We start from the raw sequence: 259,637 nt of genomic DNA, 5'->3' as shown, positions 1-259,637 counted from the left end.
GAAAGACAAGGAGAAAGAGATAGATCTGATTAGTACTGACATGGAAGGTAAGATTAGGTGTTGTCTTTGTGGAAAAGCATTTCAAACGATGCACTCTTTGTTCGGACATATGAGGAGACATCCTGACCGGAGTTGGAAAGGGATACGACCTCCTCCACCACAAGACAAGTTCAAGCACAGCTATTTGGATGATGATGATGATGATGAGGAGGAGGATGGTGAGATGAGTAGATCCATGATGATGAGTCGTCATGTGACCGCTGATGTTCAAGAAGCTGCTTACATTCTTATGATGATCGCTTACACTTCAAGCAAGTACTGGGATGGGATGAAGAAAGCTATGGAATCTCCTAAAGCCGAGGTAAGAAGTTCAAGTTGCTACAAAGAAAAAGATAAGGTATTAGGTGATGATGGGATGGATGATAAGAAGGGTTTGATTGTAGATATGAAGATAAAGATGGAAATTGAAGTGGAGGTGAATGATTCTCCAGATGAAACTAAGAGCTCCTTAGGATTTGATCTCAACGAGCCTCCTTACCATGAAGATCATTCTTATTCCGGTTGAAACTAGTTTGGATTTCAATCCATGGAGAAGTTTTAAGTATTCAAGCTTCAACATATCGCTCTATGAGTTTTTACATCTATATATGCATGTTTTATCACTAGCTAGGCTTTTGTACATAATGAAATCCTTGTTTGGTTCACATTATATCAGATCATTGCTCTTTTTTTTAATTTCTAGTCCTTTTCAGCTGTGACAGTTTCTGTTGAATATTTCTTTGATGTTTGTCTGGCTAGATTCAAGTATTTTATTGCATAATTTAGAGTCTGTCATTTTGAGATCAATGACTGCACAAAGTTGATGAAGAATCTGTCTGATGGAGTCAAGAGTTGTCATACTTGTTTCAGTAAATATATTTACAAATGAAATTCTCAACTCTCGCTATTAATTTTTAAATATGTATTTGTTCTTGATAATAAACAGTCTTTGGAAACCCAAATAGTGAACTATGAAGACTAGTCTTACCTACAACATGATATTCTCAATGTGACCTGAAAACAATACGTCCCACTAGCACACTTACCAGTTCCATGGATACCTCTTAAACTCAATATAACTGAACTCTCCTAGAGGTGGTCTCTAGTCCAGTAGTCCCTAAATAAATCTCCCCACCACTCGCAAGGAACATACCTATTCATATTCCTCTCTCTCTCTTGAATCCGTTCAAGTAATCATACTCCTAATTATCCTTGGTGGTTTATAAGACTCCAACAATAAACGTTAACGATTTCGTCTTTATGCGGTTGAATAAACTCTATCTTCGAGATTGTTAATGAGGCTGCAAAGTTCAGATAAATGTGGAGTTAATCATACCTTGTATAGGATCTTCTGGTTTTGAGACTCCCAATTGTCAACTTTTTAACTGGTTAATTAGGTTTGTATGGAACTTGTACAGCTTACGATAAGGACATCGTATAGAGTTCGTGCCTTCGTGGTCATGGTGGACATTACCACTCTCAGTCCCCTGAAGAATTGTTCTGTCATGCCCATGTTATCAAAGTGCATCTTCTTACCAAAAGCTTCTAATTATCTTGTTTCTGTCTTATTCTTGGGTTTATGTAACAATTGCTTGTTTTAGGTAGGTTGTTATACTTCCAAGTCCACGAGAACTGTCTCTTTCGAACCAAAGGTAAGATACTACTCCGCCTTTCGCTTACACAAACGTGCTTCTTGTAAGTTATTTTCAACTTCAAGAACCTGGTAAGAGTCTTTGGGCCTTTGTTCTTCTTCAGTGACTGTAGCGTCAATCAGTAGAGGATGACTATATATAAATGTATCTGAGTCAGAAGTATATGGATTCCATTTCCAATGTCTCTTCTTAGGAGACGCCGAATTGTACACTTCTTAGACTAACAAAAGAGAATAAATGTTGGATGGTGTGTGATCATATCTTTAGAGAATAAATGTATTTGCTTGCTTTGGTTGCAGACTAGCCATGAAGCTCCTGTTACAGGAGGCTTTGGGGCCGAGATCTCTGCAACTATAGTTGAGTGTTGCTTCTTGAGAGTAAAAAACAAGTCTGCAACCGTAGTTAGTGGTTCAGATCATTCTGCGTTTAATCTATGTACGTAAACTCTCAATCTTTGTTCACAATCTTGGCTGTTCTATGCTAAACTAGATTAGTATCTTTTCGCCAATATCTTTCATTGCAAACTAATGAACCTGAGCATTGCACAATGTACATGACCTCTTATCTTGGAAGGAGTGATTAAATCAAGTGATTGTGTAATTGTTTCAGACATGTACTGTGTATTTTACAATCATCATTTTCTGTATTTACCCTATGATCTTGGAACTCTCCATCGTCGTTAAGATTGACTTCTCTATGCTAAACAAGACTTTCGAAGCTGGTGCTAAACACTGAGTTAAGGTTGTACATTTAACATGTGGAAAGTGAAGAGGATACATGTAAGACACATCTTGGAAAAAGAACCGAAGAATTGTCTTTGGAATTTCCATTGTGTATTTACAAATGTTCTATTATGAACCAAAACACAAGGTGAGTGTCTAGCTACTGTGAATGCCTTTGTTCAAGGGCCAAATTCTCAGCAAGCTTTAGCAACTCAAGGGGCTAAGAACGCACAACTAGTTTCGCAGGGAACAAATCCTCCTCCAAGTCTGTGATCCTATATAATTTAAACACACCAATTACGTTCATGCAATTATAAATCGAAAAATCAATCAAAGCTAAGAAAGATGAGGAAAGTTTAAGTGTGAGTAACATACTATTGCTGTATCTTCCTGAACTCCGAGAGGACGGGGTATATATTCTCAAAGGCTCTGTATGTCTCGTCTCTCATCTGATAGCGAGTGAACTCAGGATTTTTATCAGATGGCAGAAGAGCTAGAGACTAGAAAGACATAGCAAGTATTTCTCATGCGACTATCACAAAACCTTAAGAGAAAGTGAGATATTACCTTGGCTCCTGTGATCACGATCTTCCCAGAGACAAAGATTAAAAGAACGATTTTTGGCACTTTCATCCTGTAAATAAGCCCTGGGAAGAGCTCGGGCTCATACTGGAAACCCCAATATGTGAGACATGAAATGGCCATCAGCACCACGTTTTTATCTCTAAAATTTGACGCTCAACTTCTAACTGTATGCTATTTGAAGTTCAACATAAGAAAAATAATGGTTTCACGAGTTCAGATCACTTACACTTGAGAAAGCAGCGTGAGAGTATGCAAGACCTTCAAGTCTTATAGGAAATTTGACATCACAAGAACCTACTATATTCTGAATCTTGAAATCCTGCAGGATGTAGTCATGAAAATATTTAGCACAAACAAAGCTAAGAAAAAATAATGTCAGTGGGAAAAGAGTTGGAAGAAATTGTACCTTGAATTTTGCAGGAAATCCCAATTTCTGCACAATCCTAGCATACTACACAACAAAACATACGACTATTAGCACAACACATCCAGATTATAGCTAAAGGAAAGAAGAAGAGATCCAGATTCCGTTAAATAGCTATAACCAAGTTAAACAAAAGAGGTTAGAGAAACAAAAAAAAAAGGTTACCTTTCTTGCAGCCATCTTTGAAAAGTACTCGCTCTTGGCTCCAGTACAGACCTAATTGTAGATTATACCCCAAATTAAGAAGAGAATTCAAACCAAAATTAAAATATCAGAAGCATGTAAAAGTATCGCCAACCAAGAGATATACCATTTTCCCTGAAGCGAATATTAATGCTGTAGTCTTCGGTTCTCTGATTCTCATTATCACCGCAGCAAAACGCTGAAAACATAAAACACAAGATACTTTTTTAAATTAGCCAAAATTTAGCTATGGCCAATAAGTTTTTCAAAAGCCAAAAACCAGATAATATCTGAGATTCTAATAAACCATACACAGTACACAGACCACCACTCCTTTATATCCTCAGGTAAACAACGAAGTCAAGGACGGAATCCAAGGTGACAAACGTATTCCAAACAAATTTGTTGACCGTTAACCAAAACAAAATGTAACAAAAAGAATACAATACCTTGGGATTATATTCAGCATTCCGAGCCTGCAGAGCTATAGCTTTAAGATCTAGCTTGCAGTCTAAGTTCACCGTAGAAACAATGTTTCTGAAACAAAACATCAAAAAGGCGTACTATTATTATCCACAACCACAAGAGTCAAAACACCAAACCTTAAAGAGAGTAAAAACGAAGGAACTCACTGAAGAGTAGGAACAATCCCTGAAGGATGCAGGCTGAGGTCCACTGGATTACTCCCTTCCAATCCTTGTTCAGCCATTCCCTCTAAATAATTACACAAAACCAAAATCAATACAAGAGAATATGCTATAAAAGTCTTATCAGATAAACTACACCAAAAGGGTTTCAATTATTTTGAGAGCCAATTTTAAAATTTTCAATCTTCCAAAACAACGATGACACTCATAAGATCCAATCGTATTCAAAAAGGTTACACTCAGAACAAAAAAAAAAACCCATGATGAAAAAGGATTAAAGGTCAGACCTTTCGATAAGGAGCGAGCGAATCCGAGCTTCGAAAACGAAAACTAGGGTTTCGTAGCTTTGAAACGATGAAGGAATTAAGGCGAAAGGGAGACTGAAGAATTGGGGAAAAGGTTGAAGCTTTTATACAAAAGAATCGGGTGGGAGAGGGAAACAATGTTTTATAAATCTGTGCTTTTATATATATGTAAGAAGAAGAAGAGGAGAGAGCCTTCTGATTTTGTTCTCTCGTTTCTTTGGTTTTTTAGATCTGTTTATGAGAGAGAGAGGCTCACCGACTTGGATTTTGGGGATGCCTTTATCCCCCATCTTATACATGCCTATGCTACCCTTGCCCATCTTTGTAAATTTCGAGGATATTTTTGGAATTTCCAGGAAAAAGTCTACGATGACGGTTCTTTGATGGGATTTATATGAACGTCCACTCTTCTTCCGCCACGTCACCATACAACGCTCCTGTGTTTGGTTACAGTATTTTGAGCTTTCTTCTTATTCTTACAAAGAGTAGTGAACTTCAAAAAATCAAATACTAAACTCCACTAAATCATAGTGCTTACAACAAAGAATGATTATGAGATCTTTGTGGTATCAACGCCGTTGTTTCTTCTCCATAAGCAATGATAAAGATTTATAAAACTGAGAAACAAACGTTGGTGATGATATCTCCTCCTTGTCCTTGTTGCTCTCCTCCTCCTCCTCCTCATCATCATCATCATCATCATCATCATTGTCTCTCCAAAACTTGAGGATAAGGAGATTCTCCTCTTCTGTTGATCTCTGTACCACAATTCTCGACGCGTAACCTTTCTTTCTCATCATCAGACAGATCTCTACAGGATAATTCGAAGTTAATGTCACCAAGTAGAGCCAACCTTTCTCCGAGAGCAAAACATCAACCACTGGCAAGATTTTATCGATAACCGTCCGGCCATTCTCACCTCCAGCCCAAGCAGAGGCTATACCTTCCATTCCAACTTCGTATTCTGGTGTTGGCACATAAGGCGGGTTCACAACAATCACGTCCACTGATCCAGCAAGTCTTTTATCTAGACCAGTGGCTATATCCGCGCAGATAACATCAGCATCAACTCCATGTGCTTCTAGTGTTTCTTTTGTCACTCTTGCAGCTATGGGGTTTGTGTCAGTGGCGAGATAGTGAACACCATGAACTTCGTTTTTGAGGAGAAGTATAAGCGAAGTTATGACGTATCCGCTTCCGCAACCAATCTCCATACAAACCTTAGGGTTGTGCTCTATCAGGTTGGTTCGATCAGCGAGTAATGCATCGACTAACGCAAATGAATCATCACATGGTTCGTAGACCTCACGATGAGAACTCACTAGACGGATTGAAGCAATTCTTGATGACATTCTCGCAACTAAATCACTGACTTAACCACAAGTAAACAAAAACCACATAATACTTAGAAAAAGATGTTAACAAAAACGAAACCCATTAAAAGGGTAAATGAGTTTGATGATCCAAAAAACAAAACCTTTTAGTAAAAGCTATCTCCAATGTTGTCTAAGTTAGGTTACAGAACTCCGGATCTATTGTTATCTTCCTAATGAATTTTTCAAACTCGTTGATTCTGTGATTATTAGTCAATTCACTTAAAACATGGGATTTTACTAAGGGTTCTTCTTATACATATATATATAGACTCTGCAAAGTTCTGGTAAGACCTGAAGATCTGAATACATCAAAGAGTAAGACGAGAGTTACCAACTAAAAGATGAGGTCCGAAATGCCGGAACACTGGAACCGCGGTATGAATCAGGATTGGTTTTTTTATATTCAGACAAGCTCAGATTTCACAAAGGAGGAGGAGACGACGGCGGTGGGAGGAGAAAGAGTGTGAAATTGAGAAAACATGCCCTTTCAAGTTTCAATAATTATACTTTAGCCCAAAATAAATTAATTGAATTCCAATACATTTTCTGAATCATTAAGCCTGCCGTATATAATTGGGCCCGAAAGCCCATTAATTATTCACATTATTTTTTAAGCTTTGACTTTGTTTGGGTAATTTTTAACACCTTTAACAGGAGGTGAACGGCTGGCTGCCTGGCTCCTACGGTGATCTTCTTTATCGTGCGGATGTGAATCTTTACACCTTCGGCTTCTTCATCGACTTTTAACGCTTCAAAAACTGAGTTTAAACCTTATTTTAGTTACACATAACAATATTTAGACTTATACATGAATCAAACTATATAAAAAGACTTACTAATTTTCCGGTTTTTGGAAATTGGTATGGTGGTCGAGTTGGAAGATGCGATGTATAAACTAAGAAGCGAAGCTATTAGAATGATCTCGAAGCTATTAGAATGATTAGAAGCGAAGCGAAGCTATTAGGAGGACTCGGTTTCAGATGCATTGCGCAATGGAATAGAACACTTTGCTTAAAACTCATTTGGAGGTTGTACACCGCTACAGACTCTCTCTGGACTGACTGGATAAGAAACAATAAGATAAAAGATGGTATTTTCTGGCAAATTGATGAGAAAAAGCAAACGTCGTGGACCTGGAAAACACTTCTTCACCTTCGACCCCTAGCAAAGAGATTTCTTCGTGCCGAGGTAGGGAATGGCTAAAGGTTATCTTTCTGGTTCGACTGGTGGACTCCGTTTGGTCCATTGATTGATTTCCTAGGGCCTACGGGTCCCTCCCAGACAGGTGTCTCACTAGTGAGCACGGTATCACAAGTGTGTACTACTCCCGGGTGGCAACTCAGACCTGCACGCTCTCCTCAAGTAGAACTGCTGCTCATTCATCTCACTACACAGCAGGTTCCCTCTTTATGCAATGAGTCGGATCAGTTCTTCTGGAAAGTCGAAGAAGAGGAACTGGTTCACTTCAACACTAAGAAGACCTGGGAAGTTATCAGACCGCGTCAACCACCACCCAGGTGGACAAATCAGGTATGGTTCAAAGGCGCAATTCCGAGGCATGCTTTCATGTTATGGATCACACACCTAGACCGACTTCCAACAAGATCGAGATTGGCCAGCTGGGGAATGCATGTCGAAGACAACTGTTGTATCTGCAATCTTCATCCTGAAACTCGAGATCATCTCTTTCTGCACTGTCAACTAAGTGAGGATCTCTGGCTTCTAATTACTAAGCGACTTGGGTACAAGCCATTTGTTTTTCACACGTGGAATGCTTTCTCAAGTTGGTTGGACATACCAGACGGAACTTGCACTCAGACACTTCGAAGACTTGTGGCTCAGGCAACTATATACACCATCTGGACTGAGCGGAATGCTCGACTGCACAACAACACGGCAACTCCCCCTCACATCCTCTTCAAGCTTCTGGACAGACAGATTCGAGATGCCATTCTTGCCAAAAGTCATCGCAAAAATTATAAACGGCTCCTGCAAGACTGGCTAAAAAATGCTTACTGAGATCAGAGGAAGTCAACGTTTCTTTGAGTTACTCTTCGGACTTAATACCCTTTGTCTTTTATTTTTTTTTTGTGGCAAAGGCTATTCCTAGTACTAAAGCTATTGTAATCACTACAATTGAATTTCTTTAAATGAAAATTCACAGTTTTACAAAAAAAAATGATCTTGAAACTCATTTTTTCTTTCCCTTTTCTCTTGTGTCTATTAATGCCAATGGTAATATGGTTAAGCTAGGTCGAATACAAATTAAGTTGTTTCTGATCTTATATCTAGTATAAATATATAAACAGAACTTGTTAGACTATATATTAGCCTGCAGAGATTATACTAGGATCGTTCGCACCACTGTTGGTGATACGTCTAAGTCAATGCATGTAATGTGGGGACATTGACTTTTTTTTTTCCTATACGTGCATGAGTTGAAAATTTCAATACTAATGAAAATGGTGAAAAGGTGTAGTCAGACACCGAGACACGACATTATATTAACATTTTGTTTCTTTTTTTTTTTTTCACTGGAAGTCGGAACCCTAACCTTGATCAACATATGTTTGAAATTGGTCCTCGTAATCAGCTTCTGAATATTTGATCATGACTGAATTGACCAATGCTGAATTGGTCCATGCAACGCGTTTCTTCTCTTTTTTAAAAAAAAATTGGATCATTCATCAATCATGACTGATTAAATCATGAAATTCATAGCACATGGAAAGAAAAACAAAAAGCTCATACACATTTGAAGACTACATTATAAATCAATAAGTGTCGCATGTACGAACGTACGTATAAAAGAATGGTCAAGTTTTTGTCTGAGTTGGTTCTTATTAATCTGAACTATGAAGGAACGCGTTCCTTTATTTTAGTTTTCAAGACTATAATGTATGAATCGTACTATGTGACCGTGATATACTAGTAAAAGTGATGTCATATTGTCGTAGCGAATAAAGTAAATCTCCAATCAACTCCCAATGGAAATATACGCGTGATATTTGACGGAGAAGGAGGCTACGGCGGAGGAGAAACAAAAAAGTGGAAGTTGGAAACTGGAATGTTGAAAACATGCCTTTCTTTTTTGACAAGTTTCTTTTTTTTTTTTTTTTTGACAAGCGAAAAACACACACACACACATGCCTTTTCTAAGTTTCAATGATTTACACTTTAGGCTGTAGCCCCAAAATATTGCATAATTGAATATTTCCATGCACTAAGGCTCCGTATATGCGTGTAATGGGCCGAAAGCCCCTTAATTAATGATCGAGACATAGCAAATACAACTAGCTAGTCTCGTTCGAGCTTACGAAAATGTTCACAAGTAATTTTAATCATTGCAACAAATCCAGCCTTTTGCAGGAGGTGAACGGCTGACCTTTACGGCGATCTTCTTTCCTTTGTGAACGTGAATCTTTCTACCTTCTTCTTCATTTGCTTGTTACACATCAAAACTATTTTATAAACCTCATTATATAAATAGCTATAGTTGGATTTTCAAACGAATCAAATATTGTTAAAAAAGGGTACTTACTCATTTTCCGCTTTTTGGAAATTGTTATGATGATCGAATTGGAAGATGCGATGCATAAAAGTAGAAACGAAGCTATTAGAATGAATTTGGGACTCATTCTTTCTATTTGCCCCTTTATTTCGTGTGTATATGTAAGAATTAGAATACAACGCTAGCTAGTTTTCTTCCGGAGCATATATAAATAAATAGTATCTTATAAACTAGTTTATAATTAAGACTGTTAGGCAGAGATTATTTCATCATGGGTCGTTCTCACCACAGTTGGTGATATGTATAAGTCAATGCATGTAATGAACACTATTGACTTTTTTAGCCTCCTTTTTTAATTTTTCCTTTTGCATGAGTTGAAAAGTCCGATGTTGATCATCAATTTTGGTACGAAAGTAACAAAAAATCTCATTGTCACTCAATTACAGATCAGTTTTAGTTAACTATTAAATCATTTAACTATATATATCGAAGTTCCATTTCATTTATTCATAGAGTATTACACATAATCAAAGAATTTATTCATAGAGTATTACACATAATCAAAGAACTACTTACCAAATATGCAGAAATCATAAGTTAAGATGTATAGAACAGATCAACATGTTATATAACTCAGAAATGATTTGGTGGATCGTTTCCTTGAGGAGCAGTTTTAGAAAAACTGCCTCTAAAGCCAATCTTCATTCCTTTGCTGATTTGTATATCTCCGATCCTCCCTTTCCCTGTTTTATAATTTGATGCATAAACGATGAAACTAATTAATCAAATAGTTATTTATTTTCTTCATCAAGAACATGTATATATAGATCGTAAATTGTATCACTTCTTCTATATATACACACAACACAAAACAACTGAGTGTTACTAGTTTAGTTTATTAGCAGTATATCGATCGATATCAAATATCAATTCAACAAGATATATACGCCTTTTTCGCAGACTACGAACTTACATGACATACCAATTAATCTGAATAACTCTATCATATATATATTTCTAGATGATCAAAAATAACTAGCAACTGAGAAAAAAAAAATATATATATATATATAAGCGGGCGGTGGAAACTTAATTACTTGTCGTGAGAGATGGATAAGCTACTTTAGCCAAAGTTGGGTTTAATGTAATAGACGAGAGGAGAATCCAACCAGTAAGCAAAACCAACTTCCAATTCATTTTTTTTTTGTTGATAAAATTTAAGGACTTTGCAAACACCTAAATGGTGGTCATATATATATAGAGAGATTTTTTTTTTGTGGGGTCGTCAAGTTGTTTATTACAAACTAAATTAGAACAAATAATGCTTCCCGGAAGTAACGTTAATTATAAAATAAAATTAGTAAGCATTTTTTACTTTGTTTAATCGATGAAGTTGTTTCAACATGTTTAATTTAATAAGGTCAAACTAGATGATGATCCGCGCTAAGTGCGCGGGGAAATAACCAATTTTATTATTTTTGTTGGTTATTATGGTTATAACTATTACTATAATTATTTGATATCTTATATAATATAGTATTATTGTATGGTGTTTTGAATCCTATAATAGTAATTGTTTTTTAATATAAAGATTAGTAAATATGATTGACGCTGTATAAATTAGATTTAGCATGTAATGTAATTACTTATAAGGGTTATTTTGTATTAATTTCACCAACCATCACCTAATTTTTCACGAAGTGCAAAATAGATTTAATAAAAGTTGTCAATAAGTATAATTTTTGAGTATGTTTAGCCCATTTTCAAGGGCCTAGTCCAAGATCCATCCCTTCATGTTTTTGTCGATGAAGATTTTTTTTTTGTTTGTTTCTTTTCCAGCAAAACAAACATAATAATTTTTTCTTCTTCTTCTCTCTGCAATTCGACGAAATCTCAGCTTCATATTTATAATCATCGATTTCTTTTTCGAAAAGTCCAACCTTAAATGTGCCAAAGAATCAACCCATCGCTGTTGGGTCATGAGAGATTGCAAGATGGATTCTAAATCGAGGTGTGTTTAGGATCATTAATTAGATCAAGTTAGTTTATTATTTGGACATAATTAGTCGACAATATTCTTACTGATGTAATGTTTGAAAGAATTAGTTTAAAGATGTTCAATACGAATTGAGCTTTCAATCTGTAATTTTCGTTTTTTATTTTCAATTGGAAATCTTTCAAATCGTTAAATTTGATAGAAATTGTATTAACTTGTATCAACTGATGTCTGATTCTAATAAATTGCTAGAGATTGAGTATATTGTAGTTTATTATTGTATAATTGCAATGTGTACATTAAATTAGCTCACAAATGCATATTTGTTTTTGGGGTTTTCTAGTTTCTTGTAATGATGACATATGCGGTTTGGGTTTTGGTGTGTTGGTACTTCACAGCTCTACAAAAGGAGCTTTAAACATATGATTTTATCTTCTATGATATGGTGGCTAGTAAGCAGACCTTGAAAAATATAAGAAATCATATTGCAGCCAATAAGATCAAGACTTCAAGAGTTCTTGTTCAAGGGGCTTCAATATTGTCGGGTCAATATTTTTAAGAAGATAACTTCTTATCTATATTTTTTGTTTCTGGTTTTCTTGCTTGTGTTTTTTTTTAGCATTATAATTAGGTTCTTGTTCTTAAACAAAGTTAAAATTAAAAAGAAAAAAATATTAAATTCCCAAAAATCAACTTAAAGAGAAGTAAACATAAACCCAGAAATCTCTTAAAATACAAACCTTGAATTATTTTTGAAAGCTTGAAAGTTTGAAAGTCCTAGGTTGTAGAGTTTGATTACATAGAAAATGGTTTATTGAAAAGAAAAAAAGGAACTACTGAAAGCCAAACATAACTAAAGCCTTATTCTACTACTTGATTTAGGTCATTTAGATTCAGTATCCTACATATTCTGAATCTTTGCTATCTCCATTGTCCTCCTCATAAGGGAGATCCTCATTTTGTTTTCCACTTTCTGCTTTCACAATCTTCACTCCCTTCTTCTCCTCAACTTTTTCCAATTTGATTGTCGTCACACTCATCAGCGTGTCGTCTTTTTTTTCCCAACGTGATTGACTTCCTGAAAATCTTCTTGTTGGTTGAGTATACTTCATTGCTTTCTCTAAAGCTCTTTGATGATGGAGTAGCAAAAGAAGCAGATGCTTCACTGCTATTGGTAAGCATGTAATCCTGAATTTGAACATTAAACAAATTAAATTTACTTTGAACTTTATCCAAAAAAAATATAAAATTTCTCATATATATGTCTATAAATAATATCAAAGAAATAACTACCTGATTTGAGATAGGTTGCCTTGTCCTTTTGAATCATCAAGTTTAGATAACTTCACCACATATGTGCTTGGAGCTGCATTATTGGCAGCACATACGACATATTAGTATATCTATGATTAATCTTCTAACACCACAGCTAGCAAAATGGTACTTACATCAGCATCATAAATCCCATCAAGTAGGTCATTTGTAAATTAATCTTATAATACTACGGCCACCATGATGTTTTGAAAGTCGGGCAATGTGAGGTACATATCATCAGAGATGGAGAGACACATGGGGTTACATGAGTGTTGTTCACAAAGCCCATCTTAAACGAATGGTTAGTAACCCTGGACTAGCCTCTCACCTGAGTAGTCCAAAATTTTTAATGACCCTCCACTCACCTTTTGTTATCTGCCTCTCAATCTTGTTCACAAGTCCTTTCTTGATGGAAACATGAATCTTGGCGCCCTGGTTATGATAGTAAAACAAAAACAAACATAGTCGTTAAAAAATTGTGTGTTTGATGGTGATTAAATGAGAGAATAAACTATTATAATTTGTGTATTTATAAAAAAAACTTACTTTGTGGTCAGCTAACACCATCTCCATTGTTTCTCCATATTGGGTAGTGTACTTGGAAGCATATGTGGAGGACCTTAACTTGAACTCGCCACATGCTTTTGTAAGGTTTGACATCAGCAAGGTAATTTCATAGCCATAAGACCATTCACTTTGAGAAACTCTTTTGCTTAAAATAATAGGATAGCTGGTTGCATGTTTGTGGTGATGGTTTGTAGAATATTGCTAATAGTCTGTTTATATAGAGAATGAAGTAGTGTTTAGGTTACTTTTAACTTAAAGGGATAAGTGTTTAAGCTTATCATCAAGAAAAGATCATTCGAGATAAAAGATCTTATATGGAATACTTTCTAATTTTATGCTCAATATATGCTCCCATATTTGACAGCAGGTTCTTAAACGGTTTTACGATTTGGTAGATATGGTAGTTGTGTATTCAAGATATTCTCGGTTCAGGTTCATAGATTAGTGGAGAGCCGAATTGTAGTTTTGATATTGAAATCTTATTTTGTGATTTTGATGAGATACTGCAGGATATTGTTAGGGTTGCGAATCAGTTTTTAGCGGAATGATGGTGACACCAAGAATTTTTTTGCCAAAAACGTACCGTAATGGTAATGCAAACAGATCTCATAATGCAATCTCATGTTTAATCATACACTCATGTAATTCCTATGCTATATATCACTTATGGTGTTCATTAGCATTACAAATTGGTTTGAATTTAATTATCACTTAAAAGATGCAAATAGTCAACAACATATAAAATACTTTTGTCGTGTGAAATTATGTTAGTTCTTATCCGAAATTCTTATGCTATATATCACTTGCGATGTTCAATAGCATTATGATCATGTCAACAAAATATAAAATGCTTTTGTCGTATGGACTGATGTTATCTTAATATTAACTGTTTCTAATTTGTAACTAAATACGATTTAATATAATAGGTCATTTTTAATTGCTATTAATTAGGGTAACGATTTTCTGGTTAGAACTATTTAATAATAAGATTCTGTTATTATAGTTGTTATTAATATACAGTGACATTTTTGTGTTATATCTTACCCAAAGTAGGGTTATTTGTTTAAAGGGTTGTTTAAATAAGTATATAGAGATTAGAGACGGGGTGTCATGTTCGAAAGCATAATTATCTATCACATACGCTTATTTGTCAGTTTTGAAATATGCTTCAGTTCCTTTAAATTGCTGTATCTTTTTCTCCATATTTGTTGTATGTTAGATATAGCCTTGCAACTTGCAAGTGTCATGAACCAATTGGATGAGCGAGCAAATTAAATGGTATGGCATGATACCTTTTGGGACGTTTATAGTGACCATGCATGGGACGTCTGATCCTACCTGGAGACGATGAATTAGTGTGTGCCTTTTTTCACAAGCGTACATTTACCTTTTAGTTCTGGGATTAGAGAGAGATCAAAGGCGGAAGTTCAAACTTTCTAAGGGGTTTAGCTCAACCAAACAAAAAACTAAGTATAGAGATATGCAGCAAAGCGATTACATAAATTTATATTTGTACAATTGTACTTGTATCAGCGTTGTATATCACCACCACTTGGCACTCTTGCATATATATGAATATGTACGTTGTTAAAAGAAACGACAACATTTTTGTCTCTTGTCAGATAAACAAACGGTGGTTTTTGATAGAGGAAAGCATTTGAAAGTAAAAAAAAAAATACGATGGACTTTTATTTTTAATTTCTTTATAAGGTAGAGAGTACAGTACTTTATAACATCAGAACATTTTATTCGTATCTCATTTAAGTAAAGAACCTATTAAAATAATTTTGATGATTCCCTGTTTTTTTTGTCTGATTACATTATAAAATTACATGTCAGTCCATCCAAAGTCTAAACACTACGAACCATAAAACGGCAGCTCCTCTCATGGATACTCCCTTCTCCCGCCATTGCCTTGCTAACAACAGTGGGGTGCCGGTCTTGACTTACTAGGCCGTGCATCTATAATCACTGCAAGATAAATTGATGTTAGACTGTTAGTCATATAAAGGAAAGTGTATGGAGCAAACGGATGATAAAAATCGGGACTATACTTACAAAGTTTTCGGATTTGGTATGGCTCACTTGAAGCTGCATAAGATGAGATCACCAAATAGAGAGCCAAAAACAAAGCAATTAACCACAAATTTCTCTTCATTTTCTTCTAGATCTTTGTCCTCTGTGTTGTACGTACACTTGAAGTTGTAGGTGTATTTATACCAAATTCAGTTTTAAACCGTGAGGTATAGAATGAGGCAGCGTGTGCAAACCACTTGCTCTCTCTGGCCTATAGCAGATCAAGTCTTCGACGTAGACAAACAGACAAGGGAAACCTTTTTGTTGATCATTTCTGTTGATTTCTTTTATAAATATGTTATAATTCCTACTTACAAAAATTAAAATTAATATAAACTAAAATGATATATTAGTGGCATAATTCAATTTATCAATCATTTAATTTTCAGTTAATTTTGAATTTGAAGTCCATGCATGAAACATAATCATGTACAAAAACTCACTTCAATTCATGTAAATAAAATTAAATGGCAATAGTAGAATATGTTGCCGGGTCAAAAGTAAAATTTAATTCAAAACAGACCGGGACGAACTAACATCTCAAAAAGACGTGTTAGACATCTAACAACGAAAATTAAGATGAGAATTTTCTTGGTTTCTTACATTGGATTTTTCTAATGCTAGAACAAAGAATAGTATTTATGTATAATTGGTCTTTCTGACCAACACGGTGTTTTTTCTACGAGAAGTTCCTTTGACGTTCGTCTCCTTTTGCTTCCTAGCAACATTGGTCCGCCGGTCGTGATACACCACTAGGCCCTGTGTCTATAACTCTCCCTATATATATAAATACTAAATATCAATTACAAGTCATATATGAAGAACAAAATTTAACATTTGTACCAGACAAGGGCGGAGCCAGTAAGGTAGGAGTGGGGTCAGCTGACCCCATTAAAAAAAAATGAAAAGATCATAACTATACTTAACAAAAAAATACTAAGAAAAGTCCAGATGCGGCGAAGGTTTTTTGTTGCTGTCGGAAAAAGTAGAAGTCAATTTGGTATATTTTTATTTATAAATAACAAAATGATCCCCATAAATTTTGTATTTTGACTTCGTTAAATTTAAAACTTTCATCTTAACCCCAACAAATTTTACATTTTGACCGTATTAAAATAAAATTTATACTTTGATCTTTCAAAAAACTTGCATTTTTACCCTAAAAAAATAAAATTTTATTTTGACTTTATAAATTTCACATTTTTATCTTACTAGAAAAAAAATTTTTCTTCTGACCCCTCTCAACTTTTGGTCCGGCTCCACCACTGATACCAGATATTGATATTAAATTTTATTATGAACTCTGTTTTAGAACTCTCAAAGAATCGATGCACCAGTTGTAAAAATGTATTTTTGTTTTGAATATAATTTAACATTTTATTTAAAAAAAAAATTAGAAGAAAATCAAATCTACAAATGATAAATATTATTCGGGCATGAATTACTCACCAAGTTTGCGGAATTTGTAGGCCTGAGCTGAAATGGCATAAGATGAAATCACTAACGAAAGAACCAAAAGTAAAGCAACCAACCACATCTTCCCCTTCATTTAATCTCTGTGTGTGTTGATGATATTCTTCTTTTTGTACGTTATAAATGGTTTACATGTATATTTGTGTCTTTATATGAATCAAACACACATGCGACTAAGTTTGACCGTAAATTATTAACTAACTAGATGGATCTTTCGAATGATATCATCCATCGCTTACTTTATATGGTTGATAATACAAAGTCTTTTCATAAATAGTTTCTTATGTGTGATTTATAGATTATCTTGTAACATAGGTTATGGAAAATGTGATAAAGATAGTTATGAATAAAACTTATAATCTGATATAATGAATTTCAAATAGCGCGTGAAAGGACTTTGAAATAAAAATAAAAATAAAATGCGTAACTAGGTCTTAATCCTAATTATGCTTCGACGGATATGATTAACGTACGTATGTACTCTTCAACTATTTTTGTTCAAATAATTTGATTTTGAATTAAAATTCCATAAAGTTAATATGCTAGCTAGGAAAGTCTTGTTATTGACCCAAATAAAAAATGGTATATTGCTGATCCAAAATTGGAATTCGGTATGGATCGAAAGAACTGTTATTTGAAAAAAATGTAAAGAATTATACATAGGAAATTGAGATAAACCCTATAAAAACTAAACAAGATACACCACGGTTTCGTTTTTTTTTGTATAACGGAACAAAGAGTAATTTTTCTTTATCTAACCGGTGTGTTTAACAGTCATGGCCCTGAACCGGCAATTATCTACGAGATGTCCCTTCGTTTGTCGCCATGTGCTATCTAGCAACATTGGCTAGCCGGTGGTGTTCTACTAGGCCCTGTGTATATCTGCTCGCCTATATATATAAATCAGTATCAATTATGTCATATAAAGAAGGACAATATAGAACAAATCATATATAAGATATATTATCCGGCGTGTACTATTACTCACCGAGTTTGCGGAATTTGTATGGCAAAGCTATAACCGTATAAGATGAAATCACAAAAGAGAAAACCAAAAAGAAAGCAGCCAACCATATCATCCCTTTCATTTAATCTATTTATGTGATGTTCGTTTTATTGTACATGTGATAGGTTTACGTATATGTGCTTATTTATATGAATCAATCATATGACTAAGTTTAACCATAATTCATTAACTAACTAGATGGAGCTTTCGAATGAATTTCATTCAGCCTTTAATTTATATCGTTGATAATACAAAGTCGTTCCCATATATATATGGTTTCTTATGTGATTCATAGATTTTTTTTTCATGAGTTTCGAATAACGCGTGAAAGGAATTTGAAATATGTGATACGATCGAAACAAGACTGAGAAATAAACATTAAATATAGAGATATAACTAGAGAAGACTAGGTCACCTTAAAAACCACAGAAACTAGACTCGGTCTTAATTGATAAGGATCGGACTAGAAACAGTATGTAAGGAAAATACATGTATAAAGCTCATTTCTTTCAACACTTTTTAGAGATAATTAAGCACTGATTTTATGTGCCATGTGGGTTACTTTTCCTGTTTTTGCTGTTTTGTACGACTGAACAAAGCGTATAGGCCTTTTTGCCTTATATTGTATTAATTTGATTTTTTTCTCTCTTTAGAATTAGGATAAATGAACAATAAAAGAAACAAGCAGATGGTTGACTAATTAAAACAAGAACACAAATATATCTTCAAATCACGGATATATATATATATATATATATATCTTGTATATGGTTCACTTTTAAAAGCTAACCATCATTGCCTATAGGGGACATATTTCTACAAGCTAGGTTTTCCTTTGCCCGTGGTCTGCGGATTGGCACTCGCTTGTCCGGCAGATGGCGACATACTACACGGTGTTTTGATATCTTCTTCTGTGTATGTAATAAAAAAGTGAAGTAGATAATTAACTTGATACTAGCAATCATGTAAAATGAAAAATACCTATTTTCAGTATTACGAGGAACCTTATAACACTTGTAACATGTAAGCTAAGCTATGAAATACGACATATAAAATAATACCCGAAAAAATACGACATATCAATTTCATAGTGTGCTGTAATAAGAAAAAAAAAGTTGGCTTATAATTTCATTATGTTTACAAATGAAATATTATATATCTTATTATATAACTAGGTTTAACATATATAACCTTTTTAGATATGTGGAATAAATCGGATGATGAATATCAATATTACTCACTGAATTTTCGGAATTTGTATGGCTGAAGGGAAATTGCATTGGAAGATAACACCAACGAGAGGAGCAAAAGAGAAGCAATTAACCAGAACTTTCCCTTCATAATTTCTTCTATTTTTGCGTTGCTTCCTTAAATTTTGGAGTAGGTTATAAAGATTGGTGTACAATACATGTGTGTGTTTAGCAATAAGACGTGTGAGCAAGTTTCATTATATTTAGGTTTAGTGGTTTGTGTGATATTATCGTTGTTGCGTCACTTAACGGATTCAAATTCCAGTGATGCATTTTGTAAACAACAGAAAGGAAAGAAAAAAGAACTTAAAAGTTTTCTAATTAACTTTTCAATGCTAATCATTGTAGATTTAAAATTCTTCTCATTCTATCAAATTGATTGGTTTACGTACTATTCAGAACTGAACGAATATATATTAACTGAAATGATATTAATTTATTTCATATGATTTTGAAGTTTGAACCGTCCGTCTCCAAAAAATATGGAATATACAAGATGCGTATTTACACGTCCAATAGTGTGTATAAATTAAAAGACAAGGTTAATATATTATTCTTACGTAAATAATTTAAGATTAGGTGACAGCTTGGTTCATTGACAAAAAATCTTGTACGAAGGAACTCCAAAAGGAAAAAAAAACCAACATTTAGGGATTGAAAAATGATAAAAACACATAGGAACCGGCCATGGGTTTTCTTAAGTATCTTGTACTTTGCATAAACTAAGTAAAGAACATATATTTGAGATTATACGATGTAGCGACAAATCGTATAGCCATCGCGTTATAGTGAATTTGGACCTGCGGCTTGTGACGAGTCACTACCACCCCATTTGCGATCACGTGGTGACTTACTGTTGGTACGGGATTTAGCACCCCCAACATACCGATCTAAACCAGAAAGATACTTCGGTTACTAAACCGGGAATCCGGTTTAGAACCCAATTGAATGTTTACTTGAGGCCTGTTCGGAAGAAGGAAGCCCAGCCCCGAAGATGGAGAGCCGACTTTCCAATTCGTCCGGTGGCCGACTCGAAGAGAAGAAACAACTTTCCTTATTTTAGTTCAAGTTATAAGGAAAACTAATATATTATGTAATCTAGAGGAAAGTATAAATATAGAAGAGACTCCCTCATTGTAAGATATCGAGCATTGAATACAATAACTTAAGCTTTTCATTGTTGTTAGCAAAACCCTAATTTGAGTTCTAAGAGATCTAAAACTTTTTTCTGATTTTAAGCTCAGATCGAGTTTCTTGAAAGATTGCTCCCTTGAATTTGTTTTCCCATCAAACAAATTCATTGTGGAAATCTAGTTTCTACACTTACTATGAGGTGTTCCGATCTTCATTATCTTTCGAATGTGGATCGTTTCTGCTATTGTTTCTTCTTCTATAAAATTTCCATCAGGTATCAAAACAGTGAATTGATTATATATACTATCATAGTATCATGCATAAATGTAAAAGAAGTAGCTAAATGTTATCCAACTTCTAACCAATTTTGATATCTTTTACTTTACATATTAGCTTCTCATTTAGCATATATAAGAAAGAGGGCGATACAAATATCAATAATACTTACTGGATTTGTATGATTGAGCTAAAACGACGTATGACGAAATCACCAAAGAGAATCAAAAGCGAAGCAATCAAACATGACTTGACCTTCATTTTTCCTGTGATACCTTACATTGTTTGAGTATAGATTAGGTATATATCAATCAAACTTAAGGTTTATCATAACTTATTATTAATCAAGTTTTCGAGTAGCGGGTCGGAAGACATCTATACAAACATAATATACTTTATAACTGATATATCATATAAGTCAACATATAGCTAGCTATGCATCCGGGATGATTAGACTATATATGCACGCTCTTTTTGTTCGCAGAAATATATATTTAACTACAATATTTTTAAATTTCTCTTTCAAAACTTTTGTAAGTTTACTAAGTTTTCCTATTTAGTTAAACGATATATATTAAAATTCTTGACGAAAAAGATATTTATTCTATTTGATCAGCATCTTAGCATAAAAATATGTACAAGTCAAACAAAAAAGAAAAAAAAACTTTTTTTCCTCTGATTGGGACCGTCCTTTACATTAGGGGTCTCATCATCAATAACAACAAATCATGCAATATTTTAATCTCATATCTTAAAAAAGCAAAACAATGTACGAGTATGTCTTGGCTGGTCCGTCTAACCACATCAGCCGGCTTCCGGCGCACCTCTACTGGATGATGAGCCTTGGCCTCCACGCTTTGACACACTCCCTGGTGTTTGGATCTTCTATGTATTTTTAATGGAATCATTTCTCCTCTTTCGTCTTCTACAAAAAAAAAAGTGTAGGAAACTACAACTGTTGATCCTTCCAGTGAGTTTATACATGGTGGTTAAACTCCTTCCAGTGAGTTTTGTAGACTATATAATTTTAATAAGTTGTTTACAAATAGATTATAGATTAAGTTTTATATTATTTGTATAGTCTGGATTTATTGTTGCCAAAAATTTTAAAGAAAATATTCTAAAGAATCATTTGATATCATCTAACTTACAATATTAATTTCCTTTATTAAATTATTCATCAAACAAAATCCTTTGATATCTAACTTAACATATTAATTTGTTAATTATTATTATACTTCACCTCTCATTTTTATATATGAGTCTATTTTGTGAAACAAATAAATTATCATATTATTTATTATAATTAAAAGATAGTTTTATTTTCGGATATACTATAAGTTGAATTTTTAAAAACAAATATAAATGATTCAATCTACAAAATATTCAATTTTTATTAATATTATTCTTTAAAAATAATATCTATTGAATTAAAAAATTTTACTGAGTAACGGGTCAAAATTTGAATATTTAATTCAATTTCATATTTTTTTTGTTAAATTTTATAATTTTATATAATATAAGAAACTTTAAATAATTTATTTTGAAATATTTTGAAATATTTTTAAAATATTGAAACTTGATATTAAAGTTAGAAACTATAAACACTCTAAATTGGTTTTTTATAGCAATGCCAATAATATGAAAAAATTAAAAAAAAAACAAGTATATTAAAACAAAAAGTATAACAATATATTAAATTACTCATAATATAATAACTCGCTTTTTAAAAACCAAATTCACAAAATTATATCTTATAATGATATTCAAGTCATAAAGTAGAATATATATTGTTGAAATAACTTCATGTACATAAACTAATACAATATATTGAAATTTTATTTTTAAATAGAAAATATACAAAATTTTGTATAAAATAAAATTTAACCAGTGTTATAGCACATGTACTTATCTAGAATCATTAACAATATAAAACTTACAAAATAAGTATATTTTTCAAGTTGTCATATTTGGCATATGATTTTATTGCATAATATTTTATCCAAAAGCTTTTAAAAACAATCACATAAATATATTTTATAAAAAAATTACAATGTAAATAAAATGAATTTCAATCCGTGTTGGGATCTTAATCTTGTGCAAACGGGATGACCAAGAAAATGATTAAATTAGATCATCTCGACTAAAGACAACAAAGAGAGAACCAAAAGTGAAGCGATCAACCCCAACTTGCCTTTCATTTTTGTTTTGTTTTTTGTCGGTTGATATACGTTTTATATACACAGCTTTATACATGTGTAATAATTTATATATATCAAATCAAACATACTGTATATGACTACGACTCTACGAGGTTTGTCAAACATACTGTATATGACTACGACTCTACGAGGTTTTTCAGTTATTTGCCATTTCTATAGGTAAAAATTATAATACAACGCTAGCTAGTATTAGTATCTTAGAAACTAGTTGTAGAGATTAGAGAAGACTGTTAGGCAGAGATTAGTTCATCAGGGGTCGTTCTCACAACAGTTGGTGATATGTACTCCTGTCCCACAAAAATTTTGGTATATTTTTTTGTCGCACAAAAAATTGATGTTTTGTAAATTTTAAAAAGTAATTATTTAAAATATTTAAAATTTTGAATTGTTATTGGTTTATATTTTTTCTCTACCAAAAAATAATTATAAATTAATTTACAAATAAAAACGAAAGAGTATAAGTCAATGCATGAAAGTTGTTGACTTTTTAAGCCTCGTTTTTTTTTCCATTGTAACTTGCACACGAGTTGAAAAGTCCACTGTTAATCATCAATTTTGGCACGAAAGAAAAAAACAGAAAAGAAAAAAACAAAAAACAAAAAAGAACTCATTGTCACTCTGTTACTGATCAATTTTCGTTAATATAGTTAAGTATTAAATAATTTAATCATATATTGAAGTTCCATTTCATTTATTCAAAGAGTATTATAATACGTACATAATCAAACAACTACTTAGAAATCACAAGTTAAGATATATATAGAACAGAACGATAAAATCCAATAACTAATTAGAAATTATGACTCGGTGGATCGTTTCCATGATGAGCAGATCTAGAAAAACTGCCTCTAAAGCCAATCTTCATTCCTTTGCTGATGTGTATACCTCCGATCCTCCCTTTCCCTGTTTTATAATTTAATGCATAAACTTTGATCAAACTAATTAATCAAATAGTTATTTTCTTTGCCTTCATCAAGAACATGTATATATATATTGTAAATTTTATCATTTCTATATGCACACAACAACTAAGTGTTACTAGTTTAGTTTATCAATCGAAATTAAATACCAATTTATTAAGATATATACGCCTTTTTCGCAGACTACAAACTTATGTGACATATATACGAAATTAATCTGAAACTCTCTATCACATATATATATATATATATATATATATATATTTCTAGATGATTTTTTTTAAATGAAAATAAGCGGTGGAAACTTACTTGTCGTGAGAGATGATGGATAAGTTACTTTAGCCAATGTTGGGTTTAGTGCAATAGACGAGAGGAGAATCCAACCAGTAAGCAAAACCAACTTCCAATTCATTTTTTTTTTTGATAAAATTTATGGACTTTGCAAACACCTAAATGGTGGTCATATATATAGAGAGAGACTTTTTGTTTTTATGGGGTCATCAAGTTGTTGATTACAAACTAAATTAGAACAAATAATGCTTCCCGGAAGTAACGTTAATTATAAAAAAAAATTAGTAAGCATTTTTTACTTTGTTTAATCGATGAAGTTGTTTGACCATGTTTAATTTAATAAGGTCAAATTAGAGACGGGGGTGTCATGTTCGATATATAAAAAGCATAATTATCTATCACATACGCTTATTTCTCAGTTTTTTTTTTTTTTTTTTTTTTTTATTTTTTTTTATTTCTCAGTTTTTAAATATGGTTCAGTTCCTTGAATTGCTGTATCTTTTCCTCCATATATGTTGTATGTTAGATATAGCCTTGCAACCTGCAAGTGTCATGAACCAATTGGATGAGCGGGCAAATTATATGGTGTGGCATGATACCTTTTGGGAGGTTTATAGTGACCATGGTCCATGGGTCTGATCCTACCTGGAGACGATGAATTAGTGTGTGCCTTTTTTCATAATCGTACATTAACCTTAATTTTAGTAATGGGATTAGAGAGATCAAAGGGGAAAGTTCGAACTTTCGCAGGGATTTAATTAGCTCAACCAAACAAAAAATAAGTATAGAGATATGCAGCAAAGCGATTACACAAATTTTTACTAGTATCAGCATTGTATATCACCACTCGCGAATAAATATGTACGTTGTTGAAAGAAACGACAACATTTTTGTCTCTTGTCAAATAAACAAACGGTGTTACTACTGAAAATAGTATCGGCGGTTTTTGATAGAGGAAAATATTTTAATGTAAATAAAAAAGTACTATGATGGACTTAAATTTTTATTTTCTTTCTAATTAACGTAGAGTTTATAACATTAGAACATTGTATTCTTAGCTCATTTAAAGTAAGAACCTATTTTAATTTTGTTGATTCCCTCAATTATTTCTAACTACAGTATAAAATTGTAAAATTATGTACCAGTCCAATTAAAGTCTATATACACTACGAACGGCAGCTCTCATGAGAGCATCATGCTCCCTTCTCCCGCCGCCTTTGCCTAGCTAACAACACTGGCCTGCCGGTCTAGACGAACTAGGCCGTGAATCTATTATACCCACTGGGAAATAAATAATTGATGTTAGTCATAAAAAAGGAAAATGCATGGAGCAAACGGGATGATAAATCGGGTCTGTACTTACAAAGTTTGCGGATTTGGTATGTTTGAGTTGAAGCTGCATAAGATGAAATCACCAAATAGAGAGCTAAAAACAAAGCAATTAACCACAGATTTCCCTTCATTTGTAGCTTTGTCCTTTGTGTTTTAAGATTTGAAGTTGTATAGGTGTGTATTTATACCAAATTCAGTTTTAAAACGTGAGGTATAGAATGAGGCAGCGTATGGAACCAATTTACCCTGACCTGAAGAAAAGTCTTTGACGTACACAAACAAACAAAGGAAATATTTTTGTTGATCATTTCTGTTGATTTTAGTTTATTTTATAATAGAACTAAAATGATATATTAGAGGCATAAACCAATTTATTAATTGTCAGTTAATTTTGAATTCGAAGTCCATGAAACATAACAATGTACCAAAAATCACTTCATCCATCTAAATAAAGTAGAATATGTTGCCGAGTCAAAAGTAAAATTGAATTCAAAAACAGACCGGAACAAACTTAACAACTCAAAAGACGTGTCAGAAATCTAACAACGAAAATTAATTAAGATGAGAATTTTCTATGTTTCTTACATTGGATTTTTCTAATGCTAGAACAAAGAATAGTATTTATGTATAATTGGTCTTTCTGACCGGCACGGTGGTTTTTCCTACGAGAAGTCCCTTTGTTCGTCTCCTTTTGCTTCCTAGCAACATTGTTTCGCTGGTCGTGATACACTAGGTTCTGTGTCTATATCTCTGGCTATATATAAATAAAATACTAAATATTAATTACGATTCATATACGAAGAAGAAAATATAGAACAAGATCAAATATACAAATGATAAATATTATTCGGGTATGAATTACTCACCGAGTTTGCGGAATTTGTATGCCTGAGCTGAAATCGCATAAGATGAAATCACCAAAGAAAGAACCAAAAGTAAAGCAACCAACCACATCTTCCCCTTCATTTAATCTTATTGATGTGTGTTGATAGTCTTCTTTTTGTTCGTTATATTGGTTTACGTATGTATTTATACGAATCAAACACATGCGACTAAGATTAACGGCAAATCATTAACTAATTAGATGGATCTTTCGAATGATTTCATCCATCGTTTTCTTTATATTGTCGATAGTACAAAGTCTTTACATATAAATATTTTCTTATGATTCGTTGAATATCTTGTAACATAGGTTATGGAATATGTTGATAAAAGTAGTTATGAATAATACTTATAATATGAGTTTCAAATAGCGCGTGTAAGGACTTTGAAACAAAATATAAAAATACAAGATGTAACTAGAAAAGAAAAAAAGAGAGAAGACTAGGTCTTAATCCTAATTATTATTCTACGGAGATGATTTACGTACGTACGTACTCTTCTACGATTTTTGTTCAAATAATTGAGGTGTGTGTATAAAAGACAAGGTCAATCTTACGTAAATTATTAAAAATTAGGTGACAGCTTGGTTTGTTGACAAAATTTTGTATGGAGAACTCCCCAAGAAACACAAACAAACAAACATTTAGGGATTCAGAAAAATAATCAAAAACACATTGGAACTGGCCATTGGTTTTCTTTTTAAGTATCTTGTACTTTGCATAAACTAAATAAAGTTTACAACTCGTATAGCCATCGCCTTAGTGTGAACTTGGACCTATCCGGGTAGTGGCGAGTCACTCCCACCCCACTGGCGATCAGGTGGTGATTTACTACGAGGAGCTCCGATCTTCATTATCTTTCGAATGTGAATCGTTTCTGCTATTGTTTCTTCTTCTACACAGTTTTCATCATGTGTCAAAACTCAAAACAGTGACTTGATCATATATATTACCATGCATAGATGTAAAAAAATAGCTAAATGTTACCCATGCTTCTAACAAATTTTAATATCTTTTAACTCTTTTTTTACATACAATTATATTAGCAAATATGGGAACGACTAAAGAGGGTGATACGAATATAAATAATACTTACCGGATTCGTATGATTGAACTAAAACGACGTATGACGAAATCGCCAAAGAGAGAATCAAAAGCGAAGCAATCAAACAGAACTTGACCTTCATAATTATTGTTCTGGTGATACCTTATACTGTTTGAGTATATATATATCGTTCAAAACTTAATAGTCAAGTTTTCACATAGCGCGTCAGAAGACTTCTATAGTTCTATTTCAATATAAAGATATTTTATACATACTAACTGAGATAATCTTATAAGTCAACATATACTGTATATAGCTATGCTTCCGGGCAGAGTAGACTAATATGCACGCTCTTTTGGTTCAAATGAATACTTTAACTATATTTCTCTTTTCAAACGTTCGTAAATTTACTAAGTTTTCATATCAATTAGTTTCTTGACGATAAAGATATTTATTCTATTTGATCAGCATCTTAACACAACAATATGTACAAAGTCAAACAAAAAAACATTTTTTCCTCTGATTGGGACTGTCCTTTTACATTGGGGTCTCATCAATGACAAAAAATCATGCAATATTTTAATCTCATATCTTAAGAACACAAAACAATGTACGATTATGCCTTGGCCGGTCCGTCTAACCATATCAGCCGGGGTCAGGGGCACCTCTACTGGATGATGAGCCTTGGCCTCCACGCCCTAACACACTCCCTGGTGTTCCGATATTTTTTTCTTGTGAATGTTAATCATTTCTCTTCTTTCTTCTTCTACGAAAAAAAAAAAAACTACAACTGTTAGGTCCTTTCAGTGAGTTATGGTTGTTAAAGTCGTATCCAGATTCCTTAATTTAATTGCGCTTTAGCATATATTAAGATAGATGACCAAAAAAAATGATAACACTCACTGGTTTTTGGAAATTTATATGGTCGAGCTGAGATTGTCTCGACTGAAGACAACAAAGAGAGAACCAAAAGTGAAGCAATCAACCACAACTTGACCTTCATTTTTTTGTTTTTTTTTTCTTTGGTTGGTATACGTTATATATATACAATGATTCATACATCTATCTTAACATTTTTGAAGTACATTTTTGTGTCATCTTTTTTTTTTCTTTGTATCCAAACAAGTCTCAATTAAATTCTCTACAATCATTACAACCAAACACAATCATTTCCTTATTTGATAATATTAAATTCAAATTTCCTAAAATCTATCTACCTAATTTAAAGCAATATGTTAGATTAAAATATAATTCTCCTTTCACTTTTATTTAATCTTATCTTTAATTATTTGAATTACTATTTGATACATAAAGTTAGAAAAAATATTAGATTTTTTTACCATATAATGTGATTTGAATTTTTATAAACGAATATATATTTTAAAAATCTATCTTAACATTTTTGAAGTATATTTTTGTGCAATAATCTTTTTTGAAATGATTTTCCAAAAAACCATGGTCTTAAACACTATTAGTCACCATAAATTTGATTTTAATAATATTTCATTGTATTTTTGACCATGGTTTAAGACCATGCACAAAACCATGGTCTTAAAACAAATTTGATTTTAATCATAGTTCATTGTATTTTTGAAAGTACACATATTTATTGTTCTTTCAAAGTCAATCCATATAATTTTATTAACAAGTACGGTTAATTATTGTAAAAACACCAAAATAAAATATATATAAGTGCATTGATATTACAAAAAAAAAATTTACTATGGGTAAATTTTGCAAATACAACATATTATATATAATATTCTAGTATTTATATTAACTAACTAAAAAAACCTGATTATATTAGTATACTAACCTATTTAAATGATTTATGAAAACGAATAGACCGTGGTGTACCACGGGATAAATCCTAGTGTGTATTAATTTATATGAAATCAAACATACTGTAATATGATTACAAGGTTTTTTCAGTTAGAAAAACCTTGGAAAATGGTTTGGTTTTTTAATATTAGATTGGAAAGATATCGTTATATACGCAGCTAGCTCCAGCCATCAAAGAGCTTCAGAAACTGGTCTTGGATCCAAAGTAAGTCAGAAAGAATCTAAGCCAAAACTGATCTAAAGAGTGAAGTGGTTCCTACGTTATGGCTGCAAAAGATTTGGAATAAAGCTTTTTGAGGACCCCAACTTAACCAAAGCAGTCTTTCACAACTTGGACAAGGCAATCAAGCAGCGGCAGCAAATCAGGCATGATTTGTTAATTGTATAGCAGTACAGAAATCATTGTAGTGACTTTATTTTAGACTTCATAAATATTCATAACTATCATTACTATTAGTCCATATGAAAAGATTCTTTATAAAACTCCCAAGCAAACCAATAATAGAAACATTACTTCTGACCCTATTTTAGAAATCGCTAGGCGCTAGTCGGGCAGTTGGGGTGGGCCTAGCGCCTAGCGAGAAAATCGGAGATTAGATAGAGATTAATCGGGGACTAGTTTTAGGATTATTTTATTAAATTAATAGTAAATTAAAAATATATAGTACTAAATATATGTATAATTCTGTTTATGTGAAAAGAAAAATATCAAATAAAATATAAAGCTATAGTATTATCTTTAAAACTACGGTAAACACATAAAAACGTAATTTTAAGAAAAAAATTTATGATTTTAATTAAAAGTTTGTACATTAGTTATTGTAAAACATCATAAACTCTTAATTTAAATGTTTAAATAACAAAAATATATATATATATATATATATATTTGATTTATATTTGGCTCCAAAAATAACTGGTATATACAAAATTAAGCGGGAATTAATCAAATTAGACGGTATAATCGGATAATCGATGCTAGGTGGGGATTAGTCATTAATCGAGGCGGAGAGGGTGGGCCTAGCGATTTTACGGGGCGGTGATAGGCGGGGATTTTTAAAACAGGGCTTCTGACTAACAATGAAAATAATAATAAAAATAGCAAAGATTATGGAATAAAACCTTGTAAAAACATCTCTTCTATACACATTTATTCTTCAGCAAGGCCAATCTTCCCACACCCCAACGGTCAAAAACTTTCAGACTTGAGTCCCTGAAGCTCCTTAGCCACGCCTGAATGGAAACTTCAAAACAATCGGTGGAAGTTTAGGGTATTCAGTAAGGACTGGCCTTGACTCCTGTATTCGATCAAGAGCCTTACTCTCAGCTCTTCCTTCATTGAGAAGATAGCTAGGCTTTGAATCCTCTATCTGATCCAAGGGCTTACTTACTGGTGCTTTCTTTACATAACTGCTTCTATCTTCCCTTCTGTGCTCCGAATCTGCACTCCCATTTCTGTTACACGCTTTAGCTGAGCGCTTCTTCTTCGTTGAACTTACACGTTTTCTCGGTTCTGGTTTACTTGTGCTTTTCATTTTCTTGGTTGTCAGAAATCCGGATTCAAGAGCTTCCAGAGCCCGGGTGGTCAATGGTCGTTTCCTTGTGCTCTGTCTTCTCGGACCATCTGTAATGATCTGTTGGTCGTGTTGTCGTTCAGATGAACCCAGCTCTTGAGTAGTTCCCAGATCATTGGAAGAACATCTATTAGTATTTGAGCCTGAAAAAGAAGGGAGCTCAACTGCTTGCTTTTGTTCCATATCATTGGAAGCGCGTTTTTGTTCTGACTCTGACACTGAACAGAGCCTCTTTGGTTCTTGTTCTGGAAAAATGTGTTTTTGGGGTGTTCTTATCTTCTCTGGAGAACAGTGCTTGTCTACACCGGAGACAGAAGAATTTAACCCACTTGGTTCAATCTCTGACGTTTCGTGAATCTCAACAAGCGGAGAACACGGCCCAGTTTCAGTCTTCATTGGTTCATCAGACTTTAAGTTCATATGCTCAACCGACAACTTGGTTTCATATGTCTCTTTGTCCTGATTCATCTCTTCACAAGTGCTATTTTGGTGTTGGACTGCACATATATCTTGCTTCTCTGATTCAAGACAAACAGTGTTTTTTGTGTCATCATCACCCGGTAAATGTTTGGACACTGGACTTTCTCTTGAAATGCAAGCACTGAGCCGTCTGCGTTTTAAATATGGTGCAGAGTTTACTGAATGATAGTTAGTTTCTGCTCGAGGGGTATACTTGTGCTTTGACCTCTTTGATGGATCCTTAACCTTCCCCAAAGGCTTCTCCTCCTTTATAGCAGAATCAGCCCCTACATAACCCCTCTTTGTGTCATCACTTGGTAAATGTCTCCATCTCCTAAACCCAGATACCTTTCCACAGTGGTCTACACTCGTATCAATAATCGTGAATCGCATTTGCTCATTTACTTGGTTCTTGGCTTCTAGAGGCCTCACTTGAGACTTTTCCACATTCTGATTCTCCAGGGAAAGTTTAGGCGCAGAGGAATCTTTATCTCCCAGTCGAGTCTTTGGCTCAGAAACTAGAGACACTGAATGAGGATTTCGTAATTCACACAACTTCCCTCCTCCAGCAGCCAAACTAGTGTCCACAACAGTGAATTTCATTCCCAGAGTTCCACGGTTAGAGCATGGAGACCTGAGGTAACGGTATCTTTGACTACCAGATGGGGAAGACTCTTCATCTGATTGGTCAAAAGAGTTCTCTGCAACAACGAAGTCATTGGCGGTCGCTTCTCTGATCTCTCCTCCTGTCTCAAACTCAAGAAGCTCAGGCTCTCTAACAACCTTTGTTAGAATATCACTGACGGAATCAAAGTAATGATCGCCTTTGACATGCTTCTGTCTTGAAAACTTTTCCACGCCAGGGACAATGAAAACAATGTAATCCTTAGATCTTAAATAGCCTTGTTCCTCAGGCTGCTCTGAACGCCATCCTCTGGCTAGCAAACGCGGCCACACAGCGTCCCAGAATATATCATTGCAACGGGCTTTGCTCAGACGTGAACAGCCGCCAGTTAACTGTTTTATAATGCCAGCAGTTGTGAGTGAATTGTAATCCCCTAAGCCCGGGACCGAAGAAGGTTTTGAAGAAACCGTAAACCATGGTTTGGTCTTCATTGGTGTTGACGTAGGAATTGAGAGATCTTCTTTTTCTTTACCAATCGCCACGGCGTCTACCAGAAGCCTGAGACCCACAAGATTCTTCACTGTGTTTACGTATTTCTCCAGAGTGATATTACCTTCAGCAAATGACTTTGAGACCTGCGAATAGTAAGATCATTGAACAAAATATATATAGTGGTAACGAATTCAGCATCAGGATGTGAAAGAGACTCACATTCACAAGCATCTGCTTCTGAGATTCATCAGGAATAGAAGGCATCAAACGGGTTAACAACTGTTGTTGCCTCCAACCTGAATAGAGCTTTCTTCCATATACACATTTCCGGTTCCGCTTCTTGCGGGATTCAGACCAACTGTGGTACTTAGCAGAGTTGTAGAACATCCCATAGTAAAACAACACAATCTCTCCTATTGCTTTGTTCTCCATGAAACTCTTCACCTGAGTAAAGTTCTTACCAAATGTATACAGACCAAGAACAAAGCTAGCCACCTCAACATCTTCCCAAGAACTGGACGGTATCGCAGGAACAGCCTCAAGATTCAGTCTTTGCTTCTTGGATTCAGAATTCTTGTCACTCTTGCCTCTGTTCTTGGCAGAGCAACGGCTTTTTTTGGCTCTTAAAGATTTCAAAGATTGGTTCATGTCAACGTTATCATCTCCATTTCCTTGTCCTCTTCTACGTTTGTCAATCCACATTACTTGGACAGGTAGTCCGACGAGAAAGGAATAAGAAGAATCATCCAAAGCAACAGGAGTGGAAAGAAACACAGCACGCTCAGATGCAGACACCATAGGAGGAATCTCGACCTGAAACTCATCTCCAACACGAGGCTCAACTTGTGGATCTCCACACGAAAATCCATCATCATAGGAATCTTCCATAACAGCTGTTTCTTCCATAATAGTATTCTCCACTTCCATGCTCAACGTAGTGAAACCTGAAAGGAGAGCAAAAGAGCTGCATTTTCAATATTGACTCTCAAAACTGTTGAAACAGATGTAAAAATCAAGAACATCTCAATCATCATAGTTTCCTGGCAAGTCAGATACGTACAAAATCAGACACCAAGAAACACACAAAGATTAAAGATGGAACTTAGAAATTCATTACCCTAAGTATGAGCCCATGGCAAGGAGCCCAGAATACATACATTGTCGAGAGCAACACGACGGGGTAAAGTATAAAGCTCAGATATATTTCAGATCACAGTATCAAACAGTAAGATTCAACAAACTTGAGAATCGTGAAAGAAATTGAAAGATACCAACAAATACATTCGATTCAATTCATCTCTTGATCATTGAGACAAACAACAGACACATAAATTAGAGCAAAAACCCACAAAAGCACCGGAGCGGAGGAAAAGATAAAAGTGTTTTCAGAGCCAAATTAAGTTGAAACACAGACCCAGATTCGCTAATCAGACCTGATCAAAAAGCAAAGCCCATAAAAGCATCGATCCCAAATACAAACAAAGTTGTAGCGTAGACGGCATGTAATTTCTCAATGATCTCGTAACGGATTAACCCACGAGACGAACATATCAACAATGATATGAAACAAGAAGCAGCAAAGGTTGAATCCTTTACGACAAAAAACATGGAACACACAACAACACAACAACAAAAAGATGGGTACTTTGATGTTAATAAAAGGAGGAGGATTCAGCAATCTCCCGATTGTAAAGTTTCTCGATTTATAGGGATAAAAGCAGTTAGCGTTGCTGACACAAGAAGACCCACAAAGAGGAAAGCAAACACGAAAACGTGAATTGCCAAACACGGCATAAGAAATGAAACCAAGGAGAGGAGATATAGATTTGATAACCTGATGTTGTTAACTTTAGTTTATGATGAGATGTCTCAACTTTTTGTGCAATGTTGGAGATTGTGGTGGCACTGTGAGAATCTGGAGTTGCCAAACAAGAACAAAGAGGAGGAAGAATTGTTCGTGTTTTGTTGTGAGAGAGAGAGAGAGAGAGAAGAGAGTACTGGTCGCTCTTTCAACACGAAGTCTCGTCTTTGAGAGAAGAATGAGGCACAATAAGGTGAGAGAAGTATACGAGAGGAGAGTTTTAAGTCGAATATAAAAGATTTTTTTTCTTTCTTTTAAGATGCACTTTGGAGATTATTTTTCTATTGGCTATTCTTTATAGGGTTTAAAGTGTTCTATATTGTTTTCAGTTTAAAGTGTTCAAAGTTAAGAGACTCAAAGAAAGTTGTGGACGTGTTTTGTGTTCCTTGTTAATCTTATCTATCCTGAGTGAAAATTCATATCGTATTATTAAACATTTCAACCTAATATACAATGTTTACAAAAATTAGGTTAAAAAGATTTAAAATATCTTAACTATATTGTAACAACTATATCTATATGTGGTTCAAACTTTAAGATAATTTCGCTTAATGGAAGTATTCATTTTTTTCTTTTGTCTAATAGATGAAAATTTGCTAAATATACCGATAAAATGGGAGTGAATTTTTTTAAAATTCATATGATAATGTCCATATATATAAAAATAGCATGCATATTACCAAATAAATGATTTCAACACTTTAAATGATAATGTGATACCAAGATGATTTTCAAACTCTCATATGATAGAAGTAGAGAAAGCCATAATATAGGGGAAAAAAAACACCCACATTTTGTTTACCATGAAAAAAAACACCCACATTGTCTTAATCCAATCTTTTTTTATTGCCATTTTCTCACAACTTTATATCAAACAACACAAATTATATATCACTCAATTTAGTTTGGTCTACTTGACGTGAAATCTTGATGTTTGTACATTTACAAAACTGGTCTTTTTAATTGCCATAGCCTCGCCCTCGCGGGGGCTTTTTACAAGATCCACCATTCGGATGTGACTTGTTGTTACATCCATGTCCTGGTGGCGACTCACTATGAGGTGTTCCGATCTTCATCGACGCTCTTAAATCTTCTTCTAGAAAATATAAGGACGAACATACAATTTTAGCATAAATCCAAAACTGGCACATGTGTTATCCAACTTCTTACTATATAAAACAAGAATATAAGAAAATGAAAATCAAGGAATCAATTTTTGTTGCCCCTCGTTAAACAAAAAGATGATATGAAAAATACCTTCTTCTTCTTTTTTCAACTGACCAATTCAAGAAAAGAAGTGAGAAAAAACATATAACACACTTCCGTAAAGTTGTGTTATTGAGAAAACAGTTCAAAACTGTGGAATCACTCTACCAATTCAGAAATTACAGAACCACTGCATCATATTCTCAAACCAATTATTGGTCATTCTGCAAATTACTACGTGTTGATTCCTTTTTATTGTTGGTATGCTACAACTAAATAAGATTTTATGTAACATACGTATAGATGATATATAGACCATTAATAGTTATAAGTGGGTGTGTATACTACCTGTATCCATAAAAACACCAAAAATTACTCACTAAGTTTGCGAAACTTGTCTGGTTGAGCTGAGACTGTCTTCGATGAAATTACTAAAGAGAGAACCAAAAGCAAACTGATCAACCACAACTTCCCTTTCATTGCTTCTAGTTTTGTGTTGAAATGGTACGGACTAATTATGCAGTAAATATGTGTGTTTATATCAAATCAAACATACGACTATGGTTCATTATATAATGCTAACAGAGCTTTCGAAATTGTACGTACTCTTTTTTAACTTGGTAGACATTTTCCTTCTAATTTATTCATTTTTTAAAAGGAATTCTAAGGTTTCCAAATTACCGCGTTAAGAGATTTGAAACAATCGTAATAGAGACAAGATCAAAGTCTTCTTCTCAAAAGAAGATTGGGATTGACTCTGCATAAGTTTTAACTATTTTTAATACTGGTTAATCTAGTTGTAGTTCTTAATAATTTTTGTAATGAACTAACCAAGAACAAATTCGAAACAATTAATCAGCAAGAAAATGTTGTAATTAATTCCAGAGAATCCATTTTCTACCAAATCCGAGAAAACTATGTGCAACAAAAAAAAAAAAAACATAAAATACTAAATGACTGATCTCAAATGATCCTCTGTTCAAGTAACCTTGACTCAAATTGTGAGCCTTTAGTAAGCTGATGAATTGTTCGAACTCACGAGTCTGGTGATGATGATCCACTGCCCACCACCACAGAATCAAATACTGATATCTTCTTCTTCTTCATTGTTTCTCAAAGCTTCTCCATCGGTCTTTGGCTCACCATCATCATCACCAGTAGGAAGCAGATATCTGCACACAGGGCACGAGCTATGAAGTTCAAGCCATGGCAACAAGCAGTCGCTATGAAACTTATGCTTACACGGCATCTCTTTAGCCTCCATACCAATCTCAAAATCATCCAAACACACAGTACACTGCAACAAACCATCTTCGATTTTCACAACCCCCAGCGACTCAACCGCTTCTTTAGTAGCTGGAGGTGTCCCGTACCTGTTGTTCAGATCATTCTCAGCCAAACGCTGAAGCAAAGCCTCGAACCCAGGTCCAATGAAATAGTCACCCAAAGATCCAGAAGCCACAGAAGAAGTTATGGTGTCGATGGAGTCTTCATGAACACTGATCGTTTGGTTAAAGGAGTTGATCAAGAGAACAAGCTCGCTGTTATCAGGATTAGTCTCGGATTCAACCAATAAGCCAGCTCGAATCCCTTGAAGCAGATTAGAAATGGCAGCTGAGTGCCTACTCCTTATCCTCCTAATAGCTTCAAGTTGCCTATTTATATCAACTTCTTCTCCATCATCATCGTCATCGTCATCATTATTGTCATCTTCATCTTCAACAACAGATTCAGAGTCTTCCTGATGTTGTTGGTCATGATGACTGTTCATCACCCCCATCAAGATGGGAGCCCATAGAGAATCCGCAGTATGATGATGATCATCAACGGTAACGGAATCTTGAAGAGCATTGTTATCATCCATTTCTTCTTCAACAAATCCACTTTGACAGAAATTGCATGTGATGATCTCGCCTTCAATCACTGGATTCACCGATCGAGAACACATGTGACACCAATACGTCGTCGTCTCTGTTGCATCTTCCATAATAGCACCACCACAAACTCTCTCTGCTTATATGGTGGCCAAATAAAAAAAAAAAAAAAAAAAAAACAGTGAGAGATTTTTAAACCAAATGAAAATGCAGAAACGATATCGAACCCTAGAAGAATCAACAAGAGACTAGTTGATCAATCAAAACCACAGCCAAAAACAAAAATTATAATCAACAGATTAAAAAAAAAAAACTCAAATCGTTTTAACTCATTATAGTAGTCAATCTCGCTCGTCGGATGATATTATTGTTAGATTAAGGATTCCAAACGAGGTAGTTCGAACAACAAACACACAGAAAAATAAAAAAAAACAGCGGAATCGGAACAACATTTACCTCTTCGAAACTAAGAAAAGTACCAAAATCCAAAAGAGACGAAGACTAGGAAACAATCGAGAGCGACACCCAGACCCAAAAAAAAAATCAGCAGAGTGGGATCATCGTCATCGTCGAGCGGAGATTTTTGTGGGTAATGAAAACGGCTGCAGATCCACGCAGACTTTTTTTTTTTTTTTTTTTTTTTTTGGGTTTGGGTCTTTGATTTGACCCTTTTTTTCAAAACTATTAATCTAATCTCTCTCTCTTAATCAGCAAAAGTCAGACGTGGATAAGTTTTCGAATTTTCTTAGGTCAAACAATTAATTTGCACGATATCATTTTTATTTTATTTTTATTTTTACGGGGCCAGATTAATTTAATTAGTAATTTTTACTACGCAACTTCGCAGTTCCACATTTTGGGCTGCTCGTCCTTCAACGTCAGGCCCCATGCCACGCCCTCTATATACATCAGAGATGACTCAGACTCATCATCATGTAAAAAAAAACAGCTGGTAGTTCTTTCTTAAGGATTTTACAATAATATTTCACCATTGGCAAATCATGTTGCTACTTAAAAATCTGAAATTGTCTCAATCCTTTTGCTTCACTCTGCATAAACTTCAAAATTACTATGAATAACAACAAATGTTTGGATTAAAAAGAAAAGAAGATCTTTATACTAATCTTCCAATTCACCTCAAAAGAATGTATTTTTCATTTACAGAAAAGAATGCTGATACAATGTACATTCCTAGTCCATATATGTCACAGCAAATCTATACAGTTCTCTGAGTCAAATCAGTGATGATTTAAGGTAAATGGTTCTTAATTGTGTCACCCCACTATGTAAAATCCCGATCTGCATTCTTCAAATATATATAGTGTATCAAAGAATGCCTTTAGATTGTTGAGTGAAGTTCCTCTAGCCAAAAGCTATCTTCCTGCGAATTGGAAATTACCAGGCAAATCTGAGAAGCTAAGAAGAGCAATGCTGCAAAGTAGGATTGTCAACACTTGCAATTTTCCACTAGTTAGAGGCCTTTAAGGCTTCTTTCCAAAAGAAAAAAAAAGGCTTAGTACAATACCGGCCACAGTCAATAGATGTAATATCATCAACGGAGACTTGAATCAAGTGCCTCCAAGGACCTGGAGAAAGGAGACTTATTTCGAGAGGCTTCTGCAGCAGATGATGGTGATCCTTTGTAAATGTCCCCAGCTGCATGATATTTAACCACCTACAAAAGGATACAAAAGGATGAAAACCTACTTGCTATGGCTGTGTAAGTTTTACAGGAGTGCTGAGACAAGAGAAGCAGCATACTATTATGTACTATTAAAGCTATAAGGCTCTTGTTTCTCTGTGACTAGAGTGACGAAGAGCTGAAAAGCATAGTTATTTTCTAGATGGTTCATCCAATTCTCACTATATTGCATCAACTGCAGTTTCAAAAGAAGAGCCAGAAAAAAACTATTTATGAAGGGTATTCACATCCACTAACGAGAGGATCTTGGCAGAGTAACCCATTGCAAACGCATTTCAGAAAACATAGACAAATAACTGAAGAAGAGTAAAACCTCATCTACAATGAGTACATAAACTACTTAAGAGAATAATAATAGGTAGAAAATAGAAAGACCTGTGTTATATCGGGCGTAGTGATATTGCTTTGGCAGCCATCAAGCAGAGGAGTGTAGAAGGCTGGTTCGTCAGCAGAATCTCCCAAGAAATCATCAGAACGTGAACGTGGCTTAGGTATAGCAGGAGGCTCTAAGAAGCTATTTCGTGATTCTGGATCACGTGAACGTTGCCTAGCGAAAAGAGGAGGTTCTAAGAAGCTATTTCGTAAGTCTGAATCTGATTGACGAGGAAATGAAGTGTCTATAACAGAAGATCCCAGCCTATAAATCTGAAACCATAACAGAGAAGACGATATCCTCACAACAAACCCAGCAATTTCCATAGCCATAGTGAGTTTCACAGAGAAGATATAAAAGGCTTGATACATCTCAGAAGAAAGGTTCCTACAATGAAAATCAAATCTTTTGTCAATACATAAGTGGCTCTCTACAGAATCTGAACAGGAACATAACAAAGATTTAATGATCATATCATTTCAAAAAAATCCAGGACAGTTAAATACAATATGTGTTGCAAATTAAACAAAGCCACAGAAACTAAAGATATATGATCATCATGATCACAAGAGGATAGTGACATTACCAAATCTCCTTGGAGAAGAGAATGAACCATGAGACATCGAGAAGAACGCCGCAGAAAAGAAGAACCGCATAGGTTCTGCCAAGCTTCTGGCTATTACTCTCGATTGCCACTAACCCAAATAACGCAATCGCCAAATTTATGAGCAAGACTCCATTGTACAATGCCCCTAGTGAACCGATCAACGCGCACCCAATCTGAAACCAATCGTTACAAATCATTCATCAATATGAGTTTTCTTTCACTTCTAACCACAAATAAACAAAAAAAAAAAAATCGACAAAGGAATCGAAGAACCCTAGCCCCCAAAATGGATATGAATCATTCAGAAGAGAGACAAAAGAAGAAGAAAAAATACGCGAAATCAAAAAAAGCAATTACGGAATTACCTGAGCGTAAATAAGAATCACAACGAAAGATTGGAGCCTAACATAGTCGCGAAGCCAATTATGTATTCGATTTCGTAACGAAACACAGATCATCGTTGTAGCTATCGTTACTTGTTGTTACTCCGATGAATCTTCATTTTATACAAAAAAAAATGGCTCGAAGATTCTGATGTTGAATCGCAATTCCCCGTCGAACGAATCACAGATGACGCAAGAGAGAAGCAAACGACGCGTTGAGAATTCCCGAGGAAGAGAGTAAAAGCTTTGGCGGGATCGCGTTTCCGTTTCTTGTTCAGTGACGGATCACGGACGCTAAACGGATTGAAGAAATTGGGCCGTATTGGATATTTGTAAAAGCCTAATTTAGCCCAAGACGTCATCCCGGTTATTATCTTAACTTAACCAAAACCGGTTCTCTCGGTTGGTTATTGATTTTTTGTTTCAAAACGACGTTGTTTAACACGCCTGACATGTCGTCGACCTCTACTCATCTCATATGTGTCGCCCAGATTTGAGGATCGGAGAGATATTATGAATCTGTCGTTCCATTGTATTTGAGACTTTGATTAATAAAAATAAGAAAAAATCTATTGATCCGTCAATTTCTGGAAACGATCTCAGATTCTTCAGGTTTGTTTGTGATTATTTACTTTTGGATTTGTTGATCGTTTCGTGCGGCGTGATGAATTGTCCGATTGATTTCTTTTGTTTCTACGGTAGGATTTTTTGATCTGACGACGAAGATGATGAAGATACAAATTGGTGTGGTGGCGTTGTTTGTGGCTCTCTCTGTGTCCTCTCTCTTTGAATTTGGATTGGCTTCTCCGAACACCGTTCCTGCTTTCCTCTGGTCTCCTCATCTCCAGTTATGCATCTCTTTCTCTATCCTTGTCAAATTTGGTACATAGAGCTGTGATATCTGATGTTTGTTTCGTAACTGTAGCTTTAGATTACTTGTTTAATTGGTGAATTCGATTCTCAAAATCAGGTCTGCGAATGGTGAGTTGGATGAGGCTGTAAACTATCAGGTCATATCTGCAAAAGATCTTGTAGCTTCTGTGTTCACTCAAGGAGGCTGGTCAAATTTTCTGGTATGGCTTCTTCTAATGATCCTGTAAATTTCAGTTCTCACTGGATGTCATTTGGTTTTCTTATTCTCATTTTACTATTCCTTTGTCTAGTGCCCGGAGAAGAAACTTGAGCAACCTGTTGATGTTGCACTTGTGTTCATTGGCAGAGAGGTAAGGAAAAAAAAAATATGTGATAAGATCAAGATCTATTATGTCAATTCTAGTGTGAGTGATGATGTAAGAGCTCATTGTAACATTAGCATAAATGATCATCTGGATCTTTGGTTTCTTGTTGTGATATTGTGAAGAAACTTATGTGTTTTAGAAACGAAGCGTATCTGCTCTGTATCTTCTGTCTATGCTATAAATTCTAATATTTACATTCTCTTCTGCCTTCAGTTACTCTCCTCTGATGTTTCTTCAAGAAGGAACTCTGACCCTACCCTTGTTAATTCATTGAACGTAAGTGAAAGTTTTAATTTCTTCATCACGGAATTTTGTTATTGCTTCAATGGAACAGATCTCTGACCTAGTTGTTTGTTTGAAGCAAACACGGAATTTCTCCATTGTTTGCTTCAATGGAACAATACTCTAACATCCAAGTCTTTTTTTTTCAACAGAATCTATTTACAGCTTCCAACTTCTCGCTGGCATTCCCATATATTGCTGCGCCAGAGGAAAAAAGAATGGAGACTTTGTTGCTTTCAGGGCTTAAAGAAGCTTGCCCCAACAATGTAGGAGTCAGCAATATCGTGTTCTCAGATTCATGCTTTGTTGAGGATGGGTCTATTCAGAAACTATCAGGCCTGCAGTCTTTCAAAGTAATACTTGTTTGTATTTTCCCTAATCCCACGCCTACTCAATGATATCACACCTTTCCTTCACTCTCTTGTTACTCATAAATAATTGGCAGGATCATTTGCTTGCTAGAAGAGAAACAAGGAAAGAAGGAGAAACTGACTTAGTTGTGCTTTGTTCCGAGGGTTCTGAAGAATCAAAAAGTCAAGCTGGCCAATCTCATTCAGAGCGTAAGTGGAAAGAACATCGTTGTAAAAGAATACTAACTGATAGATTATATGAAAAGAAAGAACTGAAGCAATTCATTGATCTATGCTGCAGGTGAAAGCATCTCCGAACTTGTTAATTCTGTAGAACAATTCGGCAGTAAATATACAGCTCTTTATGTTTCTGATCCTTATTGGTACACATCTTACAAAACTCTCCAAAGGTTTCTAGCTGAAACTGCTAAAGGAAACAGCACTCCTGAAGTTACTACTGGTTGTGATGAACTCTGCAAATTTAAGTCATCCCTTTTGGAGGGCATACTAGTGGTAAGAAGTTACTCTTTTTAGTCTCGGTTATGTTTCTGAATTTGGTGTTCAACATTCTTAACCAAGATTATGAATTCATAAAATTGACAAGTGTAATAAAGGATCTGGGTCATATCTAGGTCGAAAGCTAATTTCACTCAGTCTTGTGTTGATGATATCTTCAAAGCCTCTGATTATATGTCTCGTCCTTTTCTTTCTCTTTTTGCAGGGAATCGTTTTTCTTCTCATCTTGATCAGTGGACTTTGCTGTATGGCGGGTATCGATACACCGACTAGATTCGAGACTCCTCAAGATTCTTAAGCTGTTGACCCTTAAGAGCCATCCCCACCTTTTGCTTTGCTTTTGACGAGTCTTTTCTTGTGCATAGTGCGCATTGTGAAAAGGTACTTCGATGTCGATTCGTTACATTACTTTAAAAACAGAATCTGCATATGCGATAAAAAAAAAAATCCCCTTGTAAACATTTATTCATCTTGTTTGTGAGTCTTTGTTAAACGTTATAAATTAATAATGAAGAACCGAGTGGAAAAACCAGAGAGACACTGGACGGACTACATTCTTTTTCAGGAAATTTGTTGTTTCTTTACATAACAATTATACTCGACAGTGATCTCGTGGTATCGTATGCATATCAATTTGGGGATTTGGACATAGATTTCGTCGGAGAACTCAGGACACCGATGTCAGTAGAGTTTAAGAGTCACAGAGTGGTAGGACATGTGTTCCATCATTGTATAGTTTTTTTGGGTTAAAGAGAAAGTAAACAAGACAATATGATTCATGAGAAATTGCATAGATATACAGTAGATTGTAGTTTCACATCATGCAATAATTGCAATTTGAGCCTTTCCGGATGATGGACACATATTAGAAGATACACACACTTTCTAATCAGGTTAATAATATACGTATATGTTCTTTGTCATATAGTCATATACAAACTATCCCTACTAATAACCACTTAAAAGTTCATCATAAATTCCTTTGTTTTTTGCCCAAAAAAAAAAAAAAATATATTCCTTTGTTTTACTATTTGGTTAATTTGTTCTATGATTCAATGCTTCGCATATTCATCTTATCTTGGGGGGTCCTTATGGTCCCTGCATGGACCTATTGAAAAAGTCTTAAGATCAATCTTTCAGATTCTTTGGTTGACCTCTCTCTCTCCACAAAGAGAGTAGCATAAATCAAAGAATCATTACGATCGAAAATGACGGTTCTATTTCTGTTCATCTTTTTGTCACTAGCCCTACACTTGTATTTTACATGATACTATTTTTATAATCTTTCTGCTCAAACTATATACTATATATCACAAAGACTTTAATCTACGTACAGTATTTGTGTAATCACGAAAAAAGTTCCGTAAACATCATTCATAAACAATGTTGATCTTATGAACATGACATATAGCTTAGTTCTACTTCGATATTAGCACCGTTTTTGTGTGTTTAGTGCCACATCATTGAAGTTTCAAACTTCAATTTCTAAATGCACAAACACAATAATAACATGAAAACCCCCAATTTTGGTTTTCCAATAAAATTTTTTCCATTAAAATCATTTTCAGCATGAAAAATAAATATATACATATATAGAGGGAAGCACATGAGGCATAGGGGTTTGAGCCAAAAGAGCAGTGAAAATCCCATCGATCTGCCACTCCACCAACTGACATCACATTGTACCCATTTACTTCTTCTTTTCCCCAAGTATCCATATTTCTTGTATAGGCATCCATTTTATTTTTTTTACGTGTATAACAACAAAACGCTGATGAAAAAAAAAAAAAGGTAGCAGTATTGAGAACAATGTGATATCACAAATTTGCTTCATCTTTTATTTGTTTAAAATTTTCATAAATCAAATAGTAAGAAATATGGCGTTTTCTTTCTCAATAATGTGTTGTTTACTTTACATATGAGTATATATATGACATATTGATATCGTATTAATAATAATTTGAAAAATAATGAAAATATAAAAATGTACGGCCACGCAAGTGACCTACTCGAGCAGGGCCTTTTTGATATTTTCGATAACTTTGAGATTCCACGTTCTCATTTTTTGTGTGTGTATACAATTTTTTTTTGTCAAATATATGCAGAACTTAAGGTCTATACTTTACCGATTACTTGTTTTATAAATAAACTAATAATCTATAAATGTTTATAAAATAGTGCCCTTTCGAGTACCTGTCGGGATAACTAGGGGTACACGTAAATCTTAAGATTCCTCGCTTCTTTTAAAAATGTTTACTAGAATCGCTTTCTATCTTCTCTCTCTTTCCCTACACATTTTTTCTTTCTCGAGATTTATTTCTTAGTAAGTACTAAATTAGAAACTTATGATCCTATGAACTTACCATAACCAGGTCGATATTGTGCAAGTGGGTCTTCTTCCTCAAACCACGTCCCTCTTTTTTCATATATTATTATTGCATATCACTTGTTTTTGTACAAAGAGAATCTATTTACCTAGGTTAATCAAAACCTTAATTAATTTCTGAGCTTATTAGAAAAACTCTAAACATTCAAATACATTAATATTGTATTCTTGATGATCAGTAATTTGTATTAGCTAGAGAGCATCTAAGTTTAGAGATATTTTTTCAAAGGGTTTTATAAATGACAAAGAGGGGTAAGGGATATGCTAATTTAGTTATTTTCGTCAACGAAAGAAGATTAAAAACAATAAGATGACGATTCGTTATACACACTAGCAATCTAAATATCTAAGTTTTTTATCAAAGTAAAAAGAAAATTAAATATCTGATGGTACATCATGTGTATGTCATATACACAGTGTATTTGTGTCTATGGGCCCATATCTCTTAATGGCATCTGTGAAAGCTGTAAATTCTTTTGCAGCTTAAGAAAACTAATATTATGAGGATGGAGAAGCATGGAGGAACCTTATCTCTTTAAAAATAAAAATTTTGGTCAAATATCTCTTTAGTTAAATTCTTTTGTTTTCGATCCTACTTTAATTATATATATATTATTACAACTAGTTTTATTTTCCTTTGTGGGATTTTGCATATCTACCTTCTTGGGGGCATAAATGAATATAGTGCATCTCAAATCTTTCTCAGTTTCTCTCTTTTCAATTTAATTATTTTATTCCCCCTCATCTCTCTTATCTTTCTGCACCGTCTTCTATATAAACCCAGGGCGAGTGAGACCTCTAGTATTCATAAGCAGCCAAACTAATATGTATAGATCTTCCTCTTGCATCTCTTTTGTTACTTTCGAGTAGAAAAATATCAAAAATATATGGTTTTCACATATACATTTTTTGGTATGTGTGGTTTTCATATATACAAGTGGGTTAAAGTGAAACGCGTATGTGACGGAAGTAGTGTGCAGCCAAGGATGACTTGCCGATTTAAGTGATCTTTCTTTATACTCTATTAAGACATTTTTAGTATCAAAATTCTTTGGTTCTTGAAGAAGTCAGGAAGAAATTTTTTTTTTGTAAAACTGTGAATTTCATTAAATGAAACTTTTGCAGTGTTTTACAGCATCGATCTATAAACTTGAGACCATCCCTTGCCCAAAAAAATAAAAACAGGAAGGGTCTATCTATTGTGACAATGAGTAGAACAACTAATCATAATTAAGCCAGATTTGCAGGAGATTTTTGAAGTTCCTGCGAAACTGTTTTGCCAAGATCGCATCCCGGATTTGTCGGTCTAGTGCTTTGAATAGGACTAGAGCGTCAGTGGAAATAGTATTGTGGTATCGACTGTTTCGTTCCATCCAGATTGCATAAAGTGTGGCCTGAGCAACGAGTCTACGCAGAGTGCGAGGAGTCGTATTGTCTTTGGTGTCTAGCCATGTCGAGAAAGCTACCCAAGTGTGGAAGGTAATCGGACCATAACCAAGTCGCACATTTATCATCCTCCAGAGTTGTTCACTTACCTCACAGTGGAGAAACAGATGATCCCTGGATTCCAAGTAGGAGGCACATAGACAGCAGCTAGGATCAATTTCCATTCCCCAATTGGCGAGCCTTGCTCTTGTGGGGAGTCTATCTAGGTGCATCAACCAAAATATGAAAGCCTGCCTCGGAACATGACCTTTGTACCAAACCTGATCAGTCCACTGTTGGGAAGCCGAGTGTTGACGTAGTATTTCCCAGGTCCGCTTAGTGGAGAAATTGATAAGCTCAGTCTCCTCTACCTTCCACACATAAGAGTCAGACTCCAATGAGAGAGGGAGGTGAATGGAGGTCAGGTGTATATGTAAAGCTTCAGCAAGAGGAGAGCGAGCTGGTCTGAGGTTCCATCCTGCATGATTACAGGCGTCCGAGACATTAGCTGTTAGGGAGATCCCCGTCTGAGTAGGCCCTGATGCTCCCATAAAGTCAATCAGTGGTCCAAGGGGAGTCCACCAATCAAACCAGAAACTCAAGGAATTACCGTTACCCAAGACACCTCGAAGAAACTGGCGCGCCAGAGGACGCAGGTTGAGGATAAATTTCCAAGTCCAAGAGGTTTGCTTTTTAGCGTCAATATGCCAGAAGATATCTTCTTTGATCTTTGTGTTTCTCAGCCATAAAGCCCAAAGAGAGTCTGTTGCTGAGAAGAGCCTCCAAAGAAGCTTAAGACAAAGAGTTCTATTCCAGTCAGTGAGTAATCTAAACCCGAGCCCACCCTCCTGCTTGGGACGACATATACTTTGCCAAGCGACTTTGACTGAACCCTTTTTATTAACATCACCGAACCAAAGAAAGTTTGAACATAGACTTTCAATTTTTTTAAGGCAGCCTTTGGGAAGGATGAACGCTGACATCCAGAAGTTGATCGTACCATAGATCACAGAAGATATCAATTGTGCTCGACCAGCGTAAGAGAGAGCTCGGGAAGGCCAGGAGGTGAACCGGTTTGATAACTTTTCAAGAAGCGGATGGTATTCAGAGATCCTAAGTTTACGATGCATGAGGGGCAGACCGAGATATCTGATGGGAAGAGAACCAATCTTGAAGCCTAGAGATGCAATCTCCGAAGCTTCAACTTGGTTCACACCCGCAATAAAGAGCTCAGTTTTAGTAATATTCATGGAGAGGCCTGAGATGGAAGCAAAATCTTCCAGAACTGCAGCAATGTTACTCAACGAGCTCTTCATACCATCAAAAAATACCATGATATCATCAGCAAAGGCCAAGTGGGTGACCTGCGGATCACTGGCATTTGGATGAACTCCTATGCGATTGTTACCATAGTTTGTTGAGAGCATCTGAGAAAAGACTTCCATGGCAATCACAAACAAGTATGGCGACAGGGAGTCTCCTTGTCTCAAGCCCTTGGCTCCCCTGAAATATCCACACAACTCCCCGTTTATGCAGATTGAGAAGCTCGTGGTGGAGATACACTCATTAATCAGCGAGATGAAATGTTTTGGGAAGTTCATTGCTTCGAGAGTATTGATTATGAAGCTCCAATGAACTGAATCGAAAGCCTTTTTGAGATCCACCTTTAGCATCCCTCTGTTGGATATGTTTTTCTGGTTGTAACCCTGTACGAGTTCTGTTGCTAAGAGGACATTTTCTACAAGCAGCCTACCTTGAATGAAAGCCGATTGATTGTTTGAAATCAGGTCAGGGAGAGCTTTTTTCAGTCTGTTTGCGAGGATCTTTGAAACAACCTTGTACACGGTATTGAGACAGACTATAGGCCGGAAATCAGAAGGTCTTTGAGCATTTGGAGACTTTGGGATTAGGGAGATGATAGTAGAGTTCCATTGCTTCAGGAGCTTGCCTGTGTGGAAGAATTCCAAGACTGCCGCAGTGAGAGAATGACCTACTGTGTCCCAGTGAGCTGTGAAGAACTCTACACAGTAACCATCTGGGCCAGGAGCTTTATTCTTAGGAAGAGAGAAAACAACATTCTTAATCTCAGTTGCGGTGACAGGCGAGGAGAGAGCTTGGATTGTGAGGGTTGAACAACGCTGAGGGATTATGGCAGCTAAATCCTGAACAGTGACCGTTGAATGGGCCTGCTGCTCACCAAGGACCTTTTGAAAGTATTCAATTACCAGGGTTTGAATCCCTTGACTAGTATCCACAATCTGATCATTTTCATCAAGGAGGAAAATTATTTCATTCTGGGCTTGTCTTGTGAGAACTGACCTGTGGAAAAATCTTGAGTTCTTATCCCCTTCCTCCAGCCAACATATTCGAGATTTTTGCTTCAAGTAAGCTTCCTCCGCTAACGCTAGGGTACACCATTTGTGGTGCGCATCTTTTTCCTGCTGTATTAAGTTCGGGGAGGGAGAAGAGAGGAGTTTCTGTTGGCAGTTTAGCAGATCAGAATAAGCTTCCTTGACTCGCTTCTCAATCTCTGAATAGTGCTCCTTACTGAACGCTTTGATAACTGGCTTTAACTCCTTAAGCTTCTTAGAGATTTTAAACATTTCTGTCCCTTCAAAATCTAGACCTTCCCAGTAGAGTTTGATCAAAGAGGAAAAATCCGGGTGTTGATTTAGGAGTGTGAGGAATTTAAACGGCTTTTTCCTCTTAGGCTTGTGACAATCAAGGAAGAGGCAGCTGGGGCTGTGGTCTGAGAAACCCGGTTCCCCAAAGACGGCCAAAGAGGATGGAAAAACTGAAAGCCATTCATCGTTTACAACAATCCTATCAAGCTTTTTAGCCACGAAGCCCACATCTTGCTTGTTAGACCACGTGAAAGTATTACCACAGTAGGGGAGATCACAAAGGGCAGAATTTGTGAAACATCTAGTGAGGTCTTGCATACCACTGGGGAAGGATTGAGGAGCCGCGTTTGAGTGTTCTTGAGGCAGTAAGACTTGATTAAAGTCTCCTAGGACAGTCCAAGGCTTGTTATCAACAGTTGTGGAAGAAGCCAAGTCTTCTAGTTCCTGCCACACCTCTTTCCTAGCGGCACTACTGACTGAAGAAGCGTAGATAATAGAAACCACAATATCCAGGGACACGAAAGGCAGCTTAACCAGACAAGTGATCAACTGCAACGACTTACTGAGAATGGTTACTTGAACCGAAGGATGCCAAATAACCCAAATCTTACCAAGATCCGAATATTCATAATTACCGACAAAAGACCAGCCAGGGAAAACGCTTGAAACTATATGCTGCGAGTTCGAAGGGCTGACATGGGTTTCTATAAGCCCACCAAAAAGAGGTTGATTATTACGCAACCATTTCCTAAAAGTACGCCGCTTTACAGAGTCATTGAAACCTCTAATGTTCCAACAAAAAATATCCATATAGGAGGAACAGTTAGAGGTTTGGAGGGCCTCCAGCCCTAGCTTTACACTGTTTCTGTCGCATCATACGCTTTGAGACAACCTTCAGAAACCTATCTGACTCTGCATCAGGGTTGTCATCGTCGTCCGAGAGACTGTCTTGACTAGAGACCGAGTTATCACCATCGGGATCTAGCTCTTTAAAGGACTGATGGGAGAATAGGTTTGATCTAAGATCGATGCAAAGGTCCCCTTCGGAGCGGGTTGAAGATTGGGGCTTATTTGAAAACTGTTCCTTAGGAGGGATGGGAGGCAGATTTGAAGCCAGCGGTACCGCCTTTTCAGGGAGAGAAACGGAGGAGCTCACTGGTAATTTAGATATCACTGGAGGGATTCCTTTATGGTTCTCAGCAACCGGAAGAGGGTTTGTATGACCAATACCAACAATGGGGAGTTGAGATTCTATTGGCCGCTTCCCTTGTTGTTTGTCTTGTTTGTCTTTTTTTGCTCTTGGACAAGTGAGGGTGGGATGTTTTGCAGAACCACAAAGAGTGCAAGTGACAGGGGCCTTTGAACATCTTGAGATAGTGTGTCCCACCTTTTTACAATGAGCACAAAGAGATGGGAGCCAGGGACTAGATACCTGAATTCTCTTGATCTGACCTGATTCAAATCTTGCATTGACCGCTTCTGGAAGTGGTTTCCTTGGATCAATGACTGTGTAAACCTTTGCAACTTCAATGTTTGTCAAGTTTTCCGTTTGGGGATGAAGACAGATTGGATGGCCCACTAGACCCGCGATGTATTCCAGACCTTCTCTGTTAAAGAATTCCAAAGGGACTCCCACAAAATCAAGCCAAACTGGTACCATAGAGAGCTCGGGCTTAGTAGGTTTTACTTCCGGAGACCATTTTGCGACAAACATTGTTTGTCCATCAATTTGCCAAAGACATTGGCTAAGAATCCGTCGTCTCACGTTTGGACAAGGGACCCGAAAAAGGAAGGAGTTTCCTTCCATTTTTGAAGCAGTGATATCCCTACGCTGGCGACTCCAGATGCCGTTTACAATCGCTTGGACAGCCCCTCGTGGTGGTGACTCCTCGTAGAACTGACCCAGAATAAAACTATCCCAAGCTTTCCTGTTTTTTTCAATAACAGAGTTTGGGATTGTGACACAGGATTCACCAGAATCGAGTGTAAATGGTGTACCTTTCTTTTCCAACTTCTTCGTACTTCCGTTGACCAGGTCTTTCCAAGGGAATTCAGACTTAGATGAGGTGTTGGCCGGGGCATCCGAGGTGGTACCCGGAAGAAGCTTGTCTGTGGCCGTACCATTAGAGGTAGCAACGACAACGTTTTGAGTTTGAGCAGCCACAACAGGTGTGTCAATTGTAGCTGAATTTGGGGAATTAGGGTTTGCGATTTCAGCTACAGTATCCTCTTTGGGAGAGGGGTTGCAGGAATCGGAAACTTCTTTATTAGCCGAGACTACCGGAGACTCAGGTAATGACTTAGGGGAGCGGATCTGGGAGGATTCAGCACCGGCTGTATTTTTGGGGACAGGCGATGAAGAAATCTCTTTGGGGGAATCGGTGGACGAAAGGGATCCAGTGGGGATCTCCTTAGATGATTTAGGTTTAGGCTTCTTTTTGGCCATGGTGGCCGGTGGGAGCCAACGCCGAAATCGGCGAAGGTGGGGAAAGAAGGAAGTGGGTCGCGTTTTTTTGGGAGGGAAAAGTCAACACTTCAGAGAAAAGTCAACCAAAGATCTGGTCATGTAGTCAGGAAGAAATTATAATTGATATATAGTGTTCCTTATTATATACAATTATAACCAAAAAGAAAAAAAGTAACATGATCGGCAAGTTGTCCTTGGCTACACGTTACTTTGTGTCGCGCTTAGGTGTTATGTGGTAAAGATTACAAGAACTCAAGCAAAGGAAAAATGCAGAAACGAGGTAAGTAAGGTCCATAAATCCTGTTTCTTTCCTGAAAACTATATATGTTTAAAACCGAATGATTCTTCTAAGTATTGAATAAAAGGTTTGTAGCTAGAACTAGTTAAAATGCTCACAAAGATATTTTTTGGTCTATATTTCTGTTTCGTTATAGTTTTATTTAGTATAAAATATGAGGATCTTATCTTATATATCGTAAAGTCCATAATTTCTGGAAGAACAAGATTTTTTTTTTTTTTTTTGGAAGAACAAGATCTTGATGAATGATGATTTTTTCACTAGTGCTTAATGATTTTTTCCCCCGGTGAAAGGGTTGGATCACGCTTTGTATACATATATGTCTTATCTGCTCAACACGTGCTTATCAAAAAGACATATGTATTGTTCAGCCAATTTAATTTTTGTTTTTCCTCTAGAATTAGAAACTATTTATAAAATTGTTGCCAAGAATAACATGAGTAAAAACGTTCTGCTCAACGAGTGAACGAGGTAATTTATTGGCGGCCACATTACCGAAAGCCTTATATCCTGTAGCTTCGAACTCTCTCGGGTGGAAAGAGACGGTCGCATCGCAGGTGGAAGGCAACTAGGCTAAGGCGCTTCTCGTTAGTTAATATATAATAAGTTTTTACACCAAAAGTAGATATTATAATTAGGGTTACTTGAATGTATACTTTTCTTGGAAAGTTTATTTGTAAAAACTATAATATGGTAGTCCAAAATTGTAAATAAGTAATAAATTTTCACGTATGATATAAATAGAGATTGTGATATTGTATATCTTTTTTTTAAAAAAATATATGCAAGAAATAAGCTACTACTTTACAATTTTTTTCTTTTGCTATGGATTACTTTAACATATTTTACCGACAACAAGTTTTTAAAAAATAAAAAAAAATATTGAATTATGAATTAATATATAGATTAAAACATCGAAGAGAGAAAAAAAAAAAAAAAAAGCGTAGCTTCTTCGAGTCGCATCGTCACAACACACGCGCGCGTGAACCTTGTTTTTCACCGTCTTATCTCCTTCTTAAACTTGTTTGACTTCAACAAGCATCAGCTTGTTTTGCTCTCAGCTGCTGAGCTGACGATGAGAGACTGTCTCACGCTTGCTTGCGGTGGAATTTAATTAACCTTTCAGGTGAGTTTAGGGTTTATGTCGATCTAGGTTTCTTTTTGTTTCTCTGAACTTTTGGTCTTTAATTAGTTTATCCGATTCATGTAATTTGCTAGGTTTCGCAAATCTGATTGTGATAAGTAGAAGTCGTACTTCGATTCCTCCTCTTTCGAAAAATATCAAGCTGTGAAATTAATCTGGTGTGCATGAACCCAAAAATGGAATATTTTATTCGCTAGTGTGGTCTTTTGAGATTTACTCATCGATATGATCGAGGAGACTTTGAAGGATTTTATTCACAGACTATCCACAAGGATTTAGTATTCTTTTTACTTAATCACTTGAGATTAATTTCAGATGACTCTTCTCCTCTGTGAATTGATGAACAATAGTCTCTTGTGTATAAAAGAAGTTAATTTAGGTTATATGTGAAACAACAATTTGATCTGTAGTTAAATTATATATAGTAGGTTTAATGAGATTAGGAAAGGGTTAATTAGTCACGTAATACACTCACTTTGGAAAAGTAGAATTTTACATATAAATGAAATAAAAAAACTTTGTCGAAGTGAGGCTTAAATAGTGTAAGGTGCAGGTAATGGCAAGCCCTTGACGATGCCGCAAAGGTTGGTGTTGAGAGGGATGTTGTACTCGTCTCTTAGTGATTTTTCAGGTGAGAGAACACTGACGTACAATTGCTCGCCCAAGTATCTTCTCTCCCAGTTCTCTGATCTGATGTTCCACATACCGGCGTTGTCGAATGTCAAGAGAATAGCTGACCAGGATTTGGGGTACACTTGCACGGTGTGTCTGCTAACTGCGTCGAGCAAGTTGTAGTTACTTCTCTTCTCTGGTGTCCATCTTCCTGGCTCGGAACTGCAAAACACATGTTATATAGCTAAGTGTTAGGGATCTCATAAGAATTAAAGACCTATTGCGAATTGGTTTTGAATGGGGGCTTACGCGACAGCGAAGAAGGAGTGACCGTCCAAATGGAAAGATTGCATGCTTTTCTCGTGGTTCTCGAAGATGATTTCGACAAAGGTACGGAAAGTGATGTTAAGGACATTGGGCTCGACGGTTAGTGCTGTGATCTTGGCTGCTGGTTCGTCCTTGATGACGTTGTACTTGAAAACCTTCTCGGCCATTCCGAAGTACTCAGCAAGCTTCAATGGAGTCTCGGTGTCAACGTGTGATACACCGTTGAACCCAAACCTGACCTTTCCGTTCACCACATTCTTGCTGTTGGCGAGCTTGATGGTACGGGTGATGTTGATCTTTCCGTAATGGTAAGATCCTTGTGGGTTAGGTCTGGCAGCACTAGCGGTCAAGTTCCATCTGAAGGATCTGAACTGGTTGAGAGACCAAGCCCAGCCGACGGGAGCCTTGGGGAGCTCAGCTGAAGCCTCAACGTTGCTTCCTTCGTAGCTCAACACACCAACAGTGCTCACTTCCTTCTTGAGGAATCTAGTGGATGCAACCATGTAGTAGTTCTTGGCCACTTGGTCAGCGGTCACTAGAACGGCAAAACACTGTCCGACGTGGACGTCAAGAGAGTCGTAGTCGTTCTGGAGGACGTGAGAGCCTTCCATCTCAACAAGCTTCATCTTGTGTCCTTGGACCCTGAAGTTAAGAGTGGATTTGAATCCAACATTGCAGATCCTGAACTTGTAAGTCTTTCCTGGCTTCATGGTGAAGAGAGCCTCGTTCTTCTCGCCAACTTTACCGGATTTCCCATTGATGAGAACACCGTCGGGGGATCCAAGAGTACGACCACTGTCAAGGAAGTTCTTGAGAGCGGTGTGGCTCTTGGTAAACCAGTCGTTGATGAGGATGGTGTGGTCGTCTTCGGGGTCAGCGTAAGGGACCGGGATGAGGAGACGGCTGTTGACACGGAGGCCACCGAAACCACCGGTGAAACGGTGGAGAGATGTGGATGGGTAGTAGAAGTAACTACCGATCTGGTCCTTAGGCTGGAAATGGTAAGTGAAGTTGGTGCCGGCTGGGATTGGGCATGAGGTCCCAGTCACACCATCTTGCCAGGAGTTCTTCCTGTGCTGAAGTCCACTCCTGCCACGTCACCAAAAACCATTGTCAGGACCAAGCATCTTAATATATAATAAACCTAGTCCTAATGCAAAAATAAATCTACAAACTTTAAGATCTTGAACATAAATTTAAATGTTAATTGTAATGACACGTTGTGAAGAAGGAACGAGAAAGATTGGTAACGAACCAGGTCAAGAGGAAAGGCTCGTCGAGGTTGTTGAAGACGTTAATGACAACATTGTTGTTGGAGGTTGAGTTTAGGTTAGGACCAGGGAACTGTCCGTTGATGAGAATCACCTGTTGAGGAATTCCGAGGGGAGCGGCGGTTCCGTAGGTCACGTTCCACGTGTAGTAGAAGTAAGGGTCTCCGGCGCTAACAATCGCCACCGTGGAGGCGAGGCACACCAACACCGTCAAAAGCCTACCACCCTGCATTTTCTCTTTTCTGCTTCTTTTTATTTTTTTATTAATAAATTAACCCTTTCCTATATAAAAAATATTTTAATTATTTTTTTTTTCTCAAAAGCAAGAAGAAACTATGTTCTCTTGCTCTTGACGAGTTTTTTGGTGATGTCGTGATTAAGTATTTATGCAGGTGAAGCTACATTGATTTGCACGAAATCGATGCCTTCATTCACGCTGGATCTCTAATTCTCTTTGCACGAAATTTCTATTTTTGAATCCCTCTCGCTCTCTTTGGTCCTCAGGATTTCGATTTTTTTGAACGAGCACACAACTCGGATCGTATTCTAAGATTGGAAATGTCTCTAACGATACCAAATTTAACTTTGCCAAGTGTCATTAAAAGATTTTGTTGTTTTAACATACCTCAGCCATGGTTGATTATTCCACACGGACAAAAATTATTACGGTCTAGTAAGAAACTATACATAGTTTGTACGTATATATCGGACTTTGTAATTGTAACATTGAGAACTTGCATGTTATTCAAAGATGACTTTTTTTTGAATATCGTTTTCGGTGATCTACTCCAATCTTCTTTCGTTACTTAAAAAAAAGTATAAAACCACGATAATGATCTACATTTGCGTTATAGTATATTCATATGTTTTTACGATTTACATGTGTGTATACGGTATATTATTAACAAAACAAAAATGTAATTTATTGATTTATGTATTCACATTATTACATTACATAGATTGTGAGTTGAGATGTTGGGATAGGAATTAAAAGGCCCAATGACTGGTAACTGAAATCCTCGCGCTGTCTTACGTGAAATATTTGTCGTCTTTCTCCTAATTCTTGTATTGTCACATTTCTTAATTGTATTTGACTATTTGGTAAATTAATAATCATTTTTAGTGTCTCAAATTTGAACTTAAAATGTTTTTTCATTACTTGCTATAGAACACTTGTCCTTCTCCAACTCGCTAATTGATGATTCCTGCTTTATTCTCAACTCCAGTTCAGTAAATTTGGTATTGCCAATATACATACGTGATTAATGATTTATATGCGTATGATATTTAATGCATTTTCTATATAAATTTAAAGATTAAACAGCTGTTTCCGTACGTACCGACACTGGATATATTTTGAGAATTATGGAGGAATACTTGTACGTTTTGGCATCAGTGATTAAACGCTGATAGAGTATTAGGTATTTGGAGACCATATGCCTCTTTCGAAAATCTGCATAGTGCAAGATATGTATAGGAAAGTAAATTCTAAGATTTCTTGGTGTTAACATTGTCCGTTTAATTCCTTGAATTTGCCATTAAATTAAATGATTGACTAGCTCGTAGGATTGAGGAAAAGGGCGAGATACTAGTTTCTTTTCTCTTTATTTATTATTATTATTTTTTGTTAAGAATTTAGATATTTCATTAAAAATAGAAATAGTTTAGGAATACAACCAAAGACTATAAACCTATGCAATTGGGTCCCATGCATGGCAAGAAAAATAAAAACATAGAAAAATAATTTGGAAAACCACAAATTTTAGTCTATTAACTAAGCAACAAAGCGAACGGGGTCAAATGAAGAGATAGTACTTCTAACACCGATCGAAGCTTTTCATTGTATCTAGAAGCTAGAGCGAACGACGACTCTGATGACTCCGGTGAGGTGGGCTAGTTTTTATTACGACTCTATCTTTATCCCCTTTCCTAACCTTAATTATGGTGTTTATAAAAATACTATGTCCCATAACCTGATCCCCATTGTCATATCTAAGTTCGCCTTTGGAGTTTGAATTCAAATCGTATAAAGATGAAAGGAAAAAAAATACAGATAACAAAAATGATATTATAAAGAGACGTAGTCATCCAAAAAAAAAACAAAACCAATAATTATAGTAAACTAATGTGTTTTTCAATGTATTTTCTATTATTGTCGAAAATGTTTTTTAGGTTCTATAACGTTATGGTATGACTTTGTTAAATTTCTATCTTGTAAAATATCTTTAAATCCAAAATAGCAAAATTTTCCAAGACATGGAAACCAAAAAACATTAAAAAAAAAAAGAGATTTCAAAAAGAAAACACCAAAAATAGGGAGAGGTTAAAAACTTCAAAAGTCTTAACTCACCAAATATGGACGAAAGGAGTAGCGAGATGATAGGAGACCCCAAAGAAGATGAGAAAAACATTTGTCTAAGAAAACCCTATAAAAACGCCTTCAAACATTTCCACAACTCGAAATTCAAACCCCAAAGCATAATTATATAACAATAAACAATTAGTAGTACCCCACCAAAACACATAAAAATCTAAAATTGTTATCCGAACCAGAAATTGTTTATTGTTATGCGAGGGGTTAAACTCTTGGCCGCGTGCCTCTACCTGGCCGCAGCCGCAACATTGGTGGTCCGAGCAGAAGACCCTTACTTCCATCACGTGTGGAACGTGACCTACGGAACCGTGTCTCCTCTCGGCGTTCCACAACAAGTCATACTCATCAACGGCCAATTCCCTGGTCCCAACATCAACTCAACCTCCAACAACAACATCATCATTAATGTCTTCAATAACCTCGACGAACCTTTCCTCCTCACATGGTAATAACATTAGTTTCAATTTATATGCATGTTTTTCAATAGAAAATTATTTACCCAAGAGTCTGCTCATTCTCAGATGTTTTATAATTTATATTTTCCTTTTTTTTGCGTTTTAGGAATGGGATCCAACACAGGAAGAACTGTTGGCAAGATGGGACTCCAGGGACCATGTGTCCAATCATGCCCGGTACCAACTACACTTACCATTTCCAGCCTAAGGATCAGATCGGAAGCTATTTCTACTACCCGAGCACCGCATTGCACCGTTCCGCTGGTGGATTCGGTGGACTCCGTGTGAACAGCCGTCTTCTCATCCCGGTTCCTTACGCTGACCCAGAAGATGACTACACCGTCTTGATCGGTGACTGGTACACTAAGAGCCACACTCAGTTGAAGAAATTCCTTGATGGTGGTCGTACTCTTGGCCGTCCAGATGGTATTCTCATCAATGGAAAGTCCGGGAAAGGCGATGGATCCGATGCGCCCCTCTTTACCTTGAAACCTGGAAAGACCTATAGGGTTAGGATCTGTAACGTGGGTTTGAAGACATCTCTCAACTTTAGGATTCAGAACCACAAGTTGAAGCTCGTTGAGATGGAAGGATCCCACGTTCTCCAGAACGATTATGACTCTCTCGACGTTCATGTCGGTCAGTGTTACGGAACCATCCTTACCGCTGACCAAGAAGCTAAAGATTACTACATGGTTGCATCCTCTAGGTTCTTGAAGTCGGTTATTACCACAACTGGTCTTCTCCGCTACGAGGGAGGAAAAGGCCCCGCCTCTTCGCAGCTACCCGCTGGTCCAGTCGGCTGGGCTTGGTCCTTGAACCAGTTCCGATCTTTCAGGTGGAACTTGACCGCCAGTGCAGCCAGGCCTAACCCTCAGGGATCTTACCACTACGGAAAGATCAACATCACACGTACCATCAAGCTTGTGAACACTCAAGGCAAGGTCGATGGAAAGCTCAGGTACGCGTTGAACGGAGTCTCGCACACTGACCCCGAAACCCCATTGAAGCTCGCCGAGTACTTTGGAATTGCCGACAAGGTTTTCAAGTACGACACCATCACCGATAACCCAACCCCAGAACAAATCAAGACCATCAAGATCGAGCCAAATGTTCTTAACATCACTCACCGCACCTTCATTGAGGTGGTGTTTGAGAACCACGAGAAGAGTGTTCAGTCTTGGCACTTGGACGGTTACTCCTTCTTTGCCGTCGCGTAAGTGAAATAAACAAACAATCAATTTTTATGTCTATACATTTCTTTCACAACAAGTAACCAAATACTTTCTTTTACATCAAGTAACCCTTCATCTTAACCTAATTTTCAAATTTACTTTGTTTCAAAGTGTCGAGCCAGGGACTTGGACCCCAGAGAAGAGAAAGAACTACAACCTCCTGGACGCAGTGAGCAGACACACAGTCCAAGTCTACCCAAAATGTTGGGCAGCAATCTTGCTCACATTCGACAACTGTGGAATGTGGAACATTCGATCTGAAAACACCGAGAGACGTTACTTAGGACAGCAGCTTTACGCGAGTGTCTTGTCGCCAGAGAAATCACTGAGAGATGAATACAACATGCCTGAGACAAGCCTCCAATGTGGTCTAGTCAAGGGCACACCTAAGCCTAACCCTTACGCTGGAGCTTAAGTTAAATTTTACCGAGAAAAGCAATACGTTTTAATGCAACAAAAGACTTTGGATTCTTCTGTTGATACAATCGGTTGAGAGACGTTTGGCCAACGGATTAATTTTTCTGGTTTTTTGGGTCTTTTCTTCTTAATTATTTTTATTTAATGAAATTGATTTTTTAAAGTATATGGTTTATTCGTATATACATGACATTGGAATGTATGTATGCCTATCCCTCAAGTAATTTTTTTTTCTTCTTTTATAAAGACGCATTAATTTTCTCTTTTTGTTTTGGTTTTGTTCTTCACTTTTTTGTAACGCGTATATGTAATCTATCCATATTCTTCAACGAAATAAGCAGAGAGATCTTATTTGTCTGACAATATGACATAAAGTTTTTGTTCCTTAATCGCCAAACTTGAGACCTAAACAAGATTCTAATAAGAACTCCTAAGTAACGTCTCTCGGTGTTTTCAGATCGAGAGATCAACTCTAAGATTCTCTATATAACAGCTTCAAATCTATCTATAGAGTTCAATATCAAATAAAAGAAGCAATGTACGTAGAAAAACTTTCAGTATGTATTGTGAATCATCATCACATATAACATGGCTCAGAAAATAATAACAAAATGGAACGAAGATACAAAAACTATACCAAGGAAGTAATTCTCTATAGCCTAGAACGGTCGAACCGTGTGTGGTAAGTAAAACCCTTCAGTGTCGATGTCTATCATTCCATTTTTCCACATCTAAAGATTTGGATTGGCTGTACTGTTATTATATACACTGATTCACTAACAACAAAAATCGGAAGAAAATAATAATATCAAATGTTCTTGATCTTCCTGAATTCTACAATCTCTCATCTTCTTAAGGCTCTTTATCTCGTGATTCTTCGACCAACGGCGTTTCCTTGAGCGAAAACTCATCCAGACTATCGTTCTCTGTATCCACCTGAACGAGCTCTTTGAACATTGCCATGACTTGAATCATAGTTGGTCTTTTAAAAGGCCGATCATCCAAACACTGAGACGCAATCTTCAAGTAATGAAGTAACTCAACATCGCCAGATTTGTCTGTTACTAGCTCGGGGTCAAGAATCTCAGCTCCTCTCTTCTCCCTGTAGAGTTGTTTAGCCCATCCCACAAGGTTGTTGTCTTCACCAAACTCCTCTGGATCGATCGGTTTCTTGCCTGAGAGGAGCTCGAGAAGTATAACTCCATAGCTGTACACATCTCCTTTTGCGGTGCACCGGAAACTCTGGTAATACTCTGGTGGAACATACCCCGGAGTACCTGCGAGTGTACTCACGCTTAAGTGAGTATCCAGAGCGCTCACCAACCTTGCCATACCAAAATCTGAGACACGGGCTACGAAGTCTTGGTCTAGAAGAACGTTGCTTGACTTCATATCCCTATGTATAATATGAGGAATGCAGCTATGATGCAGGAAAGCTAGCCCACGCGCAGCTCCTATTGCAATTTTCTTCCTCGCAGACCAATCAAGAAAGATTCCTCCCTTCTTGGTCTTTTCGTGTAAAACGGTCTCTAAGCTTCCGTATTTCATGTAGTCGTAGACAAGAAGTCTCTCTTCGCCGATCTTACAGTATCCAAGTAGCGGTACCAAGTTTCGATGTTTGATTTTTCCAATGGTTTCCATCTCCGCCATGAACTCTCTGTCGCCTTGTCCCGTGACTTGAATCAGCTTCTTGATCGCAACAACAGATCCATCAGCGAATTGAGCCTTGTAGACATCTCCAAACCCGCCTGAACCGATCATACTATCAGCACTAAACCCATTCGTGGCTTCTAAAAGGTGTGCGAAAGTAAGTTTTCGCAATGGCTTCTCAAAGGTTGCTACATTGATGCTCAACGGTTCAGGAACGCTAGAAAGCTTCCAACTGCTGCTACCAGAGGTTGGAAGGCTCTCAATGTATTTCTCTCTCTGCTTTTCCTTCTTTTGAACCTTCCTTACTCTGTAAAGCGCCATAATAAGCATCACAATACACATGAAAGAAAACACAATCCCTGTGATCACCCAAGTCGCAATACCCCGTTTCTTAGGGTGAGTATGGGATCCCGTGGGACGAACACCAGAGCTGCAAGGTAGCAGAGGAACCCCGCAGAGGCCAGAGTTGTTGGCGTATTTTGTGACTGGGAACGTTGTAAGTTGGCCTCCGAATGGGATTGGTCCGGTTAGATTGTTGTTAGAGACATCTAAGTCACTAAGAAAAGAGAGCCCTCCAAGTGATCCAGGAAGGAATCCTTGGAGTTCATTGTGAGATAGATCAAGCACCCCGATTGCTTTCAATCCCCCGAAGCTATCAGGTATGGTTCCGGTCAACAGGTTATGTCCCAGATTCAAGACCTGAAGGTACCCCATATAACCATAACCCAAAGGAATAGAGCCTGAAACCGCATTGTAAGATAGGTCCAAGTAAATCATACTCCCGTTCGCCGTGAACGTGTACATGGTCATGCCTGAGTATATCCTAGTCCTGGGACATGAATGAACCATCGGAAAATGCTCTAACCGTTCTGCACGAATGCCTTCAAACTCAACCAAACCGCCTGCACCTCTACAATCAGTCCCACCTTCGTTTCTCACAAACGAAAACTGTTTACCAGAGACGCTACCAGGCATTACCCGTCCAGCCTGACTTGCAAGTTCAGCTGGGAGATTCCCAGTTAGATTGTTGCTGTTAAGATCAAGCCAGATAAGGCTTTTGCATTTTCCAAGCTCATGTGGAACGTTACCAGTCAAAGAATTGTTCCCGAGTTGCAGTATCGCTAGTTTCTCGAGATTACCGATAGCTACCGGGATCTCCCCCGTAAGCAAGTTACTAGAAAGGGAGATCCAAAGCATGTTGGTGCATTTGGAGATTGATTCTGGTATAGAACCGGTTAAGAGATTGTTGTTTAGGATTAACGTTTCCAAGTTTCCTCCATCAACACAAATGTCGTTAGGGATTCCACCAGTGAGATTGTTCGCCCACATAACCAAGTCTGAGAGCTTCGGCAATGTCCATATCTCTTTTGGAATCGGACCAGTGAGAGCGTTGAAGCTAAGATCTATCGTCTTCAAGCTTTTGCATGTACCAAGCTCCACAGGAACAGTTCCTGAGAGGTAATTGTTGGCAATAAGTAACTTCTCCAGAACCGAAGAGCTTTGAAGAGAGCAGAAGCCAGATGGTATTACTTTGCCAGTGAACTCGTTTGAGCTCAGATCAAGAACTCGGAGGTTACTACAGTTGGTAAGCGAAATCGGAACAGAGCCTGAGATGTTGTTGAAGGGCAAGTAAAGATGAGAGATTCTTGGGAGTTTACTCACCACGGTGGTTACAAAATCGCCGGCGAGCTTGTTGTTTCCCAAATTCAGGTTTTGTAACGAGCCACAAGAGGTGAATGTTTGTGGAAGCTGACCAGTGAGACTGTTTCCGGAGAGATCGAGAACCTCTAGAGTTGGGCAAAGCAGAGAAAGCTCCGGTGGAATCTCACCGGTGTAAAGGTTGTGTGCGAGGGAGAGCTGCTTCAGGTTCTGGAAACTTCCCCAATATCGATCTCCGGGGATTTTTCCGGCGAGGCTGTTCCGAGATAGGTTTAGCGTTTCAAGGAGCTTACAATTCGACAAACTAATCGGGAATTTGTGGCCGGAGATGTTGTTCTGTGATATACTGAACACGGTGAGGTTCCCACAGGGTCCGAAACTGAGACGAGAGAAGTCGCCGGAGAAATTGTTTGCGGCTAAATCGAGGTGTTTCAGAGACGCCGGGAGACTCGATATGAAATTCACCGGAATCTCATCGGAAAAGAGATTGTTGGAGAAATCAACAGTGGTGAGTTTCGTCGACGACGGAGAAGTCTTCAATTTCCCGGCGAGTTTGTTATGCGAGACGTTAACAGAGACCAGATCCAAACATGTGGAGAAAACGTAATCAACGATCGAAGAAGAGTCCGTAATCAAGTTTGAAGATAAATCCAAAACCTCGAGAGAACATCCTGAAGAAGAAGAAACAGAGGAGTCACCAGAGGAGAACTCGTTTCCTTGCAAATAAAGATTCCGGAGATTGGACAACGCCGTGAGATTATTGAGATTTAGGGTTCCGGTAAGACCACTGTTTCGTAGATCGAGACCAGTGACTAAACCATCGGTAGAGCAAGAGACGCCTCGCCAAGAACATGGGTCATGATGATGACCCGACCCGTAATTCCAATTACCCAGAAAGTTATTAGGATCCGACTTAACGGAGATTTGTTTAAACGCCGTTAGCAGAGCAGCTTCTTCGCTAACGTCGGCTCTGAGTAGCCGTCTACCACGAGCGTCCACTATTAGAAACAATAATACGAGCCAGCAGAGGACCAAGAACTGCCATTGTTGCTTCATATTATTATTCTAGCACACCAAGTGTTCGATCAAATTACTTCGATGAGAAAACCCTATCCTCCATTAACCCACCTGAATCCTTCTTTCACCGCAACACTGAAATCCAAAGTGAAAAAACTAAGATTAGGTTTTTTTCCGTAAAGCAGTTGGCAAAATCAAAGACTTTTTTTTAAAGGAAGGAGAAGAAGAAGATGAACATACATGTATATGTGCTTAGAGATTTGTGAAGAAACAACAAAAAAAAAAGCAGAATCAAAGGCTGACAGATACGGACAAAAAGAGAAAGGAGGAAGTACAGAGAGACAGAGCAGAGAGAGAGTTTTAGTTCTCCAAGTGGAGAAGACAACGGAGATGGTCTTTCGACACTGTTGTCTCCCAAAGTACGATGTTGCAGAGATGGTCGGATCCGAAACACACACACACAAAAAATATGTTGAATTCAACCATAAAAAGAAAAAAAAAAAAAAAAAGGGGGCAGTGGTTTTGAGATTCCACAGCTTTTAGATACACATAAAGGAAGCGTGTTTAGTACGACCACTACATAAAAACGAATTTTCCCGGAAGTAAAAAAGAAAGAAAGAAGAGAGTGCTTTTTTTTTTTTTTAATTTGCTTGACAATATATATGAAAAACTGAGAAATTCTCGTGACAGGTTTAGATAGAATTGAAGAAGAAGTGAATGAATCTTCTTTGTCTTATTTTTCCTCTTTGCTAGAAAAAAATGTAAAAGCGAAAGAGAAGAAAAAATTGGCAAAGAGGAGAAGAAGAAAAAAGCTAAAGAAGACAAAACAAAGAGACTAATCTTACGTGAAAAGAGGATATGCATCATCATTATTATTACAGAATAAAGACTAATCTTTTCTCCACTAATTATTTAATCTCACATTCCCACCTAATAGTAGTAGTATTCGTGCAATTAAAATATTATAGTTGCAATCGATCAAAACTCCACGTCAATTGGTTTTTCGTTTGATCAGTTTTTTTACAGGTTAATTAGGGAGAGAAAGAATCTTTATAAATCTAACGAAAGTTCTGTTTTCTGTGGTGGACTTTTAGATTTGTGTGCTTTTTTCAAGTGGTCTCATGTTAATAGTGTCAATGAAATCTAACGCTGTATTTGTGCAACATGTAAAATTAGAATTTGTTCCATGGATGTTATGTATAGTTCGGTTTTCGCATTTTTTTTTAATTATTCAGATCTCTTTGGAACTAAACCTCTTTTTTTTTTAAAATGAAGGCACCACATATATCAATTGCAATGATGACGTATATGATTCAAAATCAGGTATACCAGAAAGCATCAACACATGCGTGAGCTTCGAATTTTACAAGTTACCGCAACTAATAGTTTCGCTAATTAATACTTCTTCTATTTCACAAAGATTGATGTTTAGGGATATTTTTTTTGTCCAACAAAAATTGATATTTTATAAATTTCAAGAAGTAATCATTAAAAATATTTAAAATTTTAAATTATTATTAGTTAAAAATTAAATAATATCTCTTTAGTCAAAGAAAAAAACATATTTAAATTCATTAATCATTATTTTTTTAAAATATGTAAAAGATTCTAAACATCTATCTTTTTAGGGACATAAATTCCTTATGATTTATTTGGGTCTATTGAAGCAAAATCATATCCTCATGTTACATTAATAGCTGCATTACTCACTCGGCACGAACGTCTCTCGCTTCCATAAACAATAATTACCTTATAGACATAATTCCCCACCACCATTCTCGTATTGTTCTACGCGTGTATGTAACTTTATAACCCTACACGCACGAAGCACTAGTTTCGTGATATAAAAAACAAACATGGTTCTTGTCTATAACACTATAAGAAAACATGTTCTTTGCGACGGAAATCTGCGACGGATAAATGCCTTTATAAATTTGCGATAAATTTGCGGGTTATTTGCTACGAAAACGAGGATGTTCGATTCATTTGCGAGAAAACAGCTGTCCCTCACAAATCTATCGCATACTTGCGACGAATTAGCGAGTAATATAATTTGTAACAAATTTGCGAGAAAGAAGCAAGGGATTTGTGAGGTCTTTATGGGTTTAGGGTTCAGGGTTTAGGGTTTAGGGTTTGAGCTTAGGGTTTGAGTTTAGGTTTAATTCTGAAGTGAAGTTCCCAGTAAAAACATCAAGAGACAAAAAAATATTTGAGATGAATCAACATGTTTAAAGAAAACACATATATAAGATATATATATATATACATATATATATATGTAAATCAAGATGTGGTTTACTTTCATTATGAACATATGACCAAGTGTTAAAGTGTTTTGATCAACGTTTGCAATGTAGAGTCCATAGTCCAGTAATCACCAACTATATGAACAATGAAATTTCCAAAACATTTCCAAAACATGAAATTAATAGAGATTGTATCATTAAGAAAATAAAGTTGATGCAAAAAAATATATACACTTGCGAGGGATGTGCGGTGGATGTGCGAGGATTCCCCTAGCTAATCCCTCGCAAATTGCAAGGGATTTGCGATTAACTCTAGCTAATCCCTTGCTAAATCCTCACGGTTCCCTCACAATTTGATCTTTTACATGCAAATTAAAGAAGAGCATTACTAACCAATATTGCATCAAGAGACAAGAAACTTTGGAGATTAATTTCCAAAGCATATGAAAATATGAACTTAGCAAACTAATAACATGAACTTAGCATATATACTAATAATATGAACCTACTATAATTTCATCTACACATAGCAAACTATTTGTATATACATCTAATAGTTTCCATTATATAGTATCTTCACATATAACGAAAATTTAAATTTCAAATATAGTGTAAATGGATCATTTTTATTTCTTTAGCTTTTGATTGTCTAACATTTTAATGAGGATAATGTTGGTATATAAAATGTATTTGATTATAAGAGTGTGAGGGATTTGCGACGGATTTCTTATTGGGCCTTGCAGATCCATCGCAAATTTATTGGTCTTGCAGATCCGTCGCAAATTGCGAGGGATGTGCGATTACTTCACGCTAATCCCTCGCAAAATTGGAGAATTTTAATTGGTCAGTTTGTCGGTTGTTGCGACTAGTTTGCGAGGGTTCGTAGTTAATCTCTCGCAATGTCTGCGAGGTATTTACGAGGCTACAAATATTTATATATACAAACGAGCAGGTTTGAGCAAAGCTCAAACTCATTCTCAGAAACCCTAGCCGCTCTTCTTCATTCTCTCAAACTCTCTATTCTTCATCGTCTTCTCCGGAAAACCCTAACCCTAGTCTCCTTTGTCTTCTCTGTCTTCTCCGGCAAACCCTAAGCCTCCATCAAATCCCTAATCGGCTCTTCTTCCTCTTCTCCGACAAACCCTAATCGGATCCGTAAAACCCTAATCGGATCCGTTAAATCCTAATTGGCTCTTCTCCTTCAAGGTATTAACTCTAATCTCTCTTCGTCTTTGTTTCTATCTTCCTCGTCAAACACTAATCTCTTTCTTCTTCGTCTTCTCCGTCAAAACCGAACCCTAAACCCGCTTTGTCTTCTCCGTCTTCGCCGCTCTTCTCCATCAAGGTATTAGCCCTAATCTATCTTTGTTTTTCTATTGCAGATGTTTCTATTTCAATTGTTTATAATCTCTCTTAGATCTGATTTATTTTGATTTTGATTTTCTTATAGATGTTCAATGGCAACGATTACACAAGGTTCCTGTCTGATCAAGGTGTACCCACTCCCACAGGTTCTAACCATACACGGACTCCCGCCGGTTCTAATACTCGCCGTTCAAACTCGCAACCACTACATCAGACGCAATCTTATCATACTCCTTCTCCTTCACCCTCTAATGGGAATCTTGGATCTGGGGAGCATCAAGAGGTGTCTCCACCCGCTCATTCGTCTTCTACAGGAGCTTCTACACGTCTCAACAATCTTACCCTCAAAGAGTTACTCGATATTCCTGGGCGTGGAGGTTTACCGAAGCTAGACCCGCGTCGACCTCGAGGAACTCGCTGGTAAGAAAGTTGCATGATCCTTGTGTAATCGTTGAATAGGAATCATAGTTGCATGTTGAATAGGAATCATAGTTGTAATTGAATCCGAATCATAGTTGTAATTATTGCATGAATCCGAATCCAAATAGTAACAGTTGTAATTGTTGAATCCGAATCATAGTTGCCTGAACCTTGTGTAATCCGAATCATACAAGTATCATTTAAGCTTGTCTTCATAGTTGCATCTTGAATCCAAATCATTCAAGTATCATTCACTCCTTTCATGTTGTAATTTGTTTGAAGGTTTGACCAAGATTACTCTGTTGCCGCTACTGTACGAAGCATCTTTGAAAGAGATTTCAAAGAGCCTCATGCCAATTGGACACAGACGCCGACTAAAGTGGTAGAGCGTTGGTATGAATCTTTTGCGGTAAGTCTAATCTGTCTTGCAATCACACAATATGTTTTGTTTGTCATTTTTAAATATATACTAATTTACTCTCTTTTTTTGGAAGCAACTATACAATTGGGACCGGTCCATCAATGATAGAGTTAGGAAAGAGTTTGAAGACAAGCTTAAGGATAGGATGTGTGATCAAGTGTCTAGGTGGAAGTTAAAGTGGAAACTCAAAGGTGATGAGGCAAAGCCACGGTGGATTGATCCTCAGGTATGGAGTGGTCTTGTTAAATATTGGCTTGATCCCAAATCAGAAGTCAAGAGTACCAACAGCCGGAATGCTCGATATCATGATCCTGATGGCACCGACATATATAAGCACTGCTCAGGCCATACCTCTTTTAAAGCCCGTGCTCGAAAACATGTAAGTGTTTAATCATCTCTCTTTTTCTCCTTTTCATCTCTCTTTTTCATATTGACTAATCATCTCTCTGTTTCTCTTTTTCAGTCTGAGCTAACTGGTGAGTTAACTCCTGATTTTGTACGCATCCTAGAAGAGACTCATCGAAAGCCTGATGGATCTTTTACGGATGGAAAGTCGGAGTCTCTGTTCAATGAGGTGTCATCGAAGATCCAAGAGTTGGAATCTGAGCTTTGTACAGGGGAGAATGGAGAGAGCACTGCTTCTGGTGGGGTGCCAATTCATATCAAAAACAAAATTTACATATCGGTAAGTTGTCTGTTTTATATACTTTGAATGTCTTTGTTTTTGTTTGAGTTTTGTGTTTGCCTTTCTTTGAAGTTCATTGATGTTTTGTTGTTTTGTTGGTAGGTTGCTCCAAAGAAGAAAAACAGGATCTATGGGGTTGGTTCTTTGCAGTTTGATGCATCCTCTAGCAGTAGTGCTCCACTACCGTCGTCTTCTCCGGCTAATGATCCGGTAGACAATTTAAGTTTAATTTCAGTTGGAATTTTTTTTTATTTTTTTATTAAGAATTTTTATTTTATTCACAGTTGTGAACTGAAATTAAAATTTCATTTAATTTCAATTTAATCTCAATTCTATTCCCAATTCAAATTTAATTTAATTACAATTCAATTCTATTACCAATTTCAATTAAAATTTAATTTCAATCAAATTTGCGATGAATTCAGTTTCTCGCAAATTGCTTCAGAGTTGCGAGTCAATATGTTTCTCGCAAATTGCTTCAGAGTTGCGAGTGAATTGGTTTCTCGCAAATTGCTAGTGATTTGCGAAGAAATATATACTCGCAAATTGCAAGGCATTTGCGAGAGACAAAAGTTCCTTGTAAAATTTGCGAGAGATTTACGATATTTGCAATTTGCGAGGGATCGTAGTATCTCGCAAATCCCTTGCGACTGTTAATTTACGAAGGATTTGCGCAAATCTCGTGTTTTCTTGTAATGTAACTTCTTGTATCAGAATTATACGCCCCACCCCCACTGGTACTGTTTGTGCTTTATGGCCTCACCCCTAAAGTATAACACAACTGTCAAACTTTATAATTGGTTGGACAAATGAATAATCGGATCCATAGTTTCATCAATGTCCAACTTTTACCAAATTTTGGTTAATATCTACTCTCTGTACGTTTTATATAAAATACATGCTTGAAACGTAATTAGTGTCCTGACCAAAATAAATAAAACAACTGTAACTGTATTCAACGATTGACATGATATTATCACCTCAAATTAATGTTGACCAATTATGCATGCAAGAGACGTGACAGCAACTTAATTTTGGTAGGTACGAGATTAAGTTAGAATTATGTATTATCAATGAGCCGGACCTGTTAAAACTTTAAATTATCCTTGTTTAACTTTTGAAACCTCAACATACATAATCGAAGTTTTATAAAACTACCAACTATTCGTACTTAGAAATTATTTATTACTTTAAAAGATTAATTAATTACGTGCCTTTAGTTATTGAAAACTTGGATGTCGTTGATTTGTTTATATGCAATGGTGTATCGTGCTTGCGCTGCTCGTGCATATAATGAATAAATTTGCACTGCTCGAGTAGTTGCGCAGAACAAATCAAAAGAACTTTAATTTAGAAAAATCAATTCAAACTTATCTGTTTCGTTCCTATCTAACTCTCACCTAAAACACAATTATAGGTTAGTTAGTCTAAGCTGAAACTATTAATTAAGTAAATAAGAGAACCCTAGCTGGATAGACAAATATTATAGTTTAAAGTTTTAAAAACCCGTGCCATATATTACGGAGTAAATTTTAACAGGCTTCATTAATTAATTATTTCATATATATTAAATTCTGAAAAAATATACTAATAAACAAAACATCAGGTTGAAAAATCCGTGACATTAGCATATACTGTACTGTTACAAATAAATTTTAGGGAAAGTGACCAAAATGATCTCGAATACCTCCTTTCACGCATTTGCATATTCTATAATTTTTTTTAATGTTCGTTGGTGTGTAGGATGTCTTTTGTAAATTTGGTAGATGTTAAAAGGGTCCAAAACCTTTATAATAATACTAAATAGCGAGGGTCCGGAGAGGATGGATTATTTAACAACTCTGATAAGTTTATAAAGTACTACATTGAGGGGGGTTTGTGAAAAATAATACGAAGAGTGCGGTCGGGGGGCGGGGCCGTAGGCTCGCTTCTTTTTGTCAGTTTCTTCGGCCGCACGAGCGCACATCCTCTGACCCCCAAAGATCCTCTCGTGTCCATTTTGTATGATTTCATTTTTTTATATATATACATTTAGAGTTTTATTATGGGTTTTGTGCAAAAAAAACCCTCCAAATAATTTTCTTTTGCAAAACAACTCTCTACATCCAATAAATGCAAGTCAATACCATAATCTTTAAAGTCACCCGCAACATAACTCTCCTTTGTATCGATGACGTGGCAGCCGTTTATTTCGTTAAAAAACATCACGGTTGTAAAAACGATACCATTTTGCTTCGGTTTAAAACAACACGAAATTTAAAAATCATGTTGTTTTATAGACAAAAACGACATTCCCCTTCACCTTTTAATAAAACTTAATTTGGGGGAAAAAATCAAAATTAGGGTTCATCCTTTAATTTGGGGGAAAAAGGAGAGATGGTTTCGTGAGATGTATGAGGGTTCATCGTTGTAGAAGTTAATCATGATTTAATGGTGAAAGATAGTTTGAGGATACAACATAACAAAAAGACTTACGTGAATGGATTTTACACATTGGACACACCAACATATTCAGAGAATAACCATTCTGGGATCTGTGCAAGGACGCTATCAAAGCACCGAACCCGTCTCGTGGAGAACACGAACCAGATCATAATCCGGGTTTCTTGTAGACCAACTATCCTTTGATTGGAGGATATGGGTTTCTCAGGCAACGACATTGAAGTGGGATTCAGATTGGGTTTGGGTCTAGGAGTCGGAATTGGAGCTTAAGAAGAGCTAAACCGGTTAGGAGGAAGAGTTAAACCTGGTCGAGGTGCAAAGGAAGAAGAAGATCCGAGAACTCTACCTTGGCCTTTGAATTTCCTAGAGGAAGATTTTTTCATGAATCCCTTTAGCCTATCTTTCACCATTAAATCATGATTAACTTCTACAACGATGAACCCTCATACATCTCACGAAACCATCTCTCCTTTTTCCCCCAAATTAAAGGATGAACCCTAATTTTGATTTTTTCCCCCAAATTAAGTTTTATTAAAAGGTGAAGGGGAATGTCGTTTTTGTCTATAAAACAACATGATTTTTAAATTTCGTGTTGTTTTAAACCGAAGCAGAACGATGTCGTTTTCACAGCCGTGATGTTTTTTAACGAAATAAACGGCTGCCACGTCATCGATACAAAGGAAGGTTATATTACGGTTGATTTTAAAGATTATGGTATTGACCTGCATTTATTTGATGTAAAGGGTTGTGTTGCAAAAAAAAATTACTTGGAGGGTTTTTTTTGCACAAAATCCTCCAAGTAATTTTTTAGTCACATGCATGCATCGAATAAATGCACAAAACCCTTTTATTTTAGACCAATATACATAAAAACACTTTGGTCCAAATTGTATAAAGATTTTTTATTTTTTTTCACATATACTTTGTGTAGACATATATATATAATTTTTTTTTTTTTTTGAACAAAAACATATATATATATATATATATATATATATATAAATGGGGTCGAAGTCTCGAAGAAAAGACGAAAAGTCGATACGATTTGAAAATCTTACCCGTCACTTTCATGCATTTCATATTGAAGATGATATATTTGTTTCCCTGAAATAGCGGAATCATCGCATTCAAATCTGCCTCATTTTTTTGTACAACTGTCCCCTTTTCACGAAAACTTATTCAATTTCTCTCCCTTTTTTTCTTTTCTTTTCTTTTCTTTTTGGTCACATGCATGATTCACATCTTGTTGTTATTGGACTAAAGTAATACTCCTACATTTCTAGTAGTCTCGTTTAACTTTTTTAACAGCATAGAAATATACAGAGACACTCACGAGGACCTATGTGTAAATGTCGTCACAAATTAAGTAATAAACGATCGATAGTTGTACAAACTTCATCCAATCGATACTAGAAATTAAAATATCAAACTCGTTACTAGCAAACACTAGAAAAAAGAAAGAAAAAAAAGCCCCAAAAAATCTGTTTTTGATAGTTGATTGATTTTAAAACTAATAGTAGTTGCTTCAAATACAAGGCTTCTCTCTTCGCTGTCCAACATACACAAAAGCCAAAATCGACGTATGATACTGATACCTGCTTACTCACAGATAGGTCCCATTCAAATGGCGTTCTTCTTCTCTAGTGTAAAACTAGGCGCGTGGAATTCACACAAATGATTCAACAATCAACGCTGATCACATGAACCCTGAGTTCTTTTAACCAACATTGGCAAGAGATCCAACTAAAACAAAGTAAATAAGAAAATATTCGACCACACGGACACAAATTATGACTAAAGATAATATTAATTATGTTTGACTAAAACATATGTGATAAATTAGAATAAGAGAACATCGAGTTCGTGTTGTCGATCTGTAAAAGACACAACACACAATTTTACCAACATATATTTACACATACTAAAACTGTATTTAGATTAAAAAGTAAGGTATTGACGTATCTCTAGTTTATGATATGTTACGCGATTAGTTAATCATGGTCTCTATTGTCTGACCTGTTCTTTTAACTTACTTGTTCACTATCTGTCATTGAAAATTTGTAATAGTGAAAAAATTAAGTCGAGGAATTAACTTCTGAATAGTACGGTTGAATCAACTTCTTAGTAAAGTCGATATCTAGGAAGATTTTAGGTTGAAATTTCGTTGCTGGCTATAAATCTAACGTTGAATATTTTACAGGAAAACGGAGAATAAATAATAAATTAAACAAACGCATGCATCACGCAAAAGATATAAATAATTTGAATATCATTTTGAGTCACTATTCGTATTTATTAGTACTAATAAATCAACCAAAGGAAAGTAACATTCTTCGTCGAGGAAGTCACACGTTGAGTTGTTGACGACGTAGTAAGGCACTCTTCCTCACGGATCACGGATATTGTATAGTACTAGGGATTCTGAACTACTATTTTTTTTCTTTTCAACTTGAAATCAATTTTATTATAGTGTCAATTAGGGATCGATTGAAAAATAATTGACTAATTTTGGTATATCATTCGAGTTTTTGTTTTCGTTTTGTTGATAATGCGTATATATAATTCATGTTTGTCTAATACACACATAAACATGTATATAAATATGTGAGGAGGTATACGTTTTTATCTGAATGCTAAAGAAATGATATATGTCTACAGACTTTTTTCAGTTTTAGTCTATTTTATTTTTGTATTTACACAAATATGTTCGAGTTGTATTTGAATTTGTGATGGCTTTGTCTATGGAAGTTCAAACTTGTAATGACTTGATTTTTTGACTACGGCCCTGTTCTTTTACCAGGCGCACGATTATTTCCAGCGACTGGTTTTAAAAAGTTGCACTTTTGTAATTAATTTTTTTTTTTAAATATGAATATCTTTAAGGATATATTATAAATTTCATATATTCCACCATTAAAATTGTTCTTTCAGTTACAGATCAAGATAAGAAGGTATCGATCTGAAATTTTTTGTAATCACAAATTTGCTTCTAAAATCTCAGCGACAGTCGCTGGTTTAAAATAAAAGTTGGGTGGTGTCGCAGTTTTTTCCGGCGACTAATTTGGTGATGTTGCGACTTATCTGCGATCTTCTGCGACTCATCCAAACCTGTTATTTTTAAGTTCTGTTGTCGTTTAATTTTGTTACTAATCTTCATGAGAAGTCGTTTAATCTTGTCGCTGCCGCTGTCGCAGCGTGTGGGAAAAGAACAGGGCCTATATTCATATTTTCTTTTTATCTGAATGCTAACGGAATAATATGCCTATAAAATTTTCAGTTTTAGTCTATTTTATTTTTATATTTACACATATATGTTCGAGTTGTCAAGGATATATTTGAATTTGTGATGACTTTGTCCATGGAGGTTCAAACTTGTAACGATTTCTGACTATATTTAATTATATGGGAATTCTTACTTTTATAAGGAAATTTATTTAGTTCTAGTTAATGGTATTGAAACTGGCTTATAGTTTGGTTTTAGTTATCATTATATTATATATATAACATATATAAACCCAACACTAGCTATGCCATCTTTTTAACCGGGAAATGACACTTAACCATGACCTTTCCCTTAATCTTCATCATGTTCACTTTTATGCCTTTTTAGAATTATATTCATCGATGTTTTTGGTGGTGGTACAACATAATGACCTCGTCCTCGATCATCAGGTCCACTTTTATAGCTTCTTCTATATATTGTATCCATCCGTACTTTTGGTGGTGACGGTACATCATGATCTCTTCCTCGATCACTAGGTCCACTTTTATAGCTTCCATAGATTGTATCCATCAATAGTTTTGGTGGTGGTGGTACATCGTGACCTCTTCCTCGATCACTAAGTCCACGTTCATAGCTTCCATAGATTGTATCCATCAGTACCTCTGGTGGTGAAGTCAGATCTCTAACATGGGCATAAGATTCAAGACACATAAAACAAATGAGAAATATGACAAATGTTGCCTGTGCCAATCGAAGCATTTCGATGGAGGCAACGAGAGTAGGGAAATAAATATTTTTGTAATAACTATACATGATTTTTATCAAAATTCTAAAATGTTGATAAAAAAAAAAAAAAAACATAATTTTTGGATAGGTTAAATGGCCTGAAGGAGCGACTCGATTTTTGATGGGCCCAATACACTGGGCTCATATACTTGGGTTCCTCCGACATGTTGTTTTGTGCTCCAGATCGGACGGCCAGCTGTGCGCACTGGGAGGTTTATGTCATGTGGGACCCATGTGTGTACTGTTGTCCGTAAATAATTTCTGTTCGCTTCTATCAATCATTTCGTTGATGCCAATTCGCAAGCAGCTTCCCTTCCGGTATATCCTCTCCGATGTCGGTGGGTTTCTCCGTCGCATGATCATCCGTTAGATTCTTTGTTTCTCTTGCTTCTTCTGTAACTCGGGGAAGCTCTCGACGTTGGATGAGTTTTTAGGTACGCTTTTCAATTCGATTCGATTCCTCTCCTCTAAGTTAGATTTTGATCAGATGAGATTGTTGAATTTGGGTCTTCTCATCGTAGTTCCTATATGAAGTTTATATTTTGGATTTTTGAGCTAAATCTAGTTACTTTAGAGATCTTAACGGAGTGGTTATGGATTTAGGCATGAATGACTCAGTCCCTGAATCTGTGGAGGAAGACAATGGTAACTCAGTACCACTTGCTGATCATAATGCAAATGTAAGTGTTGGATTACCACCTCAAAGATCGAACAGCGTTGATAGTTCTATCAGGGTTGAGTCTCCGGGTGGATCAGCGACGAGGAGGAAAGGTTTCGGATTGAAGAAATGGAGAAGGATCAAAAGAGATGGTCCTGTGAAGGACGTTGACGCTGCTCCTCCTCTTGATGATGGTAGTAAGTTGCTGAAGCGTAATTTGACTGGTTTTGTGAATCCTCCTTCTAAACATGTGGACTTGTCTTCAGTTGAAGCAAGGCAGAGTAGTGAAGGCTCTGTTGGTTCTGTTAATATGGTGTATCATCATCATCCAGGTGTAGTCAACGGCTTTACTCCTCCGGATCCAGGTTGTATCTTTACTGTTGGCCAAGCTTCTGAGAAAAGCGAAGAGCATAGCGGTAATGCAATAGGAGGGAAGGTTGTTTCAGGTAGCCATGGGAAAATATGGAGTGGTGGTACCGTGAAGAAGGCTAGTGAAGAGCGGGTGAGTATTGAGAAGGAGAAGCCTTGTTCCAGCATGGATTCTGACTTGAGAAGTAGTGATTTTGTGTTTTCGAGTGGTGCGGTTTCTGTTGCTAACTACGGAGAGAAAGATGATGAGAGATTGATGATGAATCATATTGGCGGATTTAGCCAAGAAGGTGAAGTTAGGGAGGAAGTTCAAACGTATAGCCGAAGCGAGAATGGGTATATTAAAGAAGACGATGGAGATGAGAGTAAGAAAAACAACAATCATTGGGCAGACAAGGATCCATTCGCAGATTCTATCAAAAGTTTTGCAGCTCTGCAGGAAGCTCTTTGGAAAGGTACTATGCACACACAAATCTTGATTTCAATAATCATGTCTGAAAGATATTCACATCTTTATGTTGTTCTTAATGTTATATGATGATTTCTAAACTAACACTATGCAATTGAACCGTGTGCAGAGGTTCAAACTTTTCAGGAGCTGGGTAAGGAACCTATACCATTACAGTCGAACATAGATGAATTGAGCTCATCAGACCAGCCAAGAAATGAAAATTGTAGAGAAGATAACTCAACATCCTCAGGGCCGAAGGCATTGATCTTGAAGGAGAAGGTAAAACATCTGGAACACAAACTCGAGGAAGCAAGAAGTGCTCTCGAGGAAAAAGAAGCCAGGATTCAAGAACTCGAAAACTCGAAGGTGGAATCTGAACTCGAAGATATTTTCCAGAGAAAGATCGAAGCCGAAATCGAGCATTTGATGCTCACAGGATCTCTGAGTTCACTACAATTACATCAAGAACCTAAGAAGTTACATTCTTTAACAGAAGATCATCCTGAATCAAACCGTGAAGTCATCTTAGGGAAAACATGTAAGCTCGGTATCTATATTTTGACACAATTGATCTTGCTTGTCTCCATGCTTTGGTTTCTTGTCCTTCAATTCTCTCCTGCTTCACAGTCAATACCAACTTGAAAAGATTTGTTCTTGTTGTTGTGGAATTATCAAACATTTTTGTTACAGATTTTTCATTTATTGTAATAATCATAAAATGTCTCTTTACTCTTTTCCCAAAGATAATGTTTTGACAATCAGACCGGATACTGAATTGGATCACCGGTTCAATCGGTTTCAACCAGCTAAATAACTCAATTCCAGTTTAAAATCCGACCGGTCCGGTCTTGTTTTTTAAAAAATTAGGCCCATTTACCCGGGGAAGATGCTTTTGCTTATGGGCTCGGCTCTCACAGTTAAACGGCCTAATCAAAAGAGTAATTACTAAATTAGCCGAAAAAGGAAGTAAATAAATTGGTCTGACTTAAAAAAAATAGTATAAAATTATTTCCATATGTGGTGGTGATTTATTAGGGCGAAATCTCTTTAAGATAAAAAAAAAAAATCAGCGATTCAACTCAATTCCAGTTTTAAAAATAGACAATCCGGTTTGACCGGACCGGTCTTGTTATCAAAAAATTAGGCCCATTAACCCGGGGAAGATGGTTTTGTTTATGGGCTCGGCTCTCAGTCTCACAGTTAAATGAACCTAGTCAAAAGAGTAAGTACTAAATTAGCCGAAAAAAGGAAGTAAATAAATTTGGTGCACAAAAAAAAAAATAGAAAAAAGGAAGTAAATAAATTTGTCTGACTAAAAAAAAAAAATAATAATAATTTCCCTATATGATGATTTTAGGAAGAAATCTCTTGAGATTAAAAAAATACTCAAATTTGTGTGGTGAATTTGGTTTAAAACCTTATCATGTTTCTCAACATAAATATATGTAAGTGAGGATTAATAATAATCATCTACTTAATAAAAATCTTAAATACGGTCTCGCCTCAATTGCTCTCTCTTACCTCTCTTTACCAAGACGGCCAAAAAGAAAAAAATGTCGTCGACTGATATTTCACCCTACTCTCAAACTAACGTGGAGTCCGTTAATGGTTATCCTTCAGATACCAAGAGATGCGACGATTCCTCTGCTCCTGCCAAATACGATGATCTTGTCCGTAACTCTGCTCTCTTCTGGGAAAAGCTCCGAGCTTTGCTCGGTTTAACCAGCAAGACTTTGAAGTGAGTTCTCGTTTTGTGTGTGTTTTTGGGTTTTGTGAGACTGTCGCGTTCAGTTCAAGATTGTTTTAAGTTTGTTTTCGTTTCTGGGTATTCTATTATTTGTCTCGTCGTGTCGATTGAATTGAATGGTGTTTCTTTGTTGTTCTGTGGTTGTATGATTTATTAGAAGATATATGCAATTATGGTTTGTATTTTACTCTTTAAGATTCATTAGGGTTATAGATTTAAGGGCTGAGTTGTTGATATTTTGCTTGGTAAGATTAAAGCAAAAAGTATTAGATTTTGTGTTTAGTGCAATGATGGTAAATGTCAATTAGGGTTTTACAAAATCTGGATTGGTGAAGTTTGTGTTTCGTTAATGCAGTGAGTGTGTTGTGTCATGTGTATCGCCTGTTGAATTAGGTTTATATTAAACTGGATTTGGTATTTACTAATCACGATATTGTAATTATGATCTATGAACGAGTTTAGGCTTTGTGTGTTAATTTATCTTTGTTTTCTGTGTGTCTAAAGGGTTCCTACTGTGGGAGGAAACACTCTTGATCTGCATCGGCTTTTCATCGAGGTGACATCTCGAGGTGGCATTGAAAGGGTAGGAGGAGCTCATGTTGTCATTAATCATATACGGTTTGGAGATTATTTTTGTTTTTGTTGAGAATTCAAATGTGTTTTTTTTTTTGTTTTTTTTTGGGTTACTCTAGGTGGTTAAGGATAGGAAATGGAAAGAAGTGATTGGTGCATTCAGTTTTCCAACGACGATAACAAGTGCATCGTTTGTCTTGAGGAAGTATTATCTCAAGTTTCTCTATCAGCTGGAACATGTGTATTACTTTGAAAAATCAGTCTCTTCAATCCAATCAACAGGTCTACTTCAACACTAAAAAAAAGTTCTTATCGTTGTCTTGCCTTTTCTTTCATTTATATGTGACTTGCTGAGATAACCCTAAATTCTTACTCTTTTCCAGATGAAGCAATGAAGAACCTTGCCAGTGACTCTCCAAACCCTGAGGAAGGTATAAGAAACGTTTCTCTAACTCTGTGGCTTTTGTTTTTTTCCCTCCATATCCCTGTCCAATGCATCAGCTTGTTGAATGTTGTGTTTAGTATTCTGTCCATTGAATAGAGTTCACGACAGCTTCTTTGTAAACAAGGCATAGTCTGCTATGCTGTTAATTCCATATTCGGGTTCATTAGTTTTCTCACGGGTTAATTCATCCTGAGTTAATAACGTGTCACAAATATGGCGTAACAGCCAAGCTCTCTCAGGTTCATTCCTTTTTAGTTTAATCAGCTTCTAACCAAATTAAATACACTGTCTCTCCTTTGATTCCATTCCTTATCTGTGTAAGATTACCGCATAGATTCGCCACATGTGTCTAGTTAAATTTTGACGTATGTTATGGGATGTGCAGGTATTGATGAACCACAAGTTGGGTTTGAGGTTCATGGATGCATTGACGGGAAGTTTGATAACGGCTATCTGGTGACGATGAAAATTGGTACCCAAGAGATGAAAGGTGTGCTTTACCACATGCCTCACACGCCAAGGCAGCCCCAACAAACCATGGAAACACCTTCAGCCACTGTACCATCATCACAACGCCGGCACAGGAAGAAAGCAAAGTTGGCTGTAGTCGACTCTCAGAAGCCCAAGTGCCACAGGAGTGGCTACAACTTCTTCTTTGCTGAGCAGTACGCTAGGCTGAAACCTGAGTACCAAGGACAAGAACGAACCATCACCAAGAAAATAGGACACATGTGGAGCAATCTCACTGAATCTGAGAAACAGGTATCCGATCGGATCATCATTAAATCAAATACATATTTTATTATTATTATTAAAACCAGTGTTTTGATCGCAAGTCTGATCGCCGTTACAGGTTTATCAAGACAAAGGAGTGAAGGATGTGGAGAGATACAGAAGCGAGATGTTGGAATACAAGTCTTCACATGACTCAGGAGCTGCTGCTGCTTCTACAGTGGCTCAGTAGTGTCTCTCCCTTTTGTTGTCAACTGTGTTTGTTGTAACATTATCTTTTTTTCTTCAGAGAACTTGTTTAATTTTACCTTGAATGTTATGTTTTTGATCATCTGCAGAATTTGCCATGTTTATGGTTATAGGGTTTAGTGAAGAGGTTACTAACTGCAGACTTGTGTCTTTCTGTCGTTGTTTTAGTAAGTGCCATTTTGTAGTGTTGCCGGCATAGCCATATATATGCAGGGAGACCAAGTTCTATGTTTTGCCTTTTGACATAAAACTCAACTCTATTTATATTGTCATGTTTATGTATGGACAGTTTAAGAAAGACAAAACATTTATTTCATACCGGTAGGCCTGGGCATAAAAACGGTACCCGAATACCCTGGAACTCGATCCGAAAAACCGAGTTTAGATTGGGTACGGGTTTGCTTATAAAACCCTATTGGGTTCTATTTTCTAGTACCTGTGGGTTCGGGTTAGGGTCGGGTAATACCCGGTACCCGTTTGGGTACCCATTAAACCCGAACATATAAACATATTTATAATATTTATCATTAATATAATGTAATTACCCCAAAATTATGATTATAATTTTGAATATTTTATTTAGTTTTATATTTAAATATCAAAAATAATCAAAATATCTAAAATATTTTGGTATGTAAGTCAAAATTTAACTAAATTTATTTAAATTTAATTATATTTTTTCGGGTACCCGGTAGTTCGGGTACTAATCGGGTTCTATAATTTGCAACCTAAACCGACCTGAACCCGATAGTACCCAAACCGAACCGAACCCATATATCTAAAAATACCCAATGGATTCTATTTTTCTAAACCCGTTTACCCAAACCCGAATGGGTAATACCGAACCCGAATGGGTAACCCGAATGCCCAGCCCTACCCGTCCCGATACTACAATACACAAACAGTTACCAATTACAATCAGCCAAAGAAGTTGGGAACGTAACCATTGCCAGAAGTAGCTAAGATGTAGTAAGCGACGATGTGTCCGATTGATCCCCAAGCGAGAACATCCACAATGTTGAATCCAACTGGATCGTTCGATTTCAGCAGACTCACGTATTCTTTAGCTCAATCACCTCCGGCTTCATAGTGAGTTTTCCCGTTCTGCTCAGGGCAACCCCTATTTCGCCAAGTTTTGCTTTAGAAGTTTGAAGAAGACGAATCGGCCTAGGAAGAGTGAGAGTCCTGTGCTGAGGCTGATCACGACGGAGAGGGATTGAGTGATATTCGTAGACAGCAGAAATGTATGAAACAAAGTTAAAATGTAACCGAATTCTAAAGAACAGGGATTATTATTATTATTATTATAGTTTAATTAAGCATCTCCATATTCTAAACTCAGAACAGGATTCAAACACTCGAGTTCCTACAACAACCACAAATACAAGGAACAAAAACAAAAGACTCACAAGCCACCAAACAGAACAGCAATGATCCTTGTATCCCAAACCGACTTTGAACATGATGAATCCAGCTGCAGAACCACCATCAAGTCCTAATCCAGACTGTACCACCACTGAACCATCCTTTTTTGTACACATCTTTGAAACCGAGCTTGAATAAGGAAGCAACACACCAGCCGGAAAAATGTAACAAAAGACACTAACTACTAGCATTTGCACAACACATCATTTACACCTTCAAGAGATCCATTATGTCGTCTTCACTGGTTGCTGTATGAGCTCTCTTTTATTCCTTGGAGAGGGTTGTGTATACTTCTCTTTGTGCTTATAGAAACGAATCAAGGTAGGAATAGTTCCTGCGCCGACCAAACTCAAGGAGGCTACCATAAGTGCGGTCCCATACCCCAATAAAGAGCGCCTCTGTGTCAGGGCTAAAAGATATTCCAGAGATCTCCCCAAAGAAGTCGATTTCCTGCTCTGTTTCATACCCGTTTGAGACATCATAGACATGTACGAAATCAGCAGGTTCAGCCATGGCCATGTATTTTCCATCAGATGTGTAGCGGATTGACCGGATTGCTCCCAGGTTACCCTTCAAGACAGCAACGGATTGAGATAGATTACGGATGTCCCAGACACGGCAAGTCTTGTCCTGGTTTCCCGTTGAGAAAGTGACTCCGTCTGGATGCCATGCCGAGGCAAAGGAAAAGTCCACATGCCCTGATAGTGTTTCCAACGTCTGCAGAGGAAATTCCCAAGATTCGACATTATAGAGCATATGCGTGGTGACAAGCCATTTTTATATCCAGGACCATAAATATGTACCTTTCCTGTGTTCGGGTCTACTATAAGGCCCTCTGGGTTGTCTCCAACAATAGCCAGTAATTTACCATTAGGACTCAAAGATGCGTGCTGTACCAACAAATTGAAATCAAAAGAATACCATTTTTGTTAAATGATTCGAAGCACATATATATTTATGGAATTTGGTAATGGGTTATAAAAGCCTAACTGTAACTCATGCTATTTGCCGCAAGTCTTAGAGATCAAGAGTTATACTAAATCGAAAGCAAAACCAAGAATACCATTTTTGTTACATGATTCGAAACACATATATATTTATCACTTGAATTTGGCAAATTGTATATAAATGGGGTAATAAAATCCTAACTGTAACTGGATAATAAATGGGGTTATAAAAGCCTAACTGTAACTCATGCTATTTGCCGCAAGTCTAAGAGATGAAGAGTTATGCTAAATCCAAACCAAAACCAAGAAAGAAGCAAGGACTTTACATTCACAGGCCAAGGAAAACGAAAATGCTTAACAAGCTGGTATCTCTCCATGTCAAAGTCTCTAACACCGCAGTCATTATTTGAGGCAGTAAAATGAAGTGCACCACTGCCATCAGAGAACATAACTAAGTTAGATAGAAGCAGTGGCTCTAACAGCTTGCTGTGGATCCTTTCAGCAAAAGACAAGCACAAACCTGGGTTTGTTGTAGATCTCAATAGCGTTGGTTATAGCATTATCATCGTAAGTCGTACGAGAGCAAAAGCTGACACCAGGTCTATCAAGATGCTGAACAAATATGGCAACAGATGAGGCTTATTAATGAGAATGCACGTTGCTAATGTGATAAATCCGTAATAAATAAATCTATACTTACCTTGCAAATAAGTTCTCCTTGAAACCCACCAGCAACTAGAAAGTCATCTTTCACTGCAAGTGTACTTACTTGAGTCTGCGTAAATCCTTCCAGCAAACTTCCAGGATGTTTCTAAATGCAGCAAAAAACAGTTCATGACCCCATATAGTTACATTTTAGTATAACTTTCTACATTCTGGCAAAAACTAACCTCAGATGGTGCAACATGACCACGGACATTGAGAACTTCATTCTTTCCGGACGTCAGAGAAGAATAATGTGTAACCAGAAAATTCGACATAAGATAAACGTCGTGCTTAGAAGTTGCCCATACCAGATTCCTCAACTATGACACAGTAAAAATTCATGATCAGGTAGAGAGTTTAGTAGTAGACAAATGTTATGTCCTCAACCATGCCAAAGACAATATCTAAATCAAAATCACAAAGAAAAATATTATCAACTAGTCCAAATTAGCAAACTCTCAAACAAATAAAAAAAACCTGGAAATGAAGTATAGTAGATTTAATAGATCTTGAATTCCTCCAGAAGTCATAAAAGAGTCCCCCTTTCTGTGTGACCTTGCAAACCTAAATCCATACAATCAAATAATAAGTAAATGCGCCCACCTGAACACTAACAACAATGGAGGATCAGAGAATATAAACGCTTAACCTTTTCAGAGGATTCCCCAGAGTTAGGGACATTTTCATAATTCTTATACTGCTCTAATCTAGTTTGTCTGTATTTCTCTCTAGAAATACTAAGCCTGTCCCAAGGAATCCCCTGGATATCTTTCCCTTTCCGAGCTTGCTCCGCCGAGGTATCAGCAACTTTAGTATTCTGAAACCAAATAACACCAAAATTACAACATATATATACTGTAGGTAACTAACTGAACAAGAAATTATTAATAAAGTAGCATAGAAAGCCAAAGCCATGATGATCAGGCATATATATATACTTACAGACTCAACTTCATCAACATCAGAATCTGAGGCACCAAGATCATCGCCACGAAACTCCTCATCCATATCATCTTCAACATCTTCCATCTCATCATCTACGTCTTCCATGTACTCAGCATCATCTCCTTGATAATTGGACATTTTTTATTGTTTTGGTAACTAAATTATAGGCACCTGCATAAACAAACACAACCATATAAGTAAATCCACCATACAGTATTAAGAAACACTAAATTCCTTACTAAATCCACCATATTACTCAAATAATACACATTAACAAAAAAAAAAAAAAAAAAAACAAACAGAGCATAACATTAAAACATGCAACTCTCACTAGGCTAATTCAATTCAAATGATTAGACATACATAATTGAGGGACAAAAAAAGGGGTTAACCTATATATAAACCAAAGCGGAAGAAACTGGAAAAAAAAAAGGGAGAAAACTCAATTAATTCAGAAACCCTAACAATCACAACATCAAAATTAGGCAGTGAAGAAAAGGAGTACAAAAATATAGATCCAAAAGGGGGAACAAACCCTAGGATTTTAGTAGGAATCAGAACGAAAATGAAATCTCTGTTTTCGATCCAGATACGAGAAATTTCAGCAAATAATCCTGAGATATAGTGATAATTTTGGAAGTCATGTGAAAATATATATATCTGAAGAGGTAGAGCGACGGGATCGGCCGCCAGAGAACAGAAGAAAAAAAAAAAAAAAAAAAAAAGTGAAAACGGGAAGAGAGAGAGATAGGAACAGCAACAAATTTTATCTTTTCCCCTTTCACAGAAGAAGAAGAACCAATTAAACAAACTTACATGAGTGGGAAAGAGACGGTCCGTTTTTTTCTTTTTCTTTTCCCTTTACCAGATTTGATTAATTTCTTTTTTATTGTATATAATATCTACATGATTGTTTGGGATTAATTAAATCTAGCTACAAAATTCTATATTACTGTATATGCCATTTATTTTAGACATATTCACCCCTGAGATACAAGAAAAGTTTTTGTTTAGAGTATATGAGGACAGGTTTGTCTTTCTTCTCTTCTATATGAGATTTTTTTGTTTAACATTATCTTGGGAACACAGACACTTACTGTACTTGATTATATCAAAAAAATATCACGACGTCGTGTTTTATGGTCCCATCCAAAAAATCCGATATTTTTACTCTCATAACACTTCAAATTCGAGGCACACATTCTATCTCTATAATGATATGAATACAGCTTAACGTTTTTATTCAGATGCAACTTCGAGAAAAAGTATGCATTTTACATAATCTTTTATATGAGAGAACTACCGATCTTTAAGCGAACGGCCAACCCTTTCACTATTGTATACCATCATCTGTTTGGAATGTTTCCTCTCTGTATGTATGAGACAAATGGTATATGAAATCTTGAAGATATTAATGAAATGCTTCTATATATATTTTTGAATATTACTCGGTTTTGCATATTAAGAAACTAGGTTAATTAGTTTTAGCATTCACCTCTCTATATAAACATCAAATCATATATATACCTTCAGTCTATATGATAAACATGTTTATCATTAGGAGAGGTTATCTAAAAATTTTTCAGTCTTTATTTCTCATCACTCTTATCATATGGCCGGGCATGCTTATATTCGAGTATTGAGACTCTTGACCACCTAACAAAAAAGATTTTAATTTCTGCACACAAATTGACATTAGCATTTAAGAAGACTCTGCACCATCAAACGCTGCTTCATTACCCTAACCTTGTGTTTAGAGATTCAACAAATGCACAAGACAATATGGTTCATGAATTTGAGACTCCTGAGATATACTTCAACAAAAGAACAATGCTTTATTTATCATGCATCTTCGTTTTCTGGGGATTTAAAAAAAAAAAAAAAAAAAACTCAACACACGTATAGTTATTTATGGAGAGAGTCCATCATCGGTGGTTTCCCTTTCTTCACGGAAGTTGCAGTAGGTTTTGCTCTTTCACATAACCGGGTAACTTTCTCTAGCTCATAAAGGCATGAATGAATCACTACATGCTCTATGGCATTGTAAGCTATGTACCAGTTTGTAAGTGGCTAATGGCTATTCACATTTTGTGTTGGATTTGAAGGAAAATTCGCTCTAAAAATCTATATGTGCTTTCTTTCCTGATATCACTCATGACTCATGTGCTTTTATTTGCTAGATGTGAAAGCATATCAGGAAGAAAAAAAAAAAAATCATGTGATATATTCCGCAAGTAATAGTTATTAATATACCATAGAAATTAGTCAAATTACTAATGGAAAAAGCCAAAAATCTTCGTAATTGATGAATGCATATTTCTATTTGGTTTGTTGTTTGGGCCTTTAATAGTTATTGGTATAGTTATAAATAGGCCTTTAATTAAGTCTTTATTCCAGGCACACAAAAGAACGGCCTGTTGCACTCAAAAAGGAAAAAAGAATCGCCGTTGCCGGGGATCGAACCCGGGTCACCCGCGTGACAGGCGGGAATACTTACCACTATACTACAACGACTTAGTTGCTATTCAAAACTAAAAGTATTAAATCTAGAAGATCTTCAAAATATAAGGGACAAAAGAAAGTTAAAATCGCCGTTGCCGGGAATCGAACCGGGTCACCCGCGTGACAGGCGGGAATACTTACCACTATACTATAACGACCTTTTTGTTTGCTTACTTCCCTTAAACTAATGTACAATTCAATACCAATACAAATTAAACTTCAACTGGGAGTATTTTTTTTTTTTTTTTTTTGTTCAACTGATTTCTATTGATTTTGAGGAAAAGATACTACTGTTACAAGGATTTCATGGGTCTACCACCTAGCTTTCCAAAAAAATACCTGCTAGCCCCCCATAATTAACCTAAACCTACCTTAGCCAAACTCACCATCAAATAGATCTGGCCTATCCAAAAAATGGTTAACACAAAACCCATTTAGACAGTACATTAAAAACCATCAAAACACTAAAAAGAGGATCAGAGTCTCTCATCCTCAAACACTCTCTTTAGCTAAGTCAGATACCCAGATGCCACATAGGATTGTAGGCGACAATCACTTGTTATACTATGAGCAATGAGAGAAGCTCCTCTATTAGCTTTTGGGTTTTCTACTACCAGTGACCACTGATAAAAAAACCTTAGACACTTTAACAATTCCCCTGTTTCATACGCAAAGGAAGGCCACGCAATCGGTCTCAGAACACATTTAACAAGCTGGACATCTTCCATCGCTATAATCACCTTCACACATCTATGACTCGCCAAACTTTCAACAGCCCATCGTGTAGCTAGAAAGCTTGCTTGATCTCTGTTTGGCACATTCGAGAAAGCCCTACGGCTATGCAAAATAACCGTACCTTCATTATTCCTCAATACCCAGGACCCTCCTGAAAGTTGGTTTCTTTTTGACCAAGAGATCCCCACATTGCATTTAACCCAATTGGTTGGTGGACACTCCCACCTCACATCATTGGTTACAACCTGCGGTAACAGGTTTCGTCTTTCGGCCTCCCCTTCTGCTCCAGTCGATTCTTCCTCCCTCCTATCTTCTCCATTGGAATCCATTTTCTGAGCCACATTCCATTCCTCCACATCATCGCGGATTTTTTGCACTGATTGGATAGGTGAAAAACATTTTCCTTCAAAAAAGAAAATATTCCTGTTTTTCCATATACTTCAACTGGGAGTATCTTAGTAATAATTTATCATTTAATAACTTTTTAGTCAGTTATTTAGAACGTGGAATCTTATCAGTTATCACAGCCCTGACCTAACGAAAAAAAGAAAATAAAAATCTGCAATGTGAATGTCGTCAACAAACATGCAATGTATAAAATTTCGAAGACCAATAGCTGCATATAATTCCACCTGTTGACAACAAAATATCCATCTATGCGTATGTGTCACCATAGCACGGTCAGAATTTAATTCACAATTTATTGGCCGGAGAGAATTACTTGTGTGGGCACCGAACAATAATGCGTTCCAACTTAGACCATCTCCAATGGTTTTTCCTATTTTCTTCTCTATAATAGAGGTGAGTTTTACTCCAATGGTCCTCTATTCTCACCTCTAAAATAGAGATTGCTATTTTTTCTTCTATTTATAGAGGAACTTTTGTAAAAAAAAAATAAGATTCCTCTATAAATAGAGGAAAAAAAATAGTAATATCTATTTTAAAGGTGAAAATAGAGGATCATTCAAGTAAAACTTTAGGCCTAAACTCACCTCTATTATACAAGTAAAAATAGAGGACCATTGATGTTGTTAATGAACAAAATGTTGTACATACGTAACTAGTAGGGCACAAGTCAAAAAAATCAAAACCTATGCGAGTAAATAAAATTATAGCTAAAACTTACGGGCCCAATTTGAAATAATATTAGTCGGTTTGAGTAAATTGGTAGGTAATACATACCTGCAGCACCTGTTGCCGGTAGCTAGTCAACGGTAAAGTCAATACGATAATTAATTAATTAATTTGTTTCACCGTATTTTCATTTTCTATTATATTGTGTGTGTGTTGTGTTAATTGTCCTTTTCCTTGGATATGATTTTTCTTGCTTGGAAAGAAAACAAGAAAAGAAAAAAACTGAGAAAAGCAAACGCAGCTATAAAATTCAGAGTCCGAGAGAGAAGAGAAGTACATCAAATCAAATCTGCAGAGAAAAATTGAAGACGGGAGAGACTGAGAAGAAGAGATGCATCTGTACAATGAATGGTTACCGCCGCCTGTAGCGGAGGAGACGAAGAAGGAGAAAGAGTCCTTCGCTCGTGTCGTGCGTAGCGTCAAGGAGTTGCACCGACCTGATGATCCTGAGTCTGTTTACGCCACTCTTAAATGGATCTCCGTTATTGAACTGTGAGTCCTCGATTTCGCGGTTTGATTGCAAAAAACCCTCGTTCAATTTTCTTTTTTAATTTCGTTCGAATTGCTTGCTTCTTGTTGCGATTTGAAGATGTAGATGATGAATTTAAGAGACGATTAGCTCAGTTTACAATCGAGCCAGTATATCGAAATTTATTCGCAGGGGTTTTAGGTGTTCGCAATACACGCGTAAGACTGAGTTAAATGAACAGTGTATTATGTGTAAATCTGCTTGATGTTTACTAAATTCATGCGCTCTAGTCGTCTGAAATCATTTGACTGACTGATTCCAGTTAATTTCTGCTTATCTCTATGTGACTATGTGGCTGGGATTGATTGTGTAGTAACTTGCATCATGATGTTTTTCACTTTGTAAGTTAGGCATACTTGGTTCTTATGATGCTGTACTTGGCTATTGTCTGATGGCGTTTTCTTAATACATTTTGCAGCTTTGTTAGAGCGAAAAGTGAATTGTCCGTGGAAGATGTTACTGACCTCGTGGAAATTGGCTTACAAATTTTTCATTCATCTGAGAATAAGTTGTATGCACAGGTTCGAAAACTAATACCAGAATAAACTCAACAGTTACCTACCCGTTTCCTCATATACCCTTTTGCTTTTTCCACTATATTATGCTTACCGTTTGAGTGATTGTTTCTGGTACAATAGGTTAGATGGGGTAATGTTTTAGTCAGACTGATCAACAAGTATCGTAAGAAGCTGTCTTTGAAAGTTCCGTGGAGGCCCTTGTATGATACCTTGATTCATGCACATTTCAGCAGGTTTGTCCTCTTTGATTTTCTGGCAGGCATAGTTTATGGGTCCTTTTTTCCTAGATACTCATGAAGGGAATTAATTTTCTATCTCCGTTTTTGATGTCTTGGTTTTGTTTCATCTTTAATGTTTTCAAATTTGTATCATCTGTAGGAGCCCGGGTCCTGAAGGTTGGAGATTGAGACAACGACACTTTACGGCTGTTACTTCTCTCATTCGTTCCTGTAGGAGATTTTTTCCACAAGGGGCTGCATCGGAGATATGGTCCGAATTCATGTAAGTTGTTGGCACGGGATCTTTAAATTCATCATGGTAGTGCTATTACTTCTACAAATGCGTTAGTGTATCTAGTATTGTCAAAGAGCATTATTACGACACTATCATGATCCTGTCTGTTCTATCTTGCATTCCTATATGTGAAAGTTGGAACCACTCTGTTATATTGCTGCATTGGACAAAGAGTTGGGAGAAGGGGGGAAAAGTACTGTAGGAATCATCGTGTTCATTATATGTGGATCTATTATGAGGTTACAAAACTTTTCACTATGGCCGTCTTATATCTCACCAGTTCACTCCTGTATACCACGTCCCTATGATGGCGCGTCAGTCTCTGTGAATCAAGCGTAAAGCATCATATCAAAAACTTACTATTAGGATACCTCGTGCCTTCACTAGTAGGGGCAAATGATTAATTCAAGCTTTTCAGTAGAATCATTACAGAAAATACGATATTTGAGTTAGACAATTTAAGACTATGGCTGTAATTAGAGTCTATTAAATGCTATAGTGTGCTCACCTTTTTCTTCTACCCACATTCAGGTCTCTTTTGGAGAACCCCTGGCATAATTCCTCGTTTGAGGGCTCTGGCTTCGTGGGATTGTTTCTTCCTACGAACCCCGAAAATCAGGATTTCTTCTCTGAGTAAGGACAAATTCTTGTTTTGGTAACCGGAGATATCTCTGGTTTTTTCACATTTTAACGAAGGAATTACTTTGTTTTTCTTCTTCTGACCTTGTAGAAAATGGATAAAAAACTGTCTAGAGCTCTGGGATTCCATACCAAATTGTCAATTTTGGAATAGTCAGTGGACTGCTGTGCTAGCTCGTGTGATAAAAAACTGCAGCTTTATCGACTGGGAGTCCTATTTTCCCATGCTTTTCAGTAGATTCTTGAATATGTTTGAGGTGCGTGAAGTTTTCCTGGTGTTGCTAGTGATTATTAAGTCTTTAGAATTCCAACCTAAAATGTCAAAAAATCTTGGCTTCTGTTTTATTTTGGAAAACTATATATTTTTTCTCTCACGGAATGTCTGGACAACTGAACTGGAAAATAGAAAATTGGTATGCTTGAAAGCAGCTGGGCATGTATAGTCGTATAGATGGCAAAATTTAAATGAGATTCAGATGCTTCTGTCCTGCCTCCTGTCATCTTCCAGATTCTGTATTACCTTTTCCTCCATACACCGGATTCTTATTTGATTCAGTTTTAGGTTCCTGTTGCAAATGGAAGTGGATCATATCCTTTTTCAGTTGATGTTCCCAGAAACACAAGATTCTTGTTCTCTAATAGGACTACTACTCCATCAAAATCAATTGCACAATCTATTGTAAGTTAATGTACATTTTGATATTACTGCATTTCTCTGCTGTATCTGACTAATAGATCTTAATGGGATGAATTTTCTGGCTTCTGTTTCAGGTATACTTTCTGAAACCTGGAAGTTCGGCACATGAGCAGTTCAAGAAATTGGTCAACCTCTTAGAACAGTTTGTTGACTGAAACCTATAACGCTCTTTTGTTTATTTATTTCGTAAACTGCAAAGTTACAACTGTTCTACTTACTGTTTCTCTATTGTTTAAATGTAGATATTATCATCCGTCTAATGGTGGCCGTTGGACTTATTCCTTGGAACGGTTTTTGCTCCACCTGGTGATCGCATTCCAAAAGCGTTTACAGCGTGAGCAGCAGTAAGAATACAACAATATCACCATTTTTAATGCATATAATCATATTGGCAGTCTCTTGATTAGATCATAATCCTACAGGGATCCAGATAGTCTGTCAGCAGTCTGTTTAGGAAAGCCGGAGAGGATAGCTTTTGTTGACGTGGTGTTGAAGCTGATTGATCGTGGTCAATATAGCAAGAATGAACATCTTTCCGAGACAGTTGCTGCAGCGACATCCATGTTGTCTTATGTGGAGCCCTCTTTGGTCCTTCCTTTTGTGGCGTCTCGGTTCCATTTGGCTTTGGAAACGGTTTGTAGTTTGTGTTCGCTTCGTTCTCTTACAGACTTTTGTATCCTTATTTTACTATATCTATTTCTTGCAAAATGACAGTTCTCATCTATCAATTAACTTCGTAACAAATGTTTATGTATAGTCAGACAACTGCCACCCACCAGTTGAAAACTGCTATGATGTCCGTAGCATTTGCTGGCCGGTCAATCCTGCAGTCATCCATGTCAACTGCTGAAGCACAAGATCTTGGTGGTGATGTGGATGGTAGGATGTTCCTTGATCTTATAGGGATTTCTCTATCAAATGCATTGCTTGGTATGGATGCCAATGACCCCCCTAAAACCTTGGCAACTATGCAACTGATTGGCTCCATATTTTCCAATGTAAGCTCTTTAACCTTGAAATATTTCAAACATTCACTGTTCAAAATACTTGTTTCTTTAACCGATTTTATCCTTGCATGTTGCAGATGGCTGTATTGGACGATACTTCTGATGACTTATCATTCATGACTATGGCTACCTTCTCTGAGTGGCTGGATGAATTTTTGTGTCGTTTGATCGCTTTGTTACAGCATTTGGAACCCAGCAGTGTTATGTTAGTAATGTATAGCAGTCAGGGTTTATTACAACCCTGCTTCATAATTGTGGTCTCTTCTTCTTTGTTATATAACATTTGATTTCCCTCTCATCTATTATTAATTATGTTAAGATTTTCTGATGCTGTAGAAATGAAGGCCTAAGTTCATCGGCAACATCAGGAACGTTTTTAGTTGAGGATGGTCCTTATTACTATTGCATGCTTGAAATCCTACTTGGAAGACTATCTGGATCTCTATATAGCCAGGTTGGTTTGTCTCTGTTACTATAGAAACTCCTTATACTTTTCGGTGAAAGAGAAGTTTAAGTGCTTGTTTGCGTTAATCTCTAACAGGCCTTGAAAAAGATATCAAAGTTTGTTCAGACAAATATCCTTCCTGGTGCAATCGCCGAGGTTGGGCTGCTTTGTTGTGCCTGTGTTCATTCAAACCCCGAAGAAGCAGTTTCTCAAATTGTTGAACCAATGCTCCTTGCTGTTATATCTTCTTTGAAAGAAATCCCTGTCACTGGGTATGGAGGAAAAGGAAGTGCAGAGACCCTTGTTGTCAATAAGGTGCTACCAATAGTTTTTGTTTGAAGCTTATGCATTCTCTTCAGTTTGCAAAGTAAATAAATATTTTTGTTGCTTGTATCACCCCTTTTCAGAAAGACAAACAAACACTTTCTCCAGCGCTTGAGGCAGCTATAGATTATCAGCTGAAAGTATTGTCAGTTGCCATCACTTATGGAGGCAGCTCACTTCTTCGGTACAAAGGTCATTTGATCGAAGCTATATCTTCCGCATTTAATTCCTCATCTTGGAAGGTATAAATTTTTCCTGAAATGATATTTATGGACTCAGATTTTTCTTTTTGTATACCATTTTTTAGTGATGTGTACGCTTGTCTTTTGTATACCATTTTTTAGCATGTATGTTTATCTGGCTTGTTTGATAATGTGATGGTTGCCTTATGAAAAGGTTAATGGAGCTGGGGATCATCTTCTTCGATCTCTCCTCGGAAGTTTGATTCTTTACTATCCTATTGACCAGTACAAGTGCGTAATATCTCAACAAATATTTAGCAATATCTTGGTGTGTTTTTTTTTTGTCTCGTTACATAAAACAATAACTTTCTGCTCTTGTTAGATGTTTGTCTCGTCACCCAGCTGCTCCTGCTTTGGAGGAATGGATCAGCACCAAAGCTTCTTCTAAGGATGAGCAGGTGGCACACTCCAGGTGGCATGTTCCCACCAAAGAGGAAACTCAGTTTGCCAATGAGCTCTTATACCTCCATCTTCAGTCAGCATTAGATGATCTTGTGAGTATTTGCCAATCGAACATCCACTCTGATGCAGGTAATTTCGGTCATTGGTTTGTGTGTTTCAGTCTTACTTCAAGGATATATACATATTTATCAATCGTATACGAGTGTGGTTTGCATGTTTCATGTTAAAGCTAAAGGCTGACATTTCTATATTGCATGGGTGATATTACGCGCCGTATTCATACTTGTTTGCTCCAAATATTTTACATGTGCTTGCCTCATTGATGATATTTGTGGTGCAGGAGACGAGAAAATACACCTTAAAGTGACTCTTTTGCGTATAGATTCGACATTGCAAGGTGTTTTGTCTTGCCTACCTGATTTCAGGCCATCACCTAGACATGATATGGATGAAGATCCGCCGTTCTTTATTGCTGGAGCATCAGGTTCATGTGTTGGCAGTGCTGAAATACGAGAAAAAACTGCTGAAATTATTCATGCAGCCTGCAAGTAATGTTTGTTCAATAGCTGCTCTGCTTACTTCTCTTTAAAACGCATATGCTACTACTAAAAATATTATTTTTTGATGGTTTTGTTATATGATGTTTGCAGATACTTGTTAGAGAAAAAGTCAGATGACAGCATCTTACTGATATTAATAATCCGCATAATGGATGCTCTAGGAAATTATGGTACTGCAGAAAGCTTCTGGCTTGCTTTCTTTCTGTTGACTAGCCGCATGTTTTCTCTCCGTAACACTTGTCTTTTGAATGTTTGCAGGCAGTTTGGAGTATGATGAATGGTCAAATCACAGGCAGGCTTGGAAACTGGAATCTACTGCGATTGTAGAGCCTCCAGCGAACTTTATTACAGAGTTTCATTCTAAGGGCAAGAGAAGGTAATTCTCTCTTTTGTTTAAATTAAATACATACACGTCTTGATTTTAATTTCTTGCAAATCTTCTTGTCTTCCAGGCCTAGATGGGCACTCATTGACAAGGCGTACATGCACAACACATGGAGGTCATCACAATCGTCCTATCATCTGTTTCGTACAGATGCGAACTTCTCTCCACCGGAACCCTTGACACTTATGGTTGATGATCTTTTGACCCTGTGTCTGCACAACTATGAGACTGTTCGCGTGTGAGTACTTTTGTGTCCATCTGTGGTTAAAATATGCATGTCAATGGTTAAATGTCTTAAGTTTTGGAAAGGACTTAACATCTCCTAAAATGTTGTCTGTAAAATTCTCTTCCGGGCTTTTACCCTTCTTTCAATACATTAATGACCTGGCTTTGCTTTAAACTCTGGTGTTATTCAGGCTTGCTGGAAAGTCTTTGCTGAAACTGTTAAAGAGATGGCCCCCCTTGCTTTCAAAGTGTATTCTGTCCCTTACAGAGAACTTGCGAAATCCGGATGTACCAGAGCATGTAGTCCTTGGTTCTTGTGCCATTCTCTCTTCACAAAGTGTTCTCAAGCATTTGACGACGGTAGTCATTTAGTGTTAGTTGTTCCTTGCTCTATTTCGAATGCAAAAACTAATGTTTGTTCTGCTACTCCAGGATCCAAAATCATTTTCCTCTTTTCTTCTTGGTGTTCTTTCAAGGTAACCTTTTTACGTTTCTAAGATAAATAACATATATTTCTTGCTAAGAACATATATGCGTGTAAAATTGATATTAAACTTTGTTTTTAATCTTCTGTAGTTCTCATCATGAATCTATGAAATCCCAAAAAGCAATCATTGAGGTAAAGGTCCAGTCTTTGTTATTAGGGTGAAGGCCTTCTTTTTCCTTCAGTTCCTGGCTAATTTTTTTTATGCTTGCAGCTTTTTGTCAAATATAACATTCACTTTCCGGGGCTGTCTAGAAATATACTTCGCTCATTGGAAAGCCGTGTTGACGGGTCTACTTCCGGAGATCTTGTATCTCAGATCGGCTCCATGAGTTTTGATTCTTCTAGCTTGCATTGGCGGTATATCTATCCTACCATTAACCTATTATTTCCATTGGAAAAGCATTTATGTAGACATAGTTAGACTTTTAGCTCCCCAACTCTCAGTTCATAATTTGGAAGGTGTGGAGACATTATGTTTTTTTTACTTATTCCAGGTACAACTTGATGGCTAACAGAGTGCTCCTTCTGCTAGCTATGTCCTCTAGGATTGACCCAAGCTTCTCCTTCAAAATTCTTGATGAAACTGCTGGTACAGATTTTAGTTGGTGGAATATATTGAAAGGCTTTTTCTTCATATTATTTGAGTTTCTCCTTCCTAACTAAGATTATGGTGGTATTTTACAGGCCACTTCCTCAGAAACTTGAAAAGTCAACTTCCTCAGACAAGAATACTAGCAATTTCAGCTTTAAACACGCTACTTAAAGAGTCACCGCAGAAGATGCAAGGCAAGGATCAACCTTCTGTGTCTTCACAAGAAAATGCCAACTCATCCCTTGATTTAGCATTGAGCCAAATTTTTCAAGAAGAAGGATTCTTCAGGGAGACTTTTGAAAGTCTTTCGCATATCCATATTACTGACACTGATAGTTCCTCTAGAAATCACGGAAGTTCATCCTTCCAGAGCATGGCTGACAAGTCAATCACTCGTTTCTTTTTCGAATTTTCGGCTTCATGGCCAAGAACTCCTAGTTGGATATCTTTGTTAGGAAGTGATATATTCGACCCAAGTTTTGCTCGTATCTTCAAGCGATTAGCGCAAGAATGTGGAGTGTCTGTGTTGATGGCACTAAAAAGTCCCTTAGAGGAGTTTTGTAATGCCAAGGAGAGACCAAAACAGTGCGTTGCTGCTGAAGCATTAGCAGGTGTACTGCACTCTGATGTTAATGGTCTTCTTAGTGAGTGGGATAGCTGGATAATGGTTCAGTTGCAGAATGTTATTCTTGGCCAATCAGTAGAATCCATACTAGAGTGGGCTGCATGCATACGTTATGCTGTCACAGGGAAAGGGAAACAAGGAACCAAAATTCCTGTCATGAGACAACAAATTTTGGATTGTATAGTGGCACCATTACCACCAAGTGCGACCACCACTGTTGTTGCAAAACGGTATGCTTTTCTTTCAGCTGCTCTGATAGAACTATCTCCACCAAAGATGCCCATATCAGAAGTGAAGCTGCATATCGTACTTCTTGATGAGTTGATCTGTAATATGTCCCATTCCTCGGCACAAGTAAGATGTCTCACACTCATCTATTGTACTCGACATCTCTGTCCATTTTGTTTTCATGAAAAATTATGCATTTGAGTGTCTTTTGACAAGCTAAAATATGAGTGTCAAAGTAAAATTCTGAAAACCTGTTTGTTTTGTGTGACAATGAACAGATAAGGGAAGCTATCGGTGTAATTCTTTCAGTATTATGCTCTAACATTCGGCTGCGGATGTCATATCAACAAGAATATCCATCTGAAGAAGGGAGAACAAATGTTGATAGCCGACTTAAGGAGGAAAATTGGTTCAAGCTGATTAGTGCACGAGCATCTGAAGCTGTTACAAACATTCAACAAGCTAGCATATCAGACAGCTTAGACACTTCAGCAGATGTAGATATGGAAAGTGCTCAATCTAACGGCGATTCTCTAGATGATGTTAAATGGATGGAGACGGTACTGGCTGTCTCAAATTTTTTTCGACCCCGTACTTGAGAGACATTTGATACTAATATTTATTCTTTTTATCCTCTCTTTAGCTCTTCCATTTCATTATCTCATCTTTTAAATCGGGGAGGGCTTCGTATCTGCTCGATGTAATTGCAGGATTCCTCTATCCAGTGATATCCTTACAGGTATAACCATTATATTTTTTTAGCTTTCTTTCATCTCAATCGCTTTTCCATGACTGGGAATCATGGAAGATTTATTTCCATCTATTGAAGGAAACATCACATAAAGATCTGTCAACATTGGCTAAAGCAACCTTTGAGCTGCTAAAGTGGAGACTTTTCCCAGACTCTCATCTACAGAAAGTTATTGGAGTCATTCTTTCTTCTGCTGATGACTCTAACTGGCGTATAAGATCTTCAACCCTGACATATCTGCGAACTTTTATGTACAGGTATTATCTGTTGATTATATATATGTTACATGTAGCAAAGTGACAAGCAAATACGCTTTTTACTAATAAAGATTTTTATTATATAACCTTTTCTACTAGGCATACTTTCATCCTCACTAATGAAGAGAAACAGAAAATCTGGAAAACCGTGGAAAAGCTCCTTGTTGACAGCCAAGTAGAGGCAAGTTCCTAGCTTCTTTTTTTCTCCTCATCAGAATTATGTTGTTGTCCATTAGCGTTGTTTTGAATGATTCAACCTTGTGATTAATTGCATATGGTAAGATCAAGTGCGTAGTTTTTTTAACTCATTGATTTTATCTGATCTTCAGGTACGAGAACATGCTGCAGCAGTTCTAGCAGGCCTCATGAAAGGAGGAGATGAAGACTTTGCTGCAGATTTTCGTGATAGATCCTATGCAGAGGCAAACTCATTCCAAAAGAGAAGGAACCGGAGGTTTAACTAACCTTTCCTTCCCTTTTAAGCATTTTTGTGTTAACTTTTGTCGCCCAATGTGAAAACGCAATTAACAAAAAAAATAAGCTGTGATTTGCATATCTTTTCTTTCATTTTGTTTTAAAATGACCTTTGAGTCGTATCGGGTTGTTTCAGGAAATCAAGTTCAGCCAAGTCTATTGCGGAGGTGCATGGAGCAGTTCTTGGTTTGGTAGCTTCAGTTTTGTCTGTTCCTTATGACATGCCCAGGTAACATCTATACTTCTAAAGTGTGTGGCGCAGAGCTTAAGCTTGAACTTGAACGTCTTTTTAACTAATCTTAAGATTTTGTAAATGATTTCAGCTGGTTGCCTGATCATGTGACATTACTGGCTCGTTTCGCGGGTGAACCTACACCTATAAAATCGACTGTGACAAAAGCAGTGGCTGAGTTCCGGCGAACCCATGCGGACACATGGAACATCCAGAAAGACTCTTTCACTGAAGATCAGCTTGAGGTAATGAGTTTGAGTTTACATTATTTTCCTTGATTTATAGCTGTTGAGAAATCAGAAATGTGATAAATACTAAAATATACAGTAGTATTAGTTTATTCCTGGTGATGAAATAATGTGATATTTTGTCTCCATACAATTGCAGATATTGGCCGATACATCTTCCTCTTCTTCGTACTTTGCTTGATTTGTGTCGGGGAATAGAGTGAGTTTCGTCACAAAGACAGTAATACTACTCTTGTTTAAGGAACCACATCTCTGTAACTCCACCTTTTATTGATTTTTAGTTTTGTGCCCAATAGATTATAACAATAAACGAAAACTAGACAAGAGTTTTAAAGCACATATATGGGTGACATAATCATCATTGTGGCATCGCAACTGCTTTGAAGTTATAAGAGTTATACTTTGTTTTTGAACGATACGCGCGTGCAAGGATGGAAAAAAACAAAACCACATGCACCAAAGGCGCGTTGAGCGCGTGAGACTAGAATGCGTGGACTATATAACCCTCCGATTTGGGGATTTTTCGCATAAATGGAAAATTAACAGGACCTGCAGCGCGTGGGGCTGGATTTTTTTTAATAAAACATACGTTTCGGTCTTCTTCCGAAACATCTTTTACCTCATTTTTAATTTTAGATCAAGAATAGACAGCCAGCAATTATTTCCGATCAACTTTGCCAATAAATAATTGGTAACCTACTAAACAATTTACGTATAACAATTATTAATAACAAAAAAAAATGCTATTTTTGATCTTTTTATCTAGATTGCATGGAAACGGAAACGGATACGCTGTTTTTTTCAAAAATTAGGAAATGGAAACGTTTTGGAAATACATATACATATATATATAGATTATATATATTTATATCTATATCTATATATATATAATAAAACACCAAACATAAAAACCATATCAAAAAGCTTCAAACAATAAAACTTTAAATATAAATATTAAATAATTGAATTAAAACACTAATAATATTATATATTTATATCTATAATGAAGTTTTATATTTTTAAAATATTTATTTATTAAGTTTCAAATTAAAAAAGAAGTTTTCGTCGTGTTTCCAAAACGGAAATGGAGTTTCCATCATGTTTCCAAACAGAAATTTCTAGAAATTTTGTTTAGGTGCCTTGTTTCCGAGTTTCCACGAGTTTTAGTTTCCGAAACGTTTCGGAAACGGGAAACGGACCTCGAAAAGAGTTTCCATGCAACATAGCTTTTTATACTGTTTTTTTCATTACCATTTATGACTATTTTTGTGTTGTTTACCGTTTTTTTGTTCCCGCTAAATTTTGTTAAATCATTAAATCATTTTGTGTCTTATATGCGAGAGAATTATAAAAATTAGCTTAAATTGTATCTATAAAAAATAGAACAATTAATCTGGGCTTTGCATTCATGTGGATACAATTTATTTGGTAAGTCCAGGATTCAATTCTCACATAAAGAAAGTTGCATTCATGTGGAAAACAGATACTGAGACCTGTATATGTTGCTGTGTACGTATACGTAGTCGTGTTTTCTGGTCTCAGTAAATCAAACTGAACCAGCTTCTTCCGCCATGGTGCCTAGCCTTAGTTGCTCCTGTTTGATGTTCATCTGAATCACTCAAGATTCTTTCAAACAACCCTAAAAATTAAAAAATTTAACCTTACATCCATCCATAAATCTAAATAAAAATAGCATGTTTCCTTAACTTTAACAACGCTGCCAACTTTGTCTAATTTAATTATATGAAAAATCCGGTCGTCCCTTGCACACTACTTCTCTGAGTATCATCATTTCAAGTCAAAATGCTATTGTTTAGCACAAGAACAAATCTTCAATCTTTCATAATATCATTGTAACTTGAACAAAATTTGCAACCTTCTAAGTCACTAATAAGAATGTTGATTTTTGTGGGGGGAGGGAAAGCCAAAAAGGAATATATAAGCTTCACTTGTTCGAACAATATTTTTGCACGAACAAGTAAAGCAACATGTTTAACAAGATTCGAGTTTGTGGAAACCACTTTAGAATCAGATTTACATCTTCAAATCTCTCTCCCCAACACTTCGTGTTACTGAGATCATCAGCTTTTAATTAAGACCCTTTATGCTTCACGCCAGACTCTTCCTCGGATTTATATACCATCTAACCAAAACAACACAACAGAGACATGAAAATTGCAATGAAGAATGCCCTTCTTGAATGCAAGGAAGACACAAAACTCTCTAGCAAATTCTCTAGTCATCCCCATATCATGGAGCAAGAACAAGCCATTATACCCGGAGAAATTGCAAAGAAACTCAGTATATGGTATTCAAGTGAACTAACCTTGAGGAGGATCTTCGTGTACAAAGAAACTGGCAGCTACTATCAAATAACAAAGAATGAGCATCAATCCTTTAAAGTAATTCGATGTCCCTTCCTGTGTCCATAACAGAGATCATCAGTTATAAGTTTTGGAATTTCGTTGCTCTATCTATTAACCATGATATAGCCTTTAGAATTTTTATCCACCTGGAGGAAAAATGCTACTACTATAACGGTGATGAACAGCATCGCCGTCTCAAAAAGCTGGAAGTTAAGGTCCATCTGTTGACCCATCATCCATCCAATCACCACGCAGAATGGGACCTAATCAAGTAGCAACAGAGATTATTGAACAGAACTTTGTTGTCCAAATATGATATAATTACTGTTCTTGTAATGTATTAAAGGTGCATACCGCAAACATGGAAATCTGGATCGAGGACCCAATAGCCACTCCCAACGACAGATCCTGTAGAAGAAAGAAAATGTTAAGCTGTGTCTCAAGGAAAAAAACTAGTTTGGAATGAAGAGCCTAAAGGTGTTACAGCTCAAGAATGCCTACCAGCTTGTCTTTCATAGCAAACATGATGGCGCCTGCATGCTCAGCTGCATTCCCGACTATAGGAAGCAGAATGACACTGATAAAAGAAATTGGTATGTTCCACGAGACCGAGGCACCCTGAAAAAACGGTGCATTCATATCATGATATTGTGGTGATATTCATGCAAAATACTGCAAAAAGTAATATCTAGCAGTGGACTATGACCAACGAATGAAGGCTAAGTTAACTATATGTTAATTAGTAAATTAATGAGATCTTTATTTCTCATATGATAAAATGCAGAAACATGATCGTGTGTTACCTCTATGGCATCAACAAGATAGCCAGAAAGAAGAGAGACCCAAGCAGTCAAGATTGAGAGCCAAATGATAGCTTCCCACTTGGAGATCTCAGGATCTTCATCTTCGGCAGAAGTCTCTTCGTTCTGATTTGTTTCCTAGAGTTTGCAGCATTTAAACAAGAAGGTAAGTCAAGGTTGAACAGAACTACACAAACCAACTAGTTTTAGGTCTGTTGGTTTATTTACGATATATTTATGTTTGAATAAAGGAGGCAAAATTTGTTCAAAAAAAAAAAAAAAAAAAAAAATGAATAAAGGAGGCAACTACTGGTGGCACACAACAAACCTCATCAAGAGGACTATAAGAATTAGACTGGCTCTTTAACTGAAAGAAGAGGTAAGCAGCATAAGCTATAAGCATTATGCAACTGCTGAACCTTGACAGAGCTAGCTCCGATGATCCGGCGTGAACCTCACTATGCGTGTAGTGAAGAACAGCAGGGAAGAGTATCCCCATGACAGCCATCAAAAGCAATCCTGAATTCACAGTCGCAGTTCCCTGGATTGCAAAAGAAAAGGGATCAGAAACAAGGTCAAGAATACCAAGAAAAGGAGAATATCATGAAGCGGATAAGGATTCCTACCTTGTCAAAGACTTGGTCTTTTTGGTAAAAGACTAGCCCACCACAAAAGAAGGCGCAGCCAAGTACAAGCAACATGTTAGACAGAATCGAGCCTAGTAACGTCAGCTGAACAACACGTATCATTCCATTTTTCAAAGCGAAAATCGATATGATCAGCTCTGTCACATTCCCGAATGTAGCATTTAGGAGGCCTCCAACTGTGAAATATGTATAACACGTTTAAAAATTATCGCAAAACAACAAAAGGAAAAAGAAAAAGAATTGCCGGTTTTAGAAGAACAAAGTCATACCAGTTGGACCCGTGTAACAAGCCAGTTGCCTGTTTCAAAGAGGCAAAATACTTACACATAAGTCTCCCAAACAGAAAGATGATAAGGTAAGCTAAGTTGCTACAAGTGTTAGCGGGGCTTACTCTGTGGCATATCCTAGACGTTCAGCCAATGGTGTAATGCCTACTAAGGTCAGCAAAAACACCCACCCCTGAATCACAGCAAGAATCAATTCTTGAGATTCAGCTCTTAGACATGAAATGAAACTACAAGTATTAGTAAATAGTTTACCTTACTATCTATCATGTAGTGTACCAATATGGCTAGAGGACCGAAAGGTAATAATAGATTGAGTTTGTTACAAAAAATAACGATCTTGATGCTATTAAGCACGCTGTTCTTTGGGGATTTAAGCGTGTGTTGGGGGAAACTAGTAGAAAGTGATCCTTGCTCCATTAAAGAAGCTTCTTTAGTTTGTGCTGCATCGTCTTCTTGTCTAAATGGGCTTTTGTGCTCAAGTTCATTAACCGACCCCATCTGTTGCAGTAACAAACATCTTTTTCATTAACCCCAAAACAAGCCTAGGAACTAAAGACAATATCTGATCGAAAGGTATGACTATTTAGAAATCAAAGATTGAGTTGCTGAGAACTAACTTACTTCAACTTGTGCTTCGATAAGAACGGGCACTTTACAACAACTCATACCAGAGTGCTACCAACACATGGACCGAACTACAGCGTCCGGTTCTGCTGCAACCTGGATACAGGGAAACTTCTTGAATGAGATCTAAGTCATAACCACTTGTGTTACTTAGCATTAGGGAAACATTCATAAAGAAACAACTACATTAGCCACTCAAGTATTTTTGGAAAAAAAGAGAAAAGAGCGAATCCAAAAAACAAAAAGTAGCTAAACAAATCGCTACAATACACAGCAAGATGAAGGAGTCAAAACTTAGTCTTTCGATTAAAATCGCTAAACCCTAATCTACATGAATCCAAAAGAAATCGTAGACTTGGTTAGAGAAAGAAAAGAAAGAAAGACGGCAACTTTATTACCTTTGCAGTCAACGAAGAGTCAGAGAAGAAGAAGACGAATCAAACAAGTTGCAGAAACCAAATCGAGCATAACTCAAATAGGAAACTAAAAAAAAAAAAAAAAAAAAAAAAAAACGACTTTGAGGTTTCTACTACTTCTTTGTTGGTGTGAATCTGGTGGAGACAACGCAGAGTATATGTATTGTATGATGCACCCGCTTGATTGATAATATCAAATAATAGAAAAGCTCGTAGACGAGATTTGTGATCTGGAAATAGAAGAAGAAGAATCTGTAGATCTCAGATTGTCAGTAGAGAGCGCGAGCGCGAGGAAGTTTCGTTCTTGGTTGAATTTTTTCTTTCTTTCAATCATAAATTAGTTTCAACATCAAAAACTCCTTTTCTTTTGTCTTTTTTCTTAATACGTTGAAGAAGACAAGTATAACGGCGCCGTTTTGCCCATTTACGACAGTTCTCAAGAGATATAGCCTCCTCTCTTTGTCCTATAGAGTCTTTTTAGTTTGGTACTTTAGGTTTCGAATTTATGAAACAAAGTCACTATTTCATAATTTGGAGTTTTCAATCATATTTATAAAAATATTGTATAGTCACAAACACACAAGGATATTTTGATCAACATTGAAAATAGAAAGTTACAAAAGAGAACAAAAAATATTGCATTGTATCTCTCTATTTCGGACCAATTTGTGATATTTTGGTCCATGGAGTTGATTATTCTTTCTCACCTTAAGTCGAGATTGGTCATCACCGAGTTTCAACCACTAACTTTTATGCTATAAACCTTAAAATATCAAAATCATATTATATAGTCTATGAGTATTAGGATTATTTTGAGTTTGGATTTTTTTTTTTTAAAATTATGGGATCATAACAAAATAACGGTGTCAATATAGTTGATAGAGGTCCCCGAAAAAAACACACACAATTTTCTCTTCATATTTGATTTCCACACAATTTAAGTTGTTTAAACACACAAAGGAAAGAAAGAAAAAAAAAACTACTAAAAAGATATGTGAAGAAGTGGAGATACAACAACCCCCCCCCCCCCCCCCCCCCCCCCCATTTAATTTAGAAGGGTCAACCGATTTACTCTTATTAACCTATTTGTTCTCATCAATTCAGTGATAACAACATTATCAAATACGTTTTATTTTAAATAATTAATACATGAGTTTTTGTAGATTGATTGTTTTTTCTTTCTGCAATTATCCCAAAAGATAAAAGACATCTAAAAATCATTAAAAGAGTTGAGAGATCTCTGGGCCTATGAGTAGGTTTGTGGGCCGTAAGCAATGGTATGTACCCAATATAATTAGGCTCATTAGCAATTAGCCCAATTCCTCATAAAGAAAAAATTATGCTATCCTCTCTTCTAATTATGCTGTCCTTTCTAATTAATTATAGGTTTCTGCAGAATCATTTTAAAAGAAGTTGAGAAGTACTTTTCAGTTAAGCACATGGCCGCCAGGTCGCTTCATACCGACTTGTCGCTCTATTATACGCATTGTCATTACAGTTTGCTCATCTACGTTGCTGTTTTTAATTAATTATTTTTCCAATACTCGTCTTGTATTATAATCTAGATTGATGATTAGTTTTCTATAATCGTACCGTGGCTCCAATCGATGATTTCGAGCAAAATATATATAGTGTGATCAGCTAGAGAAATAATAAACAGAGTTGCTACTTGCTATAGAGCCAAAACAAAATATCCTGCATATATACAATAAACTATATGTATTTGACAAACAAAAAGAAGCAACAAAGATTTATTATGTTTTGGCACTGGTTGCTTGTGGACCTGTGGTTATTTTTGGTGGTGGTGCTTTTTATGATGATAAAGAAATTTTCACTGTTTCCTTCTTCTTCTTCTTTTATTATTATTATTATTATTATTATTATTATTATTATTATTATTATTATTACTAAGTGGATGCTTTAGAAAATAGACTGCAAGAAAACTAAAATATTAGTAGATGGTAGCAATAGAAAAATAATTGGTTACTAATGCATATATATTAAAAAGGGAAAGAAGCAAAGAAGAGTTATAGAGTTTGTGGAACTTGGAGTACACACAAAACATGACTCCCCCACCAAGTTCCCCAACCAAAGCAGTAGTCCCCACCTTTAACTACACAATTGATAGAAATCACCATATAATAAACGTTAATTATTGCGAGAGACACTCATTATAAAATAACTACCAAAGGTAAATTTGATTCATTCACTAATAAAATATTGATTACATGCTTATTAGTCACTAGTAATTACTAACAACCACAGGTCCACCGACAGTCTAGAAGCTTATTTCGAGACACTTATATTATAAACAAAGTCAAATTTTTTCATTCATCCAATACTAATAATAAAAAAATCATCCACGCTTACCCTTATTATTACGATCAACCACATTCTAGAAGCTTTTTGGGAGTCATTCATGATAAAAAATAACTAACAAAGTTCATTTCCATGCATTTTTTAATGTTATAGGTTAATTTCCATTCATCCAATCCAACATACTAATAAAATATTAGTCCAAATTTACATGAATTGTATCAACCGATATCAGTACTAGTCCTGGGCAAATAAACCGAACCGAAACCGAACCGAAATTTCGGTTCCGGTTCAGGTAAAGATAGTGAACAATAACCGATTAGATAATGTTTTAATTATCCATTCGGTTGATTCGGTTAATAACCGATATCCATTCGGTTATTCGAATCAAACCGAACACGTACTAAAATTATGTTTTAGCCGAGAATTGAACCTGAGACCTCTACAAACTGGAGTGTGCAACATGGCCACTGCGCCACGTTGAAGTTTTAGCTTTGTATTACGTGTTAATTTATATAAGGTAATAAAAAGTAAACTAAAAAACCATATATATTTAGACAAAAATACCAAAATATTTGAAATAAACCAAATATCAGGAAGTTTTTAGATATATTTGTTAAAATATAATCAAATTTTATTTAAATAATATTTTAAAAATTTATATTATACTATTTCGGATATCCGGAACCGAACCGAAACTAACCGAAACCGAACCGAACCCGAATCGAAATAGTAAATTAACCGAATGGATACTAAACCTCTATATCCAAACTAACCGGAACCGAATGAATATATCCGAAATCGAACCGAATACCCGAACGCCCAGGACTAATCAGTACTAATATCAATCAACCACAATTTACAAGCTATGACAATGTATCTTTCTTTTATGAAGTAATTTTTTCACCGTCAAATTTTATTCTATGCAGTAACTTTTTTTAATTCTCTTATGCTTAGATAATGTAAACGATACTATTTTAACAAACAAAATAGGATTAACCACTCTATGGATACGGATAGAGCATTCTACATATGTGTTTTTGATAGGGTGGATTATTCATTATAAGTTGTGCTCACAAAAAGGTTGCACTAATCTATTTACCGTTTATTTTTTTTGGGTTCTAAGAAATTTGGGAATGATAGTAAATATAATAAAAAAAAGGTTGGACTAATCCACCGCTCCTTTTCGTTGAAAGAGAGTGTGTTTGTTTATTACCACTGCGCACAAAATCGAATAGTAAAGAGGTTTCGTTGGGTTCGTTGTCTTCTAGAAGACCTAATCCTATCCATCTCCGTGTCCTCACCGCCACGTCCTTCGAAGACACTCTCTCTTTTGTGTCTGTACAATAATACGACTATGTATACGTATAACACTTTGATAGTATTTATTTAGTCAGCAGATAAAGACAAACAAAAAAAAATGCTTCTAGAAAGGCTTTGATATTTATAAGCTCGACAAGTTTACTTTTCTTTTGTCTGATAATCATGTGACGGTACTCTGTCATATTTATCTTCTCTGCTGGGCACGATTCCTTCTAGAAGAACTTTTGTTTTTGTTTAATGTCCTAAAAATCGAATATGTTCTGTACCAAGTACTAACTAATAGTATAAATCCTTTAGTGGAGATGACATTATTAAAGATCTAAAACGGTACTTACCATATTATAATCACTCTATATATCGACAGATTTAAATTAACGGCTATAAGAGTTGACTGTTCAAAAAACGTATCCTCTAATTTTATAATTATCTCTTTTAAATCATATAAAAACATGTAAAATCGAACAACTAATTACAAAATAAATGACATGTCATCAGTTGAATCTTTTTATAAGCGAGCCGACTACAAAAAAAAAAAAAAAAAATTAAAGCCGAGCCGGAGGAAGGTGTTCTAGAAGGCGAATCTTGTGAACTGGATGCCACGTCATCATCAATCCCTTCCATTAGAATTTTCATAAAACTGGTGACTGCCACCCCCCACGGGTTTTACTTTTTACCTTTCTTTTTTTTTTCCCTTAATTTTCGCTCCTTTTTTATTTTACCTTATTTCCTTTTCAACTCCATTTTCTAATTACACTTTTTTTAATATAAATATTTTCAATTGGAACTTGCATTATTTATATACAGTCTATGATATTCAAAATGTCGGTAGAATGCTAAAATGTGTATTCTAATCTATATTGTAGTTTTCTTTCGGATCAAAATTAATCAAGACTTTTCCTAACTTACGGTACTATTAGATATTTTCAACAGGATATTTTAATTTAATCCATTTTAGTAGAAGAATTATAGATATTCTTTCCATTAAATAATTAATTTAATAATGGCTAAAAATGAAAAGACACGGTTTCTAAAACCAATCCAATAAATAACAACGCAAATTTTTTTGTTTTGTTTTTTTGTTCGAGGTCTCTTTATATAAAGCCCTGTCTCTCTCCTTTGTGATTCAACTTCTCTCCTACGAACCTTTCTCTCTCTCTCTCTCTCTCTCTGCTTCTCTTTTCTTAATTTTAATTACTCTCTTCCGAATTTGCCCCTACGGTTTTTTTTCTCTTATTTGCTTAAAAAAATGGCCGGGACCCTAGTTTACTCCGCCGGTTGTTTCTCACCGGCAAATTCCCTTCTTCCTCAACAACAACAACACAAGACGACCAGATCATCATTTAACGGAACCGCAAGGTTTCCCAACGGAGCTCGGTCTTCGTTTAGGGTTTCATCAGCTCAGACGCTTAACGCCGAGCCAGCAGCTATGACGGAATCCGTTCGTCGGCGAGTTTCGAGCCTCTACGAATTACTGAAAGTGAACGAAACGGCTTCGCTTACGGAGATCAAGACGGCGTACCGGAGTTTGGCTAAGGTTTACCATCCAGACGCGTCGGAATCGGACGGTCGAGATTTCATGGAGATCCACAAAGCTTACGCGACACTAGCGGATCCGACGACCAGAGCGATCTACGATTCGACGCTGCTTAGAGCACCACGTAGACGGGTACACGCTGGAGCGATGGGTCGGTCGGGTCGGGTTTACGCTACGACCCGGCGATGGGAGACGGATCAGTGTTGGTAATTTTAGTTTTGCAGTAGCGAAAAGGCACTTTTTGACTTCTTTTTTTTTCCCCCTTTTTATTACATTTTTTAGTTTTCTTTGTTGGAAAATTAAGAGGGGGGAAAAATTAAGTTGTGTTGTTTTAATTGCCATTTTCTGTGTGTGTTTTTTAACTTGAGAAGTTAACAATGTATAAAAAAGAGATTATGAATAGAGAGAGTGTGACATGTATATTCTCAAATCTTTTACTCTACTTTTTTCCAAGGATAACATAAAGCAATTAGACCAAAGTAAGACATCATTTTATTTTGATGTTGAAATATAATTCCGAAAATAATTTTCTCGTGACATATATTGGAAAGGCTCGGAGTGTAATCTAATATTTCAATTGATTTTGGATTTTTAGAAGATTTTAAATATTTTTTATGATTTTAGATAAATTGATATGATTTATTGTAAATTAAATAAATCTTTTCAAATCTTTTAAATGATTTTTATGATTTTAAGTAAGTTGATATGAGAGTTAGATTTCTGTATTTTTAACTAAAGAAATCATTTTAAATCTTTCAAAATCTCTAAAATTTGTTAAAATTTAAATCTATAAACGGTTTTGAATAACAGTAGATTTTAAAGTAGATTTTTAAATCATCATTATTAGTTCAATAACAGACGGTTTATTTTAGTAAAGCAAGTAATGATTTTTCTCTTTAATTTATTGTATATAGACAAACTTTTTGTTCACCATAACTTAAAAAGAGAATACAGTAGTTTCCTACAACTAATTATATACTAAATATAATAATCATAAAACACTGTTTGTTAGAAATTTTATTAAATTTGTTTGTCTTACAAAAAACAGTATCATTAAACATATACTGTACGTGCTTGTGTTTTTTAAAGAAACCGTGGGTGACAAAAGACGACAACAAGTGGACGAACAACCTGTAAAACAAATACGTTTTTTTAAAGTTACAGCTTTAATAATCCAAACATTGATTTGGCTTTTACATACGATCTTCTTGTGAAGAAGAATCAACAGTATACGTAATAATATGAAACAAGCAGATTTTACATTTTCAAAAGGAAGATGGAAAAAGAAACAAAATTCAAACCAAAACTGAAAGAAAAAAAAATCAAAATCTAACAAACGTAGAGAAGAGATACAAAGAAGAGTAGTGATTGTTGTTGTTTTCCTATGTTTTATATAAGCAATGAACAAGAAAGAGAGAAAGAGAGAGATAGAGATATATCATTTGCAGCCCATAAGCATGGAGTTGATGACGTGCATTATCAGTCTGATGGCTGAGACATCGCTGCCCGGTGCGTTTCGGTGATGGTGCAGAATCTGATAGACCTGTTCGAAGATTGGGCGAGCGTGTACTGCAATCATCTGATCTGATGGGTTTATGGCTGCCACCACATCAGTCATCCAAGCAAGCTTACGAGATGTGTCCTTGCTGATGTCGCAGGCCAGCTGCTGCAGCAGTGAAAGAAGAACGCCTTGGCTCAGCGGAAGCGGATTCATCGCCAGTAGTCCACGAAGATCCACCTGTATTGGCACAATGGGATCTTATGTAAAACTGATGGTTATGTGATCTTATGATGAGCGAAATCCAAACAAAAGTTTCACCTGTGAGCAAAGCCATGATACTATAGAGACATCGCTTCTCTGTAGAGCCGAAGTGAAAGATTCTTCGTACTTGCGTTCAGATATCAACCTTGACAGTTCTGCTGTTGGGTCCATAGGTGCTTCAACCTGAAAGGACATATGTTGCGATAGTCAAAACTCAGAAGAAATTACATCAAATTAGGATTCGGATAAGAACCAGAAATGGTTCTCTCTTTATTCAGTCTCTGATTCAATTACAAAAGATATCAGAGAATAAACTGAAGCCAAGAACCAAAGATAGAACCCTAAGGTGAGCACCCTAGACTCTCCAAAGCCCAAACCAGGATCATATACATGCTCAATTCTTCTGCCTAAACTTCCTTTTAAGATGCTAGTTCTCTTCTCTAACTAACCGACTCAACTATGATTACTGAGCAGCTACAAGCCACCAAGAGCAACTACAATGCTCATGCACTAGACCAACACAAGATATATGGTTAGTAATTAGTTCCAGAGATGTGCAAACCTTTTCAAGAAGTGCACCCAAATGTCCGCCACTTAGTTGAGTAATCAAGGGATTTGACCCACCAGAATTTGCTCCAGCAGCTGCGAGAGCTAAGAGATTCCTTTGACTCTCAGCTAATTCACGACTTAAGGCTTGAGCAACTGATGATGCAGAAGTAATTGTTTCCTGTAGAACAAGTAGTGGCTTTAGAAACAAGAAAGAAAACTGGATTTAACAACCATAACAATGCCGTCAGAAGAATTGACTTTCCATCATACCCTTAAAGTATGAGCAAGCTGGGAGTGTCCAGAGTCAAGCCGTTGCTGGGCTGCATTTGTATGCTCAGCAATCCCTTTCTGGAAAGCTGAGTCTACTTGCTCAAACATGGTCTTGCATGACCTCTCAAAAGAAGGTATGACTGAGGACTCTAGACCCGACCTAAGAGCTTCCTGAAGTTTACAAATGGCAAAGCATAAACGATGAATTCCCTTTCCGTCAATCTATGATGCAGTTGAGACTTCAAGACAGTTCTATTAAGTATCGTAAAACGATAGTAGATTCGATTAGATTAAGGATAGGTGAAACTCGATATTACCTGGAGGGCTTGCCTGCCAGAGGTCTGAAATTGGGCTTGAATTTGCCTAGCTATGGTTGCTTCAAGCTTTAAATTAACAGATTTGTCAAGCTGATTAACTGCTTTGTCACCAAGTCCTCTCTGTATAAAAGAGAAAAAAGTTTATTACAACAATGAACCTTTTCACGAATTAGCTCCACATTTTTAGAAAAAAACTAACCTGGAAGGACTCTGTGATTGCAGAAGATACAGTTTTTTCAATAACTGGTGTCACTGAACGTGCTAGGGCTGGACCAATTGCAGCCAATTCCTTCTTTATCGTTTTCTCAAACATGGTATTTAACTCCTTGCTCATGAAGTTCGTCGTTGCACTCACAATTTGCTGTGCATGGTCGCGCAATGCCTTTTCATTCTTAGCTGTCTCCTCTTGGAAGCGGGCCCATAGAGCATCAGCATTTGACTTGCTGGATTTCTCAATCATTCTCCCTAAGGCCACTTCTAATCTCTTACTTTCTTTTACAATAGGGCCAGTGACAGCTTTTGATAGTTGTCTCTGCATCTCCTTCTGTGAAGCCATTATCTGGAAGGGAAGAAATGATTTTAAGTCAACAAATAAAATAAAAATAAAATTACCAAGGTACGTCTTAAGATGAAGAGCAATAACTTATCATCGATACATGCCAGTTACGAATCAAACCTGATTTTCGTTTTAAAACGAATGTAACAAAGGAACTCTTATGGGCCAAATCAAGGTAACACCAAATTTTATAGTGTATCAGTGAAATGATGCAAGAGTATCAAAACAGATATTGCTAAGAAATAGAGTACTAATTAGTTTCAAGATCAATATGTCACCTGATTCATTGTTTCTTGCATAGCTAGGAACTGAGGAAGTGAATCTGTCATGGGATGACTTAAGCTCTCACGTTGCTCATTGAAGGATTCAGCAAGATTTGAGGATGTAGATGACAGACCGGGACCTTGTGAAGTTTTGGCCTTCTGCTTTTTCCCTTTGCTATTTGCAGCTGACGACTGTGGAAGCCCACTGGATGAACCCGACTCAGGAAGCTTTGGAGACCCACCTCTCGAGTCAAGACCACTTTCATCTGCAGCTTGTAAGGGTTGTCCATAAGCCTTAGATTCCCCTGGAATGAAAGTCCCCTCTGTACTAGGATAACAGTCTCTTGCCATCTGGGTGCTGAGATTTGAAGCCTGTGAGCAGAAGACTTTTTCTCTATTTTCTGAAATGCGATTCGCAGTTTCTTCATGATTATTGCTTTCACCATTCTGTGTCGACCTTGCTTCACTTACTTCTTTCACCTCAACTTCTGCGCCCCTTGCATCATTATTCACGTCCTGAATATTTGTATCTCTATCTCTCTTGTCTTCAGTAGTGGTGGAGGCTTCAGCGGACGAAACGCCCATCAATATCTCTGAAGGAGTTACAAGATGAGTGGGGTGTTTGAAAAAAGCTGATGGGCTTCGCATCCCAGACACATCATCATCAGGCTTAACATTTGAGTCCTTGCTTCTTGAGTTTTCTTCTACGGATGACACATCCATATTTCTTTCTCCAACAGCATCCATTTGCCTATCAACAGAATAGTCAGCAGAAGGTGCTCTGCCACCAAGCTCATGATGAGGTATAACTGGCTCAACAGCATCTACAGGAGTGTTGTAGCCAGAAAGTTTTCTTGATAGTCTGGGACTTACAGGAAGTTGAGGTGACATAGCATACGCAGAACCTGCACCACTTGTCTCAGATGGCAGGCCAGAGGTTTTAGGTTCACCGTTGGGTGGAACAATTGCTTGTGCTGTGGCTTCTGATGATGGAAAACTCAACTTATTAGCACTTTCCGATCTATTCACTATAATAGAAGGTTTTGGCACTGAATCAACTGAAAGTAAGTCTGTAGGCTTAAGTCCAGGTGGTTCTGACATGCCTTCAACAAGATTTGCCTCTCGTGATACGCTAGAATCTGACTTCTCCAAACCCATATTCTCTATGGGTGGTGGCAAGCATAAGCTTAAGTCTAATGTATACTGCTGGATTGCTAGAGTCTGAACACAATAAACCTTAACAATAGGCTCTTCTGGAGGATCATTTGTTCCAATAAAACTCAATATGGGCATAGTGACTGTAAATTCTGACAGGTAATCCAGCCGCGAATCAACTGGAGAAGGACCATAGTCCAAATGCACAGCATATAAGGCGTTCCTTTTTGCGTTTGCAAGTAAAAGCAATCCTGCTTCAGATAATGCTATGACTTGGTTAAAAAATGCCTCTTCAGCTCGTGGCTCAGTTGAACTTTTCAAGTCAAGTGTCTGGGTACACCTCCATGATTCAGCATCAGCTGGTAGAAGCCACCCTTCTTCCCCAGCAGAGACCCATATTTTCATTTCTCGATTTAGAGGTCCCTGTGAGAAGAAAATTGCCAACACTGTCAGAGTCAGTAACTTAGCAGAAAGGAAAGCTACAATTATAAAATGTAAACCCAACACAGCAAGGCCAAATAAAATTAGATAGAGCTGAGAAATGTAACTAATATTAAATCAAGAAAATTACCCCTGTGATAAGTATGATGTGATCAGGTCTCTCAGGAGATGTAACGAACGTGGCTGAACTGACTGGATGTCCATCATGAGGCCTCAAAACTACAAGCGGTTGTGCTTTACGATCTTGCCATATCTTAATCTGTAGGTAAGTTATAAGGAAGGAGTGAGACTCACGCACACAAAAATACTATTTGTTGCAAAATGTGTCCTGGTTGAAAAGAGATGATATACAGTGCAAGTCTGAGATGAAACTTAGCAAATCTTCAAAAATTCAAAACGTGTTAGAATAGTTTTTGAATATCAAATGCACTACCAGGACCAAAATAAGAAGGCTGACTAGTCCTAATTACGAAAATGTAATAATTACATCAAGTTTGCAACGTAATCAGTTTAAACTCGGTTCTTTGGAAATGATTAAAATTGGAAGAACTGAGTGTAGCAAAATGATAAGAACAAACACAAACCGAGCCATCAACAGAAGAAGAAACCAGGCGCGTGGTCATCCATTGGCACATTGACAAATCTGTAACTTCCCCATCATGCTTGCCCACAATCTGAACACCATCAATCAGTTTATCAAGGGGACACTGGAGAGGGGCCTCAGCAGAGAATACTTCACCTCTGCCAACTTTGGTAGTATCAATACGAAGCACATGTCTACCAATAGAAACTACCAAAATTTCCTGGAAAAAGAATAGATTTTACGTAATCAGAACTATAGACACAATAGAGCGTAACTTTGAAAACGTCAAGTTCAAAGAAGCAAAATATGCAACTTCCCATGACAAGTGATCAAATACCTGTTTGTGGCAGTGCCAACAAACACGTGGATGTTTGGTGTCTTGCTCTCCTAGTATCTGAAGAGCACAAACTATCTTCCCAGTTATCTGGGGTTGATCATCTCCCTCAGATCCTTCAGATATTTTCCACACGAAAACTTTTCCATCAAGACTAACACTGTATAGAAGAAACAGAAAAGTATAGGTATAAACACAAAGTAGAAGAAACTAGCCAAACAAACTCTAATATCCAAAGAAGAACTGAATGAGCGCTCTAGTTCCAATGCTATATATAAATAGTATAGCCGAATTAGACAACAGTCCCAGAACATTACCTGGCCAACATATGAACATCCTCGGCAAAGAAAGCCATGTCCGTCACTCTCTGGACATAAAAACGTAGTTAGAACCAGATGGTAACTATGATGATGGCGAAGAAGGCCGATTAAACCAGACGGGTAATTCAATAAGTAATTCACAAATTGAAATAAGTATAAGTAAATGAACCTGAGAATGGCCCCGGAAGAGAGACCTTAATGCAGTGTTTATATTGAGAACCCTAATGTTTCCTCCTTTCAATCCATAGCATATATAGTCCTTATTCACGGCGATTTGCCGGCCCACTACGAGCTGAGGATCTGACCCGTATTTGGTAATCGGAGTCACCTCAAGCTGCGGCTGAATCTCCCCTTGTAATCTCACATCCACATCGTACACCGCGTGTTCACCAATCAATCGCCTTCCTTTGGGAAGCTTACAGCTCGGGACACGAATAGGACCCGAACCACCGGGAAAAGACCGAGCGATCTCGTTGTGATTCACTACCGGAAGCTGATGCGAAGGGTCTTGGTTAGGCACGGCGCCTCCGTTGTTGTTATTGTTGAGGAGAGCGAGGATGTGGGTACCGGGATTGTGATTGGAACGGGGAGACTGGAGATTGAGAGGTGGCGTGGGATAAGAAAGCGTTCTCTGTGGATGCAAGTTAGTCGCGGAGGAAGAGGAAGACACATCTTGAGTGACCGGCGATGGTTGAGCGGAGATAGGAGGCGGAGCGTCGTGCTGCTGCTGATCGTACTGGTTGTGAAGAAAAGGACCTGTGGGCGGAGGATAAGAAGCCGGCGGGGCCGGATAAGGATTGGATGAAGGTTTGAAGAGAGTACCAAGATCAAAAGGAGGAGGAGGAGGAGGATTGGTATTACCAGGTGAAGACGCCATGGTTTTGATGCAGATTTTTAAGATCGCCGAAGCTAGGGTTTGTGAAATCGGATCAATAAAGAGGTTTGTATTTTGATTGAAAATACTAAGCTCCCTTGAAAAGATTCCACAAAAAGAAGACTCGGCGGATCTGAAAGTCACATAAACGAAAAAAACAAAAAAAAACAAAAAAAAAAAGAGAGAGCAACGCAATAGAGAGAGAGAGAGAGACGATGATGACTTGAAAGTGAGAACAGGTAGAGAACTTTTGGAGACTACTTTTTTTCCTTTTCTTTAATGTAGAATTAATTGGGGGGCATGATCCAGATCTCAAAAAGTTATGGGGTGATAATCGTGTATATAATTAAAATATGAGGATGCTTCTGTTAGTAATAGATTCAGCTTTTACTTATTTGGGCCGTCATTCTATTACAGGGCCCAATATATTTCTCTGGAGATTCACTTGTTCAAGTGCGTAGGAACACAAAAAGTAGTAAGTATTATTATTACGCCTTTGAAAATCGTTTTTTTCCAACCTCTTGCTTTTTTACTCGGAACGTCCAACGAGTGAGAGAAGAGGATAAGGATTCTGATTCATGGTCAGCTCCTTTATCTCCAAAAGTAAATGGAAACTGAACCCAAAAGCAAAATATCGATCTTGCTATGCAATTGCTCAATTTCTCTGTTTACTGTCGACCAAGACTCCCATAATGTATATTTCTCCATGTAACATTGTCTTCAAAATCACGTTCTTTAAAAAAAATCTATATAGACGTAGAAACCAGATTTTACATTTAAAAGGAAATTCGAACAAAAGACAAAAACCAAAAATGAACACAAAAACCTAACAAGAGTAGAGAGATGCAGAGAAGAAAGGTTTCCTATTTTTTTATGCATTTACTAACGAACAAGAAGAAAGAGAAAAGGTGATGTCATTTGCAGCTCATAAGCATAGAGTTGATCACGTGCATTATAAGTCTGACGGCAGTGATGTCGCTGCCTGGTGCGTTACGCTGGTGGTGCAAAATCTGATAAACTTGTTCAAAGATTGGCCGCGCGTGGACCGCAATCATCTGATCTGATGGGTTTATGGCTGCAACAACATCAGTCATCCAACCTAGCTTACGGGATGTGTCCTTGCTGATGTCACAAGATAGCTGCTGCAGCAGTGAAAGAAGCACGCCTTGGCTCAGCGGAAGCGGATTCATAGCCAGTAGTCCACGAAGATCCACCTGCATTGGTACAATGGGATCTTATGTAAAACTGATGGTTATCGGATCTTATGATGCACGAACCCAAACAAAAATTTCACCTGTGAGCAAAGCCATGATACTATAGAGACATCGCTTCTCTGTAGAGCCGAAGTGAAAGATTCTTCGTACTTGCGCTCAGATATCAACCTTGAAAGTTCTGCTGTTGGGTCCATAGGCACTTCAACCTGAAAAAAGCAGTAAGCGTATATACTTGTCAAAACTCAAAAGAGACAACACCATTCAACGGGTCAGTAAATTACACCAGAGATGTGCAAACCTTTTCAAGAAGAGCACCTAAAGGTCCATTACTTAGTTGAGTAACCAAGGGATTTGATCCACCAGAACTAGCTCCAGCAGCTGCGAGAGCTAAGCGATTCCTTTGACTCTCGGCTAATTCATGATTTAGGGCTTGAGTAACTGATGATGCGGAACTAATGGTTTCCTGTACAAACGAGCAGCAACTTTAACATACGGAAAAAAAAAAGAAGCATTTTGCTACCATAACTGGTGATTAGCCAAAAAAAAAGCTGGAAGGATGATCTTTCATCATACCTTCAGAGTATGAGCAAGCTGGGAGTGTCCAGAGTCGAACCGTTGCTGGGCTGCACTTGTGTGCTCAGCCATCCCTTTCTGGAAGGTTGAGTCTACTTGCAGAAACATGGCCTTGCATGCTCTCTCAAAGGACGGTATGACTGAAGATTCCAGACTTGACCTAAGACCTTCCTGAAGTTTATAAATGGCAGAAAATATATGAATATAAGAGATCAACTGATTTTACACTAAACAATTATGCAGCTGATATTGTATGCAAAGGACTTGTATATACTAGGTTAAAATCGAAGTTTTACCTGGAGGGCTTGTCTACCAGACGTCTGAAATTGGGCTTGAATTTGCCTGGCTATGGTTGTTTCAAGCTTTGTAATAACAGATTTATCAAGCTGATTAACTGCTTTGTCACCAATTCCTCTCTGTATAAAAATTAGTTTTCGTTTTCAACAATGAACCTTAAAATGAATCTTCTCATGAATCAACTCAACACATCTCGTAAATTACTAACCTGAAAGGATTCTGTGATTGCAGAGGAAACAGTTTTTTCAATAACTGGAGTTGCTGCACGTGCTAGGGATGGACCAACGGTAGCAAATTCCTTCTTCACCGTTTTCTCAAACATGGCATTTAACTCCTTGCTCATGAAGTTTGACGTTGCATTCACAATTTGTTGTGCATGGTCACGTAATGCCTTTTCATTCTTAACAGCCTCCTCTTGGAAGCGGGCCAATAAAGCATCAGCATTTGACTTGCTGGATTTCTCTATCATTCTCCCTATAGCCACTTCAAGTCTTTTACCTTCTTTTACAATAGGGCCAGTGACAGCATTTGATAGTTGTCTCTGCATCTCCTTCTGTGAAACCATTATCTGGAAGGGAAATAATATTTCAGTTCAACAGATAAAACAACAACAACATTACCAAGGTACGTCTTAAGATGAAAAGCAATATCTTATCATTGATAAATGCCAGTTATGAATCAAATCTGATTTTCGTTTTAAATCGAATCTAATAAAGATAACAGTTTTGTGTCCAATCAAGGTTAAAACAAGTTTTAGTAGTGTATCAGTGAAATGATGCAAGAGTATAAAAAATGATATTGTTAAGAATAGGGTACTAATTAGTTTCAAGAACAATATGTCACCTGATTCATCGTTTCTTGCATAGCTAATAACTGAGGAATCGAATCTGTCATGGGATGACTTAACCTCTCACATTGCTCACTGACGGATTCAGCCAGATTAGCAACATTTGAGGATGACAAACTGGGACCCTGAGAATTTTTGGCCTTCTGCTTCTTCCCTTTGCTATTTGTAGCTACCAACTGTGGAAGCCCACTAGATGAATCCGACTTGGGAAGGTTTGCAGACACATCTCTTGAGTCAAGACCTCTTTCATCCCCAACTTGTAAAGGTTGTCCATATGCCACAGAGTCAGTTTCCTCTGTAATAGGATGACGGACTCTTGCTGTGAGATTCGAAGCCTGTGAGCAGAAGATTTGTTCTCTACTTTCAGAAGTGTGATTCGCAGTTTCTTCATGATAGTTCATTTCACCATTCTGCGTAGACCGTGCTTCACTTACTTCTTTGACCTCAACTTCTGTGCCTCTTGCATCATTATTCACGTCCTGAATATCAGCATTTCTATCCCTCTTGTCTTCAGTAGTAACGGAGGCTTCAGTGGATGAAACACCCATCAATATCTCTGAAGGAGTTACGAGATGAGTAGGGTGTTTGAAAAAAGCTGATGGGCTTCGAATCCCAGACATATCATCATCAGGTTTAACATTCATGTCTTTGCTTCTAGAGCTTTCGTCGACAGAAGATACATTCAAACTATTTTCTCCAACATCATCATTTTGCCTATCAACAAAACAATCAGAAGGAGTGTGATAGCCAGAAAGTTTACTTGATAGTCTTGGACTTAGAGAATGTTGAGGTGAAGGAGCACCTGCATCACTGGTCTCAGAAGGCAGCCCAGAAGTTTTAGGCTCACCATTGGGGGGAGCAATTGCTGGTGATGTGGTTTCCGCTGATGCAGAACCCGCTGGAAAATTCAACGTATTGGCACTTTCCGATCTATTCACTAAAATAGATGGTTTAGGCACTGAATTAACTGATGGTAATTTGGTAGCTTTCAGTCCAGATGGTTCAAACATACTTTCAAAAAGATTTGCTTCCCGTGACACACTAGAATCTGACTTCTCAAAACCCACATTCTCTGTAGGAGGTGGCAAGCACAAGCATAAGTCTAATGTATACTGCTGGATTGCTAGAGTCTGAACACAATAAACCTTAACAATGGGCTCTTCTGGAGGATCATTTGTCCCAATAAAACTCAATATGGGCATAGTGACTGTAAACTCTGACAGGTAATCCATCCGCGAATCAACTGGAGAATAACCATAGTCCAAATGCACAGCATATAAGGCGTTCCTTTTTGCGTTTGCAAGTAAAAGCAAGCCTGCTTCAGATAATGCTATTACTTGGTTAAAAAATGCCTCTTCAGCCCGTGGCTCAGTTGAACTTTTCAATTCAAGTGTCTGGGTACACCTCCATGATTCAGCATCAACTGGTAAAAGCCACCCTTCTTCCCCAGCAGAGACCCAGATTTTCATTTCTCGATTTAGAGGACCCTGTGAGAGGAAAATTGCCAACACTAGCTGAGTTAGCAAATTGGCAGAAAGGAAAGCTACATCTACAAAATGTAAACTTAACACAGCAGGGCCAAGTAACATTATATAGCACTGTAAAAAGTATGTAATGTTGATTTAAGAAAACTACCCCCGTGATAAGTATGATGTGATCAGGTCTTTCAGGGGATGTCACAAATGTGGCTGAGCTGACTGGATATCCATCATGAGGTCTCAAAACTACGAGTGGTTGTGCCTTATTATCTTGCCATATCTTAACCTGTTGGTATAAAGAAGAAGTAAGACTCAAACACAAATATACTAGCTGTTGTAGAATGTGTTCAGGTTGTGAGGACACGATGCAAATGCAAGTATATGATGAAACTTAAAAAAACCTCTTCAACTTAGGATGAGCTAGCAGAACCAAAAAAAGGCTGACGAGGTTCAATTGGTACACCCATTAAGCAGCCAAAACAGTTGAAGTTTTAGTTCTTAAAATATATTCAACTAAGGTTATGTATAGGAGCAGACGGAAAATGATAAGAACAAACACAAACCGAGCCATCAACAGAAGAAGAAACCAGGCGCGTGGTCATCCATTGGCACATTGACAAATCTGTAACTTCCCCATCATGCTTGCCCACAATCTGAACACCATCAATCAGTTTATCAAGGGCACACTGGAGAGGGGCCTCAGCAGAGAATACTTCACCTCTGCCAACTTTGGTAGTATCAATACGAAGCACATGTCTACCAATAGAAACTACCAAAATTTCCTGGAAAAAAATAGATTTTACGTAATCAGAACTATAGACACAATAGAGCGTAACTTTGAAAACGTCAAGTTCAAAGAAGCAAAATATGCAACTTCCCACATGACAAGTGATCAAATACCTGTTTGTGGCAGTGCCAACAAACACGTGGATGTTTGGTGTCTTGCTCTCCTAGTATCTGAAGAGCACAAACTATCTTTCCAGTTATCTGGGGTTGATCATCTCTCTCAGATCCCTCAGAAATTTTCCACACGAAAACTTTTCCATCTAGACTAACACTGTTTTAAAGTAATAGAAAAGTAGTCGGTATGAAAGCAAATGTCAACCACAAAGTAGAAGAAGCTTATGTTCCAGAACATTACCTAGCCAAGAGATCAACATCTTCGGCAAAGAAAGCCATGTCCGTCACTCTCTGTACACAAAGACGTAGTTAGAATTGGTGGGAACAAAACAGTTCAATTAATTAAAAAAAAAATTTGCAGAATTGAAAAACAACCTGAGAATGGCCTCTGAACAAAGACCTCAAAGCACTATGTATATTAAGAACCCTAATGTTTCCTCCTTTCAATCCATAGCATATGTAGACCTTATTCACGGCGATTTGCCGACCCACTACAAGCTGAGGATCCGACCCGTATTTAGTAATCGGAGTCACCTCCAACTGCGGCTGAATCTCTCCCTGTAACCTCACGTCCACATCGTAGACAGCGTGTTCACCAACCAACCGTCTTCCCTTAGGCAGCTTACAGCTGGGAACACGGATAGGACCCGAACCGCCAGGAAAAGACCGAGCGATCTCGCTGTGAGTCACTACCGGAAGCTGATGCGGAGGCTCTTGGTTAGCCACGGCGCCTCCTTTGTTGTTATTAAGGAGAGCGAGGATGTGCGTTCCGGGATTGTGATTGACACGGGGAGATTGGGGATTGAGAGGTGGCGTGGGATAAGACAGCGTTCTCTGCGGAAGCAAGTTAGTCGCGGAGGAAGAGGAAGACACATCCTGTTGCGTCAGAGTCACCGGCGATGGTTGGGCTGAGGTACTCGGCGGCGCGTAGAGTTGCTGATTGTACTGGCTGTGAAGAAAAGGACCCGCCGGTGGAGGAAAAGATGACGGCGGCGCCGGATAAGGGTTCGATGAAGGTTTGAAGATAGTAATGAGATCGAACGGAGGAGGAGGAGGATTGTGAGGGTTAGTATTACCGGGTGAAGACGTCATTGATTCAAAGATCGTCGAATCTAGGGTTTGCGATATCGGTATTAAAACAGAGGGGGGTGTAACTGAATGTAGAAAAGAATCCACAAAAAAAAAATAGAAGATTCGGCGGATCTAAGGAAGAAATCGAGAGTCGCAAAGAGAGAGAGGGAAGCGCGAAAAGCAAGAAGAGAGAGACGAGAGAGACGATGATGACTTGAAAGTGAGAACAGCTAAAGAACTTTGGAGACTTGCTTTTATGATACTGGGGATGTAAATTCAATGACTAAAAGTTATGGGGTGATAATCGCACTTATTATACAATATGAGGGCGGTTCTGCATAAAATTCAGATCCTATTTAGTTTGGGCCTTGTATTCTATTTATGAAGCCCGATAACTTAAAAACAGTCCCTTCTGGTCTGATTCTCTTGTTACCATTTGTTGCAGTGATTGGTGGTGCATGCGCATACTTGTTTTGCGTCTTTGGGGTTTATCTTAGGGAGTTTGATCATTCAGAAATCAGAACAGAGAGAAACATATCTAAATTCTCTATACTTGTCACCATCGTTGTCTCCAACTTTGCTCTTATTCAGGAACCTGCAATTGCCAACAAAGAAGAAGAAAGAATGATTCATGGATATCTTCCAAGTATATCTAGAAATCACCATCAACGCACAGATAATCTAAGTTCTACCCTTTCCCTTTTATTAGCGTAGATGGACGTGGCACCTTTTGAAAAACAATGCAAACGGAACCACACTAGGTTCTTGAGGAACTAGACCAAACAATAAATATCAAGATTTTGCTCTGTAATTTCTCTGTTATAGTATCGTTTAGATTCAACTGATGTCTTCAAAATCACCTGTATAACGCAATGTCCTTTTACGATTCCATCAATTTTTTGAAAAAGACAAGAGCATAGATGAACATTCGATTGTTTTTAGTTTTGACTGCAATGAACCTTCTTGTTGTTGCTACAAGGTGAAAACATCATCAATACATAATCTGATTCTCTATAGCCGATTCAAAAGCTGTGTTTTTTGGTCCACTAAGATTCTCCATGGATATAATGAATCAATCAAGGAATTTGGGGAAGATCAGAAACTTCTGAGTCCTGACTATGCAGAAGGTGATGATACTTGCTCATGGATCCATCGGAGAGAGTCCTGCAGTGATAAAGTTAGCAGCACAATCATATAAACTTCATGTTATGGTGTAAGTTTATAAAAAAAACACACCAATTAGCTAATTCAATCATGATCAACCTTATCTGAATCACTTTTGAGGGATATATTTTTTTGTTATTCCTGTTGCTCCCAAGAACAAATCTCCTTAAGACCTGCAAAATATTTAAAAACCTTGTTTAGATTAATCTTCTTCTACAAAATATGAAAGTTGCGTGCAAATCTTTTATGGTTTTTGGAGATTAAGTTTAATATTGGATGATGGAAAGTCAATGTCACCTTCTTGACAACATCTAAATTTAAGACCATTTTGAAATTCTACCAAATGGATTGGTTGACCCCCTTTCCTCACTCATTGGTTTGTGTACTCAAGGGACATGATTCTCTATTTATATATTGTACCTCCTTTACACCCCTTCACTAGCCTCCAGTTACTTGTGACTTATGATGGATTATAAAACTATCCCTTTCTCCAGTAAGTAACTATGTTATGCAACACCTAGTCGCCATCAATGCTTTTCTCATTCTATAACTTCTCTTAAGCTTACTAGGGCACGAATTTTTCACTGAGTCGAGGCATTTGTATAAATGAACACGGGACATATTTCCAATAATGCACCACCATTTATTCAGTCAGAAGCTCCCATGAGTATTCGGACTTTTAGCCAAGTCAAGCCATTTGATAAATCAAGACAGACATATCCTAACCATGCATCGCCACTTATAGACCTCAAATGAGCATATGATAAGATTTTTAGTCGAGCCTGAGGCATATAGAAAAATTCGAGACCAAGTTTGTATCACCACCAACCATCCACCCTTTTTTCCATTAATAAGCGTGACAATATGGACTTTTAACTACAAAGAGGCATTTTTATTGACATTTGGAACAGAGTATCATGTTTCTTTTTTCCCGTTCACTAGCACCTTGATAGGCTGAGGCAATTGTATAAACTTTTCGGGACCAATTATCATGCATCACTGTGATTTCCCGTTCATAAGCTCTAGATAAACGTATGATGGGTTTTTAACCGAGTCGCCACCTTTGTATAGACAATTTGGGCCAAAATATCATGCAACATCATTAACCGATTGGCTTACAATGCGTTATTTTAACCGAGACACTCGAATTAGACAATTTGGAAGACCAGTTCCCGTTCATAAGTTTAATATGTTAAGCTTACAATGCTTTTTTCTAACCGATAACATTTGTATCATGAACCATACGCTTTTATAAACTTATTTTGGGCTAAATATCAAGCATCACCATCTACACTTTTCCATTCATAAGCTCTTGATGAACTTACATTGTCTGTTTTTAACTTAGTCGTGACAGTTGTATAGACAAAATATTATGCAACAACATCCACCGATTGGCTTACAATGCGTTGTTTTAACCAAGGCACATAGAATTGACAATTCAGAAGCAAGTAGCACTCACCACTCCAGTTCCTGTTCGTAAGTTAATTTTAGGATTAGCCTACAATGGGTTTTTAACAGAGGACATTTGTATAGACAATCCTGACATAGTATTATATATCATGGGGCTCTAAGAGGCATTTATACTATTGACAATCGGGGACCAGGTATATTATCATGCACAACACTCTCTTTTACATTCCCAAGTTTTTCAATGGTTTTTTTTTTACCTTTTTAACCAAGGCATTTGAATAGAGAATCTGAGACCTATAGCATCATGCACCATACTCTTTTTCCATTTATGAATGTATTTAAATTAGCTTGGAATGTGTTTTTTTAACCAAGCAATTGTTTGAACAATGAGGGACTAGCCCCACGCGTCATGCACCACACTCTGTCCGATCCCAATCATAAGCTTATTATGAATGTAACAACACGAGACCAAGTATCATGCACCACAATCTCTTTCCCATTACCAAATTTATTAAGATTAGCTTCTAATGGGTTTTCAAGTTTTCACCAAGGCATTTGAATAAGGAATCCATGACCTAGTATCATGCATAAAAGTTGTTGATGCGGGATTTAGCACACACAACATACCGACTTAAAACCAAAGGTAAACCGAGTAACTTTGTACATCAACTAAATCGGGGAACCCTTTTGGCCAGCTAAACGAGCCTATAAGCAGAAGCCCGACGAAGTCACTCGACCGACCTCCGAGACCGCCCCTAAGCCCGACCTGATCATGAGAAGAGAAAATTTACTTTATCTTCAATCAGAGATTTATGGAAAATAGACTTATCTTGTAATCAATGCATTCATATAAATAGAGGGGTACTCCTCTAATTGTAAATCATCCAGCAATTAATACAATAACCCTAATTCTTCATTTTTTTGAGCAAAATCCTAGCTTGTTTTCCAAAAAAATTCAATTCTTTTGTTTCTTAGCTTAGATCCGATTTTTTTAGAGAGACTTCTTCATTGAATTTGTTTTCCTTTTCAAACAAATTCATTGTGAAAAACTAGTTTCTACAATTGGTGCCGCCTGTGGGGACCCTTACACAAGAGTTCTACATTTTTTTTTCTATCTATTACTAAAACTAAGACAAACCAGAAGATCAAGTTTAACAATTCGAACCGCCTCCTTGCACGGCGAATTCCCGACAACTCCCCGAAAACTAGCTTTCCGTAGAACCCAATTTCGTTTCAATCCGAGCTCCTTTCTGAGAGATATCACAGTTTATTTGTAACATACTCTATCCTTCAAACACAGATCCGTCTGTTTTCGACTAACCCGCCTCGGGATCGATTTCCCGGCTGAGTTCAGCGCATAACCTATCTATAGAAAGCCCCAAGGATTTGTGTAGGTCTTTGATGAATGATAACAGTTCTCTACACACTATATAGAGAGAGAACTGGATCGATGACAACCACCGCCTAGGTTAATTAAGGAATGAACCAATCAAGAGATTAAAAAAAACCTAAACAGAGGAGGAAAAGGAAATAAAAAAAAGAGACCGTTGTTGTTGTTGTTATTGCCTTATTGGGTTGGGAATTTTATTTTGATTGAGCTTTTAAAAGCAAGAAATAGGCGTAACGTCCACACAGCACAATTCCAATTCTCTTCTTCTTCTTCTTTATATCATCTCTATCTCTTTCTTTGCTTTCTCTCTAACCCACTAAATTTATCATCTCTCTCTCTCTCTCCACAATTCTCGCCAACAAAACCAACAAACAAAACTCCATCTCTATCTCTCTTTATATAGGAAGAGAGAGAGAGAGAGAGAGTTGTTCAAACCTAAATCAAAGACGAATCTCGGAATCTCCGGAGAAAAGCTTTTATTAAAAAAAAGAAAAAAAAACAGAGACGAAACGGAGGAGGATCGAAGATGTGTTGCGGAAGGATATGCATGATGTGCACGTGTTTGGTATTGGTGGTGATCGCGATTGGGTTTGTATTTGGGTTCGGCGTTTTCAAGGATGGATTTCACAAGATCCAAAACTCTGTTCATCTCCAATGCGATCCCAGATTTGGTTGCGGCGCTCCTCTTGGACGTCGCGGTTACGGTTTCCCAGCTCCGCCTGGTATTAACTAGCTAGCTATAGCCTATAGCTGTGTCTGTCTGTGTGATCTCATTGATTTTGGTTTTTTTGTCGTCTTTGAATTCCAAATCTTGGGGGTATAATAGCGATTCTTTAGGTTTTTTTTATTAACAACCATTGTTTTGCTTTTTATCGTCTTCTTTATTAACTTTCCCAAGTTTCTCTTCTCACATGGACTACTTGTGCATTCTTGGAATGTTTCATTAAATTAGATTCTAGTTTCTTGACCTTTTTATTAAAACTTACGATTCAATATTTTTGTCTTTGTTTCGATTCAATTCCACCCAAAAAACAAAAAAAAAAAACGTAACGTATGTGATACGTATTCATCATATATTAAAAGCTTCCGCAGCTTTTAAGCAATTTCAGATAATGACCACATTTAAAAAGATGCCTAATTAGCCTATAGCATAATTCTATCAGAAATAATACACAAGAGAGAATAAAAAGGAATTTTTTTTTTTTTATTACTCTTATCTATAAGGAACAGTAAGATTCTCCATGACCAGAAAAGTAAATATTCTCGCTCGGTACGGCTAAACCTCTTCCTAATTACATATTTACCAATTGTATTATATAAAAAATGTAAAGTTAATTTATGTCATTATAAAACGGTCGGGCTACCAGGGGTAGTTCCGGGACTTATTAGAACACTCTGGGTCAAGTAGCGGGTTCAGGGTAAATTTGGCTTCTCTCATAAGACAAGAGTAAAGCCATAAGTAAAGCAATCTCTCACAGGGGGAGTCACAGAGTCTCTGGATTTTATATAAACACAATTGACCAAAACAAGTAAAAAAAAAGAGGAGACCGAGAAAACCCAAAAAAAAAAACAGACGACGATTACAAAGATGAGGATCACTGTTATGACCGCCGGTGAACAAATCATCTCTCTTGATGTCGATTCTAATGAAACCGTAAGTCTTTTTCTCTTCTGAACAAAAAACCCTAAACTTACCTGATTCCTCGGGTTTTTTAGTTAATCACAATGTACTTGTCAAAATTTGGTCGATGGTGGTTCTTGGGTTTCACTGATTTAGTCGACGTTTCCGGAAGTTTTTTTTTTTTTTTTTTTTATGCTGATCCTTCAAGTTTATTTGTTCTGGTAGGTTGAGAATGTTAAAGCCTTGCTCGAAGTTGAGGTAAAGGTTTCTTCTTCTCAGATCTCTTTTGTCGATTTATGTTTTGTGGAATTGTGTTTTGCTCTTGCTACTGAGCAAAAAAAAACTCAAAGATCGAAGCTTGAAATCTGCTGGGGTTTATGGGTTTTTTTTTAGAACTTAAAGCTAATTTTCTTATTTTGCTTGTATCAATGAGCAGTCCAATGTTCCGATTCAGCAGCAGCAGCTGTTGTATAATGGAAACGAGATGGGGAATTCCGATAAATTGAGTGCCTTGGGTGTTAAGGATGATGATTTATTGATGATGATGGTTTCCACCAATTCCTCTTCTGGGTACGCTGGGTTTTACTACTACCTCTTTTGCTTCTCTGTTTTGAAATGTTGGGATTTGATGTTTGTGGTATATGATCCTTTGTTTTTTTTTTGTCTCATTTGTTTGCTTTCTTTCTCAGTGGTGCCGCACCAGCAGCAGGGAGTGATTTGGGCATGAATCCTGATGGGTCAGCTCTGAACCCTGCAGCCTTTCAACAACACGTTCGGGGTGATTCTAATCTTATGGGACAGCTATTTCAGGTATGTATTGATTGTAACTATGATATTCTTCTTTGGCCTTCGTTTTATGACGGCTTTGAATATTGTGAATTGCAGACAGATCCCGAGCTTGCACAAGTGATTTCTGGAAGTGATTTAAATAAGTTACAAGATCTTTTACGTGCACGGCATCGTCAGCGATCTGTTTTACAGCGTCAAAAGGAAGAGGAACTCGTAAGCCTTTTTTTCCGAAATAAATGAGTTTTAGTAATCAGGATAACTAGTTCCGAAAGAGTTGATGATAGCTTCTTAGTTTTTCCACACATTAAGTTACATCTACCACTATCAAAGAATTCTGCTTATGTATTCCCCCTTTGCAGGCCCTTCTCTATGCTGATCCTTTTGATGTTGAAGCACAGAAGAAAATCGAAGCTGCAATTCGACAGGTTAATGGTTCTTACATAAGTTACATGTACCGGACTCTTGTATTAATTTAGTTGCAAATAACTCTTGTGATTTACTGGATGCAATGCTTCAGTTTGGTTAGGTTCTTGTGTTCTCCTAATTTGTTTGTTACCTATCAAGTCATTTCTGACTTTTGGTGCTGTCTTGATACATTTGATCAGAAAGGAATTGATGAGAACTGGGAAGCTGCCCTTGAACATAATCCTGAAGGTTTTGCTCGGGTGGTATGTATGCTCTTGTTTTAGTTTATGTTCTGAAACTACTTAACCTCTATGTACACAGACATGATTTCTTATGTTTTTTGTTTCCATCATTTCCTTAGATAATGCTTTATGTGGATATGGAGGTCAATGGCGTACCTTTGAAGGTAGAATTTGGCAATCAGATCTTTTTACCTTGCTTTCTAATTTAAAATTTTCTCGGTATCTCAGTGCGCTTAAAGCACTCCTTAGATCATCTTGTTGTTCTGAACTTATACTTTACACCATCTCCAGGCATTTGTTGATAGTGGTGCACAGTCGACAATTATATCCAAGAGTTGTGCTGAGAGATGCGGGTAACTTGCATTATTTATTTCTTCTGGTACTTTTTTAAATATAAAATGATGGAATAACTCACGAGTCTTGTTAAATATGCACTTTCAGATTGCTGAGACTCATGGATCAGCGCTATAAAGGTATTGCTCATGGTGTTGGCCAGTCAGAGATATTAGGCCGCATTCATGTTGCTCCAATAAAGGCAAGTACCTCCAATCTTTTTTCTTATAATCGTTTATCTGGTTTATTATTCTCTGCAAAAGAAGTGAAAGTTTCATAACTTGCAGATTGGGAATAACTTTTACCCATGTTCATTCGTGGTGCTGGACTCACCTAACATGGAATTCCTATTTGGCCTGGATATGCTGCGTAAGCATCAGGTACAGTCTCCATCTTTTGACTTTGGATATTTTGGATCCTGTTTCAACCAAATGCAGAGCTGTTACTCTCTTCTTCTCTGTGTAGTGCACTATAGATTTGAAGGAAAACGTCATGACTGTTGGAGGAGGAGAGGTCTCTGTTCCCTTTTTGCAAGGCTAGTTCTCTATTACCATCTCATTCTTGAAAATTTTGAGCCTTTTTATGTTCGTTATCTTTGTTTTCAATTAACCTGAAAAAAAAAAACTGTACTTACTTCAGAGAAAGACATCCCTTCCCGATTTCTTGATGAAGAACGTGTTCTTAACGAAGCATCTGGCTCTGGAGCAACGGTAAGAACTTTTACATACTGTCTTTCTTTATAATTGGTTTTGATGAAGGACTATATTTCAAAATAATTTTTTGTATCAAAAACTTTTGGTCCCATAGGTTCCCTCTGGGTTTACAGAGAAGAAGAATAACACGGTTGCAAACTCAACGAGTCAACAACCTAAAAGGCAGAACACATCAGAGGTAAAAATCTGTGTTTAAAGTTTTAGTCTCACTTCTTTTGATTCCTCTTTGTCTCCATTAATCATTTCATCATGTAATCCATAGGGACCTGAATTTGAAGCAAAGATTGCAAAGCTTGTGGAGTTAGGGTTCTCCCGCGAAGCAGTGGTTCAAGCTCTCAGATTGTTTGAAGGAAACGAAGAACAAGCCGCTGGCTTTCTCTTTGGAGGCTGAGGGTTAAATTAAACTGGTTCCAATATACCAATGGCCAACAAATTGTGATTTGAAGAGACTCTTCACATTCTGCTTCTTTTTCTCATTTTCTTTTTTGTATTTTATAGAACAAAACATAGGAAATGCAAAGACCATGTCATAAGTTATCTCTCCATTGTATGCTGTCGAATAATCAGACTTTAGGGTCTACGAAAAAGCAATCCAAGTGTTCTTGTTTCTTTTAATTCAAGTGTTTGATTTGATTTGGTTCCTCTTAGAAATTGATGCAACCTTCAAAAGAGTTCAATAGCAACAACAGAAATCAAAGAACTTTCATTTAAAGAACACCATAACAATTTGTTTCTGCAAAATTTCATTACAAAGATCACTCGGACGATACCAAATTAATGTTCCAAAATTTCGCCATTAAAAATATCTATTCGTTTAATCTAGCAGAGACAGATCTGAGCTTCGAGTAAACTTTCCCAGCTGGAGATCCCATAATAAGACTGCAAAGCGAACTCCTTGCGACTTTAATATTAGTGAAAGCTCCCAAGATATGAATCCTAGTGTCAGCAATCACAATCCTAGTCTTGGTCGAGTTCTCAATAGCAAACTTTGTCTTCCCTCCTTTACCAGACAATCTACCAATGGCCCGAGACAAATGCTCACCTTTCAAAGTCTTGACATCTTTGATCTCAAAAGACTCAACATACAGCTCATCCATCCTCAGAAGAGAGATAGCATCAGGGATATCAAAACCAAGCATAAAAGCGTGTACAAAATCAGCAGACTTCTGGAGATTACTGATGTCAGGAGTGTCAGCTCGGGTTTTAAGCTCGACTTTGCGGGCTTTGAGATTCATCCTAATGTCAACCTTCATCTGATCGTAAATGGGTGTGTAGATATCTAACCATGCTTTCTTGAGAGGCGAGTATCTGTTTGGTGGTACTGATATTTTCCTGAATTGGACTTTACCATCAGACATTTCATGAGCTTTCAAAGGCTTGAAGGTTGGTTTAGCCGGTAACGGCGCCGTTTGTGTTGCTGTCTCAACTTCCATCTGAGTAGACTCTGCCATTTCTTCAATTGTTAACTGTTTACCTACAAGCTATGAATAAAAAAACACATCCATAAGCAACCAACACACGCTATCAAAACTTAAAATCATGTTTTTCCTAATCGTTATTAGTTACTTAAGCAGATCTCATAACTCAACCTACACCATATTGGTTACCCCAAAAAAAAAAAGTAAACTGAACACAACCCATATTAGATACAACTCGAATCGTTACACTAATATCTGAAATTATAATCAATTGAGCACCTAAGGAGCTTTCAGTAGATATATATATATATATATTGATCGAAAACTACGAAGAGAATGAAATTGAAGAGTACCCGAAACTTTGATCGGGATCTGATGGCGGGACGACGGAACAACTGAGAGGGAGAGCTGCTGCGACGGATACAGAGGAAGTTTTCTGTTTTATGATACGAAGGGTTTTTAAAGCTTAGGGTTTTATTATTGTCGCCGGATTTAAACGGCACCGTGTTAGTAAATTCCATTTAAATCTACCGATTGGGTTTGTGAAGCCCATAATAGCTTTCTTTAACTTTGGCCCTTATATAGCCCAGTTAAATTAATTTAGGAATGAGTGATCTAAAGAATATTGGGACCCAAGAATATTCTCTAAACTAGTTCTATATATATGTTACTAAAGATAGGTAATTAGAAGATCCAAACTTAGAAGTAATCTATTCTTAGTAAACTTCAATCAAACAAAAAACCTTCGGTTTACTTTAGTTCGTTTCACCAAACAAATTCAGGTCAGCAAAAATTTCTAAATTCTATAGAGCACAATTCCAATTTCTTAAATCTCTTCAATCAAACAATATTCAATAATGAGAATTGTAAACCTGAGGCGGCTAAGCCTGTGGGTTTTATTCAGGTCTCATTTATACCGATAAAAGATTTCAAGAAACAACAACATACTTACATACGAGAAATGTTTAATCAATCCAGCTCTGTCTCGTTAATCTACGTAGTTGAAATCGCCAATACAACGCAAAACGTAGACGTCACTTGGTCTAAAACCATCTCCTCGCATTCATTAACCATCAAAACCGGTAATCTCAAGGACGAACAACAGAATCATCATCAACAACAGCAGGTGAAGATAGATCTTTCAGGTTCTTCGTTTTGGGCCAAAAAGGGTCTCAAGAGCCTAGAAGCTAACGGGACAAGGGTTGACGTATACTGGGATTTTCGTCAAGCCAAATTCTCCAACTTCCCTGAACCTTCATCTGGCTTCTACGTCTCCCTCGTATCCCAAAACGCCGTGGTTTTAACGATCGGGGATCTAAAGAAGGAAGCTTTGAATAGGACGAAGAAGAAGCCTTCAGCCACAGAAGCTGCCTTGGTCTCTAAGCTAGAACACGTCCACGGGAAACGTGTTTTCTACACGCGCACGGCGTTTGGAGGTGGGGAGTCGCGGCGGGAGAATGAGGTGGTGATCGAGACATCTCTCTCGGGTCCTAACGATCCAGAGATGTGGATCACGGTTGACGGTGTACCGCTGATTAGGATCATGAATTTGAATTGGAGATTTAGAGGAAACGAGGTTGTGACCGTGAGTGATGGTGTTTCTGTGGAGATCTTTTGGGATGTTCATGATTGGTTGTTCGAAACCTCTGGATCGTCTAGTGGGTTGTTCGTGTTCAAGCCTAAAGCTGGATTCGAATCTAGAAGTCTTAGCTATAATGGTGCCGGCTATGGTGATGGAGACGGTGACGGTGATGTTGAGGGTGATGTTAATGATGTGGAGGATGATTCGTCTCCCAAGTATTGTCATGTTCTGTATGCCGTCAAAGTTTGATTAAAGAATTTGTGGAAGAGTCTTTTCATTATTTTTGTATAATATGATTAAGAAGAAGTACCATGTCAACAACTAGAATTAAGTCCATGTATATGATTTTTTAAAGTCAATATTAGTTTTGTTAGCTACGTAAAAAGTAGTTAACTATTTTAGCATGATCCTCCTTTGTATGTTTCCTTAATACTGTCTATTTGTAATGTTTTCGTAGTGCAGTAGATCTGTAGATATTCTTGTGATGGTCGTGCGGTCATGTTGTCATGGTCAAAACGTAAATTCAGAGTTTTAGTCGGACTCATTTGTAAATTTGTGTTGGCCTATGATTGATTTTTTTTGCAAAACAAGTTAAAATTTGTACTTTCCTGTCCAAACTCCAAAACTGGATCACATAAGCTTTTTTATTTTTTGTAGGGAAAATTAGAAATAAAGGAGGTTTTTTTAAATCTTTGTCTATCTACATTTTTCTTTTAAAAGTTAAGGTATAAATAAAAGTCAATTATACTCTCAAAAAACAATTTAGATTAAATTTGTATATCAATTATATATTTAGATTAAACGTGTAGATTTTTATTAGATAAAATTAGGAAAATACCAAATTAATCGAGATATTAGGTGAAAATTTAGTGGTTTAAAAGATTTTACCGGATCATAAACATATGAAAAAAAAATCATGTGATTGACCGTTGGGGAGGCCATGGTTGAAAAGATGGTGCGATGGTGGACTGGGAACATGTGGCCATGGTTCTGCTCCTCGTTGGCTTCCATCTCCACGACTCATCTGTTTCTCTCTGTTTTTTTTTTTTTTGAATTTAGCTTCTCAAAAGCAACACCAACGAAAGGGTAGAAATAAAATACAAATACAAACTCGATGGATTATTCACCCAGTTGGATCCGAGCTTTATTCAGTAACGGATCTTCTATAGATTTAATAAACTTTTTCTGAAATTAAAATTGTTTTGTTCCTCCCGTAACCACAAAACGCCACTATAGAAATAAACCCAAACTATAGATTTGTAATTTTCGATTGAAGCAGAGATTTGTCTGCTCAAATTTTCAGTTTGATTTAGGTTTTCAAATTCTCTACAAAATCAAAGTCTGAATTTTAAATGAATGTAAATTTGAAGAAGTTGTTATCGGGTGAAGAAGTTATAATCTAAAATTCATGTAAATTTAAAGCAAAACTCATCGGAATTACTTAACACGACATCAACAGACTCGATGGTGGTGATAACCGGTTTGATCCGGTTCAAAGAAAACCAGATGTTTCTAGTCTTGATGGTGGTGTATTTGTAACAAACTTATTAAAATTATATAGTTTACAAATCAATGTTGAGTACTTCTATTTTATTATAAAGAAGATTTAGAGGGAAAAAGTTTGATCACGTTAGGTTAAGTTATGAGCAAATCGATTTTTCTGTATTTGTCTTTCTTCTAAATATTTTAGAATACACATTCTAAAATATATTAGAACATATCTTACTGTACAGAATCTTAACCATAAATTAAGATTATTCAAAAAATATTCACTTTTCTTATTTAATTTATTTTCTTTCTATTTTTATGGTATCTTAAGTTTTACAGATTATAAATTCTAAAGTATCTATGATATATCTTCTAATTCTTTTAGTATACAGGGTAAAACGTGGAAAATATATCCTGAATTGATGTAGAATGAAGAAAAATGTAGAATATATATTCTTAATTTTGTAGAACATACAAAATTCAGGTTATGAAATTTTTAGAACAAATTTTCCGTCTAAACTTCGTAGAAAATGTACAAACGGTAGAATGAATAATCTAAATGTTTCAGAACTTGAAAAAATCGTAGAAAGTCTTTTCTGAATAATTTAGACAAGAAATCATCAATTTACAAACTGATTTTTGACACCCAAAACATTTTTTTTTCAATTTTTTTTTACACAGTTGTATACTAACATGGGTTTTTTTGTTTTTTTTGGTTTAAACTCTTCAAAACTTTACTATATTTATTAGTAAGGATATTTTCGTCACAATTGACAATCTTCAAGAAAAATGTATATGGACAAAGGTTTGGAAAAACCTTCTTTATTTCTAATTCTCCCTTTTTTATATATACATTTGATTTGATATCAATAATTAGGTTAAATTTATCTTGCAGGCTTAGTTTCTCTTTTTTGGGTTTTAGACTTCCGGGATATCTTATTTTCTTAGGTAAAAATAGGAAAAGTAAAAAAAAATCACTAGAGAGAGTAAATCAGTAAATAAAATACACAAATTCTTATCACCCCGCCGCAAAATGCTAGATGACACACGCGTACGTTAGCAGCTAAACGACCAACGCGCACGCTAGCAGCTAAGAAACTTTGGATGTTGAAGAAGAAACTAGCTAAGCTAAGGTTTTACCAGGACGACGACGGGTCTGGGCAGATTCCAATTGGGAGATGCTAAAACAAGGCTTTTTCAGGTTATCGTTTGGCATTCAACATCGCGTCTTCGTTATTCCATGGTGAGAGTTAATTTTTTTACTCTACAAAATCGCCGAAATGAAGAAAAAATTCACATTTGGTACTGATTGTTTTGTATATGGTCTGTTGATTCCTCTTCTACTTTTATGGTGAATGTTACTAATTTGGACCCAAGGCATAGTTTTTAATCCATATATCTGATATTTTGGTAGGGTGAAGAAGAGTCACTCTGTGCCGAGAATCTTGTGTTCTGGAGAGCAGCGGGAATACTATTCTTCGGGACTGTTTAAGTACGTTCCAAAGAAATCTCGCAAGATTGGTGAAGATTTGACATCTCAGCCTGTTGTTGATTGTTCTGATAATAAAGGTAGATTGGATCATAGTGTTTTGGGATCTCAACTGACTGGTAACAACAGTGAAGAGGCTAGAGAGGGCACCTTTTTGGATCTCAAGGATATAAACGTTGCTGGAAGTTACATGAATATTGTGTCTAGTGATGATGACTCTGATGAAGGTATTGTCAGTTTGGCCAAGGGTTTAATTGAATCATTGTGTTTTGGCTTCAAACCAAGGGTAATTGAGTCCCTTGTTTCTCTTATCCTTTTGCAGAGTTGGAAGAAAGCAGCTATGAAGTTGGATCTAGTTGGAAGAAAGGATCAACGACCAGACAACACAAACAAGCTTATGATAAAGTCAAAGTAGATATGAAGGAAGCTGGGAAGGCTAAGAGTAGCAAAGAAGCCTGCAAAACCACGCAAGAGGCAGAGAACAGCGCCATTCGCTATCTCGGTTTAAGGTTTGCTTGCAACTTTGATTTTTTGTGTAGCTTCAGTTTTTGCAGAATGGTTTATTTCTCTTCTTCTTCATTCTTGTTAGACAGAGGAGAATGGTTTCTTCTTCATTCTTCAGTTTTAAAATGTTGCAGAATGGTTTCTTCTTCATTTTTCTTTATCATCTTATTCTGCTTTTCTCCATGGTACCAGAGCATATTCAGCAGCTGAGTTGAAGAAAAAGCTTATTGGAAAGAAATATCCTCTTGAAACTGTTGACAGAGTGATCAATGATTTTCAGATTCGGTAAGGTTCTTCTTGTTTTCAGTGAGGAACCATAGCATCATGTGTTTGTTTTCCTTGATACCTAAGGGACTAGGTTGCTTTTGTTGTACCATTATGCGCTTCACCATTGATAGGAAACTGAGTAAGAAGAAGTCTCTCTTTCAACTTTTTGCTTGTTTTGTTTCAGAGGTTTTATCAATGATAGCTTGTACGCTGAGTCATTTGCTCGATCTAGATGGTCTTCTTTAAGTTGGGGACCAAGGCGGATCAAGCAAGTAAGAATTTCCATTCACATTTTTTTTTTTCGTGAGATAAGAATTTTGTCTGATCTTTCACTACTAAAGACAAGTGAGTGTTTTGCGTGTGAATCAGGCATTGTTTAAGAAAGGCATAAGCAACGAAGACTCGGAAACGGCCATAAAAATGGTTTTTGAGAAAGGCCAGTGCAAGGAAGGAGATGAAGAAGAAGAAGCAGAACCAAAGCATGGGCTGTCCAAGCAAGCAGTGGATCAGCTTTATGTTCAGGCATCGAAGCGGTGGCTCCAAGGCCGAGACTTGCCTATAGAAACTCGTAAAGCTAGAGTCATCCGGTGGCTTCAATACCGGGGATTTAACTGGGGTGTCGTTGCCCAGCTTCTGCAGCGGTTAGAGTCTACTCGTGAGTCGTGATTCATATTTTTACGCATGTATCGTTTTGGCCCCTAGGTTTTCTATTTGTAATATTTGCCAACAAACTCACTCACATTATTAGTCTACCATGTTAGAGTAAGACTAATGTAAAAAATTTATTTGAATTGGTAAATTTTTAGGATTCTTTGATTGTTTAACCTGAATTTCCCTATACACGGATTCTATTGATGCGGTGTTTCGTGGTACTTTGTGGTGCATAACAATAATAAGTTGCAGTGAAAGATTTGATAGCTATTAAAGAATAGGCCAAGTTCACCCTTAACCTCTATTCATGCATCAATGTTATTGTGAACCCCGCCAAGATCAGAATAAACTTTAAATTAGTCATCATCAGAACTTCAACTCACTTGCTGCATTATTAACGTGCTTCTTAGTGAATCTATGATCATTGAATAATGTGCTCCATTGTTTGCAAGTAGAGAGGAATGGTTTCATTGAACTGTAGCCGGAACTCTAAAGAGTATATCTTCTACCTAATCCCACTGTAAGATTGGGTAGCAACATTGTTTCTCTTGTGATGTAAATTTAAAATTTTGATTTTTTAGTGTTTTAAGATTTATTCTTTGTTGAATCGGATTTTAAAAAAAAGCAGTTGAGATTATCTCAGTCTCAGATTAGAGATTTACCTTTGGATCCTTTTGTTTTATGGGAATATCAAAGATGTGTGTAAACCGGGCTATATTTGGATCGGTCTGATTTCGCAAAACCTTAATCAATTAAACGACATGCATTACACAATTTTTTTTCACAAAAGAAAAACCAAAACGGCACGACGTCTTAGACAGTTAGGCGGCTATTCGCTAATACGGCGTCGTTTGATTCGTAACAGAGGTGTTTTTAACCTTCGACGCGACACGAAAGCTAATTCTGTTTTTGGGTTCTTTTGGCTGAAAAAACAACAAAGGTTAAGAAGAGAGCCTGTAGAGAGAGAGAGAGAGAGAGAGAGAGTAAGAAATCTGATGGGGAAGAGAAAAGAGCGTCGTTTCGCCGCCATGAATAGCACCGGCCGTCGTGTCAAGCTTGATCTCTTTGCGGAACCCTCTGGTATGCCTCTCATCGTGCTTCTTCGATTCGTTTTCTGCTCTTTTTGTGCGATGAAATCTTTTAGATTGATGGATTTGGGTGGATTCGATCTCGTTTCTTAATTGGTGAAAGCTAGTTAATGCATGACTTAGTCCGTGAAGCTGATTAAGATTTTATCATTGATATTTTTAGTAGGAGTTTTCGGATTTGAGTTTCTCGGCCCTTTTTTTAGTATATGTTGTTTTTGATATATTTTTGTAGGAGATTTGGGTGGCTCAGATGTGCGTGATGGAGTTGAGCGGGAACAACAACAAACAGAGCCTAATGAGTTACCCAATTCACCTTCTTCTTCAGGTGGGTTCCATTCCATCAGCTATCTTCAAATCCTGCTATGTAGCCAACGCCCATAAAGTGCTCCACTTGTTAATGCTGCAAAAAAAAAAAAAAAAAAAAATTGGGAAAAAAACTTATTTGTGTTCCAACACACATGTTATGTTTGTTTGTCCTCTATAATTCTTCTCAGAGTAGAGACTAGAGAGTGGTTGTGGTCTTGAGGACATCGTGTGACATCTCAAGTTCAGGCCAAGACACAGTGATTTTTTGAATGAGTTTCTCTATTTTGCAGCTTCAAGCTTTTCTGGGGACTCTCTTCTGGACTTAGCTCCCTAGCGGTTTGTATGTCTCTGGCTGTTTTTGGCTTGCTACGCTTAACTGATGGCTTTGTCATTTATTGTGACAGGTCGCTGAAAAATCTTCCTCGATGCTATTCTCGATTATTCTCTACTTTATAATGCTACCTAAAAATATCACATAGCTATTCTTCTATCAGTTCATATACTGAAGTCTAGGTATGTAGTTAAATAGTACGGCTTCCAAATTTTGACGCTTTCTTTTTCTTGTTTTCAGGTCAGAAAACAGAAAACCCTTTACTTTTACTTGGGCAGTACAGTGATGATGAGGTGGAAGAAGATGCCACTGCAGTTAGTTCCTTAGTCAATAAAAAAGAGCAGGTAACAACAACTAACTTATATATAACAGATTACCAATGAGTGATGATGTCTTTGTTAGTCTTGATGAGTTTTATCTATACCAGGTTGATGGATTAATTCAAGAAGGAGCCAAAGATACAAATGTTGGATCAGGTGCAGACACCACTATGCAGATGGCTGACCAACAGCAGACAGGGGAGGATTCTTCTGCACTTGAGTTTAGAGTTGAAGGAGAAAGTGGTTTTGACACAGTGACTAACTCAACAATCTTGGATGGATTAAATAAGCAGACAGTTCCCTCAGTTCAAGCATCTGGCAGCGTGTCTTTGGAGCACCATGCTCCCACAGATGTTACTTCGCAGTGGAAGATGATTTTGCATGAGGAGAGCAATCAGTATTACTACTGGAATACAGAAACTGGGGAAACTTCGTGGGAAATTCCTGCAGTTTTGACTCAAACTGTCAGTGCATATGGGACAGGCTACAATGAGTCTGGGCCCATGGTTACAGATGTGTCCACCTTGATTTCTGGTGTTGAACCAAGCTATTTGCTACCCGTGCAAAATAGTTTCACAGGAACTGACTGTTCGACTTTTCCAACTGTTGCGCTGGATGAGAGAAACAAAAGTGAAGATCTATATGTCAAGAGTTTAAGAACTGATGGTCATCAGGTTGAATGTCGGACAGACTCTGTTGTTAATACCCAACTATGTCAGGAGGACCTTGCGAGGCCAGAAATTTCAGATCATGTGCATACTAACTTTGATACAGAAACGGCTACTGACCTCCCATCTCGCTTGTTGAGTCAAAGCGAAGGCTTACTGGAGAAGCTGAGGTCTCTGAAGAGGTAAGCAATTTTAGTTTGCGTCTTCTTGTGTACATATGTTATATTATTAGGTAAAGAGATCACAGTTCTTTATCTTCTTTAAAATATGATTATCTCTAATTTCTAAATATTTATAGGTCGCATGGCAACTTTCACAGCAATGAGCAGATATCAAAGTACATTCTAGAGGTTGAAGTCAGACATTCTGATGTAAAGGCGCTCATATTGGATTCCTCACCTTTACTTTCTTTTTGGCTTCACACTGAGAAACAACTTAAGCGTCTCGAAGACAGTGTAAACGATGAAATTTACCAGCTTGCAAAATCTGCAGTAATGGATGAAATTGCAGAGACTAACAAAAGCCCTCCCAGAGAAAAGTTGGTAGCGGATGCTAATACAGAAAGTGAATCCGAGGACAGTGGGAGAGAAGGAGAGTTAGGTCAATCTGGAAAATCTCTTCATTCAGATGAATCAGCTGATGTGAGCGGGGATGGATCTCCTAAACACTCTCGAAGTCATCCAGCTGGACAGTCTGATATTATTCCTTCGACTGAAAAGGTTGGCTCCCCAGATGTTGAAGATATTGACATGGATGTTGATATGGAGGTTGAAGAATCAGTCCCAGTGTCTTATGTTCAAGTGATAGATGCTTCTGATGGTAAGATGGTCAGAACAGAGCCATCAAACCTTCAAACAGATGTTCCACCACCTCCCGGTGAGGAATGGATTCCGCCGCCGCCGTCTGAGAGTGAAGATGTTCCTCTACCGCCACCAGACAGTTATAGTGAACCAATTCCTCCACTACCTGAAAATGGCGATGTTCCTCCATCTTTATCCAGTGACTCTCTGGGAGTTCCCTACAGCGTACCTCAATCTTATATGCAGCAATCTTCTGATTATGCGACACAATACAGCTTATCCTATCCAGAGTCCAATTATCAATATATTGGCAATGCTGTTGCTCTAGATCCCAACACTCAGTTCTATGGCCATGTTGACGGATCGCAAGTTTCTGTTCCCCAGTCGACATATTATTATGAAACTGTTCCTGGTACAAGTGAAGGTTCTCCTGCAGCTGCCAGTGCCAGTGAAGCTTATTACAATTACAATGGTGCAGCTCCGCTGTTTCCTGTCATTAGCTCTGTGCAGTCATCGCTGTATCACAGTGGAGTTGCTTCTGCTAATTACAACATTCCAAGCAATTCTTCTACAGTTGCAGTGCCTAGTTCAAGATCCAGCGACTCCGCTGAGATTGCATCTTTGGGAACTGCTTGTCAATCCACAGACGTTGCAGGTGGATCGTCTCTGTTAGCAAAAGCTCAAACCAAAGGTATGATAATTCTTCATTGATCTCTAATCATAGTTTGAGCGTGCTCTGAGTTTTTTGCTTATAAGTCTTTGGCTTTGGTAACAGTGAAACGGCCTAAAAAGCGGACAGTGGGTGCTACTACATCCACATTGAGGTCAAATAAAAAGGTTTCGAGTTTGGTTGACAAGGTATGTTATTTATCTCTTGAATCTCGTGACGAACAAACCTCTTTTTCTAGATTATCTTAGATCTAAAACTTAAAAGGTGTCTCTACTTGTGCTCAGTGGAAAGCTGCGAAAGAGGAGCTAAACGATAGTGAAGAAGAAGATGATTACGGAATCCTAGATAGAAAAAGACAACGAGAAATCGAAGAATGGAAATCCCGACAAATTGCGAGTGGAGAGGCTAAAGACAACGCAAATTTCCAACCCATCGTTGGTGACTGGTTAGTTTCTCGGTGTAATGCCTAATTTAATTTATCTCGTCCTCTAGTAAAACATGAGTTACTGTGCTTGTATGATGTGATTAGGCGAGAGAAAGTGAAACGGAAGAAAGAACGAGCCGAGAAGTCTCAGAAGAAAGAACAAGCTGAGAAGTCTCAGAACAAATCTGACGAGAAGTCTAAGAAAGTTGACGAGAAGCAGCAAAAACCTGATCTAACCAACTTCTCCACAAATCTTCCCTCTGGATGGCTGGTATTAATTAAGTTGTCACCATTTTACTAGTGTTTGTTTTGTATATAGAAACGCGCAGTCGCTAAAACAATTTCACTTGTCTCTCTCTCGCAGGCGTACTGGGATGAATCTACCAAGAAAGTTTACTATGGGAATACAAGTACATCTCAAACTAGTTGGACACGACCCACTACCTGAATCTCAACTGCTTTCTCGACCCAATTTTTACTATTTTTTTCTGAGATACATTAGTTTGAGTTTTTCTTCTCTTATCATAATGTAAATTTACTACACAGAGGTAGTGTTGTATGTCCCATACTGGTGGAATGATCATTGTACTATTTCCCAATGCTAACGTAATACTATTTATAATTTGTTCTCTTTTTAGTACTCTTTTTACTCGTTTATGTATGCGTTACCACGAGTCTCCAAGCCTATTCTCTCAAAGGGGACGTATTGAGTGATAAAATTTGGAAACCCAATATTTCCATCTGTTCAAACTAAACGTTTTAAACGACCGGCTGGCGTCGACTAGATAGGTGGCCAAATGGCCCAAATCTCTAACCTTACCGGCCGAACGCTAGACGGATCTTGTCGGGTACTTGTACGTTTTAATCAATTTCTCCCTTTATCCGGCATGCAAACAAAAATCACGACACTTGAATTTATTTCATTTGTGCAAACAGCAAAGTGAATATCCAGATATTTCTCTACTTAATGCATTTTTTTTGTTGGTATATACACACAGACACATACGAGGAATTTAAATTGATGAAAAAGAAAGCACATTACATATTGATGATCACTTAGGAGAGCCAGAATTAGAGTCTCCAACCAACATGGAAAGGTTAGACGGAACGGATATGCCACGTGACATCCCAAGTCCAGCGTTACGACGGTGGTAACGGCACCTGAAGGAGCCAGGGTGTGTCGTTGGCGCGCATAAACAGTTTTGCCTCACGCTTGATGACTTGATCATACCGACTGAGCCACCACCACCACCACGAGCACTTGTACGTGGAGACATGTTATAAGCTTCTTGTCTTTTAATGTCTTCTTGGCTTATGTCTTCTGTCCCCTTAAGCTTGATCTTCATCATCATTCTCCTCCTTGCTTCTTCCTCTTTCCCTTCCATTTGTGTTTTTCCTTCTTCTTCTCTTTCCTTCTTTGTTTCTCTACCTTTTTACGAATAGAGAAAACTATAAAAATAGTCGGAATTGTGAAACTGAAGATTAGTTTTTTTGTAGAGTTAAAAAGAGACGTTAATGTAAAAACCCAATATGTGCCTAAAAATAGTATGTGTCCTTACTTCGCGGTTCTGAATGCCCGAGATTGTCGTTTTCTTTGCAGTAAAATCGTTATTTACATAGACATTTTGGAAAATCGTTTCTTCATTTCAAAAATAGATAGAAATGAGTTCAGACTTGAGAGGACAATATACACAACCCCTTTGTTACCAAAAAATGCGAATCTACGATGCGCCATACTGCTAGGATCGGCCTTAAATTAAGTATCAACTCAGTTTCTCAAATTAGTATATTAGCTTACTAAACAACCAATTTAAGTTATCAACTTTTCAGTATTTTGTAAAATCTTTTACTGTAAAATCATATTTCACTCAGTGTTTGTAAAACTTAAAAATATATGAAGTTCGTTTCTTAGAAAAAGAATCAACTTCTTATATAACTCATTAGACGTCAAATTCATATTTGTTGACTTTGTCCAAGAATCGAGTCTTTGTTGTTTGCAATAATATACATACAATATATGATATATCCCATTGTAAAACCATATACACAAAGTGCTATACATTTAATCGTTTAGACTGCAATCTAAATCGCATTGATGATAAAATATAGATAACAAAATCCACGTTATATGGTACAACGAAATTCAAAACATATATATGTGACACTTGCCCAAAACGCAAAGGAAACGAAAACCATATGAACAATGATTCAGATATATGATTGTTTGACCAAAAAAAAATATATAAGATGATTTTCAAAAACATTAAAATTGATTTTAAATAGTTTTAAAATACATACAAATTACGAAATATGTCCAATTTGTCGTTAGAACCTACGCAGTTGACAAATATATACTTACACATGCACAAGCTAGAATTAATCCACAACTAACTGCCCTTAAAACTTTGTCGGAACAACAAAAATCTACGGAGATAACAAGAGACCACATAAAGCCTTCAGTTTGAGCTCTAAAGAAATATGAATGCACATTTTGCAGAGCTTCTTAAGCTAATTCGTATGATTGTGCAAACTAAGCTAAGCGAGTGATTAATCATCTAACAAGACTACCAATAATAAATAGGCTTAGTCTAAATCAATCTTATGCCAGTGAGAAAACAAGCTCCAAACCCAAATATGCTAAAGTCTACATAACACAATCTAAGTTAAGAGATAAGACAACACTTGAACACACTAAAAGATGTCTCTAATAAAACTTTTTTGATGATCTTCCTGTCCTTAGAAATCCTTCCTGATGTTGGCGCTACATGATAGCTCTAGTTTCCTCTAGAATGCACATAGAGTGATTGGAACAATCTAGAGAAACCTGTGAGAGAAGCTTCTATAGCGTCTACTGATTGGTATTACCTCGGCCCTATCTTGCATACGGATGGTATCGACTACTGTTACTATAACCCCTCCCATATGGACCACCTGCTCCTTCATAACTGCCACCTGGGCCACCAGATTCAAATGCACCACCGTAACCTGGCCCACCATATCCCCCATAGCCTTCCCCTCCTCCACGACCATATCCTCCACCTCCATAACCTCCGCTGCCATATCCCTCGCCACCAAACCCACTCCCATAGGGTGCAAAACGACTAGTATAGCCAAGGGGTGGTTCACTCCGGTAACCTCCTAAATTACCACTCCCATAACCACCATACCCTCCTCCAAATTCAGGGCCTACACTACCAGGTCCACCACGACCATACCCATATCCCCCAGCAAACCTACTGGTAGGGCCTCCATGTGACCTAATGGGACCTGGAGGACCATAGCCTCCATCAAAACCCCCGTAAGGTCCACCATACCCGCCATAATTATCATTAAAAGAACGACCTCTAGGGTGACTACCATAAGAAGGAGGTGAACGGTTTGAAGATTTCTTTGGTTCAGCTTTCTTGATCTCCACCTACAACAAAGCAACTTAATTAACCTAGCTATGCTAAGGATGTAAACTATAGCTGAGTACTTCCTAGTTTACTGTGACAACCTCCTTACATTTGGTTGGAAGCTAACGAGTGGAATACTAACTAAGTTTAACGTGTATAACGAAAGGAACAAGCAGAAAAAATTCAAAATGAAACCAGCATGTAAATAACTTCATGTACCACACAATTCTAGGCACCATTTGTACAAGTTTACCTGAGTGTCTGCCATATCGATCATGTTTCCTTTGGACAATAATTCATCTACGACTTCTTCGCTGTCAAAAATCACGAAACCAAAACCTCTGGACCTGTTTGTTTCATGGTCTCGGATAATCTGGTGCTCCACCACGTTCCCGTACTTGGCAAAGAAGTCCTTAAGCTCATCTGATCAACAGAACATACAACTTCGATAAGCACAGAGAGCCAACGTAGTCTCATGGAAAAAAAGTAAGAATGTGGCAAGAGGGAGATATACCTTCTGTAACAGTGGAGGGTATACCACCAACAAAAATCTTCTTTGTTTTGATATCCTTTGACTGATTGCCACCAGCACCTTTCGGAATAGTCCTTTTGATCTCAACCTGTTCCATTCAATCAAAACAAAGGAAAAAGTATTGATCAAACAGAGGTATCCTACTACTTAAAAAAAAATCAATAACAAATTCTTGAATCCATAAAATACATCAATCGAATAACAAACATAGTGTAGGGAAAAAAAAAAAAAAAAAAAAGAAGAAGAGACCTGTTTGCCATTGATGACATGATTATCTTCAATGACTTTATCAACTACAGAAGAATCAGCAAAGGTGATGAAACCAAAACCCCTAGGTTGCCCAGTATGTCGATCTCGCATAATGACAGAATCTGTAATCTCCCCGTACTTGCCAAAGTGCTTGTTGAACACAGCTGCAGTAAACATCAACATTATGAGCAAGGATATGCTAAATCAACAACACAACAGGCAAGACCTAGAACAAATCCCCAAACAAGCAGAAAGAGACTTACTATTAGTGGTGTCTTTGTGCAATCCTCCGATGAATATTTTCCTAACAAACACAAAATTCGAAACAAAAACATTAAAAGCCATAGATCAGGAGATGTTTCACCCTAATTTGTTTCGTTCAAACTCTGGATTGAAACATGCAAAGAGGGCGAGGAGTAAAACGTACCCTGGACTAGCACCATCGCCGGATTGGAAATTGTCATTACGAGATCTGGAACCCATCGCGATTCCTAAATTCAGTCAGTGGTGATTATGTTTTCGAATTGAGGATCTTCCGACAAACTCTCCGATGTTAGAGAAGATCGAGAGAGAGAACGCTAGGGTTTTGCTTATCGTCAAGATCTGAGATAATCTTTTTATTAGTTCTTTGATAAAAAAGGAAAGAAGAAAAAAAGGAGAATGTTGACAGTGGGATTTGAACCCACGCCCTTTCGGACCAGAACCTTAATCTGGCGCCTTAGACCAACTCGGCCATATCAACTTTTGATGATGGTCTTTCCTGCATTACAATATTTCAACAAATGATAAAAAAATTAATTGGGTAGTGACGTAAGCGTATAAAAATACGGAGAGAAAGATTATACGGAAATAAAAAATACATTATACATATATGAAGTACATAAGTCGTATGTTTCCCTGCCTGACCCATACGGCCATACTCTCTCTCTTCTCCCACCCCTTCCGCTTCCCTCTCTCTCTCTCTCTCTCTCTCTAATATACTAACATGACGAGCAGCAGAGGCGATGGCGGCTCTAGGGTTTCGATTCCGGCCGATCTGCTTAAAACCATTCAAAACATCAGAGAGGTTACCGGAAAACAACATTCCGACGAGGATATCTTCTCTGCCTTTAAAGAGTGTTTCAATGATCCACATGAGACCACTCAGAAGCTCCTTTATCTAGGTACCTTTTTTTTTTTTTTGATTGAGCGTGGTTTCTTCCCTCCTTCTAGGGTTCTGTATGATACACACAGCCCCTTTTGTTGATGTTTTAGAAGATATTGTCTTGTGCCTCTCTCAATCTGCAATTTTTTTTTTTAATGAGAATTTCGATTTGGTATATAATATGCTTGGAATGTTCAAATAAGGAATATTTTTTTTGTAACTGATTTGGAATATGCAGATTTTGGGTTCATATGATTACGGGAGAGGACCTCTCGTTTTTAAAATTGGCCTATCTGTCTTAATCACTGCTTAAAATCTTTACCATTAAGCGTTTTTTAGATGATGAAACTGTGGAAACAGGATTTGTTTTTTAGCTCTGATTTGAGTTTTTAGTGTATGGGGGGGGGGGGTTTGGGATTTTCTCTACTGTTTCAAATATCAACGTAATGACGTACTGTTGGTTTTTGTGGCACGAACAGGCATGTAACTCTTGTTTTTTTTTTATCATCTTTTCAGATACATTTCATGAGGTGAGAAGCAAACGGGAGAGAAAGAAAGAGGTAGATGTTTCCTCTTTGTTTTGAACCTGTTCTCTTTAGTTCAAGTGTTGACCTGAGTTCTTCTGTTTTGTTAAGCATGATTTGTGAATTCACCTAAAAACTCTATAGAATTTCTGTGTATCACTTCCACTAGTAGATTACATTATCTTATTCTCTTATTCCTATGTGTATCCCTGTTGCAGAATTTAGTACTAAATACACAAGCAAGGAGCAGGACTGGACGGAGAAACTTTGCTTCAAGTTATACAGGTCATTGTAGTTTATGCTCTCTTACTTCTAAACTTCTGTACTATATTTCCTTCCTTTGGTTTAAGCTCTTTGTTGTTGATTTGCAGATTCCAGCAATGGAAGAAGTGCAGCTTTTAAAAAGCAGAGTGGAGCTAATCACATAAAAGGAGGTTCTGGAACTGTTTTGTCTGCTCCCAACAATGCAACAACCGACACAAAATCTTCTTCTATGAAGTATTCATACTTATCCTGTCTATGTCTTTAATATCCTTTCTGTACTTGGCTTTCCTAAAGCATTGTATTCTTTGCAGGTCCCCTAACCCTATAATTTCTCCAAGTGGAATCAGTAACCATAAGATTCAAGAGGCTTCCATCTCCCCTGTGAACAAGGGAGTCACAGAGGAACAGCCTCTCTCCAAGTCTACTTCTTCTTCTTCTGAGGATGTTGTTGAGCCGGATAAGTCTAAAGCAAGTACTGTACCAGTGGCTGTATCCGATTCTGTTGTAAAAAACGACACTCAATATACTCTAGATGGAACTTCTCAGATCTCACAGCAATCATCTATGATTGTCACTTCTAATTGCAGCCAGTCAGAGCAAGGTATAGTTGCTCTTTATCTATGTAGCACTATGTTCATTCTGTATTCTTCTAGATAAGTTGTGAATGATGCAGATTGTTTCCTGAGTTTAGTTACTACCTCTTATTTGATTTGACCTATGGTTTTTTTGGAACAGTCGGTAAAGGTGAAGCTGCAGCCAATAAAGGCAAGAGTCAATCGGTTCTCGAGTCCGGTGTTGGTGAGCGGTCGCATGTAACATTTCCTGTCCACCTTCAGGTTGCCAAAATGCTTGAAAATGGTCTAACATTTGGGAGTTTCGATTCCAATTTTGTGAAAGAGGCATCTTCTGACAATTGTACTATTGGGTGTGATGACTCCAATATCGAGTCTTCTCATGGGACAGCAACTAGGTTGGTACTGATTATAACTTTCAAGTTAATCTTACGGTTTTGCTTGCTGTATTCTCCTGAGTTGCTTTAACTGTCTCAGATGAGTGAGTTTCTGATATGACAATGAAATGGGGTGTTTCAATACCATGATTTGGTTTGCAGGAAAGATATATCAACTATTCCTCAAGATGAGGATCATGAGATTTTAAATTCAGCATCTGAGACTGAGCTATCATTGCAGTCAGATCAAACCCGTCACCCTGTAGAAGGTTCGGAAGGAGATAAACCACTCACAGACACTCATCAGGTTGGTTATGTTCAAGAATCCCCATACAGTGTCTTTTTTTGCTTTTTGCCTGAATATTTAAATACAAGCTTAATCACTGTCTTTTATATTTTGTTGGTAATTGCAGGCCCCAAATTGTGATGCTCAACCTATCTCCTATCCTGATCAGTACTCCATAGCAGCCTATCAACAGGCAATGCACCTTTTTAGGCAACAATTCCCTCTAAATTTGTTCCCTTACGGTCCCTATCTTCCACCCTTTTATATGCCGCATCCATACATTCACCAGTTCGTGAGCCCAAACGGGTACCAACAACAGTCTTACTTACCGCCTGGAGATGATGCTTCACCACCTTCAGGGGTTAAACTCCCTCTCACTCACATCAAGTCAGGAAGCGACATTGGAAACTCCCCACCTACCACAATTCCATCCCCATATGATTTGTACGCCTTCAACCACTTCCCATCAGCAGCCACTGTAACCTCTACCAACAAAGAAGAAAAGAAGGAAAACATTAACTCAAATGGACCACTGGTTAGTTTGTCTCTGCCTCCTCCCTTCTGTCATTGCATATTATGCTATACTTCTTCTAACAGGGCTTATTGTATATATTGGCTGAGTAGAGTCTAGCCAATCTGCAGGCCAGTCCCATGTACAACTTACCCTTTCAAGGTCAACCATTAGCTTTCCCGACCATGCAAGCTGGGTTTACGGGAATATACCAACAATCACAGCCTATTATGGCGCCTCTTACTATATCTGCGAGGACTGAACCCATAGGACCCTCACATATTACGAATCAGCAACCTCAAGCTGCACTAACAAATCCGGGGAACAACTACTAGGTCAAGGAGAATTACTAGAAAGATGCATATTCAGATTGGTAAGAGATGTTCAAGTCTGGATTTTTGAGTGATTTTGTGTAAATACTTAGGATACATCATCCCCCAAGAAGAAATTAGTGTGTGGGCAATTTGAAGAGGAGGGGTCAAGAGAATTGGTGCCGTTAGTTTTCTTGTTTTTGTGAGAACCACAAACAAAGTCTAAAGGAACTCGTTTATCTGTAATTCTTTTGAATTTCACAATACAGACAAGTGATCAGTTTATATGATTAAGTGGAGCATTTCATACGTGGCCCAATGTGATCTTCAATAAGTAAACCAATTAGATAAATGTAAATTATTTTAACCTACCTCATCAGTAATGAGTAATGTGATATTGATTTGATTTCATTTTCTCCTTGTGCAAGTCAACACATGCATAATTAAAGGAACTCAAATTCATTCATACAAAGACATTGAAAGAATGTGGTCTACCAAACTAACACCCTGATAAACAGAGAGAAAAAGAGAACACAAAAAGCAAGAAAGTTTCAGGTTTGACACAGTTGATCAACACACTTCTTCCGTTATATAACACAACCCTACATTCAGATCAATTTTCTTGTGTTACAAGAAGAAGAAAACCATGGAGATCAGAAGAACAACAGAAGAAGTTGAAGAGAATCATGTAATGCAGATTACAGGAACCAATGGCATAGTTCACAACATGGAGTTCATGCCCCAAGCTTACCTCAGAAACCAATACTCATCTGAGATTGACATTGATGAAGATTTCGTTTCCTCTTATCCTCTTGAAGACGCCCCTCTTCCCATCTTTCTCAAGGTTTCTCTTTCTCTCTCGGTTTCGATTTCTTTCTTTGAGACAAAGCTCATTGGTTTCACCTCTTTTCTTAACCTGCAGTTTGAAGATGTTGAGTATAGGGTGAGAAACAGCAAGGCAAGCTCAACAAACCTGGTGAAAACAATGGTGTCAAAGGTGGTAACACATACGAATCCGGATCCAGATGGGTACAAGCACATTCTAAAAGGCATAACAGGAAGCACGGGTCCTGGTGAGATCCTTGCGCTAATGGGTCCTTCGGGTAGTGGCAAGACAACTCTCTTGAAGATAATGGGAGGAAGATTGACAGATTATGTTAAGGGGAAGCTTACCTATAATGACATTCCTTACAGTCCATCTGTTAAGAGGAGGTTAGATAGAACCCTGAGTTGGATACTTCTCCTACCTAAATATTATTATGCACTAATCTTTTATTATTCTCCAGAATTGGTTTCGTGACACAAGATGATGTTCTGTTTCCACAACTTACTGTGGAAGAAACCTTAGCATTCGCTGCGTTTTTAAGACTTCCAAGTAGCATGAGCAAGGATCAGAAATACGCCAAAATAGAGATGATCATTAAAGAACTCGGCCTTGAAAGGTACACTTGGAATTAGCTAGAATAATCCAACTTCTAGTGAGTGAGAACTCGTATACTTTGTGCTTGATGATGTCCAGACACATTTCTTGTAAACACTAAACTAAATTTTTATTGAAACAAAAAAAACATGAAAGATGCCGTCGCACAAGAGTTGGAGGGGGTTTTGTCAAAGGAATATCAGGTGGAGAAAGAAAAAGAGCGAGTGTAGCATACGAGATTTTGGTAGATCCTTCTCTGTTGCTTCTAGACGAGCCAACTTCTGGACTTGACTCCACTTCTGCCACAAAACTTCTTCATATTCTGCAAGGAGTAGCTAAGGTATCAGCCTTTCTTTTACAATGCAAATAGATTACTACTAAGGTACTTATGTTTTTGAAAGATACGGGAGAATAAGAACCAATATGTCTTTTGCAGGCAGGAAGGACCGTCATCACGACAATTCACCAACCATCAAGCAGAATGTTTCACATGTTCGACAAGCTCTTACTGATATCAGAAGGCCACCCTGCCTTCTACGGCAAAGCCAGAGAATCTATGGAGTATTTCGCATCTCTGAGAATCTTACCTGAAATTGCAATGAACCCAGCAGAGTTCTTGCTAGACTTGGCAACGGGACAAGTGTCAGACATTAGTTTACCGGAAGAGCTATTGGCTGCCAAAACCGCACAGCCTGATTCCGAGGAAGTACTAGTGAAAGTAAGGATCACATTACGAATGTATTAAGAGTTATCATGGGACTCAATCCTAATGTTGTGATTTTGCAGTACTTGCAACAAAGGTACAAGACAGACTTGGAGCCAAAAGAGAAGGAAGAAAACCATAGAAATAAAAAGGCCCCAGAGCATCTTCAAGTAGCAATCCAAGTGAAGAAGGACTGGACGCTTTCATGGTGGGATCAGTTCTTGATTATTTCCAGAAGAACATTCAGAGAGCGGCGTAGAGATTACTTTGATAAGCTAAGGCTAGTTCAATCACTTGGCGTGGCCGTTGTGTTGGGTCTTCTCTGGTGGAAATCAAAGACAGACACAGAGGCGCACCTTAGAGACCAAGTAATGAATGAAACTACATAATTTTTGTGATTATACCATAGTTATAAGCCTACTAACTATGTGGTAAGCTTGTACTGCAGGTTGGTTTGATGTTCTATATTTGCATCTTCTGGACATCTTCATCCCTATTTGGAGCAGTATATGTGTTCCCCTTCGAGAAGATCTACCTGGTGAAAGAAAGAAAAGCAGACATGTACAGACTTAGTGTGTATTACGTATGCAGTACACTATGTGATATGGTGGCACACGTTTTATACCCAACATTCTTCATGATCATCGTCTACTTCATGGCTGGGTTCAATAGGACAATCCCCTGCTTCATTTTCACCGTGTTAACAATACTACTGATAGCCATAACTAGCCAAGTAAGCAGAGAAAAGATCGAGAACTTGTCTCTTTTTTCGAACTTAAAACATGTTTTTTTTTCTCCAATGTAACTGTAGGGTGCAGGAGAGTTCTTGGGAGCTTCAGTACTGAGCATTAAGAGAGCTGGTATGATCGCCTCTTTGGTACTAATGCTATTTCTTCTAACAGGAGGTTACTATGTTCAGGTACCAAAACTAATAACTTGGAATATGGATTATTCTTTTTAGTGAACCATAATAACAAGCTGGTTAATAACTGTTTACGCTCAAACAGAAAGTGATGCACTTTTGAACTCGAAATGCAGCACATACCCAAATTCATGCAGTGGTTGAAGTACTTGTCATTCATGCACTACGGCTTCAGGCTGCTTCTGAAAGTTCAATACTCAGCGGATCAACTTTTCGAATGTGGGAGCAAAGGCGGCTGCAGGACACTGCAAAGCTCATCATCCTTTGACACAGTCAACTTGAATGGCGGCTTACAAGAACTGTGGGTTCTGCTAGCCATGGCATTCGGCTACCGTCTCTGTGCATACTTCTGCCTTCGCAAGAAAATAAGCATTTGCCATCTTTGATAACAAGATGTAAACCAGAAAATGACAAAAGAAGTTCATACAGCTATTTCCAATTTTGAAGTCTCGTGGTTTGAGTGATGAAAGATGACTAAACTAGAAACAGCGGGGGCCGAAATTATCTGAAACGGTCTTAAATTAGATTATACTGTCATTCTCACGTTCAGTGTTAACATGATAATCAATATTCAGGAGAGAAAAGAGTGGCTAAACCTTCATCAATTCTTATTTGAAGCTTGTCATAAGACATCAAAGCCTTTTTGATCACATTTATATGCCTCTCTTCCCCTTGCGAACCTTCTCCATCTGAATCTATATGATTTCTTACTTGTCTGGTTCTTCTACGACTGCACCCGGTTCAAGTACAAATGCTTTCACCTTTTTGGCAGCAAGTCACTGCAAGCTTTAAGCCAAATTGACAAAATGAAAATGCAGTGCTTCTTTGCCCAAATTTTGTCTTTAAATTCGGTCGTCAAATCAGCATATATAGATCAATATATGTTCCAGTATCATTAGATCAATAATATAAACACCGCAAGAAACATCATCACCTACTACATTATGATGATTTTTAAGCTGGAAGGGGATTGCATAACACTACGTTAACCACTATAGACTCATTCCCCAGCTTTAACAACCTTTTGCTTCTTCCATTTATAAGCAGCATCAATAATCTTAAGATTCGTCGTATGTGATTCTTCTGGGAACAAATAATCAATGTATTCTTCATACCTGCCAAAGATTCAAACAAATGTTTTTAACATTAAGCTTTAGCATTCGAATCTCACATTTCAAAGATAAAAGATAAACAAATCGGTGAATTATATATATGCAATGCTTACTCTGTAGAGCCGTCTTCGCCACTGGTCGGCTTTCTCTTCTTGAGCTTCTTAGGGAGTTTTGATTGAACGACACTAACATCCCCAAGCTTACCAAATCCCGTCTCCATGTTAAGCCAATCCTCCAAAAGCGTAGCACGCTCTTCTTTAAGCTCTGGTGTGAAGTCTTTGTAGTATGTGTTGGCTCTATCAAAGATCGCTGAGTAGAAGAAAAAAAAAACAGTCAAAACTTGTCACAAGGAATCATCAAAATTCATAATATAATATGCAGCTTTAAACCTCTAGCACGTCTGATGCAGTCTTTTTTGCATTCAATAGCATCTTCTTCTTCTTCTTCCTCGTCTTCTTTGTGTTCCGCAGCAGAAGCTTCAAACTTTGCAAAGCTAATCCACACCTTGCAATGCTTTGTACGGTCCAAGAGTCGCTCATATAACACACGTGTCCTCTCTAGTTCCCCTTCTGATATCCCAAAATCAATGTACGTCTGCCACAAATAATATAGAGAATTTAATGACCCAATCGGCTCCAAAATCTGAGAAACTTTCAATTCTTTGGATGCTTTCGAATGAAAAAATATACCTTCCATAGCAGCTCGGGCATGTCTAAAGCAGGCTGAGATATTGCAAGTTCGAAGATAGCTCTAGCTCGTTCTGTTTCAGCAAGAGACATCTCAAACTCAGCATAGTTTCTCCAAGCATAGCAATTCTCAGGAGACCATTCAAGATAACGCTCGTATATTTTTCTACATCTATCTATGTTTCCCAACCGGAGTTCGATCTCAATGTATTTCTTGAATATCTGTTTTGCAGAAAAACAAAATCACACCAGTAAGTAAAAGATGAGCAATAATGTAGACCATTTCCAAATTAACCGTCGTCAGGCTTACCTTATTCTTTGGAGCTTTCCCAATCGCATTTCCTAATAACTGCCGTGCACCCGTGAGATTCAATTGCCTGATTTCATATTGTGCAGCGAGCAACCATATTTTGGCAAAAAAAAATTTGGTGTGGGGGATAAGCTTGAGGCATTCTCTGTAATGTAAACAGTTAGTCTAATGCTCCATGAGTGAAACGTAGATGAATGTAACTTCAAAATTTTCAGAATACCTGTAAACATCTCGGGTACGCTCCACATCTTCGGTCACATTCTTCATACAAAGCATAATTAATCCTACACCAATTAGTCACATCAGTGTCAGTGGTTGAGAAAACCGCAGAACCATGTAACGACAAAAGAAAAACAACAAAAGCTTTCCACAGAATGCAAGAATCTGATTTAGTAGGTTTATTTAGTGACCTTAATGTGCTAAACGATCGACAAAGATGATAGAACTAATAGCGGTCTAAGACAGCCAAACCCAAAAACAGTAAAGTTACACAAAACTAAACTTAACCTTCTTATGCAAACAACGATCAACATGAGAAGTTATTACCCAAATCTGTAAAGGATATAGATAGAAAAAGAAAAACTCACCAAAGATATATGTATCTTTGCCAGTATCGTTTCTCTTGGGCAGGTGGAACATTAGCAATAGCCCTCTCATAGGTTTCTCTTATCCTATCCTTGTTCTTTAGAGTCTCCTCTAACCTAATGTAATCAAACCACAAATCATAGTTCAAAGGGCTCTTCCTCAGTTCATCTTCATACTGAAACTTCGTATTGCCAACAATGGCGTCCTCAATCCCTTCCTTATCACCATATCGTTTCTCAAACGCCACAAACTTACTGTACAAAGTTTCAGCTCTTCCTTTGGGAATACGATCAAGAGCAAACTTGTAGATGAGCCTAGCCCGTTCTACTTCCTTGCATCGTTCTTCAAATTCAGCAAACTCCACAAAGAGAATCTCAGCTTCTTCTTCATCGTATGCAAGCTCCTTCTCGGCGCGTTCGAAGACTTTCCTAGCAAGCTCAACTTGACCACGCTTCATCTCAAACTTTGCATATCGGATATAAGCAGAAACATTCGGATGACAAAGAACAAATCTCTGGTAGATTGACCTAGCACGCTCGATTTCACCATACCTAAGTTCGAATTTAATAAAGCAGAGCCAAGCTTTTTGATCCGGTGACCAATTCATCCACCGCTCGAAGATATCTCTAGCTCCGGCGATATTGCCAAGTTTCTCTTCCATGTAGACATACTTATTCCAAAGCTGGTCCACTCGAGGGAGGATCGTAACAGCACGATCCCAAACGTTCCTCGCAAAGTCGACAAACTGGTTCTTCATCTCAAACTCGGCGTACTTGACCCAGAGCGTCTGGTTTTTGTAATCTCCTGCTTCTAAGGCTCGTTCCCACACGCTACGAGCACGTGCGTAATCCATCTGCGATTCTTCCCACTGCGCATACCTGACCCAAATTTGGGTGTTACATCTCCCCCGACGGATCTGGTCCTCGAAATCCTTCCGACGACGGAGTCTATAGTTGGAAAGTTCAGCTGAATCATTAATTGCCTGCATAGGCTGACGGATTTCAGCATCTTGCCTCTCTAGGGTTCATGTACCCTAGTTTACGGTCGGAATCTTCGCCGGAGAGCATGACGATCGCGTTTTAGTTTTGGAAAATAGGGAAATGGGATTTTTGAACACAAAAATATAATGGCTTGTTAATGGGCCTGAATACGTAAAATTCAGAGAAATTTTAAAAAGACCAAAGGCCCAATAGAGAAAGACAAGTCAATAATGACCTTGGCGCTGATCGAGAGCATTAAGCGAAGAAAGTGCGTGGGAGGATGGATCAATGTCAAAGGAGTGCACAAGCTCTGGAGTCTGGAGCTTGTCTTCGTTGCTGCTATCGGGTACTAGTTTCCTTGTCAATCAACAATAATGTGAGCAATTTAAATATTTAATAGTGTTAGACGGCCAGACATTTCTATGCCAGTTTCTATGTCATATAAAGTTATACTGCTTTTTTCCTTTCTGGATAAGAAGATGTAAGCAGGAATTCGCGATGTAGCATTAGAGTCAAATGATATAGACCATAAAACAGTTGGTAGTTTTGAGTATTGAGAGACATCATAATAATCCCATACAGAATAAAAAGCATTAAATCGTAATCATCATACAGACAAAAGTAGCAACAACAGTATTGTTCAACAATCACTTCATGTATCTCTGCAGGAATTTTCTGTGGAAGTCACTCCTGATTGTATCATTGATGAAGCGCTTAGGTGCTTTCATTTCACCACGTGCCTGGTTCTTGAAGACAACATCATCATCCCACCTGAAAAAGACACAAGTAGTTTTAACTATCTACCTTCAAACAAGTAATATATAATCCCAAGATATCATGAAGAAAGAAAAGATTTCAAAAGATGCTATCTACCTCCTTTTGACATTAAACGAAGTTGGAGCATTAAGCAGTGGGTTTCCTTTGAGAAGTTCCTCTTCCTTGGCGTTTAGCTCTTCCATCTGCTCCAGCTTTTCCTGGAAAATGCGCACGACACATTAGTTACCAACAAATAAAACATTAACTGTAGCAAGAAAGATCTTCCTCATGTCAAATATGTTAAAGAAAAACCTATCATATCCATTTTTAATAGTAATCTGAGCAGAAACATCATAGACAATAGCAACATTACCTTCCTGAGCCTCTCTTCCACTCTTTCTTTCTTTATCTGGTCGAGTTCAGCCATAAGAGCTTCAGTGTCGTCCTCGTCATCATCGTCACTTTCATCATCACTGAAAAAAAAACAAAAAGATTGTAAGATAACTTTGAAAGAACTAGAATATTGGGAGTCGACATAAGTCGTCAAACATTTTCCCCAAAATCAATTGTATTTTCTTAAACTATGGCCCAGATGAAAAGCAATGAGGTACAGTTAAAGCTTAGGTACCAGATTCCCAACCTTGATACTATTAACGAAATTTAAAGAACAACATAAAAGAACTGCAAAGAGGAAGACAAGAGTGGGAGTGATGAAGAATAGGCACCTTTCATCGCCACCTTTGTTATTGTTATCACCATCAGAATCATCAGCATCTACATTGCGAGCATAAATCCGATCTTCAGGATCCTTTTTAGAGCCTAAACATAAGGGCATCCAGGTTAGAAAACATATAATCAAACTATCAAATGTGACACAAATAACGGTCACGACATAAGGTGAAATAAATAAATGAGTTTCTCTAACCTTCCAGTAAAAGCTGACTTCCTCTTCTGCTATCTCTTTCATCTAAGGATTTAAAAAAAAAACTCATTAGTCCCATATCCAGTTCAACCAAAGGTAGAAGCTTTATTAGCAAAATCATAATGAAAGAGGCTTGAAATTTATTATCTTACCACTGTATGATTTGTCTTTGGAAGAGAAGTGTCTCCTCTCACGGTCTTCAAGCTCATCACGAAGATTTTTCTTCTTGAGTTCCTCTTGTGTGTGTTGCCCTTCCCTCCTGCCAAACAACACAATAGTTTGAGATACATGAGTATAGAATCTCATATACAGACGTGCTTAAATAGAAACCAGTATCTTTCAAATATCAAGTAACCCAAAGACAAAGTACTCTGTTGAATTCAATAAACCCTAGATTTCTGGACAATCTCATCTAAATCAAAAAACCTAAAATTTCAATTGAATTCACATGTAATCTAATTCGCACCGAATCAAGGGAAGAGAGAACAGTTTCGAAATCATACCTCGGCTTTAGAGTTGTGTGAGCGGCGACATCACGGGACGAATACTTCTGAGACGGACCAAAGATCCGAGCACCACCTTGCTCGTTACCTCCCTTAGCTGGAGCCCAGGTAGGTCGTGCTGCAGTCGTCATCTTAAGAAAACAAAAGCCCTAATTTTCCGATCAGAGAGCGAAATCAACCAAGATCGAGATAAGGGACGACGAAGATGACTCTCAGGCGCGTTAACGAGAGAGAGAGAAAGAAGTGGAAAAAAATAAAACGAGCCTTCAATTTATATTTTACGATCCTTTAATTGTGTATTAAGTATTAACCGACCTTAAGTACTCTTATCTTTTTTCCTTTTCGTTGATGCACCTTAATTAATTTTATTTTTATAGAAATTTGTAATAACCGACTTTTTCACTAGAATAATCTTTTTAAGTTTGTAATTTGTTGGTAATATAATCCAAATCATCAAATTTGTTTTTTGTTTAGTTTATACGATGATGATCGAACCACACAACCTTATATTAGTTAACGCTTACAACTTTGACCACTACCAACAAAGTGACACTTCTTCTCCTTATTATGAGTTACAGATTATTACAATTACAAAAGTGATTAGAGATTCTTCTGTCTAACACTTGACCAAACAACCTTCTTTTGACGATGATCTCGGTTTTGACTTGAGCACTTCCTTTGTTGATTTGGCACACATTTTGGATTCTGCCAAGATCCTACTCGCTGCTTTACGCCTTCGTTTAAGCTCTACATCCACCACAATTGTAGCTTCTTGAGCCATCTCAGCTTTCTTCAAGGCATCTTGTGTTGCTGCTTTTATATCTTCAATCTCTCTCTCACTCATCTCTAATGTCTTGAGTGTTTCATCTCTACAAGCTCTTAACGCTTCTGTCTCAGTTAATTCTTCAGCACCACTTTCTTTCACCTCAGCTGATGATGATCTGAAATCGGATTGTAAAACTGCAACATTTAACTGTTCCCTGGCCTGTTTCTCCGCTGCTTCTGCTTCTTGAGCCTCGAAAAGAGCAATCTTTAGCTCTTCTTCTAACAGCTTCAGTTCGGTCTTTGCATCTTTGGTTTCCTTTTTTAGCTTCTCAATGGCTTGATCCCTCTCTCTTTGCTCACTCTCTTTAAGCTCTGAATGTTCTTTCTCCACTTTTTGAAGCTCGAGGTTAAGAGACTCCATTAACATACACAGTTCACTCTCCTCTTCAGCTACTCTATGAATCGATTCCTTAGCAAAGCCCAACTCTGTAGTCACACCTCTCACACTAGTACTCAAATCTAAATCTTTCTCACCACTTCCCACATTCTGCTTAATTCCCAGCTTCTGACTGAGATGCTCAACCGTTTTCTTAGCTTCCTCAAGCTCTAACAAAGCCTCACTCTTGGTCTTCTCAGCATTCTTTATCTTTTCCTTCAACTTATTAACCTCTCTGTTCCAGAGACAGAGGTTTGTCTCATCCACCAACACTCCCTGCAACCACAACCAAATATATCACTACCAAGAAAGACAAAAGTTAATGACTATAGATTAACAAAGATATAATACCTGTTCTTGTCTCTTGCTGAGAGGTTTTCCTCCAGAGAAACCAGCGTCAAAGAGCTTCACCGCATCTTTAACAGTATTAAAAGTAGCCATTAAATCCTAAACTTTACCGACAAAGCAGATTTGGCTGTCTCTTAATAATACAGACAAGAGAAGGGACGAAAATAAAACACTGAGGATGCCCCCAACCAAGCTTTTAGCAGGAAAATTTTGTCTATAAGAAGAACTTAAAGAAGTAGCAATGACCTGAAAAGAAAGTACCCTTTTTTTCTTTAATTTCAAGAACCCCCAAGAAAAGAAACTGTGGATTAGGACGTTGTTGTACCTTAAGAACACTGTAACTTAGCTCAGTTCAGTACAGTAATGGAAGGAGGAAAGAGGGCAGCTTCGTCTCGTCTCTAATGTCCAATCATGCTCACGTGTCACGTACGTGCAAGTGAGAGCTCACGGGTCTCTCTACTTTTTTAAAAAGAATTACTTTATCTCTGCACTGCACGTGAAGTGCCTATTCTGAACCACATGACTTCCTTCCTCCTAGTTCAATTCTACTGAAACAAAGTGAGAGTTGTAGATTTTTAACACGTTTGAAAATAGTGTAAAAATTTTACCTTTTTGGAAGGTAATAGGTAAAATAGCACTTTACTTTTTTATATAGAAGAGTAAAATAAATACTTTACCAAAAGGAGAAATTGAGAAGAGAGATCCGAGTAGCTTCAGCCGCCTGCAACAAGGGTTACAAAACCCAAAAAATGAAAAAGCTGGGGAAGACGACTGTTGACGTTATAACGGTTTTGACCTTAAGATGAAAGGAAAAAAGAAAATATAGAGTAGAAGGGCCAAAATCAAACCAAAAGCAAATCCATATAATATGGGCTTTAGGCCCATTAATCATTGCTTTGATTCTCATACTTTCCCATCCAGAGGGAACCTTCTTTCCGAGAAAGAGTGTCTGTTCTGAAAGTGGTACGATAAAGTTTTTAATTTTATAAATAATCCAAGGTTTGGCTAAGCTAGCTCCAGTCTCCAGATAGAAGAGAGCATCCATGGCGCAATTGCTCTCATTTCGCGTGTATCTTTCTGCTGAAACGCAGAAAGCTTCTTCAGAGTCGTTGAAGCGAACCCGAAAGACAAGTAAACCATTTTCTGCTGGTAGAAGAGGTAAATGGTTCAACTTTTTTTTTTTTGGTTTCCTTGAGAGAAACTAGAAAACTAATGGCAGTGTCTTCAATCTCTGTGCTTTACTCGGAAATTTCTCGATATGCAGGTCAGGTGGCTCAGCCGAGGAAACCCCAGAATCTGAATTTGGAAGTTTCTCCACATAGAGCTGGTAGAGTAATCCATTGCTTCTGTTACCTTTTACACCGCCTCTATGCTTGCTGAGGGGTGATATTGTCATAGTGAGGTTCTAGGTTGAAATAGAATTGTATCGTTTAAGGAGTAGCTAGTGTTTGGAGTCTTTTTGTTTCGATTGCAATTAAGTTGTCCTCATTATCTTATATCTAACTGTTTGTGGGAGGCTTAAACAGTATCTGCAGTTAGATTGATGAGAATTGAGTACGGAGGTGCGTTTGCTGATCTTTTGAATGAGAAAGGAAAAGGCTCTGGAAGCAATGAGATGAGTTACGTTGAAAGGACTATCGGTTTTCGGACTCGCGATTTGGATGACCGGGATCTTAGACTTGTTAGTGTTTCCACTCTTATCTTATCTTGTTCCAGGCCACTTGGAAAATCTGTGTGTTTTCTAAAAGTCAGTTATCTGCAAACCGATTAGGTTACGGACGTTGTTGGAGGAACAATACGATGGAGGAGGTATCTTGATCATTTGATTGGTTCTCTTTGCCACAACGAAAGAACATTTCGAAATATGGAACCTCTTCTATTGCAGGTATCATTATCAATTCCCGTGTGAATTTATCTTTGTTGCTGTCAGGCGTCTCTTAAACCTTAAACCTTTGTAGATTCTCCGCATTGGTGTCTATGAGATTATTAAGCTTGATATGCCGTCATATGCTGTTGTAGATGAGGTATTAAGTTATAAGTTTTCTATTTATTTTCTTTCTCAATTTCCTCTATAAATAGTTCCAAAGGTAGATTTTTTTCTGATAGTCGTTCTTCTTTATTGTTATTGTTTACTTGCTCATGTGCAGAACGTAAGGCTTGCAAAGGTTGCCCTCAGACCTGGTGCTGGAGATTTTGTCAATGGGATTCTTCGTAAGCTAGTCTCACTTAAGGTTTCTCTTTCTTAAACTTGTTTCCGTGTTTTTCTCTTTAGTTGAACGTCAATCAAACAAAATTAAGCTTCTATGAATTCTGACGTAGGGATCTGCAGGAAAAAGACGCCCTTCCGTTACCTAAAGTGGAAGGGGATGATCGTGCACAAGCACGTGCACTTGCTACCCTTCATTCTCATCCGGTTGTAAGTTCGTCTAGCTATAGCCTCATCTTTTCTTGCGGTTTTAATTTGATGGTGTGAAATCGATTCTTTGAACTTGTGAGGCTCCTAAGTTACTTGGTTTAGCTGTGAAAATATCTATGTAGTGCTGAATAATTGCAATGAGGCCTCATTTTCTTTCCTTTCCTTACCCAGTGGATGGTTAGGCGATGGGTAAAGTATCTTGGGTTGGATGAAGCCACAAAGCTGATGACATGGAATAACGGCGATCCCGGATTTAGCTTAAGGTTAATCGCCAGATAACATTTTGCTTTCACAGAAGGAAAGATAAACTTATCAGCCGTCAGGCAGATAATACTGTTTTCTAATGATATCAGGGCCAATACGGGAAGGGACATTACAAGGGCAGACCTTGTGGAGCGTCTTGAAAGTTTAAAGGTGTTTTTCTCGTTTAATCTTTCACGTTCTTTATTCCTTATGAAATCATCATGTTTGTGTAAAACCAGGCACATGTTTCTTATAAGGCTTAGTTTTTTACTTCAAATGTGGCTTTCCTGTGCTGCAGGTTCCACACGAGCTATCGTTACATTTGGAGGAATTCGTCCGCATCAAAACAGGCTTGCAGGTGGTGTTATAATGTAACCCTAAATTGCCTCTTGTTGGCAATTTCCTTAACCCTCGTTTCTCCAAGCTCCTCTCTTTGCTTTTTTTGGCTGATAAGTTTCAAAACTGATAATTGGAACAGACTGTGGTGCAAGCTGGTTTACTCAAGGAAGGCTTCTGTTCTGTTCAGGATGAGAGTGCAGGTCAGTTTTAGTTTTGTAATTATTTGGTCTGCTCCTAAGAAAAAATACAGTCTCCTCTTCAGAAATTGTTCATGTGTAAACAAATTTAAGGTTATCCCAAATCCTCTAGTTCTTTTGGTAGTTAAATATCTATCAACGTCTGTTACTGCAGGACTAATAGTCTCGGTGGTAAAACCTCAGCCAGGCGAGAGGATAATGGATGCATGTGCTGCTCCTGGAGGAAAGACCCTATTCATGGCATCTTGCTTGAAAGGCCAAGGTAATATTACAAAGACTTGTGGTCCTTATATATTACCCTTCATTTTCCGAAATCATCTATTTTGGGAAACTTTCCTGTTATACTTGACTTTTTCCATCCTCAAACTGGCAAACTGCATCGGTCGGTTATAGGTATGATATACGCTATGGATGTGAACGAAGGACGGCTAAGAATTCTTGGCGAGACAGCAAAATCGCACCAAGTTGATGGACTTATCACAACCATACATTCCGATCTCCGTGTCTTCGCTGTAATTTAACACTATTTCAGTACCTGAACTTTTCAAGTTTGTAAGCTACTTACATACAGGGCTTGCTTCTAACTTAATGTATTTTTAGGAAACTAATGAGGTACAATACGATAAAGTTTTGCTTGATGCCCCGTGTTCTGGACTCGGCGTCCTCTCCAAGGTTAACATGAGAAGTTTTATCCAACTGTTTCCGCAGCAAGGTTTTCCTTTGCTAGTTGAATTGATCTGATCTGATTAACCTGTTCGCATTAATCTGTGTTTTGTAGAGAGCGGACTTGAGATGGAACCGTAACCTCGAGGACATGGTAGAGCTCACAAAACTGCAGGATGAGCTTCTTGATTCTGCCTGCAAGTATGCACTCTGTACATACATTTTGGTCAGTCACTAGATTGATTCTGAAAACTATTATGTGCGGCTTACCTGATACTTTTCTCTGTGACGATACTCCTGATTGAAATCTCATAGGCTGGTGAAGCACGGTGGGGTCTTGGTATACAGTACTTGCTCTATAGACCCTGAAGAAAATGAAGGAAGGGTCGAAGCATTTCTCCAAAGACATCCTGTAAGAATCTTTGTAGTCCATATTTGCTTTTGTTTAGAGATGTTGATATCTAACGACTAGTCTCTCTGCTTTTCACCAGGAGTTCTCCATAGATCCAGTAACTAGTTTTGTACCGTCGAGTTTTGTAACCTCGCAAGGCTTCTTTTTATCCAACCCAGTGAAACACTCCTTGGATGGAGCATTTGCAGCTCGTCTGATTCGAGCCTTATGATGTTAAAAGCTAAGCAACAGCAGCAAGCTTTCTTTTCTTTGCCTCCAAAAAGAGTCTGGGTTCCATTTGGATTCCATTTGCCTATGATGAGACGAAGAGAGCAAAAGAAAACACTTTTTTTTCTTCGTGCATCTTATTGTAGAGTTCGAGTTTAGGAGAGAACTGTAAAGTCGTTGACTCGTTGATGCTGAATTGTTTTGTCGATATGTAAACATCAGCTGTCACAAACAATATGAAAGGAATGGCTCATCGTTTGTGAGAGTTATTCCTATGTTTTAACTTTTTACAAGTTAATGGTTTAGAAAACTTAATAAATCCAGTTTAATCCGGTTCAGTGGGCATTTTATAAAGTTTGATGATGTTTTCTGAATAAATATATACTAAAAAAAGAAAAAAAATTAACATTTTGTGATCCAAGAATAGAGAAAATATATATGTATATATATATATATATTCCCTCCAACTGTGTTAGTTTGACAAAGAGAACCTCTATATATTTGCACCAAATATCGGTAGAACCTGTAGTAAGGCATGGTTCACTCTCCAAAAAGATGATGATACTTTGAGCGAAGATGTGTTTGTCTCGCAACGGTTGGTTTACCAAATGATCAGTGACGATCTTTCGAAATTATATTTGCAATTGGTGATTGTTTTGGTTGAGAAAAAATAGATTAAGGTCTGGATATTTGACAGCTGGTTTTCAATTCTTCCGCCAAGCTCCTAGCATGTCGATATAACTAGACTATCGAAACTCAGGACTAGTAGAGCCACAAACTGTACTTTTTTGGCACTACAAAAATTCGGTAATTATTAGTACCACGAAACGCTAATAATTATTTGTAGAGTTCAAGTTTAGTAGAAAACTATAAAGTCGTTAGATGCTGAATTGTTTTGTTGACATGTAAACATCACGCTGTTACGCACAATACGAATTTATCTCTCGATCTTGGTTGATTCTCTCATTTTGAAAACTTGAATGCCTTAAATGAGACATTGTTCCATTTCCATTCTGATAAGATTTGTTACAAATATTTTTGACGAATATTCTTTCTTGTAACATCAATAAGCAGTCTAGAATTCATATTTCACAATACATTCCAAAATTATTAGCTTCTAGTTAATTGAAGTTAGAACGATAGTGTAAAAACGAATCGGGCTATAAAGGCCCATACAATAGTTTGATTGATCGGGCTAATTATAAAATCAATCATGCAAAACGGACAAAAGCTAATATCTCTCTTATCACTATTTTTATCTTTGTACGATTTACTATTTCTGTCAGAAAGTGTTTACTTATATTCTTTGACTTTTACGTAATGTTGTTCATACTGAACCAAAAATAACTTTTAACTCTTGTATACATGATACATCTCTTGATTTTAAAGCAAAACAGTAGTATATATTTCAAACGCGTTTTCAAAAAAAACAAAATAACTATATACTGTAACATGTAAAAAAAACAAATTAACTTCAGATTTTGGCGTTTTCCTTGTCAGCAAAGAATCTTTCCTATTTCTTTACGTATAGACACTAAAGAGGAGAGAGAGAGAGAGAGAGAGAGAGAGAGAGAGAGAGTTATTATCTCTATATCTTTTATCTCTTTGATATCTCTGCTTCACTCTAGCTATCTTTCTCGTGATAACAACACAAGACTGTCACAGAGATCTTGGTCGGTGATCGGAGATGGAGTTCCGGGAGAAGCTTCTGAAGTTCAAGTTCCACATCGTCTTGGCTTTCGTTATATCTCTCCTCACCGTGGCTCTCGTCACTTATTCCCCTTGTTTCCTCACTGTATTATCTTACTTCTGGCCACTATTTGTCTCGACAGCTCTCTTTCTCGCCGCCATTTTCTTCTTCGCACGCACCTCCGACCTTCCGTCTTCATCTACCATCCCCGGCGAAGGCGCCGGCTTAAAAGTGGCGACGGAAGGGATTCTTGACTATGTCGTCGGCGGACAACACGAAGAAACTCTCTTCGGTAGTTTCACCAACCTCGACTAAGTATAAGATCTCTCTCTCTCTGTTTTTACAATTTCTCAAGTACTTTCGTTAGTTTCTTTCTTACTAATACTAGAGTAATATTTTTACAAATGTAATATTATTAGTTCACGGGGAATAAGAATAAATCTTGCTTTATGCTGTGAGGCGCGAGGCTTATATTTTTAGGTATCTCTCATTTATTATTATTTTTTTTGTTAATTTAAGTTACGTTACATTAATTTAAGTTACAAGTTACAAGTTTAATGGTATTTCTCTTTAAAAAAGGTATAATACAACTAACTAACTTATAAAGTAGTAAAAAAAATATGGTATGTTGCTAAAACAAGTGCACAATATTCGGATGATAAGTACTAAGATAAAGAGGTACTAAAACCATACAGACCATATAAAATGATGGGAGACCGATTAAAACCAAATCACTTGCCGCAGAACGATAATTTGCCACGAGTCTTTAGCTCCCTAAAAAGGTATCTCTCATTTATTTTATACTTTACATTTTACATTTCATTGATCGGATTTACTATTTAGTAATCAGATTTAGTTTCAAAATAATTCAAAATTTCTGATATTTTAAAATGCTGAACGACGTTAAAATCCGTGCCTTAACTTTTTTTTTTTTTTTACTATATTTCCTAATGCAAATTACAACCCACCGACGCGACAGCTTTCCATTTGTTTACTAATATAACGGAAGAAAACAATTTAAATGTTATCACTGTTTGTATTATAGTCAGAAATACAGGAGGAGTCCTTTATTTTGTTACAGTTTTTTTTTTAAAACAAATATGTATCTAATGATCATCATTAATTCGTTTTCAGATAAAATATATGAAAGTAGTATATTCTTACTTGTTAGATTCTATAAATATTAATTAGGTGAGGGGCTATCAAAGAGAAGAAAAAGATTAAATAATTGAATAGCTATCATATAGATTCGAACATGTTGGTACGTTCCTCACGTGCTCGAGCATGTAGCTCACTCACGAACAAATCTCGACCACTGGACCTAATTCTAAATTATCCAAGCTATCTCCAATACTACCGTATGAATTAAAATATGGTTCATCGGACAGGAGGGTGGAGGGACTAGGGAGTATATTGGCAGGCATCACTAGCTAGGCTCATTATCAAACATATAGGTAGCTCTCCAAGTCCGATATTTTATGTTTCTTTCATCGATCCATACTTGCAAATAACTATGGCTGGTTCAATATCCATTTATTTTGTGTTGTTTCTTCTTCTTCTTCCGCATAATCTCACCACGGTCATATATACGTTGCCTAGATTAGTGAATAGTAATTACCCATGCGTTTCAAAAATTAAAAAAAAACGCAATAACCATGAGGTTCAGACATAACGCATTATAACGCCCAACGTCACGGAGTATTTTTATTTTAGACGGAAGAAACAAAACGACACGCATTGTTTTGATTTTAAGCTTATAACGGCAAGCTTTTCGCACCCCCTCCCACACTTCTCCCGTCTAAATCGTCGCCGATTTGACATTTCTCGGGTTTTGAAAAGAAATTAGAGACGAAAGAGATGGAGGGAAAAATTTCGAGTTCAGAAGAAACTAATTTGCTTCAAAGGATCAAAGGTAATTCCGAATCGTACTCTCGATAGTCGATGATTTCGCTGACTCTTCCTTTGTTTTGTTCATCACCGTGATTTGATTTTTGAGCAGAATTTACTCGATCGGTCGTTGAAGATCTTGCCGAGTGTAGATCTCCGAAAATTTCAATCAATCGATTTAGGAACTATTGCATGAATCCAGAATCGGACTGGTTTGTCTCTATTTTTCAATTTCTCCTTAGGGACTTGGTTCGAGCTATTTTTTGAAGAACAGGATTATGACTCTGGACTGATTCATCGATTTCTATGCTGTCTATATAGCTTTTGCAGCTCTGATAAACCAAAGGGTCAGGAAATTCTCACTCTTAAGAGGGAACCTCAAACCTACAGAATCGGTGAGAGTCAGGTTTCACAATTCCTGCTGTGTGTTATCTCTTTGGTTTAGAGTATGTAACCTAGTGTCACAGTATGCAATTTCCACCTTTCAGATATGTTGCTAAGAGTAATGTTGATAGTCCAACAACTTCTACAAGAAAATAGACATGCATCAAAAAGAGATATCTACTACATGCACCCTTTAGCATTCAAAGGTATTATTTAACTAGTTATGGATGTATCTGGTGACCTCTTCTCTTGATAAACTCAACTTCACATTTAGTATGCTTAACTAATGAGTTTGCATCACTATTGTTGTCTTCTTGGCCTTACTGTTTTTGTCTGCTTCTTATAGCTCAATCAGTCGTGGACCGTGCTATTGGTGATATATGCATCCTTTTTCAGTGTCGTCGGTACAACTTGAATGTGGTTAGTACTTTAACACCTTCACTTTCATTTTTTTCCTTATAAAGAATTATAATCCCCCTTTTTTTGAGTCTGTGATTCGTGTGATGTTTTTCAGGTTTCTGTTGGAAACGGGTGGGTACTCCGTTGGTAACAATTACACTGCTTCTATCTTGGGAATGTCACTAGTTTAGGATCCACCTCATCATTCTTTCTTTTGTGTTGTAGGTTGGTGATGGGCTGGTTAAAATTTAGGGAAGCTGGAAGGAAGTTTGATTGTTTAAACAGCTTGAATACTGTAAGATTGAAACTTAGAGATTTCTTTTTTATGTTGGCATCAAGAAGTGTAACTCTACAGATGACTTCATATCAGGCATTTCCCGTTCCTGTTCTTGTAGAGGAAGTCGAAGGTATCCTATATCTGCAATTATTTTATGACTCTATAGAAGTCAAATCAATATCTAAGCTGACAATATTTGTGTTAGGAATGATATTTGGATGTCATCTTCATGCTTGCAGATATTGTTAGCCTAGCAGAGTACATACTGGTGGTGGAAAAAGAAACAGGTAGACTCTCTATTTATATTGTAACCAGGATGATGCTTTTTTTTTTCTTCATTTCACCAACTGATCAGTCACTTCATCCACATTGTTTATATATAGTATTCCAGCGTTTAGCAAATGATATGTTTTGCAAGATGAACCGCTGCATCGTTATCACAGTAAGCACTGCAGTTGATTTATTCTTTCTGATTTCAGTTTTGACTAGTTTTGGTTTCCCTTCTTCCAATTTTTTTTGTAAAGGTATGATTGTTTTTTGGCAGGGAAGAGGCTATCCTGATGTCTCAACAAGAAGGTATATAACTTAATCCCAGGTTCTTGGATTACTACCGTATCAGACATGATCTTCTATTGAGTAAATATACTACGAATAACACAGATTCCCTCCAGGTTCTTGCGACTCCTCATTGAGAAGTTGCAACTACCTGTGCATTGTCTAGTCGATTGTGATCCATATGGCTTTGAGATCCTAGCCACATACCGTTTTGGCTCCATGGTTAGATTCTGTTACAGAATATTAGATGATTGAACTCGAATCTTTTACCGCTTGCATAGTTTATTGGTAGTAAACCATATGGCATTGAACCATTTTCCTTGTGTCACTTGTTTTCTCTGTAAGCAAATGGCCTATGATTTTGAATCATTACGAGCACCAGATATGAAATGGTTGGGAGCTTTTCCTTCAGACTCTGAGATATATGGTGTACCCAAACAGTGTCTTTTGCCTTTGACAGAAGAAGGTAAGAGCATTAAACCACCTTATCGTTTTAATCTTTGTATTTTCCATTTTTTTATTGGTTACGTTTCTGAGACCGGACAATTTTCACTGACAGATAAGAAAAGAACTGAGTCATTGTTGCTTAGATGCTACCTGAAGCGTGAAATGCCACAATGGAGGTATCAACAAACTTCCGTGTCTTTTTGTATTTACATTTCATCCAAGACTACAAAAGCTAGTCTTGATCAAAACGGTTTTTGTCTAAGGTTGGAACTTGAAACGATGCTGGAAAGAGGAGTGAAGTTTGAGATCGAAGCCCTCTCAGTTCACTCACTGTCTTTTTTGTCAGAGGTTTATATTCCTTCCAAGATTCGTCGTGAGTTAAATTCGCCTTGAGCTTCATACTAGTCTCCAACTCAAGGTATGCTCATCGTTTTTATGACTCTTTCAAAGCTTTTCTTACTGACTAACACCAAATGCAGTCAGGATCGGATAGGCACATGGACAAATGAACATAAAATTTAACGTAAAACTACAAATTATTAAAATTCACAGTTTTATACTTTTTAATGATACAAAGTAATCCCCAAAGAATATGAGTGAATTGTCATTTAAAAACACTATTTCGGTTGCTTTGTATTTTGTAATACCAGAAGGGTTCATTTTTCTTCTAACATTTCCAAACCTAATTTGAAGTATTAAAGCCGTACCCCTGCCCTGACTAAAACCTCAGAACACTCCGATCCAAAAAAAAAAGAGAAAAACCTTGCACACAGCTAAAAACGATGTCGTCGCTCTCCCGCTTTCTCCTCCGTAGCACCTTCAGCTTCAGCACTCCCACAAACCGCCGCTTTTTCTCCGCCGTTACCGCAGCTGCAACAACAACCTCGCCACCCAAACCATCATCCCTCATCACTCTCGTAAATGACGAACGTGACCCCAAATTCATCACAGAGAAGTTCAAGAAGGCTTGCGAAGTAGAGTGGTTCCGGAAGAATATAGCCGTCTATGAGAGAACCGTTCGCCGTCTCGCCGCAGCCAAGAAGTTTGAGTGGATCGAGGAGATCCTGGAGGAGCAGAACAAGTATCCAAACATGTCAAAGGAAGGATTCGTGGCCAGGATTATCAATCTCTATGGACGAGTCGGTATGTTCGAGAACGCGCAGAAGGTGTTCGACGAAATGCCTGAGAGAAACTGTAAGAGAACAGTGTTGTCTTTCAACGCTTTGCTTAATGCGTGTGTGAACTCCAAGAAGTTCGATTTGGTTGAAGAACTCTTCAAGGAGCTGCCTGGTAAGCTCTCGATTGAACCAGATGTTGCATCTTACAATACTTTGATCAAGGGATTGTGTGGAAAAGGTTCCTTCACTGAAGCTGTTGCTTTGATTGATGAAATTGAGAACAAGGGTTTGAAACCTGATCATATCACCTTCAACATACTATTACATGAGTCGTATACAAAAGGGAAGATCCAGGATGGAGAAAAGATATGGGCTAGAATGGGAGAGAAGAATGTTAAGAGAGACGTTCGTAGTTACAATGCTAGGTTGTTAGGATTAGCCACAGAAATGAAATCAGATGAGATGGTTAACCTCTTTGACGAACTTAAGCTTAATGGGATTAAACCCGATGTTTTCACATTCACTGCCATGATTAAAGGATGTGTCGGTGAAGGAAAACTGGATGAAGCCATAACGTGGTACAAGGAGATTGAGAAGAATGGTCTGCGCCCGATGAAATTCATCTTTACCTCACTACTTCCGGCAATGTGCAAGGCGGGAGATTTAGCGTCTGCTTATGAGCTCTGCAAGGAGATATTCAGTAAGCGTTTACTTGTGGATGGAGCCATCTTGCAGGAGGTAGTTGATGAATTGGTGAAAGGGTCCAAGCAAGATGAAGCTGAAGAGATCGTCGAGCTGGCAAAGACGAATGATTATTTGCAGTGCAAGCTACGTCTCTCTTCCGAAGAGTAGTGTTCATTGGCTTTTTAGTGTGTCTTATTAGTCCAATTTTTCCTCTCTTTAGTGTCTCTTGTTTCAAACTGCGAGTGCGGTGATTGAATAACAGAACTATCTGTAGCTTTGTCGTTTTTTGTTTGTGTGGGCTTTAGAAGTTGAAAGAATTACTTCCCTTTTTCGAAAAATGGCATGCAATTAATGGTTTAAACTTTAAAACGCTGCGTAGTCAAGAAAAACGGCACGCTGTTCTGTTGTGTTAAAATAAGAGGTTCAAGTAAGAAGAAGACTTTTAGACGGGGGCCAAAAGCCTAAACCCTCTCCTCACTCACTCCCACTCACATTCGCGATCTGCAACAAGCTATGAGCAAGGTGGGCTCATCGCTGTACAGTCGCCTCCATGGGATCTTCAAAGAGTCTGCAATCGCCACCGCTAAGTCCACAAAACCTAAACGCCAAACCAAACCCAGTAAGTTCCCTAGTAAATTGAAGGCACCCACCGCATCTTCCACCGCCGTAGTAGACGGAGTCAAGTCGTCGAATGACGCAAAGGAATTGAAAACTTCGAAATTGACGAAGAAAGTAGAGAAGTTCAAGAAATCGTGCGAGTCAGAGAGTTTCCGGCAAGTCCATGGACTCTACAGTGCGTTTATCCGCCGTCTCAGGGAAGCGAAGAAGTTCTCAACGATCGACGAAGTCCTTCAGTACCAGAAGAAGTTCGATGACATCAAGTCTGAAGATTTCGTTATCCGTATGATGCTTCTTTATGGATACTCAGGCATGGCGGAGCATGCACACAAGTTGTTCGATGAAATGCCTGAGCTAAACTGTGAGCGTACTGTCAAATCGTTCAATACGCTTTTATCGGCTTATGTTAATTCGGGGAAGCTTGACGAGGCCATGAAGGCCTTCAAGGAGTTGCCGGAGAAGCTAGGTATTACCCCTGATTTGGTTACTTATAATACTATGATCAAAGCACTTTGCCGTAAAGGCTCTATGGATGATATATTAGCCATCTTTGAGGAGCTGGAGAAGAATGAGTTTGAGCCTGATCTGATTACTTTCAACACACTGTTAGAAGAGTTATATAGGAGGGAGTTGTTTGTTGAAGGAGATAGGATTTGGGATTTGATGAAATCCAAGAATCTTGCTCCTAACATCAGGAGTTATAACTCCAGGGTGAGAGGTCTGACTCGGAACAAGAAGTTCACTGATGCAATTAACTTGATTGATGTTATGAAAACCGAAGGGATACTCCCAGATGTTCATACATACAATGCTTTCATCACGGCTTACCGCCTTGATAACAACCTCGAGGAGGTTATGAAATGGTACAATGAGATAAAGGAGAAGGGTTTGACTCCTGATACAGTGACTTACTGTTTGTTAATCTCTCTTCTCTGCAAGAAAGGTGACCTAGATAGAGCGGTTGAGATATCTGAAGAGGCCATCAAACACAAGCTTCTGTCTCGCCCCAACATGTACAAACCCGTGGTTGAGCGTTTGGTGGGTGTAGGCAAGATTGATAAAGCAACACAGCTAGTGGAGAATGGCAAGTTACAGAGTTACTTTCGGTACCTACCAGACGTGTCTGGTAAAAAGAAGGCCACTTCCACTCCGGTCTTGTCAAGTCAAGAGACCTCTTCGAGTCCCTTAAGTCCGGAGACCCTTCTGTTCTCTTTAAGTCTGGAGACCTCTTCAAGTCCGGACTCCTCTTCAAATCCGGACTCTTCCAGCTCGGTCTCTTCAAGTCTGCCGACTACTCCGAGTGTGGACTCTTCCAGCTCGGACTCGGAATCTACGAGTCCGTACTCTTCCAGCTCGGGCTCTTCGGGTCTGCACTCTTCCAGCTCGTACACTTCCAGCTCGGGCTCTTCGAGTCCTTACTCTTCCAGCTCAGTCTCTTCGTCTGGCTTGTTGGACGATTAAGAGTGGTTGATCAGTGTTTAGCAACTGGAATGCGTGATGATGTTGGCCTCCTATCTGGTCTCTCTTGTGATTTTGTTTTCAGTTTTTATTTTTCGGAACTTTATTTTCCTTTCTAAATGTTAAAGATTTCTTTATTTCTTTGGGCAAAATTTTTTAGAGATCATGTCTTGAATAAAGTTTTAAATTCTTCTTGATGTCTCATGGTCATACTCTTCTCCAAGGAGATTTGGTATGTCACTATCCTCCTGTGATCATGATGATCATATATTTGGTTTCTGTGGCTTTGTTTAATTTGCAACACATATTGTATTAACTGTCCTGAGCTTTTCTTTGGTTGCTCCTTGTCTTTTTTGAAATGATATGATCATTAAATCTTTGTTATGTCCTGTTCAGATTCTGTAGAGAGCCACTTATCATCTGCTGCCTAGTATTGACAAAAGATTTGAGATGTATCAAGCCTTTTACATCTTCTCTCTGGAACTCACTATGGCTATGGAAATTACTGGGTTTGTTGTGACTTGTGAGGATATCGTCTTCTCTGTTATGGTTTCAGATTTATAGGCTGGGAGCTTCTATTATAGACACTTCATTTCCTCGTCAGTCAGATTCAGATTTACGAAATAGCTTCTTATAACCTCCTCTTCTAGCAAGGCAACGTTCACGTGATCCAGTATTAAGAAATAGCTTCTTAGAGCCTCCTGCTATACCTAAGCCACGTTCACGTTCGGATGAAATCTTGGGAGATTCTGCTGAAGAACCAGCTTTCTACACTCCTCTCCTTGATGGCTGCCAAAGCAATATCACTACGCCCAATATAACACAGGTCTTTCTATTTTCTACCTATTATTATCTTAAGTAGTTTATGTACTCATTGTAGATGAGATTTTACACTTGTTTGTCTATGTTTTCTGAAATGCATTTGCAATGGGTTTCCAGATGCTTGGTTACTCTGCCAAGATCTCTCGTTAGTGGATGTAAATACCCTTCATAAATAGTTTTTCTGGCTCTTCTTTTGAAACTGCAGTTGCTGCAATATAGTGAGAATTGGATGAACCATGTAGAAAATAACTATGCCTTTTAGCTCTTCGTCACTCTAGTCACAGACAAACAAGGGCCTTTAGCTTTGATAGTACGTAATAGTATGCTGCTTCTCTTGTCTCAAGCACTCCTGTAAAACTTACACAGCCATAGCTAGTAGGTTTTCATCCTTTTGTATCCTTTTGTAGGTGGTTACATATTATTCGGCTGGAGAAATTTACAAAGGATCACCATCATCTGCTGCAGAAGCCTCTCGAAATAAGTCTCCTTTCTCCAGATCCTTGGAGGCACTTGATTCAAGTCTCCGTTGATGATATTACATCTATTGAGTGTGGCCGGTATTGTACTAAGCCTTTTTTTTCTTTCGGGTGGATATTATTTGCACACATCTATTAAATAGACATAGAAAGAGCCTCTTAGGCCTCTTAATTAGTAGTGGAATATTGCAAGTTTGAACAATCCTACTTTGCAGCATTTGCTCTTCTTAGCTTCTCAGATTTGCCTGGTAGTTTCCAATTCGCAGGAAGATAGCTTATGGCTAGAGGAATCTAAAGGCATTCTTTGATACAGTATAGACTTGAAGAATGCAGATGGGAGTTTTACATAGTGGGGTGACACAATTAAAAACCATTTGCCTTACATCATCATTGATTTTGCTCAGAAACTGTATATATTTTGTGTGACATATATGAAAAAAAATACATTCTTTATATGCAGCATTCTTTTCTGTACATGTAAAAAATACATTCTTTTGAGATGAGAATTGAAGGATTACTATAAAGATCTTTCTTTTAATCCAAACGTTTGGTATTCATTGTAATTTTTAAGTTTATGCACAGGGAAGCAAAGGGATTGACAATTTCAGATTATAAAGTAGAAACATGATTTGCCAATGGTGAAATACTATTGTATAATACTTAAGAAAGAACTACCAGCCATTTTTTTACTCAAGTTTCCTCCTACACAGGATGATAGAGGGCCTGGCGTTAAACGACCATCAGCCCATAATGTGGATTACTAATTATATTAATCTGGCCCAGTTAAAAATAAAATAAAAATGATTTCGTGCAAATTAATTGTTTGGCCTAAAGATATACGAAAACTTATCCACGTCTGACTAAATTAATTAGCTTTTCCTCTAAGTGTTGTTCCGAATCCGCTGTTTTTATTTTATTATATGGGGTTTCAGAGAGGTAAATGATTTTGTTTTCTCATTCTTATCCTAATCTGGCAATCTCTTAATTAATTAGCATATATACTATAGGATCCATTACAAGATTATACCGATATCAAATGATCATTTCGTTTCCCTTCCTATTGGTCCATAAATAAACGATTTCGGAATACAGTATCCTTCAAAACGCTATTTTGGGCAATACAATATTCATCTTCGATCAAATATGCTGCACTTGCCTTAAACTGTAACAATCTATATAAGTTTAACCCATTTACCCTCTTTTAGTTTCAGCTGTTAGACCACCACGCAACCAAAGCAAAAACAAAAAAATAAAAGAATTCACAAGCTTCATCAATGGATTACAATTACTGTGTCGATATGGTTAGCCAAACGATTCTGATTTATTAATCCATTAATTTTATATGTGTTTTTTTTTTTGTTTAACGATGTTGTTTAATTTACTCTGTAGAGCTGTGTGATGAAAGTGAACAGAAGCTGCATGCTTTGTTCGCAAAAAGTGTCAGAAGTAATGCATTGTCTCTACGGTACGTGTCTACTACGTACGTACGTTTGTTTTGTTAGATGATTTGTTTTCTTGGTGATATTTTTTCAAATTTCCAATATTGTTATACAGCAATTTACTCAATGGAATTCGTCGGAGACGACAACTCAATAAAACTAAAGGCGAGGGTTAACCCTAGTATATTGATGGCGGTAATGGATCGGTACGGCGAACATGGAAAGATCATCAATCTCCGTTTCGACGGAGAAGTTATGAATCCCCGGGGCGGCGGTTATTACGGTCATTCAGGCTATTACCTTCCTTCCTTGGCCTCCGCCGGTGGTTATCATCCATATTCGTATCCGCTGTATGCGTGCGCCGGAAACTATGCTCCTTATACGTATAATCAGCAGCGGCAGACGGATCACGCACCACGGAACCCGCATACAACACCGCCGGTTTATCCTATGCCGATGCCATCGGCAAGATCGGTTCATAATTACGCTTACGTAGAACCGCAGTATTATACGGGTTCGTCGGGTGGAGGATTTTGCGCGATCATGTGATGCATGCGATGCGACTCTCTCTCTCGTTTGTCTCACTACCGCGTTTTTGGTTTATATTCCTGATCGCTGTTTTTTTTTAACGATTGCGTTTATAGACGTTGACTTCTGAACTTTTTCTTTTATTTGCTTGGTTTATGCGTTTATATGCGACTCTCTCTCTTGTTTCTCTCAGTGCCGCATTTTTGGTTTATATTCCTGATCGCTGTTTTTTTAAAGCGATTGCGTTTATAGACGTGGATTCTGAACTTTTTTCTTTGATTTGGTTTTAAGAAATAATCAAGAACTATCAAACACACTCGAATAATGGACTGAAGATACTATAGTTTTGTCCAATTTTACTAAAGTTCTTGACTCATCATATTTCTCTTTATATTTTGTTTTTTTTTTGCTTCTAAAATGAGTAGAGTGTTCATCATATTCATTCGAAATATATATGCATGGTTAGATTTTGCCAATGTTGATGAATTTGTTCTCCCTCGGCCATATAAGCAAGATTTCAATTCCTTTTTTTCTTACTGTGTTATTTTATCTCTTAAAACTGATTGTTTTCATCACATGAATGAGTGATGGGTCCATGAACCTCCCCGTACACAAACTACCCACAGGGCCCGGTGAGCAAAGTACTGATTACTTCTTACTTCAAACTTGACCGCTCATTCTCTCATCATTTTGCCTTTTTCTGATTGTCACCAAAAAACTTTTATCTCTAAAAAAAGTCTCTAGAGAGAGCAATAAAGAAAGACAAAAGTAGAGAACAATTTTTTTCAATTTTTGAGCTTCGTAGTTCGTACCATAGTTTCTTTTCCTTTTACATACTCGAAAACAATTACATTTATTTGCTTTTTTCACTCCACTGTTCCATATAAAATCAAACAACAGCATCTGTACGCATGATCTTTCCCACAAAATACTGATTTCATCGTTAGACTTTAGTCTTGTTACATCCTTACGTCTTTTGTTCTCAGCAATTCACGAATATTGTTTGTTATGTTTTTTTTTCTTAGATTTAGCTTTGAACATTATTGAGAGCATATATGATTGTTGTATTCATCATGTATATGATGTGGTTTAATCAAATTTCCTCTCAATAGGAATTGGACCCACTTAATATTAATTGTTATAATTTTGATTCTTTTTTTTTTTCGTTTCTTTGTTCATTGATTGAGTTTACTGTTCCTTCTCCATGTCTTTCGGTTTTACTTTATTTTCAAATTTTCGATTTTGGTTATATGTAAATAGCTCCATGATTGATCTATACACTACCATTCATTTCTTCCTTGTTAGGTATTTATGGCTTTTTTTTCGTTTAATCTATCATACGACATTTGGAACCTTTACATCTTAGATGGTCGCCTAAATTGAAAAGTATTAATCGAAATCGAGTGATATATACAAACTAATTAAGATGCATAATGTCGTTCGTTAAGAATACTTACATGTCAAACATGTTGCGATCAAAACCTGATATATATCCAATATAACATGAAATAAACTGACGCATTTCATTTATTATATTATTTTCTTTTGTCATGTTTAATTATATATGTGAGTCCATTTATTTATATGAACGCGCTCGAGTGGACATGTTCCGTTGTGTCAAAATCGTATAGTCTATTACTACTATTCGATAGATCTTTCGCTCTCGATCATTTTCTTAAACTAATACTAATTAACCAAGAAAATCTAGAGGTGTTTTAAATAATGATTACATATTAATCAACAGAGTGCCGAATCTTCAATTCCCATGTACTTCGACTGTCTCACTCCTGCCTGTTTGATACATGTGTAAACATTACTAAACTCTTCTTTATAGTTTGGTTATTATTATTTCTTTTTGTTTTGTCAGGTTGATAAATTGAATTAGTCAATATCAAATTTTCTTTTTGAGTAACAACCTCTCGAAAGGACTAGAGAAAAGATATTGTATATCAAAGAAAATGGAACGTGATGCTAATATAGTTCAAACGGTTACAAAATAAGTGAAATCCTAACGCTATGTCGACTAGAATATTCTAAACAAACTTCACAGTAACTCCATTTTTTAATATTCAAACTAAATATTTATTTTGGAGACTGGTGGTGGATAGGTAGGACTAGCTAGGATGGATAGTGGAAAAAAACTGGAAAAAAAAGAGGTATGGAGAAAAAAAAAACGTAAAAGCAGAAGAGCCGAGAATCTATGGAGTCTTCAAAGCAAACTCATATATTCCCTTTTTAAAAAAGAAAATATAGATTCGATTATTCGTTGATAATTGTTTCCACTATTTGCAACATATGGATTGATGGATCATGGGATTAAATATATGAACACACTATACATCATTTTGACGTAACATACACTATATATAAATTATTATTGTAATGAGTCTACTACTAAAAGTCTCTTGAAGTTATCATTTTAGAGTTCGCTAATAGTATAATAGAGATAAATGCATATATGTATGTACATTTTAATTTTACCAGAACCGTATTGCACCATTGTTACTTTGTTAGGTGTGCCCCCGATATTTAATAAGATTTCAACGGTTCAATCTTTGGCATCATGTTAAATGATATTAATTAAAGAAAAAAACATTTTCATATTAAAAAGGTTATTATCAGATCAAGAAAATTAAACATTGGAACGATAATCAACTAAGCCAAGAAATGAAATCAGGAATATATTAAACCATTAATATGTACAATGTTATATGAAAGCACATCGGTCCTCTCCTGAATCTGAAATATAAATATCCATCTTACATTTTTTTCTTTAAGATTGAAAATTCATTGGTACACGTGTGCATAGACAACATTATTCCCCGAAACCGTCGGGTGTGCAGACAACGCACCACTAAAAACATGTAGTACATCAGTCTAGGCTATATAGAATTAATAATGGAGATCGATACATATGAAATATATGTACAAATATAGTTGTATGTTTATGTATGTATGGTCAAATGTTATATTAATCGTGTTTGAATGTGGATCCCTCCTACCCCTATTACACATGTTTGTTTGATGAGCTTCACTTTTTGCATATAGCAATGTAGTATATATTTAAGAGAGAATGTTTGATAAAAAAATATAATGCGAGAATTAGATGTAAAAAAAAAGAAGTATTTCATTATTAGAGATGCCTTTGAGTAGTACAAAGACAATTAGTAGAAGCTAGGAATCTTGCTCTATATAAATGAGCAAGTTGCATGCAAATTTTATTTTAACGAAACTAATTTAAACTAAGAACTCAAACAAGGATTAAATGCCGTCTAGCTTCGATTCTAAGCTCTTCCTTCATCTTTCTGATAAACTCATCGAACTTCTTATTCATCTCCTCCTCCTCCGTAGATGTCAACAATTCTACGTCCTCTAGTTCCTCTTCCTCACGAAGATCACACTCTTCATCTCCATCATTATCCGCTAATGTGTTGTCATCTTCTTCTTCGGTTTCTTGATGTTTTGTATCCTCCTCAAGAGTTGTAAATTCCTCTGCAAGAAAGGACTCTGTTCGTCCTATTCCATCAGCACAGTCATACTCCAGTTCCAGTATCGTACCGTAACTCTTGAAATCTCGGTAATCAAAAGTTTGTTCAGCATTACTTGTCTCTATTGAATTTGACGAAACGACCAAACCAGAGCACTTTGCAACAACCACTAAGAGACCATTGCAGAGGAGGAACATGTAGTTCTTATCTACTGCATGTGTTACGAGTTGAATCGTGAATCTGTATAAATAGAAGTTGTGGGTGACTAAAAGAGATAAAACCCATATCGAAACTACTATGAACTTCGTCAATCTCTTCAGAAACTCCGGTTTTATTTGATCCATCGCTCTCTGGTTTGGTTTCTTGGTTTTGTGAGTTATTGATGAAAGATTATAAGAAGAAAAAGTAAGAAAGAATGAGCAAAGTTAAGTGTGGTTTGTGCAAAGCTTGACACTCAACGGCTTTTGGTATATATAGAAGTTATTGGGGATATTTGTGCCAATGAGCATCTGGGGACGATTTGACCAAGCTACCCCTTGTTCTTCATCTGCATGCCACGTATGGAGTATGGTTTTCCCAGTTATGTGGATCATAAAAGAAAAATATCAATGTTCCTACTTTTGTTGGTTTGTCAACTAATAATCTATGCTTCCTTTTGGCATTTTCTTGGCTATATAGATTTCATATAAATTTAGTTTTCCAAACTTGTTATAAGTTTTGATTTATTTCGGAATTATGTCTAAATCGTCAAAGCTATAGATGACAATTATGCAAGAAGGTATCATGATATATTAACTTGGGTGTGTGCTAATGATGAATATAAATATGCTTATGATCGACTGATCGAGACAAGTATATGTATGTATAAGCGGAATACAAACGACTTTGAGGGATGATTGGTCTATGAATAGTAAGGGCGTGTGGACAATAATTCTAAGAAGATGTCATTGTCTCTTTTTTTTGGTTCAAGTCATTTTCTTTTAATTGAATTGCTATCATCATGTTAATTGTTAGGCTTTTGTATTTGTATTTTTTTTTTTTCTTTCAGTATGAGTTCATGAATCAAACATGTAACGTAAAATTAAAACATTGGTTGCACACACCATAGGTGGTTTTGAATCGTGGATGTGTAGAGAACTCAAAAACTCAAAACTAAATTAACTAAGCATTCTTGTTCTCTTCTTTTAAAATACAAACAAAAAATGTACATATCAAGAAGACACCTATATCAGCCACAGGGATGAGTTTTTCTACGAATCTCAAATCTAAATTGGTGAGAGAGACCCCAACCAAAAGAGCAACAAAACCATCAATTGCATCCTAGTGACTTTGTGAGAATAGCGAGGAAAAAGCACTAAATATTGTTTCCTTGATTTATAGTAATATTTTAGTGGATTAATATTTTATGATTTTATCCAATATTTATCAACGAGTTGATTGTCTTATATGTACATTCTTTTCCACATACTACTGCATATTTTATTAGGTTTCTTTGTCGTTTTATTTGAAGACATAAACAAGCCGGAAAATATTTTGTTGAAATCGGGAAACAACAATTTTTTTTTCTTGCCAATTAAAGAGTTTGAGGCAACAAACAAGCTAGGTTTCAATTTCAATTGATTGGAATTCTGAAAGCATTTTTGTTTATAGTGCAGCAGATTATAAATAACCGTTGTTACTATTATGGTTTTTTTTTTTTTTTTTTTTTTTTTGCTATTGGGCCAAATGGGTATTTATAATAAGAAGCGTAGGCCTTTTTGTTTTATTAAATGGGCTTAGATTAAATAATATCTCATCACATTAAAAATATACAATAGAAAAGGTTTTGGATAAAATGGATAACCCTCGAGACCAAAGAAACTAACACAGCTGAAGAAGAAGACCTCACCCTTAAGATAGAGGAGGAAGAAGAAGAAGAAGAAGAAGAAGAAGAGAATCCTTTGTTTCGCTAATTCCATGGCGGTTTCTACTGTATCTTCGCTTCTGTTACCGTCTTTCGTCATTCCAAGCTCTTCGCCTTCGTCTACGAAACTCAAAGTCTCTCTGCTACCTTCATCTTCTTCTACCCATAGCGGCCTTACTTCCTCCGTCCTCACCAAACCTTCCATCTCGTTTTCGAAGCTCTTCGCTATTCCTGAAACCCTAGATCCTACCCCAGAAATTCTCGATGAACCCTCTGAGGTACACTCTCTTCTTCGATTTTTTTGGGAATCAAATTCCGAGCTTTTGATGTAATTCTCTTAATACATTCCTTTTTTGTTTGTGTGTATGTGTGATTCTCAGATTCCGAGCTCTTCCTCCATCAGTGTTGACGCAGATAAGGTAAAAGTCCATTGCTTTTAGAGCTCACTTACTAGAGATTGATAGGCAAATTTTACAGAATACTTTATGTATTGGTGTCTTCTAACTTCTCTATGTCCATCTTCGTCAAATCACTAGCCTTTTTTGGTTTTGCTACGTTTTCAAAGCATTATAAAGTCTCATATAATGTGTGTTCTATAACTTCTATATGTCCATTGTTGATAGAGCTCACTGCTACTAGACATTGATACGCATCAGATTGTTCCAACGATATGCTATAGTTGGTGTTTTCTTTGTCCAATTAATTGACTTTTCTTGGTTCACTTCGTTTTCACAGCACTTAAAAGCCTCATTTGTGTGAAATGGCTTCAAGTTTTAATCATCTTTGCTCATTTGAACACCTTTAGATGGGAGTGCTCTTACTGTATTTCAATAGGATTCCCCCACACCTGAGTTTTGTATTTTTTTTTTTTTGGTGAAGTTGATTTGTTTTTGTGTTAGCAGATGGCCCCAAAGCAGAAGATTAGGATCAAGCTCAGATCATACTGGGTGCCTCTTATTGAGGATTCATGCAAGCAGATACTTGATGCTGCCAGAAATACCAATGCTAAGACAATGGGTCCTGTTCCATTGCCAACCAAGAAGCGTATCTACTGTGTTCTCAAGTCTCCTCACGTTCACAAGGATGCTAGGTTCCATTTCGAAATCCGGACACACCAGCGCATGATTGATATTCTCTACCCGACTGCTCAAACTATCGATTCTTTGATGCAACTTGATCTTCCTGCTGGTGTTGATGTTGAAGTGAAGCTCTGAAGAACAAACGGTAACTATAATGGTAACTATATAAATCTCATTCCTCTTTCCTGTATTCTGAATACATCTTAAACTGATGTGTTTAGTTAGTGAAAATTCTGCAAATAGGCTCCAACTGAAACTTGTGTGTACTTACCCACCCAGAATCTTCATCAAATTACAATCTTGCTCTTTGACCATCAAGTAGTACTTGATACTTGTTCTTAAACCAAAAATATGTTTTTCTTCCTCAGAGGTGGATGGGCGTTTTGCATTGAATGAATAGACTGTTTCAGAGATCAACCACATTGTTTAGAACTGGTAAGCCTTGTTATCATCTTTTTGAGAGAGAGCCTTTGTAATGAAAAATGTAAGTTGTATTATCTGGTCCTAGCAAAGTTGGAATCTTTAGCGATGCTTGGTTCTTAGTTGATGAACATATATCTTCAATTAAGCAAGTTCAAAGGAATTTGTTTTTTGTTTACTAATTGCTGTTATGATCAAATTGTTTTCTTTATGTATTTAAGTGGAATCTTTCTTTCAATATAAGTATGACTAAGTAATAATATGATACACACCCAACTTGGAGTTTTTATAAATCAGGACGTTGGAATCTTGAAAGCGACGTCATTCTTGTAATCAACATGGGAAATTCTTAAATTTTTGTCACAAACACATTTTTTTTGCATCATATAACCAATAAAGAAAAGTGCTAATACAACATTGCTGATTTCTCGGTTGGTACTTGGTAGATAAGGTTGAGTCTAAATATTATAAAGGTGAGCGAATTTGCTCGTCTTTGAAGCCTAGTCGTGAGGATTAGACACCATCTGAATAATACCTATAGAGTTTGTGACGAATTGTAAGTGTCTGTGCCATTGCCTACATCAAAGTATTCGGTTTAATTCTCCAATGATTTCATTGTAAGAAAGATGAGGAGGTTCATCTCCCACTCCTGAACTGAAGCTGTAGAAGTAGAACCAGCATACTCAACTTAGTCAACTAGATGGCCAGTCCGACACCACATATGGATGCGTGGTTGGAACTAAGGATACTATATAGTCAGTGCTTTAGGGCGGCCATACGTCACAATTTTCTTAGCAGCCAAATCTAACATTCAAAACTTTAAAATGTTTGATCTCAATATCGTTTTCCTTGTCTGATTTGGATTATGCAGAAAAATTTCATCCCCCAAATATTAAACTTGAAGAATATTCTTTCCCCCCACTTACAATATCATACACAAACAACTTTATGATTAATTAAATCATAAATGCCATAGTATTTGGTTTCGTAAGTGATTCAATTCATCCATCGTATGATCATCCATCATCTCTTGACCTAAAAAAAAAGAAAAGAATAGTCGCCAAAATTGAATTTAGGTAAGTGGATGAGACAATGATGCGGCTGTTATATAATAGTCGCTAAAGTTAAATAAGGCATATTCCCACGATATACCAACACGGACCGTCCATTTTTTATTTAATTTCGATTATGTAGTTTCTCTTAAAAAAAAAAAAAAAAAAATCGGAAGTATTACTGGAATCAATCATACATAATCTCAGCGTCAATAATCTTTATATGTACGAGATAGATTCTATAATTAAAATTGAAATAGTAGTATCATTTTGGGTTGTCGCAAGTCGCAACTTGCATCACATCGTATTTGCATCAACAAAAATGGTTAAACTTTTTGTTCATATTGACCCCTATCAAGTTTAAGTTTAGACCTACATTTACATTGAAGTCAAAACTGTGCTTTCTCTTTTTCTTCTACTATTTACATACCAAGTTTTTCATGTTGGATTAAATATATGACGTGACGATACACACTGATATGAACTAGTACTATACTATACTATCACTTAAGATTTACTATTTTTGCAATTGTGTATTATGGAATTTAGCTGTAAATGATTCGTGATAATATATATATCCTGAAATCAATTCTAATTCAGTCTTGTTGTTTACTAATAGTCTAATAGTACCAGTCGTCATATAAGAAGCATCAAGCAAACAGAGTTATGTTTTTTCAACACTCGAAGAGACAGTCCTTTCAACGGCTGAAATTGAAAGGAAACAAAATATACTCTCTCGTTCTCGTAAGCGTGAAAAAAACATAAGTTCCATTTTCTTTTTTCTTTCTTCTTTTGGATTTAGCAAAGTATTATTTTGAGACTCATACATAATTTTGTCGGGAGATTATTGGAGGGGTCCTTATTGTCATTGATGTGCCATTTTTTTTTTTGCGTTTTATAATACCAATAATTGTTCTTAGAAAAAGAAGAAAAAAAATACACACACCTTTGTGTTTTTTTTTGGTTTGCCTTGTTGTTTGGGATGGCAGTTAGTAAAATAAATTATATTTCTTAGTCCATCGAAGATTTTTTAATTTCCTTTTCACATCATCTCACTTGGATATAATTAAGTAAGTCACTAATAGCTAAATATATATCACTGTCTAATCCTATATTAGTTGAAAACAAATTGATAAGATAAGTTAATTGATTGGAGAGAGAGAGAGATGATTAAAATTCAGCTGACCTTCGCTTGAAAATAGGAAGACATGATTAGAAGACGATGGCTTCACGGATCTATAGCCAAACTAAATAATGTCATTACATACGTCATTCTTTTTTTCTTATATTTAAAAAAAATATATATATATAAAAGCATGGAAATATATATATATATATGTATAACAAGGATTATCTTTAGCAGAAAGGGCTTATTATTATATATGTTAGATTATTGACAGTGAAATATTAAAACTTACATGCATTGTACTTGCATATATTCACTTCTACGTCCAAAATAATCAAGTTTTTTTCATTAAAATAGTTACAAATTTTTGCTAACCAAAAAGGAAGTAATTTGATTTTTCGTACTCGCTGTAATTTTTACTTTTGAAAAAAAAAAGAATAAACAGATAGAAATGGGGTTGATGGTAACCATAAAGTAGGTGTCACAAAAAAAAGAACATGTGATGAGAGGAAAAGGGTATATTTCTATCCGTACTATTTGTAAAGTGTATATTTCTACCTGAACAAAAGAGAAGTATATTATCCAACCGGAACGCCAATAAAATTCAAAATTACTACCCAAACTTTGAAACGTTATCGATAATACTACATTGACACAAAAACTGTTAGTCAACCGTTAAATATGAGTGATTCATATGACACATAAGCAATGATGTGGCAAGAGTTTTTGGAATCAAACTCAAAACGACGTCGTTTTGATTTGGGGGAAAAACTTCAATTAGGGTTTTTTTTTTTTTTTTGATTTCACGATTCATTTCTCTCTTTCTCTGCGAAGGCGTTCTTCAATTAGGGTTCTTTCTCTTCGAAGAAATCAAATGGATAATCAAAGAAGAGGTTTCCCCAAGAGATGTCAATGTGGAGAACCTGTTGTTTTGAAGACATCGACAACTGCTAAAAATCCTGGAAGATTGTTTCATGGGTGTCCGTTTGGAAGGGATGGGGTAAGTGTGATTCTCTAAATTTTGTTGTGTAGTTTGGCTGTGTCTGCAACTAAAAGTCTGTAAATGTCATAGAATTAGTATCATACATTTAAATGGACCGATACGTCTATGGTCGAAGAGATCGAGGACTTGATTGAGAAAGTGGAGAACATTGATGGAGCTGCAATGACATTGCAGAAGGATGTCAATGCTTGCGAATCTCAGATTGATACTCTCGCCATGGAGACTCGTGTGCATTTGGGTGTGGTTGAGAAGGAGGTCGAAGAGATGAAAATGCAACTAAGAAGCTTGAAGAACATTGTTGGCTTTGTTATGGTTATGGTTTTGTTTTTCATGTGTATGTATTGAATATGTGAGTTAAAAAGTGGTTGTATGAGAGTAACTAGTTTGGATGTTTAGAGAAAAATATGGCTTGTAAGACTGTTTGTTTGTATGAAAGGTAATGAAAAAAGAACAAGACATATGACATTGCTCAAAAACCCAATCCAACTGTGATAGAATCCAAAATAGACCGAGACATTTGGTTGTGGTACATGTCACAAAACAGACCATGAAATCAAAAGACATTGTGTTGTTACATGTCCCCAAAAACAGACCATGACATCAAAAAGAGAAAAAGAAATAGTCCTAAACCGCTTCATACTTCAAATGTGTCTTGTGTTGGTTGACTTGAAAATGTGTTTTGTGTTGGTTGACTTGGTCCTCCTCCATCTGCCGATGGTTTAGTCTTCTTCTTCTTCTTAGGTGGCATAGACCTTTCCACTTCCATATTTGGACATTTAGCTGCATTGTGTCCAGTTAAACTGCAACGACGACAATGCATGATTCTCCTCTCTCTACTAGCCTTTTTCTTTTTTGGAGACTCATTCTTCCCTTTCTTCCTTTTTGGCTTTGGCTTTCTTCCTTTTCTGTTTTCAAGTTCTTCAACCAGATTTGGAGGTGGCAATATCACAGAACCGGAGTTATCCCAGAAACACATACCATTTACTGGCCGAATTGAGTCCCTATAAATTTGTTGTTGCCTTCCATTGAGAAGCCAACTAGAGATGTAATCTTCATGATTTAGCTTCTTTTCTGCGATGATGCGTAATGCATGCCTACATGAAACTCCACTCATTTCCCATCTCCTGCAGGCACATGTCTTCATTGTAATGTTCACAGAGTAAGATGTACCTGACTCACGGACTTCATTTCTACCGTCTGATCCAGGGATAACCTTGCAGAACTTAAGCCTTTTCTGCTCCAACGCTATCATTTCTTTTATTCTAGGAGGTACTCTGCTTAGATCCTTGTCAGCTTTTGTCTTCCTCATATCAATACGCACCATGGTTCTTCTCCTTATCGTCTCCAACATCTCTACTATTGGCATATACCTTGCAGGATCTATTGCATTGTTGAAAGATTCAGAGATGTTGTTATGAACATCTACGCAGGAGGATGTTGGCGTGAAAAAAGCAAGGCTGCAATTCTTTGGGTTCTTCTCCATCATGGCTTCATAAACACGCATATCATAGCTCTTTACCAATTCCAAATTTGCTTCATACTCTTTCGTGGTATAACTTTCCGCTACTTGCCAAAAGAGCTTTTTCATGTCACCTTGATGGGGAAATATCTTCTTTAGGTTCCCATAGATGTGTCTAGCACACATTCTATGTTCAATATAAGGTAACTCTCTTTCCACTGCATTCAATAAACCCTGTAAAAGCAAAACAAAGATATATTAGTTAAACCATACATGTCATTTTACATGTTCTAAAGCCTAGTACGGGTTGGAGATATACCTTTTGCCTATCAGATATGATAGTAAACCCTTGACCCTCCTGTAGATTGAAATCAACCTTCAACTTTTCTAGGAACCATACCCAATTGTCTTCATTTTCAATATCAACAACGGCCCAAGCCATGGGATACATTCCATTGTTAGCATCCCTCCCCACAGCAGCCAATAATTGTCCCTTTAGTGTGCATTTCATAAAACAACCATCCACTCCAAAGATAGGACGACACCACATAGACCACATCTTTCGAATGGCAGCAAAACACACATAGAATCTATGGAAGATCTCTGATCCATCATCATCAAGCACTGTGTCTAGCACTACTGTTGACTCAGGGTTAGATCTAGCAAAATATCAAAATGGAAACCTAGTTAACAGATTGGAAAACACTTGTTAAATTTAAAATTTCAGTAATGAAAGAAGAACTTACTGAAGAAGTGCTAAGCGGTAATCTTTCAGCCTAGAAAATTGCTCCTTGTGCTCACGGTCGATGATCTCTACAGCTTTTTTTCTTAGCATTTTTACATTTGTCTATGCTTACTATCAGATTGTAGTTCTTCTCAATCTCTTGTTGCATCCTTTTTGGTCCATAATCAGGATCAGTTATGATATCATCCAAAAACATCTTGCAAATCACAGGTGCTTTCAATATCTTACAATAGTTATCATTTGTGCAACTGTGCTGATCTTCAAAAGTTTTCACTTTCCACTTGCCAACGCACTCCTCATAAGAACAGTAGATATACCATGGACAAGGCTCTTTAGTCCCACACACAGCCGCTGACTTGTCTTTCCCCCATCTACTTATCTTTATGTTACAACCCTCTTTTAATGCATAAGCTACTAAAGCTTCTCTGAACTCCTCTAGACTATCAAATACTTGTTCTATCTCTAGCTGACCACTACCTCGTTTGTATCTAACCAAATGCTCCTCTTCTTCTTCACCATCAGAGTTAGGAGGTGTGTTATGATAATCGAAATCCTCATCCTCATCAACAAAAGAAGCCACATTTCTTTCAACGCGGATCTCTTCTTCACATGGCTCAGATGACTCGATATCATTAGGATGCTCTGTTGAGTTCACCAAAAAAACATTCATCACTCCAGTCCATCTGCCCGCATCACACATCCTCTTAAAACTCAAATCCGCAGACCTCAATCTCTTTCTTTCATTATGCTCTTCAAAAGGGTACTTATACCACATGTTTTGGCCATATAATCTCTCCCCCAACTCCGCCGACAACTTGATGAAAAACTCTTCTGGTTTACATTCTATACCTATATCTTTACCATTGAGATAAGCAACATCTCCTACATGATTCTTCACCCAATACCCTCCAAAATACACAAGGAATGTCACATGATCCGGATTGCTGTCAACAAAAAAAAATTATACAAAGTTTCAAACACTCAAGCATTTAATCAAACACTTAGTGTGCAGTAAACAAATACGACTCTTTAAAGATAAAACTTCAAATTATTGTCTCCAAATATCTACATTATGTAACTATTAAACAAAAACAAGACAAAACACAAGATTTAATACCAAAAATCGAAGCAATGTTTGTGATTTACGAACTAAAAATACCTCATTTTCGCTTCTGTGGAAACGATTGTGGGTAATGCTAACAACTCCCACGATTCACGCCTTGTTTCTTCTACACTTATCCCTCGCAATTAACTTCAATCCTCGTTCTCCATTTTCGCCTTCGCAGAGAAAGAGAAAGAGAAAGAGAGAAATGAATCGTGAAATCAAAAAAAAAAAAATCCTAATTGAAAATTTTCCCCCAAATCAAAACGACGTCGTTTTGAGTTTGATTCCAAAAACTCTTGCCACATCATTGCTTATGTGTCATATGAATCACTCATATTTAACGGTTGACTAACAGTTTTTGTGTCAATGTAGTATTATCGATAACGATTCAAAGTTTGGGTAGTAATTTTGAATTTTATTGGCGTTCCGGTTGGATAATACACTTCTCTTTTGTTCAGGTAGAAATATACACTTTACAAATAGTACGGATAGAAATATACCCTTTCTCCATGTGATGAGTGAGCAGTGTGAGCTGATGAGCTTCACTCCCTTAGAATCAAAATATACTATACTATACTATTATATACACACACCAAAAAAACTCTGACCACAAATCAAAATGAACATGTGGTATTATTACTCTTTCAACCAAACAAGGTGCTACTTTATTACGATTGGTCGACATGTATTTATATGTATTATGTCCTTCAAATTTGATTCTTATTCTATTTGCACGAGGGAAAATAAAATATATTAAAAAAAAATTGCCATACCATTTTTTTTTTAAAATTACACAACATTTTAAAACTAAATTACACATATTTTTATTTATTCATTTTATTTTATAATACAGTTTTGTGAAAAATAATAATAAATTAAACTATTAAATTAATGACTGGAAAAAAAACAAATTTCTCGTAAAATATTGTAATCATAAATATATTTTGCCATGCCACGGAGCCTCTCCACTCCCATTGGACAGTGTTCACAGTAAACACATTTTAATACAAAATGGTACTATAAAAACAAAGAAATTATAAATAAAGCATTTTGAAAATTTTTAAAAGGAAACAAAACTGAAGGGAAGAGAGAGAGACAGAGAAAAAGAAGAAAACACCAAAATATATAAATTTGTTTACATCCTTTCCATTTTGGCTTCGTTTTTTTTTTTTTTTTTTTTTTCTATCTTCTTTTTATTAGCCGAGAAAAAAAACAATGTTGCCGGTCACAAGTCGCCGCCACTTCTCAATGTCCCTATATATGCTCCGTTCATCTTCACCACACATCAACCTTCATCATCATCATCGTCACTCTTCCTCCTCTTTCCTTCTCCCTTCTTTTGTTTCCTCCACCTTCAAACAACGACCACAAACTCCTCCTCGTCGTCCTCCTCCTCCTCCAATGGCTGCGTGCATCGACACCTGCCGTACTGGTAAACCCCAGATCTCTCGTCGCGATACCTCAAATCCCACCAACGACGATGTTCGTTACATGAATTACTTCCGCTCATCTTCTGCTTCCTCCTTCAATGGAACCCAAACCAGAACCCTCCACACCCGTCCTTTGCTCGAAGACCTCGACCGAGACGCTGAGATCGACGACGTTTGGGCCAAGATTCGCGACGAAGCTAAATCTGACATCGAGAGAGAACCAATCGTCTCCGGCTATTACCACGCTTCAATCGTCTCTCAGCGATCATTGGAAGCTGCGTTGGCCAATACCTTATCCGTTAAACTCAGCAATTTGAATCTCCCAAGCAACACGCTTTTCGATTTGTTCTCAAGTGTTCTTAACGAGAGCCCCGAGATTGTTGAATCTGTGAAGCAAGATCTGTTGGCTGTGAAAGAAAGAGACCCAGCTTGTATTAGCTACGTTCATTGTTTCCTCCACTTTAAAGGCTTCCTAGCTTGTCAAGCTCATCGTATTGCTCATGAGCTTTGGACCCAAGACCGCAAAATCTTAGCTTTGTTGATTCAGAACAGAGTCTCTGAAGCCTTCGCCGTTGATTTTCACCCTGGTGCTAAAATCGGTACTGGGGTTTTGCTTGACCACGCTACGGCCATCGTGATCGGAGAGACGGCGGTTGTTGGGAACAATGTTTCGATTCTTCACAACGTCACGCTTGGAGGAACGGGGAAACAGTGTGGTGATAGGCATCCTAAGATTGGTGATGGGGTTTTGATTGGAGCTGGGACTTGTATTTTGGGGAATATTACTATTGGAGAAGGAGCTAAGATTGGTGCTGGATCTGTTGTGTTGAAGGATGTGCCGCCACGTACGACCGCTGTTGGAAATCCGGCGAGGTTGCTTGGTGGTAAAGATAATCCGAAAACGCATGATAAGATTCCTGGTTTGACTATGGACCAGACATCGCATATATCCGAGTGGTCGGATTATGTAATCTGAGAAAAAAAGTTCTTTGCTTTTTATTGTTGTTGTTAATGGCTTTTTCATTGTTCTCTCTCGGCTTCTTCTGTTATTGAAGCTGGAGAACTTATGATATGCGATGCTGTTTCCATAATCAGATCATTTGTCTCTCTCTATAAGATTGACTGATTAAGATGGGATTTTAATGTAAAACTCGGAAACTCTAGGCTCTGTTTAGTGGAGTTTCCTGTGGTTGGTTTCTGATTAGCAGAGACTACTTTAAAGATATATGTTTAGTTTGTAAGTGTTTATTTGGTTAAACCATGAATTATGTGATCAAACCTGTTGGTGGAAATAAAACGAAGATTCATCATTTGTCTTGAGTTTTGTTTTGATTACTACAGCTTTCTAGGAAATGACAACAAGGCCACTCAGGATCCTGGATTGCTTGCTACAATCAATTTAAACTCTACCTATTTGTCTGTAAGTGTTATCTGCTTCTGTTGGAAATTGTTGTAGAAAAAAACGGTAAAGCGAATACAGAGCAGAGGTCTTGGTCTTCTTGGCTTGTTCTGGGCTAGTTTCCGGGAAATTTCATCTGTTCAGAAAATTTACTATGAGTTTCTGCGTATTGATGTGGTGGACGTTGTTGAGACGTCAAGGAATTATAATTTATTCCCACTGATGAATTTGTCTTCCAAATAATATATTTATTGACGAGTTTTTCTATATATATACTATCCATCGTGACAGACTCGAACAATTATTCTCGTTTCCATTGCCTAATGAAACAGAGTTATGCAATGGACATTACTATCGATTTTTTCCTTCTCGACTCCAATTACTTTCCAATGTTCTCCATTTTCTTGAATCTGCTCTTGTTGTTTGTTATGTTTGGTTCCTGTGTATACAAGAAAAGGGTGGCTTGTGACAGTAGTGATGGTTTCACGAATGAGAGGTTTAAGGATATGTCTTTAACATACAAGAAACTGGTCGTTATATGTTGTGAGTCTTTTTCTGCCTTGAATTCAGTCTTGTTGCTGGTAAGTTGCTTCCACCTGCATACAAATGGTTGGGATCGCAGTGAACTGATGATTCTTTTAGATCATCTATTTACAGTTCTTTCTTGGGGTGCCATCTCTTTCTACCTTCGTAGTTTATCCACCAATTCTCATGATAAAAAGTTTCCTTTTTTGCTTAGAGTCTGGTGGGTTTTCTATGTTATGTTTTCTTGCTACCGTCTTTTGGTAAACATTTCTCTATACAAGAAGCAAGAGCTGGTGTCAGTTCACCTTTTACTGTCTGATGTAGTGGCCGTTAGCATGGGGTTGTTTCTCTGCTATTCATGTTTGCAGAAGCAAGGAGAAGGTGAAAGGATCAACTTACTCGAAGAACCCTTCTTGAATGAAGGTGAATCTAGAGCGGCTAATCCTGTGCAGTTGGATAAGGCCGAAGATGATGAGGTTGTTACACCTTTTTCGAACGCTGGGTTTCTAAGCCATGTAAGTTTCTCTTGGATGAGTCCTTTGATTGTCTTAGGAAACGAGAAAATTATAGACAGCGAGGATGTTCCTCAAGTTGCCAATAGTGACAGAGCTGAGAAACTATTTGGGATACTTAGGAGTAAGCTTGAATGGGACGATGGTGAAAGAAGAATCACCACGTTTAAGCTAATCAAGGCACTCTTCTTTTCAGTATGGCGAGATATTCTCTTGTCAACTCTGTTTGCTTTTCTCTACACAGTCTCTTGCTACGTTGCACCGTATCTCATGGATACTTTCGTTCAGTACCTGAACGGTCGAAGACAATACACAAACGAAGGTTTTGTTTTAGTGACAACTTTTTTTGTTGCTAAGCTCGTAGAATGCCAAGCGCGGAGGAATTGGTTCTTCAGGTTGCAGAAAGCTGGGATTGGAATGAGATCTGTCCTGGTTTCGATGATCTACGAAAAGGGCTTGACCCTGCCCTGTTATTCAATGCAAGGACATAGTAGTGGTGAGATCATAAATCTCATGACAGTAGATGCTGAGAGAATCAGTGCTTTTAGTTGGTATATGCATGATCCATGGATACTTGTCTTACAAATCAGTTTAGCCTTACTGATCTTATACAGAAGCCTTGGGCTAGGATCCATTGCAGCTTTTGCTGCAACTTTTTTGGTTATGCTGGGAAATATTCCATTGGCAAAGTTGGAAGAGAAGTTTCAGGGGAATTTAATGGAATCTAAAGATAGCAGGATGAAGAAAACATCGGAGGTCTTACTGAACATGAGGATTCTTAAACTTCAGGGATGGGAAATGAAGTTCCTTCATAAGATTCTTGAGCTTAGACGCATTGAAGCAGGGTGGCTTAAGAAGTTTGTGTATAACTCGGCAGCTATCAGTTCTGTTCTATGGGCTGCACCTTCTTTTGTTTCCGCAACAGCTTTTGGCGCTTGTATGCTTCTGAAGATTCCTCTTGAATCGGGAAAGATAATAGCTGCTCTTGCAACTTTTCGAATTCTGCAAAATCCGATATACAAACTTCCTGATACAATCTCCATGATTGTTCAGACAAAGGTATCTCTTGATAGGATTGCATCTTTTCTTTGTCTTGATGATTTGCAGCAAGATGGTGTGGAGAGAATTCCTAGTGGAAGTTCAAAAATGGCTGTAGAAGTTAGCAATGGTGCTTTCTCTTGGGATGACTCTTCTACCATCCCGACGCTGAGAGACATAAGTTTCAAAATTTCTCATGGGATGAACATTGCTATTTGTGGTACTGTTGGTTCGGGGAAATCAAGCTTACTCTCATCCATACTAGGTGAAGTTCCCAAAATATCTGGAAATCTTAAGGTTTGTGGAAGAAAGGCATACATTGCACAGTCGCCTTGGATCCAGAGCGGCAAGGTCGAAGAGAACATTCTGTTTGGTAAGCCAATGCAAAGAGAATGGTACGAAAGGGTGCTTGAAGCGTGTTCTTTGAATAAGGACTTGGGGGTACTTCCGTTCCGTGATCAGACGGTTATTGGGGAAAGAGGTATCAATCTAAGCGGTGGGCAGAAGCAGCGGGTACAGATTGCACGTGCTCTTTACCAAGACGCAGATATATATCTATTTGATGACCCTTTTAGTGCAGTAGACGCTCATACTGGATCACATCTCTTCAAGGTAACAATCATTTTCTTTTCTTTCTGATAATTTTGACTTGAAGTACATATACTCTTACCTTCTACCCTGTGCTGGCTTCTAGCCTTCTTCTATGTATTTTGATATGATCGCTCACGCTCATCGTTTACTGTAACAGGAAGTCTTGCGGGGCCTTCTGAGAAACAAGACAGTCATATACGTCACTCATCAACTTGAATTCTTGCCTGAAGCTGATCTTATACTGGTTTGGACTTGTTCGCTCTACCATCTTTCCAAATCATCTAGCTAATCACAAATTTATGATATATCAAATAATCGTTTTGATAGGTCATGAAAAATGGGAAGATCACACAAGCGGGAAAGTACAATGAAATTCTTGAGTCAGGAACCGATTTCATGGAACTTGTTGGAGCTCACACTGATGCCTTAGCAGCAGTTGGTTCATATGAAAAGGGATCTGCTTCAGCACAGTTAACGATAAGCAAAGATAACAAAGTTTCCAACGAAGAAGAAAAACAAGAGGAAGATTTGCCGCTTAACCCAAAAGGACAACTAGTTCAAGAAGAAGAGAGGGAGAAAGGCCAAGTTGGGTTCACTGTATACAAAAAGTATATGGCACTGGCGTATGGTGGAGCACTTGTGCCTATTATATTGGTTGTACAGATTCTCTTTCAGATTTTAAACATCGGGAGCAACTATTGGATGGCTTGGGTAACTCCAGTTTCAAAGGATGTGAAAGCTCCAGTGAGTGGCTCTACATTGATTATAGTCTATGTAGTTCTAGCCACTGCAAGCTCCTTCTGCATACTTGTCAGAGCAATGCTGGCTGCGATGACTGGTTTCAAGATGGCTACTGAACTTTTCAATCAAATGCATCGTTGTATTTTTCGAGCCTCCATGTCATTCTTTGATGCTACACCAATCGGCCGAATTTTGAATAGAGTAAGAACAATCTTTGCTTACTCGATGTGTAGTGACGACACCAAAAACTTATCCTGCAAACTCCTTTGCTGATCACTGTTGTTTCCATCCTGATTTAGGCTTCTACAGACCAAAGTGCCGTGGATTTGAGATTGCCAAGTCAATTTTCAAATCTTGCTATCACTGTTGTAAACATTTTGGGGATTATTGGAGTGATGGGACAGGTTGCTTGGCAGGTCCTTATTGTCTTCATCCCTGTCATTGCTGCATGCACCTGGTATCGGGTATTCTTCATAACACAACCGCACTTCCATTATAAAGCTTAGCTTGATACTTTGGCTTGTATAACTTTTGGAATCATGATAAGATAATCAAGGAGACTTAATTTGATCATTGATACAACTTATACTTAACGTTCTTGAGGTTCTCACACCTAAGTCTTAATATTGAGTTAACATATGTATGCAGCAATATTACATATCTGCGGCTCGGGAACTCGCAAGATTAGCTGGAATAAGCAGATCGCCTTTGGTGCAGCATTTTTCTGAAACACTTTCAGGGATAACAACTATCAGAAGCTTTGATCAAGAACCAAGATTCCGCGCCGACATCATGAGACTCAACGACAGTTATTCTCGGCTGAGGTTCCATGCCATTTCTGCTATGGAGTGGCTCTGCTTCCGTCTTGATCTCTTATCCACTGTTGCATTTGCGCTTTCGCTTATTATTTTAGTTTCTATCCCCGAAGGAGTCATTAATCCAAGTAAGTCACCACCCTTTAATCAGTGTTTTTTGTTTTGTTTTGGCTCAGATTCACAACTAAAAATCTTCCTCGTCATTCTGCTTCTTAAAAGGCTTTGCAGGATTGGCGGTTACATATGCTCTCAATCTAAATAGCCTGCAGTCCACTTTAATCTGGACGCTTTGCGATCTGGAAAACAAAATGATATCTGTGGAGAGAATGCTTCAATACACAAATATCTCCAGTGAACCACCTCTTGTTATTGAATCAGCTCGGCCTGAGAAAACGTGGCCTTCTCGTGGAGAGATTACTATCTGTAATCTGCAGGTGCGATACGGGCCACATTTGCCTATGGTGCTGCGTGGTTTGACATGCACTTTTCCAGGAGGCCTGAAAACAGGAATCGTTGGAAGAACAGGATGTGGCAAATCCACTCTAATTCAAACCCTTTTTAGGATTGTGGAACCTACTGCCGGAGAAATCAGGATTGACGGAATAAACATCTTGACCATTGGGCTGCATGACCTGCGTTCCAGACTAAGTATCATACCTCAAGATCCAACTATGTTCGAAGGCACGGTTCGTAGTAACTTGGATCCTCTTGAGGAATACGCTGATGACCAGATATGGGAGGTTCGTTGGCTCTCTTTATTCTGTGTTTTTGCAGATAGCAAGAGTAATCTTTTCATACAATTTTGTTGCTCTCATTTCAGGCACTCGACAAGTGTCAACTTGGGGATGAAATAAGGAAGAAAGAACTAAAGCTAGATTCCACTGGTTAGTAAAAAAACTACATCTAAAATGAGTCATGTTGAATCTCTTTAACATGTCTACTTAATCTAGTGAATGAATGAATGAAGCCTAAGCGTTGTTTTGTATTTCAGTAAGTGAGAATGGACAGAACTGGAGTGTTGGTCAGAGACAACTGGTGTGCCTGGGACGAGTCTTGCTCAAGAGAAGCAAAGTATTGGTTCTTGATGAAGCCACTGCTTCTGTAGATACAGCTACTGATAAATTGATCCAAGAGACACTGAGACAACATTTCTCGGACTGTACAGTGATAACAATCGCACACAGAATATCTTCTGTTATAGACAGCGATATGGTCCTGCTCCTAGACCAAGGTAATTGAACTGGTCAACATACACTTTTTTATTTACGTTACTTCTATCAGAAGATCTAAGAATGGTTAATCTATGTAAGTGCAGGGCTTATAGAAGAACACGACTCACCGGGGAGATTGCTAGAAGACAGGTCATCGTCATTCTCAAAGCTTGTGGCAGAGTACACTGCAAGTTCGGATTCAAGATTCAAAAGAAGCTGTTAGGATCAAAGATCCATCCATAAAAGCCCGAGGGAAATCAAACACCAAAGCAAAGCTTAGTTATATAAATAATACAATAATGTAATTTGTACAAAAAAAAACAAAAGTTTACTGTTTATGCAAAAAAAAAAAGAGAGATTAGTCACACTATCTTTGTTGTAATGTGACTTTCTGATGAGGAATTAATTAATTACACTCTCACTTTACCAGATCAGTAATTTTACTGCAATCCTATGTAGCGGCTAGTCATCCTGCGTGGCTTCACCAAGTATTCCTTGATGAGAGACCCTCTCACCCTGTTTGTTTTTTTATTTTTTGGTGGTTTCGGCTCATTTATAGGAGCTGCATTTTTTGGTAAAAGCCCGTTGATGTTCAAAAGTGGCTTAGGTATAAGCTTCATCTTTGTAGGGTTCAGATGCATAACAAGGTTATGAATATGTTTAAATAATTGTATTTATGGATACTAAGAATCGACTGTTAACCACTATTTTTTGCAAGTACGAATAATTGTATTTTGCTTGTTTAAAAATATATTTGCAGAAATTATGGCTTTTTGGGAGTTGGTATGTGTATAGAGAATGTGAAAGCTTTACAAGCACTGAGGAAGTGAAACCTTCAGCAGAATCAAAAGGTCTTCGATAAGAGATGGAGATTGGGAAGTACGAGATGATACCAATGAAGTCTTTTGGATTTTAAGATTTGACCCCAAATTTGCTTTCCAGATCATAGACATCAACGGAGATATCATTGCACAGGTACGTAAAATTTATCAAAATTTTGAATTTAAAAGTTGAATTTGAAAGCGTTTATATAGTTAAGCACTTAACCATACAGTTTACATATGTTTTTGTAGGTAAAACCAAAACAATCATCAAATGGGATTACATTGGGAGAAGATGTGTTAACTTTGGAAGTGAAACCACGTGTCCATCACTCACTCGTTGTCGCACTTGTCATTGTATATGGATTAATCAAAGGAGTAGTCTAATAACTTTTTGTTTGATTTTTTTTTATAGAAAAAAAAATAGTAAATTTTTCCAACCTTTGTTTGTGTTGTGGGAGATGTAAATATTGTTCTTTTTGCGAGCCTTGATTTTTTGCCTGTTCTTTTTTTGCTTTCCTAAATATGCAGTACAGAACAAGAACAACATGCAATACTAGTTAGAACTAACTCAAGTATGACCGTACAAGTTTAGCTAAACAAAATTAGTTATTAGTTCTGCTTCCACTACACCATCAAATCGAAACCAGACAAGAGTATTATGAAGGAGCTTCATAATAATCAATCAAACCTATAACATCAGTTGAAGTCTGAAATCTTCATGATAGGAGCTTCTGAGTCTTTAAAGACTATTCTTATCTCAACAAGAGAAAATATGTGTTTGCATCAACTCTCGTCTGTAACCTAGCAGGAACATAGCAAACAGAATCATGTTATAATAAACAGACATAACAACAACTTCTCAATAAAATAGAAGCAACCACGTCAATTCACCTCACTGCTTGTCTCTGGAGGATGATGAAACTGTTTTAGGAAAGCATATCGAGGAAGCTTTTGTCTAATCTCCCATCATGTAACATATTTGTGACCAAGCCAAAAGTCGAAGCATCTCCAACAAACCCGCAACTCCTCATTTCTTTGATAAGTTCTGCTGATGCGGCTTTGTCACCATCTCTAAGGTGCCCCCTAATCAGCGTATTATAGGTAGCACAGTTTGGGAGAATCCCATCTTCTTTCATTTTTCTGAACAAGGCATCCGCTTCTTGCATTAAGCTTTTCCTACATAATCCTGAGATCATTGTTGTGTAGGTTACAACATTAGGCTTCAACCCTTTAAGGCTGAGGCTACAAAATAAGCCCCACGCTTCTCCCACCCTGCCAGCCTTGCACATCCCATCAATCACAGTAGTATATATAAAAATATTAAGTTCCATTTCACTCTTTTGCATGTCCTTGAATATGATCAATGCTGTCTCTAGCTTCCCGTTATTACAAAGCCCATCTAATAAGATGTTGTACGTCATAATACTGGCAGGCACACGATCAGAAACCATCTGTTTGAATACCATTTGGGCAGAATCACAGTCGCCAGCCTGAAAAAAACCTTGGATAAGAGTGGTGTAAGTGACTGTGTCGCCAACCAATCCCCTTTGAGACATCTCGCGGAAGAGTTGCATACCTTCTTCTACTCTCTTAGATTTACAGAACCCCTTTATGAGAGTAGTATATGTCACTACATTTGGGAGGCAATCCTTGCTAACCATGAATTCAAACATATGCTTAGCCTTGTCTAGGAGATCGTGCATGCAAAACCCATTGATCAATGAATTGTAAGTGAAAATATTAGGGTCTATGGACCTTTGGATCATCTCCTTGTACAACTTTTTAGCCTCTAAAAGCTTCCCCTCTTTCGCAAACACATCTATCAATGCATTGAAAGTGAACAAATCAGGGTTGATTTTCCTCGCAATCATATCTCTAAGTAGTTGAGAGGCATCACTCAATCTTCCGTAATGACAAAGGCAACTTATGAGGGAGTTGTAGGTAACAACATTGACTCTAATTCCTTTGCTTTCCATTTCGTTGAACAGGTTGAGAGCATCATCCACATGTTTGTATTTGCAGAGACCATCAATAACTGTGCTGTAAATTACAACATCAGCCTATATTTTCCCTTCATCCATCTTCTTGAGAAGATGTAAAGCCAAATCAATGTCACCTCTCTTACATAATCCATTAGCTACCGTACCATAAGTATGTAGATCTGGCTAACATCCTTTCGCAACCATCCGGTCAACTAAAGCCACATCTTCTGAAGCTCTGTTGTGAAGAAAAAGGCCATGAATCAGAGTGTTAAATGTAACGGTATTGGGTTGATATCCCATTGCCACCATCTGATCAACGAAAGCAACGACATCAGAAATCCTCTTACTGCGACAGAAACCATTGACAAGAGAAGAAAGCGTGACAACATTAGGCTCATAAACGAGTTTCATCATCTTCCCAATAATAGCTAAAGCAAGAGGGAGTTGAGAAGAACGGCAGAAACAGTTGATGAAAATATTGTATGTATAGAGACTGTGTGAAATCCCCAGCTTCTGCATCTGCTCCCCAAAGGAGATGACAAGATCGAACTTTTTCATCTTAGCAATTGCAGTCAAAAATTTGTTGAAATCAATAGTGGAAGGGCGTGGACGAGACTTGACCATGTCCCCGAACAACCCAACAACATCGTCTAGCTTCAAATCACTCAGCCTATCATTTCTCAATTTGTCTCTATAATCACCACTCCCACCAGCAAAATCTCTTCGTCCCCAGCAAAGATTACCTTTCCCCTGTTGATGATTCCGGCGAACATATCTCTTCGCCGTCGATGAAATCGATCTCTGCATCTTATCGATTTTGAGCTCCTTTCTCAATCTCAAGTCTCTCTCAACGAACTCTCTCACTCTGCAAATCGCAAAACCCTACACGGAGAGAAACGCAAAGTTTGTTTTTTTTTTTGTTTTTCTTCAAAAATCAAACCCTTTTTTTTTTACAACAATAAACAAGATTGGCTTTAAGCCAATGCGACGGAACATCATTTACATAGGTAATAAGATGCGCTTCAGAACGAACTCGTCGTGCCAGGTTATCTGCTTTACCATTCTGCGAACGAGGAATGAAGATCAACGAGAAGGATGTGATTTCTTCTTTATCTTCCTGAATGTCCTCCAAATAAGTCGCGAACGCTGGCCACTCTGAAGGTGAAGACACCATCTTCACTAAGTCGGAGCAGTCTGTAAGAAAAACAACATCCTGATTGTCCGCCCCAATCATACAACGCATCGCCCAAACCAGGGCTTCGACCTATGCATGAAGCAGGGAAAGACTACGGCGTAGATTGGAAGCTCCCATAGTGGGACCCCCCCCCATAGGAGGAGAGCAAAACCAACCACGGCCTGCATATAGATCTGTCGCTTTCCAAGAGCCAACTACATAACATAAAAAACTGGTCTGATACCTATCTCTCATAAAGCCACTACGACCCCCAAGGGATATCTGTGGGACTGGAGGTGTGGGCTCAGCCACATCCTCTAATTGTGCTAAAAACCAAGCTTTGGACTCATCCTATGCTATCCGCAAAATCGCCTCTGGGTGTGGATCCAGGTTACTAAAAAATTTATCATTCCGGGCTCTCCAAAGATACCATAAAATCCATGGATAAATCTCTGGGGTAGGTGACTCCGAGAAACGCCAGAAAAGGAAATCCAAATTCGTATAAACCGACTCTGAAGGGAAAGCCCCTGGTCGTGTCGGAAACTAAGATAAGGCCCACACCTGACGTGCCGACGGACATTCAAATAGAATATGATTTATAGTCTCCTCTTGGACTCCACATAGCGCACATTGAGTGTCACAACCCAATCCACGCCTTCGGATATTAGTGGAGACTGCCACACAACCTGTAATCACTTGCCACATAAAATGCCGAACTTTAAGAGGACACCGAATTTTCCAAACAAAAGCTTGTAATTGTTTAAGATGAGGACCAATGACTTTCCCACCATAATCATGCATCTTTTGTTTTTGTAAAATATTGTACCCAGATTTGACGGTATATTTACCCGTCTTTGTGAAATGCCAGCCCAACAAGTCTAGCGAATCCGACCGTCCAATAGGTAAGGCCGAAATGAGGGCAACAAAGGATTTTACAAAAGTGGCCGTAAGCTGAGCCATGTTCCAGGAATTGGTGATCCTGTCAACGAAGGATTTTACTAGAAGCATAGGATCTAAAATCGACCCAGTGCTTAATGCTGGTCTCGGGGATTAAGCAGGAATCCATGGATCATTCCAAACCGAAATCAAATCACCGGATCCTACCCGTTTAATGAGTCCTTTATGAACCAGAGAGCGAGCAGAAACCATACTCCGCCAACCATAAGATGGTGAGTAAGACTTTATTGAATCCAAAGGATCTGAGTGCCTATAATAATGTCCTTTAAAAACCCGTGCAAAAAGAGAGTCTAGTACTGTAATCAACCACCATAGTTGCTTGGCCAGCAACGCCGTATTACAGTCATCCAAACAACGAAACCCCAGTCCCCTGTCTAGCTTGCTGAGACACAATCTATCCCACGCCACCCAATGTAACCCCTGCGATTCTCCCGATGCACTCCACCAAAAATTAGAAATCGTACTAGTTAACTTTCGCGTGATTTTTTTCAGAAGCCGAAAGCATGACATCACAAAAGTAGGAACATATGTGGCCACCGAATTTATCATCACCTCTTTCCCACCTTTGGACAAAAGCCGATCTGGCCACCCACCAACCCGCGCTTGTAATATGTCTTGGACAAAGGAGATGATGAAACCATGGCCAGCTCAACCAAACAGCACGAACCTGAGGAGCAGCTTGAACCAAAGGAAGCACCGGAGGAGCAGCTTGGACCAGAGGAAGCACCGGAGGAGCAGCTTGTACCAGCGGAAGCATCAAAGGAGCAGCTTGTACCGGAGGAGGCATTGATCATTCCGGTGGGTCCGCTAACAAGGTCCAAAGCCAAGAGGTTCAACCAAGCCATCCAAGGACTACTCAAGGAGCTGAACAAGAACCAAGAAGATGTGGCTCAAACCACTATGACATTGCTCACAGCTCAAGGTGCTCGGTAAAGGGTAAAATGTTGCTTTGGTGCTCTTTTTCCCTTGGTCAAGTTTTGTCCCATTGGGTTTTCTTGATAAGGTTTTTAATGAGGCCTAAGTAACATTTTCAAGTCCCCTTTGCCAGCCCAAGTCGTGGTCCAAGGTCCATTATAAAAGCCTTCGCCCATTTTCTATCTCTTTCTCATTCAAACTTTGCATTTAATGTTTTGTCATTTCCTAGACATCTTGCATGGACTCAACCTTGTTAAGGCTCTTGCAAGGCTGTCTAGGGTTTTAGTTCCCTTCTCTTCCTCGTCCTCCCTCTTTTCTATTTAAGCACCATGTATCTCTCATTTGTAAATCATCAAACATTTTAATCAAAAACTTCTTTCTACTTGTTTGATCTGAGGAGTGTGTAATATCTTCTCAACTTGTTTATTTCTTAGTGTGTCATATCTAAGATATATCCAAGCCTGTAGTCTAAGAGACTTTCACCTCTTTTGGAAGTACATCTCAATTCCCCTTCAAATCCGCTGCATTCCACCTATTTCACCTTCATCGCCATTCATCTCTCCATTCCGCTGCATCTTCAATCCATTGATCATCATCAATCCGTCTGTTTATCTTCAAGACCTTGCAAGTGTGTTCTTGGGAGCAGATTCCTTGCTAGGAGTCTATCAGGAGAAGATTTTCGTTTTAGACCCGTCCAAACTCTCTGGAATGCCTAAGTATGAACTCATGCCGCCCAGATTCGTGATCCCCAGGACCCCTTTAAGCTCCTCACGGAGAGTGACATCTACCGTGTGACCAAATTGAATTGATGATTTCTAAAAATTAATCTGTTGTCCCGAAACCCGCTCATATTGCTTAAGAATCCCTAAAATAACCTCACATTGATCCTTCGAAGCGCGACATAAAAAAGCCTGTCATCCGCAAACAACAAATGAGAGATTGCCGGACATGCAGTCGACACTCTGATTCGTGTAATAAGCTTAGCCTCCTCCGCCTTGCGAAAATTGGCAATAAGCACCTCTGTGCAGAGAATAAAAAGATAAGGTGACAATGGATCCCCTTGACGAAGACCCCTCCGGGGAACAATGGAACCATGCGGTTGACCACTAAGTAAGACTTTATATTGAACCGACGACACACACCACATAATCCAAGTTATCCATTTCTCACAAAAACCAAACTTTCACAGCAGATGTTCAATGAATGGCCACTCCACCCGATCATACGCCTTACTCATGTCCGTTTTGATAGCCATGAACTTCCCTTTACATGAAGGGTTAGTCCGTAGCCCATGAAACATCTCTTGAGCAATCAAAATGTTATCAGTGATCAATCGTCCTTCTACAAAGGCCGACTGCGTCTTCGAGACCAGAGAAGGCAGAAAAATGTGCAACCTCTGACACAAAATCTTAGAAATAATCTTGTACCCAACATTGCATAAACTAATGGGTCTCAATTCCGTCATCCTCGTTGGCTTATCCACCTTAGGAATAAGACATATGTTTGTCATATTCAAACGCTTATCAAAAGCCCCATCCTGTAAAAAGGAATTTACCATAAGAACCAAATCCGCTTTTACAGTCCCCCACACCTTTTGATAAAACAAAGCAGTCAGTCCATCCGGGCCGGAGCCTTGTCCGGATGCATCATGAATAAAACTTCTTTGACCTCTTTTTCAGTAACCTCTTGGGTCAGGGAATCATTTATATCCCTAGTAATCAATGAACGAACCTCACCTAAAGCCTCGTCAAACCCTGAAGGACCAGAAGATGTAAATAAACCCTCAAAATAAGATACCGCAATATTTTGAATAGTAGCCTCCTCAGTCGACCAATTATCATCCTCATCATGGAGGCCAATAATCCGATTTTTGGCCCGACGCTGCTTTGTCTGGGCATGAAAATAGCTAGTGTTTTGATCACCGAGCTTCATCCACTGGCTCCTGCTCTTCTGATACCAATAAATCTCCTCATCCCGATATGCTTCCCTCAAGCTCCAAGACAAAGCCGCAATCTCCTCAACGGTGCTTGCATCATTTTCTTGATCCGCCGCCAAACTTAGTTTTAACTCTTCAATTGTTTCCCGCCCATAGGGTTTCTGTTCCTTCCTCCACCTCAAAATTGTCGTTCGACAAGTAATTATCTTCTCGACCACGTTGCCCGTTGATGAGCCTGCCGCAGACTCCCAACCCGAAGCGATAGCTTCGAGCAATCCCTCTTTGTCCAACCACCTTCTGTCAAAACGAAACACACTCTTGTCGCGCCGTACTTTATCATTAAGAGAAGCTAAAACCGGTTTGTGATCCAACGCGACCATCGGTAAATATTCCGTGAAAGAATTAGTAAACATGTCATGCCACTCCTTATTGACTAGGGCCCTATCTAGCTGACACCTGATCGGCTTTTTGTCCTGCCAACCCCGCCAAGAAAGATTATCTCCAATAGCTGGAAACTCAAGTAAACCACAATTTCGAATCATTGTATTAAAAGGCACAAATGAAGAAGCATGACCTAATTTTCCCCCACTTAATCACTCTGTTTTCAAATCTTTGGTTTAGGCTTCTACAAACCAAAGTGTCGCAGATTTGAGATTACCCGGTCAATTTGCATATGTTGCTATCGCATCTATCAACATTTCGGGAATTATCGGAGTGATGGTACAGGTCGCTTGGCAGGTTCTTATTATCTTCATCCCTTTCGTTGCTGCATGTGCCTGGTATCGGGTAATCTTCGTTTAGCCTCTTACTTGTTAATATTAAACATACTAATGTTTTTGTGGTTCTCACTCTTACTTATTGATTTAATCTTGTACACAGCAATATTACATATCCGCAGCTCGAGAACTTGCAAGATTAGCTGGAATAAGCAGGTCTCCTATGGTACATCATTTTTCTGAAAAACTTTCAGGGATAACAACGATCAGGAGCTTTGACCAAGAACCAAGATTCCGTGGTGAAATCATGAGACTTTGCGATTGTTTTTCTCGGCTGCGGTTCCATTCGTACGGTGCAATGGAATGGCTCTGTTTCCGCCTTGATCTCTTATCCACTGTCGCATTTGCTTGTTCACTTGTTATCTTAGTTTCTGCCCCTGAAGGTGCCATTAATCCTAGTAAGTCACCGCTCTTTATAATTGATTTTGTTTTGGTTCAGATTCACAACTTAAAAGTCTTCTACATTTTTCTTGGTATTCTGCTTCTTGTAGGCTTTGCAGGTTTGGCGGTTACATATGCTCTCAATCTAAATAGACTGCAGTCCACTTTAATCTGGACGCTTTGCGATCTAGAAAACAAAATGATATCTGTGGAGAGAATGCTTCAATACATAAATATCTCCAGTGAACCACCTCTTGTTATTGAATCAATTCGGCCTGAGAAATCGTGGCCTTCTCGTGGAGAGATTACAATCTGTAATCTGCAGGTGCGACACGGGCCACATTTGCCTATGGTGCTACATGGACTGACATGCACTTTTCCAGGAAGTCTAAAAACTGGAATAGTTGGAAGAACAGGATGTGGCAAATCCACTCTAATTCAGACCCTTTTTAGGATTGTGGAACCCGCAGCTGGAGAAATCAGGATAGATGGAGTAAACATCTTGACCATTGGGCTGCATGACCTGCGTTCCAGACTAAGTATCATACCTCAAGATCCAACTATGTTCGAAGGCACGGTTCGTAATAACTTGGATCCTCTTGAGGAATACACTGATGACCAAATCTGGGAGGTTCGTTTGCTCTTGTTTCTTTCAGTGTTTCTGCAGATAGCAAAAGGAAGGTTCTCACGTGATTTTCTTGTTTTTTTCAGACACTTGACAAGTGTCAACTTGGAGATGAAGTAAGGAAGAAAGAACTAAAGCTAGATTCCCCTGGTTAGTACTAATAAAACTATTGTTGAGAAGAGTCATCTTGAATCTCTTAAACACTTATAATGAATGGAATCTTTTTATATATCAGTTAGTGAGAATGGACAGAACTGGAGTGTTGGTCAGAGACAACTGGTATGTCTGGGAAGAGTCTTGCTCAAGAGAAGCAAAGTATTGGTTCTTGATGAGGCCACTGCTTCTATCGATACCGCTACTGATAATCTGATCCAGGAGACTCTGAGGCAACAATTTTCGGATTGTACAGTGATAACAATCGCACACAGAATATCTTCTGTTATAGACAGCGATATGGTCCTGCTCCTAGACCAAGGTCCTGACTTTGATCATACACTTCTATTTACAATTTATAATCAGAAGACTAGTGTTTTAACTGTTAATGTATCCTTATTGAAGGTCTTATCAAAGAGCATGATTCACCGGCGAGATTGCTTGAAGACAGGTCGTCATTATTCTCAAAGCTTGTGGCGGAGTACACAGCGAGTTCTGATTCCAGATCCAAAAGAAACTGTTAGAACCAAAGATCCATAAAAACGGGACCAAACAAGTTTGTTTACCGTCTTGCCTTTGTCGTGTTTCTATTTTATTTGTGATCAGACGTTTGCGCTCTACTTTTAATTAGCTGATGAAACTTCCATGAAAGTGGCATAATTGAATTGGCAAAAGTAAAAAAAGTTTGGACAAAAGACTCTTAAAAGATTTAGATTTTAAAAGTAGACTTGGACTTTTTTTTTATAGTCCAGTGGCTGTGACCACATACATGCACAAGGCTCCATACCGTGGTAAACTAACGGCTTACGGAATAAAAACATGATTATTATTAGCCTAAAGACTTGGTGGGTATCTTTGAATAATGGTGACCATATTATAAAAATCATAGTTATGAAAAGTATTATACAATATTAATATAATGAGATGAGTGTGATGTTGTTGGGACAGGCATTGACTGACAAAAACAGAGACTTATCACTTCCTTGCGGCCCAATCCTCTAGGAATCTTGTTGATTTTCTTCCCAAGAAATTTGTGCACTATGAGACAGACAACTTTTCAAACAAATCTTAACCCCAAAAAAAAAAATTATGATAATTTAGTTGTTGGGCTATGATATGCCTTGTGATTAATTATGTTAAAAATATACATGCATTTGTTAACTGTTTCACCTTTTTTTGTTGTGTGCCGAATTTCACATTTAAAGATGATTAAAAGATGATTTAAATTATGTTTTGATGTCACAGTCCAATAGTTTCTATACTTGAAGATCTTCAATTAAATCTTAAGAGTCTACATGCGAAATGTGATAATAGATTAAAGGTTTCAACTTCAAGTTAACACGTCAAAAGAGTAGATGAATATTCCACGAAATACGAATTAGTTTGTATACGATGAATATGATACCATATAACCTATCGAGTATTATTAACGTATGAATCATAAAGTACAGTATGAGTATGACACAACTTTATTTAAAGGAAAAAACGTACATCATCAGACACACATGGATGGATACTAGTTGAAAGGTCAGCTAAGCACTTTGCTTTGGAAAAAAAGGGGAGAGAGCTCTATCTATCCTTTGCTACGAGACTTAATTGTCAGCAAAGGTTTTTTTTTTTTTTTTTTTTTACTTAAATTTTTTAAAAATCCTTTTTTTTCTCTTCTTTTTAAATTTACTTTATTTTTAAATGTAAACAGCTGCAAAAGTAGATATGAGGACAAAACTAAGCAAAGTAAGTCAAAATACTTGGAGAGGTGTAGAAGAAGAAAAATACGAAGAAAAAAACAAGAGTTCTATTAACTTGTAAGGTACCAACTTTTGTTTTTTCCTTTCAAATCCTTCTTCTTAAAAATTCGTATCAATATGGTACAAAAAAAAAACATGTAACATAATTACTATGTACGAGCAACAAAATCAAATCAGCTAATAATAAAAAATAGAGAGATATAAAAAACGAATATCCCCTTTTTTTTGGCTTAAAAACAGTAACAAATTTCTGATTTTTTTTTCCAACATTTTAAAATTATTATTTAATAAAAAAAGACCCGTGAGTGAATATGGAAAAATAAAAGAACCCTCACGTTTCCAAAGTGCTCTGGTGGGGTTTTGAGAGAGGAGAGTTGTCATCTTTCTTCTCCTTCTCCTTCTCCTTCGTCTTCTTCCTCTTGGCTTCGTGAGCGTGCTCTCCAAGGGATAACTGTCTACATCATCACTCCACTCTCCTTTCTATAAGTAGTCTCCTCTCCTTGAGAAAAACTCAATACTAAATTATTAAATTACAAAACTCAACCTTTTTCTCAAATCATTGGAAAAAACAGAGAGAAGAAAGAGCAAAAAAAGACATGGACTTTCGCGGTTCCACAACGGGTAACGGTATGTTAGCAATGTTGTCATCGTTTTCGGAATCTATTTTGCCACCCGATTCTACGTCTTTCCTTCTGAAACCCCATTTCCTTACATGGGTTTCTGGTTTCTTACACGCGGTTTTGTTGCTGCTCCTGTTTTGCTCATTCGTGCGTGATAAAATTAGGGGTAATAACAATAATAATGGTTATTCTGCTGTTACGGAGAGCTTAAAAGATAGTAGGGGTTTTGGGTTTAAGTCGGCTCTGTTTTCTAGTTTTGCCTTATCTCTGCTTAATCTCGTGTTGATGTCGTTGAGTGGTTTCTATTGGTACGATAGTGGTTGGTCGGATAATGACCAGCTAGTTTCTTCCCTCGGGTTTCTATTGGGATTGGTTTCTTGGGGGGTTTTGTCGATTCGTTTGCATCGCTGTAGGGGTTATGAGGATAAAAAGGCTCCCTTTTTACTTAGGCTATGGTTGTGCTTCTATCTCGTGGTTTCTTGTTACTCTCTTGTGGTAGACTTTGTTCTGTACAAGAGAGATGAAACTGTATCTGGTCACCTTCTAGCGTACGATGTTCTTGCTTTTAGTGCTGCTTTGTTTCTCGGTTATGTGGCTTTCTTCAAGAAAGATAGAAGCAACAGAATTGGAGTTTTGGAAGAACCTCTATTGAACGGTGGTGATTCTAGTGTTGTTGTTGGTGGTGGTGGCGTTGTGTTGAATAAAACCAATGGGAGTGGTGAGGCTACTCCTTACTCGAGAGCTGGCATTCTCAGTCTTTTGACTTTCTCATGGATGAGTCCATTAATAGAAGTTGGAAACAAGAAAACCATTGATCTAGAAGATGTTCCGCAGCTTCATGATAACGACAGCGTGGTTGGGTTAGCTCCTAAGTTTAGGAGTATGCTTGAAGCATCAGATGGGGAAGAGAGTAGTGGCGTTACCACGTTCAAGCTTATAAAGGCGTTGTTTTTTTCGGCTCAGTGGGAGATTCTAGTGACAGCATTCTTTGCTTTCATCTACACGGTCGCGTCATATGTTGGGCCTGCACTCATTGATACTTTCGTTCAATACCTTAATGGACGTAGGCTGTACAACCATGAAGGATATGTGCTAGTCATTACTTTCTTTGTTGCTAAGTTTGTGGAGTGCCTTTCACAGAGACATTGGTTCTTTAGGCTACAGAAGGTTGGCATTAGGATGAGATCAGCCTTGGTCGCGATGATATATGATAAGGGTCTGACCCTTTCATGCCAGTCAAAGCAAGGACGCACAAGTGGGGAAATTATAAATTTCATGACTGTGGATGCTGAGAGGATTGGTGATTTTAGTTGGTACATGCATGACCCCTGGATGGTTTTGTTACAAGTCGGTCTGGCTCTGTGGATCTTGTATAGAAATCTTGGACTAGCATCAATAGCGGCTTTAGTTGCTACCATTTTAGTAATGCTTGTGAATTTTCCATTCGGGAGAATGCAAGAGAGGTTTCAGGAGAAGTTAATGAAAGCTAAGGATAGCCGGATGAAATCAACATCTGAGATCTTAAGAAACATGAGGATTCTCAAACTTCAGGGGTGGGAAATGAAGTTTCTGTCCAAGATTTTTGAGCTTCGCAAATCTGAGGAAGGGTGGCTGAAAAAGTATGTGTATAACTCGGCTGTTATAAGCTTTGTTTTCTGGGGGGCTCCTACTATTGTGTCAGTCTGCACTTTTGGTGCTTGTATACTTCTCGGTATTCCCCTTGAGTCAGGAAAGATACTCTCCGCGCTTGCAACCTTCAGGATTCTACAAGAGCCTATCTACAATCTTCCCGACACTATCTCCATGCTTGTGCAGACAAAAGTCTCTCTTGATAGACTTGCATCCTATCTTTGTCTGGACAATCTACAGCCTGACATTGTAGAGAGGCTCCCCAAGGGAAGTTCAGACATGGCGGTCGAAGTGATCAACAGCACTTTATCTTGGGATGTCTCATCCGCTAACCCAACTCTAAAAGACATAAATTTCAAGATCTTTCCTGGGATGAAGGTTGCAGTTTGTGGTACTGTTGGCTCTGGGAAATCGAGCTTACTTTCATCTTTACTAGGAGAAGTACCCAAGATATCTGGAAGTCTTAAGGTTTGTGGGACAAAAGCGTATGTTGCACAATCTCCTTGGATTCAGAGCGGTAAAATTGAGGACAACATCTTGTTTGGTAAACCTATGGAAAGAGAACGATATGATAAGGTGCTTGAAGCATGTTCTTTGAGTAAGGATCTGGAAATACTTTCATTCGGCGATCAGACAGTTATTGGAGAACGCGGCATCAATTTGAGTGGTGGACAAAAGCAAAGGATACAGATTGCACGCGCTCTCTACCAAGATGCGGATATCTATCTGTTTGATGATCCTTTTAGTGCTGTGGATGCACACACAGGGTCGCATCTCTTTAAGGTACGTTCTTCTGTTTTAGCCATTAGTGTGATTGTGATCTCCCCTTCTGTAAAACAATCAGGCTATCAAATTGATTCTCATGCTCACACTTCTTTCAGGAAGTCTTACTGGGGCTTTTGTCTTCCAAATCGGTTATATATGTAACCCATCAAGTTGAGTTCTTACCTGCTGCTGATCTTATACTGGTATGTAATTAGTTTACTGTCTTTATCCTCTGTTATCTATATGAATATTGTATTACTGAGAATATGAAATCATCCAAAATCGATTTTTCTTATGCCTCAGGTCATGAAAGATGGGAGAATCAGCCAAGCTGGAAAATACAGTGATATCCTCAACTCTGGAACTGATTTCATGGAGCTTATAGGCGCACATCAGGAGGCTCTGGCAGTAGTTGGTTCTGTTGATGCCAATTCTGTTTCAGAGAAATCAGTTTTAGGCGAAGAAAATGGTGCTGTGAGAGATGCTCTCGGTTTCGATGGGAAACAAGTAAGTCAAGATCCGAAGAATGATAAAGTAGATTCCGGGGAGCCCCAAAGACAAATTGTTCAAGAGGAAGAGAGGGAGAAAGGTAGCGTCTCTTTGGATGTGTACTGGAAATATATCACACTAGCATACGGAGGAGCTCTTGTGCCTTTCATATTGTTGGCGCAAACACTCTTTCAGCTTCTACAGATTGGAAGCAACTACTGGATGGCTTGGGCTACTCCTGTTTCTAAGGATGTGCAAGCTCCTGTGAAACTTTCCACGTTAATGATTGTGTATGTGGCTCTGGCCTTTGGAAGTTCCCTGTGCATTCTTGTTAGAGCCACACTTCTTGTCACCGCTGGTTACAAGACTGCTACTGAACTGTTTCATAAAATGCATCGCTGCATCTTCCGTTCTCCTATGTCTTTCTTTGATTCCACTCCAAGTGGAAGAATCATGAGTAGAGTACGTCGCTGGCCACTATAGTTGTTTTGAGGATTTCCATATATATCTTTTTGGTAATCAATGTGTTTATTTGTTTTCCTTCTATAGGCTTCTACCGACCAGTCTTCAGTAGATTTGGAAATACCGTATCAATTTGGATCAGTTGCTATCACAGTCATTCAGCTTATTGGAATCATTGGAGTAATGTCTCAGGTTTCTTGGATGGTTTTTCTCGTCTTCATCCCTGTGGTTGCTGCCTCTATATGGTATCAGGTACTTCCAATAAATATAATCCAGTCCACCATAAAAGTTGTTGATTCTGTCAAATTTAGCGAAGTTTGTTTAAGTGATGAAGTTGTGACAAAAAGCTTTCAACTTTGCAGCGTTATTACATAGCTGCAGCTCGAGAACTTTCGCGGTTAGTTGGAGTTTGCAAAGCCCCTCTGATTCAGCATTTTTCTGAAACGATCTCAGGGGCGACAACCATCAGGAGTTTCAGTCAAGAATCTAGATTCCGTGCTGACAACATGAGGCTAAGTGATGGTTACTCTAGGCCCAAATTCTATACAGCTGGAGCAATGGAATGGCTTTGTTTTCGTCTCGATATGTTATCATCACTTACATTTGTCTTTTCGTTGGTTTTCTTGGTCTCCATACCTACTGGAGTGATTGATCCAAGTCTCGCGGGATTAGCAGTGACTTATGGACTAAATCTGAATACCCTCCAAGCTTGGCTGATCTGGACTCTCTGTAATCTTGAGAACAAAATCATATCGGTGGAGAGGATCCTTCAGTATGCAAGTGTTCCCAGTGAACCACCTCTTGTGATAGAATCGAACCGACCAGAGCAATCATGGCCTTCACGTGGTGAAGTTGATATCCGTGATCTTCAGGTATTGATCTACTGCTCCTATTAAGATAACGTGCTATAGTTGTCGCACTTGTTTCAATTTCCATCTTAACCATTTGGAAAATTTTGACACATTGTTAGGTCCGATATGCTCCACATATGCCTCTTGTGTTGCGAGGAATAACATGCACATTCAAAGGAGGTTTAAGAACAGGAATTGTTGGAAGGACAGGAAGCGGGAAATCGACTTTGATACAAACTCTGTTCCGCATTGTAGAACCTTCAGCTGGAGAAATCAGGATAGATGGAGTGAATATTTTGACCATTGGGTTGCATGACTTGCGTTTAAGACTAAGTATTATACCTCAAGATCCAACCATGTTTGAAGGAACAGTGAGAAGTAACTTAGACCCTCTTGAAGAGTACACAGATGATCAAATCTGGGAGGTGGGTTGGTTTAATTTGCATTCTTCTTTCTTTATCTAGTTTAAACAATGTTCAGTCTTGACTAAAGTTTTCACTGTGGTTTAGGCTCTTGACAAGTGCCAACTCGGAGACGAGATGAGGAAAAAGGAACAAAAGCTCGACTCATCTGTGAGCGAGAATGGAGAGAATTGGAGTATGGGTCAGAGGCAACTAGTGTGTCTTGGGAGAGTTCTTCTCAAGAGAAGCAAAATCTTGGTGCTTGATGAGGCCACTGCTTCTGTTGACACTGCAACTGACAATCTGATTCAGAAAACTTTAAGAGAACACTTCTCAGACTGTACAGTGATAACCATTGCACACAGGATATCTTCAGTTATTGACAGCGACATGGTTCTGCTTCTAAGCAACGGTTTGTCTGAAAATAAAATAAAAACTCAAATTCATTCTCGATTGAACATGTGTGCCGATGAATCAATCATTGAGGTGTATCTTGTTTTTGCTTTGTGTGCAGGGAGCATTGAGGAGTATGATACGCCAGTAAGACTCTTGGAGGATAAGTCTTCATCTTTTTCTAAACTTGTGGCTGAGTATACTACAAGATCTAGTTCCAGTTTCGAGTGAAGCTAGAAACGTTTATTTTCTTGGTGATGATGACGATGAAAAACAAAAACTTAGGAAGTCTGAATCTGGTTCAACTGCTTCACTAGTTGGATTCTGATTGACAAGAAGAAAGACTTGTATTTTGTTAAGAGCATTTTTGTTCGTAGTTTACCTTATATAGCTTGTAATGAATGATATATGATTCGACATCGCTACATTCAAATAAAAAGATGTGTTCATTCAGAAACGTTGAAGAGCAAACCGGGTTAGTTTATTAAAATCAAGATCTCGGGGTATAACTGTCATTTTAACCATATCTGGTAGGTGGATGCGACAGGGGTATAACTGTCATTTTAACCATATCTGGCTGCCACTTGCAGTCGAGTTTGGTCTGAGAAAAAAAAAAGAACAAATTCGACGGAGTAAAGAAAGGCTGCGCCTTTTAGCTCCGCAACATCACCATTTTCGGCTTTTCGCTGCCGGAGGGGGTCTCCCCATCTTTAAGCTATGAACCCTAGTTCTCATTCTCAAACTCACCATTTTATTTTAACTAAACAGATAACTATCCTTTTAGTGTACCAATCTTAGACGGTTCTGAGCATTTCGAGAGACATTGACTTGGATTAAAGGAGGAGCCGTCTTATCTTTCTGCATACTTCAGCTCGGGGCTTCTGTTTTTGTTTTTTGTTTTATCAATCAGATTCTTATGACGGGCATGGCACTTGAGTTATCTGTTCTGGGTCGATCTGTCATTGACACAAAAGCTTTAAATTTGAAGAGATATGGTCAAAAATCGAAGCTTTCAGGAAGACTTCTCCCTAGAGCTGAGCTGCACTGCCCTGTGGTTTTGAGTTCGTCTAGAAACTCCAATTTGAGTTTTAGATTCAGACGAAGTTGTGAATTTAGCTACAGAAGTCGTTTTATGCTGTTTAGCTCGAGTCAGTGTCACGAGGGTAGTCAACATAATTCTGATTCTGGCGAGAAGGAGCTGGAGTCGATTAAGGTTTTGCTGAAACGTGGAATTGTTCTAGGAGCTGTAGTGTGTGGAGTTTTCTTGTATCGATGCCCAAAAGTTTTAGCATCGGCTGGTGTTGTGGAAGCAGGATATGAGGTGTTTGGTCAGAGCGTAGTCTTGTTTAAGAATGCTTTGCCAAAAATTTACCAGGTTCTTAAGGTTCTTAGAGAGCAAGGTCTTATATTGGCTGCGCTGCTCAGTCTCTCTGCATTCTTCTCTATGGCTGAGACCTCTATTACCACTTTGTGGCCGTGGAAGGTAATTTCATATCGTTTTTTCTAATTTTTGTTTGATCTGATTGTGTTTGAAATATTGCTGTTTTATGTTTGGTTCATCTCAGGTGCGTGAGTTGGCTGAGAAAGAACCAGAGAATGGTGTATTCAGAATGCTCCGGAGTGATGTTACCAGATTCCTGACGACAATACTTATTGGAACAACGTACTACCTTTTCTCTATATGCAATTTGTATTTAGAGGATTGCTTTAAATTTTGTCTCTTATCTTAGGTCTTGTGGTTGGTCTTAGTGTTGTGAATATTGCGGCAACTGCCCTGGTCACTGAAGCAGCAACAGCTATATTTGGGGAAGCTGGTGTTAGTGCAGCCACTGGATTGATGACAGTAAGTATAAAAATTTTCAACACTTTTACTATACCTGTAAACTTTCAAATTCTTTTCTTTGGTTCAGTACAATGCCTCTTTTGTTTCTGTACGGATATTCTTTGATCAGTATTGTTGCTTCCTAAGGATTTGTCATTCTTGAATTACTGTATAGGTGGCTATTTTACTCTTGACTGAAATTACTCCAAAAAGTGTTGCTGTCCACAATGCTCAAGAAGTTGCAAGGCTTGTGGTAAGTTTATACTAATTGGCATTGGTTCACTTAATATATGTGGATACTCATTGGTTTTGCTCACTGTGACCATTCTGATAGGAAATAGCTTTATTGTTCAAATATCTCATATGTGGGTAGTAAAAAGGAATACATGATTTATGTTGTCTGACTGTGCATAGGTCAGGCCAGTGGCGTGGCTTTCCTTAGTATTATATCCTGTGGGAAGAATTGTCACATATCTGTCAATGGGAATACTGAAAATTCTTGGTTTGAAAGGACGGAGGTATGCATCAGCCTAGACTTGTTTTAGTATCTCTTATAGATTTTGGCTTGCTTGAGAAGAATACTTGATTCGGTTTTACTGGATTGTCATGCCTTATTCTTTGTTAAAATTTAGCGACTTGTAGTCATAATCCCTTGGCTTCTTGAATTTCTCAGCGAACCATATGTTACTGAAGATGAGTTGAAACTGATGCTACGAGGTGCAGAATTAAGTGGCGCCATTGAAGAAGAGGAGCAGGTATGAGTTTTGTAATATATTAGTCTTTTAAGTTTAAAATCTATACATACTTACGTTTATCCTAATGATTGCTCTGCAGGATATGATTGAAAATGTGCTGGAGATAAAGGATACCCATGTCCGAGAGGTGATGACTCCTCTTGTTGATGTAGTTGCAATTGACGCCAGTGGCAGTCTAGTTGATTTCCATAGTATGTGGGTGACCCATCAGTACTCAAGGTAAATAAATTCCGAAGCCTTCCGTCTGAAGCCATTTCCCTTGGGACTACTCATCACGCTCATGTTTTCTTGCAGGGTGCCTGTTTTTGAGCAGCGTATAGATAACATCGTGGGAATCGCATATGCTATGGATCTCCTAGATTATGTTCAAAAGGTTTGACGGTTTCATTTTCTGTTATTTCCTTCCAGCTATTCTTAGGGTCCTTTCTGTTAGTCGTGTTGTTTAGAATGATTTATCTTGTGTTGATTTTGAAGGGTGATCTACTAGAAAGTACTTCTGTAGGGGACATGGCACATAAGCCTGCATACTTCGTCCCTGGTAATCATCAATGTGTTTGCTTTTGCATTTGATACCGAACCACTAGGCATTTTATTGCTTCGGGTTTTCTCCATTCCGATTAAATTATCATTGTTATATTACCGACATTAAACACTAATTCTTCACACCGAATTATTTCACAGAGAAGAAAATCTAATGATATATGTTACGCTTTGCAGATTCAATGTCTGTTTGGAATCTTCTTAGAGAATTTCGCATAAGAAAGGTTCACATGGCAGTTGTTCTTAACGAATATGGTGGAACCATTGGAGTATGTGCTGCTCCTCTTTGATCACTTCTTTTATACTTCTTTACTCTCTCTTCCACAATTAGTTGATCTTTCTCCTATCAATTTGTTTCTGCAGATAGTAACTCTTGAAGATGTGGTCGAAGAGATTGTTGGTGAAATATTTGATGAAAATGATTCAAAAGTAAATGTTTAGTTTCAATTCTTTTAGAAAACCATCCTAGACCTGTTAATATGATTAACCTATATATCTTACATAACGTATTTGCTCATTGGTGAGGCTCTATTCCATTACTTAATTTCTGGCCTCCATGATTTTGGCTCATCAATAGGAGGAGATTCAGAAGAAAACAGGGTATATTGTCATGAGAGATGAGGGGATATATGATGTTGATGCTAATACCTCGATAGACCAGCTATCTGAAGAACTGAATATGAAAATGCCAGAGGTAATTTAATTTTCAGCAGTGTCTTTGATACCCCTTGCGTCACTTTGGAAACAGAACAACATCTTTAAGGTTACTTGTAGGTAGACAAGCTTTTATTTAGGCCCTCTGAACATGTTATGTCTCTTTTAAAGTTGCAAACCCACAATGTTTGTTCATTTGGGAAGCAGGGCATTCAGTACGAGACAGTTTCAGGCTTTGTGTGCGAGGCCTTTGGATATATCCCAAAAACTGGAGAAAGTGTAAAGGTTGTTCTTGAAAAGGAAAGCTGGGAAGAGGATGGTGAGGAAGAGGAAGGTAAACAGGAGAGGCAAGAGCCAAAGGAAAAGCACCAAATTTATAGAGTAGAGGTATTGAGTGGCTCATTATCATATCTGACACAAATCAACCTTCAATGTTTGAACTAATGAAGGTCTTTTTCCGTGAGCAGATACTAGCAGGAAATGCAAGAAAAGTTAGTGCTGTCCGCTTTGAAAGAGTGAACGATATGGATCAAGTGTCGGAGGCAAAAGATGTAAAAAGCATGGTTCCTAAATTTGTAAGGAAATGGAGTAGCGAAGAGGATGATGGGAACTTGTCTGATGAAGACCAACCCGAGAATGCTGTCTTAGATGAACATGTATTGGCTGATAATAGCAAGAAACAGCAATGACACTGAGACACAGTTCCTTCCATTTTTTTTCTTTAAGCTGCATTTTTTTCAATTCTTCTTTGAAAAGGAAAGAAGTAAAGCTCACAAATACAGGAAGCTTTCTTCTTAGCTTAATGTAATAATCAGGATGGATAAAAATAAGAAATTCATGTTAGGTAATACCTATACAAGAAAAAGAACCCACAAACGAATCAGGAGAAATATGAAACTAGTGATTAGGCTACAATTAATTTTTAATTCTGTTTACGAACAGATGGGGGATGATGACTCTGTTTCCGAAAACAGAGCTTTCTGCTTTATTTCTGTTCACATCTTCCCTGGATTTGATTTGTGGGTTTGTAGATGATAAATCATTAAATTGTATGCAAGAAAGCGTGTTATATGTCTTATGTATTGTTCAATGACACTGCTAATTTTCTTTTTCCTTTTCTCAATGATTAAAAGATTAATCTAAATGTTAAGACATGATATGAAACAAAAACCCAAATACTAGAATCTCTGTCTCTCTTTTCCTCCACCATCTTTACCACCTATCTCTCTCTCTATACAAACCTGAATCCAATAGCTTTTGAGTTCCTACTCGAGTTGGCTCAGAAGTTTCTCTGGTTGTTAGCCTCAAATCTCCAAAAGAGTTATTCTTCTTCCTTAAATACATTCAAGCACTTCAATATAACTTGAGGCAGTAGACTACACTAGCCTCTTCAGTGCCTCCACCACATTTGACACTGGCGGCCGAAGCCCAGGCTCCGTCTGAAAAAAAAGTAATAACCATCCAACTCTCACAAACCTTGAACCTTAAAACTTTAAATGAACATAATAACACAGTAGAGAATCAACAATGAGCATACCATTACGCAGATTGAAACTATATCCGCAAATGCTGATACAGACTCTGGAGCGTAGAGCCCGCACAGCGCGGGATCCGCCATTTCCACCAGACTATCCATGTCTTTAAGTTGTGGCTTTGCCCAACGAACTAGAGACTGTTCTGGTTTTGGTCTATCACTATAGTTCAGAGGCAAGCAAAAAAACCATTTCAGATACACTTGTATAGTTTTGAGAATTATATCGAAGATTACTGTTTGATCACTGAACCTGTCATAAGGCGTTCGACCAGTTAGCAGCTCCAGCATCACCACACCAAAGCTGTAAACATCACTCTTTAGTGTGTAAGCCGAGGGATCTGCGCATTCTGGAGCATTGTATCCAACTCCAAGATTCTGACTTGTGCGCTGCAAATTTCAAGAAAGAAACATTTAAATACAGACTTGAAACAACTTTGTACCTCTTGAAGTACTAATTCTAAAAGACGCTCACGTGGTGAAAATTTGCCAAGCCATAGTCTGAGAGGTGAGGATTTAGCTCACTGTCGAGTAAAATGTTCGATGACTTGATGTTTTTGTGAACTAGGGGAGGCGAACATGCTTCATGAAGGTACCTGACAAAAGAATGTTTCTTGTCAGAAAATAAAAGGAAAAATTAGAGCAGCTAATATATAGCTAAATGATTTAACTAATTACTCTATAGCTTGCGCAGTTCCGAGAGCTATTCGGATTCTGGTGTTCCAAGTTAATGGTTTGCTGAAATCATCAGACAGGTGAAGAAATCTGTGAAGTGATCCACTTGTGAAATACGTATAAACAAGCATATTCCTTCCTTGTTCTGAACAATAACCCACGAGTTCTGCCATATTAGGGTGGTGAATACTCGAGATACTCGACACTATGTGTGAAAACTCTTCCGGATTTGCTTTTCCTAACAGTGAAGAATCAATCTCCTTGACTGCAAATTTCTGTTAAATAAAGAAAGAGAACTGAAGGAAGTTTCTTGAGAAGAAGAATAGAGAGAAAAGTGGAAAGAAAGAAGGAAAAACAAACCCTTCCATCCTGATATTTAGCTTTGTAGACACGTCCAATGGTTCCTTCACCAAGAAGGCGATTCGGTGAGAAACCAGATGCGGAGTTCTGCAAATCCGTTAGCGTAAACGCTTTCACACCGCGTGTGTCAGGGGATTCTTCAAGGTTGGAGAAACGATCAGGAGTTGCAACCACTTGAGTAGAAGGTATGAGATGAAAAGTAGGAGAATTCTTGAAACTGACAGAAGAAGTTCTTTTAACAGAAGCCTTTGTCTCAATTGAAGTGTTGGAATCAACCGTCTTCTGTCCTCTGAAGTCATCCATATTGTCGAACTGAAGCATCTGAGAGGGTTGTGGTGTGAAGAGTGGCTTGCTTCGGTTGGTTCCTCCTTTCTCTTCGTCGAAAAAGTGAGAAGAAAGCTGAGCGTTCTTTCTTCGAGTTAACAATGCAATCACTCCTGCAAAGAGAATGAGTCCACCTATACAAGACACCGCTGTTATAACTCCAGTGATCAGAGCCTTGCTCATTCCTCCACCGCCTCCTGAGTTTCTGTCTATGTGACGGGTTCCGGGAGGTGGTGAGGGAGCTCTACTGCTTGACCACTTGTTTCCTCCAGTTCTAACCAAGAAATTGAAGAAAACAAAATCATTGCTTTTGTACCTTTTTGAATTGTTTTCAAGAGAAAATGAGAGATAAAACTTACTCAAGATTTCCAATGTTCTTTAGCTCGTTTGGGATCCAACCAGTAAATTGATTGTTTGCGACGTTTCTGTCATCGCAAGATTCGTACACAACATTAATGAAAGAAATATCTAATTCCAAGGATAGAAAATAGCGCCTTCAAAAGACTTACACATCATCAATCTGAGGGAGGTCCCTGAGAGCATTGATAGAGCCTTTGAATTGGTTGTCTTGCAAGTGCCTAAAAGTAAAGAGTTATAGATGGCATTATGAGTAACAGCACAGGATTTCATTTTTAAGTAGTTAACACTTAAAAGTGCATTCTTCTCTTACAGTGTTTTAAGGCCTGTTAGATTGGCAAAACTTTGGGGTAGTTTTCCCGTGAGTTGATTGGAAGACAGATCACTGCAAGAAATATACTCGAATGAAGAATATGACATCTGACCAAATTAGCAGCAAAACAAATGTCTACTTACATTGTTTCAAGTTTTGGAAGCTTTTGAAACATATCGCTCAGTTCACCATTGAGGTTGTTACGACCAAGGTTTCTGAGCAAATCAAAACAAGAGCGGGTATGAAGAAAACTCTGATATGTGGGAAAAGAAAATGCAAAGGGTCTTGGCTTACAGGTAAGTGAGGTCGTTCATGAGAGATACCGAGTATGGCATATTACCGTTGAAGTCATTCTCAGAGCCATCTCTGCATTATTTAAGTAAAGCTTAACACATTGAAACTGTGTAGTAAAGATCAATCTCTGCATTGTAATTGGAAGATACTTACAGGTAAGTAAGCTTATCAGGAAGCTGGTAGGGTAAGTTTCCGTTAAGATTGTTCTTGCTTACATCACTGTTACAATGACAAAACAGAACATGTAGCCCCTTAATATCAACCTGAACCTGATCAAGAAGTAAAGCTTAAGGAAATGCATTGAAAAATTGGGGAATTCTCACAGGTAAGTGAGTGATTTCAAGTTTGCAAGCTGATAACCTAAAGATCCGCTGAGTCCACGTCCAGATACTTTTCTACAGAAACAAAATGAAACAAAATAAAGATCAGAATCGGTGAATCCAAAACCATTGATGAGATAGGAGAGGAAGTAACAAACATTTCAGTAACCGATGAGCCCTTGCAAGTAATGCCATCCCATGAGTCACCACAAGGATTGCCTCCGCTCGAAGACCAGCCTTTGAGTTTTGATGGAGAGTTCATGCTCTTAAAGGCGTCATTAAGAGCCGATACTACAAAAATCCATAAAAGATCAGGCAGGAAGAGCCAAAGATGAAATTTTATAACCACCTCTCTGATTTCAAGATCTTATCACAACTATTTGAATGATTGAATAACAACACTCACCGTCTTGGCTATCGGTTTTTGCAAGAACAAGAGAGGTGAAGATTCCGAAACAAGCGATGAAGAAAAGTATTACTAGCTGCAGATTGGGCGCCATGATTGTCACTTTTGAGCTCAGAAATGAAAATCTGTGAAAATGTAAAAAAGATGATCCAAAGAGAAACCCAGGGCTGGTTCCGGGTTTCCTTGGGGGCAAAGGAAACACACGAAAACCGAAGGAGAGGAAAGAAAGATGAAGGTCATGAAAGAAGAAAACTAATTTGGAAATGGTGTGGCAGTAACCAAAAATGGCAAATTCAGTTTCTTCTGTTTTTTTTTTTTTTTTTTTTCTTTTTTTTTTTTTTCTTTTTTGAATGACGTTATTGAGTGAAAGGGCGTATAAATCTGGACGTGTGAATAGAGAAATGTACAGCTAAAATTGAAGCAGACACCGAAACATTAGGAGAGAGACCACAACTGTGTCCAAGTCCGATCTAACTGCAAAACACACATAAACAAAGTTTGTTTCAACGTATATTCAAGCATACGTGTGAACCATCAAAACAAACGAAAAGACACCAATCTGTTTCCCGCAGAAACTGGGAGAAATAACATTCAATTTGTCTGGAATTTGGTAAGAAAAAACAAGATCTTGTCTGAATATATATTTTTCTTGGCCATATCCTTAGGCTTCACTGCGTAAAATACAACTTTTTTACATTCACATTTAACCCATAAATATTGTCTTCCAGGAGATGTATACAAAACTTTGAAGACCCAGAGGTCATGAGATCAGAGCCATTGAAGATATAGAAACTTTCTATGACAGTATTCACACATTTAATAGACACTCCCCTATCATACAAGCTTAATCTAACCTTAGAAGTTGCAGAGTTTCATCAAAACAAATTCTATGCATGACTTAAATACCAGCATTTTGGGTGGTTTGGCTCAGTGGAGCTCCACGCTTTCTCATCTTCGACAAGAAGTAAGCCAGGGCAACCTTTGCACCTAAGGCGGAGTGACCACGAGACAGGCAGATTGCACCACCAACTGCACCGCCCACAAGTAACATACTGTTTGCTATCAGCTTCTTTGAAGGCTTTCTCAACAGTTTCCTCCGTTTGGCTCCTTCACCTGTGTGCAGACCACTACTAGTAGTAGTTCCCACAGAGTTTGTGATGTCACTTGTCTGACTTTCTAACTCTGATGGAATCTGTGGGATAACACAAGGTTGATGACGGCATATTCAGTTTCAGAAAACCAAATTTAAGATTTTACAAACACATATTTTGCAGGGCAAAAACTTCCAGCACTTGACCAGAAATCTGAACTCAGATCGAATTAAAACCCACTAACATCTCACCTTTTTCATTAAGCTGACAGCAGATAAAGTTGGGCCTTGGGGTTGATGACTGGTTGCAATGAATTTACGAAGTGCATTTTCCATCTTACAAACATAACTCCATATGCCTCTTGAGAAAGCAAGCTTTGCCATCTCAACATTTAATCCAGCATCTTCCTGGTGAAACATGTGTATCTCACAAGCGTTCCTGCCAGGAACTGCAGCAAGTTTAAGTTATGCATAGACAGTATGGAGGAATGGAAAACCTTATACACCACTGATAAATCTCTTATTACAGAGATTTGTAGTATGTACTACTGTTGAGACATCAAGAGAAGCTATAGTTGAAATATGGATGATGATGAACCTGACAAGAAACACTTGCCTTTCCTGATTCGCCAACCAGATCTGAAATAACTTACACGTACATACTTCCTCCGTTGCGGCACCATACTGTGATCACACTCCTGATAATAACCAAAGAGCCAGAAATAATAGGTTAAGTGGCAAAGCCAATAACAGATAATATATGACATGGTCCAGGTCTGTGATGTCTAGCATATACAAGAAGTACTTAGCAAATTGAAGAGGAGTATATAGGTGCAAATGAATAATGTAAAAACAGGTAATTTAGAATTAGTTTGTTTCAATAGCAATGTTTTAGTTAATTATACCTTGATGAAACAGTAAAACTCATCCTTCCCTTCCCACAATCTCCAAGCTAATACATACTCTCTTGGTGTCAACAAGGGAAACTTTTTTATAGTGCGACCAATCTCAATTCCGCTAATACTGTCAACCTGCAATTGCTGATGCTCAACGACAGTTTTATCCCATTGTGTCCTGTACTCATTATCCATATAAAAGTCTCTCAAAACCTCCGGCGAGCAGTCCTCAAATACCGTAGTACTTAGGTACTTCATGGGACCACCATCCTACAAGAAACCAAAAGAATCAACTCAGTTATCAGAGAAAACGAAACCTTACTAAGACACTCAAAGGTTGAAGCTTTGCTATTTTTACTTTTGGTTTGCAGCATTTAGCAGTGTATGACACGCGAGGGTTGCTTTTCTGAATAACATCTTCCCAAATCTCAGCATCTCCATTTCTTTCCCCCAATTTCTCAATCAGTCCCTTTAGATCTTCATCAGAAACAAGTGTCGAGATTCTGCAAAACAATAAAGTCCATAAAATGAATAAGATCATAGACGATTACAACTCAAATCATACAAGGCACACAGTAAAGGAGAAGAGACTAAAGTTTATAAATTTACTCAGCAGAAAGAAAAAAGGAACCAAACTGTGAAAGTCCTAACACAGAACAAGAGATGACAAGAACGATTAAAAAAAAAAAACCCTTTACCTTGATTGGGAGTTCTGAGATTGAGAAATCGAGACGGCTGGGGAAGAAGAAGAAGAAGGAGAGGCATGACTGAAGAATCGAAATTTCCGGGAAACGAGAACTTGGTAGAGAAGAATGAAGACAAGAGCGAGCACGGTAGCCGAGCAATAACAAAAGCCTCCATCAGCATCATCAGCTCGCCGGAAAAATTTATCGGAAGAGGAGATAAACTGAGCAAACGTCGATAAGGTATCGCCACTATTCATCGTTTTCCCTGAGCAAAAACCCTTACTGGAGATCGGTCCGTCCTATCAAATGGCTTCAAGACGTTTGCATATATTCGCGCGTGGACTAGGACTAAGACTAGGATTAGGACTAGTCTGGTTCTTGTTGCTGAGTGACAAAGACTACAACCAATCCTCAAGGGTTCGAGAATATGACCTCTTCTTAACTTTTGTTCTACTTTTTTTTTTCTTTTTGGCCCTTTTTATGTTTTTGTTGTTATAATTTAGCCCCTTTTGTTTTTAATGTTTAATATGGGCCCTCTTGTGTGAACCAATGGCTACTTCTTCTAAACCATTTTTACGTAAGGTTTACAAAAAAGCGTTAGTAAGTAGATCAGATCTGTGCACAGGTCAGGTTTAGACCCGATTAGATCTAGAAACATGGCAAAATAGACTAATAAGTAAATTACATAGACACACGTTTGTTAAATAAATGAAAGAATTTTATTTGTTTCTCACTAATGGATAATATCAAATACAAGTGAACCCTTAGCCACATTATCTTGGTGATCCATAACATCTTCACAGATCTGAATCTGCTTTGCTTGTAGAAAGGGTCATGAATATAAATGATATGGTATGAGTATGAACCACACAATCTCAGTGTTCCTTTTGATGACAATCTCTAAATTTTTAAGTTCAATAAAGAATTATGAAATAATAATGAATAAGGCATTGAATGACTTTCTTGTCACCTTCACATTCATAACCAGACTCCCCTAATCTAAAAGATATGTGTAGGGGAAAAAAAGACCACAAAGAAACAAAATTTGGAGATGTGGAAAGCTGAGAGCTTTGAATATGATTGATGGGTGTAATCTGCATTTTTATTCATAATAAAAAAAACTGCCTGCAAAGATAAATGAGGCATTTCCTTTACAAGAGCAACATTATATTGTCTTTCGTACATTATCTTCATCTTCTTCTTCTAATCAAACCCAGAAGAGTGAGGGTATTATATAGAAAACATTGAAAAGAGGGAAATGAATCAAATTTAGCTAAAGACCCCGGAAGCAGAAAAGGGCAAAAAAAAAAGAAGCTTTACTTTACACAAAAACCAGACCCGGTCAGACGTAAAACTTTCATTTGAATACCTTCTTAGAACAAACAAAATATCATATATTATGGAATTGAAAACATAAGTCTTTGCTAATTTCATGTCTTTTACTTACTAGTTGGATTGACCGGAAGAGACTGCTGTAATTGCATCTGGAGATGAACTGGCCTTGCTTGCTTCTTTGCTCCCCTCGTCCACGCGGACAACTTGTGCAAAACTTTTGGACATGTTCTTGATGAACTCTGTTGGCAATGCAGCAGATGCAGGTTTATGTTCTGTTTCTCCTGCTACCACTCCTACCGACGGCAAGCTTGGCTGTCTTCTTGCCTTCCGGTCCTGTATAATTTTCTCCCGCTCTTCATAAAACCCGAAATCATCCAAGATTGACGTGTCAGCGTCGTAGTTCTTGAAGATCTTCAGCATCTCGATGCCATGTTCCAGTTTTACCTGCAGTTTTTGGTTGTAGTTAGCATTGTGTGGTTTTAAAAGAGGTATCTTATGGACAAGAAAGCTTGAGAATGGTACTACTTACTTCTTGGGTGTCTCGACTATTCGTCACAGGCTTATTGTCATTGTTTTCCAATATAATGTGGCGGAACTGACTGTTTGGAACATCTTTGATAATGTGCCACTTCACTGGGAACTGCCCACTCCATTTGTCTTGTTGCCAGTAATCAAAGCTCTTCTCAAAATCAACAGGTCCAACCATCTCCGCTACACCACAGAATTGAGAACTCGCATTTACCTGAAATCACAACCTCGTAAATAATGTGCAGAAAGAAGAAGAGAACTGGGTAACCAGCTCATTTTTTATTCTGTATTTTTTCACTTGATCCAGGATTAGAGACGTACAGAGAACAGAAGAAACACTGGGCAGGGTTCTTTCTCGTCCTTGGCCTCACGATAAGCAGCGTCAAGCTTTTTGTTGCCATTAGGGGTGCTAGCCCACACATTGTATTTAATGCTCTTGTGAACATTGTCTTCACTGTAAGACTTGATGATGAACAACTTGGCGTTATCGTAGTCGGTGATAAAATCCGAACTGTTGTTGGATTCCTCGTGTTCCGTTGCACTGCCTTTGTTATTTTTCTTAGAATCAGCAGCAGAATCAAGCTCCTCTGAGACCTGAGTCTTGGGCTTTGAAGCCCTTGGTCCTCGATTTTGCTCGTTCAGGATATCAAAGGTACCATTATAGCCACCACTCAGAGATAGATCGCTAACCCTTCCACGCCCTCTAGTGTTGTCAACCCCCATCCAGCCTTGGTTTCCCATACCCACATTAGAAATTAGTCTAGTTCCATAGTTAGAGCCTTGGCCACGACCACCACTATGCATGTAACCTCTGTTATAAGAGTTCGAACCAGATCCAAAACCGTAAAATGATCTTTGTCGCTGTGATCCCTGACAAATTAAAAGAACAGTATCTACTTTCAACATATAGTCCAATATACAACCATTGATAGACCAATGGTATCTATGTGTCAGATAAGAATAGCAAAGAAAAGTGAACTAACCATGGGAACGTTCTGGCCAAATGATCCAAATGAGCCAAGTGGCTGAGGAGATAAAGCTGGTGAAATAGAAGAAGAATGCCTGTGCATATCAGAAGGCTTGGACCAATCTGACCACATCCCCCCGTCAAAACCTTGCTGCCATTCAGGAAAACCAAGGTTTGGCTGATTTCCATTAAACGGTCCAATGGGATGAGGATGGTAGGAGGGGCGTGGTCCAATGTTATCACCTTGTTGGTCAACACCGACAAGGCTGGTGAGCTCGGGCTGAGTTGGAGAAGTAATATATTGCATGCTAGGAGGAACTACCTGCTGGTAATACGGTGATGCCCCCGAAAACGGAAACTGCTGTGGCGAATACATCTGCCCCTCAGAAGGTAAGGGACTTGCAGCAGGGGAATATGGCCCATATGGCATTTGAGGGTTATATCCGTATCCCGTTTGGTAGACCAGAGAAGCATTCTCATTGAAGCCAACCTGATTTGATCAGAGAAATAATAGTGAACAATTTGAAATGTTCTAAAGAAGAAATCTGAAAAGAGATGGTAAGATGTACACACAGGAGATGTGATGTCCAACCCTTCAACATTGACATACGAAGAATATTCGTCCCATTCGCCAGAGGGGTTTTCATAACCTGGCTCCCCAACATAGAAAGTAATCTGGATTAGCTTCAAAACGACCCATACTCAGTTCAAGAACTACAGAACTAACTCATGTGTACAGGAAGGCATATATATACTACTCTCTCTTTTCATTGCCTCTAGTATTTATGAAACATCAAAACCTATACACAAAGTCCAAACTCTATGACCTCAGAAGAGAGATACAGTATAATAATCAGAGAAGCTAAAAATACATGAATCACAAACCAACCTCTATAGTAAAAGCCTTGTGCTTGAGGAGAGAGGATGCTGCTAGGTAAGTGGCCGGCAAAATCACCTGATAAACCATAAGGTCCAGTCAGTGGAGCAACTTTTGCTGGATGAACTACAACAGCAGCTTCCTGGGAGGACTTAAAAGAGGCTGATGTCTCGTTGTTTGCCGGAACAGGCTGCTTAAGATAAAAGGAATACAAAGATTTGAAGTTAATTTTCTTCAGTGAATCTTCAATCCGATGGAAATAATAACCAACGACCACTCAGATCAATTACCTGTTCCTTCATGATGTCCAGACTAGCAGGTTGCTCCTCTGTGTTTCATGCATAACCGGTAAACACAAATAAGTCGGTGGAATCATTCATGAACAAGATCAAGATCGGCAAAAAAAAAAAAAAAAAGCAGATCCTAATGCAAAAAAATCCAAAATTTGAACTTAAGGAACACTAAACAAATCAAAGAGCTTGGATCCCAGATCCTAACAGAAACGAGATCGAGATTTTCCAAACTTGAACACTTGCAATTCAATTACGCTACTAGTGAATTCATGAGACCACTACCAAAAACTGAAAAAGCAAAACTAGTAATTCTAAATCCAAACCCAAATCAACGAAACCTAACCTAACAGATCAAAAAAATCCGATGTAAGAGGATTTGGACACGAAAGCCACTAAGAATTTGAGAAAAAGGAAAGGCAGAGATCAAACGTAAAGGAATCAAATTTAGAAGAGAATCTGAAAAATTGAGAGATGGGTCAGTAAGTGACGTTACCAGAAGTAAGATCTGAGGTGTGTGATTGAGTCGTTGCCATGAATCTGATCGAAAGGGGTCAAGAATAAGGATCTGATTCAGAAAAAAAAACAAAAAAAAAAAACTGGAAAAACAGAATCTTTATATGTAGGGAAGGACACAGGATCTTTCCATATATGTATAAATACGTCGTAAGCAATAAGGCCAATACGTAGGTGTAGGTGGTGTTGTTATAGAGAGATTACATTACTGTAAATAATAAATAAAGTTTACAAGTTTGTGTTTTTTTTTATTCTCTCTGTTTTGATTTTGAAAGAACCACCAAAAAAGAACTTTATTGCCATTAATGAGAAGTTTTTTACCTTATTTAATCGTTTGTTGTAAAGCGCAAAGTGTTACTTACTACAAAATAGAAAAGAGCATTGCTTCTTTTTTTAGCGAGAGACCTCTTTTGTGGGAAAAATGGAAATAACGATGATCTCTTTCTTTTCTTTTTTTTTGTGCCTTTTCTCTCTCTGTAATTGTTTCCCTTGGAGACTCCGAGAATCTTTTATTTTCCTTCTTCTTTTTATTTATTTACTTTACTTATGTTATGTATCTCTTAATTAATCATATTCGATCAAATGCTGGATTTTTTTCTTGTTAATTAACATAATCTGTGATCCTAAATACTATACTGGATCGAGTGACTAAATAATATTTTAATCAGTTTATAGATACATCCATCCATTTACATTTATGCCCCACCAACCAAAAAAAAGCTAATTCACACACTAAGATAATATAAAATATAAAAAATAGAGGTGGCGAACCAAATTTCAAATAACTTGAGAACGGTAGATAAAATTTTATACCTACAGTATATTATAATCCAAACCAAATAAACCAAATTATATCAAATAATCCAGACCAAATAAACCGAATTATATACTAGGATTCCCCGTGTTTCTAATGTAAAGATGGATTGTTTTGCTCGTTCTTCAAAATCTTTATTTCTGAAAGATTAATTTTGAATTTAGAATTTAATTTTGAAAGATTAATTTGTGCTAGTTTTAGAATTTTAGAGATGGTGTGCTAAGTTTGGAAAAAATACTTATTTTGATGATATTTTTGAAAATCTCCCTAAGTTTTATTATATCTGGTACGTGTATTATCATTTTAAATTACAATTTTGTCTTTAAAACAATAAATTATCTATTTATTTTAAATTAACAAAACAAAATTAAAAGAAAAATTCAAGCGAAAAACATGGAAATAACAATTAAACGAGGTATTATTTATCCAAATAAAAAAATAAATAAGAAATTTTTAAGTTTTTACCCAAAATAAACGTTTCTTCTTTTTTTTAGTGAGAGAGACCTCTTTTGTGGAAAATTGGAAATAACAATGATTTCTTTCTTAGTTTTGTCTTTTCTCTCTATGCATTGTTTGTTTCTCTTGGAGACTCCGAGAATCTTTTTTTTGTTTTTGTCTACTGGTATTATTATTAATACACTTGGTTCCAACCAAGGTAGAATACAAAGTGAAATACTACGCCCAAAAGAGGGGAGACTTAAGCCAGCGGACTACAAGAATGTCCCCGGAGTCAAAGGCCGGAGGAAAACAAGATTTCCCCAGAAACTAACAAAAGAACTAAAAAAACTATACATAAACAAAGCATTTGATAACAAAAACGAATGAGGACAACAACCTTAATCTAAGAAAAAAGCAACCGGCCATAAAACCTTAACAGAAACAATAGAACCAAAAAAGCAAAGAACTTCTTCTTCTAAGCACAAACGGATGAGATTTACCAAGGATGCCCACGGCCAACTCAAGAATAACATCAACCACCTCCTAACACGATGAGAGCCGATCTCTCGTAACCAAGAACCAGGGACTTCATAACACGACAAGCAAGACCACTCACTTCCGGAAACGACGACGACGTTGATACGCCAAAAAACGTCAAACTAGAAGTCTTCAAAACGCAAGGAGCGAGGCCTAACTTCTCGTAGAACACCAATCACATAGACGAGACCGACGAAAACAGAGAAGACTATCACCCACTATGAACAACAAGAAGAAGAAGGAACTCGACAAACTTAAGGTTCTACCATCACATTCAAACAAAACGAAACCTCCGCTTAGAAAGGAGCCGAAACATCCCAATCGAAAGCTACTCAAACTGCTCAATACTACTAAGGACCACCATAAATCTACCACTAACAACAACCAACTAAAGCGATTCCATCTAACCCTAGCAAAACGTCAAAGAAGAAACGGCCAGAAAGCCGGCTTACCGGACAACAGAAACAGACGAGACCATGGCCGAGAATCTTTATTTTCATTCTTTTCTTATATTCATTTACTTACTTATGTTATGTATCTCTTAATAAATCACTAGGTATTCGTGCTACAACACAGAACAATTTATTTTTTTTCATAAAATGACTAAAATTATATTAATTTGGGTGTTATAGTATAAGTGTGCTATTTTCATGTAAATTAAAATATTTTAATCTTAAATGTATTTATTTGGAATGGAAAACACGTTCCGTCCCGTCTTAACCCATCCTCTCTCCTCCCGTCTCATCTCGTCTTGACTCATCCATCTCATCTCGTCTCGTATCCATCCGATTTTTTTATCTTATGTTTGTTTTCTTTTAAATAATTACTTATTAGACAATCTTAATACAATTAAAATTGAAGTATATTTTAAAAATGTCTGAAATCACTCTCAAGGTATTTACGAAATGTGCCATTACTTTAAAACCTAAAAGGTCAGCTCATTAAGGGTAAACTCGGATTAACATTATTCTATTTGTTCATGTATCCAAACAAGTCTCAATTAATTCTTTACAATTCTTACAACCAAACAAAATGATTCTGTATTTGATAATATTAGTTTCAAATTTCTTAAGATCTATCTACCTAATTTCAAGCCATATATTGAATAAAAATACAATTCTCCCTTCACTAATATTTGATCTTATATTTACTTATTTTGAATAGTTTTATAACATTTTACAAATTTTTTCTCCATATGTTGTTATTCCAATTTTTACAAATGGACATATATTTTAAAAATCATTCTATAATTCATGTAACTAAACAGTATGTCCACAGTTTTCTTAACTAATGCAATGAAGTAGACCCATATTTTCTTTTGTTTCTTTTTTTTTATAGAACTGCATAGGGTATTTTTCTTTTTTTAAGTAATTTTGATAGAGATTTTCTAGTGGAAAGTGATTTTGTTTAAAGCTGTTAGTTTGTTGCTTTGATTAGTTTAATGTAGATTATATGATTAGTTCAATTATGAGCAAGTTATATGAGTTGCTCTAGTGGGATGGTCTTAGAAGAAGCAAAAGAAAAATTACGAATTAAATAAGAAATAAAGAGAGAAAATAAAAAATAAAAAGTGGATAATACATCCCAAAAGCACGACAGCTAAAGTTACAATATTGGCTCTCATTTTAAGACCATGGTGAGAAACCCTTATGGTTTCTTTCCATTAATGTAAGTATAAATTTTGAAAAAATAGAAGTTAAGACACCCTTAAGTTGTTCTTATATTTTTTCTCCTCCAATGGCAAAGGGTCTCTTAAAAACAAAGAAAATTCAAATTTTGAAAATTCAAATTTGTTTAACTTGTAATACAAGTTCACCACAAAGCAGCAAACCATCATCACCTTTGCAGCAAACCAACAAACCATCATCTGCAAACAGATAATTAAACACCCATAATGTTGCATTTAGGTTCAAAATAAGCAAATTAAAATGAAAGAGAGAGAGAGAGAGAGAGAGAGAGAGAGAGAGAGAGAGAGAGAGAGAGAGAGAGAGAGAGAGAGAGAGAGATGGCTTTACCTCGGATCTTTGGCACACCAAGCTTGTCACAGAGTAAATCGCAGAAGTGATTGCAACTTTTTGACAACAAATCATAAGCGTGTCCTTGCCATTCCCTGCTGAGCTCACGCAACAATTCTCACAAATTCATCAAAGATTCCAGTCAATAGTCATCTAAGAAGGCACAAGAAAATAACAAAAACCATGAACAACAACAATAATCCAATATTAATCACATCTACAGACCTAAGACATAGACTTGGATAACGTAAAGTCAAGCACTGGTAGTTTTGTTGATTTAGTACACACCAAATTGCTAACTCGACTAAATTGTCACAACTCAAATGGAAAAGTGACATATTTGTCCAAGTCAAAAGATCAATTAAAATAAATGTAAAACCATCATTGATTTTGTCAAGATGGACACCAGTTCCATGAAAAATCAGCCAAAGAAGAAACCAAAGAGCAATATCAATGGCCAAGCAAACTGAAATTAACAGCCTTAGTCATCAAGCCACCAAATCTACGCTAATTGCGCTAAACATCAAAGGACCCTAATTTTCCAAACAACAAATCCCAAATCACATAACCCTAATATTAATCACATCAAACAACCCTAATTTATCAACAACTACAAACAAATTGAGGTAGGACAAACCTAATCACAGTACCTAATTAACCAATAATGCATCAATTCAAGCTTAAATTCATGATTACAAAACCAAAAAGTTAGTTTAACCTTAACGAAAGTCTTACAGCAGATAACTCAGAAATCTTCAATTGATCAACATCATATTAAAAATCTCCAGCAGCTTAACAATAGCAATTTATTGGATTCCTGAAATAAACTTACAACTTTAGATATTTGAACTGCTTGCATCTCGGGAATCTTCTTCAAACTAGAAATTATACCCAACCAGAAATTCGATGAGAGAGAGAGAGAGGAGGAAGAGAGCAGATGGAAATCCCAGGTTAGGTTCATAGCCATTACTCTTCCAATTTCATGACCCAGACGACAGATGACCGAAATCGCAGCATTTATTTTCGAGAGAAAGTCGAGAGAAAGAAAGAAACGAGAAAGAAACGAATAATTTCCCCCCCCCTCCCCCCCCCCCAAAAAAATATATATAACCAATCAGAATTCTTAAACTTTAAATATGCAACCAAGACTGTTTCCAATTTTAAATTAAACTTTAACGTACGTATATAAAAACTATAGATTATATTCGAGTTAATAGATTATATTCATGACTCAGGAACGTGTGCACATCACGTGGAAGAAGAGTCAGAGATTTCTTTTTCCTTTTTATAACAGGTTTTAGTTTTTGAAAATATATATACTGTTACGTGCATAAGGTTCGACAGAGAGATAATTTTCTAGGTTAAGCAGAAGAAAAAGAGGGAACGATTGACAATATATGCCATGGAGTTTACGAATCTCTACTTGGGTAACATGGTGCAATCCGATCAGATGTCGTATCTTCATAAAATTCCTGTTTCTTCCCATCAGATTCTCAATGACGAGCTTCTATGTATAGAGGTAAGATGGTTAAACAACCAGAAGTAACGACTTCATATGGCTTTTAAAAGCATTAAGCAAATTACAATGCATTCAGCAAAGTTTTTAGTATTTTGGGTAACTAAATCTCCTAAGGTATTTGAAAAGGAGTACCCCGCAGTCGGTGCTGATTGGGTAAGATGTACGGATTTTACCTCCGATTCTTCTATTGGTCAATCCTTTGCGTACTGTTTGCAGTTTCCCACGCCCGTTTTTACTGATCAAGTACGTAAACGCTGCAACAAGAAATTCTCAGAGCACAAACGATGCAGCTTTGAATTACGACGGGGGAACTGTTATACATCAAGGGCAAACAAACTTGCTCCTGTTATTGATTCTCCCTCTGGAATCGATTTAACTTTCGAGACTTTGTTTAAACTGAATTCTTTGGTGCAGAATGGGACTCTCCTCGGTCCAGCTCTAAGTATAGATTTCTTTAAACTGGTCAACTCTACACAAAAGGATATGAAATTTTTAGACGCATCCTTTAGAAAACTTGGTCTTTCTGAATGTTATTGCTATGACCCTTTTGCTTGGCTCCAACAAGAAAAACTGGATTGGGTAGACAATAAAGGGGTTGATGGACCATCCCTGGAAGACAATTTCTATATCCATCAGGTGAAGGTGACACCAACAAAGGTCTATTTCAGAGGACCAGAGCTCAAAGATTCAAACCGTGTGCTTAGACAATTTTCAAATCATCTAAATAATTTTCTCTCATTGTCCTTTGTTGATGAGGATTTTAATAAGCTTCGCTCCCTGGATCTGTGTGCACGGTCAAAGGCAACAACAAAACTATACGATAGGATTAATAGTGTTCTTCGGGATGGCGTTGTCATCGGTAATAAATTGTTCGAATTTTTAGCCTTCTCTAATAGCCAATTGCGGGAAACTTCTCTTTGGATGTTCTCAGAAAGCGATGATGGGGTAACGTCAGCATCTATAAGAGATTGGATGGGTGATTTTCAAAGTATAAGGAATGTAGCAAAATACGCTGCAAGACTCGGCCAATGTTTTAGCTCCTCTGTAGAGACAGAGGATGTTACAACAGAGGAGATTGAATTAATTCCAGACGTCGAGATCATTTCTTCTGCAGGGACACTCTATGTATTTTCAGATGGCATTGGTAAGATATCTGCTGAATTTGCAGAGATTGTTGCAAAAAAATGTGGTCTAAATGATTTAATACCATCTGTTTTCCAAATCCGCTATGCTGGGTATAAAGGCGTGGTAGCTATTGATACGAACTTGTCAAAGAAGCTCTCTCTTAGGAACAGTATGAAAAAATTCGACTCGAACTGCACTAGTTTTGATGTACTGGCGTGGAGCAAGTATCAACCATGTTTTCTGAACAGACAATTGATTACGCTGTTGTCTACTCTCGGAGTCAAAGATGAGGTCTTTCTAACGAAACAACGAGAAGTAGTGGAACAGTTCAGCTCACTCTTTACTGGTGATCCTATAGAGGCTCTTGATTCAGTGGCTCCGGGGTGGGATACAATAGTTCTCAGGCAACTGATATTGTCCGGTTATAAACCTGATACCGAACCGTTCCTGTCGATGATGTTTCAATATTTTATAAAAAACAGATTGTTCGAACTACGTAAAAAGTCAAGAATATCAATCCAACTTGGCAGAACCTTGATAGGTTGCCTAGACGAGACCCGTACACTAGAATACGGTCAAGTATTCGTTCAATGTTCGGATCCAACATCAGAGTCTAAAAGTTGCAGTATCATTGAAGGACCGGTCGTTGTTGCCAAGATGCCATGCTTGCATCCGGGGGACATCCGCGTTCTTCAATGTACCAACGTTCCAACTTTGCATCATTTAGTAGATTGCGTTGTGTTTCCACAGAAAGGTTCAAGGTAAATAAACATTTCTAATCGTGATTTTTTACAAGTTTTAATTTCTTTGTTAAAGTCCAGCACATTAACCGGACTCTGTTTTTTTTTTTTAATAGGCCGCACCCGAATGAGTGTTCGGGCAGTGATTTGGATGGCGACACGTATTTTGTATCATGGGACATGGATTTAATACCACCAGATACTTTTGAGCCGATGGATTATACTCCAGAAGAAGCTCAAAATTTGGATCACGATGTTACAATTGAGGTAAAAAGAACTTCAAAACTCACAGCCATTTTAGTTAACTTCTTCTTTGCATTTGGAGACTGATGATTTTTTTCTATGTCTTTTCAGGAAATTAAGGATTATTTCACTGATTTCATTCTAGATGATACCCTGGGAACCATTGCAAACTCCCACCTCGTTCATGCCGATAGAGAAGAGGATAAGGCCTTCAGTGAGAAATGCATCCGGCTCGCACGTTTGTTTTCAACTGCGGTTGACTCCCCAAAAACAGGTGCTAAAGTGGAGTTTCCTCGAGAGCTTTACGTCAAGGTTTATCCTGATTTCATGGAAAAACCTGGAATGTCGTATGTGTCGACAAACGTAATCGGGCAGCTGTTTAGAGAGATTCAAAACTTGCCTCCGCCGATCCCGATGAACTCCTCTACTGGTGATGCGGCCTCGGACTTTTGTGATGAAGACATGGTAGTCACTGGATTTGAGGACTATGTTGAAAATGCTATGCGTTACAAGGAAAGATACCGGTCCAAATTACGTCACCTGATGGATTTATATGGAATTAAAACGGAGGCCGAGATACTTGCTCGCAGTATGGAGCCGTTCACCAAGACAGGGGAGACTGTTGGAAGCGAGGTTCGTTCGTTAATAAAAGAAGTTTCTTCGTCGTGGTTCAAAGAATATGCAGAAGAAGAAGAGGCAAAAGCTGCTTCGGCATGGTATCAAGTGACTTATAACCGTAGGTACTGTGAAGTTGATGATTATTTGAGTTTTCCATGGTGCATTTACAGTGTACTTCTGAGTATAAAGAAGGAAAAGATGGAGAGTCGCATCAGGGATCGCTGAATAAATTGCAATTACATTATACAAGTCTTTTTGTGTTGTTCTGTTTTGATTTGGTGTCGACGTCTCATTTTTTGGACTCTTTTACTTCCGCATTTAATTGTCTTCAAAAGTTGTCACGCCACCATCCCATCATTTACTTTGAGCTCCTTCTATAACTTAAAGTTTTCGTTGTGAAATAAAAACTGAAACCAAGGTTTTATAACTTTTATATTGTCATCTCTATTATTGGGCACACAATTATGAAAGTTCAATAAAAGGTGGAGTTACAAAGTTGTGATTCCTATTATTGTATATTTGTATTCCCAACTTGTTTGATAAAGACGTATATATTTAGAAATTTCCTTATATATGCATTAATATGTAAATTCCAAACTCATTACCTCAAGCTGTTTTTCAGTGGAAGAGTCTTCCTGGATGTTCGCCGGAACTCAGCTACTGCTTTAGTCACACTCGATTTTATACGTTCACCAGCAAAATGAGCCAGTAACGTCACATGATCCGGCAACCAGCTGAAAATATTTACAAAAGCTTCAAGATTATTTTTCAAAGATGTCTCAAGCTCTGCATCAAACACTTTGACGTAAAGATGTTAAAACCTGGGTATGTCATAAGGAACAGACAAAACTGAAGCTACCAAGCCAAGAACGGCTGCATGCACCTTTGCAATGGACTGAGTTGAACTTGATTTACCTGAAACAATTGGATACAATTCTCTGTTCATGCTAAAACATAATCAAAGAAAATATCTGATGAACATATCTTGTTTGTTTTTAAGACAAAGATGCTTAAAAGGGAAGAAGGAAAACCTCCGGTTTCTTCTCTTTTGGATTGAGTTTGCCTCTGAATAGGATCTATCACGAAAATCTGCAGCAAATATTAATCTCCTCCAGAAAATATGCAGCATGCTCTCGTACCTGAAGACCAGATAACATCATATAAAGTAAAAACTCTACACGTGATCTTTCCAGATACAGTTAACTTTCCAAAGTAAAATTTGGACCACCGCTGTCTCTGCCGTTTCCCTCCTCTGGTTCAGATACTTTTGTGTCTTTATCTTGTGTCAGAGACGAGCAGCTTGCGGTAATACATGATAGCTGGCGGAAGTTTCGTCGTCACACAGTGGAGATTTGGGTTACGAATCAGATTAGTCTCGGTTCAGTGTCGTGGAGCATGTTTTTGAGTTCGACCTCTAGTCGTAGCGTTAGTATTCTAGCTGGGAGTTTCTTCATTGACGAGGAGAAGAAAGTTGCTGTGTTTTTCGATCTAGACAACGAATTTGAACGGACCAAGACCCGTTTTAACCAAACAGCCAACATAATTGGACAAGATGGATACTTCAAATCTGTGAATATCGGAGAGGCTCCAAATCTCGGAAAACGTACCAGTTATGGAGATATTCCTCGCCAATTTTGTCGCCCACTTGTGTGCTCTTCTTCTTATGTTCCAAGCTTAGTGCACCTGCAAATCAACCAACCTCAGCCTCATGTCATTAAGAAAGAAATTGATGATTATTAATAAGTGTCATTTTCATTACTTTATATTTGTGTTTTACATAATATTTTAAAGATTGGTATCTTGCTTTTGGTATGTTTCTTTAAACTTAGTTACTTCTTTTAGAAGTAATTCCTTAATCTATACTATTAAAATGGAAGCATTTTTAATAAAAAGACATAGGGTTAGACATTATTACAATGAAATGCCACTAAAATCAGAATAAATATATGTAAAAAACTGTATCCAAACAGATTGATATTAAGCTATGACCAAACAGATTGATATAAGTGGTAGTAGCCGATCCAAAATAAAATCATATAAACCTTCCAAATCGGGTGCAATTAATACCTAACATATGCATATCACATAAAAAATCGGCTCTTATTAATAATACCTACCATAAACAATCTAACTAAATCAATCCCCCAAAATTAGCTTAGAATTTCTAAGGAAAGTTCATATAAGCTTAGCAACTTAATCTAAGCAAATCGCCGAAATATTAATTGATTTTTAACACATGAAAATCATAATCAAACAAATATGGTTACCAAGATAGTTTAGTGTAGATGCCATTAAATCTAAATAAATCTACCCACGTAATTGGAAATAAACGTGTATCCATATCAAATGCAAAATAATAAGTTTCCTAATAATGCAACATAAAGAAATCTTATCAGTTTGAATAATTAAGGTAAACGACATTTTAATTACTCAATAATTCAGAAAGTTGTTTAAAGTTTCTTACATAAAAATCAAAAACTAATGTCGAAATTATATATATGTAAACTTATTTGATTTGGTTTTATACTGTGAGATAATTATGGAAACAACCAATCAATTTAATACAATTAAATACTTAATTAAGATATGCTGTTAATTCAGCTTTTATTTTGCGTGAGAAATTAACATAATACGCAATTAAGTATTTATTTGTTGAGATTTTGATACTATTAACCCTAATTATGTTCGAGCTATATATATATCTTCTTAAAGTTACACAGTACATAAATCGTTTCATAAAAACAATATTTTCATAACCTAATTAACCCTGCATAGCTTGGAATACGAGTGTGCAAAATTTTTTGAAAAGAAAATGGCAGATGATGTTGAATATGTAACCAAACTTCATCATTAATCTCCTATATTAATTTTTATCGGGTGAGTTTTATTTTTATTTTAGTAGGTTCACAATTTTGTTATTTTTGTATACTTAAAGTAAGAAATTTTGTGTTTGCAGATAGTGAAAACATACATAAATAGTGACCTCGGCTATAATACCAAAACCTAAAGAGTGTAAGGATGCATATAGGTTTTGTACATGAGTTCATCCGGTGGCAACAGTTGAATTATTGATTTGTCAATAAAAAGGTACTTCTCCAACCCAATTAAAAAATCTGTGTTAGTTAAAAACAAATCATTGTTTCGATAGTATGGTTTTTTTGTTTCAAATGTTTATGTTTTCTTATTTACATGAAATCATTTCTAATATATTTATGCTTGAATAAGCAGGTATATTGGAATGAAGCAATTAACTCAGGTTTGTATTTTAATCGAATTTAGTGATTTTATTCGTAAGTTTAAAATAGAATATCAATGGTGTTTACGAATCGGAGATGGTGTTGTTCCATTTCAACTTTACAGATTACCATAACACAAAGGATAAAGCAAAGACATATGGTTCCAAGACATTGAAGAACTCAAGAGACACTTTTAGTTTTAGATTTGTTTGTTTTAAAATTTGGAGCTATGTTGCTCTGAAATTCGAACTTTCCACTGGAAATATCAATGGTGTTTATGAAACGGAGAATGTTAATGTGGAGAAAATGATGAAGAGAGCATATTACTTAGGTTGGGCTTAAGTCTCTGACTCTCATGTCATTGTTTTATTGTTTATGATGTTTAGTCTTAACATATAGAAGAGAATAACATGTAATTGTATAGTAGATTTGATTGTCCACCAACACAACATATATCATAAGGTGTAAACTTTTATGTCCCATTATGAAAATATCTAATAATACATTTTATAAAACTAATTAGAAATTGTAAATTCACATTATCTAATTTATTTTCATTTAATTTGTGTGTTATTTAATTATGTCCATCAAACAAAACAAAAAATGTTTACACATTTAAGAATTAAATTGTAATTTTTTATTTTAATTTTATGTATCATAAAAAAAATTCTATAGACATTTGTATTTTTGAGAATATTAGAAATGAAAATACAAGTATTCCGTCATAATCTTTTATCCAATCCCTTAATATAAATCTTACATATTAGAAAAAATGATTTATTGAAATGTTTGTTATCCATGGGTTTACAAATTCAAGCTAAGCAAATGCATACATTACACATGTGGTTTCCTAGAGTGAGTTTTCTACAGGCCAACAAATATTAAATTCGTTACCGGAAAAATTTTTCGAGATGGGTTTCACAAGCTTGATACTTTAGGTCCGATCAAAATTTTTTATTCTTTTAGCAGTTCTTCGAGATGAGTTTATGGATTTAAAAATAATTAATCTAATCAATCACTAATTTGGTTCTTATTTGATCTGGATCCACCATCACATCAATCCAAATTTCTGGGTAAAACCGCTATTATTTCAACGGTTCAACCTAACATTCACAAAATGAATGTAAACAACCGATCTTAGTTTCAGTTATAAATGTTATACCCTCTAATTATATGTTACATATCGAATAATAGTACTCTCAACTATGGAGTATGAAACCATTTTTACAATTGTTTTACATATATATTGATTTGTCATATATTACTTTCAAATATATTGACACATTTTACAAATAATATTTTCAAAATAATTTCAAACTATATTCAAACATAGTTAATAAAAAAAAAAAATCTGGCACGTATATAATATATTTCAGACCTCATTGTAAACTTAGTTTATGAATCAACCCCGCACGTACGTGCGGGTATCTAGTATCAGATACACGCTGAGTTGAGGTATTTTCTGTTTTTTGTGTTGATATATTAATACTATGAAAATTCAAAAGATCTTAGTATTAGCTAAATAAATATGTTCATTCCTCAATGGTAAGAACTTAAAACCCTCCATGTGTTTCAGTTTGTATCTATATCTCAAGCCAAATCAGTTGCCCCTTAGTCCCCAAACAAATATATTACTAATCTGTGATGTATACAAAATATCTCTAATTGTAATCATTAAGGTTTTTGTACAAGCTTAGTGCACCTGCAAATCAACCAATCTCAGATCATAAGGAAAGAAATAGATGATTATTAATCAGTTCCATTTTCATTATTTTACTAGATTTTGAACCCACTTTACGATGGTTTATTTGATATATTTTAATGAAAATTATATATACTTATTCTATTTCTTTTTTTTTGAATTTAATGTTAAATTATATTCAAAAGAAAAAATAAACTGTTTTACAACTTGTGCAACTTTGTTTGAAAATACAAATTATAGAGAAACTAGTAAACCATCAACCTTAGCAACGAGATTGTAACCAAACCAGAAACACCTCATCATAACGCCAATCGCCTAATTGTCCAATGGCTAAAAGTTGATCTTTGACTTGTCGATCAAGCCACTCTATCAATACTGATGCAGGCTTTGGCGCATCACCATGGCGACGCCCATTTCTCTCCCTCCAAATCATGTATGTGACAGCTTGAAAAACATACCGAATAAGGAACCCCTCCACAAGTGGGATGTGAGGGTTTGAAATATGTTCAAGTAAAATAGACCAGTCGGTAGTGTATTGTGCCTTTAGCAGACCTTTAGCCAGAGCTGACCAGACTGCAGAGGCATAGTCACACGCAAAGAACAAGTGATCTCTCGTTTCCATGCGATCATACGTGCCCCTGTCGAGAGACGATCAAGAGCAGCCAACCATACACAGAAAGAGAACTTTGGAGTCGAATGACCAAACCAGACCCCCCTATGCCACGCTACCGCATTAGTTGTCGTACGTATGTGGTTCCACGTATCCCAAGTGATGAATTTGGGCCGGAAAACATCATTTCTCCCGCGCCAGAGTTCTCTGTCTTCTCCCTGCTGCCGGTGTTGACTGGACTGAAGCAAAGCAGCCTCAATCTCTTGTAGGTGGTCTGCACGGTGACGTCGTCGTCGCCGTTGAGCCCATGCTGTCGCTAGAGAACTCTGCCAAGATATCCCAAACTCCACAACTCCTCTGTCCCCCACAACCTCCACAAGCATCCCCATACCAGACCAATTGTCAAACCAAAAAGAAACGCGTTGTCCATTGCCAACTTCAACCTTACAAAACGTTTTAGCCACTTCTCTGTATTTCAGGAGCTTTTTCCAAATCCAAGACCCAAGAGAGGAATTATTCTTCACGGACCAAAAAGAGGTGTCCTTTAACAAATTTGCATGAGACCACTTTACCCATAGAGAATCTCCATGAGATACTAGCCTCCATATTAGCTTCAGACAGCAAACCTTGTTCGCCTCATGAAGAGATCTCAGTCCTAGCCCACCTTCACTTCGAGGCTTACAAACCACCTCCCAAGCAACCTTAGCCTTTCGTGTATTCATCTCTGCTCCAGACCAAAGAAAAGCTGAGCAGATAGAATTAATCTCCGCAATACACGCACTCGGCAAACGATAAGCCGCCATCCAGAAATTGCAGACACTCCAAAGAACAGAGGAAATCAAATTAAACCGACCAGCAAAAGAGAGATAGCGAGCTGTCCAGGAACCAATTCGTTTTCTAAGCTGCTCCACCAACGGCAAGCAGTCAGCAGAGGTGAGCCGTTTGGTGACTAGTGGGAGTCCCAAAATAGCGAACCGGGAGAGAACCAACCTCAAACGGGAAACGCACCGAGTCGAGATGTTCTGCATTGCCAGCCATATAGAGAGTTGATTTCTCCATACTAATCGACAAACCTGACATTTTGGCAAACTGAGTAAACACGGTGATGATCCTCTCTATAGACCGTACTTTGCCATCAGATAGAACCATGAAATCGTCAGCGAAGCTTAAATGAGTCAGACCAAGGTTCTTACACCGTGGATGGAAACCAAACACACGTTCACCGGCAGCCTTGTCAAGGAGCTTAGATAAGACATCCATACAGATGACAAATAAATACGGTGAGAGAGAACAGCCCTGATGAAGACCCCTAGAGCTTCGAAAAAAACCAGCTAGCTCACCATTAACTTGCACTGAGAATGAGGCTGCTGTAACACATAGCATTATCCAGTGAATGAACAAAGGAGGAAACTGCAACGCAGTTAAAACCTTGGACAAAAAAGACCATTGAACAGAATCAAATGCTTTGGATATATCAATCTTTATAGCACAACGACCAGAGAGGGCCTCCTTATGATAATTTTTGATCAGCTCAGTACCAAGTAGCACGTTCTCAATCAACAGACGATCCTTTACAAAAGCAGACTGATTCGCAGATACAAACTTAGGCAACACCCTCTTGAGTCTGTTAGCTAAAATCTTCAAGATAACTTTATATAGCACATTACAGCAGGAGATGGGGCGATAATCTTTCATTTCCATAGCAGAGACCTTCTTAGGAATCAAGGCTAGAATTGTAGAGTTTGTACCTTTGGGCAAGAAACCTTTAGCAAAGAAAGATTGTACAGCTAAGACGAACTCAGTTCCCAACAAATCCCATGATTTTTTAAAAAAATCTGAGGTGAAACCATCTGGCCCCGGTGACTTGTCATTCGGCATTGAAAAGAGAACCTTTTTCACTTCCTCACCAGTTACTTCCCGGGTTAAAATTTGCTGATCAACGCTAGAACAGCGGAATGGCAACATATGCTCAAGTTCATCAACCGTGGATCCTTCAAACTCACTAGGAATGAACTGCAGGAAGTCTCTAAAGTGTCTCTCTGCCTCATCCTTAATATCATCAGCATTTGTAACCACTCTTCCATCAACACAATGGATCTTTTTGATAGAATTCTGTGCAACCCGAGTTGCAGCTGCTCTATGAAATGCTTTGTTGTTCTTATCACCTACCTTCAGCCAATGTAACTTCGACCTCTGCTTAAGGAATTTCTCTTCCAGCCCGGCCAAATGATCCCATTGAAGATAGGCTGCATTCTCCTCCTCCATCGTTAGAAGTGATGGATTAGTCGAATTGGTCTGCTGTTTTTGACACAGAGTGTCAAATGCTTCCCTCGTCTTCAAAACCATATTACCAAGACAGCGTTTAGCAAGAGAATGGAGAGCTGGTTTGAGAGCCTTGAGTTTCTTGGAAAACCGAAACAGAGTTGACGTAGACAAGAACAAAGGGGATGTGCCCTGCCAATAATCTCTAACTAGCGGTAGAAACTCCTCCATCTCAGTCATGACATTTAGAAACTTAAAAGGTTTGCGCCTATGACCCTAATTTTCTCTCTGCATCATGATCCTGCAGTTCAAATGATCTGAACAACCCCCTGCTGCAAAAACGTTATAAGCCTGCGGATACATCCTTGTCCAAGTGGCATTCACCATCACACGATCAAGCTTTTTGAGGATTAAATCATCTTCTCACTTGTTGCACCACGTAAAAAGTAGACCCTGCCAAGCCATATCAGAAAGGGAACAATGGTTAACAACTGACTGGAAATCCCGCATTCCTCCAGTGATGATCGGATTATCATCAACTCTTGAGTGTTCCTGCATATCCAAAGTTTCATTAAAGTCCCCAAATAAGATCCAAGGCTTGTTTTTAAATATAGGGGAATCATGGTGATCGTTTATCTCCCGCCATAACACTTTACGAGCCTCCACCGTATTCAAACCATAGATGAAAGAACAAAAAAAACTCCTCTGTTCGATCATCAAGTTTCACTGAGCACGTTATCATCTGCTCACTTTGATAGAAAGGATCCATCCTTACATCGTCCTTCCATAATACCCAAATACGTCCCCGACGACTATATTCATAATTAGTTAAAACAGACCATCCAGGAAATAAGCGATTCCCTAACCGTTGAGCCTTTCTCTCCCGAACCCGAGTTTCTAGCAAACACCCAAACTTGATGTTATTACCCTCCACCCACTGCTTAATAACAGAATGCTTAGAGGTTTTATTCAAACCACGCACATTCCAGCAGAAACTTGACATTAATGTTTAATTTGAGGCTTCTTACTCTGATCTCTAGGAGGATCCCTAGCAGAATGAGTAGGAAGAGTTGAGCTTTATTTATTTACTGATTTTGTTCCTCGATGTAAATAAGTCCTCAAAGGCACATCTGATTGTTGGCCGCGTTTTACCACAGCTCCTACAGCTCCTGTTTGACGTATTGTGACATTTGAGTCATCAGAGTAACTTTCATTAGCTACCTCCCCTGCAGTCGTAGCTTTGTCCGGTTCACTTTCCTCTAACAGCTCTGTTTCTTCCCCCAAAACAGAGTAAGAATTCTTCAACATGGAAACAACACCAGGGTTAGGAGCCGCTGGCTGTTTACTCGGACTGAGACGACTTGTTTTCGGCGTGATCCATTCCTCCACCGATGGACCCTCTCCTGGGACCGGCAAAGAGGCAGTTTGAATCTGCGGGATCTCAACTATGATTAGTGGCGGATGAACCTCACCACCCACATTCTTAGAGGGGGACTGCGTCGAAGCTTGCTTATCATGAGCAGAAACCCCATCACCCACATTGTTAGAGGGGGACTGCGCCGGAACTTGCTTATCATGAGCAGAAACCTCATCCCCCACATCCTTAGAGGTGGACTGTGTCGAAACTTGCATATCAGGAACAACAACCTCAGAGGATAAACAAGTTGCAACAAGATGACCCCATTTCTTGCAATGAGTGCATCTTGGTGATAGCCAAGGATAGCTATAGTGTATCACTGACTCCAATTCCCCCTCTTCTTCTCCCGTGAAGACATACTCCTGAGGTAGCTCTTGAGTTAAATCTGCTTGCACCATAATTTGAGCCTCATCAAAGGAGGCACATGCCTCTGTTTTTGGATGCAACCTAATAGGCTCACCCACCGCACTCGTGAGAAACTCCAACCCCTTGTCCGTAAACAAAGTTGGAGGAACATGCTTAAGAATAACCCATAATGGAACTAACGTCATGGCCGGCTGAGCTTCCTCAGCAAAAGGTGACCACTTAGACACAACCATAGGGAGATCCGTAATGTTCCACATTCCACGGTTCAACACCCGGTGCCTTATGCCCTCATGTCTGATGCGAAACTTTACCGTAGATTCATTGAATGCAAAAACGACAATCAACGATGTCCTATCCCCAAGCCGCCATATCTTATTCACTATCATGTGAATCTTTCCCACATGATGGGCTTTAGAGTTTAGAAACTTGCCAATCACAAAATCCTCCCATAAGGGTTTTGCACCCGAAAAAACTTCCTTTGGTACCACCACCTTCTCTTTCCCATCGACCTCCAATACTTCAAACTTTTGTTTAGTGAAAATTCGCTTCTGAGCGACCTGCAAGAACAAACGTTTTCCTTTTACTGCAGGTGGAACCGTCGACGAGACCACCTTTGAAACCTCTTGAACGTGACTATTCCCTGAGGAAAGCTCAACCAAATCCTCCACACCAACTGCACATCCTCCGCCCTCTATCCCCCTCACCTCTGAACCCTCCTCCTGCGGCAGATCAGCTGCAAGCCGTCACGGAGAGACCGCCAACGACATCAAACTTGATGAGAACGCAAGAAAACCCTAGTCGCACTTTTTTCGCCCTTGCCACGTCAGCCTACTCATTCCGTTTCAAAATATAAGAAATGACCACTTTAAAAAAGTTCAACCAATCATAAATAAAACTGTATAATAAAAAATATTAAACTAATCTAAAAGTAGCATAAAAACTTGAAAACATCTTATATTATGAAACACAATTTTTTCTCTAAAACATCTTATATTATGAAACAGAGGGAATATGTGATTGATGACAGTAATGAAATATTATCTTATAAAAAAAATTAAATTAGTATTAAGTAAAAATTTAAATTTCAGATACAAAAATGTTAAAAATATAAAAATGAGTTGTGTTATAAAATCAAATCAGATAAAAAAAATCATGAATTTAACTCGACGTCCAGGTGAAGCGAATCATTTCGAAAGACAAAATAATTTTCTAATCTTGAATTTATCTCGTTTTCATATTTAATTGATCTCTACCACCTATGTTTTCGTGTTTTTTATTCAATGTTTTCTTATTTTTCATATTCTTTCTTGTCATTTTCATTGCCAAATTGTATTGTAATTGTCATCATTATATTGTTTTAACTTTTCTTCTTCTTCTTCTTCTTCCTCGTCAATTTTTTCACATTTTTCCACTGAAAAAACCTTTGTTTTAGACTACCATACAACTTGTTAACCCATCAAACTCCAAGACCAAAATCAGTTTTTTCTCATAAAATTTGTGCAATTCATAAAGACCAGCATAGTCAACACATGCATCCAATTATTGATAATATCATCCATATATTTATTCGGGTTTAGATCCACACGTATTGAAACTTCTCAAACCAAAAGTAATATGAACATATGTATAGTTAAAACAATATTTGTGCTTTTCGTCGATCCTTCTTCTTTAACCTCAAATAACATCACTTCAAGGTCTTGCGACGTCAATCCTTCTTTCTTAGACTTTAAAATAAAATTTTACTGCAAGAAAATCAAATCATATATTTTTTTTTTCTATAAATTTTACTTTTTTTTTCTAAAATGTCTTAATAATATAGATTACTACTATATTTCCAAAAATGTTAATTAGTGAAATATCTAATTCTTATTGGTTGTTTTAAATAATATATGGACACTTTTAGGAGTTTATAGCTTCAAATTTTTATTAGTATAGATATAATATTTTAAAATTTCTATGGAGGTTAAGTAATTGTAATATTTTAAAACATTCTATGAAGTTTAAATATTTTTAATTTTTGAACTTTTAAAATTTTCAATATTTATAATATTTTAAACGTATAAAATTTATAAATTATAATTTATTTAGAAACCTTTTATAAGCTAAGAAAATTTTAAAATTTAAAGATTATAAGATTTTGAAACCTTTTAAAAGCTAAGACTTTTGGAAGTTTCAATATTTATAATATTTTAAACTTTTAAAAGGTTTCAAAATATATTATTTAAACCTTTTAAAAAGTTCAATATTTATAATATTTTAAACTATTAAATTTTAAAAATTATAATATTGAAAAACTTTTTAAAAGCTAAGAACTTTTAAAGTTTCAATATTTATAATATTTAAACTTTTTAAAAAAATCAATATTAAAATATATTTTTTGAAACTTTTTAAAGTTTTAATTTGATCAAATAAAAAATCGGATCAAACTGAAGAAAACTTTTTAATTTGGACGCCTGATAAATCAAGATTTCCTGTTCATTCGCTGTTGGAAGCATATTAATATTTATTTATACTGGTTCTAAACCATTGTCTAAAAAATTTCTAGCCGATGTGGGACGTTGTATATGGCCGATGTGGGACGTTGTATATAGTTTTTTTTATTTCTATAAATTTAAAATTATCCTTTTTCTAAAAATTCTTAATATAGAAAATTCTGAAAAATTTAAAAAATGTTAATGAATGACATGTCAAATCCTGATAAGTTGTTTAAAATAATTCTTAATATAGAAAATTCTGGAAATTGTGAAAAATGTTAATTAGTGATATTTCAAATTCCAATAGGTTGTTTTAAATCCTATGTGGACAGCTTAAGAAGCTGAAGAAGCTTATAGCTTATACTTTTTATTTAGTATAGATTTGTTTATTACATCTTCTTTCATTCTCAGACTTTACACCTGACAGTTAGTTATTAATTTGTGTTACTATTTATCATCTAACTAGATTTTAGTATTAGTTAACTAATACAAATCTAAATGTGTACATAATATCTTAAAGATTATTATCTTGCTCTTCGTATGTTTCTTCAAACTTATCTATTATGTTATGGTTTTATCAAGTAATTCTTTGTTAATATATCCACCAGCAAACAATCCCGCAAGTCCAGTCACATGAATGAATGGTCAACCTTCTATTATATAACAAATCAATACTTTGAAGGATGAGTTGATGATATTTTCGGTTCCTTATGTTGATATATCAATACTCTGAAAATTCAAAAAATCCTTTTTGTATAGACTGTGTATCAATTACTATTTACCTAGAAAATTGAAGCAAATAGTAAAACCTCCATGTCTCTCCTTTACAATCATACATGGATAATTCTCGAACTGCAAAGAGATTGAAAATTTAATAGAAAGAAAAGTATTTAAGTACTCACGCTAGTTTTTTCAAGTATGTTTGATGGTTTCGATTTCAATCTATATCTCAAGCCGAATCAGTTGCCCCTTACTCCCTTAGTCTCCATACAAACAATGTCTTCGTAAAAGAGACTTCGTTTTACAAATTTTCAAGTTTGTATAATAATGTTTACACATGAAATATTAATCATATTACTAACCTGTGATGTATACAAAATATCTCTATTTGTAATCACTCAGGTTTTTGTTTTCTTTCCTTCCAACAACTAAATAACTACATTGGTCAAAAAGAATTTGGCTATACAGAGGCTGAAGGTGATTCTTTGGACGCAGAGATACTATCTGTCAGGTGAAACTAATATCTTTCTTGGTGTGTGTGATGTGGAATGTGAATGAATGATATGATGATGAACAATGGTGAAAGCAAGGTGTTTCAATTCCCCTTATGCAGTTGTAGTATAAGAGGTGTCAATCCAATCTGAGTGTTTGCAAGCAATCAGGATGTGCATATATGTCTAAGTCAAGCCAAATATTAAGGATGTTTGTCACTAACAATCCTATGATGAAATATAAAATGCAGAATGTAAAAGCTACTAGAACTAGGTGCTAAATGTAAATGAAACAGAATGATTATAACAGTTATGAAGCTAGAACAGAAATAGAAACTATGGTAATGAACTAATGCAAGGCAAGTAATGAACATGACACTAAGTAAATGCAACAGAAATGCAACTAGAATGAGACAAGAGATAAGACAGGACAACTACAAAGCATAAACGAAAGTTCTGGGGATGAACTCGAGCAAGCACTCGATCGAGTCTAGATCGAGTGCAGGGTCGAGCTGGACAAATCCGGAAAATAGAGCAATGCAAGAAAAACAGAGCAATACAAAAGCAAATCAAACAACGGTCAAACAACATGATTTAAGCTAGGAAATCAATAAACAAGGAAGGCCTTTAGGAGGGATTCATGGGCTGGACTATGATTGAGGTCATCTAACTTGGTCAACAAATCTCAAACAACTTGAGCTAATCTCTAGACATATATTTCTAAGACATGTTTAATCCACTCTCATGGCAAGAAACAATCAAATTCATGCATCTCTAGACTTGTTCTCACAAAGTAAAGAATCTACACAAGCAGGCATTAAGCAATATGTCAAATATCAAACAAGACCTCTAATCTCTTAGCAAGCCTAATGGTAAACTCTAGATCTAGCCTTATTTATGCTTCTTAAACATTGGTGTGATGCTAAGATGCTTGAAATCAGATCCTACCCTCTCAGTTATAGGACCAGCATTAAGAACATCTAGCCTAGAAGAGATCTACAACAATCAAGCTTGACCAAATCAAACAAACCTCAAACACAACCCAGCCTAACCCATCCTCAAGATCCTAAGCAACTACTCACAAGAACACATGATGAACATCAAAGTCATAAACCCAGAAATGATGAAACTTACATGATTAGATAGATAAAGCAAAGATCTACAATATTGAAGAAGGAATCAAACACGAATTCTTAATATCTTGAAAGTTATGGAACCAACAAAATCCAAGAATCTTATATTTTTCTCCTTCAAGGAGGTACAAGATCTAAATATAAAAGTGCAAAAGGAATAATTCCCAAAAAGGTAAAAACTAGGTTTTTGACTCTCGAAAAAGCTGGACTCTTTTGTGGCTGCTGGTACAAGGCCTTTAAATAGAAAAAGTAATAGAAGCCCTAAAAATGCTAAAAGACAAAATAGCTAGGCGGCTCGGCCAACTCGACCCGGTGCTCGGTCGAGTGACCGGTCGAGTTGGCTCCTTTTATGCTCCTTCCACTCGGTCGAGTCCCTCTCTGCACACGGTCGAGTGTCTGGTCGAGTGGGCGGTCGAGTGGGACTCCGGACTTTGGTTCTTTAGCCTTAACTCTCTTGCTTTCTCCTCATGATTGCTTCACTTCTCCTCAGCATTGCTTCCATGCTCCTTAAGCTCCAAAATCACCTGTTTATGCATGAAAAGATGCAAATGCAATGCAACTAAACTCTAATGCAAGAACAGTCCTAAAGCTATGCAATAATGGTCAAAATGGATAGCAAAAGATGCAAAAGATGTGAATATATTAAGGGAAAACAGGATAAAATATATGAACATCAACACCCCCAAACTTAGTCTTTGCTTGCCCTCAAGCAAATGAACAAGACATAAGAAGGTAGGTGAGGTTTGAAAGTGGGATCTCAGCTCCTAAAGCTTGCAAATAGACCATCTAGAATCAATGTCCAAGTTACTAGTACTATGATGCAAGTTGAATGAGTTGTACTTAAAGATTTTAGACAAGCATATCACAACCTTTACTGATTTGAGACTTAGATGTCCACATGCATTCAAATCAACCATTTCCTTTAACATTCATTAATCAAGAACATGAATCAATTCTATGCAACGCTTAAACCCATTTGGCTTGGTAGTAAAAGGTTTAGAGACAATGATGGTCTCTCTTTAGAGTGGGGCTTATCAATATCAAGGTTCTCTCATAAAAATGGATTGAGCTTTAGAAGAATGCTAAAGGTAAGAACACTTAGACACATACAAGAACAAAACATTGTCTACCCAAAGGCACCCAAAGTGTTTATCCTATCAATCTAAACCCAATTGATCCTAGTGCTACCCTTTAACTTCTTCTCTTCTCTTTCACCCTTTTCTCTTTTGATTTTAAAGTCTTAGGAGAGGTTTCTTATATGATCTTTCTAGTGGGATGGGGGATTCTTACTTATTTGCTATGGTTCTCTTTTCTTTTTATTCTTAAGACATATAAGCATTTTGCTAGACTTTTCTTTTCTTTCTTTTCTTTTCTTTAACTAGAACCATCTTCAACAACAATTTTTTACTTCCCATCCTTTTACTAGATTTTGATTTTACTTAAACACATTCCCCTCCTAAAGACTCTAACCTTTTCTTTCTCTTTTCCTCTTTTCTTTTCTTTTTTGTTTTTTTTTTCAAACAACCAAATCCCAACCCCAACAATGAAATCACCTAGTCCTATCTAGTTTGAAAAATGCAAACTAGAACTACACAAGGCATTATTCTTGTCAGTTCAAACCTAACACTTTCTACCAAGCTCAATCCCAAAAATAGGCCTTACACACACAAGAATAAACATGGCTTGAAAGAAGAGTTGGTTAAGGGTATTGGAAACTGATTTTAATGATTCAGTCAGCTACTTCGATTAACAAGAGTGGTAAAAAGGAGAAAGATGATCCAAATATGTATATGATATCCATGAGTTTAAAGCAATGCACACATTGATATTTAACAGTCAATATTAAGTTCTTATAAGTAGGAAATGGCATCAAATCACAACATGTTTCAATTTAGACCAAATGCAATACATGAATTCAAGGCTTAGTTCAATCTTATGCTTCTAACTACTCAACTAGCATCAAAGTACTATTAACTTGGGCATTGATCCTAGTTTAGTGAATTAAACAAGCTAACAAGGCAAAACTCATCATAGATCCCTAATGCAAATAATTAACAGTCCTACATGAAACATGCTAGACAAGATGCTATTATGCAATGCAAACTACATGAACACTCTTTTTTTATAAAGTTTTTGCAAAAAATTTCAAATTTTTAGGGGTTTTCTATGCCTTAGATGATATGCAAATACTAACATGATGATGCTAAAAATTTGAAATAAGAAAACAAAACACAACATCAAATGTTATCTCAAACCCTCCTCCAAACTTAAATCACACAGTCCTCTGTGTGAAAGAAATTTGTAAGAGGATTCAAGATAGAAAACAAAACACAACATCAAATGCTATGATATTTACAAGTGAAGGTGATAGTGGTACCTCAAGGATTGGAGAAGAAGCTGTCAACATCCTCATTCATGCTGTCAAATGTGTAGTTGGGGTCTGGTTAGTGACTTGGAGAAGGTGATTGGGGCAGCTCGACGATGCCAACCCACTGGGACTCGGTCGAGTACATACTCGAGTGGGGGGGTCGAGCTGGACCGCGAGTGCCAAAACTCTGACCTTGCTGCTGGTAGAACTGCTGCAAGATTGCTGGATCCATGAAGTACTGGGATGGGAAGGGAGGGTAACCTAGATAGTCTGGATATGCAGCTGGAGCTGGGAAGCCATAAGGTGTTCTGGGCTGGAACTCGGCCGAGTGCATTTGGGGTGCTCGGTCGAGTGGGTGCTCGAGTGACCCGGTCGAGTGCTTTGAAAATTGTTGTTCTCGGCTACTTGAACTCCTCTTCCACTGAATTGGCTCGTACATGGAGGCTCTAGCTGGTTCCACAGGGTTTTCAACTCTTGAAAGTGCTCTAGTTGAGCTACTCCTCCTCAAAGGGCTAGATGGTGTTGGTGAAGAATTTCCACTGTTCAACTCAGCAATCTCCTTCTTTAGGCTCTTGATGGACTTAGCCGTATTGCCCACCTTCTTCTTTAGCTTATCAAACTTCTTCCCATGCTACTTGTTCCACCTTTGTAGGAGTGTCAACCTCTTGCTAGTCTCTCTCACTCCTCTACTATCTCTTGGGTTGGGCTCATAATCCTCAAAATAAAATTGCTCCTCCTCAACAGCCATTTGCACATCTCCAGCTTCATCAACTCTAACTTGAACTATCCCATCAAACAAGAACTCATCAGCTGGCCAAAAGTCAATGTTTGCTCCTTCTTGGATGGTGGTGAGCTCTTGGTTAGGTAAGATCAACTGTTTTTTTCCAACTGTTGGAAGCTCAAAGTTGAAAATGTGATTTCCTTGATGCAT

At 37.3% G+C, this 259,637-nt stretch overlaps 54 protein-coding genes, 7 long non-coding RNA genes, 2 other non-coding genes and 5 pseudogenes across 110 annotated transcripts in view; 31 read left to right on the top strand and 37 right to left on the bottom strand.

Moving 5' to 3' along the window:
• The window catches only part of LOC104767484 (uncharacterized), a 1,081-nt gene extending 346 nt beyond the window's left edge, over nucleotides 1-735 (top strand). Inside the window, exon 1 of the mRNA XM_087500476.1 lies at nucleotides 1-735. This exon is cut by the window's left edge and continues 346 nt beyond it. Within this exon, the coding sequence (XP_087356602.1) occupies nucleotides 1-565 (565 nt within the window). The 3' untranslated portion in view covers nucleotides 566-735.
• Nucleotides 736-2,410: 1,675 nt separating this feature from the next.
• LOC104765131 (TATA-box-binding protein 1) lies at nucleotides 2,411-4,856 on the bottom strand. Of its 3 annotated transcripts, none has more exons than XM_010488803.3 (10): nucleotides 4,540-4,856; nucleotides 4,238-4,319; nucleotides 4,055-4,142; nucleotides 3,733-3,804; nucleotides 3,588-3,638; nucleotides 3,405-3,449; nucleotides 3,225-3,317; nucleotides 2,981-3,082; nucleotides 2,789-2,862; nucleotides 2,411-2,688 (listed from the first exon to the last, which is right to left on the bottom strand). In XM_010488803.3, coding segments are annotated over exons 2-10 (603 nt in total). In that variant the 5' UTR covers nucleotides 4,315-4,319; nucleotides 4,540-4,856; the 3' UTR covers nucleotides 2,411-2,687. The 3 variants fall into 3 exon arrangements, with proteins under 3 accessions (XP_010487105.1, XP_010487103.1, XP_087357813.1); XM_010488801.3 differs by having other exon boundaries at nucleotides 2,789-2,913; nucleotides 4,540-4,850; XM_087501687.1 differs by lacking the exon at nucleotides 2,411-2,688 and having other exon boundaries at nucleotides 2,788-2,862; nucleotides 4,540-4,850.
• A 22-nt stretch (nucleotides 4,857-4,878) lies between these two features.
• On the bottom strand, nucleotides 4,879-6,448 carry LOC104765130 (uncharacterized; annotated as a pseudogene). 3 transcript variants are annotated; one of them, XR_015590935.1, is made up of 3 exons: nucleotides 6,265-6,404; nucleotides 5,096-5,929; nucleotides 4,879-4,994 (listed from the first exon to the last, which is right to left on the bottom strand). The product of XR_015590935.1 is annotated as an uncharacterized LOC104765130, transcript variant X2 (transcript). The 3 variants fall into 3 exon arrangements; XR_015590934.1 differs by lacking the exon at nucleotides 4,879-4,994 and having other exon boundaries at nucleotides 5,047-5,929; nucleotides 6,265-6,448; XR_015590936.1 differs by lacking the exon at nucleotides 4,879-4,994 and having other exon boundaries at nucleotides 5,047-5,925; nucleotides 6,265-6,448.
• A 680-nt stretch (nucleotides 6,449-7,128) lies between these two features.
• On the top strand, nucleotides 7,129-7,952 carry LOC147920233 (uncharacterized). Its single transcript, XM_087500970.1, has 2 exons — nucleotides 7,129-7,138; nucleotides 7,195-7,952. Exons 1-2 carry the CDS (start codon nucleotides 7,129-7,131, stop codon nucleotides 7,950-7,952), a joined length of 768 nt encoding a protein of 255 aa, XP_087357096.1.
• Nucleotides 7,953-9,001: 1,049 nt separating this feature from the next.
• Nucleotides 9,002-9,698, bottom strand: LOC104765128 (uncharacterized). Its single transcript, XM_019241033.2, has 2 exons — nucleotides 9,475-9,698; nucleotides 9,002-9,377 (listed from the first exon to the last, which is right to left on the bottom strand). The coding sequence occupies exons 1-2, from the start codon at nucleotides 9,569-9,571 to the stop codon at nucleotides 9,271-9,273; spliced, it is 204 nt and encodes a 67-aa protein (XP_019096578.1). The 5' UTR covers nucleotides 9,572-9,698; the 3' UTR covers nucleotides 9,002-9,270.
• A 5,287-nt stretch (nucleotides 9,699-14,985) lies between these two features.
• On the bottom strand, nucleotides 14,986-15,490 carry LOC104765127 (uncharacterized). Its single transcript, XM_010488800.2, has 2 exons — nucleotides 15,380-15,490; nucleotides 14,986-15,292 (listed from the first exon to the last, which is right to left on the bottom strand). The coding sequence occupies exons 1-2, from the start codon at nucleotides 15,477-15,479 to the stop codon at nucleotides 15,240-15,242; spliced, it is 153 nt and encodes a 50-aa protein (XP_010487102.1). The 5' UTR covers nucleotides 15,480-15,490; the 3' UTR covers nucleotides 14,986-15,239.
• A 7,940-nt stretch (nucleotides 15,491-23,430) lies between these two features.
• On the bottom strand, nucleotides 23,431-25,452 carry LOC104765123 (uncharacterized). Of its 3 annotated transcripts, XR_763828.3 has the most exons (4): nucleotides 25,333-25,450; nucleotides 25,112-25,250; nucleotides 23,988-24,614; nucleotides 23,431-23,661 (listed from the first exon to the last, which is right to left on the bottom strand). XR_763828.3 is itself a non-coding variant. In XM_010488799.2 (2 exons), exons 1-2 carry the CDS (start codon nucleotides 25,430-25,432, stop codon nucleotides 25,195-25,197), a joined length of 156 nt encoding a protein of 51 aa, XP_010487101.1. In that variant the 5' UTR covers nucleotides 25,433-25,452; the 3' UTR covers nucleotides 24,957-25,194. The 3 variants fall into 3 exon arrangements, 1 of the variants encoding a protein (XP_010487101.1); XR_015590470.1 differs by lacking the exon at nucleotides 23,431-23,661 and having other exon boundaries at nucleotides 24,381-24,510; XM_010488799.2 differs by lacking the exons at nucleotides 23,431-23,661; nucleotides 23,988-24,614 and having other exon boundaries at nucleotides 24,957-25,250; nucleotides 25,333-25,452.
• Nucleotides 25,453-25,764: 312 nt separating this feature from the next.
• On the bottom strand, nucleotides 25,765-26,307 carry LOC147920232 (uncharacterized). Its single transcript, XR_015591782.1, has 2 exons — nucleotides 26,168-26,307; nucleotides 25,765-26,055 (listed from the first exon to the last, which is right to left on the bottom strand). It is a non-coding gene; the product is annotated as an uncharacterized LOC147920232 (long non-coding RNA).
• Nucleotides 26,308-26,717: 410 nt separating this feature from the next.
• Nucleotides 26,718-27,409, bottom strand: LOC104765122 (uncharacterized). Its single transcript, XR_015591514.1, has 2 exons — nucleotides 27,279-27,409; nucleotides 26,718-27,077 (listed from the first exon to the last, which is right to left on the bottom strand). It is a non-coding gene; the product is annotated as an uncharacterized LOC104765122 (long non-coding RNA).
• A 2,713-nt stretch (nucleotides 27,410-30,122) lies between these two features.
• Nucleotides 30,123-34,348, bottom strand: LOC104765121 (uncharacterized). The gene is made up of 3 exons (XM_010488798.3): nucleotides 34,054-34,348; nucleotides 32,439-33,163; nucleotides 30,123-32,362 (listed from the first exon to the last, which is right to left on the bottom strand). Exons 2-3 carry the CDS (start codon nucleotides 33,144-33,146, stop codon nucleotides 30,293-30,295), a joined length of 2,778 nt encoding a protein of 925 aa, XP_010487100.1. The 5' UTR covers nucleotides 33,147-33,163; nucleotides 34,054-34,348; the 3' UTR covers nucleotides 30,123-30,292.
• A 1,789-nt stretch (nucleotides 34,349-36,137) lies between these two features.
• LOC104765119 (E3 ubiquitin-protein ligase SIRP1-like) lies at nucleotides 36,138-37,870 on the bottom strand. Its single transcript, XM_010488796.2, has 2 exons — nucleotides 37,617-37,870; nucleotides 36,138-37,296 (listed from the first exon to the last, which is right to left on the bottom strand). Exon 2 carries the CDS (start codon nucleotides 37,271-37,273, stop codon nucleotides 36,365-36,367), a length of 909 nt encoding a protein of 302 aa, XP_010487098.1. The 5' UTR covers nucleotides 37,274-37,296; nucleotides 37,617-37,870; the 3' UTR covers nucleotides 36,138-36,364.
• A 378-nt stretch (nucleotides 37,871-38,248) lies between these two features.
• On the bottom strand, nucleotides 38,249-40,524 carry LOC104765117 (uncharacterized). Of its 2 annotated transcripts, none has more exons than XM_010488793.3 (5): nucleotides 40,208-40,524; nucleotides 39,822-40,015; nucleotides 39,238-39,622; nucleotides 38,686-38,835; nucleotides 38,249-38,541 (listed from the first exon to the last, which is right to left on the bottom strand). In XM_010488793.3, exons 1-4 carry the CDS (start codon nucleotides 40,298-40,300, stop codon nucleotides 38,713-38,715), a joined length of 795 nt encoding a protein of 264 aa, XP_010487095.1. In that variant the 5' UTR covers nucleotides 40,301-40,524; the 3' UTR covers nucleotides 38,249-38,541; nucleotides 38,686-38,712. The 2 variants fall into 2 exon arrangements, with proteins under 2 accessions (XP_010487095.1, XP_010487096.1); XM_010488794.3 differs by having other exon boundaries at nucleotides 38,249-38,591; nucleotides 40,208-40,497.
• Nucleotides 40,525-40,626: 102 nt separating this feature from the next.
• LOC104765116 (uncharacterized) lies at nucleotides 40,627-43,140 on the top strand. The gene is made up of 9 exons (XM_010488792.3): nucleotides 40,627-40,837; nucleotides 40,928-41,072; nucleotides 41,196-41,298; nucleotides 41,389-41,448; nucleotides 41,677-41,739; nucleotides 41,898-42,098; nucleotides 42,191-42,305; nucleotides 42,397-42,608; nucleotides 42,817-43,140. The coding sequence occupies exons 2-9, from the start codon at nucleotides 40,951-40,953 to the stop codon at nucleotides 42,907-42,909; spliced, it is 969 nt and encodes a 322-aa protein (XP_010487094.2). The 5' UTR covers nucleotides 40,627-40,837; nucleotides 40,928-40,950; the 3' UTR covers nucleotides 42,910-43,140.
• A 2,496-nt stretch (nucleotides 43,141-45,636) lies between these two features.
• On the top strand, nucleotides 45,637-52,621 carry LOC147920230 (uncharacterized). Its single transcript, XR_015591331.1, has 2 exons — nucleotides 45,637-46,063; nucleotides 51,617-52,621. It is a non-coding gene; the product is annotated as an uncharacterized LOC147920230 (long non-coding RNA).
• LOC147920231 (uncharacterized) lies at nucleotides 49,870-51,492 on the bottom strand. Its single transcript, XM_087503080.1, has one exon. It carries the CDS (start codon nucleotides 51,490-51,492, stop codon nucleotides 49,870-49,872), a length of 1,623 nt encoding a protein of 540 aa, XP_087359206.1.
• Nucleotides 52,622-52,838: 217 nt separating the features above from the next.
• LOC147920229 (uncharacterized) lies at nucleotides 52,839-55,583 on the top strand. Its single transcript, XR_015591330.1, has 2 exons — nucleotides 52,839-52,937; nucleotides 53,030-55,583. It is a non-coding gene; the product is annotated as an uncharacterized LOC147920229 (long non-coding RNA).
• On the bottom strand, nucleotides 53,354-55,639 carry LOC104765115 (protein SKU5 SIMILAR 14). Its single transcript, XM_010488791.3, has 3 exons — nucleotides 55,150-55,639; nucleotides 53,877-54,983; nucleotides 53,354-53,789 (listed from the first exon to the last, which is right to left on the bottom strand). The coding sequence occupies exons 1-3, from the start codon at nucleotides 55,395-55,397 to the stop codon at nucleotides 53,489-53,491; spliced, it is 1,656 nt and encodes a 551-aa protein (XP_010487093.2). The 5' UTR covers nucleotides 55,398-55,639; the 3' UTR covers nucleotides 53,354-53,488.
• Nucleotides 55,640-57,606: 1,967 nt separating this feature from the next.
• LOC104765114 (L-ascorbate oxidase homolog) lies at nucleotides 57,607-60,009 on the top strand. Its single transcript, XM_010488789.3, has 3 exons — nucleotides 57,607-57,984; nucleotides 58,101-59,210; nucleotides 59,341-60,009. The coding sequence occupies exons 1-3, from the start codon at nucleotides 57,734-57,736 to the stop codon at nucleotides 59,642-59,644; spliced, it is 1,665 nt and encodes a 554-aa protein (XP_010487091.1). The 5' UTR covers nucleotides 57,607-57,733; the 3' UTR covers nucleotides 59,645-60,009.
• A 317-nt stretch (nucleotides 60,010-60,326) lies between these two features.
• Nucleotides 60,327-64,856, bottom strand: LOC104765113 (receptor-like protein kinase BRI1-like 3). Its single transcript, XM_010488788.3, has 2 exons — nucleotides 64,213-64,856; nucleotides 60,327-64,107 (listed from the first exon to the last, which is right to left on the bottom strand). Exon 2 carries the CDS (start codon nucleotides 64,009-64,011, stop codon nucleotides 60,499-60,501), a length of 3,513 nt encoding a protein of 1,170 aa, XP_010487090.2. The 5' UTR covers nucleotides 64,012-64,107; nucleotides 64,213-64,856; the 3' UTR covers nucleotides 60,327-60,498.
• A 10,827-nt stretch (nucleotides 64,857-75,683) lies between these two features.
• Nucleotides 75,684-77,780, top strand: LOC104765112 (WPP domain-interacting protein 3). Of its 3 annotated transcripts, XM_087502689.1 has the most exons (4): nucleotides 75,817-75,994; nucleotides 76,164-76,412; nucleotides 76,485-77,042; nucleotides 77,166-77,780. In XM_087502689.1, the coding sequence occupies exons 2-4, from the start codon at nucleotides 76,166-76,168 to the stop codon at nucleotides 77,678-77,680; spliced, it is 1,320 nt and encodes a 439-aa protein (XP_087358815.1). In that variant the 5' UTR covers nucleotides 75,817-75,994; nucleotides 76,164-76,165; the 3' UTR covers nucleotides 77,681-77,780. The 3 variants fall into 3 exon arrangements, with proteins under 3 accessions (XP_010487087.1, XP_087358815.1, XP_019096565.1); XM_010488785.3 differs by having other exon boundaries at nucleotides 75,684-75,994; nucleotides 76,164-77,042; XM_019241020.2 differs by lacking the exon at nucleotides 75,817-75,994 and having other exon boundaries at nucleotides 76,149-77,042.
• A 706-nt stretch (nucleotides 77,781-78,486) lies between these two features.
• Nucleotides 78,487-81,034, top strand: LOC109124749 (high mobility group B protein 10). The gene is made up of 6 exons (XM_010488784.3): nucleotides 78,487-78,776; nucleotides 79,290-79,368; nucleotides 79,478-79,640; nucleotides 79,742-79,789; nucleotides 80,189-80,565; nucleotides 80,657-81,034. Exons 1-6 carry the CDS (start codon nucleotides 78,592-78,594, stop codon nucleotides 80,765-80,767), a joined length of 963 nt encoding a protein of 320 aa, XP_010487086.2. The 5' UTR covers nucleotides 78,487-78,591; the 3' UTR covers nucleotides 80,768-81,034.
• Nucleotides 81,035-82,057: 1,023 nt separating this feature from the next.
• On the bottom strand, nucleotides 82,058-85,823 carry LOC104765110 (putative WD repeat-containing protein C2A9.03). 2 transcript variants are annotated; one of them, XM_010488783.3, is made up of 10 exons: nucleotides 85,623-85,823; nucleotides 84,804-84,977; nucleotides 84,511-84,678; nucleotides 84,339-84,425; nucleotides 84,047-84,181; nucleotides 83,857-83,967; nucleotides 83,677-83,768; nucleotides 83,483-83,588; nucleotides 83,013-83,099; nucleotides 82,058-82,926 (listed from the first exon to the last, which is right to left on the bottom strand). In XM_010488783.3, the coding sequence occupies exons 2-10, from the start codon at nucleotides 84,942-84,944 to the stop codon at nucleotides 82,513-82,515; spliced, it is 1,341 nt and encodes a 446-aa protein (XP_010487085.1). In that variant the 5' UTR covers nucleotides 84,945-84,977; nucleotides 85,623-85,823; the 3' UTR covers nucleotides 82,058-82,512. The 2 variants fall into 2 exon arrangements, with proteins under 2 accessions (XP_010487085.1, XP_010487084.1); XM_010488782.3 differs by having other exon boundaries at nucleotides 85,342-85,639.
• A 1,425-nt stretch (nucleotides 85,824-87,248) lies between these two features.
• TRNAD-GUC (transfer RNA aspartic acid (anticodon GUC)) lies at nucleotides 87,249-87,320 on the bottom strand. Its single transcript has one exon. It is a non-coding gene; the product is annotated as a tRNA-Asp (tRNA).
• Nucleotides 87,321-87,817: 497 nt separating this feature from the next.
• LOC147920228 (uncharacterized) lies at nucleotides 87,818-88,372 on the bottom strand. Its single transcript, XM_087500969.1, has one exon. It carries the CDS (start codon nucleotides 88,370-88,372, stop codon nucleotides 87,818-87,820), a length of 555 nt encoding a protein of 184 aa, XP_087357095.1.
• Nucleotides 88,373-89,313: 941 nt separating this feature from the next.
• Nucleotides 89,314-99,970, top strand: LOC104767483 (proteasome activator subunit 4). 7 transcript variants are annotated; one of them, XM_087502475.1, is made up of 35 exons: nucleotides 89,314-89,669; nucleotides 90,125-90,227; nucleotides 90,345-90,457; nucleotides 90,603-90,725; nucleotides 91,269-91,370; nucleotides 91,468-91,633; nucleotides 91,939-92,055; nucleotides 92,148-92,215; nucleotides 92,316-92,417; nucleotides 92,496-92,706; nucleotides 92,835-93,071; nucleotides 93,158-93,294; nucleotides 93,417-93,534; nucleotides 93,622-93,840; nucleotides 93,933-94,091; nucleotides 94,246-94,322; nucleotides 94,414-94,622; nucleotides 94,834-95,041; nucleotides 95,144-95,223; nucleotides 95,312-95,429; nucleotides 95,506-95,676; nucleotides 95,855-96,023; nucleotides 96,096-96,139; nucleotides 96,240-96,282; nucleotides 96,362-96,507; nucleotides 96,645-96,739; nucleotides 96,835-97,721; nucleotides 97,874-98,155; nucleotides 98,239-98,334; nucleotides 98,425-98,603; nucleotides 98,703-98,784; nucleotides 98,933-99,057; nucleotides 99,214-99,306; nucleotides 99,401-99,554; nucleotides 99,697-99,970. In XM_087502475.1, the coding sequence occupies exons 1-35, from the start codon at nucleotides 89,509-89,511 to the stop codon at nucleotides 99,736-99,738; spliced, it is 5,436 nt and encodes a 1,811-aa protein (XP_087358601.1). In that variant the 5' UTR covers nucleotides 89,314-89,508; the 3' UTR covers nucleotides 99,739-99,970. The 7 variants fall into 7 exon arrangements, with proteins under 7 accessions (XP_087358601.1, XP_087358602.1, XP_087358607.1 ...); XM_087502476.1 differs by having other exon boundaries at nucleotides 89,319-89,669; nucleotides 93,158-93,285; XM_087502481.1 differs by having other exon boundaries at nucleotides 89,324-89,669; nucleotides 92,831-93,071; nucleotides 93,158-93,285.
• A 1,399-nt stretch (nucleotides 99,971-101,369) lies between these two features.
• LOC104765109 (vacuolar cation/proton exchanger 2-like) lies at nucleotides 101,370-105,171 on the bottom strand. 3 transcript variants are annotated; one of them, XM_087502472.1, is made up of 13 exons: nucleotides 104,680-105,171; nucleotides 104,279-104,377; nucleotides 103,910-104,155; nucleotides 103,762-103,829; nucleotides 103,640-103,668; nucleotides 103,350-103,546; nucleotides 103,052-103,264; nucleotides 102,727-102,861; nucleotides 102,425-102,541; nucleotides 102,278-102,331; nucleotides 102,070-102,186; nucleotides 101,884-101,977; nucleotides 101,370-101,700 (listed from the first exon to the last, which is right to left on the bottom strand). In XM_087502472.1, exons 2-13 carry the CDS (start codon nucleotides 104,321-104,323, stop codon nucleotides 101,690-101,692), a joined length of 1,326 nt encoding a protein of 441 aa, XP_087358598.1. In that variant the 5' UTR covers nucleotides 104,324-104,377; nucleotides 104,680-105,171; the 3' UTR covers nucleotides 101,370-101,689. The 3 variants fall into 3 exon arrangements, with proteins under 3 accessions (XP_087358598.1, XP_087358599.1, XP_087358600.1); XM_087502473.1 differs by having other exon boundaries at nucleotides 104,815-105,057; XM_087502474.1 differs by lacking the exon at nucleotides 101,370-101,700 and having other exon boundaries at nucleotides 101,879-101,977; nucleotides 104,680-105,066.
• Nucleotides 105,172-109,454: 4,283 nt separating this feature from the next.
• LOC104765108 (chaperone protein dnaJ 11, chloroplastic) lies at nucleotides 109,455-110,300 on the top strand. The gene has a single exon (XM_010488781.3). The coding sequence runs from the start codon at nucleotides 109,583-109,585 to the stop codon at nucleotides 110,078-110,080; it is 498 nt and encodes a 165-aa protein (XP_010487083.1). The 5' UTR covers nucleotides 109,455-109,582; the 3' UTR covers nucleotides 110,081-110,300.
• Nucleotides 110,301-111,017: 717 nt separating this feature from the next.
• LOC104765107 (enhancer of mRNA-decapping protein 4) lies at nucleotides 111,018-117,608 on the bottom strand. 2 transcript variants are annotated; one of them, XM_087502471.1, is made up of 13 exons: nucleotides 117,282-117,608; nucleotides 116,590-117,176; nucleotides 116,418-116,467; nucleotides 116,104-116,260; nucleotides 115,768-115,986; nucleotides 115,314-115,442; nucleotides 113,603-115,165; nucleotides 112,968-113,327; nucleotides 112,769-112,888; nucleotides 112,452-112,622; nucleotides 112,195-112,359; nucleotides 111,690-111,815; nucleotides 111,018-111,608 (listed from the first exon to the last, which is right to left on the bottom strand). In XM_087502471.1, exons 1-13 carry the CDS (start codon nucleotides 117,295-117,297, stop codon nucleotides 111,309-111,311), a joined length of 3,963 nt encoding a protein of 1,320 aa, XP_087358597.1. In that variant the 5' UTR covers nucleotides 117,298-117,608; the 3' UTR covers nucleotides 111,018-111,308. The 2 variants fall into 2 exon arrangements, with proteins under 2 accessions (XP_087358597.1, XP_087358596.1); XM_087502470.1 differs by having other exon boundaries at nucleotides 116,590-117,608.
• Nucleotides 117,609-118,028: 420 nt separating this feature from the next.
• On the bottom strand, nucleotides 118,029-123,968 carry LOC104765106 (enhancer of mRNA-decapping protein 4). Of its 2 annotated transcripts, none has more exons than XM_087502468.1 (12): nucleotides 122,979-123,968; nucleotides 122,845-122,894; nucleotides 122,604-122,760; nucleotides 122,267-122,485; nucleotides 121,861-121,989; nucleotides 120,222-121,712; nucleotides 119,587-119,946; nucleotides 119,378-119,497; nucleotides 119,082-119,252; nucleotides 118,807-118,971; nucleotides 118,589-118,714; nucleotides 118,029-118,508 (listed from the first exon to the last, which is right to left on the bottom strand). In XM_087502468.1, exons 1-12 carry the CDS (start codon nucleotides 123,693-123,695, stop codon nucleotides 118,209-118,211), a joined length of 4,005 nt encoding a protein of 1,334 aa, XP_087358594.1. In that variant the 5' UTR covers nucleotides 123,696-123,968; the 3' UTR covers nucleotides 118,029-118,208. The 2 variants fall into 2 exon arrangements, with proteins under 2 accessions (XP_087358594.1, XP_087358595.1); XM_087502469.1 differs by having other exon boundaries at nucleotides 122,105-122,485; nucleotides 122,979-123,944.
• A 2,753-nt stretch (nucleotides 123,969-126,721) lies between these two features.
• On the bottom strand, nucleotides 126,722-127,886 carry LOC147920227 (uncharacterized). Its single transcript, XR_015591329.1, has 2 exons — nucleotides 127,414-127,886; nucleotides 126,722-127,014 (listed from the first exon to the last, which is right to left on the bottom strand). It is a non-coding gene; the product is annotated as an uncharacterized LOC147920227 (long non-coding RNA).
• Nucleotides 127,887-128,164: 278 nt separating this feature from the next.
• Nucleotides 128,165-128,633, top strand: LOC147920226 (uncharacterized). The gene has a single exon (XM_087502467.1). It carries the CDS (start codon nucleotides 128,165-128,167, stop codon nucleotides 128,369-128,371), a length of 207 nt encoding a protein of 68 aa, XP_087358593.1. The 3' UTR covers nucleotides 128,372-128,633.
• Nucleotides 128,523-132,356, top strand: LOC109124782 (protein DNA-DAMAGE INDUCIBLE 1). The gene is made up of 15 exons (XM_010488776.3): nucleotides 128,523-129,292; nucleotides 129,485-129,517; nucleotides 129,696-129,829; nucleotides 129,949-130,069; nucleotides 130,145-130,261; nucleotides 130,408-130,473; nucleotides 130,654-130,716; nucleotides 130,815-130,859; nucleotides 130,987-131,048; nucleotides 131,137-131,230; nucleotides 131,316-131,408; nucleotides 131,494-131,563; nucleotides 131,668-131,738; nucleotides 131,836-131,919; nucleotides 132,004-132,356. Exons 1-15 carry the CDS (start codon nucleotides 129,227-129,229, stop codon nucleotides 132,130-132,132), a joined length of 1,248 nt encoding a protein of 415 aa, XP_010487078.1. The 5' UTR covers nucleotides 128,523-129,226; the 3' UTR covers nucleotides 132,133-132,356.
• Nucleotides 132,357-132,418: 62 nt separating this feature from the next.
• Nucleotides 132,419-133,661, bottom strand: LOC104765104 (uncharacterized). Its single transcript, XM_010488775.3, has 2 exons — nucleotides 133,513-133,661; nucleotides 132,419-133,222 (listed from the first exon to the last, which is right to left on the bottom strand). The coding sequence occupies exon 2, from the start codon at nucleotides 133,190-133,192 to the stop codon at nucleotides 132,548-132,550; it is 645 nt and encodes a 214-aa protein (XP_010487077.1). The 5' UTR covers nucleotides 133,193-133,222; nucleotides 133,513-133,661; the 3' UTR covers nucleotides 132,419-132,547.
• Nucleotides 133,662-133,931: 270 nt separating this feature from the next.
• Nucleotides 133,932-135,328, top strand: LOC104765102 (uncharacterized). The gene has a single exon (XM_087502466.1). The coding sequence runs from the start codon at nucleotides 134,121-134,123 to the stop codon at nucleotides 134,988-134,990; it is 870 nt and encodes a 289-aa protein (XP_087358592.1). The 5' UTR covers nucleotides 133,932-134,120; the 3' UTR covers nucleotides 134,991-135,328.
• Nucleotides 135,329-137,130: 1,802 nt separating this feature from the next.
• On the top strand, nucleotides 137,131-139,313 carry LOC104765101 (uncharacterized). Its single transcript, XM_010488772.3, has 6 exons — nucleotides 137,131-137,472; nucleotides 137,644-137,945; nucleotides 138,041-138,227; nucleotides 138,415-138,507; nucleotides 138,674-138,761; nucleotides 138,859-139,313. The coding sequence occupies exons 1-6, from the start codon at nucleotides 137,408-137,410 to the stop codon at nucleotides 139,153-139,155; spliced, it is 1,032 nt and encodes a 343-aa protein (XP_010487074.1). The 5' UTR covers nucleotides 137,131-137,407; the 3' UTR covers nucleotides 139,156-139,313.
• Nucleotides 139,314-140,039: 726 nt separating this feature from the next.
• LOC104765100 (uncharacterized) lies at nucleotides 140,040-144,380 on the top strand. Of its 5 annotated transcripts, none has more exons than XM_087501736.1 (10): nucleotides 140,040-140,220; nucleotides 140,461-140,553; nucleotides 140,825-140,938; nucleotides 141,106-141,209; nucleotides 141,293-142,035; nucleotides 142,152-143,344; nucleotides 143,429-143,511; nucleotides 143,608-143,768; nucleotides 143,853-144,018; nucleotides 144,112-144,380. In XM_087501736.1, the coding sequence occupies exons 3-10, from the start codon at nucleotides 140,914-140,916 to the stop codon at nucleotides 144,193-144,195; spliced, it is 2,559 nt and encodes an 852-aa protein (XP_087357862.1). In that variant the 5' UTR covers nucleotides 140,040-140,220; nucleotides 140,461-140,553; nucleotides 140,825-140,913; the 3' UTR covers nucleotides 144,196-144,380. The 5 variants fall into 5 exon arrangements, with proteins under 5 accessions (XP_087357862.1, XP_087357863.1, XP_087357861.1 ...); XM_087501738.1 differs by having other exon boundaries at nucleotides 140,046-140,220; nucleotides 140,825-140,874; XM_087501737.1 differs by having other exon boundaries at nucleotides 140,461-140,874.
• A 267-nt stretch (nucleotides 144,381-144,647) lies between these two features.
• LOC104765098 (uncharacterized) lies at nucleotides 144,648-147,531 on the bottom strand. Of its 2 annotated transcripts, none has more exons than XM_087502464.1 (2): nucleotides 147,396-147,531; nucleotides 144,648-145,176 (listed from the first exon to the last, which is right to left on the bottom strand). In XM_087502464.1, exon 2 carries the CDS (start codon nucleotides 145,130-145,132, stop codon nucleotides 144,800-144,802), a length of 333 nt encoding a protein of 110 aa, XP_087358590.1. In that variant the 5' UTR covers nucleotides 145,133-145,176; nucleotides 147,396-147,531; the 3' UTR covers nucleotides 144,648-144,799. The 2 variants fall into 2 exon arrangements, with proteins under 2 accessions (XP_087358590.1, XP_087358591.1); XM_087502465.1 differs by lacking the exon at nucleotides 147,396-147,531 and adding an exon at nucleotides 145,307-145,421 and having other exon boundaries at nucleotides 144,648-145,196.
• On the bottom strand, nucleotides 146,319-148,675 carry LOC104765099 (heterogeneous nuclear ribonucleoprotein 1-like). Its single transcript, XM_087502463.1, has 6 exons — nucleotides 148,351-148,675; nucleotides 148,187-148,227; nucleotides 147,924-148,087; nucleotides 147,657-147,762; nucleotides 147,396-147,565; nucleotides 146,319-147,162 (listed from the first exon to the last, which is right to left on the bottom strand). Exons 1-6 carry the CDS (start codon nucleotides 148,404-148,406, stop codon nucleotides 146,620-146,622), a joined length of 1,080 nt encoding a protein of 359 aa, XP_087358589.1. The 5' UTR covers nucleotides 148,407-148,675; the 3' UTR covers nucleotides 146,319-146,619.
• On the bottom strand, nucleotides 148,585-148,665 carry TRNAL-AAG (transfer RNA leucine (anticodon AAG)). The gene has a single exon. It is a non-coding gene; the product is annotated as a tRNA-Leu (tRNA).
• Nucleotides 148,676-148,817: 142 nt separating the features above from the next.
• Nucleotides 148,818-152,221, top strand: LOC104765097 (GBF-interacting protein 1). Its single transcript, XM_010488769.2, has 9 exons — nucleotides 148,818-149,086; nucleotides 149,584-149,627; nucleotides 149,810-149,876; nucleotides 149,963-150,089; nucleotides 150,167-150,456; nucleotides 150,591-150,825; nucleotides 150,967-151,111; nucleotides 151,218-151,625; nucleotides 151,715-152,221. Exons 1-9 carry the CDS (start codon nucleotides 148,909-148,911, stop codon nucleotides 151,934-151,936), a joined length of 1,716 nt encoding a protein of 571 aa, XP_010487071.2. The 5' UTR covers nucleotides 148,818-148,908; the 3' UTR covers nucleotides 151,937-152,221.
• Nucleotides 152,222-152,387: 166 nt separating this feature from the next.
• Nucleotides 152,388-155,609, top strand: LOC104765096 (ABC transporter G family member 26-like). Of its 2 annotated transcripts, none has more exons than XM_010488767.3 (9): nucleotides 152,388-152,756; nucleotides 152,835-153,124; nucleotides 153,199-153,354; nucleotides 153,489-153,672; nucleotides 153,769-154,050; nucleotides 154,119-154,403; nucleotides 154,484-154,768; nucleotides 154,847-154,954; nucleotides 155,074-155,609. In XM_010488767.3, exons 1-9 carry the CDS (start codon nucleotides 152,559-152,561, stop codon nucleotides 155,341-155,343), a joined length of 2,058 nt encoding a protein of 685 aa, XP_010487069.1. In that variant the 5' UTR covers nucleotides 152,388-152,558; the 3' UTR covers nucleotides 155,344-155,609. The 2 variants fall into 2 exon arrangements, with proteins under 2 accessions (XP_010487069.1, XP_087358582.1); XM_087502456.1 differs by having other exon boundaries at nucleotides 152,479-152,756; nucleotides 155,043-155,609.
• Nucleotides 155,610-155,781: 172 nt separating this feature from the next.
• LOC104765095 (pre-mRNA-splicing factor CLF1-like) lies at nucleotides 155,782-158,891 on the bottom strand. The gene is made up of 7 exons (XM_087502460.1): nucleotides 157,653-158,891; nucleotides 157,286-157,349; nucleotides 157,066-157,210; nucleotides 156,759-156,977; nucleotides 156,459-156,663; nucleotides 156,183-156,378; nucleotides 155,782-156,072 (listed from the first exon to the last, which is right to left on the bottom strand). Exons 1-7 carry the CDS (start codon nucleotides 157,720-157,722, stop codon nucleotides 155,958-155,960), a joined length of 1,014 nt encoding a protein of 337 aa, XP_087358586.1. The 5' UTR covers nucleotides 157,723-158,891; the 3' UTR covers nucleotides 155,782-155,957.
• On the bottom strand, nucleotides 157,737-158,638 carry LOC147920225 (uncharacterized; annotated as a pseudogene).
• A 261-nt stretch (nucleotides 158,892-159,152) lies between the features above and the next one.
• Nucleotides 159,153-161,199, bottom strand: LOC104765094 (uncharacterized). The gene is made up of 7 exons (XM_010488766.3): nucleotides 160,812-161,199; nucleotides 160,461-160,567; nucleotides 160,312-160,353; nucleotides 160,112-160,205; nucleotides 159,760-159,859; nucleotides 159,504-159,604; nucleotides 159,153-159,401 (listed from the first exon to the last, which is right to left on the bottom strand). Exons 1-7 carry the CDS (start codon nucleotides 160,940-160,942, stop codon nucleotides 159,278-159,280), a joined length of 699 nt encoding a protein of 232 aa, XP_010487068.1. The 5' UTR covers nucleotides 160,943-161,199; the 3' UTR covers nucleotides 159,153-159,277.
• A 98-nt stretch (nucleotides 161,200-161,297) lies between these two features.
• On the bottom strand, nucleotides 161,298-163,153 carry LOC104765093 (WEB family protein At3g13190-like). Of its 4 annotated transcripts, none has more exons than XM_010488764.3 (4): nucleotides 163,038-163,153; nucleotides 162,686-162,908; nucleotides 162,364-162,606; nucleotides 161,298-162,288 (listed from the first exon to the last, which is right to left on the bottom strand). In XM_010488764.3, the coding sequence occupies exons 3-4, from the start codon at nucleotides 162,451-162,453 to the stop codon at nucleotides 161,428-161,430; spliced, it is 951 nt and encodes a 316-aa protein (XP_010487066.1). In that variant the 5' UTR covers nucleotides 162,454-162,606; nucleotides 162,686-162,908; nucleotides 163,038-163,153; the 3' UTR covers nucleotides 161,298-161,427. The 4 variants fall into 4 exon arrangements, with proteins under 4 accessions (XP_010487066.1, XP_087358587.1, XP_010487067.1 ...); XM_087502461.1 differs by having other exon boundaries at nucleotides 162,364-162,428; nucleotides 163,038-163,142; XM_010488765.3 differs by having other exon boundaries at nucleotides 162,686-162,905; nucleotides 163,038-163,140.
• LOC104765090 (uncharacterized) lies at nucleotides 163,133-167,156 on the top strand. 3 transcript variants are annotated; one of them, XM_087502457.1, is made up of 17 exons: nucleotides 163,133-163,518; nucleotides 163,625-163,687; nucleotides 163,887-164,041; nucleotides 164,132-164,245; nucleotides 164,319-164,384; nucleotides 164,508-164,591; nucleotides 164,690-164,776; nucleotides 164,948-165,039; nucleotides 165,130-165,190; nucleotides 165,318-165,377; nucleotides 165,498-165,558; nucleotides 165,710-165,817; nucleotides 165,949-166,067; nucleotides 166,156-166,227; nucleotides 166,334-166,419; nucleotides 166,534-166,630; nucleotides 166,710-167,156. In XM_087502457.1, exons 1-17 carry the CDS (start codon nucleotides 163,404-163,406, stop codon nucleotides 166,839-166,841), a joined length of 1,572 nt encoding a protein of 523 aa, XP_087358583.1. In that variant the 5' UTR covers nucleotides 163,133-163,403; the 3' UTR covers nucleotides 166,842-167,156. The 3 variants fall into 3 exon arrangements, with proteins under 3 accessions (XP_087358583.1, XP_087358584.1, XP_087358585.1); XM_087502458.1 differs by having other exon boundaries at nucleotides 163,336-163,518; nucleotides 166,334-166,444; XM_087502459.1 differs by lacking the exons at nucleotides 163,133-163,518; nucleotides 163,625-163,687; nucleotides 163,887-164,041; nucleotides 164,132-164,245; nucleotides 164,319-164,384 and having other exon boundaries at nucleotides 164,548-164,591; nucleotides 164,680-164,776.
• Nucleotides 167,157-168,396: 1,240 nt separating this feature from the next.
• Nucleotides 168,397-168,977, top strand: LOC147920224 (uncharacterized). Its single transcript, XM_087502455.1, has one exon. It carries the CDS (start codon nucleotides 168,525-168,527, stop codon nucleotides 168,840-168,842), a length of 318 nt encoding a protein of 105 aa, XP_087358581.1. The 5' UTR covers nucleotides 168,397-168,524; the 3' UTR covers nucleotides 168,843-168,977.
• A 1,287-nt stretch (nucleotides 168,978-170,264) lies between these two features.
• On the top strand, nucleotides 170,265-178,176 carry LOC147920222 (meiotic recombination protein SPO11-1-like). 3 transcript variants are annotated; one of them, XR_015591326.1, is made up of 18 exons: nucleotides 170,265-170,439; nucleotides 170,527-170,626; nucleotides 170,736-170,809; nucleotides 170,903-171,004; nucleotides 171,145-171,218; nucleotides 171,313-171,329; nucleotides 171,423-171,492; nucleotides 171,568-171,604; nucleotides 171,714-171,761; nucleotides 171,858-171,916; nucleotides 172,019-172,050; nucleotides 172,146-172,251; nucleotides 172,375-172,495; nucleotides 172,589-172,652; nucleotides 172,740-172,894; nucleotides 176,751-177,180; nucleotides 177,584-177,733; nucleotides 177,919-178,176. XR_015591326.1 is itself a non-coding variant. In XM_087502454.1 (15 exons), the coding sequence occupies exons 1-15, from the start codon at nucleotides 170,385-170,387 to the stop codon at nucleotides 172,867-172,869; spliced, it is 1,089 nt and encodes a 362-aa protein (XP_087358580.1). In that variant the 5' UTR covers nucleotides 170,265-170,384; the 3' UTR covers nucleotides 172,870-174,616. The 3 variants fall into 3 exon arrangements, 1 of the variants encoding a protein (XP_087358580.1); XR_015591327.1 differs by lacking the exons at nucleotides 176,751-177,180; nucleotides 177,584-177,733; nucleotides 177,919-178,176 and having other exon boundaries at nucleotides 172,135-172,251; nucleotides 172,740-172,878; XM_087502454.1 differs by lacking the exons at nucleotides 176,751-177,180; nucleotides 177,584-177,733; nucleotides 177,919-178,176 and having other exon boundaries at nucleotides 172,740-174,616.
• LOC104765091 (small ribosomal subunit protein mS79 (rPPR3b) pseudogene) lies at nucleotides 173,259-176,551 on the top strand (annotated as a pseudogene). Its single transcript, XR_015591325.1, has one exon. The product of XR_015591325.1 is annotated as a small ribosomal subunit protein mS79 (rPPR3b) pseudogene (transcript).
• On the top strand, nucleotides 174,792-176,731 carry LOC147920223 (uncharacterized). Its single transcript, XM_087502453.1, has one exon. The coding sequence runs from the start codon at nucleotides 174,792-174,794 to the stop codon at nucleotides 176,355-176,357; it is 1,566 nt and encodes a 521-aa protein (XP_087358579.1). The 3' UTR covers nucleotides 176,358-176,731.
• LOC104765092 (uncharacterized) lies at nucleotides 176,805-178,176 on the top strand (annotated as a pseudogene). The gene is made up of 3 exons (XR_015591328.1): nucleotides 176,805-177,180; nucleotides 177,584-177,733; nucleotides 177,919-178,176. The product of XR_015591328.1 is annotated as an uncharacterized LOC104765092 (transcript).
• A 910-nt stretch (nucleotides 178,177-179,086) lies between these two features.
• LOC104767482 (uncharacterized) lies at nucleotides 179,087-179,742 on the top strand. The gene is made up of 2 exons (XM_010491500.2): nucleotides 179,087-179,117; nucleotides 179,207-179,742. The coding sequence occupies exons 1-2, from the start codon at nucleotides 179,102-179,104 to the stop codon at nucleotides 179,638-179,640; spliced, it is 450 nt and encodes a 149-aa protein (XP_010489802.2). The 5' UTR covers nucleotides 179,087-179,101; the 3' UTR covers nucleotides 179,641-179,742.
• A 2,987-nt stretch (nucleotides 179,743-182,729) lies between these two features.
• Nucleotides 182,730-183,543, bottom strand: LOC104765089 (uncharacterized). Its single transcript, XM_010488758.2, has one exon. The coding sequence runs from the start codon at nucleotides 183,449-183,451 to the stop codon at nucleotides 182,870-182,872; it is 582 nt and encodes a 193-aa protein (XP_010487060.1). The 5' UTR covers nucleotides 183,452-183,543; the 3' UTR covers nucleotides 182,730-182,869.
• Nucleotides 183,544-184,858: 1,315 nt separating this feature from the next.
• LOC104765088 (small ribosomal subunit protein uS10c) lies at nucleotides 184,859-186,687 on the top strand. 2 transcript variants are annotated; one of them, XM_010488756.3, is made up of 4 exons: nucleotides 184,859-185,288; nucleotides 185,391-185,429; nucleotides 185,913-186,246; nucleotides 186,458-186,687. In XM_010488756.3, exons 1-3 carry the CDS (start codon nucleotides 185,064-185,066, stop codon nucleotides 186,222-186,224), a joined length of 576 nt encoding a protein of 191 aa, XP_010487058.1. In that variant the 5' UTR covers nucleotides 184,859-185,063; the 3' UTR covers nucleotides 186,225-186,246; nucleotides 186,458-186,687. The 2 variants fall into 2 exon arrangements, with proteins under 2 accessions (XP_010487058.1, XP_010487059.1); XM_010488757.3 differs by having other exon boundaries at nucleotides 184,905-185,288; nucleotides 185,913-186,234.
• A 3,516-nt stretch (nucleotides 186,688-190,203) lies between these two features.
• LOC104767481 (uncharacterized) lies at nucleotides 190,204-193,213 on the bottom strand. Its single transcript, XM_010491499.2, has 4 exons — nucleotides 193,054-193,213; nucleotides 191,896-192,838; nucleotides 191,469-191,808; nucleotides 190,204-191,383 (listed from the first exon to the last, which is right to left on the bottom strand). Exons 2-4 carry the CDS (start codon nucleotides 191,982-191,984, stop codon nucleotides 190,325-190,327), a joined length of 1,488 nt encoding a protein of 495 aa, XP_010489801.2. The 5' UTR covers nucleotides 191,985-192,838; nucleotides 193,054-193,213; the 3' UTR covers nucleotides 190,204-190,324.
• A 757-nt stretch (nucleotides 193,214-193,970) lies between these two features.
• LOC104765087 (serine acetyltransferase 3, mitochondrial) lies at nucleotides 193,971-195,739 on the top strand. Its single transcript, XM_010488755.2, has one exon. It carries the CDS (start codon nucleotides 194,215-194,217, stop codon nucleotides 195,403-195,405), a length of 1,191 nt encoding a protein of 396 aa, XP_010487057.2. The 5' UTR covers nucleotides 193,971-194,214; the 3' UTR covers nucleotides 195,406-195,739.
• A 235-nt stretch (nucleotides 195,740-195,974) lies between these two features.
• LOC104765086 (ABC transporter C family member 7) lies at nucleotides 195,975-201,587 on the top strand. Its single transcript, XM_010488754.3, has 9 exons — nucleotides 195,975-198,515; nucleotides 198,652-198,738; nucleotides 198,822-199,436; nucleotides 199,535-199,699; nucleotides 199,884-200,178; nucleotides 200,270-200,790; nucleotides 200,871-200,934; nucleotides 201,042-201,281; nucleotides 201,366-201,587. The coding sequence occupies exons 1-9, from the start codon at nucleotides 196,152-196,154 to the stop codon at nucleotides 201,482-201,484; spliced, it is 4,470 nt and encodes a 1,489-aa protein (XP_010487056.2). The 5' UTR covers nucleotides 195,975-196,151; the 3' UTR covers nucleotides 201,485-201,587.
• A 1,424-nt stretch (nucleotides 201,588-203,011) lies between these two features.
• Nucleotides 203,012-204,874, bottom strand: LOC104767480 (uncharacterized; annotated as a pseudogene).
• Nucleotides 204,875-208,296: 3,422 nt separating this feature from the next.
• On the bottom strand, nucleotides 208,297-209,591 carry LOC147920221 (uncharacterized). The gene is made up of 2 exons (XM_087500968.1): nucleotides 208,845-209,591; nucleotides 208,297-208,650 (listed from the first exon to the last, which is right to left on the bottom strand). The coding sequence occupies exons 1-2, from the start codon at nucleotides 209,589-209,591 to the stop codon at nucleotides 208,297-208,299; spliced, it is 1,101 nt and encodes a 366-aa protein (XP_087357094.1).
• On the top strand, nucleotides 209,585-211,679 carry LOC104765085 (ABC transporter C family member 6-like). Its single transcript, XM_010488752.3, has 6 exons — nucleotides 209,585-209,835; nucleotides 209,929-210,223; nucleotides 210,317-210,837; nucleotides 210,918-210,981; nucleotides 211,067-211,306; nucleotides 211,390-211,679. Exons 1-6 carry the CDS (start codon nucleotides 209,767-209,769, stop codon nucleotides 211,506-211,508), a joined length of 1,308 nt encoding a protein of 435 aa, XP_010487054.1. The 5' UTR covers nucleotides 209,585-209,766; the 3' UTR covers nucleotides 211,509-211,679.
• A 1,201-nt stretch (nucleotides 211,680-212,880) lies between these two features.
• On the top strand, nucleotides 212,881-218,799 carry LOC104765083 (ABC transporter C family member 3). Its single transcript, XM_087502446.1, has 8 exons — nucleotides 212,881-215,764; nucleotides 215,863-215,949; nucleotides 216,050-216,697; nucleotides 216,785-216,949; nucleotides 217,060-217,569; nucleotides 217,668-217,973; nucleotides 218,058-218,361; nucleotides 218,464-218,799. Exons 1-8 carry the CDS (start codon nucleotides 213,329-213,331, stop codon nucleotides 218,571-218,573), a joined length of 4,566 nt encoding a protein of 1,521 aa, XP_087358572.1. The 5' UTR covers nucleotides 212,881-213,328; the 3' UTR covers nucleotides 218,574-218,799.
• Nucleotides 218,800-218,921: 122 nt separating this feature from the next.
• Nucleotides 218,922-222,978, top strand: LOC104765084 (putative DUF21 domain-containing protein At3g13070, chloroplastic). 2 transcript variants are annotated; one of them, XM_087502448.1, is made up of 14 exons: nucleotides 218,922-219,825; nucleotides 219,908-220,005; nucleotides 220,092-220,185; nucleotides 220,340-220,417; nucleotides 220,584-220,682; nucleotides 220,838-220,919; nucleotides 220,999-221,138; nucleotides 221,214-221,292; nucleotides 221,394-221,457; nucleotides 221,637-221,728; nucleotides 221,823-221,888; nucleotides 222,037-222,153; nucleotides 222,321-222,500; nucleotides 222,581-222,978. In XM_087502448.1, exons 4-14 carry the CDS (start codon nucleotides 220,392-220,394, stop codon nucleotides 222,800-222,802), a joined length of 1,167 nt encoding a protein of 388 aa, XP_087358574.1. In that variant the 5' UTR covers nucleotides 218,922-219,825; nucleotides 219,908-220,005; nucleotides 220,092-220,185; nucleotides 220,340-220,391; the 3' UTR covers nucleotides 222,803-222,978. The 2 variants fall into 2 exon arrangements, with proteins under 2 accessions (XP_087358574.1, XP_010487053.1); XM_010488751.2 differs by having other exon boundaries at nucleotides 220,579-220,682.
• Nucleotides 222,979-223,160: 182 nt separating this feature from the next.
• Nucleotides 223,161-227,160, bottom strand: LOC104765080 (protein STRUBBELIG-RECEPTOR FAMILY 4-like). The gene is made up of 16 exons (XM_010488746.2): nucleotides 227,101-227,160; nucleotides 226,694-226,818; nucleotides 226,446-226,578; nucleotides 226,291-226,362; nucleotides 226,121-226,186; nucleotides 225,968-226,039; nucleotides 225,817-225,888; nucleotides 225,674-225,745; nucleotides 225,513-225,581; nucleotides 225,363-225,428; nucleotides 224,680-225,277; nucleotides 224,323-224,594; nucleotides 224,120-224,240; nucleotides 223,898-224,034; nucleotides 223,651-223,807; nucleotides 223,161-223,552 (listed from the first exon to the last, which is right to left on the bottom strand). Exons 2-16 carry the CDS (start codon nucleotides 226,785-226,787, stop codon nucleotides 223,490-223,492), a joined length of 2,064 nt encoding a protein of 687 aa, XP_010487048.1. The 5' UTR covers nucleotides 226,788-226,818; nucleotides 227,101-227,160; the 3' UTR covers nucleotides 223,161-223,489.
• On the bottom strand, nucleotides 227,004-230,039 carry LOC104765081 (uncharacterized). 7 transcript variants are annotated; one of them, XM_010488748.3, is made up of 7 exons: nucleotides 229,378-230,039; nucleotides 229,038-229,182; nucleotides 228,689-228,949; nucleotides 228,382-228,481; nucleotides 228,036-228,232; nucleotides 227,600-227,885; nucleotides 227,004-227,167 (listed from the first exon to the last, which is right to left on the bottom strand). In XM_010488748.3, exons 1-7 carry the CDS (start codon nucleotides 229,620-229,622, stop codon nucleotides 227,103-227,105), a joined length of 1,299 nt encoding a protein of 432 aa, XP_010487050.2. In that variant the 5' UTR covers nucleotides 229,623-230,039; the 3' UTR covers nucleotides 227,004-227,102. The 7 variants fall into 7 exon arrangements, 4 of the variants coding, with proteins under 4 accessions (XP_010487050.2, XP_010487051.2, XP_087358576.1 ...); XM_010488749.3 differs by having other exon boundaries at nucleotides 228,400-228,481; XR_015591324.1 differs by having other exon boundaries at nucleotides 227,005-227,167; nucleotides 228,036-228,222; nucleotides 228,400-228,481.
• Nucleotides 230,040-230,449: 410 nt separating this feature from the next.
• On the bottom strand, nucleotides 230,450-234,219 carry LOC104765079 (YTH domain-containing protein ECT4). Of its 2 annotated transcripts, XM_087502449.1 has the most exons (9): nucleotides 233,859-234,179; nucleotides 233,363-233,400; nucleotides 233,085-233,262; nucleotides 232,769-232,845; nucleotides 232,518-232,685; nucleotides 232,212-232,438; nucleotides 231,550-232,098; nucleotides 231,230-231,442; nucleotides 230,450-231,144 (listed from the first exon to the last, which is right to left on the bottom strand). In XM_087502449.1, exons 6-9 carry the CDS (start codon nucleotides 232,326-232,328, stop codon nucleotides 230,812-230,814), a joined length of 1,212 nt encoding a protein of 403 aa, XP_087358575.1. In that variant the 5' UTR covers nucleotides 232,329-232,438; nucleotides 232,518-232,685; nucleotides 232,769-232,845; nucleotides 233,085-233,262; nucleotides 233,363-233,400; nucleotides 233,859-234,179; the 3' UTR covers nucleotides 230,450-230,811. The 2 variants fall into 2 exon arrangements, with proteins under 2 accessions (XP_087358575.1, XP_010487047.2); XM_010488745.3 differs by having other exon boundaries at nucleotides 232,212-232,685; nucleotides 233,859-234,219.
• A 2,973-nt stretch (nucleotides 234,220-237,192) lies between these two features.
• LOC104773996 (uncharacterized) lies at nucleotides 237,193-238,869 on the bottom strand. 2 transcript variants are annotated; one of them, XR_015591320.1, is made up of 3 exons: nucleotides 238,515-238,869; nucleotides 237,683-237,835; nucleotides 237,193-237,534 (listed from the first exon to the last, which is right to left on the bottom strand). It is a non-coding gene; the product is annotated as an uncharacterized LOC104773996 (long non-coding RNA). The 2 variants fall into 2 exon arrangements; XR_015591321.1 differs by having other exon boundaries at nucleotides 237,683-237,780; nucleotides 238,515-238,838.
• A 215-nt stretch (nucleotides 238,870-239,084) lies between these two features.
• On the top strand, nucleotides 239,085-242,108 carry LOC104767479 (RNA-dependent RNA polymerase 1-like). The gene is made up of 5 exons (XM_087500967.1): nucleotides 239,085-239,201; nucleotides 239,316-241,087; nucleotides 241,183-241,333; nucleotides 241,421-242,045; nucleotides 242,098-242,108. The coding sequence occupies exons 1-5, from the start codon at nucleotides 239,085-239,087 to the stop codon at nucleotides 242,106-242,108; spliced, it is 2,676 nt and encodes an 891-aa protein (XP_087357093.1).
• Nucleotides 242,109-242,138: 30 nt separating this feature from the next.
• LOC104765078 (uncharacterized) lies at nucleotides 242,139-243,068 on the bottom strand. 2 transcript variants are annotated; one of them, XR_015591743.1, is made up of 4 exons: nucleotides 242,959-243,068; nucleotides 242,749-242,842; nucleotides 242,533-242,661; nucleotides 242,139-242,334 (listed from the first exon to the last, which is right to left on the bottom strand). It is a non-coding gene; the product is annotated as an uncharacterized LOC104765078 (long non-coding RNA). The 2 variants fall into 2 exon arrangements; XR_763823.3 differs by lacking the exon at nucleotides 242,139-242,334 and having other exon boundaries at nucleotides 242,416-242,661.
• Nucleotides 243,069-259,637: the final 16,569 nt, after the last annotated feature.

The sequence above is a fragment of the Camelina sativa genome, chromosome 19 (assembly GCF_030686135.1).
Source record: "Camelina sativa cultivar CO46 ecotype springtype chromosome 19, ASM3068613v1".
Lineage (NCBI taxonomy): Eukaryota > Viridiplantae > Streptophyta > Magnoliopsida > Brassicales > Brassicaceae > Camelina > Camelina sativa.
This window is presented reverse-complemented; position numbering and strand designations above follow the sequence as displayed.

Excerpts from the sequence above, each read along its gene's own strand:
- LOC104765131 (XM_010488801.3), bottom strand. The coding sequence starts at position 4,314 with ATGGCTGAACAAGGATTGGAAGGGAGTAATCCAGTGGACCTCAGCCTG. Across the intron at positions 3,639-3,732 it reads TATTCGCTTCAGGGAAAATG|GTCTGTACTGGAGCCAAGAG; the intron begins GTATATCTCTTG and ends ATCTACAATTAG. Across the intron at positions 3,083-3,224 it reads CTCACGCTGCTTTCTCAAGT|TATGAGCCCGAGCTCTTCCC; the intron begins GTAAGTGATCTG and ends TGGGGTTTCCAG.
- LOC104765128 (XM_019241033.2), bottom strand. The coding sequence starts at position 9,571 with ATGAGTCCCAAATTCATTCTAATAGCTTCGTTTCTACTTTTATGCATC. Across the intron at positions 9,378-9,474 it reads TTCCAAAAAGCGGAAAATGA|CAAATGAAGAAGAAGGTAGA; the intron begins GTAAGTACCCTT and ends ATGTGTAACAAG.
- LOC104765127 (XM_010488800.2), bottom strand. The coding sequence starts at position 15,479 with ATGAAGAGAAATTTGTGGTTAATTGCTTTGTTTTTGGCTCTCTATTTG. Across the intron at positions 15,293-15,379 it reads ATACCAAATCCGAAAACTTT|TGATTATAGATGCACGGCCT; the intron begins GTAAGTATAGTC and ends TTTATCTTGCAG.
- LOC104765123 (XM_010488799.2), bottom strand. The coding sequence starts at position 25,432 with ATGAAGGGAAATCTGTGGTTAATTGCTTTGTTTTTAGCTCTCTATTTG. Across the intron at positions 25,251-25,332 it reads ATACCAAATCCGCAAACTTT|TGGGTATAATAGATTCACGG; the intron begins GTAAGTACAGAC and ends TTTATTTCCCAG.
- LOC104765121 (XM_010488798.3), bottom strand. The coding sequence starts at position 33,146 with ATGGAAGTGGAGAATACTATTATGGAAGAAACAGCTGTTATGGAAGAT. Across the intron at positions 32,363-32,438 it reads AGAAGCAGATGCTTGTGAAT|GTCTCAAAGTCATTTGCTGA; the intron begins GTGAGTCTCTTT and ends TACTATTCGCAG.
- LOC104765119 (XM_010488796.2), bottom strand. The coding sequence starts at position 37,273 with ATGGAAGATGCAACAGAGACGACGACGTATTGGTGTCACATGTGTTCT.
- LOC104765117 (XM_010488793.3), bottom strand. The coding sequence starts at position 40,300 with ATGATCTGTGTTTCGTTACGAAATCGAATACATAATTGGCTTCGCGAC. Across the intron at positions 40,016-40,207 it reads TGATTCTTATTTACGCTCAG|ATTGGGTGCGCGTTGATCGG; the intron begins GTAATTCCGTAA and ends GATTGGTTTCAG. Across the intron at positions 39,623-39,821 it reads CTCTTCTCCAAGGAGATTTG|GAACCTTTCTTCTGAGATGT; the intron begins GTAATGTCACTA and ends TTTTCATTGTAG.
- LOC104765116 (XM_010488792.3), top strand. The coding sequence starts at position 40,951 with ATGATGAAGATACAAATTGGTGTGGTGGCGTTGTTTGTGGCTCTCTCT. Across the intron at positions 42,099-42,190 it reads CAGGCCTGCAGTCTTTCAAA|GATCATTTGCTTGCTAGAAG; the intron begins GTAATACTTGTT and ends AATAATTGGCAG. Across the intron at positions 42,306-42,396 it reads TGGCCAATCTCATTCAGAGC|GTGAAAGCATCTCCGAACTT; the intron begins GTAAGTGGAAAG and ends TCTATGCTGCAG.
- LOC147920231 (XM_087503080.1), bottom strand. The coding sequence starts at position 51,492 with ATGGCCAAAAAGAAGCCTAAACCTAAATCATCTAAGGAGATCCCCACT.
- LOC104765115 (XM_010488791.3), bottom strand. The coding sequence starts at position 55,397 with ATGCAGGGTGGTAGGCTTTTGACGGTGTTGGTGTGCCTCGCCTCCACG. Across the intron at positions 54,984-55,149 it reads GAGCCTTTCCTCTTGACCTG|GAGTGGACTTCAGCACAGGA; the intron begins GTTCGTTACCAA and ends GTGACGTGGCAG. Across the intron at positions 53,790-53,876 it reads CACTCCTTCTTCGCTGTCGC|TTCCGAGCCAGGAAGATGGA; the intron begins GTAAGCCCCCAT and ends TGTGTTTTGCAG.
- LOC104765114 (XM_010488789.3), top strand. The coding sequence starts at position 57,734 with ATGCGAGGGGTTAAACTCTTGGCCGCGTGCCTCTACCTGGCCGCAGCC. Across the intron at positions 57,985-58,100 it reads GAACCTTTCCTCCTCACATG|GAATGGGATCCAACACAGGA; the intron begins GTAATAACATTA and ends TTTGCGTTTTAG. Across the intron at positions 59,211-59,340 it reads TACTCCTTCTTTGCCGTCGC|TGTCGAGCCAGGGACTTGGA; the intron begins GTAAGTGAAATA and ends TTTGTTTCAAAG.
- LOC104765113 (XM_010488788.3), bottom strand. The coding sequence starts at position 64,011 with ATGAAGCAACAATGGCAGTTCTTGGTCCTCTGCTGGCTCGTATTATTG.
- LOC104765112 (XM_019241020.2), top strand. The coding sequence starts at position 76,154 with ATGGATTTAGGCATGAATGACTCAGTCCCTGAATCTGTGGAGGAAGAC. Across the intron at positions 77,043-77,165 it reads GCAGGAAGCTCTTTGGAAAG|AGGTTCAAACTTTTCAGGAG; the intron begins GTACTATGCACA and ends AACCGTGTGCAG.
- LOC109124749 (XM_010488784.3), top strand. The coding sequence starts at position 78,592 with ATGTCGTCGACTGATATTTCACCCTACTCTCAAACTAACGTGGAGTCC. Across the intron at positions 78,777-79,289 it reads TTAACCAGCAAGACTTTGAA|GGTTCCTACTGTGGGAGGAA; the intron begins GTGAGTTCTCGT and ends GTGTGTCTAAAG. Across the intron at positions 79,790-80,188 it reads CTCTCCAAACCCTGAGGAAG|GTATTGATGAACCACAAGTT; the intron begins GTATAAGAAACG and ends TGGGATGTGCAG.
- LOC104765110 (XM_010488783.3), bottom strand. The coding sequence starts at position 84,944 with ATGTCCAATTATCAAGGAGATGATGCTGAGTACATGGAAGACGTAGAT. Across the intron at positions 84,679-84,803 it reads ATGTTGATGAAGTTGAGTCT|AATACTAAAGTTGCTGATAC; the intron begins GTAAGTATATAT and ends ATTTGGTTTCAG. Across the intron at positions 83,589-83,676 it reads GAGATCTACAACAAACCCAG|TGGTGCACTTCATTTTACTG; the intron begins GTTTGTGCTTGT and ends CTCTGATGGCAG.
- LOC147920228 (XM_087500969.1), bottom strand. The coding sequence starts at position 88,372 with ATGGATTCCAATGGAGAAGATAGGAGGGAGGAAGAATCGACTGGAGCA.
- LOC104767483 (XM_087502475.1), top strand. The coding sequence starts at position 89,509 with ATGCATCTGTACAATGAATGGTTACCGCCGCCTGTAGCGGAGGAGACG. Across the intron at positions 92,418-92,495 it reads CGTTTACAGCGTGAGCAGCA|GGATCCAGATAGTCTGTCAG; the intron begins GTAAGAATACAA and ends ATAATCCTACAG. Across the intron at positions 94,323-94,413 it reads TATCCTATTGACCAGTACAA|ATGTTTGTCTCGTCACCCAG; the intron begins GTGCGTAATATC and ends TGCTCTTGTTAG.
- LOC104765109 (XM_087502472.1), bottom strand. The coding sequence starts at position 104,323 with ATGAGTTGTTGTAAAGTGCCCGTTCTTATCGAAGCACAAGTTGAA. Across the intron at positions 102,332-102,424 it reads TTGCTATGAAAGACAAGCTG|GATCTGTCGTTGGGAGTGGC; the intron begins GTAGGCATTCTT and ends TTTCTTCTACAG. Across the intron at positions 101,978-102,069 it reads TAGTAGCATTTTTCCTCCAG|GAAGGGACATCGAATTACTT; the intron begins GTGGATAAAAAT and ends TTATGGACACAG.
- LOC104765108 (XM_010488781.3), top strand. The coding sequence starts at position 109,583 with ATGGCCGGGACCCTAGTTTACTCCGCCGGTTGTTTCTCACCGGCAAAT.
- LOC104765107 (XM_087502470.1), bottom strand. The coding sequence starts at position 117,297 with ATGGCGTCTTCACCTGGTAATACCAATCCTCCTCCTCCTCCTCCTTTT. Across the intron at positions 116,468-116,589 it reads TCTTCCGGGGCCATTCTCAG|AGAGTGACGGACATGGCTTT; the intron begins GTTCATTTACTT and ends TTTTATGTCCAG. Across the intron at positions 111,816-112,194 it reads TGGGTGCACTTCTTGAAAAG|GTTGAAGCACCTATGGACCC; the intron begins GTTTGCACATCT and ends ATGTCCTTTCAG.
- LOC104765106 (XM_087502468.1), bottom strand. The coding sequence starts at position 123,695 with ATGACGTCTTCACCCGGTAATACTAACCCTCACAATCCTCCTCCTCCT. Across the intron at positions 122,486-122,603 it reads GTTGGCACTGCCACAAACAG|GAAATTTTGGTAGTTTCTAT; the intron begins GTATTTGATCAC and ends ATTTTTTTCCAG. Across the intron at positions 118,972-119,081 it reads AGCTTGCTCATACTCTGAAG|GAAACCATTAGTTCCGCATC; the intron begins GTATGATGAAAG and ends TCGTTTGTACAG.
- LOC147920226 (XM_087502467.1), top strand. The coding sequence starts at position 128,165 with ATGTGTTGCGGAAGGATATGCATGATGTGCACGTGTTTGGTATTGGTG.
- LOC109124782 (XM_010488776.3), top strand. The coding sequence starts at position 129,227 with ATGAGGATCACTGTTATGACCGCCGGTGAACAAATCATCTCTCTTGAT. Across the intron at positions 130,717-130,814 it reads CTGAAGGTTTTGCTCGGGTG|ATAATGCTTTATGTGGATAT; the intron begins GTATGTATGCTC and ends TCATTTCCTTAG. Across the intron at positions 131,231-131,315 it reads TTCATGTTGCTCCAATAAAG|ATTGGGAATAACTTTTACCC; the intron begins GCAAGTACCTCC and ends CATAACTTGCAG.
- LOC104765104 (XM_010488775.3), bottom strand. The coding sequence starts at position 133,192 with ATGGCAGAGTCTACTCAGATGGAAGTTGAGACAGCAACACAAACGGCG.
- LOC104765102 (XM_087502466.1), top strand. The coding sequence starts at position 134,121 with ATGTTTAATCAATCCAGCTCTGTCTCGTTAATCTACGTAGTTGAAATC.
- LOC104765101 (XM_010488772.3), top strand. The coding sequence starts at position 137,408 with ATGCTAAAACAAGGCTTTTTCAGGTTATCGTTTGGCATTCAACATCGC. Across the intron at positions 137,946-138,040 it reads TGATGATGACTCTGATGAAG|AGTTGGAAGAAAGCAGCTAT; the intron begins GTATTGTCAGTT and ends ATCCTTTTGCAG. Across the intron at positions 138,508-138,673 it reads ATCAATGATTTTCAGATTCG|AGGTTTTATCAATGATAGCT; the intron begins GTAAGGTTCTTC and ends GTTTTGTTTCAG.
- LOC104765100 (XM_087501734.1), top strand. The coding sequence starts at position 140,136 with ATGGGGAAGAGAAAAGAGCGTCGTTTCGCCGCCATGAATAGCACCGGC. Across the intron at positions 140,554-141,105 it reads CAATTCACCTTCTTCTTCAG|GTCAGAAAACAGAAAACCCT; the intron begins GTGGGTTCCATT and ends TCTTGTTTTCAG. Across the intron at positions 144,019-144,111 it reads ATCTTCCCTCTGGATGGCTG|GCGTACTGGGATGAATCTAC; the intron begins GTATTAATTAAG and ends TCTCTCTCGCAG.
- LOC104765098 (XM_087502464.1), bottom strand. The coding sequence starts at position 145,132 with ATGGAAGGGAAAGAGGAAGAAGCAAGGAGGAGAATGATGATGAAGATC.
- LOC104765099 (XM_087502463.1), bottom strand. The coding sequence starts at position 148,406 with ATGGGTTCCAGATCTCGTAATGACAATTTCCAATCCGGCGATGGTGCT. Across the intron at positions 148,228-148,350 it reads GGCGATGGTGCTAGTCCAGG|GAAAATATTCATCGGAGGAT; the intron begins GTACGTTTTACT and ends TGTGTTTGTTAG. Across the intron at positions 147,163-147,395 it reads TCGATATGGCAGACACTCAG|GTGGAGATCAAGAAAGCTGA; the intron begins GTAAACTTGTAC and ends GCTTTGTTGTAG.
- LOC104765097 (XM_010488769.2), top strand. The coding sequence starts at position 148,909 with ATGACGAGCAGCAGAGGCGATGGCGGCTCTAGGGTTTCGATTCCGGCC. Across the intron at positions 149,628-149,809 it reads AACGGGAGAGAAAGAAAGAG|AATTTAGTACTAAATACACA; the intron begins GTAGATGTTTCC and ends TCCCTGTTGCAG. Across the intron at positions 151,112-151,217 it reads CACTCACAGACACTCATCAG|GCCCCAAATTGTGATGCTCA; the intron begins GTTGGTTATGTT and ends TGGTAATTGCAG.
- LOC104765096 (XM_010488767.3), top strand. The coding sequence starts at position 152,559 with ATGGAGATCAGAAGAACAACAGAAGAAGTTGAAGAGAATCATGTAATG. Across the intron at positions 153,673-153,768 it reads TTCTGCAAGGAGTAGCTAAG|GCAGGAAGGACCGTCATCAC; the intron begins GTATCAGCCTTT and ends TGTCTTTTGCAG. Across the intron at positions 154,051-154,118 it reads CCGAGGAAGTACTAGTGAAA|TACTTGCAACAAAGGTACAA; the intron begins GTAAGGATCACA and ends GTGATTTTGCAG.
- LOC104765095 (XM_087502460.1), bottom strand. The coding sequence starts at position 157,722 with ATGAGAGGGCTATTGCTAATGTTCCACCTGCCCAAGAGAAACGATACT. Across the intron at positions 156,978-157,065 it reads GGAAAGCTCCAAAGAATAAG|ATATTCAAGAAATACATTGA; the intron begins GTAAGCCTGACG and ends TCTGCAAAACAG. Across the intron at positions 156,379-156,458 it reads CTGCATCAGACGTGCTAGAG|CGATCTTTGATAGAGCCAAC; the intron begins GTTTAAAGCTGC and ends TCTTCTACTCAG.
- LOC104765094 (XM_010488766.3), bottom strand. The coding sequence starts at position 160,942 with ATGACGACTGCAGCACGACCTACCTGGGCTCCAGCTAAGGGAGGTAAC. Across the intron at positions 160,354-160,460 it reads CAAAGACAAATCATACAGTG|ATGAAAGAGATAGCAGAAGA; the intron begins GTAAGATAATAA and ends TTAAATCCTTAG. Across the intron at positions 159,605-159,759 it reads TGGAAGAGAGGCTCAGGAAG|GAAAAGCTGGAGCAGATGGA; the intron begins GTAATGTTGCTA and ends CGCATTTTCCAG.
- LOC104765093 (XM_010488764.3), bottom strand. The coding sequence starts at position 162,453 with ATGGCTACTTTTAATACTGTTAAAGATGCGGTGAAGCTCTTTGACGCT. Across the intron at positions 162,289-162,363 it reads TCAGCAAGAGACAAGAACAG|GGAGTGTTGGTGGATGAGAC; the intron begins GTATTATATCTT and ends TTGTGGTTGCAG.
- LOC104765090 (XM_087502457.1), top strand. The coding sequence starts at position 163,404 with ATGGCGCAATTGCTCTCATTTCGCGTGTATCTTTCTGCTGAAACGCAG. Across the intron at positions 164,246-164,318 it reads TGGAACCTCTTCTATTGCAG|ATTCTCCGCATTGGTGTCTA; the intron begins GTATCATTATCA and ends AAACCTTTGTAG. Across the intron at positions 165,191-165,317 it reads AGCGTCTTGAAAGTTTAAAG|GTTCCACACGAGCTATCGTT; the intron begins GTGTTTTTCTCG and ends CCTGTGCTGCAG.
- LOC147920224 (XM_087502455.1), top strand. The coding sequence starts at position 168,525 with ATGGAGTTCCGGGAGAAGCTTCTGAAGTTCAAGTTCCACATCGTCTTG.
- LOC147920222 (XM_087502454.1), top strand. The coding sequence starts at position 170,385 with ATGGAGGGAAAAATTTCGAGTTCAGAAGAAACTAATTTGCTTCAAAGG. Across the intron at positions 171,493-171,567 it reads GTTTAAACAGCTTGAATACT|GCATTTCCCGTTCCTGTTCT; the intron begins GTAAGATTGAAA and ends ACTTCATATCAG. Across the intron at positions 171,605-171,713 it reads TCTTGTAGAGGAAGTCGAAG|ATATTGTTAGCCTAGCAGAG; the intron begins GTATCCTATATC and ends TCATGCTTGCAG.
- LOC147920223 (XM_087502453.1), top strand. The coding sequence starts at position 174,792 with ATGAGCAAGGTGGGCTCATCGCTGTACAGTCGCCTCCATGGGATCTTC.
- LOC104765089 (XM_010488758.2), bottom strand. The coding sequence starts at position 183,451 with ATGGATCAAATAAAACCGGAGTTTCTGAAGAGATTGACGAAGTTCATA.
- LOC104765088 (XM_010488756.3), top strand. The coding sequence starts at position 185,064 with ATGGCGGTTTCTACTGTATCTTCGCTTCTGTTACCGTCTTTCGTCATT. Across the intron at positions 185,289-185,390 it reads TTCTCGATGAACCCTCTGAG|ATTCCGAGCTCTTCCTCCAT; the intron begins GTACACTCTCTT and ends TGTGATTCTCAG. Across the intron at positions 185,430-185,912 it reads TCAGTGTTGACGCAGATAAG|ATGGCCCCAAAGCAGAAGAT; the intron begins GTAAAAGTCCAT and ends TTGTGTTAGCAG.
- LOC104767481 (XM_010491499.2), bottom strand. The coding sequence starts at position 191,984 with ATGCTAAGAAAAAAAGCTGTAGAGATCATCGACCGTGAGCACAAGGAG. Across the intron at positions 191,809-191,895 it reads TACCGCTTAGCACTTCTTCA|ATCTAACCCTGAGTCAACAG; the intron begins GTAAGTTCTTCT and ends ATATTTTGCTAG. Across the intron at positions 191,384-191,468 it reads TCATATCTGATAGGCAAAAG|GGTTTATTGAATGCAGTGGA; the intron begins GTATATCTCCAA and ends TTGCTTTTACAG.
- LOC104765087 (XM_010488755.2), top strand. The coding sequence starts at position 194,215 with ATGTTGCCGGTCACAAGTCGCCGCCACTTCTCAATGTCCCTATATATG.
- LOC104765086 (XM_010488754.3), top strand. The coding sequence starts at position 196,152 with ATGAAACAGAGTTATGCAATGGACATTACTATCGATTTTTTCCTTCTC. Across the intron at positions 199,437-199,534 it reads TCGGCCGAATTTTGAATAGA|GCTTCTACAGACCAAAGTGC; the intron begins GTAAGAACAATC and ends ATCCTGATTTAG. Across the intron at positions 200,935-201,041 it reads ACTAAAGCTAGATTCCACTG|TAAGTGAGAATGGACAGAAC; the intron begins GTTAGTAAAAAA and ends TTTGTATTTCAG.
- LOC147920221 (XM_087500968.1), bottom strand. The coding sequence starts at position 209,591 with ATGATTCGAAATTGTGGTTTACTTGAGTTTCCAGCTATTGGAGATAAT. Across the intron at positions 208,651-208,844 it reads TTGACGAGGCTTTAGGTGAG|GATGGGGCTTTTGATAAGCG; the intron begins GTTCGTTCATTG and ends TCCTTTTTACAG.
- LOC104765085 (XM_010488752.3), top strand. The coding sequence starts at position 209,767 with ATGGTACAGGTCGCTTGGCAGGTTCTTATTATCTTCATCCCTTTCGTT. Across the intron at positions 209,836-209,928 it reads CTGCATGTGCCTGGTATCGG|CAATATTACATATCCGCAGC; the intron begins GTAATCTTCGTT and ends TCTTGTACACAG. Across the intron at positions 211,307-211,389 it reads GGTCCTGCTCCTAGACCAAG|GTCTTATCAAAGAGCATGAT; the intron begins GTCCTGACTTTG and ends TCCTTATTGAAG.
- LOC104765083 (XM_087502446.1), top strand. The coding sequence starts at position 213,329 with ATGGACTTTCGCGGTTCCACAACGGGTAACGGTATGTTAGCAATGTTG. Across the intron at positions 216,950-217,059 it reads CTGCCTCTATATGGTATCAG|CGTTATTACATAGCTGCAGC; the intron begins GTACTTCCAATA and ends TCAACTTTGCAG. Across the intron at positions 218,362-218,463 it reads GGTTCTGCTTCTAAGCAACG|GGAGCATTGAGGAGTATGAT; the intron begins GTTTGTCTGAAA and ends CTTTGTGTGCAG.
- LOC104765084 (XM_010488751.2), top strand. The coding sequence starts at position 219,259 with ATGACGGGCATGGCACTTGAGTTATCTGTTCTGGGTCGATCTGTCATT. Across the intron at positions 220,006-220,091 it reads ACAATACTTATTGGAACAAC|TGTTGTGAATATTGCGGCAA; the intron begins GTACTACCTTTT and ends GGTTGGTCTTAG. Across the intron at positions 221,458-221,636 it reads GCCTGCATACTTCGTCCCTG|ATTCAATGTCTGTTTGGAAT; the intron begins GTAATCATCAAT and ends TACGCTTTGCAG.
- LOC104765080 (XM_010488746.2), bottom strand. The coding sequence starts at position 226,787 with ATGGCGCCCAATCTGCAGCTAGTAATACTTTTCTTCATCGCTTGTTTC. Across the intron at positions 226,363-226,445 it reads GGCTCATCGGTTACTGAAAT|AAAAGTATCTGGACGTGGAC; the intron begins GTTTGTTACTTC and ends TTGTTTCTGTAG. Across the intron at positions 225,889-225,967 it reads ATGAACGACCTCACTTACCT|AAACCTTGGTCGTAACAACC; the intron begins GTAAGCCAAGAC and ends TGATTTGCTCAG.
- LOC104765081 (XM_010488748.3), bottom strand. The coding sequence starts at position 229,622 with ATGAATAGTGGCGATACCTTATCGACGTTTGCTCAGTTTATCTCCTCT. Across the intron at positions 227,886-228,035 it reads CTGTCAGCTTAATGAAAAAG|ATTCCATCAGAGTTAGAAAG; the intron begins GTGAGATGTTAG and ends GTTATCCCACAG. Across the intron at positions 227,168-227,599 it reads CCAAACCACCCAAAATGCTG|TTAGATCGGACTTGGACACA; the intron begins GTATTTAAGTCA and ends TGTGTTTTGCAG.
- LOC104765079 (XM_010488745.3), bottom strand. The coding sequence starts at position 233,898 with ATGGCAACGACTCAATCACACACCTCAGATCTTACTTCTG. Across the intron at positions 232,099-232,211 it reads TTGGCCAGAACGTTCCCATG|GGATCACAGCGACAAAGATC; the intron begins GTTAGTTCACTT and ends TTAATTTGTCAG. Across the intron at positions 231,145-231,229 it reads ATAGTCGAGACACCCAAGAA|GTAAAACTGGAACATGGCAT; the intron begins GTAAGTAGTACC and ends CAAAAACTGCAG.
- LOC104767479 (XM_087500967.1), top strand. The coding sequence starts at position 239,085 with ATGGAGTTTACGAATCTCTACTTGGGTAACATGGTGCAATCCGATCAG. Across the intron at positions 239,202-239,315 it reads ACGAGCTTCTATGTATAGAG|GTATTTGAAAAGGAGTACCC; the intron begins GTAAGATGGTTA and ends AAATCTCCTAAG. Across the intron at positions 241,334-241,420 it reads ATCACGATGTTACAATTGAG|GAAATTAAGGATTATTTCAC; the intron begins GTAAAAAGAACT and ends ATGTCTTTTCAG.